Below are 288,358 nucleotides of genomic sequence, written 5' to 3' on the forward strand. Positions count from 1 at the left end.
ATTGTGCCGATCCGTGGGTAAAAAACTTACTTCTGGAGCCACACAGCTGTTGAAATCAGTCATATTTACAATTTTTACAAATGAGTTTATTTTAATAAAAACAAGTTACTCTGTGAACATGATCTCTAAACAGATTTATGTGGGCTGGCACAATCTGCTATGCTAAACGTATATTCATATTGCTTAGGTCTGCAACCAGTTTTTTGCTTTGGGGGTTTTTGGGTTTTTTTATTTTTTTTGTTTTTTTGAGTGGTGATGATAACAGTCTTGCTCTGTACAAGGATACAAATAATTGGCAGCAATTCAGCTAAGGACACTGTTCTCAGCACTGAGCTGTTGAAATTGTTTTCCTGGACAGAACTGCCCTCTGGGCATGGCCCTAAATTGGGAGGACTCTGGGCTGCTGGCACTGGGCAGTGAACCAGGCAGACAGCTTATAGACAGAAGAAGATGACTATAAACTGATGCTAAATAAGAGGAGGGGGAGGGGGAGGGGGAAGGGGAGGATGGGTTGGAGGAAAGGAAGAAAGGAAAAAAGGGTGGGAGAAGGAGAGAGAGGAAGGGAGAGGTGAGAATTACATTCATTAGTCCATACCCTTAAGGGGTCTCTATGTATTTCTCCTTGATCTTTCTGACTGCCCACATTGCTTGAGGTTTTTATGCTCATGTATTTTGCTTGGTTGTTAGACTGTAATCTCCTTGAAGACAGAAATATTGCCTGACTCAGCTTTGCATCTTCCACAGTGCCTGGCATACACTGGTGCTCAAAAAACTAGTTGTTAAATGCATGAACAAAAGAATAAATTTCCATATCTAAAGCCTTTCCTTTCCTTAGAGATAAAGCCTAAGCAGTTCTCGGTGGGCACAGCAGTGCCCCTAGGGGGCATATTGAAATTTTGTTGGGGCAGTTTTTGTACTGTAGTTCTCGTATTGGTGCCAGTTTTTCCATAGTGAAAAACACATTATTATTTTTATTGATATTAGTATAGTATTTTTTAATAAATTTATTTATTTTTATTTATTTATTATTTTTGGCTGTGTTGGGTCTTCGTTGTTGCTTGCAGGCTTTCGCTAGTTGCGGCGAGCGGGCGCTACTCTTCGTTGCGGTGCGAGGGCTTCTCTTGTTGCCAAGCACGGGCTCTAGAGCGCGCGGGCTTCAGTAGATGTGGTGCGTGGGCTCAGTAGTTGTGGCTCGTGGGCTCTAGAGCGCAGGCTCAGTAGTTGTGGTGCACGGACTTAGTTGCTCCGCGGCATGTGGGATCTTCCCGGACCAGGGCTCCAACCCGTGTCCCCCTGCATTGGTAGGCAGATTCTCAACCACTATGCCACCAGGGAAGCCCAATATTAATACAGTATTTTTAAAGACATTACTTTTGCTTATTTCACCTTTGTATTATTAGAATATTACAGTGTTTTCTTGCAGATAGTTTACATTATCAATAAATTTAATTCCGGAGAGTAAAGTGGTGTTAAATTTTTGTTGTGTTGAGTAATATACAGGGTGTTGAGTATGGCAGGATTGAATACTTACAAGATTAAGCTTTGCTTGCTTCTGCTTCCACACGTTCTAGGATTCTAGGACGAAACATGCAAGTAAAAGGAAGCTGGTGTACATTGATTTCAACCATCAGGCTTTCACTTTAAGCAACTGCATGTTTTAGGATTCAAGTGGCTCAGTGGAGCGCTGTTGTCAAAGCACAGAGGGTCCATGACTGGGATGGGGGCTGAGAATGAACATCAGGGCACCAGAGAGTTCTCACACGTCCTGGCCCGTGAATCTACGCAGAGTAGCTTGAAGGGTGAGACGTTTCTCTTTGCTTTGGTCTGTACTTTTCTCCATTTTAAAAATGATGGGGGTGGGGGCTGCAGAGGGAAGGAGAGAGGTGGGAAGGGGCCATTTTCCCTAAAGCCTGGGTCCTTCGCTGGCCTCTGCGGGGCTGGTTCACATTGACGTCATCTGGATTTGAAGACCACAGCTTGAAGAGAAAACCCTCCAGAAGAGTGACTCGTAAGGGGGAAAAGGAGGGTTTTCGGGGAGCAGAGGGCGGCTCCGTCTAGCACCGCGGTTCGAAGTGAAGTTGAACCGAACTTTTGCTGTCGGCGAGTGGAGCGGCTGCTTTTGGTAGAGTAGGAGGCGAGAGGAGGCGGGACGGCAGTTGACAGGAGGTGGGGCTTCGGGGTAGAATCGAGAAGGGTCTCAGGAAGGCGGGGCTTCTGTTGACAGTGGGGGCGGTCTCCCGCCTAGAGGGGCGGGGCTTGGATCGTACTGCCGCCAAATGGGGCTTATGATGACAAGGGGTGTTTCTCACGATCTGGCGATGACATTAGAAAAGCGGAGCGCTCAAAGGGCAGGGCCACAACTAACAGAGGGCCGGGTGCCTTCTGGATTGACCTGAGTGAAGACCAGGCTTCTGCCAGTAGCGGGCGGAGCTATCACCGGCAAGGGGCGGGGCCACTTCGAGACCTGGAGAAGGCGGGGCTTCTGTTGACATAAGGCGGGGCTTCCGTAGACCTGGGCTGGGCTTCTGTTGACAGAGGGGCGGGACGGTTCCCTACCTCCCGCCGTGAGGCAGAGGCCCGCAGAGGGCCGGGTCGAACCCCAGGGAAGCAGGAGGGTCCGGGAGTGGAGAGCCAGGCGCTGAGCGGGGTGGGGGCGCGCGGAGGGCGCGCGCGCGCGCGCGCACGTGGGAGGGCGCCGGCTGGGCCGGCTCTTCCCCTCCCCCCGCTCCCGCCCCTGGTCGGCTGCTGGGGCGCGCGCCTCGCCTCGCACCCCCACCCCCGACTCCCTACGCTCCGCGGAGTTCGCAGAGCTTCCGAAGCCGTGAGCCGACCCGCCGAGCGGTTCCGGGTGTAGGGTTCACAGGTCAAAGTTGACTCCCTGAAGAGTGCAGCCGGTTTGAAATGCAAGATGGCGGCGGCGGGGCTCTGAGAGGCACGGCGGCCCCTGCAGGTAGCAGCGCGAGCGGGCTCCGCGACCAGCGGCCCAGGGTGTCCGGGGCTACGGGTGGGGACCGGCGGCGCAGAGTCCGCGGCCGGCGCGGCGGGCCGGACGGGGGAGGGCGGCCCCGGGGCAGAGACCCCGGCGAGCTAAGCGCGCTCGGCGCGGCGGGTGGCCGGGCGGATGGGCGCGGGGCGTCCAAGGGGCAGGGACCTGGCCTGCCTGGGCCGGGATCGCCGCCAGGGGACAGACCCTGAGCCTCCTTTGCGCTCTCGGGGTCTCTGCGGCCGCGGAAGGAGCTGGGGTGGGCTCTGTAAGGGGAAATTTCAGCCCTCCTGCCTACGAGAGGGCTGAGCAACTTGGGATTGTTGAAGGAAGTGAGGACTGGGTCTCCCTAGAAGGGGGGCAGGCGCCGCAGTGATGGAACACCCTAGCAATGTTGAGGGTCCTGGGGGAGGTCGGGAGCCCTGCCCTGCAGGGGCGTGTGGCCTCGTGGGGACTTAGTCTCCCTGAGAGTCAGGAGAGATTCTCTTGCTGGAGCTGAGCGCACTGGTATTGGGGTTGGAGCCCGGAGAGATCCTTCGGGGAAGGGCTGTACCTCACTTCGGGTAAGGCTGGGCACCCATTTCGGGGCAAGACTCAGAGCTGAGTCCTTAAGAACTATATTAGCTTTTGAGGGAGCCCTGGGACTTAGGGAGAAGTTGATTAGAGAGAATGGAAATGTTATCCGTCCCTTTCAGGAGGGAGAGAGGGAGGCTGACCATGGACCGCTCCAAGCCTTAGGGCCTGAAGGGAACAACCTCCCGGTCTTTGCAGGGAATGAAGGGCTAGGAAGGAGCTGTGAGAGGAAGGGGCTCTAATGGCAGCAAAGAAGAGCCCTGGCGGATGCTCTTTCCCTGCGTATTTACACCAAAGTTCTAGGAAACAGGACTTGAAATTCTTTGTTTCAATACGTCCCTCCCCACCTCTCTGTGGGTAACAGTAAGGGAAAAGCAAAACCCTGGAGAAGAAGAAGGAAAACAAAAAAGATTTAAAACATACAAGAAAGAAAGAAAGAAATAAAATAAAGAGAAGAAAAAGGTTCCGTTGGATATCCTTAGCTTATGTTAGTGCAGGATCCAGCTCTCTGGTAGGTTTCAGTGAGAGACTCGGGTAGGAGAATTAGGAAGCGGGAGAGGGGATGGATAGAGGAGGCATATGGGGAAGAGATTGGGCAGAACGGGAATTCCACAGGGCTTTTCTGTCATCTCACCCCAGCTCTAAAGAAAAACATGAGAAGAGGCTAATCTTTGTGGGGAGAAAAAAATGTCAGGAAAACTAACTGATAGAGAATTTGTAATGTGTTTAGGTTGGGATTGCATGTAACTTGAAACGAAGAAGCAATTCTCTTGGAGAGTGAGAGGATAGCAAAAAAGGGAAAATCACAGGATTGGGAAATAGAGTAGTTCCCAGTTAGGGAGGAAGAAGCAGCTATATCCCAGGAATAGTGACTATTTGTTGGGTTGGAGTATATGTTTGTGTATAACGTACATGAGTGCACCTTAAGATTTGTCGGTATTGGTCACTGTTTCTCAGTCTTTGTGTGAAAGCTTTAACTTGTGTTATATGGTGCTACGTGAATTATCCTTGCTTCTGAAAAATCATCCTGAAAAAGTCGTTTGTTTTTATGCCAGTGGTGAGGATGAACAGGATTTGGTGTTAACAAAGATACTGACCCTAGCACATCTCATAGATTTTTAAAAAAAATTTCTTAAGTAGCAATTCTGACTCTTGATTTTAAGCAAAAGAAATGTGAGTGCTGCCAAAAACAATAATGCTGTAACAGGATATAAAAGAAAAAGGGCTTTCATGAATATTTTTTCCTCTTAGTTTCTCCCTTCTTACTCTAAGCATTTTAGGGCTAAGCAGACTAATTTTGTGCAAAATAAGTTGTCAAACCTTGGGTCCTTTCAATATAGAATTGATAGCATTTCATTTATCAAGGACTCTTTTTGTAGAAGAATCTCTTCAAATGCTTTATTTAGTGATCAGGATTAAAATGAAAAAAAAAAGAATTAAAGTAAGACTTGGGTAACTGATGACAGCTCTGATTCATATAGATTTCTTGAACCATTCTAGTATTTTTTAAAAGAGCTTTAATGTCTTCAATAGAAATGTTTTTAAAAACACATTTCAAGTATAAACTAGTTTAGAGCTGCATGCTTGGAACATTGTTATTCATGTGTGCTGTTCTTTGGTTTCCCCAAAGTGCGTAGGTCTAGTTTTATATTCAATTCTGACCAGATTAGGCTGGGTGAACCAGAAAGGCATTGCTGCCAGATGGTTTGAAAATATGCTAAGGCTGAAAACATAAATGTGCCTGTGCTGGTGAGCGCTCATTAGTAGATGTCTCTCCCTTATAGTGAGCTGATTATTTCACTGGATTGGAGGACAGTTCATGAATGATGCAGCAATTATTTCACCTTTAATGATACTTGTGTTATAAGTTCTTTTTTTCAATAAATGTGAAAAAAAGTTTTACAATTATTTTATTAATGAACTTGATAGCATAGGTGAAGTGGCTCATTTTGGAGATTTTCTCCCTTTTGTTATTATATTTCACATTGAGACTGAAAGGTGATGTTATGATATACTATACATTTTCCTTCTTGTAATGGTAAATAGGCACAAAAATGTGATATTTGGGACTTAAATGGAAGTACTCTTAAAATTACTAAAATGATTACAAGTGTAGCTGAGGAAATAACCTTTTTATGTACGTTGCAGCATTGTGGATTTGGGCTCAAAAGACTCTATTTAGGGCTTCCCTGGTGGCGCAGTGGTTGAGAGTCCGCCTGCCGATGCAGGGGACACGGGTTTGTGCCCCGGTCTGGGAAGATCCCACATGCCGCGGAGCGGCTGGGCCCGTGAGCCATGGCCGCTGAGCCTGCGCGTCCGGAGCCTGTGCTCCGCAACGGGAGAGGCCACAACAGTGAGAGGCCCGCGTACCGCATAAAAAAAAAAAAAAAAAGGCTCTATTTATTTGAATATTAACAGTTTTGAAATTTCAGTGCCTAAGCTAGTTTTTAATCTAATATCATATTCAGCCAATTCAGGGAGGTGTCCAGAAATATCTATTGTACTGTTTGTGGTAATAGCCAGTATAGCACATTCACTTTTATGTCTAAGTTTTTTCTAACTTAAAATCCTCTTAAGTCATCCTATGTAATTTCAAAAGTAATTTAAATTACATTTATTTGAAGGGAAAAAAAACTATGGCACTAAGCCTTTGAATAATAGCCAGTGTTTCCCTAATATGATTGTATACTGTTGCTCTGATATATTAATAGTTGTAGTCCGTGAGTAACCAGATTTGCATGACTCAGCTGCTGATTAAATTACTAATCAGGATATACATTTGCATTTACATTTTGGAGATCTGTGTTTTATACAGTTAATTTTTTTAAATATAGATTTTATTTATTTATTTATTTTTTGGCTGCGTTGGGTCTTCCATGGCTGTGTGCGGGCTTTCTCTAGTTGCTGAGGGCTTCGCATTGCGGTGGCTTCTCTTGTTGTGGAGCACAGGCTCCAGGCGCGCAGGCTTTAGTAGTTGTGGCACACGGGCTTCAGTAGTTGTGGCTCGTGGGCTCTAGAGCGCAGGCTCAGTAGTTGTGGCACACGGGCTTAGTTGCTCTGCAGCATGTGGGATCTTCCCGGACCAGGGCTCGAACCCATGTCCCCTGCATTGGCAGGCGGATTCTTAACCACTGCGCCACCAGTGAAGCCCTATACAGTTAATTTTTTTTTTTGGTACGCGGGCCTCTCACTGCTGTGGCCTCTCCCGTTGCAGAGCACAGGCTCCAGACGCGCAGGCTCAGCGGCCATGGCTCACGGGCCCAGCCGCTCCACGGCATGTGGCATATTCCCGGACCGGGGCACTAATCCGTGTCCCCTGCATCGGCAGGCGGACTCTCAACCACTGCGCCACCAGTGAAGCCCTATACAGTAAATTTTTAAAGTAAATATTTATGTAAATTTTTATGTAGGTTGCCAGGTTTTGGTCTTAAAGGGTACTTAATCTTTTCAGTTTATATAATCAGTATCCCATAATGTATTTGAAAGGTATAAAGATGGTCTTATGTACCTTTGGTCTAAACAAATATGATGATATACTTCGGAAAACAAGTATATATGAGCAGTTTAAGAGTGACGTTTTTTCAAGGGAGTAAAAACTGAGTAAACCACTTTTTATACAGGATTTTTGTTTTCAGTTTTAAATTTAGATTTTTTAAAAATCATATTATCAAAGCTTATGTAAAAATTTAAACCATTAAAGTGGTAGACATATCATATACATATTTATCATTTAAAATAAAATAACTTTGTCATTAAATTTTAGTGATTTAATATTTCCCTTAGGACTTCTGACTCCCTTTTTCCCCCTTCCTAAAGGTCTTTCTCTTTTTTTGATTGTTGTGAGGAATGAGAGGACATAGGAATATTCTGATATTTCTAAGCACTTCACTCATAATTATGTTTTTCTTCTTTACTAAGTTTATTCCCTTTTACCTTCCGATATTGTGAAAAAGAAGTTTGTTAAAATTTGTCTGGGGGCTTCTCTGGTGGCGCAGTGGTTAAGAATCCGCCTGCCAATGCAGGGGACACTGGTTCGAGCCCTGGTCCGGGAAGATCCCACATGCCGTGGAGCAGCTAAGCCCGCGAGCCACAACTACTGAAGCCCGCGGACCTAGAGCCTGTGCTTCACAACAAGAGAAGCCACCGCAATGAGAAGCCCTCACACTGCAACGAAGAGTAGCCCCCGCTCTCCGCAACTGGAGAAGAGCCCACTCACAGCAACGAAGACCCAATGCAGCCAAAATAAATAAATAAATAAATAAATAAAATAATAATAAAAAAACTTGGCTGGGCTTGGACTCTACTTGGGAGTGGGGGTTGGAAAAAAAGAACACTCACTGCATTACTATGATAAGATTTATATCAGAAGTTTGTGAGTTCTGTGAAACACCCCTTAAAACGTGTCATATATTAGTGATTTATCTTGAAGCTAAGGTCAGAGAAACTATGTGCATGTTGGGGTGGGGGGTATAAATTATGATTGATTAATGTCTACCTGCTAAAGCCAGCCTATTCTATCATTGCTTAATATGCTCAGAGGTCTGAAATGGAAAATAAAATGGATTGTTTTGTGGACTTTTAAAATACTTTATAATGTTTCAACATTTAGCAAATTGTATGTGTGTGTGATAAGAACTCCTAGGATTTAGTCTTTTGACAACTTTCGTATATAACATAGAACAGTGTTAATTATATTTATCGTGCTGTACAGTACATCCTTAGTACTTATTTATCTTATAACTGCAAGTTTGTACCTTTTGACCACCTTCATCCAATCCCCCCTCCCCCCAGTCCTGTATCCTGCCTCAGTAACCACAAATCTCATCTCTTTTTCTATGAGTTTGTTTGTTTTTTGAAGTATAACTGACCCAGAACACTATGCTAGTTCTCAACATTTAGCAAAATTTAAACAAAGACTTTCTTTGTTGTATAACTTAGTTAATACCTTAAATAAGAGTCAGAAAAATCTAATTGCGGACTTACCATGGGCCAGGAAATAGTCCAAGCACTTTACATGTGTTATTTCTTTCAATACTTACAGCAACCCTATTAAATAGGTACTATCATTAGCCCCATTTTACAGATGACGGGGCTATGGCACAGTCAGGCTAAGTGGCTTATCCGGGACCACACAGCTAGTAAGTGACAGAGCTGGGACTTGAACCCATGCACTCTGGTTCCAAAACCCAAATTCTTCATCTTTATTTCCAGTCCGTCCTCTACTGCCAAAATAACTGATCTGTTTTATTACATAATGTATATGGTTGAGATGACTTATTTAATTTTCGAAGTTCACTCTATTCCTAAATTTTAAAATGATACTTTGAATTTGAGAGGTGTCCTAAAGTACTCCCAGTATCAGGAACTGAACTAACATCAGGCAAGTATGCTTTTCATCCAGAAATGCTGAGGAACTCATTTGTTGCTCCTCTAGTTGCCTTGTGCCTTTGCATGTCTTGGCAGCTCTTCTCAGAGACTCTGGTTCAGGAAAACATCTTGCAATTACTGTGTGATTTAAGAATGGATTCAAATAGGTTACCAATTTCCTATAATATTAATAATTCATTTTGGAAAATAACCTCCCCGCTTTGACAGCTGTTTCCTATCCTCTCTTCTAGTCCACATCTTGTAGATGGATGGCTAAGGAGTGTCCAAACAAGGAGATACCAGGAAATGAAATTGTAGAATCCCAGGCTGCAGACAGAACAGGATGCTCCACTGGGTCTACCAAGAAAATGCTCTTTTGCTTTTCATGAAAATAGTGTAATTATTCAGCCTAAGCTTAAACTTACCCTACAAGTATTTTACTAAAGGACTGGTATATTTACATGATTTCTCGATTTAAGTGGGCTCTTCATAAGCAATGCTATTCTAGGCTGGCTCTAGCAGGTAGACATTAATCAACATGCACCCCAACACCCATCCCAACATGCACATAGTTTCTCTGACCTTAGCTTCAAGATGAATCACTAATATATGACACGTTTTAAGGGGTGTTTCATAGAACTCACAAACTTCTGATATAAATAATCTTATCATAGTAATACAGTGAGATTGTTCTTTTTTCACCAACCCCCACTCCCAAGTAGAGTCCAAGCCCAGCCAAGTTTTTTTTCTTTTTCTTTTTTAACTTTTGGATGCCTTAGGTCTTCGTTGCTGTGTGCGGCCTTTCTCTAGTTGCGGCAAGCTGGGGCTACTCTTTGTTGCGGTGCACGGGCTTCTCATTGCGGTGGCTTCTCTTGTTGTGGAGCACAGGCTCTAGGCGCGCGGGTTTCGGTAGTTGCAGCACGTGGGCTCAGTAGTTGTGGCTCGCGGGCTCTAGAGTGCAGGCTCAGTAGTTGTGGCGCACGGGCTTAGTTGCTCCACAGCATGTGGGATCCTGCTGGACCAGGTATCGAGCCCGTGTCCCCCACATTGGCAGGTGGATTCTTAACCACTGCACCACCAGGGAAGTTCCCAGCCAAGTTTTAACAAACTTCTTCATAAAAGTTGTATGTAATAATAGCAGGAATCAAAGGATAAGGTACTGAGGGAAATCATCTTCCTTAATATTCATTCACTATGGTTTTCAGAGTTTCACTGCTTAAAGAACAATAATAAAAATGCTTCAACCCTTCAAAAGCATTATTTACTTTTATTTAATAAGACAAACAATTATAGTTTTTACTTAATTTTTCTGACTGGTTTAACAACTGTGAATAATATACCACAACATTTTTAGACACAAATCTGAGTTTTCAGAGAATTTTCAGTTTGCTTGATTTTGTACCATCTAATGCTTCACAATGCACTGATTGAAAAACCATTCAGTAGTAGCTTTCTTGCAAAAATGAAATAACCACCAGTCATTCTATTAGATATACTATATGTTTAGGGGTAGAATACCACTAGTTTATTTAAGTAGTATTGGCATGTCCCCAGCATTAATGATCCACTTCATTCCAATTAATATGTAGTAAATTAGGGTACAAATATCACTAGGCTTACGTGTAAACATACAAACACACACCTCCTCCCAACTCTTAGTTTAACTAAGTTGTCTATCGTAACTTTTGTGTACTAATTTTTTACAATCCCCAATTTCTTCATCTCAGCTTTCATATTATAGACTGCATATATTCACCTTTTGAAAACTTTTTTTGAAAATAGTACAATAGTGACTTGGTTGTTTTATAAAATATAAAGATATTTTGAAGTGTAGTTTTCAGTTTTGAATTTCTTACTAAGATTGAGTTTGGCATTTCGATGATTCTTTTAAAAGTTCTGTGAGGAAATGAAATTTTTTAAAAATTACATTTATTTTTAAAAAGCCAAAGCATAAGCTTAAAGTTTCCGAATAAGACTGAATCGTATCTAGAATAATAAAGCGATATTACTTTTTTTGTAGGAGATGGCAGATAGGTACTTTGGACCTGTTGGTAATGATGGCCTGAGCTAAACATCTCCTAATTTGAGGGGACACCCTTCTGTGTCAAAGAACAGAATGCGAAGGAAGCTATGGCAAGTATGTGTTTCATCGTTTTGGTATGGTAAAAACTCAGATACTGAATGTGCTCACTTAATATAGTGATACTATATTTGGCTAAAGTTTTAAAAGCTTTTCTTAAAAAAGCAGCAGATATATTCTTAACTCTTTTTCAAGAAATGTACTTTCAAACTTGAAAAATATAGAAGTATTGTCTGCTTTAATTTCAAAGGAAACAGCATCATACTTCATAATAAATCTATGTGGTATATTTAGAATTGATTTTTCAGTCTATTCAATACATTTGCTGACATCCACTGTGTATCAGGCACTGTACCAGGTGCTGTGGTAATAGTGGTGAAACAGACAAATGAAGGTCATGAGGGTAGAGACCTTTTCTGTGGGGAAATTGATCTAGAAATTTTACTATTCTTTTGCCTATATCCAGAAAAATCCTTCAAGACTTACAAGAACAACTTCTGAAAATATGTTTTCAGTATACAGTCCTCTAAGAATAGTTAATTACAGTTATAAAATTTAAGATATTAATAATTAAATACTTTGATTTAGGTTAGGCATACCACTATTTAAATATTTGAATATATTTTTACTTAATTACTTTTATATTTTATTTACCTGATATAAGTTGGCTTTTATAAGAAGCATTAGATTACATACTATACTGTTGGAAATATTTATTTAGTCCAATTGTTATTGTATATGATTCCAGAAAGTACTAGGAAAGATTCCATAACCATTAATGTGGTGGTTCACTTTCATTTTTTGTGTTCTTACAAGTTGACATTACCAATACTAATTACTGTTATCCTTCAAAGTATTTTTTAAATTAATTAATTAATTTTATTTATTTATTTTTGGCTGCGTTGGGTCTCGGTTGCTCCGCGTGGGCTTTCTCTAGTTGCGGCGAGCGGGGGCTACTCTTTGTTGCTCTGCGCGGGCTTCTCATTGCGGTGGCTTCTCTTGTTGCAGAGCACAGGCTGTAGGCACGCGGGCTTCAGTAGTTGTAGCATGCAGGCTCAGTAGTTGTTGCGCACAGGCTTAGTTGCTCTGCGGCATGTGGGATCTTCCTGGACCAGGGCTTGAAACCATGTCCCCTGCATTGGCAGGCGGATTCTTAACCACTGCGCCACCAGGGAAGCCCCCTTCAAAGTATTTTTAAAAATTGAATGATTATATCCTGAGTGAAATAGGTAACAGTTACTTTATTTTATAAATGGGCAAGATAATGGACAGATGAATGGCTTTTCAGCCTTTCAATGATAATCTCACTTAGAATCAAGAATAGCATTCTTGTGTTAGATTGTCTGTGAAAGATTTAATACACTTCCTTGAGAAAAGTAGGGGAAAATTATTTTCAGCCGAAAATTACTTTTGGATCCTATTCACAAACTTGAATAATAAAGACAGGAGATTTCATTATAGGGCTAGTTTGTATATCACTCTCATTATGTTACATACCGACCTACATGCCCGCAGAAGGTAGAACATCAGGATGTTAGTGTCCTAGAGACCATTCAAAAAGACATTTCACTTCTCAAATCTGGGGTCAGAGCTTACCAGGAGAAATCTGTCCAGCTTAGATTCTTCTTTTAATCTTTAGCAGCGTTAAAGTTGGCTTTCTCGGGTAGAAAAAAAACAGGTAGAGAGGATAGAGTTTCTAACCCTTTAAGCCTTAATTAGCATTAGCAAAGGGATCTTCTGAAATTAGATAATCTTTGGCCACAGTTTCTTAGATGCTGTTACTTGGATCACATTCACTCCCGTCTGTATTCACCTTGATACTTGAATTTTTATTATTTTGAGACCATTTTGGCAATTTTCTTGAGACTTATCTCTTAGGTAATAATTCTAGGTTACAGTAATTTTTACAAACGTTTGTTGTGGGTACAAATTTGGGTTGACAAATCGCTCATTTAATTTTTTTTTTTGAGAGCTTGACTCTTGTTTCTAAATATTTTTATATTTTAGCTTTGAAAAATGCCTCAAGTGTGTAAAGACCAAAGAAAAATTTTGTAATTAAAAAAAGTATCCTCTTGGACACCTTTTTTTTAAAAAAACATGGTAGATAGCATTTGTTTTAATTTGAGTCCATTATTCTTTGTTCCTACTATTATTTCAGGCATTCTGTGATTTTGGTGGATTTGTAACTTTTAGTTTGAATACGAACATGTAAAAATAAGTATTTTCAGCTGGCTAAACAGAACTCTGACTCAGAGAGGGAGAAGTGAAACTAAATAGAATACAGAGTCCTAAGAGTTCTCAGGATAGGTATAAATACACATTTCAAAGGATTCTTAGTTTGTATATTTTAGTTGTCCTAAGAACAGTTTTACTTAGTTGGTACTCGGTCAAAACTAACACAGTACTTAAAAATCATAGTTATCTTCTAAATGTTCTTATTTGACCCAGAATTGGCCTAAAAACAAAGTTTGTTTTTATTCGCATAAAATCTTACCAAAATAACATGCCTTTGTGGCTAACTAGGCCAATAAACTGTTAATCATTTAATTTAAAGTACAAGACAGTCAGAAAAATAGAGGCTTGGAAATTCAGTGTAGCTATGGACCTACTTAGTTATAAAATTTTTGAAACTTTTTTTTTAGCACTAAGCATAGAATTTGAAACAATTCACTAACTTTTTATAGTGTATTACATTGAGAACCTGTTTTTAAATCTCTTTAAAAATATAGAATATCATTAAACTATAGTTTTCTCTTATAGAGAAATAATGATTCTAAGTTCAAATTTGCATTTGCTATCTTTATAAGAACTGTGTCTTTTCTTCTGAATTCTACTGCAGGACTAATTCTTTGAATGAATTTATCATCCTTGTTTCATTTTTATATAGTCTACAAATATAGATATACACTATTCACACATAAAACTGATTTGTTATGGTAGAATTATAGATATTGGTAAATATTTGTTGAATATCCATTGCTGTGTTTTAATAAATAGAGTGTTTTATATTTGAGCATGTTTTCGTATTCTAGGGACTAAGGTAATTTTATTAGTAAGGATTTTACCAGTGAAAGTACTGTAAAGCGAGCACAGCTGTTCTTTATAGCTCCTCTATAAATGAGTGCTTAATGAAGTAGAATGTAGGTTATAATACACAATACACATATATTTTAAAGCTTGTTTTTTCCCCAGCAAATATTATTGGGGCCTTAATGGGCACTGTTTGGCCCTGAGAATATAGTGGAGAGCTAAACAGACATTCTCTCTGACAATGTAAGAAGAACTACTCTTAGAACTGCTCCAGATTTTTATTCTGTGATGAAATAAATTTTGCTTTCACTAAATGCTTTTCTGCAGAGAAAATTTCATGTAATTATTTTCATGAGTTAAGAATCATGAATTGATTAAGGAGCATCCTACCCTCCGGAGAAGAACCAGTGCGCAGATAGAACCATGGAAATTGGCTTGGCCTAGATCTACACCCTGGAGATTATGTGTGGTCTTGCGGGCTCTTAGAACCAGTCTGACTTCTCTACCGTGGGGCAGCAGTCCCCAAAGACATCTGGAATACCCTTGAATGCTGTACACACTCAGATTCTTCTTCCTCCTGAAAAAACCTTTATGTAGCACATGTTTTTGCTTTAAAAATAGAAAGTAAACTTTGTTTCCAGCTTGAGACAAATGACCATAGAAATATTTTAGTCTATTTGCAGTTTTAAGGCCTTGAAACTATTGTTTGTTGTATTTACAGTAAAGCAATGTCATAACAATATTAAAGAAAACTTGTAAATACCACACATAAAAAAATTTCACCCATAATCTCATGTGAAAATTTCATTTTTTATGTTCTCATCTAGTCTTTGTCCACATGCATACATATTTTCCCATAGTTATTTTATAATCAATATACAAATTTTGTTCTGATTTTTAAAAATTTAACAGTAAATGGATACTTTACCATATTCCTTAATTACTTTTTTGAATATCTTTTTTTTTTTTTTTTTTTTTTTTTTGCGCGGTACGCGGGCCTCTTCCTGCTGTGGCCTCTCCCGCTGCGGAGCACAGGCGCTGGACACGCAGGCTCAGCGGCCATGGCTCACGGGCCCAGCCACTCTGCAGCACGTGGGATCTTCCCGGACCGGGGCACAAACCCGTGTCCCTGCATCGGCAGGCGGACTCTCAACCACTGTGCCACCAGGGAAGCCCTGAATATCATTTTTAATGGCAGTGTAATGGATTTGATCATTTATTTTTTTAACGTATTTCTCTACTGAAAGATTAACTGAAAATAGCATTCAAATATAATTATATTTACAGTGCTGGATGCATTTAGAGCATGATTTTTTCTTTTATTGGCAGACTTCACTTTAATTATGTTTTAACTGCAAAGCCACCTAGCTCCTCAGTTGTGCAACTAAACTCTAACCCTCTTTTATAGGTAAATAGTGCAAGCTTCCGCAAATTGATTTTAAGCTTTTTTGAGTTGACTTTCAAAGGGAGGATGAGATGCCTGTCAGCTAATAGAAATTTCTATATGGCAGTTTTCCTGTTTCAGCTCCACTGCACTGTAATGATGAAAGGAGATGAATTGAAACCACACCATGGAAATTCTTATTCTGTATTTTTAACCCCTTTTGCTTTTTCGTTCAACTTGTGTGCCTTGTCAGCTGATTATGTTGCTTGAGAGATAGAAAGAAAGAGAATAATAGTATATAAATGGTATTTATTCATTCCGAAAAGAATTTTTCAGGGACTGGGGGAAAAAGCATTAATTAGGCACCTGCTGTATATCAGAGTGTGTGAAGCATTTTTATTTGATCAGCCTCTGAGGTAGGATACCAGTATTCTTATTTTCTCCAGGGCAGCCTTCTCTGCTTCTTTTCTAGAAGCCTCCTGTAGTGTGCTTATATAGTTCCCGATACTTCCTCTCTCATTGCATTGATCATAGTTAGTCTAAGTAATTGTTTACTGCCTGTTTTCCTTGCTCAACTGCTAGAATCTGGCAGAGCAGAGATGATCTGTCCTGGTCACTGCTGTAATCCAAGTGCCCAACACAGTGCCTGGCACGTGGTTGACCTTCAACAAATAGTTGTTCAGTGGATTTGTTGAACTGAAGAATTTTGGTTTTATAGGTGAGAAAACTGAGGTTGATATGAGGTTGATATTGGGTAACTTTTCCAGTCACCTAACTACTAAGTGACAGAGGAGACTCTAAAACCTGTGGTTTTACCTTACACCATAAAGCCTCTGTGAACTTATCCCCCTGGGCCTGGGTTTCTTCTTCCATAAAAAAATGGGACGATTGGGCTTCCCTGGTGGCGCAGTGGTTGAGAGTCCGCCTGCCGATGCGGGGGACACGGGTTCGTGCCCCGGTTTGGGAAGATCCCACATGCCGCGGAGCGGCTGGGCCCGTGAGCCATGGCCGCTGAGCCTGCGCGTCCGGAGCCTGTGCTCCGCAACGGGAGAGGCCACAGCAGTGAGAGGCCCGCGTACTGGTAAAGAAAAAAAAAAGGGACGGTTGTGCTGAGGTCCCTGCTTCTCCCCCAGATCATGACTTTATAATAAGGACCACGAGGATGCCCTTGTTTGTGCTTTGATTTATTTTTAGGTTATATCATAATAATAGAATTGAGCCATTGGACCAAATCTTGAGGCTCTTTTGGAAACTCTTAGTCTCTCTTTGGAAATATGTTAAATAATATATTGACTCTGGTTTTGTTAGCAAAATGTGAGCGAACAGTTTTAGAAGTGAAGAGGAAAGAGTATTTCTCAGGTCTATGTAGTTGAGTATAGAAGTAATCCAGGTTGAGGCAACCTAGGCTACTCAAAATAATCAGATTTTTAGTCTTTTGCATTACTGAAGATTTTTTTTAAGCCTTTCTTTTTTTTTTTTTGCGGTACGCGGGCCTCTCACTGTCGTGGCCTCTCCCGTTGCGGAGCACAGGCTCCGGACGCTCAGGCTCAGTGGCCATGGCTTACGGGCCCAGCCGCCCCTCGGCATGTGGGATCTTCCTAGACCGAGGCACCAACCCGTGTCCCCTGCATCGGCAGGCGGACTCTCAACCACTGCGCCACCAGGGTAGCCCTTAAGCCTTTCTTTTAAGTAGCTTATTTAAATTTAATCATAATTTTCAAGTTATACATTTAAGTTAAAATATTTAATTTAAATAAATTTAATTTATAATTTAAAATTTTCAAATTCCTTTCAAAGACCAGTGCTTTCAAAGGAAAAAGCACAATTGTGTGTATATATCATTAGATAATAATACATGAATATTTTGTAATTTTCATGACTTTAGCAAAAAATAATTAAGGTTTTAAAATTTTATATGTTTCAGTTCTTACAAACTGACCATCCTGAGCTAGTGAACTATAAGGAAAAGAAATAAAAGTAATAATTTCTTAGCATATTCCTATTTTTATACTAGATAGGATAAAAAGTAAGAAGTTTAACCCAAGAGCTAGAGAACCAGAATAATAAAGGGATCTGAGCTCCTCAGGTTTCTCTTCTGTATCTTTTTATTAGTATGGGTTACTCTGTTCTACTCCTGGGTGCTCCAGGCCTGCCTTTTAGAGTGAAACAACCTGAAAGTACACATTAAATTCACTTTAGCTTTCACATTTCACTTAGCACTGGCAAGCTGAGGATTTTTGATGAAAGTATTTACGTTTTGTTTTTGTTTTTTTTTTTGCGGTACGCGGGCCCCTCACTGCTGTGGCCTCTCCTGTTGCGGAGCACAGGCTCCGGACGCGCAGGCTCAGCGGCCATGGCTCACGGGTCCAGCCACTCCGCGGCACGTGGGATCTTCCCGGACCAGGGCACGAACCTGTGTCCCCTGCATCGGCAGGCGGACTCTCAACCACTGCGCCACCAGGGAAGCCCCAGTATTTACGTTTTTAAGGCAAAGGCTTCAGACACATCTCAGAACCCATCAGAGGTGGAAGTAGGGATTGTGGGGTCCGTGGGATGGGGTCAGGAAGTAGTTTAGCTTCTCTACTTCTCCGACCAGTGGCTATATTCTTTAGTCAGTTTTGCACTTAGGCGTCTCATAGAATTTTGTTTGAAGAAAGGGCTGTCCTGCTTACAACAAAAAGTTTGAAAACCACCATTTTCAGGAAATGTAGTTTCAAGAAAAACCCCTCTATCTTTGGCTTCTGGCTGTTAATATACCCTAACTAAATATAATCTAAGATTCTATGAGAATAACAGTCACAAAATAGCTTACTCCCCTGCCTTTCAGCAATTCTCCTTCACTGTCAAAAATGTGGGTGCTGCTCATTGGTTACTGTTCTGCTTAAAGTCTTATTTGAGGAATTCCCTGTTTCTAATGAGGAAAAAATGATAAAACAGTGGTGTTCCTTATTGAACTGAGTAGGAGAGATGGTATTATCTTAGTTTATAACATTTAGTTAAGAAATCATTTTAAATTTCAGTGATTTCTTTATGTTCCCTTAGAAATCAAAGTTTTGTTTTTTTTTTTTTTTTTTGCGGTACGCGGGCCTCTCACCGTTGTGGCCTCTCCCGCCGCGGAGCACAGGCTCCGGACGTGCAGGCCCAGCGGCCATGGCTCACGGGCCCAGCCGCTCCGCGGCATGTGGGATCTTCCCGGACCTGGGATCGAACCCGTGTCTCCTGCATCAGCAGGCAGACTCTCAACCACTGCGCCACCAGGGAATCCCCAAAGATTTTTTATAGAAATAAAAGAACACTAACACTTTTGAGAGTGGGGTTTGGATTGTTGATACCATTATTATTACTAAGCTGATGCTCTTTATTTTGTAATATGGGAAATCAGGACATTTAGTCTGACTTTTGGTCCAACTTTCCACCTGTTGCTTGGATCCATCAAATGGATATGTAGTATATATTTGAATAATCCCAGTGAGGAGGATCTTACCACCTTCAAAGGCAGGACATTCTCTCTTTGGACAGCTCTGTTTCCTAAAAATGTTTCTCCCTTTACTGAGTCATGGAGACCTAGTTTTGCTATAATCTTTGAAATAAACTTTTTCTCCTCAGTTCAGCTAGGACAAGGATTATGCTAGTAAATGAAAATAGTTCCAATTCGTGGTACAAAATAAGTGATAACACTTATTGTATTCATTTTCATTTGGTTTAGAATTTAGAAGCACACCAACTTTGATTTAGCATCAAAATTGTATTTTAACTATTTTGGGTGCAAAAGTATTAAAATGTATTTGTATGAACATAACTCACTTTTTCTTGATGATTCAAGGTCATTCTTGTGAATTTCAGCTACGTTTTCCATGGTGATGCCCTTAGGGCATTTTGAATTTTACAGGACTCTTTTTCTATTCATTCTAGTTCAGGTTGGAAGTAGTTTTTTGTGTGTGTGTTGGGGGCGTGGATCTTAGTTCCCCAACCAGGGATTGAACCCCGGGGCACAACAGTGAAAGCGCTGCAACCTAACCACTAGACCACCAGGGAACTCCCTAGTTCAGGTTAATAAGCATTTAGTGAGTCGCTACTTCCAGGCTTCTGTATGCAAAAGGAGATATAGAAATGTATGAGAAGTCAGCCAAGATAGCTCAGCTGGGAGAGCTTAGATTGAAGACATAAAGGAAATTGCCTCCATCCAGAGTTTCAGGAGCTTTGCTATGTCTGAAAAAACCTATTACTTTAAAAAAGAAGGAAAAAAATGAATAAGGAAACTGGAGGTTTCGGGACAGAAGTGTAACGTTCCTCTGGTACAATATGGTAAGTTCTAGACTAGAAAATAAGCCGGGGAGGAGGTTGGGCCGAGCTAAGGGGAGAAGGTGATTTATCAGGCAGATTTATAGAGAGGTCATCACACCCAGCGCACAAACAAGTGTCCTGGCACAAGGAATGGCCTGCACTGAGAGTCCTTAGAATAGCAATCGTTTTTGCTCTGTGCCTAAAACATAAAGAAATAGGAGTCAGGAGGGAGATGGTAGGAAATTGAGGTTGCAGCCAGGATGTGAAGAGAACTACATGTCGCTTAAGGAGTTTGAACTTCATTCTTTCAGCACTGGGGACCCATCATAAGCTTGAAGTCAGGAGACTGACATGATTAGATATGTTTTACCAATTTTGATAGCATTGTGGAGAATGATTAAGATAATGTTTCTGAAACTTTGATCATTTATATTCTGCCTTTGTTGCTTTTGCCATACTTGGGCATGCTTTGGGGATAAGACAGACCAGGAGGAAGAAGCGGGCATAACTGATGGATTGAATTTCTTATACACTTAGTGGTCATAGTCTTGAGTATCTGTGGCTGCTTTTATAGTTTTAAAGTTCCTCCCCTGTTAACAGATTATCATTTCACACTGATATTAGTATGCCTGCCGAAGCAGACTCTTTTTCCCCCTTCCCTTCCAATGTATAGCTGGCTAGATGAAAAATCCAAATAAACAAGCCCATGGGCTGACCCATGAGGTACAGTACCTGACCTAAAGTGAGTTGGCTTGGAGACATCTATTTTGACCCTTAGAGGACTTTTTTCCTGGTCTGGTCTTATTCTACATCTTTATAACTGAGCTCTCCAACAACTTCATGTAAGTGAAATATAACTGTAATTTGCTTAATAGATCATAATCACTCATTTAAAAACATTTTTTAATTTATCTTAATGTAGGTGATTGGAGTTGTGCTTCAAAAATTTCAGCAGTTCAGCAGTATTTTATTTGCCAACCATAAGCTCTTTACTTGATAGCACCATGAAAAAGCTGCTAATGAGACTTGTTGAGCACAAAGACAGACTTGAAGAACCAAAAGCCATTGTTTTCAAATGAAGAATACTGAACAGTTTTAAGCCCCAATGCTTTTTAATCACCACTGAGATTTTCCCCATAACATCAGAATGGCAAGCAGGCGAAAATCCACAACACCCTGCATGGTCCTTGCCAGTGAACAGGATCCAGACCTCGAGCTGATATCAGATCTGGATGAAGGTCCTCCTGTACTTACACCTGTAGAAAACACCAGAGCAGAGAGTATCTCAAGTGATGAAGAAGTTCATGAATCCGTAGACTCTGACAATCAGCAAAATAAAAAAGTTGAAGGTGGCTATGAATGTAAATATTGTACTTTTCAAACTCCAGATCTAAATATGTTTACTTTTCATGTGGATTCAGAACATCCCAATGTAGTGCTAAATTCATCCTATGTTTGTGTCGAATGCAATTTTCTTACCAAAAGGTATGATGCACTTTCCGAGCATAATCTGAAATATCACCCGGGAGAAGAAAATTTCAAGTTGACTATGGTGAAACGAAATAACCAGACAATCTTTGAACAAACAATAAATGATCTGACTTTTGATGGTAGTTTTGTTAAAGAGGAGAATTCAGAGCAAGCTGAATCGACAGAAGTTTCTTCTTCGGGAATATCTATCAGTAAAACTCCTATCATGAAAATGATGAAAAATAAAGTGGAGAACAAACGGATTACAGTTCATCATAATTCAGTTGAGGACGTTCCAGAAGAGAAAGAGAATGAAATCAAACCAGACCGTGAAGGAACTGTGGAAAATCCAAGTTCTTCAGCTTCTGAATCGAATACAAGTACTTCCATTGTAAACAGAATACATCCAAATACTGCCAGCACAGTTGTGACCCCAGCAGCAGTTCTTCCTGGGTTAGCACAGGTTATCACTGCTGTATCAGCTCAGCAGAATTCCAATTTGATTCCCAAAGTCCTCATCCCTGTTAATAGCATTCCTACCTACAATGCTGCATTGGATAACAACCCCCTTTTGCTTAACACCTACAACAAATTCCCTTATCCAACAATGTCAGAAATTACTGTTCTTTCTGCCCAAGCAAAATATACAGAGGAACAGATCAAGATATGGTTTTCAGCCCAACGTCTAAAACATGGTGTTAGCTGGACTCCCGAGGAAGTAGAGGAGGCGAGAAGAAAACAATTCAACGGAACAGTCCACACTGTACCTCAGACCATAACTGTCATCCCCACCCACATTTCCACAGGGAGTAATGGTTTACCATCCATCTTACAGACATGCCAAATAGTTGGCCAGCCAGGTCTGGTCCTTACCCAAGTGGCTGGCACGAATACCTTGCCAGTAGCAGCACCTATAGCCTTGACAGTGGCAGGGGTTCCAAATCAAACAAACGCACAGAAAAGTCAGCTCCCGGCCACTCAGCCTACTGCAGAGACCAAGCCAGCAGCAGCAGGAGCCCCATCCTCTCAGCTTGTGAAAAATGAGACTGCAGTGGCGAACCCTGATGCGTTCGGCGTTCGGGCAAAAAAGACTAAAGAGCAACTGGCAGAATTAAAAGTTAGCTACCTAAAGAATCAGTTTCCCCATGATTCCGAAATTATCAGACTTATGAAAATCACAGGGCTGACAAAAGGAGAGATTAAAAAATGGTTTAGTGACACAAGGTACAACCAGAGAAATTCAAAGAGTAATCAGTGCTTACATCTCAACAATGATTCCTCCGCCACTATTATCATAGACTCCAGTGATGAAACCACGGAATCCCCAACTGTTGTTACTTCACAGCAGAAACAATCCTGGAATCCTTTTCCAGACTTTACTCCCCAAAAGTTTAAAGAGAAGACGGCAGAGCAGCTTCGTGCCCTACAGGCAAGTTTTCTCAACAGCTCCGTACTTACAGAAGAAGAATTAAATAGGTTACGAGCGCAAACCAAACTTACCAGAAGGGAAATTGATGCTTGGTTTACAGAGAAGAAGAAATCAAAAGCTTTAAAGGAAGAGAAAGGAGAAATAGAGGAAAGCAATGCAGGTAGTTCCAAAGAAGAAACTGGAGAAACTTCTCCTGGAGATGAGTCTAGTGCACCTAAGTCAGGGAGTACGGGCAAAATATGTAAAAAAACACCCGAGCAGTTGCACATGCTTAAAAGCGCATTTGTCCGAACACAGTGGCCGTCGCCAGAAGAGTATGACAAGTTGGCTGAAGAAAGTGGGCTTGCTAGAACAGACATAGTTAGTTGGTTTGGGGACACCCGTTATGCTTGGAAAAATGGAAACTTAAAATGGTACTACTACTATCAAAGCGCCAATTCAAGCAGTATGAACGGTCTGTCTTCTCTGAGAAAAAGGGGGAGAGGGAGACCCAAAGGAAGGGGAAGAGGAAGACCTCGCGGGCGGCCCAGAGGAAGCAAGAGAATGAACAACTGGGACAGGGGGCCGTCCCTCATCAAATTTAAAACTGGAACTGCAATACTTAAGGATTATTACCTGAAGCACAAATTTCTTAATGAGCAAGACCTCGATGAACTTGTTAACAAATCACATATGGGCTACGAGCAGGTCAGAGAATGGTTTGCTGAAAGACAGAGAAGATCAGAGTTAGGTATAGAATTATTTGAGGAAAATGAGGAGGAAGATGAAGTTATTGATGATCAGGAAGAGGATGAAGAAGAAACAGATGACAGTGACACTTGGGAACCCCCACGACATGTGAAGCGGAAGCTTTCTAAATCAGATGACTGAAATGTAAGTTGTTAAGCTGCGTGTGCATTCACCAACCACATACATTTAGCACAGTCACCTCGTATTTGTCATCGTCACTTTTGACGGATTTTTTCTAAAATAGTTTCTCTTATGCCTCATAAGAGGACTAGGTGCCATGAGTATAGCCAAGAGATACGATTATCATGTGTAGTCTGATTCTTGTGATGGTTATGTTTATTATGTAGAGTTTAATGTTGCCTTAATTATTTTTTATGTGAAATGTTCTTTACTTTGTTTTAAGGGAAAGTTACCCATTCTCTAAGAAGGAAGACTGGTGGGCGGGTTGGGGATTCACACATACTAAAGATAACTAAAATGTATTTCTTGCAACCCTCCTTCACTAAAGCTTCATTTTTTGCCTGTTTAAGGAAAGAATTCAAAAACGAAAACTAAAAAGAAGGGGAAAAGTATACCGAAGGAAAGACTTACCACAGGGGTGAAGATTGCTCAGTTTTAGGAAACTAGGTGAAAATGGCTATCTCTCTTTCTTTATTCATTGTATTGCCCCCCAAACTATTAGATTTTTAACTAGAGTTTAAAATGCTTTAAGTATTAAAATTATTCAATTTTTTTTTTCTATTAAAAGCCAAAGGTCTGTTTTAAGCGATATATAAATTCATGTTTGCTTAGGTGGCATCTGTCTTTGAAAACTGTGATATAAATTATTTCTGTTTTAGGGATCAGTGGTAAATAACAGATTTTATATTAAATTAACTCAATTGCCTAAAATGTCTTTTCCTTATTTGATATAAAACAAACCTGCTACCAGCAGAAACACATTATTAAGTTAAAAATACCTCTCTGTAGGCATAAAAGTGCAAGTATATATGCTTTAAATTTGAAAGGTTTGGCCTGTTCCTTAACTCTTAATTCTTTTATAGATTGGATTAATTAAAATTTCACTGTAGTTGCAAATCCAGATACCTGATTTGGAGTTAGAACTTGAATTCTTAATACTTTTGGAATTCAGTAGCATAGTTTGCTTCTTTTCTACTCTCTGTTTTGGAGTGTTCTAGGATAAGACTGTACTTTTTTTAAAAACAGTGCAGTTGTCATGAAGTGTTTGTATCTGTCCATCAGTAGTCCAAAAGCACCTTGTTGTCAGAAATCACTGCAGTGTTCTGAAACAGCAGGGGAGGAAAAGAGGCTTAGACCCTCATCATGTGAGCATATTTATTATACTTACTTCCATAGCTTTTTGCATCCCTACCCCATCTGCTACTTTTATGCTCTCTTATTCTACACAGAATTTCTTTAATTCCCCCATGCCTTCCTCCCTGGTTTTATTTATTTTGTTTTAACAATTATTTATAGAGCGCTTAATATGTACCAGGCACTATTCTTATTGCTTGGCAGTAAGCAAGATATTCTTTTTTTCCAGATATTCTTTTCATTAACAGGTTTTTTTTTTCAGGCAGAAAAACAGATGAGACTAAAAATGCACCTATTTTAGAATGAATCTCACTCCAGGTTATAGAGCATAATGTATCCTTGTGAGTCACAAGAAGTTAAACAGTGTTGTACGGCTTTATCCTGAAACGCAGCCCTCCATTTCCTTATGTCAGAAATCTTCAGGACAGGCTTTCTTCTGACCCAGATGCAGAAAATATTTTTTACAGGCTTTTTTGTTGTTGTTGCTAAACACAAGAATGTGCACTCGGCCAAGACTGAATCAACAAATTAGTTGCTGCAGTGAATTGTTGTCGTTGTTGTAGTAGTAAACTCTGCAGTGATTTTGGAGGAAGTTGTAATCTCATTCTAAAAATAATGTGAACTTTGTTGTACAGCTTAGTTTGACCTTACTTTAAGTTTGTGTGGGTAATTCTTAAGTAATATATCAATATGCTAATGGACACTAGGGTCAGAAAATTCACACAAAGCCATGCATGGTTTTTAAAAAATTGTATCGTATATGTTATACATGTACTTTCGTGGTACCTATATTGGCATGCTCTAATTTTAAAATATGCAAAAGTCTAAAATTATAAAACCCATTAATTACCAAGTTATCACTGGCTTAACAAAATAATTTTTCATCTTATAAAAGGATTCACCATAAATTTCCTCTAAACAGTTACTTCTTCATTTAGATACGGTTTAATTTACCAAAAAAAAAGTAAGCAAAACCTTTCCAAAATAGTTACTGCAAAAAAGTGATAAACACATATGTCTTTTGCACAAGCTAGCCCCATATATAAATAGAAAAAAATACGTCTTTAGATTTCATAGTCTATTATGAATACAATGAAATATATACTTCCAACTAATATTTTTTTATAAATTATTACATGTAGGTAAAAAATGTCTATAAGAAAATCTGGTATATGCAGAACATATACACTGGAGTTGCACACAGAATCTGCATTACACAAGATACATATGACAAGTGATCTCAGGATTAATAAGCGAATACAGAGGATGTATTTTAATCGTTTTTGTTTCTAAGTGGTAAATGTTAAAATATGGTTATCTTTAAAATTTTAGTTTTTTATTATGTTTTTCTTTTATAGCTGCCTAAAACGTTGGAGGAGAATCAATTCTTCAACTCCAGATGTCTGGTTTACTGTGAATGGGCTCAATCTTTGATGACACTGAAAACGTTTGGGGGCATACACAATCTCAAAAAATAGGATCCAATACCCAAAAACAGTGGGACTCAATGTTGTGTCAAAGTTAAACTGCTGCAGACGGCAGAAGTCCTGCAGTGCACACAGGACACTAATTAAAACAACTTGTAAGCAGTCACATTTCAATGAAGTGCATTCTTATTCTGATATGATGGAGACATTCTGATTCTTAGACTTTCTGAGGGGGTTTAATGACCACTAGAGCTTGTCCTCATATTCTGATCAGCTTAATACTGTATGTCTCGTAAGATGGGCCTTACTGCCTGTATTCTTTGATATATGATTAAGATTATAGCTTTGAGTGACCAAACATTTTACAGAGTAAAACTTGTTTGAAGCAGGAAAAAGAAAAATCTGATTTATTTCTATGTCTCATTTCTCAGGCCCTGCACTAAGATTAAGGAGTTGTGCATGGGTTTATGTAATTTCAGCGTAAGTGAAAAACAGGCTGTGGACATATTGGAGCAAGAAGGTTTTGTGGTATCATTGGCGCTTAGTGATTGGATCTTTCATTGAACACATTCATGGATACCACTATTACTACTTGTAATACTCTGTTACTTTTTTTCATTAGAAATTGAATTAGCTTTTTCTTAAACCGAACATAATCAGTACTGAAGAAGGGAAAGAAACTGGCATAAGAATTTGGATAGGGTGAAACTCTGAAATAAATATTGTACCAAAAATGTGAAAAAGAACCATGTAGTAAATATTAACTTAGTGTTTTCTTACAATCGTATAGAAATCAGAAATTTTGTACAGGTGTCAGATCAGAATTTTCAAGAATTATCTTTTGGTGAAATTCTACTTTGTGTAACAACTTCAATGAATAAAGAAAAAAATTCTGAACTGATCAGAATGAGGTAAAACTTAGCTTTTCACTTATGAACATGGCAGTGTTCACTGTTAACTCTTGCCATTTCAGGAGACTGAAAGTTCCTCCTAACTCAAACTTTGTAAAGACCGGTGCTGTTCATTCGTGTTGAGAAGGACCCTTTCCTTTGTGACTACAGGACCATTTTTCAAAATGTGCTTTCTTCATAGAAGAAATGTTCAGTTTCATTAGCTTTGGATTTTAAAATGTTTTTCTGAATGACCAGATGTAGTGGGCTTGGCCAGTTTATTTTATCTAATTTAATGAATAATAAATATTAAGCTCTTGTTTTTACCTAAATGTTTGTCATCTAATGAAAATGTTATGAAAAAGCCTTGACTATGCATGCTGCTTTCATTTTTATAAACTTTTCATTTTTTAACTATAGCTTTATTAGTAATTCCAAAATGCTGCAATTTAGCTTATTTCTTCATTCAAACAGCTGGCTTTGTGGGTGGCTTTTTCATACTACTGTTAACTTTTTTTAAGAGAAGCAATGTAAAGACAGTAACGATTTAATGCACTAAACTGTTCTTTCTTTTACACGTTTAAAAACTTCTTAAAGCACTCTGTATTATAATGATTAAATTGCTCCCTTTTTTAAATCATTGCTAATGTGGTCTGAGTTTTGTTTGACAATAATTTTAATGTTTTCAAAATTTGAAATGTCAAGTATTGGAAATGAAACCTTTGAATATATTTATATTATGTTTCCCTTGCAATATGTTAACTTTGTATAGCTGTAAATAACTATTAGTAATTTTTCCCCAGTCTCTTAAGACTTGACCCTTAAATCTGCTCTGATGTTTGCTAGCTTTTAAATATATTTATTTGACAGAGCAAAGAACCCTCTTCTCCTGGTTAACTGTGTCCTTGAATACAAAATAAAAGTTAGCAGTGATTAGTAGTTTTCAGTGATTTTTTTTTCATTTTATTAACTGAATTTTCAAAAAATCATGGTAAAATATAACAAAAGTTGCCATTATATCCATTTTTAAGTGTACAGTTCAATGGCATTAATTATATATACAGTGTTGGGCAACAGCATCCACTATTTCCAAAACTTTTCATCATCCCAAACAGAACTCTGTAACTGTTAAGCAATAACTCTCCATTGCCCCCTCCCTACAACCCCTGGTAACTTTTCATCTACTTTCCGTTTCTTTGAATTTGCCTATTCTTGATATTTCAAATAAGTGGAATCATACAATCCTTGTCCTTTTATGTCTGAATTATTTCATTTAGCATAGTGTTTTCAAAGTTCATTCATACGGTAGCATATATCAGAATTTCATTCTTTTTTTAATAAATTTATTTATTTTTATTTGGGGGGGCTGTGTTGGGTCTTCGTTGCTGCGTGCGGGCTTTCTCTAGTTGCGGCGAGTGGGGGCTACTCTTCGTTGCGGTGCGTGGGCTTCTCATTGTGGTGGGTTCTCTTGTTGCAGAGTATGGGCTGTAGGTGTTCGGGCTTCAGTAGTTGAGGCATGTGGGCTGAGTAGTCGTGGCTTGCGGGCTCTAGAGCACAGGCTCAGTAGTTGTGGTGCTCGGGCTTAGTTGCTCCACGGCATGGGAGATCTTCCCGGACCAGGGCTCGAACCGATATCCCCTGCATTGGCAGGCGGATTCTTAACCACTGAGACACCAGGGAAGCCCTCATTCTTTTTTATGGCTGAATAATATTCCAGCGTGTATGCCCACGTGTGTGTGTATTCATCTGTTTATGGATGGACACTTGGGTTGTTGTCACCTTTTGGCTAGAAAAATGCTACAGTGAACATCAGCATACAACTCACAGTGTGAGTCCCTATTTTCAGTTCTTTTGGGTATGTATCTAGGAGTGGAATTGCTGAATCTTATGGCAATTCTGTGTTTTAACTTTTTGAGGAACCATCAAACTGTTTTCCACAGTTGTCTGTAGCCATTTTACATTCCACCAGCAATATACAAGGGTTCTAATTTCTCAGTATCCTCACCAACACTTTTTATTTTCAGTTTTTAAAATTATTGTTATCACCATCCTAGTAGGTGTGAAGTGATATCTCACTGTGGCTTTGATTTGCATTTCTCTAATGGCTAATGATGTTGAGCATCTTTTATGTGGTTAACGACCATTTGTATATCGTCTTTGGAAAAATGTCTGTCTGAGTCCTTTGCTAAGTTTTTAATTGGGTTGCCTTTTTGTTGTTGAGTTTTAGGAGTTTTTCATATATTCTGGATGTTACACTCTTATCAGATATACGATTCGTAAATACAGTCAGTCCTCATTTACAGATTCTATATACGCAAATTTTACTCGTTAAAACTTAACTGTAACCCCCGAATCAATATTCATGGCACTTTAGTGCTCATTCATGTGCTTGTGCATAGTGGCAAAAATATTTGAGTTGCCCAGTGTGTACATTCCCAGCTGAGGTCAAAAAAGGTGACGTTTTGCCTCTCAGCTCTCAGACTGTAAAGAAGCCTCCTTTTTGTAATGTTTAGTGCCACTTTTAAAATATTTTTGTGTTTTTTGTTGGTGATTTCACTGTTTAAAATGATCCCCCAAGTGTAGTACCAAAGTGTTGTCTAGCATTCCTAAACGCAAGAAGGCTGTGGGGTGCCTTGTGGAGAAAATGTGTGTTAGATAAGCTTCATTCAGACATGAGGAATAGTGCTCTTGGCCGTGAATTCAACGTTAATGAGTAAACAGTATATATCAATATATATTAAAAAAGGTGTCTTTAAGCAAAAACACATGAAGCAAGGTTATGTATTGACTGATTGATGAAACTTATGACCAGAAGATCCCAGGATCTTTTTAAATTAATTAGTTAATTAATTTATGGCTGCGTTGGGTCTTCGTTGCTGCATGTGGACTTTCTCTAGTTGCGGCAAGCGGGGGCTACTCTTGGTAGTGGTGCGCAGGTTTCTCATTGTGGCGGCTTCTCTTGTTGCGGAGCACAGGCTCTAGGCACACGGGCTTCAGAAGCTGTGGCATGCGGGTTCAGTAGTTGTGGCTCATGGGTTCTAGAGTGCAGGCTCAGTAGTTGTGGCGCACAGGCTTAAGTTGCCCCACGGCATGTGGGATCTTCACCGACCAGGGCTCAAACCCATATCCCCTGCATTGGCAGGTGGATTCTTAACCACTGCAGTACCAGGGAAGTCCAGATCCCAGGATCTTAACCCTAGGAGCATCTGTTCAGTATTCGTGGTGACTTTATAGAACATAACTACTGTAAGTAATGAGAATTGACTGTACTTTATCCCCTTCTGTGGGTTGTCTTTTTCACTTTATTGATGGTGCACACAGAAAAATTGATGCACGCACAGTTTTAATTTTGGTGAAGTCCAGTTTATTTTTCTTTGTTGTTGCTTATGCTTTTGGTGTCATATCTAAGAATCCATTGCCAAATCCAAGGTCATGAAGATTGACCCCTATATTCTAAGATTTTATGGTTGTAGCTCTAATATTTAGGTTAATCCAGTTTGAGTAAATTTTTGTATATGCTGTGAGGTAGGGGTCCAACTTCATTCTTTAGTGTGTGGCAATCCAGTTATTCCAGCACCATCTGTTGAGGCACCTATCTTTTCCCCTTTGAATGGACCTGGCGCCCTTGTCAAAAACCAATTGGCCATATATGTAAAGGTTTATTTCTGGGCTCTCAGTTCCACTCCATTGGTCTATATGTCTAGCCTTATGCCAGTACCACACTGTTTTGACTATTTTAGGTTTGTAGTGCATTTTCAAATCAGGAGTACGAGTCCTTCAGCTTTCTTGTTTTTCAAGACTGTTTTACTTGGGGTCCCTAGCAATTCCATATGAATTTGAGGGTTGGTTTTTACATTTATGCAAAAAAAGTTGTTGAAAGTTTGAATTATGAATTATGGAAGGAATTATGTTGAATCTTTAGATTGCTTTGGGTAGTACTAACATCTTGACAATATTAAGTATTCCTATATATGAACACAAGATGTTTTTCCACTTATTTAGGTCTTATTTAATTTCTTTCAGCAATGTTTTGTAGTTTTCACTGTACAAGTCTTTCTTTCACCTCCTTGGTTACATTTATTGATAGGTATTTTATTCTTTTAGGATGTTATTGTTAATTAGAATTGCTTTCTTAATTTCCTTTTCAGATTGTTCATTGCTGGTGTATAGAAACACAACAAATTTTTTTTGTTGATCTTGTAACCTGCAACTTCTCTGAACTTGTTTATTAGCCCTAGTAGATTTCTTGTGGATTCTTTAGAATTTTCTATATATAGGATCATGTCATCCATAAATAGATGTTGTTCTACTGCTTTCCAATTTGGATGCCTATTATTCTTTTTCTTCTCTAATGGTTCTGGCTAGAACTTCTAGTACTGTGTTGAATAGCAATAGTGAAAGAGGGCATCCTTGTCTTGTTCTTGATCATAAAAGAAAGCTTTCAGTCTCACCATCAAATATGATGTTCTCTGTGGGTTTTTATTAAATGCTGTTTATCATGTTGAGGAAATTCTACTCCTAGTTTTCTAAGAGGTATTTTTTAAATTTTATTTATTTATTTATTTTTTGGCTGTGTTGGGTCTTCGTTGCTGCACACGGGCTTTCTCTAGTTGCGGTGAGCAGGGGCTACTCTTCGTTGCAGTGCGTGGGCTTCTCATTGTGGTGGCTTCTCTTGCTGCAGAGCACAGGCTCTAGACGCACGGGCTTCAGTAGCTGTGGCTCGCGGGCTCTAGAGCACAGGCTCAGTAGTTGTGGCGCACAGGCTTAGTAGCTCCGTGGCATGTGGCATCTTCCCGGACCAGGGCTCGAACCCACGTCCCCTGCATTGGCAGGCAGTGCCACCAGGGAAGCCCAGCAGGCAGATGCTTAACCACTGCACCATCAGGGAAGCCCTCTAAGAGGTTTTATCATGAAAGAGTTTTGGCTTTTGTCAAATGTCTTTTCTGCATCGATTGAAATGAGCTTACTTTTTTTTTTAATTAAATTTATTTATTCATTTATTTTTGGCTGCATTGGGTCTTAGTTGCTGCACGCGGGCTTTCTCTTTTTGTTTTTTTTGGGGTTTTTTTTTGCGGTACGCGGGCCTCTCACTGTTGTGGCCTCTCCCGTTGCGGAGCACAGGCTTCGGACACGCAGGCTCAGCAGCCATGGCTCGCAGGCCCAGCTGCTCCGCGGCATGTGGGATCTTCCTGGACCGGGGCACGAACCCGTGTCCCCTGCATTGGCAGGTGGACTCTCAACCACTGCACCACCAGGGAAGCCCCACGCAGGCTTTCTTTAGCTGTGATGAGTGGGGGCTACTCTTTGTTGCAGAGCGCAGGCTTCTCACTGCGGTGGCTTCTCTTGTTGTGGAGCACAGGCTCTGGGCACACAGGCTTAAGTAGTTGTGGCATGTGGGCTCAGTAGTTGTGGCTCGCGGGCTCTAGAGCACAGGCTCAGTAGTTGTGGCACACAGGCTTAGTTGCTCTGCAGCATGTGGGATCTTCCTGGACCAGGGATCGAACCCGTGTCCCCTGCATGGGCAGGTGGATTCTTAACTGCTGCACCACCAGGGAAGCCCTGAGCTTACTTTTTTTTCCCCTTCGTTCTGTTAACATGATGTAGTACATTGATTCATTTTCTTTTGCTGAGTCACTCATATTCCTAGGATAAATCCCACTTGGTTATGGTGTGCCATATTTTTGATATGCTGTTGTATTACATTTGCTAGTATTTTGTTGAGGATTTTCACACTTATATTCATAAGGGATATTGGTCTATACGTATCTCTTCTTGTGATGTCTTTATGACATATGGTAAAAGTATGTTTAGTTTTGTAAGAGACTGCCAAACTATCCTCCAAAGTGGTTATACCATTTTGCATTCCCACCAGGAATGAATGAGAGTTCCTGTAGCTCCGCATTCTCACCAGCATTTGGTGTTGTCAACATCCTGGATTTGGGCCATTCTAATAGGTATGTAGCGGTATCTCACTGTTGTTTTAATTTACATTTCCTTGATGACATATGGTGTTGAGCATCTTTTCATGTGCTTATTTGCCATCTGTATATCTTCCTTGGTGAGATTTCTGTTAAGGTCTTTGGCCTGCTTTTATTTTTTTTTTTTTTGTGGTATGCGGGCCTCTCACTGTTGTGGCCTCTCCCGTTGCGGAGCACAGGCTCTGGATGCACAGGCTCAGTGGCCATGGCTCACGGGCCCAGCCGCTCCGCGGCATGTGGGATCTTCCCGGACTGGGGCACGAACCCGTGTCCCCTGCATTGGCAGGTGGACTCTCAACAACTGCGCCACCAGGGAAGCCCTTTGGCCTGCTTTTAAATCAGGTTGTTTGTTTTCTTACTAAGTTTTAGGAGTTCTTTCTATATGTTGGATAACAGTCCTTTTTTAAAAAAAAAATTCTATTTAATTTTTGGCTGCATTGGGTCTTCCTTGCTGCATGCAGGCTTTCTCTAGTTGCGGTGAGCGGGGTGCTACTGTTTAGTGTGGTGCGCAGGCTTCTTGTTGCAGTGGCTTCTCTTGTTGCAGAACACGGGCTGTAGTTTTGTGGGCTCGGTAGTTGTGGCTTGCACGCTCTAGAGCGCAGGCTCAGTAGTTGTGGCACACGGGCTTAGTTGCTCCGCAGCATACAGGATCTTCCCGGACCAGGAATCGAACCCGTGACCCCCTGCATTGGCAGGTGGATTCTCAACCACTGTGCCACCGGGGAAGTCCCTGGATAACAGTCCTTTATCAGATTTGCCTTTTGCAAATATTTTCACCCAGGTTATGGCTTGTCTTCGCATCCTTTTGAAACTGTTTTTCATAGAGCAGAAGTTTTTAATTTTAATGAAGTCCATTTCATCAATTATTTCTTTCATGGATTATGCCTTTGGTGTTGTATCTAAAAAGCCGTTGCCATACTGAAGGTCATCTTGGTTTTCCCCATGTTATTTTCTAGGAGTTTAATAGTTTTGCATTTTACATTTAGATCTATGATCCATTTTGTGTTACTTTTTGTGAAGGGTGTAAGGTGTTTGTCTAGATTCTTTTTTTTTTTTTTTTTTTGCCTGTGGATGTCCAGTTATTCCAGCACCATTTTTTGAAGACTATCTTGAAATACAAAGTACCTTAGTGGAATTAAGCTCTCTTTCTCCTTGACTTCCTTTGCACTTTATATTTCTCTTAAGGGGTTCATTACTTTCGATCTTGTATTATATTCAGGCCCTTGTTCATTAACTGTTTTTTACACAGGTACACAGCTGCTTTGACTGAAATAATACATTTATGGTATTCCTTCTGTCTGGTTTGTTCTTCTGACGTCGCCACCACAGTTGCTGCCCCCTTGAGGCCTCCCTCATTCCCTTCCTGCTCTAGTCAATACTGACTGCTCCCCCTACATCTACCCAGCAGGTCCTAGTTGACTCTGTATGTACATCTATTTCACTAGCTTATAGCACTTTAAAGGCAGAAACCACATTTAAAAAAAAATTTTTTTAAGCTAACATTTATTGAACACTATGTGTCAAGCACTGGATTGAGAGAGTTACATGATTTATTTCAATCCATGGATGATCCATGAGGTAAATATTATTATTACCCCCACGGTATAGATAAGGAAAGCAAGCCTCACGAAGGCTCAAATTCACATACCTAGTAAGTGTTGGAGGCATAAAACATGAACTGTCTCCAGAGCTCTCACCCTTACCCACTGCCTCTAGTGCCTAGCCTTGTCTTCACAAAATTGTTGCTCAGTAAATGTTCATCAAATTGCACTGAAGATTGCAAGTTTGGGAGCCAGGAGAGAAAAAAGCAATGCCGACTGGTTGTGCACATAGCCGGTGTTGGCAGGCAGTGTTTGTCTTTGGGGCAACAGCCTGTGATACTGGAATGAAATGATCTCAGCAAGAGACAGTACACTCCACAAGTCCTGAGAAAATTTCATTTGGCTCAGGAGTTGCTGACCTGAATAAAAGGGCATGAAATTGAGTTTTGTAGAGGGAAAGAGGAAAGAGGCCAAAATTCAGCTACAGAGTCAGATCATATGACAACCGAGGGAGTGATGGCAAAATAATGCGACATCATGGGCACCAGACACAGTAAATACAATAAAATACAGCCAAGAAGCTTACGGGTACTGGCCACTTGCCAGATTCTGCTCCCCCAGACCACTGTCTCCCAAAAAGGAGTGTCATCTGGGACCTACCAGGCTGCACTGAATCGATCTGGTTGTGCCTTACACACACACACACACAGGCATAATGATTGATTGCTTAGAATGGGTTCCTCTAGGATTACCTTTTTTTCTCTAAGTTAGTTTTCTCTTTAAATTTAACCTTCAGTTTTGAGTCACTTAGTTGGCTGCTGCATCAAATGATTCTTTGGTTTTATAGGTTGTGATGCCAGATGGGTTCAGCACAGCCCCAGGTGCTAGTTGCTAATGCCTATAAAATACCACCCACCCCCAAAAAGGAGAACCATTTAACAGTTCTTTGGACTTCATCTTCAAAAGTAGCCAAAGAATTCAAGTGACAGGTTATCCCAGAAAATCTTTTGCAATCAGTGAACTTACGGTATAACTAAGAACATTCAGAATACTACACACAGAGTTTAGATGATCTTGGTATAGTGGTAGGACAGCAGTGATTATAAAATGAAAGTAACATGTACATGCTTTGTTGGGGGAGACTAAAGGGAAAGAGGTGTTCGGCCTAGAAAAACATTTCTCAGTGGATTTCCTATGAAGTCAATGTGTCTTGGGTTTAACTTTGAAACAAATTAAAAAATTTAAAAACTGAAAAAAAAAATACAGCCAAGAAGCTAGTAAGATGCAATACTTGAAGTCTGGGATCATTAGATCATTCATTCTTTCAATAAACATGTGTTGTGCACACGATTTGCTCCCTGCCTGGCTACCCACCCTCCCGTCTCAGGCCACACAGCAAGCTCTGCTGCACGCTCGCGCGGCCTCGGCGCCGTGGCTCACATCCCACTCATTCTTGCCTTGCAGTTTTTCAGATACTCTTGCTCCAGATGTCCTCTTGGCCAGCTCCTTCTCTTCACTCCAGGCTCAGCTCTTCAGAGGCACCTTCCCTGGCCACCCTACATGAAGGAGTCCCTTATACATCATCCCTCAAATTTTCTTTGTAGCACTTAACATGGTCTAAAACCACCTTGTTCGTTTACTTCCTTGTTTATTATTTGTCTGCCCACTAAAACTGAAGTTCCATGAGAGCAAGGATCTCATCTGTCTTATTTATCACTGTATCCTCCACTCTGAAAACAGTCCTTGCTTATAGCAGGTATTCAATAAATTTTAGTTGAATCAATGAATGTACCTACTATAAAAATTTACAGAATATGGGAAATAAATGAGCAAGCTTAATACGGTAATATAAATTAATAAATACTTGAGAATTAGTGGGCTGGAACTCATAACAGTAATGGAAGGGTATGCTTTGCTCAAAAGAAACCAAAAGAGATGGAAAAGGAGGAAAAGCAATATTTACAAATATCCATGGAAACTGAGAAAGGGAGGTCAGAGGTAAACTGCTTGGGTAAGAAAAGGAGAGGAAGAGATGTGATTTCATCATGGAAGATGTTTTACACCTGCTAAGCCCTGTTATTCTCTATCCTAGCACTTCGCCACAACCTGTAATTAAATAATTTGCTTGCTTACATGTTTATCACCTGTCTTCCCCACTTTAATTTAGGCTCTTTAAGAGCAGGGACCATGGGTGGTATCCTCAGCCCCTGGCACAGAGCAGACCCTCAACAATATATTGGGTGGCGCACAGAATGCAGAAGTGAATACTGTGGACCAACTGTTTCCCTAGAGGACGAGGGGACAGTGTACAGGGGAGAGAATTCTGTGCAAATAGCTAATGATTAATCCATTCAACAAACATGGAGTGAGGGCCTACTGGGTGCCAGACACTGCTCGGTGCTACACACAGAGAGAATGACGCAGTCCCTGCGTAGAACGAGCTCACAGTCTCCTGCAGGTGATGGACAAGTGAGCAAGGGCCAAAAAGCGAGCTTGGACAAGAGCTATCCGGGATGAGAAGCGCCCTGTTAGAGGAAAGCACGTGGCACTATGTGAACCCAGATAGGGGCCATGTAGCCCAGACTAGGGGATCAGGAAAGGCTTCCAGGGAGTCAGCCAGATGGAGGGCACTGGGAGGGACTTTCCTGACAAAGGAAATGGTGAGCCGAAACCTGGTAAGCAGGGAAGGTTGCAGGATGAGGGAAAGACTCAGGGAGAAGAATCTGGGAGGCGGAATCTGGGTAGGACCAGCCTGGGTGTAGAGCAATGATTCAGTTAAGGGGATGGGGAAGAGGGGGGCGGGGATGAATTTTCAGGGGTGATGCACGTGTTCATCACCTTGACTTTGGGGAAGGTTTCACAGGTGTATACTTATATAAACTCACTTTCAATGTGTGAAGTTTACTGTTCCTCAATTATACCTCAATAAAGTTGTAAAAACTAAAACACTAAAATAATAATAATGAAACAGTATTGGTTAGGTTGGCAACAGGTTGTAGATGGCTTTGATTGCCTAGCTAAGGGGTGCGTAGTTAGAAAGGTGTCAGGCTTTTTCAAAGCACCTCCAACATCTCCTTTGGGCCAGGGAGGAAAGTGCTAACCTCAGACACCCATCCTTGAGGGCTGGATAAGAACTTCCTCAGGCTCCCTCTTGCCTCACAGAAGGTCTGTATTTCTGGGCAATTCCAGAAGTGCTCTGAAGACAACCAGTCTTCCCACCTTTGATTAAAGATGATATTTTGGTGTTCTGCAGGGGAGTGCCTTTGAGAGGAAGAGGTGGAAATTGAGAGGGGCCCGATGCTGGGAGGGGCGTGAAGGACTGCAATTGCTAAGTACAGTGAGAACAGTCCTGTCCCTGGAAGCACCCCTAAGAGTGATGTGCCCAGGGCCTCCCAGCCAAGGCCAAGGCAAAGATCCCAGTGGTTGTGAATCCTGTAGACTACGCATCTATGTCTATTTGGCTTCCCTGTCACCTCCCAGCCCCACAGCCTCTTCTGAGCAACCAGCAAAGCACCAGAGCCTTCAGCTCTTTGAATGGAAATAATAACGTCTAATTCAGAGAGAGAGAGAGAGATTGTGAGGATTAATTAAAATAAAGCTAATAGGTTGCCCATAGCACAACCTAGTTCATCACAGATGCTCAATAAATGTTCTCCCCTCCCCCACTCATAGAGAGGACATGAACATGTGACTTACAACTGAGAAATGCTCCTGTCTGCTCCTTCTGCCATTTCTATGCATGCAACAGGCATTGATTGAGCTGCTCTGGGCCAAGCCCTCTCTGGGGGCTGAGGTTACAAGAGTGAAAAAGACACAGTCTCCAATCTCCAACAGTCCACGGTGTGATTAATACCACAGTGGATAGAAGCATGGGGAAATTACAGGAAAGAGGAAGGCGGGTTGCCTCGAGGAGGTGATAGCTACCTTGCCTGGGGAAACTCAATCACACCCCTCTATCTAAATTCAGATTTTTATAGATACAAATCTATAGAAATCAACTTTTATCACTTTTATCACCATCCATACCATTTTAGATGCTTACAGAATTTCCATCTACTCCCTAACACCTGGCATTTCCTAGGTATGTAAGATGTATTTAACAGTTACAGAGTGCTCTCCTCTTTTAAAAAAGTATTCCAGGACCTATCAATTGAGGTGGTGGTTTACAAGCTGGGGTCCCAGACCCCGGGTCCTCAACAGTGATAGGGGTCTTTGAGCTGTTTTCATTATTGCCAAAGACTCAATATCAATCACGTTTAACCTTTCCTCAGGCTTCCCAGGGTCCTTTGGCAGTTACTTCTTCACTTTCATAGAATCCTAACACACAGCGAGGCGATGCTGATAGGCTCAGGCTGGGCAGAGGCTTGGATTGGCTGTTATACAGGATTTGGATTCAATTATTTTTGTAAAGGAAAATGAAGCAAGCATTGGTTAATAAATGCAGTTTTATTGCATACACAAATCCTCCACTACTCTGGGGGAAAATAACTAAAAGGGTTCTTAGTGGTAAAAAAGCTGGAAACCCCTTAGCTCAGGAAGCCTGAGTTCAAAGGGCAAAGAACTCTCTTTTACCCGTAAACTGCCCTTCCGCGACTTCCTGACCATTTCAGGAAAATATCTACCTCAGTTAGTTGTTGGGCCAGGAGGAGGTCAGACCTGGGGGCACCTCAGAACAAGAGAGGGTGGAAGTTCCAAAACCAAGGAGCCTTCAAAAAGAGAAAGCTGAAAAAAATCTCCCTGCCTGCCTTTGCTTTTCTCTTTGCACTTGGAACAGGAATTTTGAATGAACATGCATTACTCACTTGCTGACAGGCACCTTACATGCATTATTTTAATCAATGCCCACTTCACGGATCAGGTCACACAGTGGGCGAATAACTGAACCAGGACCACGAATCCAGACAAATCTGGTGCTTGAGGCCCTTTGACACTATGCTGTATTGCCTTTTGGTAGGACAAGGGCATATTAGAATTAGGGCAAATAGGTTTACCTTCTTTAGACGTCATTGCTTCTCGGTGACAATATTATGGATACCTTTTTTCCTTCACTTTTCTATAAGTTCTAAATTTTTCCTAAGAACTTTTTCTTAATGGCTTTTCTATGGATGGATTCATCAGTAGTTAATGTCTGGAGGCTGTTCTGGTGGAGCTTTCCACCAAGGATATATGAGCTGCTTCTAGATTTGGGGAGTCATCAGCAGAGAGACGGATTCTGAAAAATCGGGGAGTGAATTAGGTTCCCCTAGGGTGAATGTGTGGAGTAGAAATTTGGGTTGAGGAAAGAATCCTGGAAGACAGTTGGTGGAAGAGGAGCTGGTGACAGTGAGGAGAAACAGGAGGAAAACCAGAGAAAACCTCCATGTCTATTACCTTCTGTGTAATATAGCACAGTAATACTGTGCTGTGGAATACTGGCCGGTATTTTGTCAACAATCTCTACCTTCTTGTCTCAAGGAACATCTTGAAGGTATAAGAATTCTAGTAAATGTTGGTGTTAGAATTCTGGAATTTAGTGTTTTTCTAGGCAGAATTAATGCTCCCTGATGGAGTCCCCAGAGTAAATCTCCATGTCCTCTGTTTTACAAGTGCGTGAATTACTGTACCCTGGTCTTTATCATTGGTGTGTCTCTTCTATGGAGACACGGGGGTATTACTGACTCAATTCTTTTTTTCCCAGCTCTTTGCCACGTAATACTTGATCCTGAGCAAGATACGTAACCTCTCTAAGCCCCAGTTTTTAATGAGAATCATCGTGCCGTTCAGAGGTTGTTAGGAAAGGATACAGTAAAATGGAAGAAAAAAAAAAAGTGCTTAACACAGTGCTAGGAGTATGGTCAATAGTGAAAAACTGGTACCTACCAGTTTTGAACAGCTACCCTGAGGCTAGTGCTTTTTGATGCGTGCACGTAAGGATCGCTCTGTCCATCTCCAGAAACAGAGAAGTCAAGTTCTGTCCTCGCGTCGTGAACCAGATAAAATCTCAGCTCAACGACTCCCAACTTGCCGTGGGCCAAGTCCCGGTCTGGCTCCCGTCCAAAGACTACAAGTCCCAGCATTCCGCTCGCTGGGCCTCGACGGCCCCGCCCCTTCCGCCTTGGCCCGCACGTGGGCGCCGCTCTAGGCACCGCCTCCTCTCGATGCTCCTGTCCTGGGCGCGCAATGGAAATCGGCTGCTGGTTGTTTGGCGGCGAGTTCGAGGACTCGGTGTTCGAGGAGAGGCGGGAGAGGCGGACTGGACCGCTTGCGTCCTACCGCGCCAAGCTCTGCGAGCCGCAGGTGAGAAAGCGGGGCCTCTCGGCCTCATCCCAGCCCCCGGGCCTCGCGCTCCCGGGTCCCGGCCCGACAGCGCTTCAGACGCCCCAAGGCCGCGTGGCCTACCCCCGAACCCAAACCCTCCCGGCCCGAGTCCTGCGTCCACGCGGACTCCCTGGTGTCCCTTCCCCTACTCGAGCCGCAGCCGGCTGGGCCCGGCCCCCTCTGCCCCCGAGGGAATCCCCGCGCCGTCGGCCATCAACTCGCACCTGGCGTTCGGCCTGCCTCCCGGAGGCTCGCTGGCCTCACGCCCCTGCTCTAAAATCTGTAGTAGCTCCCGTGGAGCTTCACTGCTTCTGCTGCCGGGCAGTCAGGGCCCCCAGAAATCCAGCCCCCGCCCACTTTTCAGACCTCAGTGTTGTCTGCTCCCTGAACCGTGACGTCCCACCCACGGGCCTGCCCTTGTTCACTGAGTTCCCCCTGCCCATGTTAACCCCGTTCAGATGGTCACAATCGTTCAATTATAGACATTTCTCAAGGCGCACCTTAAATGCCACCTCCTCCAAGAAGTCTTTTCTGATTCCCCCTTCCAACCACATATTTTTGTTTTGACTCCTTTTCCCTCTTTTACCTATTAAAGCAATTGTCAGTATCTCATAAAACTCTTAGACCCAGAATGCTTAATGATCACAGGAGCGTGCGTGCTTAACTTTATGTCCTCCACAGTGCCTGGCAGTTTTTGTTCATAGTGGGAACTCCGTGAATATTTTGAATAAGTAGAGTATTAACCTGGTATTCTTTCACGTGTGTAAATCTCATCTCACCAATAATAATTCCTTTCTATCAGGTAGTGTTCCAGGCACTGGGCAGGGTTCCTTGACACGTATTGTCTCATTTTTCCTTAAAACCCTTGTACTTACAGATGTCAGGCACTCAGAAATTACTGAATTGTATGTTTGCTTTATTTCACTTACATTTTCTCCTTGCCACATGCAGTCTTTCAGAGTGACCTTTAGTACTTGATCGTGTAGACTAAAAGCGGGGAATGGGCTTTCAAAGTCATGGGGTACCGCATTAAAAAGCCACGGGTGTGAGATAGGACCCTTGTGTTCCAGCGTTGGCTTTATCGGTTGCCTTTCAAAGTGTCAGTTCCTTATTTGTCATTTGAGAAAAAATAATGTTTGCTGGCTCACAGGTTTATTGTGAGAGTGGAATGAGATGATACTTCGCCAGGTGTGGTATGCTGTATACTTATAAAGTAAAATCCCAAAATCACTTGTCATTAGAATTTATTTGGTAAATGGTAACTGCTCATAAATTCAGGCCCCATTCAAGTCCTCTTGGTTTCCCCTAGTGTAAAACCAGGAGTTTGGGTTGGAAGATCTGTGTTCCCTGCCTATTTGGTGTGGGACCAGGTGTTTTGCCTTACCAGCACTTCCCTTCTTAGTCTCACCCTTGTTCACAGCTTTTCCCTCGTACTCTTATCAGAATGGGGTATTTAAAGGCATCCCCATATGCGCTCTTGCGTTTGAAAGCCAATTTTGCTTGATCATTTCCCAGTAGGATGATGAACATTGGATGGAGGTTTGCAGTTATTCAGTTATTGTTCAAGAAGTTGGGATTGGCTGATAATCTAATAGAGTATGTGACTGGAGAGCAATAAAGTGCAAAGGAAAATTATGGGTTCAGTATATAGGCTGTTGTTGGGTTACACAGTACTTCAGGGAGAACAGAAAAACAGTGGTTGCTAGCTTTCTCCACAATGATGAATCAGGCTAAGGAGGGAAACGATTATTAATTAACGATATTACTAATTAACAGGGGGGCAGTGATACCCAAGCAACTCTTTTAGAAATAGAACCAAGAAATTTTGATGTGATGGTGGAACCATCACAAATGCAGTTACATTTGAATTAATAATAGTGTGTAACTGACTTCATTCAGCCTCAGTGTGTTTTACTATGAGTAAAAGGGAGGTTGGGGGACTTTCCTGAGGTCACAGTGGTTGAGAATCTTCCTGCCAATGCAGGGGACACGGGTTCAATCCCTCATCTGGGAAGATCCCACATGCTGCAGAGCAACTAAGCCCGTGTGCCACAGCTACTGAACCTGCGCTCTAGAGCCCGTGAGCCACAACTACTGAAGCCTGCGCGCCTAGAGCCTGTGCTCTGCAACGAAGAGTAGCCCCTGCTCGCTGCAACTAGAGAAAGCCCATGCACAGCAACAAAGACCCAATGCAGCCAGAAATAAAAAAATTTTTTTAAAAGGTGGGGGGCGGGGAGGATGAGATACTTCTTTGGAGCTGGAAAACTGGCACACAGTGCTTCTCGTTATTCGTGTTTTCTCATCTTAATGTTCTTTATGCAATAATCAAAAAAGATCTTTCTATCCATAGGGTTTAAATCAGTAGAAAAGTGAATAAAATATTCCAGATGGGCATTTCCTGAGACTTTTCTCCTATAGCACTTTGGCATTTGATTGCACGGAAGCCACCTTTCAGCCTTCATCTCTGTTTCCTCTTTGCGTCGATTCTACTTTTGGCTTTTACACTTTCATAATAGCACTATAATGACAGTTCTTCTTTTCTATGTCCTCTCCATAAAGAGTTGTCAATCCCTAGTCCATCCACCCTAAAAATTTCTCTGCAGGAAAACATCTCAGTCTAAAGAACCATCGTGAACTGTGCTAGTTAAATGTAGGTTCCCAAGCATCACAACCCCAAATTGGAAATGCTATAGATAAAAGCATATACTTTTGTGTTTTAGTTAAGAGGTATTGTATTATTGGTATATTTATTACTTGTGATAATTTTCATAAAAACTGGGCCACCATTAAAATTGTCATTCTTCTTTGTCAGATGTTTTCCTGAGTCTTATTCTGAAGAATTATGTCTTTTTTGAGGTTTAATCAATTATATATGGGAAATTGCTTCTGAGTAGGGAGTGGAAAAGTGTAGTTTCATTCTCTGTAATATGCTGTTTTCACAATTTCTAGTGGTTTTATGAAGAAACGGGGAGCAGTGATGATGTTGAAGCTCTGACTATCCAGAAATTCAAAGGGGACCTGGCCTACAGACGGCAGGAGTATCAGGTAGAATTTAACATATAGAAGATTGCACTACTTGAAATGGGCTTTTGTTCTGTCCATTACAGTATATTTAAATAACAGTATACTAAGTTATGAGTGTGTTGTTTGTGAAGATGAATTTAATCTTTTGTGATATGTGTTTGTAATCTTAGAATCCCAAGTTTCTAGCTCTGTATAATTTGTTTTGTTTCCTGTAACTCCAGTATAGAGAGCTTGTTGGGATCCTTGTAGGTCTGTTTCCCCAGGTTCTGTATCTCCTAATTATGTGGGAACCTCTAGCACAGATACCTCATGGGGCCACAGGAACAAAGCACCCGAAAATGTGTAAGAAAAGAACTAACAACTAGATTAGATGTCAGCTTGCTTTATTTAGAGACTTCATGTCATCTTCACAAGAGTCCTGTTGTTATTTTGCTGAGGTGAAAAGGTTATACAGCAAGTTAGTGGCAAACCCAGGATTCAAATTCTGGTCTTTTGGGCTCCAGGATGCTTTATTTATAGTCTCCAGCCATTTTTTCTCTACCTTTCAGAAAAAGAGTACTGACTAAATGCTCAAGTCTTCCTTTAGTTCATTGTGGGGTCAGTTATAACATTACCTTCTGCCTAGGAAACACGTCACCCCCATGACTGAATTCTTTTTTCTACTGTGTTTTCTGCCTTTCTTTTCATCCCTTCCCTTCATTTTCCTTTATTTAACAAATATTTGCCAGAAAGCACTGCAAGAGTATTCCAGTATCTCAGAAAAACTGCCATCTACGAATTTTGCCATGAAAAGGGATGTCCAGGAAGGCCAGGCTCGGTGTCTCGTTCACCTGGGAAGGCACGAGGAAGCCCTGGAGATTGCTACAAACTTGGTGAGTGGTTTTTGTGCGTATTTCCATTTGCTTCCCTAGGATGGCTGAATGGTTTATTTTGTAAAAAACAAAACAAAGCAAAAGACAACTTGTTGCAGCTAAATCTGTGTGTTTGGTTAAGCAGAAGAAAATTGTCAGTGGTGGAAGAACTTTATTATGATGAACAGTTTGGAGGTCTAGACATAATCATTTGCTTGTAATATTTTTTCCTGTGTTATGCTCAAAATTTTTCATTGCCTGAAAATCTCACTTGCAAAGGTTTTTTTTTTTTTTTTTTTTCTGTGTCGGGGCTTTGTTGCAGCATGCAGGATCTTTCATTGAGGTGTGCGGACTTCTCTTTAGTTGTGGTGTGCAGGTTTTTTCTCTTTCTAGTTGTATCACACAGGCTTCAGAGCATATGGGCTCTAGTTGAGGAGCGCGGGCTCAGTAGTTGCGGTGTGTGGGCTTAGTTGCCCTGCGGCATGTGGGATCCTGGTTCCCCAACCAGGGATCGAACCCACATTCCCTGCACTAGAAGGCAGACTTTTTAGCACTGGACCACCGTGGAAGTCTCACTTGCAAAGGTTTTTACTCTTGTTAGGAGTAAATACTCACAGTGGAAGGATTATGTGATGTGTTTTCTTCTTTAGGTGTTTTGCTGTTGTTTAGATTTTTATTTTCCAAAATTTCTACAATGAACATATATTACTTTTATAAACAGGAAAAAAGTTTACCAAAAAATGACTAAATATCATACTAGGCCAAGCTTAATCCTTTTTATTCTTAAATGGAGTCTGCAGAATTTTTTTTAAGGAATTTAATAAAAGCAGGTTTTTTTGCAATTCTATATCCTGCTTGTTTTTGTTTTCAGATTAAAGCACCTACAGTTTTTAGTGTAAATTTTATATGGGGACAAGTCTAAGTCGACCAGTCCTAGTTTATAGATGACCAATTTTCTTCCTCAGAGGAACTTAATGAGGCCCTGAGGCTCTGATCTTGAATCCTGTGGATCTCGTTGACCAGAGGTCAGCGTGAAGTACGCAGCCAATTGAGTTGTCCTCCTCCGTTTCATTAACTAAGAGAAATCCCACAATTTGCTTGCCGGGGTTCATTGCATAGGACCTCAGCCTCTTGCAGTGAGAGGAACCCTTGGTGGTAATTGTCTTCGGAACATGGAAAACAGCTGTGTTTTGTTCACTCTTTTTCTCCCCTCTACTAATTGTGGGTTAATTCTTAAGCTGGAAGATAAGATTACCCTGTTAAGGAAGCACATGGCATGAACACAGTGAACTTGGCGGGGTTTAATAGTGTTCAGTCTCCCTGGTCTGAAAATTAACAGCAATTTCAGTTCTTTCAGTTGCTTTTTCTAGACATCAGTCACCCGTCCTTCGTCACTGTTCTGCTCTCCCATCGCCTCTGTCTTCCTCACATCACCTGCATATCACTGTTGTGCTTTGTCTCCCCCCCCAGACCACCGAAAGCAGTGACAGGTAGGTTAGTGTCGGGGGCTGGACTGGCTCTCTGGTTCCTTCTAGCTTAGTGAGTCTCTGCTGTTGTGGCTCAGAGAAGGATTTGTTGCCAGCAGATGCCATCCAGAGCTTGGGATGGTTACCAGGCAGGAGGAAGGACCAGTCAGAAGACCTTCAGCTCCTCTGTCAGGACTTTGAGAACTGGTCCTTGGGCTGTGGGCACCCTGGTGGGCAGGAGTGTTGGGGAAGAAACGGCAGCATAGGCTAATAGGTCTCACCCCTTTCTTTGGGTCTCTTCACATGATCTCAGTGCAGCCTGCCCATTTGCATGGTTTTCTCATTTCCTGATGCCCTGTGTTTTGTTTTCTTTTTCCCTACTTGTAGGTCCTCTTCTTGTTACTCGCTCTGGCCCGTTTCTGGGTTTTGTCCCAGTGGTTATTGCCCCCTCGTGCTCTGGAGTGGGCAGGTCATGACCCAGCATTGAACAAAACACAGTGAGTCTTGGAGTGCCCAGCAGGATATGAACACTTTATGCTCACAACTTCTACTGAAGTTTATTCACCTCTCTTCTTAATCATTTTTGGATAGAATTTGTAATGGAACTTATTTCTTTCTTTTTCTTTTCTTTTATTTTGGCTGCCAATGCAGCCAAAATTTTGTTCTTCGTTGCTGTGTGCAGGCTTTCTCTAGCTGCGGCGAGCAGGGGCTACTCTTTGTTGCAGTGCACGGGCTTCTTATTGCAGTGGCTTCTCTTGTTGCAGAGCACGGGCTGTAGGCTCGCGGGCTTCAGTAGTTGTGGCGCACGGGCTTAGTTGCTCCACATGTGGGATCTTCCCTGCCAGGGCTCGAACCCATGTCCCCTGCATTGGCAGGTGGGTTCTTAACCACTGCGCCACCAGGGAAGCTCTGGAACTTATTTCTTAAACAAATAGTTTAAACATCTTATAGTGGCTGATAGGCTCATGTGATAAACTGTGGTAAGGAAACTGCTTTTTGACAGTTACTGACTTTTTTTTCCATTTATCACTTCACAAACATTTATTTCAGTCTTACCATGTGTGCAGTTCTGGGCTCGGTGCTAAGGAGACAGAAAACCGCGTCCATAACCTGCCCATACATTGCTGACCTAGTGTCTAGTGGGAGAATCCTAAGCCAGCTAACGCGCGTCAGCTCTTCTGAAGTACCTTTCTTCTGTGACTCCTAGTGGGACCGATTGTAGCTCTGCTACTTACTAGCTGTGTGACGTCAGGCAGCTTATCTGACTTCTCTCTTAGGACTCAGTTGCCTCAACTATAAAATGGGGTTAGTGATAGAGTCTATTTTAAAGGATTGTCATGAGGATTAAATGAGTAAAGCACTTAGAGTAGTGTCTGGCATATGGTAAGCACTCTGTAAATGTTAACTCTCGTCATCATCATTGCATTATAGAAGGAGTTCAGTACTGTGCACACAAACTCGTTTAAATGGAATTTAGTTTCCAGAGAGTTCTTTACTAGCTAGGCCATCAAAACCATGGTCTGCGTGCTCCACCCTACCCCACCACATACTTGCTTCCGCAATCTGAAAATGTTTGTAAACAGTATAGAGCACTGTAGACTGTAGAGGAAAGGTAGCGTTTGCTGTAGGTAGTTTATACGTGTTGCTTTCACTATTACAAATAAAAAACATAAAGATGTATTACTCAACAGTTATTAGACATCTGCTATGTCTGAGGTGCTGTGCTCTCTACTAGGAATTCAGCATTGAACAAAAACTTCTGGAACTTAATGGTCTCTGGGGAAGGACAGAATACTGAACAATAGTAATAATAAAACCAGATCAAATCTGTCATCGGGAAGGTATAGTATGACTGAATAGGTTACATGAGGCTTTATTTCCTGTCTTTTCACTCAATATACGAATATTTAGAATCCTCCTCAAGCTTTCACTCACTGGTCAGCCAGTTTCTTCCAGCTGCCTGCTGAGTAGTTTTTTTTTTTTTTTTTGCGGTACGCGGGCCTCTCACTGTTGTGGCCTCTCCAGTTGCGGAGCGCAGGCTCAGCAGCCATGGCTCACGGGCCTAGCCACTGCGCGGCATGTGGGATCTTCCCGGACCGGGGCATGAACCCGTGTCCCCTGCATCGGCAGGCGGACTCTCAACCACTGTGCCACCAGGGAAGCCCCATGCTGGGTAGTTTTACTCATATTTCTTGCTCAGTTCTATGCAGGGGCTTGATCTGAATACTAGTAGGCCAGGTTTTCCTTAGACTTAAAATGAACTGAATCTCTACAGGCTTTAACTTAGAAAAAGGAGGCTTGTTTCCCTAACCCACAGGGCTTTTGCCATTTGGCAAGTTAGGCAAGAGGTGATGGCTCTGATTAAGGAGACTTGAAAAGGATTTTCTGATCAGAAGGAAACCAAGCAATCCCCTCCAGCCAGAAATAATTGGCCCTGCTAATAGTTACCAGAGAGGGCATTTGGATTCAGTTATGCATCACGAAACACTGAGAGCTGCAGGGCCATCCTGTTTAGGATATCAAGGCCAAGTAAAATTTGGAAATAGAGTCCATTTGAATCCTCAAGGAAATTACGATTTGGATTTTTAGAAAGCCTGGAATATTAAAATGGAACCATTAGCACAGGGTATAAAAAAGTTGGCTTGGGTCTTTCAGATATCTGGCTGAAGACAATAAAGATTATAATACAAATGGAAAATAAACTGACACAGAGGTTTTTGGTGCTGAACTTTGCCAGGCCACTATCACCTGGATTATGTGACTGTTGTGACATTAGGGTGTTTGGGAATGACTGGTGATTATTTTGTTAGGTTAGTTTATATTTCTCTAGGTTTATGGTTTTGAACTGAGATCTATTGAAAAATATTTAGTTCACCCTACTTGTGTGGCTACTTGTCATTTATAACATGTACAACTTGGATTTTTAGGCATCTTCATTTTTATATGGGAAACATTCCATAGTTTAAACTTCCTAATCTTCTTTTTTTCTCCTTAGGAAAATAAGGCAACTAACACAGACCATTTAACTACTGTGCTCTACCTCCAGTTTGCTATTTGTTCAAGTTTGCAGAACTTGGAGAAAACAATTTTCTGCCTACAGAAACTGATTTCTTTGCATCCCTTTAATCCTTGGAACTGGGGCAGATTGGGAGAGGCTTACCTGAATCTGGAGCCAGTGCTTGCAGCATTGCTTGCGTCATCTCAGAAACAGAACAGTTTCACCTCGAGTGACAAGGCTATCAAATCCTCTTGTCCCCACTCAGGAAAAGACTGTCTTTTGTGTTTCCCTGAAATGTTGCCTGAGAGCTCTGCGTTATCTGTGGAAACGAGCAGTGGTAATAACCAGAAGAATGAGAAAGCTTTAAAAAATATTCAAAACTGTATGGCAGAAGAGAGAGCAGCAGTGTTGCTAGAAACTCAGATGAAAGCCTGTGCCTCTTTTATACGAACCAGGTAAGCTAAGAGTGAATTAAACACACATGGTGCTAAGCTCAGAGTAAAGGTTTTATTTTTCTAATTTTAAGCTTCTAAAAATTCTAGGCCACACACTTAGTATATGTTTCTAAGATTTTTCCCATGGTCTAGATAGAATCCTTTGAATGCATCCTTTTAGCATGTAAGATTTAAAAACAAAACTATGTTTGCTCAAAAATACAACTTGTATCATCACTCAAGATAAAAGGTTAAAATTGGCAGCCATTAAAATTAGGAAAGAAAATTAAATGTGTAAAACATTGACAAAGGGGGAAGCAATACATATATATATATATATTTTTAACATCTTTATTGGAGTATAATTGCTTTACAATGGTGTGTTAGTTTCTGCTTTATAACGAAGTGAATCAGCTATACATATACATACGTCCCCATATCTCTTCCCTCTTGCATCTCCCTCCCTCCCACCCTCCCTCTCCCACCCCTCTGGGTGGTCACAAAGCACCGAGCTGATCTCCCTGTGCTATGCGGCTGCTTCCCACTAGCTATCTATTTTACATTTGGTAGTGTATATTGTCCGCACCACTCTCTCACTTTGTCCCAGCTTACGCTTCCCCCTCCCCATGTCCTCAAGTCCATTCTCTGGTAGGTCTGTGTCTTTATTCCCATCTTGCCCCTAGGTTCTTCTTGACCTTTTTTTTTTTTTTAGATTCCATATATATGTGTTAGCATATGGTATTTGTTTTTCTCTTTCTGACTTACTTCACTCTGTATGATAGACTCTAGGTCCATCCACCTCACTACAAATAACTCAATTTTGTTTCTTTTTATGGCTGAGTAATATTCCATTGTATATATGTGCCACATCTTCTTTATCCATTCATCTGTTGATGGACACTTAGGTTGCTTCCATGTCCTGGCTATTGTAAATAGAGCTGCAGTGAACATTTTGGTACTGGACTCTTTTTGAATTATGGTTTTCTCAGGGTATATGCCCAGTAGTGGGATTGCTGGGTCATATGGTAGTTCTATTTGTAGTTTTTTAAGGAACCTCCATACTGTTCTCCATAGTGGCTGTATCAGTTTACATTCCCACCAACAGTGCAAGAGTGTTCCCTTTTCTCCACACCCTCTCCAGCATTTATTATTTTTAGACTTTTTGATGATGGCCATTCTGACCAGTGTGAGATGATATCATTGTAGTTTTGATTTGCATTTCTCTAATGATTAATGATGTTGAGCATTCTTTCATGTGTTTGTTGGCAATCTGTATATCTTCTTTGGAGAAATGTCTGTTTAGGTCTTCTGCCCATTTTTGGATTGGGTTACATGTTTTTTTGATATTGAGCTGCTGTAAATTTTGGAGATTAATCCTTTGTCAGTTGCTTCATTTGCAAATATTTTCTCCCATTCTGAGGGTTGTCTTTTCGTCTTGTTTATGGTTTCCTTTGCTGTGCAAAAGCTTTGAAGTTTCATTAGGTCCCATTTGTTTATTTTTGTTTTTATTTCCATTTCTCTAGGAGGTGAGTCAAAAAGGATCTTGCTGTGATTTATGTCATAGAGTGTTCTGCCTATGTTTTCCTCTTAAGAGTTTGATAGTGTCTGGCCTTACATTTAGGTCTATAACCCATGTTGAGTTTATTTTTGTGTATGGTGTTAGGGAGTGTTCTAATTTCATTCTTTTACATGTAGCTGTCCAGTTTTCCCAGCACCGCTTATTGAAGAGGCTGTCTTTTCTCCACTGTATATTGTTGCCTCCTTTATCAAAGATAAGGTGACCATATGTGCGTGGGTTTATGTCTGGGCTTTCTGTCCTGTTCCATTGATCTGTATTTCTGTTTTTGTGCCAGTACCATACCGTCTTGATTACTGTAGCTTTGTAGTATAGTCTGAAGTCAGGGAGCCTGATTCCTCCAGCTCCGTTTTTCTTCCTCAAGATTGCTGTGGCGGGCTTCCCTGGTGGCGCAGTGGTTGAGAGTCCGCCTGCCGATGCAGGGGACACGGGTTCGTGCTCCGGTCTGGGAAGATCCCACATGCCACGGAGCGGCTGGGCCTGTGAGCCATGGTCGCTGAGCCTGCGTGTCCGGAGCCTGTGCTCTGCAACAGGAGAGGCCACAACAGTGAGAGGCCTGTGTACCACAAAAAAAAAAAAAAAAAAAAAAGATTGCTGTGGCTATTCGGGGTCTTTTGTGTTTCCATACAAACTGTGAAATTTTTTGTTCTAGTTCTGTGAAGAATGCCAGTGGTAGTTTGATAGGGATTGCATTGAATCTGTCGATTGCTTTGGGTAGTAGAGTCATTTTCACAATGTTGATTCTTCCAATCCAAGAACATGGTATATCTCTCCATTTGTATCATCTTTAATTTCTTTCATCAGTGTCTTATAATTTTCTTCATATAGGTCTTTTGTCTCCTTAGGTAGGTTTATTCCTAGATATTTTATTCTTTTTGTTGCAGTGGTAAATGAGAGGGTTTTCTTAATTTCACTTTCAGATTTTTCATCATTAGTGTATAGGAATGCAAGAGATTTCTGTGCATTAATTTTGTATCCTGCTACTTTACCAAATTCATTGATTAGCTCTAGCAGTTTTCTGGTAGCATCTTTAGGATTCTCTATGTATAGCATCATGTCATCTTCAAACAGTGACAGCTTTACTTCTTCTTTTCCAATTTGGATTCCTTTTATTTCTTTTTCTTCTCTGAGTGCTGTGGCTAAAACTTCCAAAACTATGTTGAATAATACTGGTGAGAGTGGGCAACCTTGTCTTGTTCCTGATCTTAGTGGAAATGGTTTCAGTTTTTCACCATTGAAGACGATGTTGGCTGTGGGTTTGTCATATATGGCCTTTATTATGTTGAGGAAAGTTCCCTCTGTGCCTACTTTCTGGAGGGTTTTTATCGTAAATGGGTGTTGAATTTTGTCGAAAGCTTTCGCTGCATCTGTTGAGATGATCATATGGTTTTTCTCCTTCAGTTTGTTAATATGGTGTATGTCATTGATTGATTTGTGTATATTGAAGAATCCTTGCATTCCTGGGATAAACCCCACTTCATCATGGTGTAAGAGCCTTTTAATGTGCTGTTGGATTCTGTTTGCTAGTATTTTGTTGAAGATTTTTGTATCTATGTTCATTAGTGATACTGGCCTGTAATTTTCTTTCCTTGTGACATCCTTGTCTGGTTTTGGCATCAGGGTGATGGTGGCCTCGTAGAATGAGTTTGGAAGAGTTTGAGAAGGATAGGTGTTAGCTCTTCTCTACATATTTGACAGAATTCCCCTGTGAAGCCATCTGGTCCTGGGCTTTTGTTTGTTGGAAGATTTTTAATCACAGTTTCAATTTCATTGCTTGTGATTGGTCTGTTCATATTTTCTATTTCTTCCTGGTTCAGTCTCAAAATGTTGTGCATTTCTAAGAATTTGTCCATTTCTTCCAGGTTTTCCATTTTATTGGCATATAGTTGCTTGTAGTAATCTCTCATGATCCTTTGTATTTCTGCAGTGTCAGTTGTTACTTCTCCTTTTTCATTTCTAATTCTATTGATTTGAGTCTTATCCCTTTTTTTTCTTGATGAGTCTGCCTAATGGTTTATCAATTTTGTTTATCTTCTCAAAGAACCAGCTTTTAGTTTTATTGATCTTTGTTATCGTTTCCTTCATTTCTTTTTCATTTATTTCTGATCTGATCTTTATGATTTCTTTCCTTCTGCTAACTTTGTGGTTTTTCTGTTCTTCTTCCTCTAATTGCTTTAGGTGTAAGGTTAGGTTGTTTATTTGAGATGTTTCTTGTTTCTTGAGGTAGGATTGTATTGCTATAAACTTCCCTCTTAGAACTGCTTTTGCTGCATCCTGTAGGTTTTGGGTTGTCGTGTTTTCATTGTCATTTGTTTCTAGGTAATTTTTGACTTCCTCTTTGATTTCATCAGTGATCTCTTGGTTATTTAGTAGTGTATTGTTTAGCCTCCATGTGTTTGTATTTTTTACAGATTTTTTCCTGTAATTGATATTTAGTCTTATAGCGTTGTGGTTGGAAAAGATACTTGAGACAATTTCGATTTTCTTAAATTTACCAAGGCTTGATTTGTGACCCAGGATATGATCTATCCTGGAGAATGTTCCATGAGCACTTGAGAAGAATGTGTATTCTGTTGTTTTTGGATGGAATGTCCTATAAATATCAGTTAAGTCCATCTTGTTTAATGTATCATTTAAAGTTTGTGTTTCTTTATTTATTTTCATTTTGGATGATCTGTCCATTGGTGAAAGTGGGGTGTTAAAAGTCCCCTGCTATGATTGTGTTGCTGTCGATTTCCTCTTTTATGGCTGTTAGTATTTGCCTTATGTATTGAGGTGCTCCTATGTTGGGTGCATAAATATTTACAATTGTTATATCTTCTTCTTGGATTGATCCCTTGATCATTATGTAGTGTCCTTCTTTGTCTTTTGTAATAGTCTTTGTTTTAAAGTCTGTTTTGTCTGATACGAGAATTGCTAGTCAAACTTTCTTTTGATTTCCATTTGCATGGAATATCTTTTTCCGTCCCCTCACTTTCAGTCTGTATGTGTCCCTAGGTCTGAAGTGGGTCTCCTGTAGACAGCATATATACGGGTCTCATTTTTGTGTCCATTCAGCTAGTCTGTGTCTTTTGGTTGGAGCATTTAATCCATTTACATTTAAGGTAATTATTGATATGTATGATCCTGTCACCATTTTCTTAATTGTTTTGGGTTTGTTATTGTAGGTCTTTTCCTTGTCTTGTGTTTCCTGCCTAGAGAAGTTCCTTTAGCGTTTGTTGTAAAGCTGGTTTGGTGGTGCTGAATTCTCTTAGCTTTTGCTTGTCTGTAAAGGTTTTAATTTCTCCATCAAATCTGAATGAGATCCTTGCTGGGTAGAGTAATCTTGGTTGTAGGTTTTTCTCCTTCATCACTTTAAATATGTCCTGCCTGTCCCTTCTGGCTTGCAGAGTTTCTGCTGAAAGATCAGCTGTTAATCTTATGGGGATTCCCTTGTGTGTTATTTGTTGTTTTTCCCTTGCTGCTTTTAATATGTTTTCTTTGTATTTAATTTTTGACAGTTGGATTAATATGTGTCTTGGCGTCTTTCTCCTTGGATTTATCCTGTATGGGACTCTCTGTGCTTCCTGGACTTGATTAACTATTTCCTTTCCCGTATTAGCGAAGTTTTCAACTATAATCTCTTCAAATATTTTCTCAGTCCCTTTCTTTTTCTCTTCTTCTTCTGGAACCCCTATAATTCGAATGTTGGTGTGTTTAATGTTGTCCCAGAGGTCTCTGAGACTGTCCTCAGTTCGTTTCATTCTTTTTTCTTTATTCTGCTCTGCAGTAGTTATTTCCACTATTTTATCTTCCAGGTCACTTATCCGTTCTTCTGCCTCAGTTATTCTGCTATTGATCCCATCTAGAGTCTTTTTCATTTCATTTATTGTGTTGTTCATCGTTGTTTGTTTCATCTTTAGTTCTTCTAGGTCCTTGTTAAATGTTTCTTGCATTTTGTCTATTCTATTTCCAAGATTTTGGATCATCTTTACTATCATTATTCTGAATTCTTTTTCAGGTAGACTGCCTATTTCCTCTTCATTTGTTAGGTCTGGTGGGTTTTTATCTTGCTCCTTCATCTGCTGTGTGTTTTTCTGTCTTCTCATTTTGCTTAAGTTACTGTGTTTGGGGTCTCCTTTTTGCAGGCTGGAGGTTCGTAATTCCCGCTGTTTTTGGTGTCTGTCCCCAGTGGCTAAGGTTGGTTCAGTGGGTTGTGTAGTCTTCCTGGTGGAGGGGACTAGTGCCTGTGTTCTGGTGGATGAGGCTGGATCTTGTCTTTCTGGTGGGCAGGTCCACGTCTGGTGGTGTGTTTTGGGGTGTCTGTGGACTTATTATGATTTTAGGCAGCCTCTCTGCTAACGGGTGGGGTTGTGTTCCTGTCTTGCTAGTTGTTTGGCATAGGGCGTCCTGCACTGTAGCTTGCTGGTCGTTGAGTGGAGCTGGGTCTTGGCATTGAGATGGAGATCTCTGGGAGATTTCCGCCGTTTGATATTACGTGGAGCTGGTAGGTCTCTTGTGGACCAGTGTCCTGAACTTGGCTCTCCCACCTCAGAGGCACAGCCCTGACACCTGGCTGGAGCACCAAGAGCCTGTCATCCACATGGCTCAGAATAAAAAAGGAGAAAAAAAAGAAAGGAAGAAGGAAGAGGATAAAATAAAATAAAATAAAATAAAATAAAGTTATTAAAATAAAAAAAAATAAATATTAAAAAAAATTTTTTTTAAGTAATTAAAAAACGGACAGAACCCTAGGACAAATGGTAAAAACAAAGCTATACAGACAAAATCACACACAGAAGCATACACATACACCCTCACAAAGAGAGAAAAAGGGAAAAAAAATATATATATATATATATATATATCGTTGCTCCCAAAGTCCACCTCCTCAATTTGGGATGATTCATTGTCCATTCAGGTATTCCAGAGATGCAGGGTACATCAAGTTGATTGTGGAGATTTAATCCCCTGCTCCTGAGGCTGCTGGGAGAGACTTCCCTTTCTCTTCTTTGTTCTCACAGCTCCCTGGGTTCAGCTTTGGGTTTGGCCCCGCCTCTGCGTGTAGGTCGCCTTCAGGCTTCTATTCTTCGCTCAGACAGGACGGGGTTAAAGGAGCAGCTGATTCGATGGCTCTGGCTTACTCAGGCCTTGGGGGAGGGAGGGGTACGGCTGCAGGGCGAGCAGACGGCTGAGGCCAGCATGACGTTGCATCAGCGTGAGGGCGCTGTGTGTTCTCCAGGGGAAGTTGTCCCTGGATCCCGGCACCCTTGCAGTGGCGGGCTGCACAGGCTCCCAGGAGGGGAGGTATGGATAGTGACCTGTGCTTGCACACAGGGGAAGCGATATTTTAAAGAAGGAATTTTTCACTCACATTCCACAGAAAGCTACCGAAGAAGGAAATCTGCTCGTGTGTTCAAATCATTATTAATAACACAAATAAACAACGTTTAATTCATTCTACAGGGAATTCCCATGGTTCAGGGACTCCCATGGTTTTGGATCCATAGTGTATAAGAGTTTAGGGAGAGGGGAAATTACACTGGACCAGTTCTGTAATTTATGAGAGAAACAGACTCTCTTAGGTCTCAGATAATACCAAAAAACATAGCATTGGGTTTTGTTTTGTTTATTTTTATTTTTTTTTAACTCTGAAGAATTCAAGAAGTATTGATGTTAACAGTGAGCCTTACTGAAAAGCGGTATCTGTTTGGCAGATTTTAAACTTCCTTCAGCGGATGTTTATTTAGCATTGCCTATATCACTTTAATTCAGAAGTGCATTGAACGACATCTGGGTTCCAGGCACCTGCTGGGGCCTGGGATCATAAAGATCATCAAAAAAGAGTCCCTTTCCTTACACTACTCAGTGTATTGAGGAAAACATATGTGCAGTCGGTGACCGGCAGCACAGGTGCTAAACAGTGTGTCAGTGGCAGAGAACCCTTCAGGGACCAGTACCTGGGAGCTGTGCAGAGTGGCAGGAAGAAGGACCTCCACAGATGGAATGGGGCTCTTGGGAACATTTGTCAGTTGTGTAGATGAATGTACTCGATGCTGTGTATACATTATTTCATTTTAACCCTCACCACTCTCTGGGGTACATGTTGGGATCCCAGTGTACAGACTGGGGAGCTGATTTGGAATCATGCCCAAGGTGGCGCAGCTGTGAAGTGCTGCCAGGATCTGGACCGAGATCTTTGACTCCAGAGCCTGTGTTCTTGCCAGGATATCTTGCGAGAGAGAAAGCACGGCCCAAGGAGTGGAAGGGCTGGTGTAGCATGGTGGTGTCACGTGGTCCGGTGCAGTGAGAGCAGCTTTGGTGGCAGGAGACCGAGAGGTGGGCTGTGGACCCCGAGACCAGAACAGCGTCATGAGCAGGAGGCAGGACCTTGGGGTCAGATCCCATTTTAAGGGACCTAATAAATCGTTGTTATTGAGGGAATTAGCCTGGACTTCTGCGCTTGCTCGCTCACCGTCTGACCTTGCACAAATTACTTCAGCTCTCCGATCTCCAGTTTCCTCATCTTGACAGATGGAGAAATGGGGGAAATGCCTACTTTGTAGAGTCGTGAGGTTTAAAGTATCTGAAGCACTTATTGTAGTATGCATTGTGCGTAAACATTTGGTAAATGTTGTACATCTCCTGTTTTGTTTTTATTAGCACAAGGTGTTAAATGTCATCTTAAAGAGTTTGGTCCTTATGCCGAAGGTCTGAAGAATATTTAAATGTTTAAGTGGTGTGACAAGAGCTCTGATTTCGAGGGAGATCTGGTGGCTAGGAGGACGTATTAGAGGAAGGAGTTTGGATCCAGGGACACAAGGGAAGGGGCTGTGGACCAATCAGTGGATGGTGCCGAGGCCCTGACCTAGCACAGTGCGCTGAGAATCAAAAGGGGAAATGGATGGCACTGAGGATGGAACAGACAGGACTTGGTGACGAGCTGAACGTGTGGGTAGGCCAAGGTGGGGAGGGGAGGACAGAAGAGTCAGACAACCCTGAAGAGTCTGCCTTGTGGGTGAGGGTGGATGGTGGTGCCTCCACTGAGACAGGACAGGGCTGGAGAGCAGAGCGGATCGAGGGTGGGAATCCAGCTGGAGTTTTCCATTAGAAGTGGGAGCTGAGCTCAGAAGAAGGGAAGTGTAGAGGTTGAGCTCCAGGAGAGATCAGCGATCAGATGGAGTGAGAAGAAGCTTTGAAGGCGAGAGGTCTTGTGAGACCTTTGAGAAGGCACTTTCAGTAGCGATGCGGTGACAAGGCAGACTGCAGAGGACTGAGGGTGAATGAACATGAAATGGAGGCAGCAAGGGTAAGCTGTATTTTCAGGTAACTTCAGGAGCGCGAGAGAGAAAGCAAGGACATAAAGAGGCCACGCGTATAAGTGCCTCCAGAGGCCAGGTAGGTGATGTGAAGAGTGAGAGTGAAGGGCAGTGAGGTCATGTTCTTTTATAAAACTCCAGCGGCTTCCCATTGCACTTATGTAAACTCCACGTTTCTTTCCGTGGCCTGCAGGGGCTTGTGTGAGTTGGCCCTGCCTGTCTTTTTCTCCTCTTTCACTACAGTTTTGTTTTCTTCTTGGCTGTGTTCCGGCCACAGAGATCTTCCTGATTTCCAGACTCGGCAAGCTGGTTCTTCTGGCAGGGCCCCCTTCCCCTGGCCAAGCCCTCTTCCCGCTGTGTGCCTGCGGCTGGCTGCTCACCATCTGAGCCTTAGCTTGAGCGGTAGCTCAGAAAAGCCGTCCATCACTGCCCCATCTGAGGTGGACGCTTTGTCCACCCTGTCTTGAATTTTTGTTTCATAGTCTTCGTCACTGCCTGAGGTGATCTTATTTGCTTGTGCTTTGCTCTCCTTCTGTTCCTTGAGGCAGAAACCTGTCTGTTTTGCTCACCAACGTCCCTCAATGCCTAGAGTAGTGTGGGGGGCGTTTCTCAAGGCAGGAAGTGAGTGAACAGGAGAGCTGAGTGCTTCTGGACGCGTAGCAGTGAGGCCTGAGGGGAATTGGAAAAATCTGCAGTCAGCATTTTAGAAAATAGAGAAGAGCAGGAGGTGTGGGAGGAGAGAAGAGGAGACCAGGCCAGGACCGTGACAGGGAGACCGGGGTGAGCCAGGTGCAGAGTGGCCGTGCGAGGGCCGGGGAGGGGATGGCCCTGCTGTGGGTAACGGAAGCGTGCTAGAGATCCTGTTAGTCCTTGAGGCCCAGGGAGATGGAAGGGTCATAGAGCACCGACTTCAGAGAGCTACATCCTGACACTTCTGGGAGGAGCCTTTGATGGGGAGGTTTGTTCTTTTCACTCTGCATTGTTTGTGCTTTTCAATCACTTGACTTCTACAGGAAGCTCTTTTGAGGCTTGCTCTCTAAAGATTCCTTTGAGAAGTTTTGGTCTATGAATTTTAGAAAAGATAACTCTCCAGTGTAAAGTTGGGCAATTTGTTGAGAGTAAGGAGCTTTCAGGATTCAAATGAAGGTGAGGACCTTCTCTTTAGCCGAGTTGGACTCACATCCAGCCCAGTTCCAGTGCTATGTATGAACATGTCCTCACTGCTGTCCTTTATGTGAGCCTACACATTGGGACTTTCTGTTTTTCAGGCTTTTGCTTCAGCTCGCCCAATCTCAGCAAACATCGTTTGCTTTGGAGAGGAACTTAAAGACTCAGCAGGAAATTGAAGCTAAAATGAAAGGGTTCAGCTTCAAAGAAGACACTTTGCTGTTGATAGCAGAGGTGAGTGTGTCCTCTAGGGTTTATGTGAAACAAAGTATCATAGATATTTTTCCTGGCTCCGAGACCATTTTTTAAAAAACAGGGCCAAATCGCGTCTTCTGAAGGACTCCTGTCTCCCTCCTTTACGTGCCTTTTGATCACTTAACCCCCGAAAGCGGCCTCTTCATCCCCTCTGAGCAGTAGCGTGCTGTGAGGCAGGGGCTGTGTTTCGTTTACTTGTCAGTGCTTGTTAGTACCTGCCTGCTTGAACATCAGAAATGCCCGGTGATTTGTGAATGCTGAATAAATGAATGAACGAGTGACTTGACATTTGGGCAGCTCTTTTGTCTGTTTTTTCTCCTGTTCATCCTCAGAACAGCCTGTGGGATGGGGGGAGCTGGAGTGAGGCTCATAGAGGCTGTGACTTGCCCTAAGGTCAGATTTTAAGTGGCAGAACTAGTTTGGAACCCATCCAGCTCCAAGTCCATTTTCTTTCTGCTCCACCCTGTTACTACTTTGATGGTTGCAGAGAAATTCAGATGTCAGGTTTTTTTTTTTTAACTTGGTCTGTGGCAGTTTCTCTCTGAACTCAGAGAGTGGTTGCTGGAATAGATAGCTCTGTGGGGCCCCCAAAAAATTTAAAAATGTCTTATCTTTTCAGCTAGATTTTAAGTTCCTTATAAGTGAGACATCCTTACAAGGTGTCTTAAACACCTTCATATTCTTCCCCATGTGTGACTGGAATAGTAGTCCTCTGCCTGGACAATGCATGGGAAATACCTGCATTTAAAATAGCTTTTTAAAAAAGAAATGTCTGGGCCCTCTTTGGGATGATAATGTGCATTTCATTTTGTGCTGTTACTTTTACTTAACATTGTGACATGAGCATGACCCTGTATCCTTAAATATTTCTTAATTACATACTTTTTTCTTTTTATAGTTGTTTTATTTGAATTAGGGTCCATATAAGGTCCACACACTGTGTTTGATTCTTTTGTCTCTTACATCTCTTTAATGTTATAACAGTTCCCGTTCCCCCTTTTTTTTTTTTGGTGATAAAAAATATATCTAACATAAAATTTGCCATCTTAATTGCTGTTGAGTGTACAATTCAGTGGCGTTAGTTACATTCACGATGTTGTGCAACCACGAGCACTATTTCCAAAACGTTTTCGTCACTCCAAATAGAAACACTTTAACCCTACCCCAACCTCTGGTAACCTCTAATCTGCTTTTTGTGTCTATGAGTTTGCCTGTGCTAGATATTTCAAATAGTGGAATCATACAATATTTGTCCTTTTATGTCTGGCTTATTTCACTTAGCATAATGTTTTCAAGGTTCTTCCATATGTATCAGAACTTCATTCCTTTTTATGGCTGAATAATATTCCATTGTGTGTGTGTGTGTGTGTGTGTGTGCGCGCGCACACACACACACACACACACACACACACACACACACACACACACACCCCACATCCTATTTGTCCATTCGTCATCTGTTGATGGGCACTTGCATTGTTTTCTGCCTTTTGGCTTTCGTGAATAATACTACTATGGACATTGGCATACAAGTATCTGTTTGAGTTCCTGATTTCAGTTCTTTTGGGCATCTACCTAAGAATGGAGTTGCTGGGTCATCTGGTAATTCTGTGTTTAACTTTTTGAGGAACTGCCAAACTGCATTTTGTCTTATAGGCTGATATTTTTACCTACATTGTGGTATGATCATGACTCTGTATCCTTAAATGTTATTTGAGTGCATAATTTTTAAAGACTGGATAGTAGTCCAGTTACAGCTTTTGATGAGCTATCATTTATTTACTTAAGTCCTATGTTGGACATTTAACAAATATTCAGTACCGACTTTAATAAGTCTTTGCAAAAAAAAAATCAGTTTTTGTGTTTGTTTTAGAATAGATTACTGGAAATAGAATCACTGGGTTAAAGTATATGAACATTTTAAAGCCTCAAAGCATGTTTCCAAATTGTCATTGAGAAAGATTGGTTCTGGGAATTCCCTGGCAGTCCAGTGGTTAGGACTCTGCGCTTTCACTGCTGAGGGCTCAGGTTTGTCCCTGGTTGGGGAACTAAGATCCTGTAAGTCACGCGGTGTGGCCAAAAAAAGAAAAAAGAGAGAGAAGAAAGGTTGGTTCTGTTTATATACCCTCCAGCAGCATATGAGAATACTGATTTTCCTTCTCCAAACCTAGGTATTAGGTTGAACCATGTGAAATTGTCAATATTCAATCATTTTGACCATAAAACCAGAATTTTATATTGAACAACTTAATATTATTACTTTTTAAAATCTGTACTTTCATTGGTAAAAATAGCGCTTTTTAATATTACTGTTTATTTGATTACTAATAAAATGAACAATTTTTTCACACATTCATTGGCCATTTATATTTTGTGAAATACCTAGTCATGCTTTTTCTTCGTTATTTATATGTTTCTGCTTTTCTTATTAATTTTAAGAGCTCTCTCTACACTAGGCTTACTAACCTTTTATATGTTGTTTATATAAATACTGTATTTATAAATACAGTATTTCAGTATTTTCTGAAGTTTATGATACTTTTGATATATAGAAGTTTAAATTTTTATTTGGCCAAAGACTTCTGCCGATTTTTTGACACCTGTGAATGATATACCTGCCAAGCCTGCTTTTTGGAATATTGCATTGTTTGAGTATTACTATTATTCAATTCTCTCTTTTTTTTTTTTTTGCGGTACGTGGGCCTCTCACTGTTGTGGCCTCTCCTGTTGCGGAGCACAGGCTCTGGACGCACAGGCTCAGTGGCCATGGCTCACGGGCCTAGCCGCTCCGCGGCATGCGGGATCCTCCCGGACCAGGGCACGAACCCATGTCCCTTGCATTGGCAGGCAGACTCTCGACCACTGCACCACCAGGGAAGCCCCTCTTTTTTTTTTTTAATTAAAAAAAAAAACACTTTTGGTGTTATAACCCAGATTTTAAAATACTGTATTTCATTGAGTCCAAGCAGTCATCAGTCATTAAGAGACATAATTATTTGATGTGCCACTAAAAGAAAAACAAGATGCTCTTTACACTGTGATACACCAGTGGGTATAAGATACATCTTGATTTCAGAAATGTTAAAATACAAAGCCAAAAATTGCCTTTGAATTGATGAAAATAACATGCCTTAATAAATCCTGACAGTTGCTTGCTGTTCATCCTGTCAGCTCTAGCCTCAAACAATAAGTAGTCTTTGAAGATTTAAAGCCAGTGGAACCTGTTCTTTGAGTGGGTTTCTAATCCATTATAATTTGAGTATTCATGGACACATAGGACCTCAGGGTTTGTAGGAAACCTAGGGACCATCTAGTCCAAATCCAAGTGACAGATTCCCTGTACAATATCCCTGCCAAATGGCTCCCTAACTTTTCATGCCGAATCGTGGGCAATGTTTTGGGACTTAATTTTAGTTCACTGTCCTTACCAAAAGTGGGCTGATCACTTAGCGAGTTCAGATGCAAGCTTCTTACAAACTTAACTTCGTGGGTGTCTTGTCAAAGAGAAGCTAACGCAGAACCTGGACCTGGATCTGACCAGTAGGGAGCAGTATTGTGCCTTTAGAGTGCGGGGCATGCTCTTAAGTCCCTGAGGTTGCTGTGGTAACCTTTCTGGAGGGATGGAGTCTCTCTGGATCAGGGAAGTGTGGACTCAGCTACTTGCTGCTCGACTGTTTGCTGCCTTTGACTTCTTTGGAGAACTTCTAAGAGAAGGGATCTGTGCTCTCTACACAGCAGCAGTTACATTCTGTGCAAGCGCTGCTTTTCTGTCGTTTACAAGGAGGGAGGATCACTGGTGGTGCATTTCTTGTCAGCTGCAGATGCTCCATATGACATAAGAAGGTTAACTCTCGCTCCCTGTAGCCTGAATGGTACTGCTGCCATGCTAGTGCTTTGGTGATTTGTTTGCTCAGGGGAAGATGAGACTGGAAGTAGGGGATGTTTTACAAATGTGGTCTTGGATCACTGCTTCTGAATAAACATCCTTTCGATATGTTGAATTGCTAGAGTTGTCACCTGGCTGCTAAAGAAATCCTTCTGTACGAAATCATTTACACTTGATAAATAGCGTGGTCTTCATCCCGTCATTCCGTGTCTGCTTCCCCTGTTATTGGGACAGGGTTGGGTTTTTTTTCCCCTCCTACTGCAGGTTATGGGTGAAGATATCGTCCCAGAAAAAATAAGAGATGAGGTTCACACAGAGGTGAAGTGTGTTGGCCCTGCAGCCCTGACTGCCTTGGTGATCGCGTCTTCGAAAGAATTTGAAGACAAGTGGTTCAGAAAGATCAAAGACCACTTCTGTCCCTTTGAAAATCAGTTCCATACAGAGATACAGATGTTGGTTTAGTGGTCCCTTTAAAACAGAACAAAACATCTTGTATTAATTGTGCTGGTTTACTTCAGACAGAATCCACTGCTAATCATGGAATATACTGAATTAAAAACAATTATTTATGTCTTATAAAAATGGCTTCTCTCCCAGCTTATTTCTACTGTGTTCAGTTTTTTGGTTTTTTGTTTTCTTTTTAGATTTTTGTCATTCACTTTCGTGAGGCCTACTGCCCCTTTAGAAGATAATCTGTTGGGAAAGTGTATAAAAGAGACTTACAGATTTTATTGTCTTTTAAAAACAGTTATTGTATTATAATCAGCGATGTAAGTATTACGTTGTTTAGGTAAATTCATCAAGAATGACCAAGAATGCTACAGTGTGATAGTAAACCATTTTCAGGAAGGGTGCGTCGAGGTCTGCGAAGGCTCTGAGACTTTACCACACCTGTCAGCCCGCGCATTAACCTGCCAGTGTCATAGATGCTGCAGGAGACTTGATTACTCGTGGCCCAGGGAACAGGATAAGCTTCAGCATATTTGTATCAGTTCCTTTGCCTCCAAGTCCCAAGGCACGTGACACATATGAGCCCAAACGAAAGAGTGTACGTGCAGTGGGTCGCGTTATAGGAGAGGAACCCTGAGCTTAGGAGACACAGATCCTTTATAACGAACAGTAAGCAGGCCTGCCCTGTGCTCCAGGGGAGAACACTCTCTTTTTTAAGGGTGTTTGCTTTGCAAGCATTGTTGAGAAGATAGTCTGGAATGAAGGGCTGTAAGTGCCTTGCTCACAAGATGTACAGAAACACGAGACCCATGGAGCTCTGTCTCAGGTGATTATCCTCTCCTTTCAGCCACATCATCTTCAAATGCAAAAGGCTTACTTGAATTATCCAGGGTGGAAGAGCTCCCTTATGAGAAGTGAAATTTAGTAATAGACCAAAAACTTCATCAAGTGTTGTCCCACATAACTTTTTTTTTCCCCCATGGCTAATATTTTCTTTAAAAATGTTTATGGGCTTCCCTGGTGGCACAGTGGATAAGAATCCGCCTGCCAGTGCAGGGCACACGGGTTCAAGCCCTGGCCTGGGAAGATCCCACATGCCGCTGAGCAACTAAGCCCGTGTGCCACAATTACTGAGCCTGCGCTCTAGAGCCTGTGAGCCACAACTACTGAGCCCATGTGCCACAGCTGCTGGGGCCCGTGCGCCTACAGCCCGTGCTCCGCAACAACAGAAGCCACCGCAATGAGAAGCCCACACACTGCAACGAAGAGTAGCCCCCGCTCACCGCAACTAGAGAAAGCCACACACAACAACGAAGAACCAAAAAGCAGCCAAAAATAAATAAATAAAAATAAATAAAAATGTTTATGCCTTTGTAAATTATTATAATTACATTTCAATGTTATATTCTTTTTGTTAACATCTTTATTGGAGTATAATTGCTTTACAGTGGCGTGTTAGGGTTTCTGCTTTATAACAAACTGAATCAGCTATACATATACATATATCCCCATAGCTCCTCCCTCCCTCCCTCCCTATCCCACCCCTCTAGGTGGTCACAAAGCACCGAGCTGATCTCCCTGTGCTATGCGGCTGCTTCCCACTAGCTATCTATTCTACATTTGGTAGTGTATGTATGTCCATGCCACTCTCTCACTTTGTCCCAGCTTACGCTTCCCCCTCCCTGTGTCCTCACGTCCATTCTCTACGTCTGTGTCTTTATTCCTGTCCTGCCCCTATATTCTTCAGAAACTTTTTTTTTAAGATACTATATATATGTGTTAGCACATGGTATTTATTTTTCTCTTTCTGACTTACTTCACTCTTTATGACAGTCTCTAGGTCCATCCACCTCACTACAAATAACTCAATTTCGTTTCTTTTTATGGCTGAGTAATATTCCATTGTGTATATGTGCCACATCTTCTTTATCCACTCATCTGTTGATGGACACTTAGGTTGTCTCCATGTCCTGGCTATTGTAAATAGAGCTGCAGTGAACATTGTGGTACATGACTCTCTTTGAATTATGGTTTTCTCAGGGTATATGCCCAGTAGTCCCACACAGCTTTTAATTTTTTTTTTTCTCAGTAGAGGGAAGAAAATTCCAGCCCTGGGCAAAAAGGTGAAGTCATCAGGATTTCCCATCCACTTCACCAGCTCGTTTCTCCCTTTCCCAGGCCCCTTCCCAAAACAGGCAAAGGTCTGGTTTTGTTTATAGTTTGAGACTCTCTTAGTATGAGTGAGAACATGACTTAGCAATTGCAGGTTTAGTCATTTATCTCTAATGTGAAACAAAAGACTGTATATGTAACAGACATTTCAATTTTTAGGAACCATTAAAAAGTATGGAAACCCCTTTACCGCTCCCCACTGCCCCCCATCCCTTCATTGAGTCATTAATAATCACTTACTGGGTCCTGTTAGGGGACAGGCATTGTGTGGTTGCCATGGAGACACTGGTTACTGTGGAGTTTATGGTTTGGTTGTGAGTGGCCTGCAGGATAGAGCCCAAAGGGACCGTGGTTGCCAAGCCCTTCACGACACAGCCTTTGGCTCCCAGGGGCTTCTCGTCTTTCCCCGCTCCCAACCTTTGAATGTGCCCTATTTGTCACCTTTAAGCTTCCAGGCCGGCAACTCAGCCTGGAACCTCTCCCCACCCACTGCCCTCATGTGGCTAATTCGTATTCAGCTCACAGGCCTCCACCTGATTTCAGCTTCCAGAAGTCTTGATCCCCAAGTGGTGGTAGGTTTCGTGCTGCTCTTTGACCCCTGTATTGGCCCTTATTATGCTGTCTTGTCATAGCCTGTTTGTTTTCCATGAGACGCTTTAAACTTTGTAAAATCAGGACTGTCTTGTTCATATTTGTATCCCGAGGGCAGAACACCTGGCATCTCGCCAAATGTTTGTGGCGAATCCCTGAATTAATCGGCCAGCATCTTTGTTTGCACAAAAGGTTAATACCCCAAAGGTCTGACAGTGCTGAGGCAGTCCGCTCAGAAACGTTGCCCATTTCTCTTTCTGTAGCTGAAAGCCCTTCCTCCCGTTCATCTTGGCCTCCTGGATATGCCCTTTTCCCTCGTAACTTCTCTAGGTTTCCCGTCTCATCCTAGTCCCCTTCTAACTTTGCCCAGACCTCTAGCTTGCAGCCCCTTGGCTTTCCTCCCAGACCCACTATCAACGCTGTCCTGCACCGCTGAGTGGTCTCCGTGGATCTGCCCACACCCTCACTCCCGCCGCACCTCACTCTCCTGGCAGCAGCGCGTCCACCCACGTGAGAACCCAGCCTCCTGTACCCTGTACTCCTGTATACCGGAGCTGTAACACAGGGCAGGAAAGGGCAACCCAGGAAGCCTGGGCATCTCTGGGTGTCATCACACACAAGTCATCTTGATCATTTCCAGCACAGATGGTGAAGGTAATTAACTGAGCAGTGATTATGGTAAAGACGTCTTGAGCCTGCCTCCTAACCCCACCCTCTTGTTGATGAATGAATCACTCAGAAGGTGAGCAAATGTGAAGCACAGAGATGTCTGTCTGCCCTCCAGTGGGTGGGGTGGGACCCAAGGGCAGTTCTTGCCTCTCTTGATTCAAAAGGCCTGTCTTCAGTGTTTTCTCCCAAGGGGGCATGGCCATGCCCAGAATTTGAGCTGTTTAGAGTCCTTTGTCTCTCATATGCTGACACCCCTGCAATCTTATACTATAGCCAAAGAGATCTTATACAAATAAAGATTGCTCTCAGAGTCCTTCAGTGATTTCCCCTGAGGCCTGGGAGGCCCCGTGTGGTCTGGCCCTGGCCCACTTCACCCCAGCTCACTCTGGTTTCTTCTCATGTCTTTGAACTCGGCAAGTGTCCTCCCACCCAAGCCCTATGCCCATCCAGTTACCTTTACTTGGAACACTCCTCCCTGTGGTCCCTCAACCCTGCCATAAACTTGCCCTTCCTACAGATCCCAGCGCAAAGGTCACAGACAAGATGATTCTGAGTCCAGACTTGCTCAGGTCCCCCCTTTAAATGTTGTCAGAGCACCTGCTTTTTTATTCCTCCCTCAAGGTGCTTAATGGAATTGTAAGTGAATATTCTTTGTATGAATCCTCCTGGCTACGCCATAAGCTCCAGGACTGTGTCTCTGCTTTGCCCCTTCATGGCGGAGCTCAGCTTCCTGGACGTGCCGTGACTTCTGCCCAGTGCTGCTTTGCTGGAGCCCCAGGCACTTGAAGAGACGGCCTGAAGCCCAGTGAGCCCGCAGCCAGTCCGTACAGAGCTCCACTGCCGGCGCCACAGGTGCCCCCACCTGTCTGTGAGGTACTGCATTTCAACAAAGATGGGCTTCATTTTAGGAAAACCTAGGGTAGAAATCTTTATGAAACAAATCCAAGGCCGCTGTTTATAAAAATGATTATTTTAAATAGCAGCTTTCTAGTGCTTTTGAAATTTCATCTATAAAAGTAACATACACGACTTTCCAAGGTCTTAATCGTGAAAACAAACAAGCAAACAAAAACCAGAGAGGATTATACAAAAGAATCCAAAGCTCGAGAATCAATGGTCCTGATGAGTCACAGCCTAGGGCTGCTCCAATCCTGTCTTCGTGATCGAAGTGTCTCCACCAGGTGACTTTGCTAATGAGGTCAGAGAAATAGGACAGGCATTTGTTTGCTTCCTTATCCTTTCCTCCTCCTCGGCACAGAATGACTTGGTCACTTAAAAGTTTGATGTTGTGTCTGCTCAGCCCTTGAGCTGACGACCACCCTGCCCCCCATCTCTGGGATCTCTGGGAACCTGGCAGCCATATTTGTCTTCACTGCCCCTAATGATGGGAGAGAGGAAGCAGGGTTTACCTGACCTAAGCTGAGCCAGTCAGGATCTCCCCTAGAGATGTAGAAATGAGTCTTCTCGTGTCTGAAACTGGGTCAAAACTGGGGGGTGGCTGTGTTTGCCAAATGGAATGGGGGATAGACAGAGCAGGTCTGCAGAAAGAGGATGAAAGAGATGCCCAGAAGGGGGCAGAGGGACAGTCTCTGCTCTGCTGCCTCCTGATTCCAGGCCCTTCCTGTTCTGTAGGCCCAGCTACAGTCTTGGCTGAGGCCTCCACGAAACACCTGGAGTGTGGTAGGCGAAATAATGGCTCCCAAAGATGTCCTGGTCCCCCAGGGTGTCCCAACCTGTGAATATGTTAGGTTACAATGCAAAGGGGAATTAAGGTTGCTTATCAACTGACCTTAAAATAGAGAGTATTACCCAGGTGAGCCCAGTGTAGTCACTGAGATCTTAGCAAATGGAAGATGGAGTGTATTAGGACTTGCCAGAGAAACAGACCCAATAGGTCTGATACAGTTGCATGTGAGAGGAGATTTAGTATAGGAGTTAGCTCAAGTGGTTATGGAGGCCAAGAAGTCCCACCAGCTGCCTTCTGCAAGCTGGAGAATGGGGAAAACCAATAATACCATTCAGTTGAAGTCTGAAGGCTTGAAAATCAGGGGGCTGATGGTGTAAGTCTTGATCTGAGTCCAAAAGCCCGAGAACCAGGAGTGCCGATGTCCAAGGGCAGAAGGTAGATGTCCCAGCTCAAGCAGAGAGCGCAAATTCATCCTCCCTCTGCCTTTTTGTTCCATTAAAGCCTTTGACAAATGGATGGTTCCCACCTGCACTGGGGAGGGTGATCTTAATTCACCAGCTCAAATGCCAATCTCCTCCAGAAACACTCTCAAGACACACCCAGAATAATGTTTTAGCAGTTATCTGGGCATCCCTTAGCCAGTCAAGTTGACATAAAATTAGCCATCACACGAGGCAGAAGGAGTGGGTCAGGGTCAGAGAGATGCTGTGCGGCTGGCTTTGAAGATGGAGGAAGAGGCCATGGGCCAAGGAGTGCAGGCGGCCTGTAGAAGTTAGAAAAGGCAAGGAAACAGATTCTCTCCTAGGGTGTCCAGGGGGGAACACAGCCCTGCTGACGCCTTAATTTTAGTCCAGTGAAACCAATGTGGGAATTCTGAACTAGAAACTATAAGGTGATACATTTGTGTTGTTTTATGCCATGATGTTTGTGGTCATTTGTTATAGCTGCCATCGGAAACCAATATACAAAGTAACCTACCCATAACTTAAGATTGTTTGAGCTAGTTTCAGTTTCTGCTACTTGCAACCAAAGAATCCTGGTATGGACCACTTGGGTCCTTTCAATCTTGGTTTTAGAATAAGACATTGTGTCTCAGAAGGCTATTTCTTTTTTAAATGACATTCTTTTGTAAAACCTTGATAGAGCATCGCTGTAGGAGATACCAAAGATAAGACACAACACCTATTTTCTTTTTTTTTTTTTTAGAATTTATTTTAGCCATCACCTTTCTCCAGAATACTTCCTGTCTCTCTAAGTCTCAGTTTGGATCCCTTTCTACGCGCCCCCTTAGTACCCTGTGCTTACCTGTGACATTCCACCTGTGACACGTTTAACTTTTCTGTCCTTTTCATTAGGCAGTGAGCTACATGAGGATAGTGACAATGTCTCCTTTCTTTCCGAATCATCAAACATAGCCCTTGATACATAATCAACCCAGGGCAAAAGCTGAATGATTTTACTGACAGTAAGGCAATCTCTATAGAAGCTGGAGGGAAATGAGACTTTGAATGGAATCCCTAGGGAGAAGGACCACAGAATTGCTTTATCCTAAACAAAAGGTGCAAAAGTTTTCCTACTCAGGTGTGATCCACAGGTGAGAGAGAGATTGTAAGTAAAGAGTCTAAGCTTTGCTGTGAACAAAGACTGCTGGGTGTGCTAGAGAACAGTATGGTTGACAGAGAACCAAGGACTTAAGGTCGTTTCTCATGCTTTGCATGGCTAAAGGGGATCAGTTTTCTCCTAGTAACTGAGGTTTTTTGGTTTTGTTTTTTTAAAAAAACAAAGTTTCAGAATATCATTGATCTGTTCTTATAACTGGTGTTAGTCTTCAGAATTGGAATGACTTGAATCAAATGGTAAGGACTTCATTTCTGATTTCATTAGTAATTACCAGGAATTCATAATTCTGTCTCTGGCAAGTCATCTAATAGAGCCCAGGTTTGTGGAAGGGCCTTGGCTTGGTATCATGGACTGAAAAAGCTTGAGAAATTCATCTTTTTTTTTTTAATTTTTATTTTTTTATACAGCAGGTTCTTATTAGTTATCCATTTTATACATATTAGACAAGACCTATTTCCAAGGAGCTTCCATCTCTAGTAGACATAATAGGACATCCACATAAGTGGCAAATAAGGATCAGGAGGGAGGACTTGACAGCGCAGGAGTGCAGAGGAAGGGGGTTTTCACGAAGGCGGTAACATCTGAGCTGGACCTGGTGAGGGGATGGTTTGTAGCAGCAGCCTCGGCAGAGAATGGAAGGCAGGCCCGCGAGGTTTCGCAGTCGAGGGATGAGAGCAGCCAAGGCCTGGAGGACATGAAGGCTGGTCATCCAGGTTAGCGGGTGTAAAGGGATGTGGTGGATAATGAGGCTGGGCGGGTAAACCGGTGTCAAATTATGGATGATCTTGAGTGCCTGGTAGGGAACTTGACTTGGCGTGGGATATACTGAGCTGTGAAAGGTCTCTGAGCCCGGGAATGGCTGGTTTAGGGTTGTGCTTTAAGCCGATAAATCTGGTTTCACTTTCTACGTGTTAAACAACCTTTCAGCTTGGTGCAATATGTGTTTTCTGGGTCTAGGAGATAACGAGCACTAACGTGGAGGGTGGAGGTGAACTCAAGTCACTGAGAGCTCCCAACGCTTTGGGAAATCCACACTGTTGCGGAGTTTGTTACCCTGAAGGGCTTTCCCACCTGGAAAAGGCCAAACTCTTGATGGCTTTGCCCACTGCCCCTCCTGCCTTGTGCACAGGTGAGTCCTCCTCACTTTCAGGTCTCAGCTCGATCTCTCCTTCCGCCTTCATTCCCTTGTAGACCCAGCAAACCACCAATCAGGGAACTGCAAACGCTGGAGGCAGGGAGGCTCTTGGCACCATCACATAAGCCCTCTGGGAGCTGGGACACCGCTGTTTCCACCCATGCGGGCTGCCCAGCCCCTGGCATACTGGGGGACAGGGTTGGGGGCAAGCGTGTGGTTAAATACATGAATTCAGGCCCTTTGGGAATGGAAGCCAGGGCTGGCCTCCAAGGACGGGGGACAGAATCATTCAGCCAGGGGACTCTGAACTGGATGCTGCTTCATACCGTGGCCACAGGGAGGGCTCCCAGAGCAGCAGTGCTGGTGTGCCTCTCACAGGAGCTGCGCTGGGAGGACAGCACAGCTGTGGGCGTTGGGGGGAAAAATCGGGGAGCCGGCCCTGGGACCTTTCCACTTTAGGGCCGCCGTTCTCGAAGAGCAGCCGGCCACCAGAAGCAAGCGCTGGCTCTGCTGGTAGAGAGGAGCAGTTTGTATTGAGAAGGGCCATCTCCGGAGGCCCAGCTGAGGTGACGCAGGTGCCCGCTGTCCTGCAGTGCGGCCGGGGAGTGTGCGGGGGCGGAGGGCGAGCAGCTGCAGGTGGGTGTACAGAGCCGGGGCTCCTCTGGCCACGTGGGCCGACACGGGAGGCCTGCCTCTTATGCCTGATTGTGTTCCCCTAAAAGGCATACGTTGAAGCCCTAACCCAGTACCTCAGAATATGACCGTATTAGGAGATAAGACCTTTAAGGTCCTGGCACCAAAATCTGTATTAGTCAGGATTCTCCAGAGAAACGGAACCAATAGGATGTGTGTATCTATAGCTGTATGTGTATCTGCATCTCCGTGTCTATATTATCTGTCTATATCTGTAGCTACTTATGTACAGAGAGATTTATTATGAGGAACTGGCTCACACAGTTGTGGAAGCTGTCAAGTTCCAAGACCTACAGGTTGAGTCGGCAAGTTGGAGACCCAGGAGAGCCAGTGGTCTAGTTCCAAAGACCAGCAGGTTCAAGCCCCAGGAAGAGCCAGTGTTTCAGTTTGAGTCTGATGGCAGGAAAAACCTATGTCCCAGTTTGAAGGCAGTCAGGCAGGAGGAACTCTCTCTTACCTGGGGGAGAGTCAGCCTTTTTGTTGTCAGGTCTTCAGCTGATTGGGGAGGCCTACCCACGTTCGCAAGGGCAATCTGCTTTACTTACACTACCATTTTAAATGTTTATCTCATCCAAAAACACCCACACAGAAACACCCAGAACAATGTGCGGCCAAATACATGGGCACCCCATGGTCCAGTCAAGTTGACACATAAAATAAGCCATCAAAAGTCCATACTTTGTCAACTTCATCTCCTTAAATTCGTAATCCAATTTGACTGGTGTCCTTATAAGGAAAAGAAATTTGGACACACACAAAAAGACACTAGGGGGCTTCCCTGGTGGCGCAGTGGTTGAGAGTCCGCCTGCCAATGCAGGGGACATGGGTTTGTGCCCCGGTCCGGGAAGAGCCCACATGCCACGGAGCGGCTGGGCCCGTGAGCCGTGGCTGCTGAGCCTGCGCGTCTGGAGCCTGTGCTCCACAACGGGAGAGGCCACAGCAGTGAGAGGCCCGCGTACCGCAAAAAAAAAAAAAAAGACACTAGGGATGCATATGGACAGAGGAAAGACTACATAAGCACACAGCAAGAGGATGGCCATCTGCGAGCCAAGGAGAGAGGCCTCAGGAGAAACCAGTCCTGCTGACACCTTGATCCCGGACTTCAGCCTCCACAACTGTGAGAATATAAACGTCTGCTGTTTAAGTCACCGAGTCCGTGGTATTTTGTTACGGCAGCCCTGGCAAATAAATACACTCTCTTCCAAACAAGGGATGTTCCCATCCCCTGAGAGGACATCTTACTCATTTCTTTTTCTCTCAGATACCTTCTATGCTTATGACCTTTTGCTATAGATTGCATGTTTGTGTCCTCCCAAAATTCTCGTGTTGAAACATAATCCCCAAGGTGATGGCGTTAGGAGGCAGGGCCTTTGAGAGGTGATTAAGTCATGAGCATGGAGCCCTCATTATTAGGATTTGTTCTCTTAGAAGAGAGGCCCCAGAGAGCTAGGTTGTCCCTTCTACCATGTGATGACACAGTGAGAGGTGACCACCTGCAAACCAGGAAGAAGGCCTTCCCCAGAACCCAACCATGCCGGCACCCTGATCTTGGAGTCCCGGCCTCCAGAACTGTGAGAAATGTCTGTGGTTTATAAGCCACCCAGTCTTTGGTATTTTGTTATAGCAGCCCCAAGGGACAGGTCCTCACCATTTCTGAAAAGTCAGGGGAGAGGCCTGGCTTGTGCGCTTCCGGATCACAGGGAAAATGAGGTTCAGAGAGCTTGGGGCTTCCTCATTAGCAACCATTTCAGTGGGTGGGTCTAGAAACTCTGTTCTCAGAGCCCAGCCCACCGGCCTAGAAGGTGTCTGTGTGAATTTGCCTGGCGCGGTGAGCAGGCAGTGGAGGAAGGTGGCCTTGGCAAGCATGCTTATGAGAGCTGGATTCCACCCTCCCCTCATGTTTGGCCTTGTGCACACACTGCAGCCTCATGCTACGCCACCTCCTCTGGGCCTCTCTGTCCACTCAGGCTGGCGCATCATCGTGTGGACACCCTCACTCACCACACCCTGCAGAGGAGCGAAGTATGGAGCCCCTGGGAGGCAGCATGTCTATCTCAGTGGATATGCAGTGAGCAACCAGGGAAAAAGGTCGTTTATACTCGTACGTGTGTCTGCAATATTTACATTCTCTGATGACAGTTTTTCCTCTTCAGGAGGAAGCTGAGAAAATGAGTGACAGTTTCTCTGTGTCCAACAGCTTTTTGGACTGAGTCCAGAAAATGAATCACGTGAAGATGCGGCTCTAGCACTTCTAGGCCAGGCCAGCAGGGCCAGCAGAGGAGAGGCAGGGAGCCCGGGTCAAGGTGAGGGCGAGTATAGGTCATCCTGGGGGGTCTGAATGTTTGACCCCCTCAGGAGCAAAGCTCCTTGACCTTAGCATCCATTGTGTGCGGGACCACCCACGGGGGGGCCTGCAAAGATGCCCTCGGCCTCTTACAGTACAGATAGGGAGATCTGGTGAGGACCAAATGAATGCCACAGATCATTTCTAGGAGAGGGAGGCCTGAGGGGAAGGGATGATCATTCCAATCAACACCCCAGTCCTGGCTGATAACCCTACAGGTGGGTAATAGTATCCCTGATCCCTGGTTGGGGACTGTGTTTCCACCGTGTCCCCCCCTGAACATGACCATCATACAATTTCTTTCATTCTCTTATGTTCTTTTTTGGGGGGGCAGCGCCTCATGCAGCTTGTGGGATCTTAGTTCCCCAACCAGGGATCGAACCCGGGCCCTCGGCAGTGAGAGCGCAGAGTCCTCACCACTGGACCACCAGGGAATTCCCATTCTCTCATGTTTTTCACGGTGGTGGTTCTCGTGGGCACCGCCCCCAGCTGACTCTGGCATTCTCCAGGACAGAAGTGAGGCTGGGTCTCTTTGCCTGTTGCTGAAATCTGTTTGGCACACGGTGGGCACTCCACTGCTGTCGTTGAATTTCACACTGTAGGAGAGACTCTGTACGTCTCAGGATGGCCCCCAGCAAACAGGCCTGCCAAGGCAGTTGCAGGTGTGAGTCCCGCCTGGAGCAGAATTAAAGCTGGGCAAAACTAGGTTTGGGAGGATTGGAAACTTGGATAAGGACTTGCTTTGGCTTTCAAGCATTGCCTTGCCAGGTGTGTAAAAGCCACGTAGTCCCCTGGTGGAAATAATGTTTTGGGACAAGAGCCCAAGGCTGGGGGCCCTGGAGAGTCCAGTCCCACAAAGGAACGGCCCAGCCTCACATCAGTGGGTCCCGAGATTTTCTCAGTCAGGCTAGGCTGGATCATGGTGCAGTAAGAAACAGCCCCAACTCTCAGTGGCTTAAACAGCAAAAGTTTATTTCTTGCTCATACCACTTAGCCACTGCAGGTCAGTGCGGTAGGCATGTCCTGTTCTTTGTAGTCTCTTAGAAACCTGGGCTGGTGAAAGGGGCTCCATCTTTAGGTAAGGCCATCTGCACCCAAGTGCTTAAAAGCTGGAAGCAGTCCTCAACACTTCAGCTCGCATTCCACTGGCCAAAGCCAACCAAACCTAACTTCCCGGCCGACTGGGATCACGAGGAAGTGACAAGGTGCTCAGAGGAGGAAAAACAATACTCGCAAACCCCTAAGACGACTGCAGAGGGGAAACTGGCTGGTGGAGGAGGAGGGCTTGTTCTGGCTGCAGACCTCCTCTCCACCCAGACCGAGCCGGACGCGGGGACAGAGCCCACCTGTGGAGCTCTTGGCACCCCAGCAAGCTTTACCTTCCCAAAGCTTTCTCGTCAGGCTGTGAAATCAAGCTTAAGACACTCCACAGCCCTGGTCATTCTAACCTCATGATGGTGGTCATCAGGACCAGGGTTTAAAAAACCTTCAGGAGGGGCTTCCCTGGTGGTGCAGTGGTTAAGAATCCGCCTGCCAATGCAGGGGACACGGGTTCGTGCCCTGGTCTGGGAAGATCCCACATGCCACGGAGCAACTAAGCCCGCGCGCCACAACTGCTGAGCCTGCGCTCTGAAGCCCGGGAGCCACCACTGCTGAAGCCAACGTGCTGCAACTACTGAAGCCCACACGCCTAGAGCCCATGCTCCGCAACAAGAGAAGCCACTGCGTGAGAAGCCTGCACACCTCAACGAAGAGTAGCCCCTGCTCGCTGCAACTAGAGAAAGCCCACATGCAGCAACAAAGACCCAAGGCAGCCAAAAATAAATAAATAAATGGATTTATTTTTTTTTAAAAAAAACAACCTTCAGCAGCCAAAGGGCTTTTGGTGTTATTGTTGGATTTTCAGGAACTAAGGAATAAAAAGGTGAAGTGAGGACAGAAACACAGTTTAAAACAAAAGCGAAGATGCCTCTGCCTCTGCCTCTGCCAGGAGTGTTGGACAAATACAAACAGGGCTGGGCTGCAGGGAGATGCCCTCTGCAGAGCACGACTCGGGATGCCATGTGCATCAGGATTAAGAGGCCACCAGGAGGAAGGATTGTCCCTCCAGCCTCCGCAGCAAAGGCAAAGCTTCTGAGCCGGAGAAGGGCAACAGGAAGACATTTGCTGAGACGACTTGGTGGCGGGGGAGGACATGGAAACCGAAAGACATGTGTGGGGCTTTTGCCCCTGCTTCTCTTGGACTGAAACAGCCCGAGTCGCATCCCTCGCCTCAGCCATACAGCCTTGTTCCTTAGGTCTTGGGTTACCTGTCGCTTCTCTGGGAAGTGTCCCCTGGCCTCCCAAGCTGGGCTGGCTGGCCCTCCTTTGTGCTCCCTCAGCATCCTGTGTTCTTTCTACACCAGCAACGCTGTGACCTTAGCATCTATTACCACCCCAGCAACAAGCAGGACGTGCTGTGACTCTGAGAAGGAAAGAATGATGAGACTGGTGAGGGGCCTGGATCTGGAGGTAGCTGACTATGCCTGGGAGCTGCAAGGTCAATGCGGGATCCTCATTGGTTGCTCGAGGCTTCCTGAAGCACTGCTGCAGGGCCATTCCCAGATCTGACAACTCAAACCCCTGGGTTCCAGCCCAGACTCCAGGGACCTCCAGGCCAGCCCAAGGCTCTTCAGAGCAAAAACCTGAGCTGCCAAACTGCCTTGTCCATCTCCATCCCCTAGATGCCTTGGTTTGCTCCACCCTTGGTGGCCACCCTTTCAACCAGCCACACATAACTTACAGTGGCAGGTTCTGGGGCCTCATCCCTAATTCATCAGGCCAGGGATACTCTAGTATTATGCTCTTCCAGGGAGGAGGAGTTTCCCTCCCCTCCCAGAAACATCTAGAATGTCCCCATACTTACTCCTGAATCTGTCTCTCCAGAATCTCTGGGGAGCAGACCACCCCTGGGCACTGGGACACAGGAGTACCTTGGTCACACCCACCCCCTGCCTCTCAGTGCCTCAGTTTATCCATATGTAAAACTTGGGCTGCATCAGCCCCTTCTCACATTACAGAGATTTGGAAAATGTTAATATGAAAGCACTGGCTGCTCTTTGGAGAAAGGGGCTCTATTTTCATGATTTTGTCTTCTAGTTCCCTGCCCGCCACCTCCCTGGAAACTTCTGGAATGTGCTGCATAGGCCATACTAGAGAGGGGAACCCAGGGAAGTGTGGGGGTCAGCAAGCGAACGGTCTGAGGCCTGGGAACATTCAAACACAGGCAACGGTTTTGTCCAAGTGCCTTTAGTTCAAAGGGCCACTGGTTAAAGTAGGCTCCTTGAGCCAGAAACTCCAAGAATGCCCAGCTTTGGCCCTGGGGAGGTCAGCTGGAGGAAGGGACCCTTCAGAAATTCGGGGAGGCCTGTAGAAAGGGCCTCCAGGTGTGGGCCACCCTGGGCACCAGGCCAAGCTGCTCGACCTGCAGCCGCATAGGCCTGTAGCCGTTGAGGTTGCTGTAGAGAGCAAACAGGCCATCATGGGGCCTCGGGGAGAAGTGGGCCTGTGAGGTCAGGGCCCTCCAAGGGCCATGATAGGGCTGGAACCTGGGGGCCAGAGGTGGGTTTGGGGCCAGGGGGCTGCCGGGCCCCGAGGATGTGGACAGACTCCGGTTCTGGGGGTTGCTGCCTGTCGACAGGCTGCTGAAGAGGTTGGAGGACGTGCCGTCGCTGGTGGAGCAGCTACTGCCACTGAGGCGGCCGGATCGGGGGTCAGGGGCTGCTCTGGGCTGGAGGGGTGCGGCCGGCCTGGGCGACTTGAGGCCCATCACAGGCTTGGAGGAGGCGTAGAGGTGGCAGAACTCCTCGTCAAACAGCTCCACCGCCTGGCCCGTGAACTTGGAGAGGATGTTCCTGTGCACGTGCCCACAGAGCCAGGTGAAGCTGGAGGCGAGAGAAGAGAGAGTGAGGGCTGGGGATGGGGAGGGCTCGGGCACCCTGCGCCTGAAGGGCCACTAACGCGTGCCCACCGCTTCTCCATGCCGGCTGCTTCCACCCAGGCCCAAACCCTCCCCTCCCACAGATGGGAGAACTGAAGCTCAGAGACCAGCAAATGTTTCCAGGGGAGTAGCTAAGATGCAGAGTGAATCCGGGCCTCCGGTCAGTGTTCCCTCCTGGTGCGCAGATTATGGCCCCTTAGAAGATCCCTGTGGAGGCCCAAAGGGGCCGAGTTCCAGTGTCCCCAATTCTGTGCTGATGTGAGTCACCAGCTGCTGGGGCCTTAGCGGCTCCACCAGTGATAGGTGTGACACCTGCCTCTTCTAACCAAATAGGTTAGCAGTCTGGGGCTGCTCCTTGGAAGGAAGGGCTGTATTTCCATGAAAATCTGAAGGGTGTAGCCCAGTTTTCAGGCAAATGGGCCGGAAGGGGTGCGAGTGGGGGGAAGACTCCTGTGCTCTTTGGGGGATGGAAAGGAGAACACAGGGGTGAGCCCACAGGATGGGAAAGATGCCGCATCAGTGGGCTTGCCCAGACACCCACGGGAGGCCGCCCTTAAGCAGAGGCCTTGGCCTTCTCTCCATTTACACATTTTAAATGGAAACAAAATGTTCAAGGCATTTGTGTGTCACTTTTTATGATTCCCTAATTTAAACAGATTCCTTTCTATCTCTGATGGGAAACTCCCCTCATCACCCCACTCCCCGCAAAAAAGCCTGGCGGCAGCGCAGGAAACCCACCAAGAACATCATTTGAGAGGTTCCTGGGTCCCTAACACTGTGGACCTAGGCGTGGGGAGCAATGGGGACAGCATGGTCAGAGGGGGACAGGGTCACTGTGGGGGACAGAAAGGACCCAACCAAGAGTCTCAGCCTCCAGCCCCCAGCCCCCAGCCCGCGTGTCTTGCCACCAAAAGGCGGACCCAGCTTCTGGAGTCCCCTGCTCTGTGAGGCAGGGCAGGGCCCATGCAAGGCCGGAGCAATCCTGGGAAGAGCAGCGAGGCTTTGTTTAAACCTCACCTCCTGCCCAGGAGCCACCCACGCACCCCAGAGAGGTGAGCAGCTGATACCGTGCCTCTGGCCAGCCAGGTGACGGGGAAGGCAGCAAACTCTGGGACAGCCGGACTCTTGGCTACACAAAGAAATCAATCGCCCTGTGTTCTTTGGAATCAGGCTAGATTAGAACAAGCAACTGCATGCTTTCTTAACAAAGCAGGTCTAGGGGACTTCCCTGGCGGTCCAGTGGTTGAGACACTCTGCACTTCCACTCCAGGGGTCATGGGTTCGATCCTTGGTCAGGGAAAGAGGATCCCTCCCGCCACATGCCCCCCCCCCAAAAAAAGGCAGGTCCAAAGGTGCCCTGGCAGTGTTTCAGGCCCCCATGCACCCTCTGTGCCCCTGTGCCCCTTGTGTATCCCTGCACCACCTGAGTGCCATCCCCTGACCCTGCTCGCTGCTCATGGGTTTCCCTCCTCTACACCCGACATGTCCATTCATCCTGTGCTCTAGCTTTTACACTTTCTTTTATCACCACCCATGGTAAGAATTACATTTTATTTTTATTGTTTTTTTGGCCCTTAAGTACAGATAGTTGATTTAATCATAATTTTTGGCTCAAGACCCACTCTCATCATTGATCTATTAATGGCCCATTTACATTTCTGCAGCTTTATTTTATTTTTTGGCCACACCAAGTGGCTTGTGGGATCTTAGTTCCCCAGCCAGGGATTGAACCCGGGCTCTTGGCAGTGAAAGTGCAGAGTCCTAACCACTGGACCGCCAGGGAAATCCCTTTACTTAGTTATTTAAAATAATTTAATAAGCACCTATGAACCCATCACCTAAAATAAAAAGCTAGCATTGACAATAACCAGCATATAATCACATGGTCCCTCCTAGGAACCCATCCAGTTTCCCCCAAATAGAGGAAATCATCACCCAGAATCCTGTGTCATGGTTCCCAAACTTTCCTTTTTCTATAGTAAAAAAAAGTTTTCTATACTCTTGAAAGTACCGTCAGCCCTCCATATACTCGAGTTCTGCATCTAGCGATTCAACCAACCACAGATGGAAAATATTCAGAAAAAAAGTTTTCCAGAAACTTTCAAAAGGCAAGACTTGAATTTGCCCCATTGGCAGCTATTTACATAGTATTTACATTGTATTAGGTATTATAAGTAATCTAGAGATGATTTAAAGTTTTCAGGAGGATATGGGTAAGTTATATGCAAATACTACACCATTTTATATAAGGCACTCGAGCATCCTCAGATTTTGGTATCTGTGGGGATGCTAGAACCAATCCCCCACAGATGCGGAGGAACAACCGTAAATATTTCTATTTTAGTTGTTTTTAACATATATCTTTGGGGATTAATCTTTGGGGATTTTTTTTCACTTAAACATTGCAGTTTATCCATGTTATCTCTTGTTGCTGTACTTCACTTGTCTTTGACTGTTGTATGATATTCCACTGGGGGCTATATCATGGTGTATTCATACATTCTCTCATTGAGAGGCATTTGGGTTGTTTCCATGGTTCTCCTGTTGTGACCAATGCTTCTGTGAACACTCTTATACCTGTCTTCTACTGTCCTGTGGACCCGTTTCTCTTGGAAATACACTTAGGAGTGGAATTGCTGGATAAAGCTAGGTGAATGTTCAGCTTTAGAGAAAATGCCATACTCTTTCCCAAGTCACTGTACCGATTTGCAATCCCATCAGCAGTGTAGAGATTTGTAAATGCACTCTTTGTACTGTCAGGCTTCTTACTGGCTGGCCAGAAGTTTGTTCAGCTTTTTCTGTAAGATGCTATGGAAAAACCTAAATGAACTTTTTGGCCAACCCAATTTTTTTTTTTTTTTTTTTGCTGAATAGGTATAAAATGGTTAACTCATTCTAGCCTTGATTTGCATTTTGCTGGTCACTGAGGATGCTGAACATCTTTTCGTGTGTTTCCTCCCCGTGAAACGCCTGCTCTCACCTCCCCCCCCCCCACTTCCATTGTGCTGTTTCTTTTGTGGTTTGTGGGAGTTCATTGTGATTCTTGACACTAATCTTGTCAGGGCATCATGAAAACCTGCTCCCAGTTTGTAATCTGACTTTTCACATTCTTTGAGCTGTCTTTGAGGGAACCAGAGTTCTTAATTGTAATACAGTCAGATTTAGCAATCTTTTATAGCTAATGCTTTTTTGTGTTCTGTTTAACACGGGGGGGCTATGTTAAGACACCTAATCCTTATCCTAAGGTCTAAAAGACATTCGTCTGTATTTTCTACTAAGAGTCTTAAAATTTGTTTTTGACATTTAAGTTCTTTTAATCTATTAGGAGGCGATTTTGTGTGTGTGCATCGCATGTGTGCGTATGTATGTGTGAAGTAGAATCCAACTTCTCACATGGAGAATTTTTTTTCCGGTTTCACCTTTCCCCGCTGCTCTGACATGCCCTGTCATGTGGGAGTCTGTGTCTGGGCTTTCTGTTCTGTTCCATTTGTCACTTTGTGTGTGTCCTTCACCCAATGCCACATTGTCTTGGTTACTACAGCTCCATCTGCAAGGGCAAGTCCGCCCTGCCTGTTCTTCTTCAGACTCATCTTGGCTATTCTTGGAGAAATACATCTTATTGATACACTGTAACCTCCTCACATACACAGATACATACATAACCTCACAACAATCTCCAGAACATCCTTTACCTCAGTGCTCTGATTACTTTTGTTCTGTCCTATTTCATTTTTGAAGAATTCTGGGGATCATCCACTAAATCAATTTCATAGACAGGGATGCACAGTTTCAAAAGTTGTATTCCTCTAGCCATACTGGATGGCCAGGACCTAACATGAACATCCGTTCATTCAACAAATATTTATGGTCATGTATAAACATACCGCCACTGTATTAACTGTACTTCCTGCCAGGAAGCAATAGAAAAGAAAACAGACCCAGCTCAGGCCCCGACGTCAGCCCCGACGTCATCTTTCTTAAATCTTGGCTAAACAAGTTCACAGAAAAGGTCTCTAGGGAATGATCTGGAAGCTGCCTCCGGCAAGATGAGTTAGCACGGTAAGGACAACAGGATTGAGCTGTCCAGCAAAGGGAATAAACGGCAAGTGTAAAGACCCTGAGGCATGAAAGGCCTGGGGGGAGGCCAGTGTGGCTGCAGCTCAGAGGAGGGGAAGGAGAATCCTGCTAAGACAGAGGCCGCAGTAAGAAGGTGGATTTTTTTTTTCCCCCCTAGGAGCAATGACATGCATCGAAGGATTTTAAGGATGGAAGTGATTTGATCTTGTTTGTGTTTAAAAATCTTTCTGTTCCTGGTAAAGCCCAGGGTGGCAGCAGGGGTCAGGGCACGAGTGGACTCAGGAGCCGGTTGGAAGGCCATGCTGATATCATGCTGTCACTCATGCTGTTGCAGCTGCCTGATTTTGCACCTCACCCCCGCCCCAATCTTCTTCATCCTCCAAGCCTCAATCCAGCCCCCTGGACCTGCCGGCAGAAGTGGGAGCTCCCTCCTGGCTGACCCCAGAGCACTTTCTTAGCTCATGCTGATCTTAGAGCACACACCATACCACACCCTGTGGTCATTCATCTACATTTCCTAAGGAGAGAGAGGAGTTCTGTGTCCCCAGCATGTGGCACAGCCCCTGTGCTAGTGAGACCCTCAACAAGAGCTGAAATGTTGAAATGCACACCCTCCCCACTCCCACCCCCGCGACTCAGCCAGAGAAATGGACAGAGCCCTTCAGTTTGGGAAAACTGTGTGCAACCAGAGGGAGGGACCCAGAGACAGATGGACTGAAAGGATGGGGTGAAGGCTTTTCTGATTGATTTTTTGTTTTTATTGGAAACGGCTCTAAGGGTCCCAGGGAAAAGGATCCTCTGAAAGGCTGGCAAACAGATCACCTTTGAATGTTGAGAGCAAAAACATTATGGTTGTCCTGCCCTCCCTCCAGAAGCTGGATTCTCCACAGTTCCCAGGAATGGCCCGGCATGTCTTCAAGCCCACTGCCACCCTCCTCCTGGTACCTCCCATATCAAGCCCGACCTGGCCTCGGCAGGCGCTAACGAGCTGGAGATCCTAGTCAAGGAAGCTGGTGACCCTGACCCAATCACCTACCCTCTCTGTGCCTCAGTTCCCATCTGTCATTTAGAAGAATAATGCCTCCCTCAAAGTGTCACGAGGATTAAGGGACTTCCCTGGCTGTCCAGTGGTTAGGACTCTGCACTTCCACTGCAGGGGGCATGGGTTTGCTCCCTGGTTGGGGAGCTAAGATCCCGCATGCCATGTGGCAAGCCAAAAAAAAAAAAAAAAAGAAGTCACGAAGATTAAATCCTTACTAAAGGTCTGATCACACCTGGCCCAGGGCCTGGCACAAAGCTCAGCAAGGTGGTTATGCTTCCTTCTGCCCCTTCCAAGGGCAAGGCCACCCCTGCATGATGAGCTCAAAGGGCAAATACAAATGAAACCTGAGAGAGTTAATTCTCCTTATTGAAAATAAGAGGAGAGGCTTCCCCCCTCTTCATCTCCTTTCAGAATTTCTTTCTCTGTCCTTTTCAAATGTATGGAAATCTTTGTAATGGCTAAATAAGCCACTTGCCAGTCACACAACTGGTTGCTCAAAGATGGGGAAGGGGAAGTGACCGCTGAGTGGTGGAGGGGCTGTGGATGTGTCATCCCCACGTCTGTGTATGCCACTCTGACAAAAGACGTCATTTTGAGCTGAAGGAATTTGAGAAGCAGGTGCAGGAAGGACTCTCTGACCTCCCCCTTCTCCCTGAAGCCAGTCACAAGGCCCTCATGTGAGAGATGCCCTCCCTGTACCCAGAGGAAAGGAGCATCCTTATCTCCAAGGGCAGGGGGACTCAGAGGGATCCGAATGGACCAGCCTTGCTCTGTTTCCCCCAGTAACTACCCTTAGCTCTTCCCTTTCGTCCTATCACGTTTTACCGTGACTGTCCGTTCTTCATCCAACCTCATATAAAAACACTAAGGTTTAACCATTTCTTTGGGTCTTCATTTCCTTTTGAAGGCTCCTGTGTCATGTAAAACTTGTATTAAATAGATTTGTCTGCTTTTCTCCTGTTCATCTCTCTCTCACCAGTCCATTTTACAGGGCCCCAGCCAGAGAACCGAGAAGGGTATTAGAAAAAAGTGTTTCCTGGGACTTCCCTGGTGGTCCAGTGGTGGCACGGGACCACTGCGCTTCCACTGCAGGGAGCACGGGTTCGATCCCTGGTCAGGGAACTAAGGTCCCACAAGCTGTGTAGCCGAAAAAGAAAAGAGTTTTTCCTCCCCGTACAATGGGTGCGTGGTTTCTTTGGGGGGCAATGAAAGTGTTTTGGAACTAGATAGTGGTGATGGTTGCACACACTGTGAATGTACTACATGCCTCTGAATTGTACATTTTAAATGGTTAATTTATGTTATCGTGAATTTCACCTAATAAAAAAGAGTGTGAGAATTCCTCTGCTTTGACTGACCCCCTCCCTCCAGGCTTAGCTCCTGGGGTCTGGGGCAACTGCCCAAGCCCGGACCTCACCCTTGCCCTCCAGGTGGTGAACTCGGTCTAGTGGTGCTTGGTCAAGGTCAGAGGTCAAGGTCAGAGGCCTGATGTAGGGTTTTAGGCTGAGCTCCTGCCCTGAGCTTTATTTGCTTGCTGCCCAGAGGCCTTTGTCCCTCTCTAGGGAAAGAACAAAAGGCTGATAAGGTGGCTTTGGCCACTTGGGGAGAGGAGTTCAGCCCCACCTCAGCCTCTTACAAACAACCAAGGGCTGGAGACAGGGCCTGAGAATCAGAAGCAGGGGGGCTCCGTTTTCCACAGGTGCCCCCGGATGGAGCAGAGGATGAGGGGAGAGGCTGTGGGTGGAAACAGACGTGGGCTCAGTGGCCCCAGGACACTGGAGGTGTCCCCTCCGGGCTGCCTCGTCCCTGAGCCCCCTCCCTGAACACTAGTTGTAAAACCTCAGCTCTTCCCCTCGCAGAGGGACAGTGCCTCCCAGCTTCCTTTACTGCAGCCTGTGAGGTGGAGGCCACAGGCCCTTCACACAGCTGAGGAGAACAAGCTCAGGAAGAGGTGGAAATGGGGAGCCAGAGAGGGGCACCCTGGCGCCATCCCAGGCCCCCTTCCCTCCCCTGGGTTTGTTATCGGTTACCCGCCTAGTTCGAGCAGAGCTGCAGGAGGGAGCCCCATCCTGTTCCATGCCTGCAGCAGGCCTGGTCTGTATCTACTAGGTCTCTACATAGCTGGTGAGTGAATGAAGGAACAGAGAGGTGCAGTGACTTGCCCGGGGTCACCCAGCCAGGAAGCTTCAGAGCTGGGAACTGAGCTTATCTATCCTCTAGGCTGGGCTGCTGCCACTTCCCGTCCCTAGTGCCAGCCTGAGGTCCCATGAAATTTGGAGACACTTCTGACAGGGAAGTGGAGGAGGGGCCAGGAAGCTGGTGGTCAGGGGCCACAGAGGGTGACGCTTGTAATCTTATCTAGGACATGGTGACAGCTCAGCAAGCCCTGGCAATTCTGAAGTGAGAGGAGGGCTGTCTCGGTGCTCCCCAGCCTTCTCGGGGCCCACACACCCTCTCCCCCAGCCAATGTGGCGTTGCCCAGGCCTGCTCTGCTGGGCAGCCCTTCACAACCAGCGTCTTCTCAGCCCACACCCTTTCAAGTCTTGCCTATTACATGTCCCTTCCCTTGGGGCTTTGGCTGGCTGATAGCAACCACTTATTGAGTACCTACTGTGTGCTGGGAGCTACACTACGCTTTGCAAATTTTATCTCGTTGAGTCTTAACAATAGTCTGCGAGGGGAAGTATTGTTATCCCCATTTTACGGATGAGAAAAGTGATGCTAAAAAGAATTGCACACTTTAAATGGGTGAAGTATCTGACATGTGAATTACATCTCAATACATTCACTATATTAAAATAACCAAACATTTAAAAAATAAAATGGGGCCCCCATACACAACCAAACAAATTGCATGGCTTTAGAATCACACCTGAGAGATCTGAGGAGGGAAACAGGATTTTAGGTCCTATTGCCACGCAAAGGGAAACCAAGGCACTTGGAAGTGTCTCCCTACCCCGAAGTCCTCCCAGGAAGGGCCCAGATTTTCCCCTTTCACCCAGGCTGGTCCTGCCTCCAGCCTCGTGTATATGATGAGTCCCCAGCTCCCCCAGGGCGTTGCCGGTGGGCGTGTGGGCCTTGGCCTCCGCAAAGCCCCAACAGAAGGTGAAGCGCAGCGCTCACCTGTACGATCCGCACAGGACGTATCTCCAGTCCGAGATGATGAACTTGTCCTGGATTTGGCCGGCGAACTTCCTGCCTGACTTGGCGCAGTACACCTCTCCTTCCACGCTCCGGACGGAAACGCTCTGTTGCAAAAGGGAAGTCAAGGTATCCTCGCTAATTGTGTACGCAGAGATATACACTTGCCTAAGAAAACACCTGGAAGTATGCTCGCCAAGAGTAAAAGGGTTATTGCTAGCTGGTGAGATTGTGGGCCATTGTTATGTTTTCCTTGGCTGAATTTTCTAAATTTTCTTCAATGTCCTGACATTATTTGAGTAATGGGGGAAAAAAAAAAAGAAAAAGAAAAGAAAAGAAAGGGGAGATGGTAGAATTAAAACAAAGCAGAAAGTAGAAGGAAGATGCGGGCCTGGTGTCCACAGAGCCCTCAGTCCAGGCTCCCATGGCCCACAGAGGTCTGGCAAGCCCAGCCTCACCCTGTAAGTGGCTTTAGTGACATGAGTCCCTGACTCCAGGTTGGTCAGAGGGAAGGCCCAGTGCAATCAGAGGGGGTGGCTTTGTGGAGACCTCAATGGACCCTAGATTGCTGTAAGAAAAGGTGTGGCCACAACCCAAATTGTGGCCCTGTTTGTCCCTTTCCTCCCCAGTGGCACCCACTGCTCCAGACCTCAAGCCAGCACCCCTGGAAGCTGAAGAAATGAAAGGCAGGTGAGGCAGGGGGCTGTCAGAGGCCGGCGGGACGCTCCTGGTGCCGAGAATGCCTGCTGGTAGCTGGAGGGGCTCTGGGAAGGGGATGCCCAGTGCCTCCAACCACTCCTTCCAGCCTCTCCACAAGCTCTGGGGGTGGCGGGAACAGGGCCACGTCCCACTGTCCCTTGGTGCAGCGGGTGTGGGCCACGAGGACAAGGCCTGCACTGACTCTCTGGACCTGTTTCAATGGCCTCATGCTGAGGCCGTGTGATCCACGTCACATCAAGCAGACCCAGCAGTCGGGGGACCTGAGGCCTGTGGCGACCGGAGGTGCCTGGACTCAGCTGCATCCCGGTCAGTGTGGAGGGGAAGGGAAGGAGGAAGGCAGGGAGGTTGGGGTCTCCCGGGACTGACCTGCCTGAGCTGGGGGGCAGTCACCAAGGAAACCACCTGTCAGCTGTTTAGCTGGGTCTGCTTGTGAAAGCTGTGGGCGGTTTCACGTTAGAGCTTGAACTAGCTGCCCCAAATTTGCCGTGACTAAGTGAACCCTCATCTCTGGGTTTCCCTTCTCCTTGCTGGAAGAAGGAAGTGAGGAGTTTGGTTAAGTCCAAGAGGATCAGCATCCTGTTGGGGCCATGGAGCCCTAAAGATGCATCACACAGGTCCTGGATGTCTCACTGCCCCAGAAGTGCACCCACTGGGTCTCCTCAGCTGAGAGGAGATAAGGCAGAGGTCGGGCCCCTTTATCCTTCCCAGCCCCCAGTGGAGCTGTGTGAGGTCAAAGGACTATGAGCGGGAATGATGGAAATCTCTTCCAGGCCAGGTCCTAAAAACATCCCTCGGAATCCTCCCTCCCTCTCTCTCCCTGTCACTATGTCTTGGGGGCCGTGTATTCCTTGTGGTGCAGCTACAAGGTGAGGGATGGCCGTCTGAACTGGACTTTGAACAAGAAAGGAATGTGTGTTAAGCCATTGAGATGGAGGCATGCATTACCACAGCGTAGCCTATTCTATCCTAACACAAAATACCTTTTACACTGTCACGGGACCCTACCTTGAGGTGACTGTCAGAGATCTGGGCTTTGTCACACATCTCCCGGAAGAGCTTCACGCCTCCCTGGTCCAGGAGCACACAGACGAACACCCCACGCTTGTTGGCCGCCTCTAGGATGTCACAGAAGATCTCCACGTCTGTGAACACATCCATCAGGATGGCCAGGACCTGGGCCAGGGCAGAGGGGTCGGACACCAGAGAGTCAGGGCCAGGTGCTGACTTCTTTCAGCCAAACCCCCTCAGTCCCAGCCGGCCTGGGAGAGCTGTTCCCTTTGCTGCTGCGCTGGAGCGGGGAGGGTCTGACAGGGCAGGACTCAAGGAGGGGTGCAGAGCTGCAGTGCAGGCCCTGCCTCTGTCCTGACGTCATCTTTCCAGCCCCACCACAGATCCTCTGGCCTCTCCACCCACTGCTGGCAGAGGAGAAAAGGGGAGATGAGCAAAAAGATGAGGCGGGGGTGGGGTGGGGGGGAGATGAGGCCAAGGGGAGGTGGCCTGGCAGGGTCACAGGAGAGGGACAGATTTAAAGTCACAGGTTCTCAAACATTTGGAGCTTTAAGACACTCTAGGCCCACTGGCTTTCAAATGTTTTTAAGTGGAATCCTCGCCTCAAACAAAATCCCTGTGGAGACCCCAGGGGTTATAAACTAGACTAGGCTGAGCTGCCCCAGTGGGATGGAGAAGGGAGTCCAGCTCAGCCAGCAGGTACTGCATCCTCCATCATAGCAGAAACTTCGGGGGTGGGGGGCCCTAGATAGCCAACAACGGGGAGAGACGTGTGTGTTCCTGCCTGCCAGGCACCCCTCCTTCCTGCCAACAGCACCCCGAGCTCACTTTATTTTATTTTTGGCCTACACCGTGCGACTTGTGGGATCTTAGTTACCCAGCCAGGGATAGACCCCGGGCCCCCTGCAGCGGAAGCGCCCATTCCTAACCACTGGACCGCCAGGGAACTCCCCCAAGCTCAATTACCTCTGCTCCACCATGCATGTGCTTTGGGTGGGGTTACTGCCGTGCCCTGGATTGGGTGCGGGGGAGGCACACTGAAGCCAGACCACTGGCCACAGGGATTGGCCCAAATGTGGTCACATGACATGTTATCCTCATGGGAGTCAACCCAGGACTATTGCTGGGACTCCTGGGGAAAGGAGGCATTCCTTCTACCGGGATTGCTTAGCTAGTAGATTATAAACTACAGCTGCTGGCAGCCATCTTGCCCCATGTGGGGACAGCTTGCCTGAAAGCAAAGCCGGATCTGGAGAAACCAGGGCTAAGAGGTGGAGACAGATGCCCAGCAGCATCCTTTCGACATCTGATTTCAGTTACCCCTGAAGCCAATCCTATGCTTGACTTGTCCACTGAGGATGTCAATGCATGGTCCCCTTCTTAAGCTTTTTGGGGTTACTTTCTGTGATGTTGTGACTTATAATAAGAAATGTATATTTGGTCTTCATATCAGTTTCTGGCACAGAGCTCCTAATACCCTGGGAATTTCCAACCTGATGAGAGCTGAGAGCAATAAAGGGGTCTTTTGTTATGTTAATGAGGAGACTTTCAGACCTAAGGGCATTGGCACTTAAGGATGTGGAGCTCTTTGCCAGGAGGACCAACCTTGTGATCAGAGGGTTGGAACTTTTAGTCTAACCCCACAGCCTCTGGTGGAGAAGAGAGGAGCTGGAGGTTTATCAGTCACCAGTGGCCAATGATTTGATCAATCATGTCTATGTAATGAAGCTCCATAAACACCCAGAAGGAGAGGGTTCAGAAAGCATCTCGTTGTTGGACACGTGAGGGTTTAGGGAGATTGGTGCACTCAGAGAGATGCACTATGCATCTCTTCCCTCTGGCTGTTCCTGAGTTATATCCTTTTATAATAAACCGGTACTCTATTAAGGAAAATGTTTCTCTGACTGCTCTCAGCCACTCTAGCAAATTGATCAAACCCAAGGAGGGTGTTGTTGGAATCTCTAATCCATCGCTAGTTGGTCAGAAGCACAGGTGACAATCTCGGCTTGCGATTGGTGTGAGTTGAGTTGTAGGACACCCAGCTGATGTCCAAGAATTGCTTGGTGCTGTGGGAAAGGCTCCCACACAGTGGAATGGAACAGAACTAGAACTCTTTGTCACTCAATCAAAAGTCCTTCCTAGTACCTAAATTGTGGTGTGTTGAGAAGTGGATTATTAGGCAGCCAGTAAAAATGATCATTATAAGGGTTACATAGAAACTATAGGACTTCCCTGGTGGTGCAGTGGTTAAGAATCTGCCTGCCAATGCAGGGGACACAGGTTCGAGCCCTGGTCCAGGAAGATCCCACATGCCGCAGAGCAACTAAGCCCAGGCACCATAACTACTGAGCCTGCGTGGCACAACTACTGAAGCCCGTGCGCCACAACTACTGAAGCCTGCACACCTAGAGCCCATGCTCCGCAACAAGAGAAGCCACCGCAATGAGAAGCCCTCGAACCACAATGAAGAGTAACCCCTACTCGCTTGCATCTAGAGAAAGCCCACGCACAGCAGCGAAGACCCAACGCAGCCAAAAATAAATAAATAAATTTTTTTAAAAAAGAAACTATAAATCACGGTGAAATGTTAAAGTAAAACTTGCTGTTTAATATATGCTCAACAAATGTGCATTAACAATTAATGAATTAAGTGAAAAAAAAAAAACAAAGCACAAAATGATAGCATGTCCATTATTATTGCCAGCAAGGGAAGGTGGTGTATGGATAGATGAGTGCAAAGCAAAAACTAACAGTCATATTTGGATGGGGGACTATGGCGATCTTTTCTTCAACATTACCTGTAATAATAACGTTCAACCACTTTTCTACTAATTACAATAAATTTTTTTGACCATCCACATCTGGGAAGTAGCAAGGACAAGAAGAGTGTCATGGAGGCAGGTGAAGGAGATGGCTGGTACCCACTCGGGGCTGACTTTCTGCTCAGTTGATGTGGGTGTCTGGACCGAGGACGGAACTGCGAAGAAATTGCTCACCCTCGGCTAGAGGTCACTAGAGCTAGAGCTGCTCTAATAGTGAGGCCCCTGATCCTTTAGAGCCATGGCCCTGTTAACACACAATTAAGTATATGTGCACATTGAAGCTTATGGCACCAATAAGGTCCTCTCTCCTGAAAGATAAATGCCTCCTCATCCAAGGTATTGGCAAAAGAGACAATGCTCTCTCCCCAGGAGGTCAGTAAATCCTCCCAGTTGTGTTCCAGTGAGTCTTGGTTGGCAGAGACAGGGCTGGTAAGCAGGTGACCGATTGACAGAGAAGGGGAGAGGTTTGCAAAAAACCCAGCGTCCTGACTTAAGCGATGCTTGGAGAGACACGTTCATGATAGCTAGGTTTATCTTGTTTGCCTCCTTTTGGGATTGCCTCCCAGCTGGATCGATTCAAGGCCAATAACTTCTTGCATCCCCTACATGGGCGTCCTACCTCGCAGGGTGTAGTGTGTTGATAAATCAGGTCCCAAAAGATATGTCCGCATCCTAACCACCAGAACCGTGGATGTGACCTCATTTGGAAAAAAGGTCTTTGCAGATGTAATTAAGATTCTCAAGATGAGATCATCCTGGGCTTTCTGGTGAACCCTAAACCTAATGACAAGTGTTCTTATAAAAGACCCTCAGAGGAGAGACAGGGAGAAGAGGATAAGGCCATGTGAGGATGGAAGCAGAGACTGGACTTCTGTAGCCACAAGCCAAGAATCACCTGGGCCACTAGCAGCTGGGAGAGGAGGGAAGGATCCTCCCCTAGAGTTTTTCGAGGGAGTATGGCCCAGCTGACACCTTGATTTTGGACTTCTGGCCTCCAGAACTGTGAAAGAATACTTATCTGTGTTTTGTTTTGTTTTAAGGGTTTTTTTTTGATAAATTTATTTTATTTTATTTTTGGCTGCGTTGGGTCTTCGTTGCTGTGTGCGGGCTTTCTCTAGTTGTGGCGAGCGGGGGCTACTCTTCATTGCGGTGCGCATGCTTCTCATTGCGGTGGCTTCTCTTTTTGTGGAGCACGGGCTCTAGGCGTGTGGACTTCAGTAGTTGCAGCACGTTGGCTTCAGCAGTGGTGGCACCCGGGCTTCAGAGTGCAGGCTCAGCAGTTGTGGCACACGGACTTAGTTGCTCCGCGGCATGTGGGATCTTCCCAGACCAGGGCTCGAACCCGTGTCCCCTGCATTGGCAGGCGGATTCTTAACCACTGTGCCACGAGGGAAGCCCTTATCTGTTGTTTTGAGCCACGAAATGTGTGATAATTTGTTACGGCAGCCCTAGGAAACTAATACAGAGCAGTAGCACATAATCCAGGGGAAAAATGATCTGGAAGATAGGGAACTTTAGCTCCAGCTGTGGCGCTAGTGGAGGCTAGCTGAGTGCCTTCGGACAACTCACTTACCACCTCTGGGCCTCAGTTCCTTTACCTATAAAACATTGCACGATAGAAGAGCATTAGCTGTCATGTAAGTTGGGTCTAACCGTAAGCCCAGGTAGTATAAACGGAAACATATGCAGAAGTAAAGTGTGTCGTTAAAATATGATTGTGATTTTTATATGCATTATTCTTGAGCAAGTGTGGATAATGTTAGAATAACACCATGAGAGAATGTTGTTTTAATTCAGGTTATGGGAGACGGTTAAAATTAGTGCCCACACCACTATGGGCATAAAAAAGAAACAGAGTAGGGTTCTTGTTAGGGCCAATCAGACGGCCCAGCCGAGAGGTGTGGGGTTGGCTGAGAACGGGAAGGAGGTACTTCCCGTGCTAAGGAAGGAAGTTGGTCTGGGAGCGCTGCCTGGCCGGCAGGCTCTGAGAATCTGGAGTTTCAGTGAGATGGCGGGGCCCAGCCAGGGGGCTGCTGGTCAAGTAGGGTGATACCCACAGACAGGGGTCATCCTGCGGAGACCTCAAATCCTGGCTGAGAATCCCTCACTACCTGCCCGGCAGACGTGAGTTCCTCATGGGCTGGAAAGCCTGCTGCTTTGGGAAGGGCAGGGGGCAGGAGGGGAAAGAGGATTTGGGTCCTGGTGGGACCACCAAGCATGTTGGGGCCAGTTGTTGGGGGGCACTTAGCACCCCAAGGCCCAGTTTGTGCTTCGATTGCTACTCTTCCCTCTTTCTCTCCTACGTGCTGATGCTCCGTTTTTGAGCTTGCTTTTGGCGGATGAGTAATAAGAGCAGCAACTCTTTCTTTTTTTTTTTTTTGCGGTACGCAGGCCTCTCACTGTTGTGGCCTCTCCCGTTGCAGAGCACAGGCTCCGGACGCGCAGGCTCAGCGGCCATGGCTCACGGGCACAGCCGCTCCGCGGCATGTGGGATCTTCCCGGACCGGGGCACGAACCCGTGTCCCCCCGCATCGGCAGGTGGACTCCCAACCACTGCGCCACCAGGGAAGCCCCCAGCAACTCTTTCTTGAGCACCTACTCTCAGCCGTACGTTTGTCCCCTGTAAACTTCACAACACAGTTACCCTGGCTTCCCGGGTGAAGAGCCAGGAGTGCAGAGATGTTAAGTAACTTTCCAAAAGCTGGAATGCGAGGAGATGCTCCAGACCCCAACCCAGAGCCATGCTCCCAACTGCAGTCTACTGCAGGCCTAAGAGAAGGACTCTGATCTCTGTTTACATCAGATACAGCCTGTCCCTCCTCTGCTTGTGGGTTAGGATGGGCCAAGTAGGGAGAGTCAAGCCCTGGGAGGGTTGGGGGACCCCAGAGCAGAGCTCAAAGAGAATGTGGACAGGGCTTCCCTGGTGGCGCAGTGGTTGGGAGTCCGCCTGCCGATGCAGGGGACACGGGTTCGAGCCCTGGTCTGGGAAGATCCCACGTGCCGCAGAGCGGCTGCGCCCGTGAGCCATGGCCGCTGAGCCTGCGCGTCCGGAGCCTGTGCTCCGCAACGGGAGAGGCCACAGCAGTGAGAGGCCCGTGTACCGCAAAAAAAAAAAAAAAAAAAAAGAGAATGTGGACAGAAGAAGGGAAGGGGGCCCAGGTGGACCCTCCCCCATCACCTATCTGCTGACCACAGTGTGAGGGAGCCAGCAGCCCTTAAAAAGGCAGCAGTGAGAGGACCATCCCCCTGCAACCACGTGTTCCCACCTGTTTGTGTCACCTCTGGGTGTGCCTGGCGCTCCCCTCCCTCACCGCCAATCTGGAGCAGTGACAATATGCCAGCGCTGAGCCCCGCCTCCCAGAGGGGGAGAGGGACTTCCTCTAGGGAACTCCCGTGGGAAGGGAGACAGGCCAATCACAGATCCCAGGAGGATGCCGGGGGCGCAGGGAGCATCTCTGCTGGCCCTTGGGAGCCATCCCACCCCACTCTGGCGGGACCTAGATGGGACCTGGGCTGGGTAGAGGCACCCCGATGCCCAGAGACCCCACGGGCCTGGCAGGCTGGACCCCTCTCTCCCAGGTCTGCCCGTCCCTCGGCGGCCCTTGTTGGGGAAACAGCCGGAGACCTCGCCCTGGGGACCCTGGTGGTATTCGAGGCCCTGGAATCCCAGTTGTCAGACATGGCGCAGACCTGCTCGTCAGCTCCCTGGGGGCGCAGTAGGGGTGGGGGCAGGATTGTGCAGTTCCGGCTCAGACTTCTTGCTGTGTCCTGTCCCTCCACCCTTGTCCCTTGTTCAGCTGCTCCCAGGGCAGGGGCTCGGCCTGAAAAGGTGGTCCTTGACACCTAGGGGTGGGGGAGCTTCTTTGGGACCTTCTTCCAGCTGCCCCCTCGGTCCTCTGCATGCTCACCCCACTCTCCCCCCACCTCCCCAGAGAACTGAGTAGATTTTTCTCTCTGCAGTGAAAGGGAGAGGGAGAGGGGATCGAGCAGGGACAGGAGGTTTGCCTGCTCAAGTTCTCCAACTTTTTGGTCTTGGGACCCCTTTACACTCTTAAAAGTTACTGAGGATTCCAAAGGGCTCTGGTTTCTGTGGATCATAACTACTGAGACTTGTCAAATTAGAAACAAACTGAGAAAATTCTTAATGTTTATTAGTTATTTTAAAATAACTAATATTCCTTACTTAAAACAATATTAAGCCCATTACATGTTAACATAAATAACAATTTTAAAGCAAAAATAACTATACTTTCCAAAGCAGCAGCAAAATGGAGTGAGCAGAATGGCATCATTTTACAGTTTTGCAACTCTCTGTGGTGTCTGGCTTACCAGGAGACAGCTGGTTCTCACATCGGCTTCTGTAGCAATCTGTTGTGATGTGTTATTGGGAAGGAGATATATAAAGATAATCCGGCCTCACACAGATAAGTGGTTAGAAAGGGCAGGACCTCACAGACCCATTGGAAGGGTTTTGGAACTCTCAGGGATCCTGGACCACACTTGGAGGGTGGATAATTCATGTTTTTTGTTTTCTGTATTTTATGACACTTTGACATCCCAGCGCCAACTGATTACTAGAGATAACAAGCACTTGGACTAGGCACAACCTCTGATACGCTAACCGAGCAATCCAGAGCCATGTCCCAGGCCTCCTTGATCTGGCTCTCCAGCATCCAGACAGTATTTCCCTGCCCATCCTAAACCACCCCAGTGCCAGCTATGGGACAACCAGGGACCATATGTGGCCCAGAGCCTGCTAGAATTATTCAAAGTAGCCAATCCTAAACTGTTCACCTGGCCCTGCCTTGCCACCCTGGTGCTCCCCGTGTGGCCCTGCACAGTGTGTGGTGCCTTCTGCTTCCAGGACACTGTGAGTAAAAACCTCTTCCTCCCTGACAGTCCTTTCCACGTCTCCCTACCTCCAGGTCATCCAGACCTCTCACTCCTCTTGATGTCTGTATCTGACACACCCTAGACCTGGAATTCCTTTACCTCCCTTCTCTGCCCAGCAAACTCTTACTCAGCCGTTGAGACTCAACTCAGAGGCCACCGCTTCTGTGAAGCCTGCCTTAGTCACCCTCCCCTCTGCTCCCCGGCACAAAGCGTTGCTCAAGCCCAGCACTGCCATCCACCAGTGTCCCCTGTCTTCCCACCTCTCCCCCAAGGGCAGGTGGCTGGAGGGAGGGAGGCCCCTTGTTCTGCTCTGCCATCCTGGGTTCAGGGCCTGACCAATGACTTTGGCTTTGTGGAATAAAGGGATGAGAGCATGAAGGGAAAGAGGGAGAATGCCTGCTCCTCAGGGAGCAGAAGCCGCTCCGGGAGACACCCAGCAGGCTGGCTCCATTTGTGCCCCTGTCTTCTCTTCTTGAGGGGGCTGAAGCCACAGGAGAGGGAGAAAACAAACCCCCTGTCCTCCCTCTGTGTGGACACAGCCTACTTCCATCTACAGCCTGTGGCTGGGGATCCAGCTCCCTCTGGCATCTCTGTGGGAACAGGTCACTGGTCACTCCAGAGCCCTCTGTGTGTGTGTGTGTGTGTGTGTTGTTGTGTGTGTGTGTGTTGTGTATGGGAGTGGTATTGCAAACTGCCTGCAGGAGTCTGACAGGTAACAAGATGGGTGAAGTTCATCATGGCCTGGGACAAGAGGGAGTGGCGGTGACTGCCGCAAAGGTGACCCACCCAAAGAGGTGACCTCAACTCAGCGCCAACAGAGCCAGGTCTTCCGACTTGCTAAGAGGAACTGGAAATTCTTACTTTCAGGTGAAATCTTCTGATTTTTAAGTGTTGTCCTAAATTTGTAACATACTGTGTTGATAAAGCAAAGGACAGCAGCAGGCCTCAAGGCCGCAGAGGTGAAGAGAGAGAAGCCTCTCTAGGTGGGGTAGGGGGAAGGGGAAGCATTCAGCCAGGGGATTATGACAAGCCCCAACCTGGCTTCTTTCCAGGGAGTCTCACTCACCCTTTGAGCCGCAGCTGCGGTTGAGAATTTCGCCAACACCATTGGTTCCCCGCCCTCAGGCGAGCACTGAACTCCAGCAGAGACCAGAGGTAGCACACTTAAGATCAAGCCCTGGGAGCTGGAAGGGACCCCTTAGTCCAGTGTGGGATCTGGGGCTTGGGGAGGTCAAGGGACTTGCCCTGTGTTGTGCAGCCCACCCCAGGCGGTGTGGGCACTCCTGGTTGCCTGCCTGAGCCCACCTGTCAGTTCCTGATGCTGCCTTGCCAGGGAAGCATGAAATGCTGCTCTGAAGTAGCCCAGCAGCGTGAAAAGCCAATACTCCACCCCTTGTCACCTTCTATTTTATTCTCCAGAGCTCCACTCCCTCCGTCCCGTTTGAGCACGGCTTCCCCCCTCCTGGTGGCTTCTTCTGGAGCCATGAGATTACACACACTATTAGACACGGGAGGGGATTCTGTCATGAGAGTGGGATCTCAGCAGAAAATGAGCTTAAATATCAATTTGCTCATTTTTGAATTCTTTTAAATGGAACAAACTAAATAATTTTAGCGATGAGAGAGACCCTTTGCAGATGACACTAAGTCCTTTCCTTGGGGTCCACTCTCACCCCTGCCCCTGCAGCTTCAGGAGGTGGAGGGGCACCCGTACCCCTGTGCTGAATGGTCATTTTGTGCACCTGGGTAGAATGATCTGGGGTGCCCCCCCAATTCCCCGGGGGAACAGGCAGCCCCTGTGGGCCTGCAGTTCCAGGAGCATTGGGAGAAATCCCGGCCAAATGCCAGTCCCGGTGCCTGAAATTCTGCCAGGTAAGCTCTGGCCTTGAAGGATTTTTCTTCTTCTAAAGTCACTTATTAAAATGTAAACACTCTGGGGAGGGAGAAACCTCTGCTGTCTCCTCTGTCCTCTGCCTGACCACAGGTTGGATTCAAGCACTGCACTGAATTTGTGGGCAGACAGGTCTAAGCCGAGCCTGAGAGGAAACGGGGCGAGTTTGTGTCCCAGTGGAGTGGCCCCTTCATTCAGAAATACAGAAGTGAAGCACCTCGCCTAGCCTGGGGAACTCAGGAAAGGCTTTCTGAGAACGGGACTTCAGTGCTGGGTCCTGAGAAGGAGTAGGTGTTAAGGGAAAAGCAGGGAAGATGAGGGGGCTCCAGGCAGAGGGAACAGCATGTGCAGAGGCCTCAAGACAGAACCTGATGTGTTTGAGAATCTGCAGGTCACTCAGGACTGAGTGGCAGGGGGTGGAAGGGGAGCTGGAGAGGCCGTGAGCCATGCTACGGAGTCTGCTGGTCCCACTGGGGGCAACTGGGAGCCACTGAAGGCTCTAAGCAACGAAGGGACCAAGTTAAATTTGAAGTATAGAAAAAGTGTCTACAGCAGCTTGGAGACTAGGTGGTCGGGCTCAAGATGGAACAGGAGGGTCAGATGGGAAGCTATTGCCGGAGTTCCAGTGATGGGTGTTGGTGGCCGGGACCCAGACTGTGACAAATGGGATCAGGAAATCAATGATCTAGGGCAGGGCAGAGCATAACATCCCTGGCTCCATCCTAAGCTCCAGTCACCTGGACTCCATCCCTTAGAGCAGGACACATCCCTCTCTCCTCTTCTCCACCAGTCCCCCCACCCCATGGCCACGGAGACGCAGACTCCACCATCGCTACCTGGCTGGTCCGGGTGATGCAGCGGCGGATGAGGTCCCTGATGTTGTTGCGCTTGTCCATCTGGAAGTACACGGTGACGCTGGACTTTTCCTTCAGATAGGGCTTCTCGGCTGAGGCCCAGGTGTGCACCAAGGTCGGCTCGCTGCCCTCTGAGGCCACAGGGAAGTAGGTACTTGAGGCCATGGAGCAGGAATCGAGTCCCTTGGAACCTGCCGTGGCCCTTCCTGGGAGCTCCGGGGCAGAGGGGGGCTCCTTGGCCTGGGCCTGGATGTACTGGGCCTCCACCGAAGACAAGAAGTCCACCTCGCCTTCCTGGCTGAGCACCCGCCAGTAGGCCTCGGGACCCCCATCCAAGAGGGCATCTGTGGCCAGCCGGGCACTCTCATTGTCACTGAAGTCAGCCCTGGCTGGCCGGACCCACTGGCTCTTGACATCTTCCAGGCGTTTCTGGATCTTGCCCATGTGTCTTGCCCCGCTCATGCTGCCCTGTCCCTGAGTCGTGTGGGGGGCAGCCGGCACCTGAGCTCTTCCTGATGTCAGGGGCAAGCGGGCCACACCACCCAGGAGGAGCGGGGCTCACAGCACTTCTGGAAAGCACCCACTCCTAGCACTGGTGTGCGGCCAGCATCCAGGATTACCTGCTCCAAGGTAATCCTGCCCTCCTGAGCAATGCTTCACAGGGATCATCACCCACTGCCAGGGGTTGGTTTATCTCTGAGCGACACCCGCCCTGCCCGCGGGCCAGGAGGGCTGGCTCTATCACGCCTGGGCACACTCAGCCCTGGGAGACTTCTTCTCCTCCCAGCAGCCAAGGTGAGCCAGCTTTCCAGCTTGTTGTGCAATTCTCCCAAGACCCTCAGGCCCCATTTACAAAGCAAGCAGCCTCTCCCAGCACAGTCACCGCTGTGCCTCAGGTCCCCTCCTGTGCTCCTCATTTCAGACGCCAGTTGGTTCAGAGACAGTTTCCCTGGTGGGCCCCTGAGATCTGCCATCCATCCTGTGCCCATGTGAGGAGGGAAGCTGGATGCCCCCCAGGCAGCACCGTTCACCAGGCACTGCTCCTTTCTCTTGGTAACACCCCCAAGTTCCCAGCCCTCCCCATTCTCTGGAAAAGCCTTCTTTCCCATCTCTCTTCCCTTATTGTGTTTGCAGTGGCCATGCTTGAACAGAACCCCCAGAGAGGTTCCCTTTCTGGGCCGGCGCTGATCTGTTGGAAGCGGCGGCTTGGAATACTACCTGGAGAAGAACCTTGGGCTGTGTCCAGGCCCGCGGACCGATGGGATCAGTCTGTCTGGGTGCTGGTGGGGCAGGTGGCCGCAGGCGTGTTTGAAGTAGATGAACTGCTAAGGGAGAAGCCACTTTTTCTTTCCAGGTCAGGCCGTGGTCAATTCCGTGTCAATGGAATGCAAAACCTAGAGTCCTGATGTTACTGAATCAGGTCTGACTGCTTGACGCGCAAAAATCAATATTCCAGAGAGAGACAAAAGGTGGTGAAAAGGAAAGCTGCCTTTAATCAGAATGCTGGCAATCTGGGGAAATGGACCCAGTGTCCCCAAAACCCACCTCCCAAAATTCTGCTCATCCATGGAGTTTGTAAAGGGAAAAGGGGAAGTAATCTCAATCACTGACATAGGGAGTCAGAGTTGTTGCCATCCCTCCCTGTGTGCAGGCTTGTCGGCTCCTTGTGATTCTTCCTTAGGTGCTGTCTTATTCACACAGTTTGTCCGTGAGATTGCTGAAAGAAAAGCTAGGGAAGACATCTGGTCATCGGCTGATTACTTATTCTTCATTTCTAATTTGATCTATGGAAAGAACCAACAGATTAGACAAGGTGTGGTGTGATCAAAAGATTTGAAAGGTGTGCTAGGGCTGGAGGTGAGTAGGGCATGGAGCGCCTGGTTTGAGGTTAGTGACAGGACAAAGGGGCCTCCTGCAGAGAGCTCTTTCCTGCCCAAAGCTGCTTACACGGACTGCCTTTGATTGGGTTCTTCCAGAAACAGACTAGGATTCGAGTACAAGTAGCTAACTGGGAGGTGATCCCAAGATGCTCTGGTAGGGGAGCAGAGGAGTGAGACAGGAAGGTGGGGGGAAGCTGCTTGGGGCAGGGTACGTTAAGGAGCATGTCACCATTGTGGACATCTGGGATTTATGAACATCTGTGGGAACGTCTGGGCTCTGGTCCTGCCGGGGACCTCCAGGAGATGGTATAGAATACATCTCAGACTTTTCCTACCCAAAGGCTGAGAAAACTGCAGAATCTATCTACCAACCCCCACTGATCGTTGGTCCAGGGCTGCTTCTGGGGCTGCATTAGTTCCCCAGCCCTACTGGCCGGTTCTGTGGGCTCACCAAGCACAGCCCTGGAGCCCGAGAAAGCCTGCAGGCAGAGGTCGCAGGCGCAAAGGACAAGCTAACGAGGTAAGAGCGGGGCCCTGACGATATCCGCTATGAGAATTATGGCAGGAAACTAGGATTGAGTGGTCTTCAAACAGCTGGCACGTGGTAAGAGCCAGATGCCTCTCTGCGGCACATCTCTCTACTCTTTGGAGGACAGTGCTATATATAAGCATCTGTAACCCCACAAAAGCTGTGGAGGGAGGCTGTCTGGAAGTAGAGCAGTGTTTTTAAACGCACAGTCCAAGAAAGAGAAAGGGGATTTAAAAGGGATTTCTTCTCTTTTGAAGGATATAGAAGGAATCTAATTCAAGACCTCGGGCACCCTTCCCCTTATTCCACTTTATCTCCTTCCACAGGGCCTGGAACCTTGATGGGGACAAAGCTAATACCCTCTCTGTCTTTGGTGCCCCTGGCTCCACATGCCCTCCCTTCTGCCAGCTCCCTCCTTGTGCAGATTGACTTCACCTCTTGCCCACATTCTCCTTGGACCTTCCCTCCTCTCCATCTCCTCTGGGTCCTCAGCCCACTCTCCAATCTGTGTCATCAAATCCAGTCCCCAGTCTGGTGAGGGGATAATAATCCATGGGATTTGTGCTGGTTCACTCCGAGGCCCAGAAGCTGTCGATGGCTCGCAGTTGCCTGGCACGTTGAGCACCAAGTCTCAAGCCTAGCCTTTGGGGCCCTGCATGTCTGTGATCTGTGTGAACATTGCAGCCTGACCTCTCCTTCACTTGGCCGTCATCGAGTCCTCCCTGCACGCTGGCTCTCTGAGCTAAGGGACACATGGAGGATGAGGCTTCGTCTCACAGATGAGGTAAGCAAGTTTCAGAGAAGTTGAGTAACTTGCCCAGCTAGTAAGTGGCAGAGCGCGACACAGTCCCTCCAAAGCCAGTGCACTTTCCACTGTGCCAAGCTTCACCCTCCCTTCCTTTCCCCGGTCCCTTTCCACTCTCAGAACAATCCAAGTCCTCTTATCAGTTCCAGAAAGTGTGTATGGGAGAAGGACAGAAGTGGGTAGATGTTCTGGGGCTCACCTTTCACCTGGGCCTGATTCTCTTTGGTAGATGAATAAATGATGGGAGGTCCCTCTGAGACAGAGGCAGGTCTCCGTGGCCTGTGGGGGCCATTTTCACTAGTCTACTTGCACAGTACCTATCTTTTTTTTTTTTTTTAAAGACTCTTTGAGTGGAACTTTCCCCTCAAGCTGCTGGAGGAAGAAGAGCCCTGCTTCTCCTGTCCCCAGCTCCCTGCCCTTACGCAGACCCCAGGGACTCTATCAAATCCTTTAGAATAGACAGCAAATGCAGTCTCTGTGTGCTGTCCCATCTTTGCCCCCGTTCCTGCACTCCTGGCAGACGTTACTAGTTGATCATAGAACTTCTTCCCTATGAGCTGGGAACCATCCCCTCACTGCTCTTTACGGGGCTCAAAGAGAAGTTCTCACCTAGAAGGAATCTTGGATGTACTGATGAGAAAACCGTACATCCAAGATGTACTAATGAGAAAACTGTTGCCCAGAAAGGGAAAGTGACTGTTCTCAACGTCACACAGCTGGCCAGTGACTGTCATCAGCGTTGGCCCTCCCCTCCTCTGCAGCCCCAGCCATGTGAAATGTCATCATTCTTGCTGGGTCTGCTGGCTGAAATAACAAATTTCTCCCCTGGGATTGCACTTCTGGACCAGGAAGTCTGGCCAGCTGTTGAGCCACATTGTCATACGTTGAGAAATCCTTATCAAAGAGCCTTTGATTCCAGGCACTGTGGATTATGGACAGCTTACTTCCCTTCTTCCATCCTGTGACCTGAAGTGTAGTCTCTCTGACTCATGAGGATACTGACAAAGAGGTAAGGAATGAGAAGCCAGTATCTTGTTAGCAAATGAGTGGTGTTTGGGGCTTCCTGAGAATTCCATTTGTCTAGGGCCATGGTTCTCAACAGGGGGCGAGTTTGCCCATCTAGCGGGGGATGTGGCAGTGTCTGGAGACATTGTTGGTTGTCACAGCTTGGAGGGGTGATGAAGCCACTGGCATCAAGTGGGTATAAGCCAGGGATGCTGCTAAACCCTGCAGTGCACAGGACAGCCCCCACCATAAAGAACTATCTGGCCCCAAATGTCAGTAGTGCTAAGACTGAGGAACCCTGGCCTAGGACCCGGGGAATGACTAGTGAAATGACTGGCCCTCGCCCATGTAGGAGGTCCAGTCCCCTGCCTTTGCTCAGCCCGCCCCCTCAGCTGGAAGTCCTTGCTTCCCCCAACACAATTTATTCAAATCCTTCTCTGCATTCAAGGTCTCTCCCGATTCCCATCTATGGGAGGGAGCCTTTCCTGACTATTCCTAAACAGCCTTAACTGCTTCTCCTCTGAGCCTACAAGGTGCTTCTAGAACTTGTCTCAGTCAGTCTTGTACTAGTGATGGGTGCACTTCCCCATCTCCCACTGCATTTAATTCCTTGAGTGGTGCAAAGTCAAAAAGCTTCCATGCCCTTGGAATCAGGCACAACTGTGTTCAGATTGTGCCTATGATAATATGTGACCTCGGGTAGGTAACTTAGAGGACCTGCCTGAACTTCACTTTTCTGTCCATATAACCACAGAACACTTTTGGAACACGTCCTAAGTACCAGGTGCTATTCTACATGCTCTACGTGTGTAAACTCATTCAATCCTCACAGCAGCCCTGTGAGTAAGTGCTATTATGACCAGTTCTGTTTCATGGATGAAGGAAACTGAAACACAGAGGTTACCTGACTACCAAGTTCACTGGCCGGGAAGTGGCTGCTGCAGGAGCCGCAGACGGGTGGTCCGGTCCCTCTGGTAACCACGGTGCCTTCTGCCTCCTTGACGGGATGAGCCTCAGAGGGTGTGAGATCTAAGGGAGAAGGCCTGTGTGATGAGTGGTCCAGACTTGCCCAGTTTCTGCTCTGCTCTTCAGCCTAATACAGCACCAATATATCTTCCGGAATATTGTCGATATTATATGATACACTGCATCCTGTCACAGCCCTGCAATGTCTTTGTAAAACCGAGGCACAGGGAGGTTAAGTAAATTCCTCAAGAGCCCAACTGCAGAGCCTGGATTGGGTTTGTCTCCAAAGACCTGGCTCCTATCTGCACCCAAATTCTGTAATTGCTGGTGTAAGTGAAAATCTCCTCCTTTAGACTGTGAGCGATTTGAGGCGGGGGACCGGGACAGGTTAGGCACGACTTAGCTTCCCCAGCGCCTCTCCCACTTTGGGGCTGCACGTGGTAGGCATTCAATGAATGTTTGTTAGGTGAATAAACGGCTCAGAGCTCCTGGGGCAGAGGCCCGCTTGCACAGGCAGAAGGTGCTCAGATAGGATTCCAGAGCTTGTCTGTGGGGCAGCCGGGGGCTGAGAGCTTGGGCTGTGGGCCCAGGAACCTGGAGGAACAGGGCGCCTGTTTGAGCTCCCGGAGCACCTGCCAGCCTCTCCCTACCACATCCCCATCAAGGCCTGCAGCAGCAAGAAAATTGTATGCTTGCATTACCCAGCGACCCAAGAAGTGCAATTAAGTTGAAAATTAGTTGGCATAATTAATTAGACGGGTAAATAGCTCCCTGTCACCACCAATCAATCCATTCTGCGTATAATCAGCTCAGTGCAGGCAGGCCAGGGCTCAGGCAGCTCCTGCTGCTGCTGGCAGGCCAGGGCCTAGGGTGGGAGCAGAAATGGGACAGGGTGTCCAGCCAGGTACCCTAAACCCAACCCACCCCCAGGTCCTTCTACAACTGCTTTTCATGGGAGCAGCCTCCTGGCAAGTCCATCTTCGGCACCCAGCAAAGCCACAGCTGAACTCCCAGGAAGCCACAGCTGCAAAGTCCCTTTGCTCCCTCAAGTTTCCTACTTTCGAGTTCCCGGTCCATTGCTCGAGGTTTCTGACATGCATAAAAACCACAAAGAGCTCCCTTTTCTTGGCTAATAAATTTGCAGATACTTTTTAAAAAATTAAAGTATAACTTAGATGCAGTAAAATTTACCCTTGTTACTGTACAGCTTTATGAGTTTTGAGGAATGTGTACAGTTGTATAACTGTAACCAAGCAGGACCCTACAGGGTCTTCCTGGGACAGACCTCCCCATGTCCTCAACCTGCCTCTTGTTTGTAGAAAATCTTTAGCTTCCTAGGCCTTCCCCGAGTTCCAAAGAATAAATTTAATCAGAGAAGTGATAAAAGGCAAAAGCAAAGGAAAACAGTCAAGCAAGACAAAATTAATAGTTTAGCCATTGTTGAATGGCTGAAGTCAAGGACATCTAACTCCTCCTCAAGGACTATAGAGAATATTCTGAGCCGTGTCCTTTGAGCCATTTAGCAGATACTGAAACCCCCACCAGGTGGAAGGGTTAACTGCATGCTGCCCACAAGCACACAGACCCCAGACCAGTTGGAACCAGAAGGTTGATGATGTTGACTCCTGATTACCTCACCACCAACCAATCAGAAAAATGTCCACGAGCTGACCACACACCCTGCAACCCCTCTCCCTCATCCTATCGTTATTTATTTATTTATTTATTTTGCGGTATGCGGGCCTCTCACTGTTGTGGCCTCTCCCGTTGCGGAGCACAGGCTCCGGATGCGCAGGCCCAGAGGCCATGGCTCACGGGCCCAGCCGCTCCGCGGCATGTGGGATCTTCCCAGACTGGGGCACGAACCTGTGTCCCCTGCATCGGCAGGCGGACTCCCAACCACTGCGCCACCAGGGAAGCCCCCACGTCCTATCTTTAAAAACCTTTCCCTGAAAGCCATTGGGGAGATCAGGTCTTATCAGCAAGCACTAGCTGCCTGGACTCCTTGCTTGGCGCCCTGCAATAAACGCTGCCCTTTCCTTCACCACAGCCCGGTGTCATTGGATTGGCTTTACTGGGTGTGGGTGAGTGGACCCAAGTATGCTTCAGTAACATAACCACCAGCATGATTAAGATCTAGAATCCTTCCATCACCACACAAAAAAATCCCCATTCCCTTCTGTAGTCAACTGCTTCCCCCACCCCCAGAACCTGGCAAATACTGATCAGTTATCTCTCCCAAAAGTTTTACCTAGGGACTTCCCTGGTGGTCCAGTGGTTAAGACTCTGCCCTTCCACTGCAGGGGGCATGGGTTCAATCCCTGGTTGGGGAACTAAAGATTTCATGTGGTGTTGCCAAAAATAATAATAAAAAAAATAATAAAATAGAGAAGTTTAAAAAACAAACAACAACAAAAACCTCAATATTAAAAAAAAAACGTTTTGCCTATTCCAGAATGTCCTATAAATGGAATCATATAGCGTGAGCCTTTTGAATCTGGCTTCTTTGTCTTAGCATAATGCACTTGGGATACATTCATATTGTGGTGTGTGTCCCTGCTTAGCTGCTTTTTATGGCTGAGTCATGTTTCATTGCATGCATGTACCACGTTTTGTTTATCCCTTTCCCAGGTGAAGGACATTTGGTTGTTTCTAGTTTGGGGCATTTATGAATAAAGCCACTGTAAATGCTCATACAGAGGTTTTCGTATGAACATAAATCTTCATTTCACTTAGATAAATACCTAGGAGCAAGATGGCTGGGTCTACGGTAGGTGTATAGATAACTTTATAAGAAACTGACAAACTGTCTTATAGGATCCTGTACCATTTTACGTGCCCACCATCCACGTAGGAGGCTTCTGGCAGCCCCATATCTTTGTTACTGCACGGACTTTACAAAATGATGACATCCAGTGCTGGTGACAGCAGGGCCAGCTCCATAATTTACGTGGCCCAATTCAAAATGAAAATGTGAGGCCCCTTGTTTCAAACAAAAGGAAAAAGTGCCATTAATGGTATTAAAATAGAAAGTTTTTTCCTTTCTTCTGTAGTCTTTCTCTCATCTTCTCATGGTATTTTTTTAAATTTGCTATTTAATGTTTTAAGTAAAGAAAAACTAAAATTAAAAATTATTAGCATGAACTTTGCCATTTACCATTTATTTTTATATTGTGCAATGCCATTTTTTTAAAAGACTTTTTTTCTTTCTTTATTTCTGGCCGCAGCTTGTAGGATCTTAGTTCCCTGACCAGGGATCAAACCCAGGCCCATGGCAGTGAAAGTGCTGACTCATAACCACTGGACCACCAGAGAATTCCCATGTGCAAAGCCATTATAAATGCAAATATGAGAGCTTTTAACTTATATGTAGAATCACTGAAATTACATGGTCTGTATTTCATTTATACATGCATGTGTATTTTGCTCTTATCGGAAAGTGGAAATGCTGCAGGTGGCCAAATGATCAGAACCCGCCCAAGGTGGCCATTGGGCTGCCAGGTGAATCAGGGCTCTCCCTCCGAGCTGGGCTGGGAAACTCTTCCACTGGTTTTTTTCTTCTGAAAATAACTCTATTGGCTTTTGCTTTTGTTTTGTGAATATTATGGGTTCATTATAAAAATTTGGGGAAAACAAGCAAAAATAAATAAAATGCATTAAAATGAAAGAAAAAATCAAACATCTTCCATAGCCACACCATTAGACATTGTAATTTTTTAAATATAAATTTATTTATTTTATTTTGGCTGCGTTGGGTCTTCGTTGCTGTGTGCGTGGGCTTTCTCTAGTTGCAGCGAGCGGGGGCTACCCTTTGTTGTGGTGCACGGGCTCCTCATTGCGGTGGCTTCTCTTGTTGCGGAGCATGGGCTCTAGGTGCACGGGCTTCAGTAGTTGTGGCACGTGGGCTCAGTAGTTGTGGTGCACGGGCTTAGTTGCTCCGCAGCATGTGGGATCTTCCCGGACCAGGGCTCGAACCCGTGACCCCTGCATTGGCAGGTGGATTCTTAGCCACTGCACTGTAATTTTTAACATTTTCTTGTGTGTTGTGGCAACAATGTAGATTAGATCCTGCAGAACCCACTGCAATCTCCCTCTCATGTGCTTTCCCATGGCATCTGGGAAGCTCAAAACTCTTTTTCCCAGGCCTCCCAAAAGCAGAGCTCTGCATGGAACCCAAGCTCTGACAGGCAGCAGCATCCTCACATGACTTGGAAGGTTCTTCTATGGCAGCAGCTTAAGCAGACAGGAACACTGATGCTAGTCCAAGGCGTCAGAGGTGGAGAGCGGCGGCAGCAGGAAGGCTTCCACTGGAACAGTCCATGGTGGGGCTGGGCATCTTCCTGGCTGGGTTGTTTTCTGTAGCATCCAAGTGTGGTTCCCTAGGCTTCCTGGGAATTTTGTAGTGAACTAAGTCTCTGCAACAAACCCCTTTCTACTTAACCAGTTAGAGTGGATTCTGTTGTCTGCAATGAAGAACTCAACCTTTGGGTCTCAGCTTAACTTTTATTGTCTCCTTCATAGCACTTACCAAAATATGGAATTGCCTTGTTTATATATTTGTTTACCTATTTAGTGTCTTTTAATGAGGAGGAACCAGTTCTGTCTTGTTCACCACTTTGATCCCAGTGGCTATCCCACAGCAGCACTTGGTAGGTATCTGTTGGGTGAAATAATTGGTCACCTTCCAGCACCCCTTACCCCAAGAGAGAGCAGAAACACTAGCCTCACCACTTCTGTGGACCAAGTGGGCTGTATTCCCTCTATGTGTACAACTGCTCCCCACTGCCACCAACGCTTGCTGATTGCCTCTTTTTGCAGAGAAATGCAATGTTGTAGAAGATTCCCACTTGCACCCCTCTTTGCTGCTAGTGACTTAAAAAGACTATAAGGATGGATCAGCTCACTGTGGCCAGCTCCCTGCTTCCCTTCAGTGAGCAAAGCCCTGCTCTGTGGTGAGTATACGTGTCTGTGTGTGATAGCTGGGGACAGATTTCTGAATAGAATAAGACCCACAGACTCAGGAGGGCAAACATTATATCATTCATTCATTCCACAAACACGTACCAAGTGCCTCCTATGCATGTATGTGCAAGGTGCTGGAAGGGATCCAGACCTCCCAATAAATGCCCCTTTGTAATCAGACTTTCTCCTTTTGGCCATCAGACTGTCACCTAAATTAGTTGAAGTCTCTAAGCTTTTAATTATGAGCCTGATAATGCAACTTTCCCATGGGGTTGTGCAATTTCAGGCACAAACCCTACGTTTGAAATGCAGGTGCAGGAATAGATGTTAGTGACATGATTTGAAAGGATTACTGTGCAAGCAGCCCAGCCCCTGGATGCCTGCCGACTTCAGGCCGGAGCCACGACACCCATGAGCTCTGTGATGAAGGTGGCCTCATGGCTCTGCATCCCAGCACTGCTTGGGGTGCCAGGACGTATACCGTGACCTCTGCCATTGCCATTACACCTGCTGGAACTGTGGGCAAAACCACTGCCCTGTTCCAGGTCTGAACCTGGAAGGGGCAGGCCCAGTTCCTTGTGGCCCCAGGGCTGCTGGGACCACACCTACCACCACCTGTCTCACCTGTCAGAGGGGGTGGGGTGGGAGGGCGCTGAGAGGTGAGTGCTGTAACCCTTTCCTCTCCTCTGGCTAGGGGACCTCGCTGTATGTGGAGCATGGGAGATGGACCTGAATGTGTTTCTGGCCAGTTCATGGAAAGGCCTGCTTGGTTATTGAAATCAGAGCCTGCCCATCTTTGGAACTAGGAATGAGGTCTTTGATCAGGCTAAAATTTGGGGATCTAGAAATGAACCCACTGCAGTGTCTGCCCTCAAGGAAAGACAAGCAAATACAGTAGAATGTGAGAAGCCTTTTCTGTCATCATCAAATGCTCAAGGGCCCACCATGGGCTCTGCAGAGCCTATAGCATGACTCCCACTGTGGCCACGCCTACAGTCCAGTGGGAAAGACGGCAAATGAAAAGTCAGGACATTGAGCTGGGATGAGTGTTAAGGTCAGAGAAGCAAGAGCCAGGAGCGTAGAGAGTGGGGGTGGGGGTGGGGGTGGGGGGGCTGACCTAGCCTGGGGTCAGGAGGCCTGTCTGAGGTCCCGAAGGTTGGAGGCATTAGCTGGGGGAGGTGGGAGGGAATGGGTGCCCCAGGGGTGCAGGGGTTGGGTGTGTGCTGGGGGGGCACAAGAGTGGGAAGAGGTGAGCCCAGAGGTCAGACCCTGGTGGGAGGGGGCACGGCAAGAGGACTTGGGTCTTTATCTCATGGATGTGGGAGCTACAGAAGCTGTCACGCGGACAGAGAGGAGGCCAGACAAGCGTTTTCTGTGACGGCTGCCTCTGACCTCAGTGTGGCAAGAACACAGCCCCTCAGGGAACATCCTGGCAGTCAGGGGCGAGGCCCTCTTCCTCCTGGGTGCTCTGTCAGCACGGCTCAGAGCAGTGACTCTCAGAAGCTTCCAGCAACAGGCTGACTCATGCGGTGGCAGCCGCTCGCCCAAAGACGGAGCTGGAAGGGCCATGGCCTGGCGCTGCCCGGGACAGATGGCAGAGACGTGCCAGCTGCTCCCTGCAGGGCGTTTCTGAGGAAAGCCCCCTCCCGCCCCACACGCGGCCTCCGCTGCCTCCCTGAACTTGCCCAACTGGCTGTGCCCTGGCTTCTGGCTTGTCACAGCCAGAATAACCAGATGGGACCTGTGGGCCCGCGGCCAAGCCCTGCCACGTTATCGAGTCCTGGCTGGGAAGGGGTCAGGTCTGGGAAACCTCTGCCCCCTCTCAAAGCACTGTGGGAGAATCCACACCCCAAACCGGTCCCTCCTCTCCAGCCTCCTTCCTCCCCCAGTGAGCTTTCTCCTCACTTAGCCTCTTGACTCCCTCTATATTTTCAATTTTTATTTATTGACTTTTGTAAGCAGAGGGAACTGGAAAGGAGCTGAGAGTCACAGTGAGCCTGATTCTGAAGCCCACTCACCCCGACTTCCCTCCCACTGGACCAGTGACTGCAGGGGACTGTGCAAAGACCGTGGGCTGTGGTCAGGTCGGGTGCCACCCACAATCTGGCTGTGACCCCTGCCAAGCAGATGGAGACCATGCCCCGTGGGGGAGGATGGAAGTTCAGGGAGAGGTCAGGGGTGAAAAGAAGAGCTCTTAACAGCAGTAACTGCCCTAGCACAGGCAAACGCCCAGAACCTCTGGTCTTCACCCTCAGATAAATGGGAAATGCCTCATGTGCTCCCTGCGGGCTGAAACAGCAAACCCACCTGAATCCAGGACAGAACAGAGTTTTCAGCTGCCCACAAGCTCCTCACATGTCCATTGTTAAAGGTGTACAAGATTGTTCGCTACAGTCATTGTTACTAATTGGGAAGAATTCGATGTTCTAGAATCAGAAGACCTAGAGCAGCTCGGGCTGCGAGGACAAAGTACCACAGGCTGAGGGTAGAGGGGTCAGGGGTGGGGTGGGGCTTAAACCACGGTAATTTGTTCTCTCGCAGTTCTGAAGGCAGGAAGGCCGAGATCAAGGTGTTGGAAGGGTTGGTTTCTTCTAAGGCCTCCCTCCTTGGCTGGCAGACGGCCACCTTCCTTCTGAGTCTTCATCTGATCTTCCCCCGGGCAGGTCTGCATCCTAATCTCCTGTTCTCAGAAACAGTTTCACTGCAGTTACAAAGAACAAGGAAGATCTATATGTATTGACAGGGAAAGAGTTCCCAGCTTATTGTTAAGTGGAAAAAGTAAGTCACTGGGCAATATGATACTGATATCAGTGGTTCCCTCTGGAGAGGTAACAGGATTGGGGTAAGGGTGCGGTGAGGGAGACATTTATATGTATAAGTCTGTGCAGAGATTGGATTATTGTTCTCAATTCTTCACTCCCCTCCTTGCCCTGGCTTTGCAGCTTCTCCCCTGTGGGCTGGGTATATCTCCCTGGCCCGTGGATGTTGAACTTGGCCAGGTGACTTGGTTTGGCCAATAGAATTTGGATGGAGGTGCCCAGAGCAGAGGCCTTAAATGTGCTTGCTTGGTATAGTTTGGTCTCTCAGGCTTCTGTGACCCTCAGTGAGAAGAAGGCACCCCAGGAAATGGCTGACCATGAAGAAGACAGTCTTTAAGACTGACCTTCCTGCTGCCAATGGAGACCATGAAGACATGACAAGAAGGGCTGAACCAAACCACAGCCTGGCGCTAGCCCAGCCGACAACACACCTGTGAGCAAGAAAAATACATGCTTACCTGGAAAACATTATGCTGAGTCAAGTAAGCCAGACACAAAAGGACGAATATCGTATGATCCCACGTATATGAAATATCTAGAAAAGGCAAATTCACAGACAGAAAATAGATTAGAAGCTACCAGGGGAGGAGAATGAGGGAAGAGAGGGGAAAGAAGGGCTATTACTTAATGGGCACAGAGTTTCTGCTTGGGGGGATGAAAAGGTTTTGAAAACAGATGTTATGATAGTTGCACAACATCGCAAATGTACTTAATGCCACTGAATTGGACACTTAAAATGGTTAAAGTGGTAAATTTTGTGTTATGTATATCTCATACCACAATTTAAAAAAATAATAATGTAATATACCAAAAATACATTGAATTGTGCACCTTACTTTTAAAAATATTTATTTATTTTATTTACTTATTTTCCTTAGGCTGTGTCGGGTCTTAGTTGTGGCACACAGAGTCTTTGCTGAGGCATGCAGGATTCTCTCTAGTTGTGGTGCGGTGGCCTCGCAGCATGTGGGATCTTAGTTCCCTGACCAGGGATTGAACCCATGTCCCCTGAATTAAAAGGCAGATTCTTTACCACTGGACCACCAGGGAAGTGCCTGAATTATATACAGTTTAAACAAGTAAATTGTATGGCAGGAGAATTATATTTCAATAAAGCTATTCAAAAAGAAACCCACATTGTTTAAGCCATTAAGTTTTGGGTGATTTGTTAAGCAGCGCTGTGCAGCACTAGCTGACTGATACAGTATGTATGCATGTGTTTTATAACGAGCACATATTATTTGTGTAATAAAAATATGCAAAACCAGAATTTATCGTGTTCCCTCCGAACAGGCCCCTCTTTTCTGTTTTCCTGCCCAGTGGTGGCACCAGGGCATTTATGGACATTGCTCCTCTAAATTTGGAGTGACACTTTGCTTCTCTCTTTATTCTTGGCAGTAACCCAGACCCAAATCCTGGCCGTTCCTGTAGACTGTGTCTCCACTCGGCTCTGCAGCATCTCCCAGAACATGTTTTCATCTCCCTTGGCCTGGATTGTTTCCTGGCTTCCCAGGTGGTCTCCCTACCAGGGTCTATCCAGGCCATGGGGGAAGAATAATTTGCAACCTGTTTCCAGTACGTTACTCTGCTCAGCCAGCCCTGAGCCTGCCTCTCAACACACACACACACACACACACACACACACACACACACACACACACGCTTTTCATCTGTAAAGAAGGCTTACGACAGCCTCTGCTGCCCATCAGAACAAATCTAAGCCCCTCAAATGTCACCTGGATATGCACCTCATGGGTACGATGTGATGATGTCCCAAAATTGATCACCTGGAGAAAAAGCTGCTGTAGGCGGTCGGGCCTCTGCTCCCTTCCTGTCTCTCCTTCATATCTGTTCTTTCTCCACCTTCAGGATTTTATGGAAGATGAGAAAACCTCCAGTGCTGCAAATAAAGGGAATGTTCAGTTCAAAACATTGGTTTAGAAGTTGAGAACGTGAAAGACGCTAATGACTAATTGTAGTGGCTTCTAATTCAAAACTGAAAGAGGACATACATAACCAAGGCGATGGGTAAGAGATGATTGTTTAGAATATAGCTCAAAATTGTTAAAGGAATTGAGTTTTAGTGTCGACACAAAGCTCTCTCCATCCTTTTTTATTTCTTCATGTGAACAGAGTGTCTCAACATTTACATCTATAAATATGGAAAATAGGAACAGAATTAATGCTGAATCCCATCTCATTCTAGAAAAAGGGAATAGCTAGCCATGCAGACATGAATTAAGTGGAATTAAAAAGTTGCATCCATCTCATGGATATTTGTTTCAGATTTTCCATTTAATAATTATTCTTCAAAATCATAAATATATTTATGATTTTTGATTGTGTACTAACAAAAATAGTGACATGTCAACTTAGAAGAAAAATATGACACAAAACCTTATGGTCACAGGAAACAAAATTTTCAATTTATGTACATATTCTTGCCGCTGAGAGGCAAGTTAGGGTGCTCAATAACAGACATTCAAACATAAACTATTATATGAAGATAAAATGCTGGGGGTGGGAGTATAATGGAAATATGAGTTCTGGGGTGAAAATAAATGTAAACTTAACAAATGTTAGAGAAGCTTACTCATGAGTATTTAAAATAGATTATGGTTTGTATGGAATCCATAAGGTATTTCGATTTCATTGGATGCCTGGTTAAAAAAAATCATACATGCAGTTTTATTTTTAGAAAATCAGCATATACAATCTACTGGAAATTACATCCTTTGAATTTACAACGAGAACGTTTAGATACAAATTTAGCATTAATCGAGGAGGTGTGTAGACGCTTCTCAAGATTATTGTAGGAGGTGCACGTGAGGAAACACTTGCGGAAACTGCTGCTGGGGGTGAGGGATGAGCTGGTGAGAGCCCCGCGCCGCGCCGTGGTCCGACTCGGGACGGAGCCCCGCCTCGCGTAGCTACGAGCCGCTCGAACTTGGGCAGGTCGCCCAGCCTCTGTGAGTTTGCGTTTGCGCATCCGTATGTGTAGTGCAGCGGTAACACCGACCCCCTCTGGGTGGTTTACCCGGCAGTAAATGAGCCGCCGTCGTGTAAGCGTTTAGCCTCCATTCAACCAAGTGAGGGGGGGAGGTGGGGAAGGGAGAAGCAATCCTGGAAGGAAAAGGGGATGAGATTGCTCAGAGCAGGTGACCTTCGACCTGGCTGAAGAAGGGCAAGCAGGAGATCCCGGCACAGAAAAGGGGCCTGATACGGGAAAAATCGTGTCAGGCGGAGGGAACAGCCCTCGCGAAGGCCTGGAGGTGGGAACTGCTTCCTCCAGGAGCCCCTGCCCCCAGCCCCCGACGGAAAGGGACAACCTGCCTTCACCCGGCCACGGTCACCCATCACTAGACGAGCCTGGGGGTCGCCACCTGCAGGAGCCTCTGCGCCTGCGACCCTGATGGGCACGTAACACCGACCACTGAGCCCTTTATTTAGGACTCAGGGCGCAGCCAGCCGTCGGGTCCCTCCAGCGTATACAGGAGGTGCTCAGTGGGGCTTCTGTATCTGCCCAGATTCTGCCGCAGCTTGGGCTTCCTTGAGGCAGTAAGGAAGTCAGTCAACGCTCCCCGGGCCTGGAGACCTGGGTGTAACTGCCGCGACACTCCCTGTTTGCCGTTCTCGGGGTCCCCGGATTCCTCCGTGTGTGTGTGTGCTGGGGGCGGGATCCCTCTGCCTGGGCCTCTGTTCTCCCGCACCTGCCGGGCGTCCTGGGGCCCCAGCAACCTTAGCCCGGAGCACACTCCCTCGGCCGGGTTCCCGCAGCGGAGCGTGGGAGGGAGAGCTCCCCCAGGGTTGGGTAAGTTTCATCCAATCTGCTAGGCCCGGGGTCCAGGCAACCTACGCCGTCCGCGACTCCTCCTAACGAGACGGGAGGACGCCGTAAGGTGCCCACCCCTTATCTGCACCGACCTCACTCCCAGGGGTCTCTCTCCAAATGATCCGCGCTCCACCGCCCAATGTTCTCTACACCAACAACCAGGAATTCTGGTGCCTGCTCTTAAGATAATATTATTTTTCACCTTCTTACGCTGATGTTGTGAGTTTCCCTCTTAATGGGTGATTTAAAAAACACTCCCCAACACTTCATAATGAAACATTTTCAGATAAACAGAAACGTTGAAACAATTGTACAGTACGGTGAATATTCGTACATCCACCTCCTAGACCTACGTTAACGTCTCGCTACTCTCGCAGTCTCCCGAATCTCTCTCCACTTCTCTGTCCTTAAGTCCGTCAGGCTATCAAACCGTCTTACCCTTTGAAACACTTCAAACTTGCAATCGTCCAAAGCCCTTCTGTTAGCCTGTCGTTGGTTGGAGTTCAGTCTTAGTTTACATTTTTTAAGGTAAAATTTACACACAGCGAAATATACAGATTTTAAGTTTGCCTTCCTCTGGTCGATTTTAGATGGTACATGGAAGAGTGCTTTTTATTTTAATATTTATTTTAACGTGTATTAGGTGAAAAATAAACATCTGTTTTCCACTTATAATAGTGACAAAGTTTCCTTTAACGATGAATGTATTTAAATGAGCTGATATAAAGGGCTGGGGGTAAGGGAGGGGAGAGGGCTTCCAAGATGCTGAGGCTGCGACCCGAGGTGTCGTTTCCAGAGCTGCGGACGCTTCTATGAAGGGTGGTCTCAGACGCCGAGCTCCGGGCAGAGGTGGGAACTTGGAGCGTCATAAGGGGCTGGGCACCCGACTGGATCTGGGGATCTGCGGTGGGGCCGGAGTAGTGTGCATTGTGTGTGCACGTGTGTGTTTTCAAATCATTATGCATGTGCGCCCCGACTCCAGTTGTTTGAGGCTGAGAGTGTCTCTGTGAACGCAGCACCCAGCACAAGGCCGGGGACACGGTAGGTGCCCAAGAAGTGTTTCACGAGATCACGCATGTGCAAACGCTTTGTAAACAGTCTACAAAAATAAGAGTTTACAACAGCAGGAAGAATCCCACGGCCCCGGATCCCCAGGACTCGGCACATGGGGTCCGACAAGCCGCAGTGCTTGTTGATTGATAAATAGACCGGCAGGCGGAGGAAGACCGGAGTGGCGTGGCCGGTTCAGCCAGGGCGGGCACTGGGGTCGGCAACTCCTGTGTCCGGGATCAGGGACTCAGCGGAAAAAATGAAAACGTGGTTTTCTGAGCATGCGTACTGGGCCGCCGTATGAGCCTCATTATCGTACTCCGAGACACAGCTGCTAGGTGCCTCGTTAGCGCAGTAGGTAGCGCGTCAGTCTCATAATCTGAAGGTCGTGAGTTCGATCCTCACACGGGGCACGATACTTTTGTTCGCTCCAGCTCCTTTATCGTCCTAGAAGGATAGGTTTTACTTGCTTGTGAGGGGATCTGTAGACCCTGGGAGTCCGCGCTTTTCCGCCCTGGGGTCACCAGCGTATTGGCATAGCCAACCCGAAGTACCGAGGCGGGGCAGAGTCGTTGATGGAAGATACCACTCTTCTGCTCCGCCGCCCTGACGGCTACGGCGTTCTGCGCCCGGGTGGGAGGACTGGAAGGGAGGCCGGCGCCTGAAGACGGGGCGGCAGGGGGTGGGGCATGGGGTGTGGGCACGTGAGGAAGACTAGCGCGCGGCGGGCTGGGGCTCGGGTGAGCCCCTCGGGAAGATCCCCACTCTCACCACCAGCGTTGCGGCCCGGGTACCCAGGAGGTGCACTCACCCTGCCGTCCCACCCTCCACCAGGTGTCCTGCCCTGGCCCTTGAGCCCTGATGGTGGCGGGAACGTGCACAGCCCTGGGTGAGGGGAGGCCGGGGTGCTCGAGGTCCAGGAGGACGCTGAGGGCGCCGCTGCCTGCAAAGCCACCTAATGGAGGCCCCAGGGCAGTGCCTGGAACCCAAAGTCTCCTGGGGAGGGTCCTGATTATCAACACCTGGCCCCAGGGAAGGGTGGGTCTAGGCAACTGTGGGGAAGTGGGCGGCACCGTGATGAGAGGCCAGACAGTGCACCGCGCTGAACACCTTGGTGAGGAGTTTGGGCTGCAGAGCTTTGAAGTGGCAGGAGAAGATCGGTCTCGGGGATGGGGGTGTTAGGGAGGTCATGCAGGCAGCAGCCCGGCCTAACGTGACAGGGGCTGTGCTGACGCTGCATCTGAAACAGTTGCTTCATTGCAATGATCTCCCGTGAAATTTCTGATAATTCAGTCATTCTGAACAGGTCAAATAGCAAATTAAATTGAGATGTGATGTAAAAGGGAAGAACCTTCGTATTCTGTTACAAGTTAATCACTAAACGGATGTTGCCTATAAGCTTAAATTATACATAATGGCCCATCTCTGGGAACCCTGCTTCCTAGGTAATGAGCATTAAGCTGAAATACCTTTGTTTAACTCACAGGAAACATCCTGACCAGGCCCACCTGTGCATGACTGCAGCGAGGAAGAAATTGACACATCCCCTCCGGAGGCTGATGGGAACCAGGAAGTGTTTGACTTAACTTCCCACCCCAAACACACACTTTTAGTATAAAAGAAGCCTCAATTCTAGCTCAGATAAGGAGGTTCTTTGGGATACGAGTCCACCGTCTTCTTGGTCGGCTGGCTTTCTGAATAGAGTCTCTATTCCTTGCCCCAGCAAGTCCTCTCTCCATTTATTGGCCTGTCCTGCCTTGCTACTCCTGGCTAGCTGGCAGTTGGGGAGTTTGGGGGTAAGGCCCAGCAGCTCCTGCAACCGCTTGTCCTGAGGATCTTCCCTCCAGAACTCCCGAAGCTGCACTGACTGCCCCAGCGCTTGGCAGTTGGAGCAAGGAATCAACATTTGGGAGCAGACAGGCTCCATACAGGGGGGTAAGTCACTCTGGCTGTGTACAGCCAGGAGCTTTATTTCCTCTCCATTTGGGGTTTGGGGGGTTTTCTCCGGAATAAGCCAATTTGTATTTGACTGGGGTACCCTGTTGGAGAGAGGAAAGAGTTGTTGGACTTTTACCTGATTTGTGAACTGGTTCATTTCTTTCTTTGGATGCCAGCATTTGTGTTTGGGGTTTGTGTTTTGCTCATCTTGAAATTCTGTCGTTAGAAATGGGGTTTCCCTGGTGGCGCAGTGGTTGAGAGTCCGCCTGCCGATGCAGGGGACACGGGTTCGTGCCCCGGTCGGGGAAGATCCCACATGCCGCGGAGCGGCTGGGCCCCTGAGCCACGGCCGCTGAGCCTGCGCATCCGGAGCCTGTGCTTTGCAACGGGAGTGGCCACAAAAGTGAGAGGCCTGTGTACCGCAAAAAAAAAAAGAAATATTTCAACTATTCCTAAAGAAAGCCCTCCGAGGTGCATTTTGGATAAGTGATCTGATTACAGCTATGAACCCATGGGTGAGGGGAAGATGACATTTTATTGTAACAATATGTGGCCACAGTACCTGTTAGGATCTCCGCAAGGGGTTTAGGCAGGGTTATCTTGGGACCCTGTGCACCATGTACTGCCACCCTTGCTGTGTTAATTACTTCATTTATGATCCCCTTATGGTCTCCGGTATCGTTGGTATATGTAAAACCTCAAGACCAAACTTGAGAGTTTACTTAGGATTTTGTTTGTCCTTTGCGTTTTCCATTTCATTTTGTTTGGTACTATTTCTCCATTTACAGCCAAATCAGTTTTGTGATACTTAAAACTTTTGCTGATGTCAAATGGAGGAAAGGAACAGAAAAAGACAAAACCAAAACCTGTCTGTTCTTGTCCAAGAGAGGGACATTCACAGGAAGAAGAGAAAGGTTCTACTTGGTTCCTAACATCACCAAAAGCTACAAATAGAAACAGAAGTGTCTTTTCCATTAATATTAGTAAAAAGGGTTTAGCCGTCTAGACAGGTGACCTTGATTTGTCCCATTTGCCAGAAACCCAATCGGAATCTAACCTCTTCTGTAACTGATGGGTTTTACACTGTTGGACCTGATTCATGGGTGAAATTTCAGAATGGTAACCATGAGGTCCCTGTGTTTGTGTACTTGTACATGTGTTATAGATGTGTGGCATTGCCAAAATTAATTTTTAAAAGAGCTCTATTTAACTGGCTTAAAGGAAATTAAGCACTTACATAAATACTCAAAAATAAAAGAAACTGGCCAGAATTTCGGGTTCACATGATCTAGGAAATATTCAGTATTGAATTAATATCTGGTATTAATTAGCTTGAGCTTGTTGGTTTGATTAATACATACCTGTCTTTAGAGTCATCAACATTAAGTATAATACTTTTATTGTACTTAGGTTTAGTAGAAATGAAGTAAGACCTTATTATTCCTGTTACAAACTTTGTCAGCAAGAAAAACAACAATATGACAAAGATTTTAAGTAAATAAAATAGAGGTAAATGAGGTAAGACTTTAAGATAGACTCTATAGGAATAATTATGTTTTGGGAATGTCTATCTAAAATAGTCTCTACAGATTTTCAAAACTTGAAACTAAACTAAGTTAAATGAAGAGAATTCATTGGGTCGTTTCGAATAGGATAAAACATTAGAACATTAACTTCTGGGCAGGTCTAAATGTACCTACTTTCGCCCTCTTAGGAGAGGAAGACTAAAGCAAAAGTTTGTCAATCAGGAAATTCTGGTATGACAAAGAGTTTACAATTACTTGCTTTTTGGTTTTCACTAAAGATTAAGGTTTTAAGGTTAAGAATTGTGAAGGAAACACTTCAGTATGCAAAGATACGGGATGTGTGTTTTCAGCAAAGAAGGTATGAGGAATGAAAATGCATTTTGTTAAAGGGAAAAGGGTGGTTTTGTCCTAGAGCTGGTTGTTTCTGAATGGAAAAGAAAATGAGGAACAGATTAACATGGATACAGAAAGTTGTGGAAGGTTTGTGGAGGAGGAACACTGAAAGAATTTTGTGCATAGTCAGGGCTGGCTAACATAAGATTGAACCTAATTAAGAAAATGAATCTTAAAGGTAAGGAGGTGCAAAACCTGAATTTGGTTCTCTAAGAGGACAAAGTTTTCTTAAAATATTGAACTGCTTTTTTAAAAATCTTTTTAAAATTTTATTTTATTTATTTTTTTATACAACAGGTTCTTATTAGTTATCCATTTTATACACATCAGTGTATACATGTCAATCCCAGTCTCCCAATTCATCCCACCACCACCACCCCCCCCAGCTGCTTTCCCCCCTTGGTGTCCATATATTTGTTCTCTATACCTGTGTCTCAACTTCTGCCCTGCAAACCGGTTCATCTGTACCATTTTTCTAGGTTCCACATACATGCGCTAACATACGATATTTGTTTTTCTCTTTCCGACTTACTTCACTCTGTATGACAGTCTCTAGATCCATCCACGTCTCAACAAATGACTCAGTTTCGTTCCTTTTTATGGCTGAGTAATATTCCATTGTATATATGTACCACATCTTCTTTATCCATTCGTCTGTCGATGGGCATTTAGGTTGCTTCCATGTCTTGCCTATTGTAAATAGGGCTGCAATGAACATTGGGGTGCATGTGTCTTTTTGAATTATGGTTTTCTCTGGGTATATGCCCAGTAGTGGGATTGCTGGGTCTTATGGTAATTCTATTTTTCATTTTTTAAGGAACCTCCATACTGTTCTCCATAGTGGCTGTATCAATTTACATTCCCACCAACAGTGCAAGATGGTTCCATTTTCTCCACACCCTCTCCAGCATTTGTTGTGGGTAGATTTTCTGATGATGCCCATTCTAACTGGTGTGAGGTGATACCTCATTGTAGTTTTGATTTCTCTAATTATTATTGATGTTGAGCAGCTTTTCATGAGCTTCTTGGCCATCTGTATGTCTTCTTTGGAGAAATGTCTATTTAGGTCTTCTGCCCATTTTTGGATTGGGTTGTTTGTTTCTTTAATATTGAGCTGCATGAGCTGTTTATATATTTTGGAGATTAATCCTTTGTCCGTTGATTCATTTGCAAATATTTTCTCCCATTCTGAGGGTTGTCTTTTCGTCTTGTTTATAGGGAACCAGCTTTTAGTTTTATTGATCTTTGCTATGGTTTTCTTTCTATTTCATTTATTTCTGCTCTGATCTTTATGATTTCTTTCCTTCTGCTAACTTTGGGTTTCGTTTGTTCTTTCTCTAGTTTCTTTAGGTGTAAGGTTACATTGTTTATTTGAGATTCTTCTTGTTTCTTGAGGTAGGCTTGTATAGCTATAAACTTCCCTCTTAGAACTGCTTTTGCTGCATCCCATAGGTTTTGGATCATCGTGTTTTCATTGTCATTTGTCTCTAGGTATTTTTTGATTTCCTCTTTGATTTCTTCAGTGATCTCTTGGTTATTTAGTAACATATTGTTTAGCCTCCATGTGTTTGTGTTTTTTACGTTTTTTTTCCCTCCTGGGTCATCTTCACTATCATTATGCTGAATTCTTTTTCTGGAAGGTTGCCTATCTCCACTTCAGTTAGTTGTTTTTCTGGGGTTTTATCTTGTTTCTTCATCTGGTACATAGCCCTCTGCCTTTTCATCTTATCTATCTTTTTGTGAATGTGGTTTTTGTTCCACAGGCTGTTGGATTATAGTTCTTCTTGCTTCTGCTGTCTGCCCCCTTGAACTGCTTTTTGTAATAGATTGTGAGTTTCTTTAAATGATCTGTATTTACAACTGAGATCTTTTATTATCACTGGTTAAGTGAATGAGTATTGTTTCACAGTGACCTGTGATTCTGTTTGACCAAGTGTTTTAAAGCTTTTTGACATTTTTGACAGACTTCCCAAATATCAAATTCTAAATGGAGTTCATTTGACCTCTAGCTAACTTTGAGGTTTTCCATGGGGTCCCTGGAACACCTCAAATTATTTGTTTCTCTCCATTTCAGAGAGAGGAATATTAAGCTAACTAGGCTTATTTGGTATGTTAAATTACATGGGAAGGCTTATTTGGTATGTTAAATTACATGGGAAGCATTGTCAAATAAGTGGTGATACAATCTAAGAAGTTTTATCTTATGGGTAAACATTATTAATATACACATTCTAGAAACTATATGGAACTCCTACAATTCTGGTATATCCTAGTAAATGATATTGGTCATAATTTTAGTAATTATCTTAAATTGTTGTATGTCACAGCAGTAACCAAGTTTCTTTTCAGTTGCACTGTAGTCCCGGTTTGCCTTTTGCCAAAGCAAAAAGGCATCCTTTCAATGGTTAGAGATGATCAATTGCTATCTATGGTTTTACAGTGGCTTTTGAATACCTCTATAGCTATTTTGTGAGGAAGCAGGGAAGAATGATGAAGTCCTTTATGTGCAAGCATTTGTGTTATTACATCATGGAAAGTAAGAAGGAAAGGGAATAAGAGTGAGGATATGTTGCTTCAGACCTTAACTCCTCCGGCTCAGCTAGCTGTCCCATCTACTCTGGCCATTATGCCAGTATATACACCCTTTCCACCACCTTCCATGCCTGTCTATCCCCAATTCCTGACACTGGGGCTCAGGACTGCCCCTCCTTCTAGGGATCAATTAGAAAAGCCTGTGTTAGCTTCTGGGGTACAAGGACTGGTCCCATGATCACCATCTAAGACCCAATAGTGTATCCAGTTTGGGCCAGAAGCCACTCCCAGGGCAGGGAGCTTTCCATTGCTGTTATCTCATATAGGGGGCTAAATGCAAACAACCAGCCAGCTGGGTTTCTCATCCTTCTTTAACTGGAAGGATCACAACCCTCCTTTATAGGGAGGATCCTCTACACCTGAAGCCCACTTGACAAGATCCACAGCTGAACCAAATTAGGACCACAATGAGGGAGGAATGCCCTTATTAGAGCACTACTAATTAGTATATCTTGGCAGGGCTTTGAAAAGGGGAACCAAAGCAAAAGAATTTGAATAAAATTAAAGAAATCCAGCAAAACAAATGAAGACCTCTCTGAATTTTTGGAAAGAATTTATTAAGCCTATAGACGTCATCCTAATGCAGATCCCAAGGCCCCTGAAAATATTAAAATGATAAATTTGACCTTTTTTGGAGGGGAAGGAGGGGGCAAAGTGCTTCAGATATCAGGAGAAAGTTGCAAAAACTAGGTGGTGCATTTGGAATGAACCCTTCTCAATTGGTAGATGCTGCTTTTAAAGTGTTCAACAGGGAACAACAGAGAAAAGAAGATGCAAAATGAAACGCCACGTTTTTGACACCAGTGTTGGATTCCCAGAAGGCGAGTAACTGAAGAGATAAGCCATCACTATGGGGGAGAAACAATGCACTTACTGTAAGGAGGAACCACTGCCCAAGGCTAAAACAAAAGAAAAACAAAAGATGAGAGTCTCTAACAGGGTAGAAAGGGAGGAACACTGATGAATGAAGAGGCCCAGGGGCTCCCTTGGACTTGAGGCACTTAATTCCCCACAGGAGCTCCCGGTAAAATTGACAGTGGGGAATGAGCAGATTAACTTTCTGACAGATTTCACCCTGAAGTCTTTCACCAGAACAGCTTGACCTCAGAGTCCCACCAGGGCACACTTACACTTAAGCCTACAGATGGGGCTCCTGAGAACCCCGGAAAAAGAGACAGAGCTCTCTCCAACCCATCACAGGTCTACAAAAAGGTAAGACCAGGAGTGTGTGCTAATGGCACCCCAGGGAAGGCCAAAAGCACATGACCAATATGAATCCAATTAAAAAGGGATGCTGGGACACCTAATCTATCCTCTGAGGCAAGAGGATGGACCAGTCAAAATACCAGCCAGTGTATTCAGAAAAGGACAAAGAGAGGGCCAAAGAGTGGGGTTTCACTTGGGTCACGCCTGGCTGGAAATGGAGTGCACAGTTTTTTTGTTTCCTGAGGCACTCTTATGCTGCAGCCCATTCATAATAGTGCCCATTATAGGAGAGATGCCACCTTACAAAGGGTTCATATATATATATAATGGGGCCTAACAAAAGACCATCCAGCAAGTCACTCAGAATTGCATGATTTGTGCTAAAAATAATCCAAATACTGCTGTCAGACCTCCCCAGACGGGGACTCAACATAGAGGAATCTGCCCCACCGAGGACTGGAAAATGGACTTTACTCAAATGCCTTGAGCTGCAGGAAGTTTCAGATAACATGCTAGTGTGTGTGGACACGTTTTCAGGATGGGTGGAAGCATACCACCTGGACAGAAAGGCTCTAAAGTGGTTAAAGCCCTCCTTAGGGAAATTATCCCCTGATTTGGATTACAGCATTGCTTTCATCCTAGAGACCACAGTCATCAGGAAAAACCAAGAAAATGAATCATACATTAAAAAGGAACATCATTAAAATATGTCAGAAGACTAATTTAACTTGGGATAAGGCCTTGCCAGTTACCCTGCTATGGATCAGTGGCTCCCAGAAACAGTCTTAAATTAAGCCCCTTTGAAATAGTGTATAGTAGGCCATTCGAGGTGCCTGCCTGGGCGGGAGAATCTATAAATGCTTTAAAATACCTAGCAGCTGCCAACTACGTTAAAACTTTGGGCATTATACTAACCTCTGTTCATGACTTGACCTCCAACAGGCCTGCCTGTCCAACTGAAGTAGATGGTAATTTCATTATAGCTGGAGAAGCTTCAACCAATTTGTTTAATTTTGTCCAAATAAATAGCACAGGAATTTAGTATATATACTGGGAACCAGAACCAAAACCCCAAGTTCAATTACAAATTAGACAACAAAGTGCTAAGGAGTTTCATCAGGTTCAAATAATTGTAGATAAAAAAGGACTGACTAAAGATTCTAAGGAATAGTCATTGCCTCTGTTCAGCAGTAAGTAGCCAGAGCGATCTTCATCCCTTTTGCCACAAGATTGTGGAACGGACATTGACAGTAGGGAATTGTAATAGGGAATAACCTTTGTATTCGATTAGTAATACAAGTTAATCACTAAAGGGATGTTGCCTATAAGCTTAAATTTTACATAATGATCCATCTCTGGGAACCCTGCCTCCCAGGTAATGAGCTTAAGCTGAAATACCTTTGTTTAGCTCATAGGAAACATCCTGACCAGGCCCACATGTGAATGACTACAAGAAGGAAGAAATTAACATATACCCTCTGGAGGCTGACCGGAACCAGGAAGTGTTTGGCTTTAAATCCTTTCCCTTTTAGCATAAAAGAAGCCTGAAATAACTCAGGCAAGATGGTTCTTTGGGACATGAGTCCACGTCTTCTTGGTCTGCTGGCTTTGTGAATAAAGTCACTATTCCTTGCCCCAGCAACTCCTCTCTCCATTTATTGGCCTGTCCTGCAGCAAGCAGCAGGAGCTTGGACTCAGCAACAGTGATAGCTATAACCACCCCTTCATCTTTCAAGTCTTTGATAGCACACTGGTCTCCGCCATTCTCCAGTGAGGATGTGATAATACTTTTGGGTTAACATCGTGGCAGGGAGGACTTTCAGAGGCCTTCACTTGGCTCTTCCTATTCTAACGACCCTTACTCAGTGGGTCATAGCACCAGTGTAGAGATTCTGCCCTTTGTCAAATATGTTTATTCCAATTATACATTCAGGTACCCAAAATCACCACAGTTGGTTTCACGGCCTTATTGCATCCACTGTAATTCAAACTGGCCCAAGGCTCCTTTTTCACCTGACCACTGTTAGCTCTGCCTTTGGTGGACCCAAGTAATTAGTGTCATTTTACAGCAAATGTCTAGTAATCCCTGAAAGGGCTGGGTGTCTTCTTTATCCTGCTACCCAGTCTTTCAGGTAAGTGCCAACAGATCTCTTTGGAAAGGACTGAGGGATTATTTATAGCATATATATGTGTCATTCACAGCTGCAGAATCCTTCACCATAGGGACCTGGTCTTCCCTTCAATCAAGAGACATTGAATATAAAATAGACAACCAACAAGGACCTACTGTGTTTTAGCACAGGGAACTATACACAGTATTTCATAATAACTTATAAGGGAAGAGAATCTGAAGACTATATGTGTATAACTGAATCGCTGTGCTGTATACCTGAAACTAACGTGACTATACTTCAATTAAAAAAAAAAAAGGCTTTGAATCTGGGGATGATTTTAGGTCTGGAAAATGGGTGACAGACATAGCTCTCCATTATGGTGATGTCATTGAGCAGGACCCTATGGGGCCTTCCTGGGACAGACCTCCCCATGTCCTCCACTTGCCTCTTGTTTGTAGAAAAACTTTAGCTTCCTAGGCCTTCCCCAAGTTCCAAAGATAAATTTAATTGGAGAAGTGAGAAAATGCAGAAACAAAGGAAAACAGTCAAGTAAGACAAATAACAATAGTTTAGCCATTAAACAAAGTCAGGGACTTTTAGCTCCTCCTCGAGGGCTGTAGATAAAAATCAGAGTCAAATCTTTTGAGCTGTTTAGCAGATACTGAAACCCCCACCAGGTGGAAGGGTTAACTGCATGCTGCCCACAAGCACATAGACCCCAGACGGGTTGGACCCAGAAGGTTGATGATGTTGCTCCCGATTACCTCACCACCAACCAATCAGAAGAATGTCCACGAGCTGATCACACACCCCACAACCCCTCTCCCTCACTGTGTCTTTAGAAAACCTTTCCCTGAAAGCCACTGGCAAGTTTGGGCCTTCAGAGCATTAGCCGCCTGGACTCCTTGCTTGGTGCCCTGCACTAAATACTGCACTTTCCTTCACCCCGACCCAGTGTTGGTAGATTGGCTTAACTGCAGGCAGGCGAGTGGACCCGAGTTTGGTTCAGTAACAGTGACTCAAGTCAGGTTTTGGGCCACCAGCTCTTAAGATTTCCTGTTACATATATCAAGCAACATTTTAGTAGGCTGCCTACCTATTTAATTCTTAGGGAAAACGTAATCAATTACTGATAGCCAAGAATCCCTTAATACTTCTTCTCTGCTGCCGGCAGCTGTCAGTGGTTGTCTTTGGTAGTTAAACCACTGACACTTGGCCTCTGCTGCATGAAATCCCATCATCCCCACTGAAATCAGGAAGCATATTGACGGGCGTCTCTCACCAGAGTTTTTCAAATTTGCAGATACTCCCTTCACTCAGTGCCTTAAGAAGGGAGTGTCTTTGGGGCTGAGCACGTAGCTGGAAAGAGAGTGAGAAGTTCATACGTGATAAATCCACTCCTGCGTTCATACCTTCCCAAGCCTTCCCATACCTTCCCAAGCCTGCATCTACATCACATCAGGCATATCCTGGCATCTCTGTGTAATTAAAGAGGCCAACATTGAGTCCACGTTTCTGCCAACCAACCAAGTAAACTTTTAGAGCCACTTTCAATTGCACAGGAGTGCCTGTGATCAATTTATGGCTTCTGAGCTCCAGATTCACTCTTCAGTGCCTGCTCTGCAAAAACAGATGAGACTCTTCAAGCCTTTCTTCTTATGGTGTGCACGGTGTTAGGCTGTCAGCAGAGGGCGCGGGAGGACACTGCAGGAGGAATGGGGCTTCTCTTTCTAGCTCAGATGTGCTGTTTTCTTTATTCTATTGATACTTCCTGCTTCACGGTCCCTCAGTGGTCGGAGTGTGTGGGGACGCCCAGTGGTGCTCTGTACCAGCCGTGTGCCCAGAGCACACAACCTCTTAGTGACTTCACAGCCCAGCCTGAGGACCACTTCACTCTGGTCCTCCCAACATGGACATGGCATGTTCACTTCTAATGCCAGCAGCAGCCCTGACACGCTCTGAGCGCCTGGCTTCTGGCCTTGGTTTGCCTGTGCCCCGCGGGGTGGTTCCCCGTTGTTACCGACAAGGGTTCTTGGCCTTCCTTAATAGAAATGCATGAGAGGCAAGACAAAAAATTCAGGCAAGGCTTTATTGGGGCCCCTGCTGCAGCAGGCGGGAGTGAAAGCAAGTAACACGTCCCCTTGCTCACTCCCCAAGCTTGCGGGGAGCTGGTTCCTTATCTGGGGTGAAGGTAGGGGTGGGTCCACGGGTGGCTTAGGTGTCTGCCCACCTCTCTGGCCGTGTTGAGTGCAGGGGGCGTGCTCAGTATGCTGCTTTTTGCTCCTGACACCCTGCTTTTGCTTCTGGTTCTTTAGAAGTGGAAGTTGGGTTTTTTGGTCCTTTTGTATCTTGTCCATAATTTGCCCCAACTGCACATGCACACAGTTATTTTTAGTCCCTTATAGTTTCTTTGTATTTTGTCGATCAAGGAGACATTTGCCTAGGTGCAAGCACTGCAGCGAAGGGTCCCAGGTCCCAGCCTGTCTCAGCATGACCCTCCCCTTCCCAACATGGCCCAACCGGGCCACACATGGCTATGGTAACACTCAGGGTCCTGGCTTCCTACGAGCTTTCACTTGGCAGCCTGGGATCGCCTGCACCCTGGCCACTTCCTTCCTGCTGCCTGTGCAGGTGGGCCAGCTCTGGCCTGGGCAGTCCAGCAACCCCTCTGCTGGCCAGTGCGCTCTGAACCTGAGCCTTGAGGAGGGAGGGACCTCCTTCCGAGTTTGTCCTTCCTTGGGTCCTCTCCCTCAGCCCTAGGCACCCTTTAGCATTTTTATACTTACGGCCCTATTGTAGTTTACTAACTCTTTACATTAAACTTCTCATGTTCAAATTACGTGGTTTATCTCCAGACTGACCTGAGATTCAACATTAAGAATCTGTGTTAAGTGCACCCACATTAATAGATTGACACTTTGGCAGCCCTTGTAGAGTCATCGTTACAGCTGTAGCGGTCACAGTGGAGTCACAGTGGGAAGGCCTTTAGCAAATATTCAAATCTTGCTCAACATCAGAGAATTCATACCAGAGAAAAACCTTGTGAATGTGTGAGAAGGCCTTTAACCAAGTCAGTAACTTATTCAACATCATTGAATTCATACTGAAGACTCTTTAAGTGGAGTCAATGTGGAGAGGGATTTAGCTGAAGCCCCACATTTATCCAACCAGAAAGAAACCTTATGAATGTGATAAATATGAAAAGGCATTTAGGAACTGCTCTTCTCCAACTAACTCAAGGGAGTACTGGAGAAAAGCTTTGTGACTGTAGTCAGTGTGGGAAGAATTTTAGCCAAGCTCAACCTTCATTCAATTCCCAGAGAGTTTATATTATAAAGAAATTGGGGGGACTTCTTTGGTGGTCCAGTGGCTAAGACTCTGCGCTCCCAATGCAGGGGGCCCGGGTTCGATCCCTGGTTAGGAAACTAGATCCCACATGCCGCAACTAAGACCCGGTGCAGCCAAATGAACAAATAAAAAAAAAAAAAGAAAAAAAGAGAAAGAAATTGGGGTCAGGTTGAAGATATACTGCCAAGAAGCAGGAAGAGATAATCAGAAATGTATTTCGTAGATTTCATTAAATGTGATAACCTCTGACATGCCAAGCAATCCCACGTGACTTATGAGACTCAGCCAACTACCTCTCTGCTAAGCCAGTGACTTTATCAAGATTACTGTTGGGAGAATTGCAGGCTCAGGGAAAACTAGAGGGAAGAATGTAATAAAAAAGAACTTCATGTCATTGAAAGTATGCATAACCCACTTTCACTGGATGGATAGAAACTTTTTTAAAAAGTTTAAAATATTATAAGACTATAAAAGAGTGTGTGCGCGTGCACAGTTTGCAAAACCGATCTGAATGGATGTAAATTCTAGTAAAAGAGGACCTGAAGTAGAGGTCGACAACGGGCAATATACAGTTGATTCTGGCTGGCAGAATCACAATATTTTAGAATTCAAATACTTTTTTTTTAAAAAAAATTTATTTAGGCTGAGCGGGATCTTCGTTGCAGCACACGGGATCCTTTGTTGCGGCACATGGGATCTTTAGTTCTGGCACGTGGGCTTCTAAGTTGCAGCATGTGTGTGGGATCTAGTTCTCTGACCAGGGATTGAACCTGGGCCCCGAGCAATGGGAGGGCAGTGTCTTACCACGAGGGGGGTCCCTAGAATTCAAATCCTTTGAGGTGAGCAATTTCTAGCTCATTGAAGTTGCAATCACACCAGAAATATTTTATATCCTGTGACTTTCTGTTGCCACATACACACACCACCCTGGCCCATGAAGGTATGCTTCTAACAAACTGACGAAGAAAATGAGGCTGATGAGAGTGCTCTTGGGAAACCAATGCCTTGCATAATGATGGGGTATTTTTTTTTTTAAATTGTTTTTCCTGATGTAATCTAAGGTGTTTTTTTCTCTTTTTTTTTTTGGCTGCGTTGGGTCTTTGTTGCTGTGCGCGGGCTTTCTCTAGTTGCAGCGAGCGGGGGCTACTCTTCATTGCGGAGCACAGGCTCTAGGAGCGTGGGCTCAGTAGTTGTGGCATGCGGGCTCTAGAGCACAGGCTCAGCAGTTGTGGCGCACGGGCTTAGCTGCTCCGCGGCACGTGGGATCTTCCCGGACCAGGGCTCGAACCCGTGTCCCCTGCATTGGCAGGCGGATTCTTAACCACTGCACCACCAGGGAAGTCCTGTAACGGGGTGTTCTTTTAGGACTTTGGACAAAAGAGAGCATTTGGCTTACCATAAGGTTATCTTTGTGCCAAAACCAAAACAAAGCACTCGTATGTACTGTGTGCTATTAAGCACCACACCAGGAAAAGCACTGTATCAGGGACTTCATACACATGATCTTATTTAATCTTTACATCAAAGACCACGTGCTGTTTCTACTCTCCCTTTAGAAATGGGTTCAGGGAAGTAATTTGCCAAGATGATGAAGCCGGGAGCAGCCCTGTTGTGGCGCTGAGCCGGTGCCGTCGGGAGAAGAGGAGACAGTGGCCTGGGTGCTGTTGGTACGGTGGATCGCGGGCGAGGGGGGGGACCAGCTGCTGGGGGCAGAGGGGCTGGCAGGTGGGCCTCTCCTCACTGCTCACGCTCTGGCGCTGCTGCTGAGTTCAGGCTCAGTCCTGGCTGCACAGCTGCTGAGGTGGTGTCGTGTTCTTTATTTCTCCGTTCACCTTTAAAATAAAACCTCATCCACTAAAGTTCCTGAGGTTTATGCTGGTCCTTGAAACCTGAAAGGGCCTAATACAAAGCTTTAAAAGCTTCAAATTTTTTTTATTGTGAAAAGTACAATAAGCCATTTACAAGTCCCAAAGCACCAGAATTAAGGAGAACACATAATTTTTATACACACATATTTTTCATACAAAAGGTTGATCTTTATAGGAATTTAAAATAAATAATCTGAAAATCAGTGTCACTGATTGCAAAATAGGTATCTCGCTCTTTGACTCTCTCAAGGTGACCAGCCTCCTAAGTAGCCAAAAGATGAGGCGTTTGACATCTGTTTCGAGCCTGGGTGGCGAGTCTCTGGCGGAGATTTCTCACTCTCTCCATAAGATCCCATTCCATGGTGTCCCAACGCGTTTTTCTTTGGTTTAATGAAACTTGAAAACAAAATTTAAAATTAACAACAGTTAATTTTAGCAATGGTATAGTGTTTAAAGGTAAATACGTTGCAAAAACTCAATAATGAAATGAATATTCTAAAAACAAAACTTAAACAAAAAGCCTAACATATTACCTGCCCATGTGGTTCCATTTACAAGTCAAATATTTATTCGTTGAATTGAATGAATGCTATTAGAGAACTTATCTGCTTTTGGTTAGCTTTTTTTTGATTTGGGAATACAGATGACCTTTTAAATTAGGAAGAAAGCTTGTTTAAGAGAGAATTTGAGTTCTTTGCAATAGTAAGTTTCTTCACCGTGGTGCTCATTGTAATGAGAAAATTCCAAGGTGCCAAAATTAATATTGTGAAATGTACACCATGACCACTTCTCCTAATGCTTAAATAAATAAATCAAGTGCTTTTTATAGTGGCCAACGCAGGGAGAGTCCAGAATCAAGATTAGAGCATTACAATGTGTCCAAGTGTAACAGTCATTTCACATTGATTTAGAGGGGCTAGTAAATACTGGAGTTCAAAAAAGAAGCATCTTAAAAATATACTTCTCTGAAACTTAGTTACATATTCAAATAGCTTCAATTTCTGAAAACTGTTTTTCCCCCAAGGAATAAAACATTTATGCTTTTCTTATTTTGCTGCCAAATGAGAAACTTGCCAAATGTCCTCAACTGGATTTTGAAATTTAGAACTATCTAGTTAAAAAGTTCTGACGTGTCAGAATAGAGAACAGTTGAGAATCTCCTGTCCTTTCATTTGACTTACACATGACTTTTGGTTTAATTCACATCCTGACACAGAATTTAGAGATGCACATAAGAGTATGAGTTAGCAAGGATGTTTTACACAACACTGGAACTCATGACTTGTTACCAGGTATCTTTCTTATAAAGCTGGTCTTTTGGGGACATTATATACAAATCTGTTCTTCTAAAAGAACTCAAAACACATTGTTAAATTCTGCTTCACTTATATGACAGTTTTACTGAAAAAGTTGGTTGAAATAAAGTCTAACAGAGTTTCCAGTCCCCTCCCCTCCTTTTAAACACAAATCAAGTACTTTACTGGGGAAACTGTTAGCTCCTTTATGGGCTTAATGCTATGACTACATTTCTGTAAGATGTTTCCATCCCAGCCCTTCCAGAAATAAACAAAAACCTCCAGTTAATCAAGTCAAGGGATCAAAAGGCAACTAATCAACATGGAGCCACTTGCCCTCAGTAGTTCTGAGCGAGCTGGCCCTGCAATACATCTCAGGGCCCAGAGCAGACACATGTTTCCAATGGTTGCTGGAGGGAACTCAGCCCAGAATAAGGGCTGAGAAAATTCAAATATGTAATAGCTTTGAAAACAAATCCTGAGATTTTCTTTTCACGAGGATGTAAAAAATAGTCATGAATATCATTAATTTAGTTAGTGACGGACTTCTATTGGAGCCTCCAACTCTGTTTTGGGCAGCAGTGCTGGTGCTAGAGAAATAGTCGCACTAATGATATTTGGCAAGCTTTCTCTACTTGGGGTTCGAACTGACCCAGTTTTTCTCCCCAGCTGGAAACTTGAGAATCTTGCTGACTCCACTTTAGGATTTCCATGATCAATGCCCTGGGAAAATGGTCTCAACATGCTACAAATATAACTTAAGCCACAATCTTGCTTAAATATTGCTAAATCGAACATGACAGGAGACATCTTTCTTGTTTGTTGACTTACTCTGTGTCAAGGACTCCATTTCAGAAATGTCTTTTAACTGTGAGGTTCTAGGCAAACAGCTTGAGGTGACCCATTCATCTTGGCACCTGGGCACTATGTTATAAAAGTGAAAAAACAGAGAGAATGTTTGGGAGTGGATAGAAAGCCATGATTAATTCCAGACGGTCCCTAGTGAATTAAAAGTGCCAAGGATAAAAAGCCCCTTAGTTTTCTCTTCTGGGAAGAATGCTGTCACCATTCAATAGGCAAGGGAAGTACAGTTAGTGAGAATTAAGAGCTGAGCTGAAGTTTTGGTAAAGTACTTTAAAAACACCTTTAGCGAAAACAAAAAGCCAACAAACTACTGAAAAATACAGGTGTTAGTATAGAGATCCCAAACATTTGTTGGGAGAGACTATTAAATGTGATTAGCAAGCCTTCCTTGAGAACACCTGTGAACTGATCACTACCAGCTTTAACCAGGCAAGGCATGACCACAATATACAGCAGACCAGAAGCAGCGACAGGCAAGTTTTGTTTTTTTAATATTTTTATTTTTATTATTTATTTTGGCTGGGCTGGGTCTTAGCTGCGGCACGTGGCATCTTTAGTTGCAGCATGTGGGATCTTTAGTTGTGGCATGCAGAGTCTTAGTTGCAGCATGAGGGATCTAGTTCCTGACCCGGGATGAAACCCTGCATTGGGAGCATGGAGTCTCACCCACCAGACTACCAGGGACGTCCCAAGCGATAGGCAAGTTTTACCTGGACTTATTAGAGTAGGAAGCATGGCAGTGTTCCACACCTAACCGGTGCCACCTCCTATTTTTTTTAACATCACTCCGCACTTCAAAATTTATACTCACCCTTCAGCTGTGTTTTTACTGTTTCCTAACTCCTACAGCTTTACATCCAATAAGACATCAGAGTCCTTTTGATTTTTTCATCCTAATGTCACTTAGGATGTCCCTTCCTTTCTACTCCCATCACCAGGATCCAAGCCTCCATGAGTCAGGCCCAGACTGCTCGGGTCACACTGACTCATGAAGATGATGCCTGCCTTTCACCTGGGCTCAAGAGCTTCAGCTACTGGTGTGTGCGCGTGCGTGTGTGTGTGTGTTTTGTGCTTTTTAAAATTAATTTTTTAACATCTTTACTGGAGTATAACTGCTTTACAATGCTGTGTTAGTTTCTGCTTTATAACAAAGTGAATCAGCTATACATATACATATATCCCCATATCCCCTCCCTCTTGTGTCTCCCTCCCACCCTCCCTATCCCACCCCTCTAGGTGGTCACAAAGCACCGAGCTGATCTCCCTGTGCTATGCGGCTGCTTCCCACTAGCTATCTATTTTACATTTGGTAGTGGATATATGTCCATGCCACTCTCTCACTTCGCCCCAGCTTACTCTTCCCTCTCCCTGTGTCCTCAAGTCCATTCTCTACGTCTGCATCTTTATTCCTATCCTGCCCCTAGGTTTTTCAGAACCATCTTTTTTTTGTTTTTTAGATTCCATACATATGTGTTCAGCTAATGGTTTTAACTCATCGTTTTAGCTCAATGAGTCATTAAGATAATGTGACTAATTACCAAATGATTAATTCTGAACTGGTGTCAGGGAATGGAATATAAGAGGCATCTTAAAATATCTGAGGGGCTATCATGGTAGTAAGCGTAATCTGCATTGCTCCAGAGAATAGTTTTGGTTTTTATTAATTGTAGTTGATTTACATGTTGTGTTAGTTTCAGGTGTATGGAAAAGTGATTCACTTGTGTATTCTTTTTCAGATTCTTTTGCATTCTAGCTTATTACAAGATACTGAATATAGTTCTCTGTGCTATACAGTAAGTCCCTGTTGTTTATCTATTTTATATATAGTAGCGTGTATCTGTTAATCCCATACTCCTAATTTATCCCTCTCCCCCTTTTCCCCTTTGGTAACCACAAGTTTGTTTTCTATGTCTGTGAGTCTGTTTATTTCATAAATAAGTTCATTTGTATCATTTTTAAAGATTCCACATATAAGTGATATCATATGATATTTGTCTTTCTCTGTCTGGCTTACTTCACTTAGTATGATAATCTCTAGGTCCATCCATGTTGCAAGAATGGTCCATCCATCCATTCTTTTTTAAGGCTGAGTAGTATTCCATTGTATATATGTATTACATCTTCTTTATCCACTCATTAGTTGATGGACATTTAGGTTGCTTCCATGTCTTGGCTATTGTGAATAGTGCTGTAATGAACATTAGGGTGCATGTACTTTTTCGAATTAGAGTTTTCGTCTTTTCTGGATATATGCCCAGGAATGGAATTGCTGGGCCATATGGTAATTCTCTTTTTAGTTTTTTAAGGAACCTCCATACTGTTCTCCATAGTGGCTGCACCAATCTATATTCCCACCAACAGTGTAGGAAGGTTCCCTTTTCTCTACACCTCCAGCATTTATTTGTAGACTTTTCTGATGGCCATTCTGACCAGAGAACAGTTTTTAATGAGACGGTTTACAAAAAGAAAAGCAGGTTCAGCTTTACATAAGGAAGGAGCAACTTTTAAATAAAATACTGGCAGAAAATGGAATGAGGTAACGAGCTCACCAACTCTATTAGTGTTCTGGCATAGGCTGGATAACCACTATTGCAATGTTGCAGAGATGATTCACATATCAGATCCTTCCAAATCTGAGATCTCACCGTTCCTTGTCTCTCATCTGTCCTCCTATATCCCTCCTGCCCACGGCTATTGGGGAGGATGAATTAAATGCCGTCTTGTAAATATCACACAGCCAGTGGTTCCCCCCCCTTTGCTTAGAGCAACGTTTCAAACACTGCTGAGCAGATCCACCTGTGAAACTTTAAAACAAAAATCTAGCTTTCCGGTTTTTAAAAAAAAATTATTTAATTTTGGCTGCATTGGGTCTTCATTGCTGCACGTGTGCTTTCTCTAGCTGTGGCGAGCGGGGGCTACTCTTGGTTGCAGTGCATGGGCTTCTTATTGCAGTGGCTTCTCTTGTTGTGGAGCACGGGCTCTAGGCACGTGGGCTTCAGTAGTTGTGGCGCACGGGCTTAGTTGCTCTGTGGCATGTGGGATCTTCCCGGACCAGGGATCAAACCCATGTCCCCTGCATTGGCAGGCGGATTCTTAACCACTGCGCCGCCAGGGAAGCCCTTTCCATTTCTTTTTAAATCTACAGAATTAAATGTGAGGTCCTGACTATGCATTTTTTAAAAAATTTGTAATGTATCAAAAAATTGCCAGTCACTGGCTAACTGTAACAAATTTGAACATATAAATAGTACAGTAAAAAGTGAAAGTTCTTTTTTCTATACGTTTTTGCACTACAACTTGTTTTCCTTCATTTAATGTATTTATTTTAAAGCCCCAAAAGTGATTCTTATTATTTAAAATTAGTATTTATTTACTGAAGTGGTATTACCTGTACCTCACAAAATTCGAAAGGAACAGAAAGGTACAAACTAAATTTCCTTCCTTTCCCTAACCACGTTCCTTGCCCAGGAGGCAAGCCCTGTACTCTGTCTTCCGCAGGCCATTCTGCTCTGCAGCCAGTCTGGTCAACAGGATGAAGCCCACTGCTCAGCCTGAAGGTCCCCATCACCTACATGCTTCAGTGATATCTTTAACCACCCTTGCACAGAAGCTCTCTGCTCCAGCTGGCCTAACCTGAACCACCACGACAGGCAAGTCTCTGCCACTGATTCATTACTTTTAACAAGTTCTGTCTCATGCAAGGAGTTCATGGAGGCGTTTGGTTGGGGAATCCACAAAAATGATCATGGGAAAGTGCTGTGTGTGTGTGTACGTGTATGTACATGTTTCTGGGAGAGATCCTCAGAGGGACCCACAGACTGTCAGTGGTTAGAAAATGGTGTAATATAACGTTAGGACTGTAACAAAATTAAAAATCGCCTAGTCTATAATCTTCTCATTTTACAAATGAGGAAACTGAAGACCAGTAAACATTTCTTAATAGGCACAAATGAAACACAAGTGGGTAAATAAACTAACCAGAGATACACAGCTTATTGACTCTGGCTAAGATTCTTTAAACTCTGTCTTCGTTTACCATGAGGCTGGGACCAGAACCCGGTGTTCCCGACATCCAGCCTGGGCTCCTGCACCACACCATGAAATCCTGCCTCCCCAAAATGTCCTCCAATTGCTCTAAGCTCTTCCCTTTCTTCAAGGCCCAGTCGCTTTAAAACCTGGTCCAGTGGCCCTACCTGGCAACCAGCATTTACGAATGTCATTAAAAAAATAAGTTTCACTGAGGTAATTCACATACCACAGAATTCACCCCTTTCAAGGGTACAGTTCAGTGTTTTTAGTATACTTAGAGTTGTATAATCATCACCACTAATTCTAGAACATTTTCATCATCCCCCAAGTAAACGTCTTACCCACTAGTGGCCCACTCCCCTACCCCTCCCACCCACAAACCACTAACCCCCTTCTGCCTCTACAGGTTTGCCTATTCTGGGCATTTCATGAATAGAATCATATTAACATGTGGCCTTTTGGTCTAGCTGCTTTAACTCAGCATAAGGTTTTCAAGGTTCATCCATTTTGTAGCATGAATCAGTAGTTAATTCCTTTTTATCACTAAATAAGATTCCATTGTATGGATATACCATATGTTGTTTATCCACTCCTCATTTGATGGATATTTGCGTTGTTTCTACTTTTTGGCTATTATGAATAATGATGCTGTGAGCATTCAATGTACAAGTTTTTGTAGGGATATGTTTTCAGTTCTCTTGGGTATATACCTAGGAGTGGAACTGCTGGGTCATACAGTCTCTCTACGTTTAACCTTTTGAGGAACTGCCAGACTGTTTCCTAAAGTGGCTGTACCACGTCACATTCCCACCAGCACTGTTCCAATTCCTCTGATCCTTGCCCCCACTTGTTAATGGATTACATCCATGCTACTGATCATGAAGTTGTATCTCACTGTATATATATTTTTAATTTGAATGTGGTTTTGATTTGTATTTCCCTAATGACTAATTTAAGCTGAACATCTTTTCATACGTGTATTGGTCATTGTATGTCTTCCCTGGAGAACTGTCTGTTCAAATCCTTTGCCCATTAAAAATCTGGACTAATATTTTATAAGACATCACTTGCTATTCAGTTTAAGTTTATGGGCCTAGGATTTTAGAAGCAGTCAGGGTCATTCACATTGTCCAGAAGGTTCTATTTTTTGGGAAACAATAAGAATTCCTCCCCATTGCTAATAAAGATTGACACTAGGCACAAATGTAAATAAACGACCTGTCGTTGGCACACTCACCTGCTTCCTACTTCCTGGTGCCTCGCTTCTAGGCTCTGAGTGACAAACCAATGCTGAGCACTTGCAATCAACATGCCGTTTTCCTAATTATAGCTGATTATCCTCCAGTTTTAGGATTAAGTGACACGGATTTAATTTATATACCCTGATTAAGGCGATGATCAAATCCTTACACATTTGCCTTTTGAAAAATGAATCATTATTAACCAAACTATCTCTCATTGGTGAAATTTAGGAACGTCGAAAAAGCGTAGGTGGCCTGGGAGGAAGGCACCCTGGAGGCAGAAGGGCCACATGTAGGAAGACTACGGACGCAGGGAGCTTTTTGCAGTCTCTTTCCTTTTCAATTTCTAAATTCGTAGGTTCTCCAAGTCTCAAATTTCTGTTCTCTCTAATGTTGGGGTAAGTGTGACATGGTTAGGGAGAAGTGGCAGCTCCAGTGGTTTGTGTCTTTTAATTTGTGACATTCTGCTCCCCACTTCCCCCAAGGGCTCCGGGTGCTATTTGGGACCTAAACCCAAAAGCGTGAGAGGTAATGAGGGGTTTCAAAAGCAGCCTAATTAAATGATGATAGCATCTAACCTCTATTTTTGCTTTTCAATTTGTGCACTACAAAAGTAATGACAAAGGTAATGCGCAGAGCAGCATTAGTCATAAAAGCCCAAAAGCGGACACAACCCAAATGTCTATCAATTGATGAATGGATAAATAAAATGTGGAATACTCATACAATGGAATATTATTCTGCATTAAAAAGGAGTGAAGTACTGATATATGCTACAACATGGTTGAACCTCAAAACATTATGCTAGTGAAAGAAGTCAGACACAAAGGACCGTGTAGCATATGATTCCATGTATATGAAATTTCCTGAATAGGCAAATCTACAGAAACGGGTAGATTAGTGGTTGCCAAGGGCTGGGGGGAGTAGCAGGAAATGAGGAGTGACTGCAAATGGCCATGGGGTTTATTTGGGGCTGTGAAAATGTTCTAAAATCGATCGTGGTGATGGCTGCACAACTCTGAATATATTTTTTAATATATGGTAATATAATACTGTTGAATTGTATATTTTTAATAGGTGAATGGTATGGCATGTGAATTACATGTCAGTAAGGCTGTTATTTTAAAAAGTAATACATAAACATTTTATAAAAGACTGAAACAATACAAGATATAGTAAAACAGAAGTTCCCTGTAAAGGTACTCTATTTTAGAATTTTAAATTATTATTATTACTATTATTTTGGCTGTGCCATGGGGCTTGTGGGATCTTAGCTCCCCAACCAGGGATTGAACCCGGACCACGGCAGCGAAAGCGCTGAGTCCTAACCACTGGATTGCCAGAGAATTTCCAAGAATTTTAAATTAAAAGTTTGATTTTTCATTGAATGCCACTGGTAAGCCTTGCACCAAAACCTAATGTTTGATTAGATCCTATAATAAGTTTCCTTGTGTTACTTTAATAAACTGTTGTTCTGAGGACCAGCTATTGGCAAAGCACACATTTTTACTAAAATTAACTAGAAATAGCACTTTGGGAACAAATCATAGTCTAGTACATTAAGGGGATGCCAAGGACCGTGGAATAAAACAGTTCTACAGGATGGCTGAGAAATTTTTCTTAATTGGAGCTTTTTTTTTTTTTTTGCAGTAAGTGGGCCTCTCACTGTTGTGGCCTCTCCTGCTGTGGAGCACAGGCTTTGGACGCGCAGGCCCAGCGGCCATGGCTCACAGACCCAGCCGCTCAGTGGCATGTGGGATCCTCCTGGACCGGGGCACGAACCCACGTCCCCTGCATCTGCAGGCGGACTCTCAACCACTGCGCCACCAGGTAAGCCCGCTTTTTTTTTTTTTTTAAACAGTCCCACCTCCTCATCCCACCCTTTTAACTGAGCAATAATTTGACTAAAAGTGCCAAAATACATCTCAGGGATTTATCCATGATAAGAGACCACAGTAAATGAATGAAGGTGTTAACACCATGAAGGGAGAGAGAAGCATTCACGATGCTCACCTTTATGATACGGATGTTGAGCATGTATCTCATTCTCTAGGAACCACCTTCTAGAGGCATCTGAAGGAGCAGCAGCTTTCTTTTCTGATTTCAAATGGAAGTCTTGTTCTTCAGCTTCCTCCCACTAAATACAAATAAATGAAAAAAAAATCCCACAAATTTGTGCTAATGCAAGTTCCTATAGTGAAGTAGCCCCTTTTGTCTCCTCTACTTTATATTTCCAAGGCACGTAGGATTTATTTGGTATTAGGGAATTTGGGTGCCTGTCTTGGCTCAAGGCTGTTGAAGAACCTTGAAAGCAGAGGCACTTCTGATGTCCCTACTATTCAATTCCTCAGAGTGCCATACAGGTCCCAACTGTCACTGAAATAGTTCATTTCAATACATTTCAGATCTCAAACCTTATGGGATTGAGTTTTTAAAATTAATGGATGGAAAGGTATCCATGAGAATGAAAGACATGCTCCAGGAAATAGTGCAGAAAGGTTGAAGGGGGCAGTTTTTCTGATGACCTTGGAGCCAGGATACCAACCGTGGACTGCCCACCTCCAGACTTTTCATGTGAAAAAGAAAAATACTTCTATCTTGCTTACAGTTACTGTTATTTTGGTTTTTGTTACTAATAGCTACATATAATTCCTAACTGTTCAAAGTCTTTTACGTTGCTAGTATAAAAAATTAGGTAAATTGAAGTAGTAATATTATACAATCAGCTAGAACAAATCCACGAGGTTGGGAAGTTGAGACACTAATGTAACTGAGAAAGACACTTAGTCATTCTTAGGTGGCATCAACATTGGACTTCTCTGAGCACTATGTATTAAAATTAGATCATCTTTAAGATCTTTTCAAACACAAATTATGTGGTTTGATGCTATTGCCATTTGATTATGTACTATTTCAAGATTTAAATGATTAATAACAAGAAGTTTGTAACACCATTCTTACCTTTTTAGCTTCCCCCTCCATCACTGCATTTAATACTTCCATTTCTTTCTTTCTGTTTTTCCGAAGCAGTTTGGCTACTTCCTGGTAACATTCATTTCGGGGTAGATCATCGCATCTTTGTTTATGTAAAGCCTGAATTCGCCAGTCAGTATTTAGACATGCTTGTTCAGCTTTTGCCAAATTTTCTTCAATTAACTAAGAACAATTCGTAAATTTCAGAAACAAGTTTAGACTACATAAAATACGGTATGCCCATTCAACGTATCCAAGTGTCCAGGACAGATGTTCACAACCCTGGTTGCATATTAGAATCAGTGTTTAAAACAAACTGATGTCCAGGCTCCACCACGTGTTTAAAACAAACTGATGTCCAGGCTCCACCACAAACCAACTAAATCAATCTCTTTATCAGCTGGATATTGGTACTTCTAGAAAGCTCTTCAAGTGGTTCTAATGTATAGCCAGGGTTGAGAACTTCTAGGCTAAGGGATGGGTGGAATTAAACAATTCCTATTTTTAGTCCTTTGAAAAGGAGTCAGAAGAACCTATTTTTACAGACTGGACAAAAGCCTATAAGGAAAAAAAAAGGGGGAGGGGATATTCTGGGGGGGAAGCCAAGGGACAGAACAGAAGGTAGGGAAATCTTACACTATTCCTGGCTTTTGGAACAGGGCCAGGCCCTGCCACAGACCCACTTAACATTTCGTTAAAGGGATAATCGACAAAGTTCTATGCTGAAGCCCTCAAATTCTATTTCCATTCATTTAAGCCAGCATTTCTGAAAGGATACTCCGCAAGAAATTCTATAAAATAAGTTTAAGAAAATTTCTTAAAGATTCACAGTGTGCCATATCCTCAAGCCTGGCATGGAAAAACCTAACTTTAAGACAGCACTTTCAATACTTGTCATCCCCATTTTATTTAATACTAGTTGTTGATATTCTACAGAATACACTTTGGAAACGCTGGCTTATATACCAGGCAGAGACCTGATGTTTTGCAACTAATCCACTCAGGGATAATTTCGGAGACTTAACAATGTAGGGCACTAAAATTTATAAAGTTATTCCCTATGTATTTTCTTCCAAGTCTTGAAATTCTCTAAGAGTATAAAAGACACATGTATATGGCTGTCAGTGAAGTAAGTAGCCTCTAAATAAAATAATGTGAATTTCTAGGAACTGTGATAACTGAAGCAAAGAAACAAATTAACTTTATAGAGTTCAATATTAAATTCCTTCTTTTAAAAGAATGGCAGATGGTAATTCCTCCTTCTATAGAGACACGAAATTTATCATATTTTTACCTTCTGAGTTTTTTGGTTCTGAGTTTGATCTGTTCCTATCGGTCTATGAAACATGTGTTCTTCAAGATCCACTTTTCGTTTATTGGCGTCTGCATCTTCTCTCATTTCTTTTGCAATAGCTTCTTGATTTCTAGTGAGATTCTGTTAAAGAAATCATTTAAAAAAAAAATCACCAATCCATATAATAATGAAGCTAGAACACAAAAACGTCTTTGCTCTTTTTCAGAATACCAAAACTAATCATCTAATTTTCAAAGTAAAGCAAACAGTGGTGACATCAGTGGAAATAAGAGTAAGGACCTCTGAAAATTCTCTCATCTATAAAAGCACTGAGATCACTGGCAAAACAAACTTTTTTCAGAACTCTGGAAATTAACTGAAGGCTTACAGCAATCTGGGGAGCATTTATTCATAAAAGTGGCTGAATCTTAGTAAGAAAGACGAACTTTATGGCATTTTAAACTTGCATTATTCCTATTCCATGCCACCCCTAAGCTCTGCCATTAGCTTTGAAAATCATTAGCCTGGCAGCCAATGGAGGGGACAAAATGGAGTTTAGGTCCTTGTAACTCCCATTCCCAGAGAACTGCCATCATCTGACTTGGAAGACCGCACTTTCAAGGCTGTTTTTATTTGACCTGACTCATAACTCACCTGTAGCCTTTTCCCTGGGGATGTCTGCTGAAAACAATCAGGGGAAACTGTTGGACATCGTGACTGTCCAAGGCAGTGGATCGCAGAGCAAACAACAGGCCAATCAAAAAGCTTTGTAGGAAAAGCTGGGGAATCAGATACCTATAGGGGGCTCTGAAATGCTCCAATAGATTCCAGGGACTTCAGAAGGCCGTGTGCATGTGTAAACAATGTGCACGTGCCAAGGGCTGTGTGAATGCTCAGGCCTGAGAAGGTCCTAAGCGCTCAGCTCTGGTGAACTGAGGTTTTGCAAAATCAGGAAGTGAAATCTAAGAGAGTTGTAAACTATCTGAGTGTTGAAAGTATGCCCGAAAATGATGCACACGGTGCCTCTCGGCAAGGACTAGAGGCTTTCTGGTTCAAGGGATCTAAGGAAATCTCTGTCTAGTCACCAGGCTACCTGAGTAGAGACTTCCGTGGCTACGCATGACAAAGAATACTTTACAGAGTAATTCAGAAAAGTCACTAAGCAAAGAAACAACAAGAAACCCTTAGGAGAGAAAAGAATGTGATTTCCAGAAATGTCCTCTTACTTAAAATAGCTAGTTTTCAACAAAAAATTACACGATATAACAAAAACCAAGGAAGTATGGCCCTACATGCTTTAAACAGACATTAACCACATGATCTCCAAAGAAGATATAAAAACGGACAATGAACATATGAAAAGGTGCTTGATATTAGTCAACAGGTAAACAACAAATGCTAATTGAGGAACATTCTACAATATATCTGGCCTATATACTTCAAAAGTATAAGTGTCATAAAATATAAAGACAAGACTCAGGAATGGTTCCAACTGAGAGGAGAATAAAGAGACATGACAACTGAAACAAATGGAGTAGCTTAGATTTTCTGTTGCTATAAAAGGCATGTTTAGGACAACTGATAAAATGTGAATACGGTTTATACAACAGATAATAGTATGTTAATGTGCTGATTTTGATCATTGTACTGTGATTATGTAATAAGGATTCCTTGTAGAAAATATACAATGAAGTATTCAGGGGCAAAAGAGCATAATGTCTGCAACTCAAACAGCTCAGGAAAAAAAAGTGTGTGTGTATAGACAGAAAGAGAAGGATAATGCAAACTTAGCAAAATGTTAATATTTGAGAATCTGAGAGAAGAATACTTTGAAATTTTTAGTATTTTCTTGCAAAATTTCTGTTAATTCTGAAATCATGCCCCCCGTGCCACCACCCCACCTCCCCCGCAGAAAAGATAGTAAAAAATAACCTCAAGCTTAGTTCAAATGAATGAATTCTAATTCAAAATCATAGGAGACTCAGTGTAAATTCCTGGGGCTAAGATTTAGAAAAAGTTCAGTGTAGAAACTTAAAGTGTTGTAGTTATGAATGGATGCTATGTTTTACATCTTAATGTGAGCAACAAACAATCATATGCACATTACCTGTTACGTATTTGTAGTTATCGCTAATTTCAAACTCAGTCTGACTTTAAGAGGACTGAAGGAAGTGAAAACGTGGTTTCAACATTAAATAAATGAGGAACATAATGCTTTTCCCCAACAAAAAATATCTACAGCAGGAAGAAAGTTTCCAGTGTCTTGGAAACTGAATTATACGTGCTAAAGTAGGTCCTTGCTGATTTGATTCCAGAAGATTCAAATTTCGAGTGCTTTACAGCTCTTACCTGACTTGCCTTGTAGGATCTTTGTGAAGTACTGGGTTAATTTTGCAGTCACTATTACACAGATATGAGAAAACTTAGTAAGTTAGTAAAAGATCCTGAGGCAAAATCTGGGGCTTACATCTGGTGCTTCAGACACTAGACTAAGTTGTTAAGAGAAACATGAATTAAAGAATTACAACAAACTGTGCATTCAGACATTCTGGCTACCTTACAATCCTGGATAACACTATACTCTTCTTGAAAAAAAAATAATAAAATGAACATTAAAAAACCTTGAATAAACTGTCTAAAAAGAGTTCGTACAAACTCTGCTTTTCTTATATTGGAGGTTGTTGATTTATACCTTCTCGTGAAGACTTTTTTGTGGTTCGAGCTCCAGATGTCTCATTCCTAGGTCTTTGGCAGCAATTTCTCGACCTCTCATACGTACCTACGGCCAAGTAACAAACTGTGAATACCGAAAATAATTTAATAATAATAGATTAAGTAATCTTGATATATGAACAACCCGCTAAATGCATTTAAAATAAGAGGGATTGGGTTTTTGAAACCAGAGTAATTGCCAATCTATTAACATTCACTGTGGAATCTAGAAATAACGTCTGAGTTAAAGTTAAGCATAATTTTCTAAAAAAGAAAACACAATTACCATATGCTCATCTGCCCAGACTGGGAGAACAGATGGCACTTCTTTCCATAGTACATTAGCCATATTATGAGTTAGAAAAACTTGAGCAATTTCAATTCACAGTGGATAAAAATACAAAATGTTTAAACTTATTCGATATAACATTTATTTAATGTTCTTTTTGATTAAACTTCTATACTTTTCTAAATTCGGTTTGGCAACTAGTAATTTCAAGTTAAAATTTACTGTGCACTGTTCAACCTGTACGTGCCCTGCTTGGACTTAGCCAATTTAAAGTTCACCTTTCTCAAAATCTGATTACTTGGGAGCTTTTCAGTCCTATACACTAGAGGATTTGGATCAGGAACTCTTTAGATAGAGACTCCTGGGAACTGTCTTAAATACTTGGCTGCCTAAAATGCTCATTCTTTAGGAGTGAGAATAACATGATATATGTTTCAGAACAAAACAAAACAAACTATAACCCATGAGGCATCTAACCTAATCATCGCATCCAACCAGTAAATGGTTAATGGTTGCATTACTACTTACACGCATAAGGCAAAGTGTTAGATATTGTAGACAAACTATCAAATACATATAATCAGAGAAACAAACAGTAAAAATTAGAGTATAGTGGGATGTGCAAGGACATGCATCCAAGGAGTAAAAAAACCACGGACGGAAAACCAGTTCACCTTAAATAGGTTCCTGAGAAAGCAGTTAGCTCAGAGGTGGGGATACTTGAGTTGATGAGGCAAGAGTAGTTATAATGCTAAGAGGTGGAGGAGATGTTTGGCATAGCAAATAATGCTTTTTAGGAATTTCAATTACAGAAGCTCTTGTGCTCATGAATTTTCAGAGATACAAACAGCTATGTACCAGAGCAAAACAGATCAACTTTGCTTGCTACTAACAGATGTCTGTGTCACTTGTACGTGTCACTTTGGACTCAAGCTGCCTTTCCTGCTGGCACCTGAACGGTGAGTAGAGGAGCTTCTGCTATTTAGCAGGGCCAGAGCTCACTATCAGACCAGGGAGACGGAAGGGCAGGAGGCTGGAATGGGAGGCAGAGGCCAGATCGTGCCACTGAAAGGACTTGACAGGATTCTTTCACCAAAAAAACTGCCTTCCACTATCTCAAAGGGGTTTGGAATAAAGAGATCAGAGTTCTAAGACTGTATTACTTTTGGGGAAGAACATAGATTTTCTAGAATAATGAATTACCAACCTCATTTACTAGATGAGATAGTTAAAAGAAATCATGGATTTTAAAAACCAACTTAAAGTTAATTGGCTTTAAACAAAACAAAGTATTATCTCATGCTATAAAAAGAGATAATAGATTATTAATATAGATGAATGAAAATCTTAAGAAAAATTTAAATATTTACTACTTTATCAAAAGCAAGTTTGAAACTCCTTAATTAGTTTACTAATTCAATGCAATCCTAATAAAAATTCCAATAGGATGGGGGGATTCAGAGAGAGAGAGAGAGAGATAAAATTTTCAAAGTCTATTTGAAATGATAAGCATTTGAGAATACTGAAGAAAACTCTTTTTTTTTTTTTTGCGGTACGCGGGCCTGTCACTGCTGTGGCCTCTCCCGCTGCGGAGCACAGGCTCCGGATGCCAGGCCCAGCGGCCATGGCTCACGGGCCCAGCCGCTCCGCGGCATGTGGGATCTTCACGGACCGGGGCACGAACCCGTGTCCACCTGCATCGGCAGGCGGACTCTCAACCACCGCGCCACCAGGGAAGCCCCCAAGAAAACTCTTTAAAAGGCACACTAATTATGGTAATTAGGCCTACTAATTAGTAAAACATTACACAGGTGTTATTCACACAGTGTGGTACTGGCTTAGGAATAGACAGCAAAGGAGGAGATCAAGTTTATAAGGGAACTGAACATTTAATAACCATCAGCTGGCAAAATGACTTCGCTAATATTCAACAAATGCTGCTGGGAAAATTGACTTGCCTTTGGAAAGAAGTAAGTTTGGTTCCTAACTCATTCCTTACATTCAATTTTCAGACACATCAGGGGCTGGCAAACTTTTCCTGTAAAGGGTCTCAGAGTTAAATACTGAGGCTTTGTGGGACATCGTTTGTGCCAGCTATTCACCTCTGCTGTTGTAGTGCGAAAGCAGCCAAAGAAATATGTAAACAAATAAGTGTGATCGTTTTCCAATAAAACTTATTTATGGTCACTGAAATTTGAATTTCATGTTTTAAAAATTTAATATAATTTTCATGTCATGAATTATTATTCTTTGATTCCGATTTTTTTTAACCACTGAAAATGTTAAAACCATTGTAACTCACGAGCCTTAACAAAACAGGTGGTGGGTCAGATTTGCTGGCACACAATAATCTGCTGACTCTTAGGGACTTCCCTGTGGTGCAGTGGTTAAGAATCCACCTGCCAATGAATGGGACACGGGTTCGAGTCTTGGTCCGGGAAGATCCCACATGCCGCGGAGCAACTAAGCCTGTGCGCCACAACTACTGAGCCCACGCTCTACAGCCTGCGAGCCACAAGTACTGAGCTCGCATGCCACAACTACTGAGGCCTGCGCGCCTAGAGCCCATGCTCCACAACAAAAGAAGCCACCGCAATGAGAAGCCCGCGAACCTCAATGAAGAGTAGCCCCCACTCGCCACAACTAGAGGAAGCACGCGCGCAGCAACAAAGACCCAACACAGCCATAAATAAATAAATAATTAAAAAGATAATCAAAGATTAAAAAAAAACAGAAAACTACAGAACTAGAAGAAAATAGGCATAAGTGGTAATATAACCTTAAATGGGAAGGTTAATTAACATGACAGAAAACCTAGAAGTCATAAAAAACTAATGAAGTTGGTTATCCAAAAATTAAAATATTTTACATAATGAAAAAAAGACACTGCAAACATTCTTAAGAGTCAAGAAACACAGACTGAGCAAAACATTCTCAACAGACAAAAGGATTAATGCCCTGAGTATGCTGTGAGGCAAGCACTATAGCCACATATAACTGCTGAGTCACTTAAAATGTGATAGTCCTAATTGAGGTGTGCTACAAGTATAAACTGACTATTAGATTTCCGAAGACTTCGTACAAACAGAAGGTAAAACATCTCAATGACAATGTATACTAATTACATACTGCAAAGGTAACTTCAGATATACTGAGTTAAATATTATTAAAATTAATTTCACCTGTTTCTTCTTACTTTTTAATGTGGCCATTAGAAAACTTAAAATTACCCATGTGGCTCACATCATATTTCTATTGGACACTGCTGCCCCAAATGATAAAAGAGCCTGTGTAAATTGGTAAGAAAAAGAGTAACTTGGTAGAAAAATGGAAAAACGATTTAGATATGCAATTTTTAGTTCTACAAACGAAGATAAATAAATGAAGAGACTGGGCTTCCCTGGTGGCGCAGTGGTTGAGAGTCCGCCTGCCGATGCTGGGGACACGGGTTCGTGCCCCGGTCTGGGAAGATTCCACATGCCGCGGAGTGGCTGGGCCCGTGAGCCATGGCCGCTGAGCCTGCGCGTCCGGAGCCTGTGCTCCGCAACGGGAGAGGCCCGCGTACCCCCCGAAAAAGTAAATATAAATAAATAAATAGACAGTTAACCTATCACCTATCAGACTGGCAAATATTAAGACTGATGCACTCCAAATTGACTAGGGTATCGGTACTCTTATATATATATTTTTTTTTTTTTTTTTGCGGTACGCGGGCCTTCCACCACCGTGGCCTCTCCCGCCGCGGAGCACAGGCTCTGAACGCGCAGGCCCAGCAGCCATGGCCCACGGGCCCAGCCACTCCGCGGCACGCGGGATCCTCCCGGACCGGGGCACGAACCTGCGTCCCCCACATCGTCAGGCGGACCCCCAACCGCTGCGCCACCAGGGAAGCCCGTACTCTTATATTCTCAAAATACCTAAGTGGATTCATTTTTGGAGGACAATCTGGCATACCTTGGAATTTATTCAACAAAAATATGTGTGCAACTACTCAAAGATTTGTACCGAGAATGCACGATCTAGCAGTGTTTTGTACAGCAGAATACTGCAAACAACCTAAATGTCCAACAGCAAAGGATTAGTTAAGTAAACTATGACATGTCCATATAATGGAATACTATGCAACCATAAAAAAGAGAAAGATATATAGCCATTTTAAAATAATTTATCTCTGGGGATGAAATGAGAGAAGAGTGGAGAAGGTCCATTTTAACTCCATATATTTTATAATGGAAATCTTTCCAGAGTGGCGATGTGTAAATTTTTATATTAAAAAGGAGCATTTCCCTTACTTCGCAATTAACTTCATGCTTAATTGATACTTCTCTAAAAGAGACAGTCATCAAGGACACTCGTCAACCTGACCCATCTTCCTGGCATTTCTAAAACATTTAGCCATTAATGAAATATAAAAGAGAATAAGAATAGCTGGGGGCAGGGCAGAATTACATAAAACTAAAGGGGCTGTTTAGTATCCCTTGTGAACTCTAGGAATATTATTTAACTTGCAGGTGTTCGTTACATTTAAGTAAGAGTTAATGGAGATAATGTATGAGAACTAAGAATAATAAACCTTTCTCTCAATTTCATCATCCCGTCTTCTTAGCTCCATTTCGCGCTGTTCTTGCTGAAGCTGCAAAAGACGCCTTCTTGCAGCATCTTGTAAGTGCACTTCCTTCACTTTCAACTCTCTTTTCACAGCAGCTAGTCTTAAACACAAAATACATCAAGAGGAATAAATAAAATCATTTCCCAATATATATTTAAATGGAAAAATACTATGTTTCACAACAATGAAAGGCCTGCCACCTATTTTGGTCCGCTTTCCCAATTCAGCTGGTGCCATCGTAACATGGGTTTTTATAATATATAAATGAAAACGCTCAATTACAAAACAAGCCTGCATCCATGAAAATGACAAGTCCGCCTGCAACTGGCTATTTCTTCATACTCAAAAATTCTCTTTAACAGGTCCACTACTCAGATCACCTCAATACAATTAATATCCTTTATCTGAGAAGAGGCGGCCCCCAAATACTCCAATGTTACCAAAGATTATGTATGCTTGTTCTTTTAGAATTTTAGAAGGCTGATGGCTCAGTTCAGTAATTTTTTTAAATTCACACCAGAAATCTGTTTCATAGTCCTATCCAAAAATAAGAATCAACAAATACTTACAGAAGTGATTTTCCCAACAATTAGCCTTAATCTCAATGCTTATCCCATGATCTTAACTAATTTAAACATTTTGCCTTATTAATGTATTATTGAATAAGCATTTAATACTTCTTTTCCTGTCCTCCAAAGTATGAAATGTACAATGAGACAATCATTTTATGTTTCATTTTCAGGTCACACAGATATGTTTAAAACACAATTTAAAAAATTATACTCCACTAAAGATGATTTACCCAGCATTGTGCTGCTAGGCATTTCTGCCCACCGTAAAAGGTACCTTAGATCTTGTATTACTTCTGAATAATCAGAGCAAGTTATATTATACCCAGTATAGCTTTAGAATTACAGTTTACTATATGCCAATTTTTGGAAAAATATATTATAATTTCTTTTTGTTAGCTTAAACATTTGTTTAATGGAAATAGCAGAGCTGGGTAATACTATACCAAGTGAAACTGTATATAATTATATATAATTTCATAATAATGAAAGAAATAAAAATTATTAAAATAACTCAGATGTCCAGCTTTTTTCAAAGTGTTAAACATACTTTTGTCTTTGCTGTATCATCATCTCCTCCTCTTGTAAGAGCGTTTCTCTCCTTGTTTCTTCAGCTTTACGAAGCGGTTCCTGTTTTTGGTACCAAGCTTCATCTTCAACTCTTTGCTGGTCTACTTCAGCTTGCATGTCTTCAACTGCCTGCCTAGAGTAGATAATATTTATTATTATAACAAAACGCAAATAAGAAAACTGAGTAATTTAAGTCCAAGAACGAACAAAACACAAAATGTATACCTCATTAACATGTAACTGTTTTACTTCCATATGCAAGAATACCTTTAAAGATATTTCCATCCTTCAAACTCTGATTTTATACAACTTAATAATTTACATGTCTTTTTCATAAAAATTTTGATTATAATAGATTTTGTTTTTATCAAAGAACAACCGTTGCATGATTACCTCTCTTTTAAGTAATCCAGTTCATCATCCCTTATTCTTTCTCGTTCCTGTGTCTGACAGTCCACAATAAACTTTGGATATTGATTAAATACTGGGTATTGCCCTTTTGTCAGTGCCACAAAAACATCAAGCATGCTGTCTGGATGAATATCAGTGGGCGTGGTATCCATGAGACGATAAACTTCTCTAATTACAGCACTTATATCCAGGTTATTCCGATGGTGAAAAAAATACTGTAAGGAAACTTCGTGTTTAAATTGAGACTGACCTAGTAAAGCAATTAAGGTAGAACTAAAACGAGTTTAAACACGTAAATGTGAATTTATCTTTAAGAGGATTTTTTTTTTTTTTGCAAATTCACTGAAGCGTTTCGTAACCCAAGTTTTAAAATGAAGATCCAGTTTCATATTTAGAAGAATAAATTTATACAACCACATTATGAAATTTTGAAATAAAACTTTTAAAATGTTAACTCAAAATGAAGGCTTCCTTCATAATAGAAGACTGCTTCAACAACGAAATAAATTCTTCTACTGGAATTTTTTTCTTCAAAATTCAAAATAAGTAAATTCAAAACTAAACTAGCCTTTGAAAATAACCTTGATTTTTTAAAAATATCTGACATGTTTCCACATTATCTTGTTCTGCTGGTAGATCCAAATTCTAGTATATATACACACATCCATACATAGATGTACACATCTTGTGATCATGAAGTACAAATAGAGTTTAATTTGATAGGAACCACAAAATAAGTAACAAACAAACAAAACCAACTTAATTCATCCTGTTACCAAAAGAACCTCTCCCTTTAAAAACTACCTCTAACGCTTTCTTTCAGCCACTGGCCTCAAAATTCTCCTAGTTCCCATTCTGCATGTGTAATAAGTATCCAGATTATCGCAGACCAGCTGGGTCACTGATAAAATCATGCACAGAATAAACAACGACCCAACTGTTAAACATCCTTTAAACAGGCAAAAAGCACAAAACTCCAATATTATCATGATTCTTCTCCGAAGCTATGATTTTGGGACTAGTAGTCAAGCTATGACTGACTACAGCTATGTAAGGGCCAGGAGGCAGTGGTATAACTTATTCTCCGCTATATTCTTACCACCTGGCACCAGTACCTGACATATAGTAGGTACTCAATAAATACGTGGATTTTTAACTGAAATAAATGAAATTTGAGAACCACTACTTAAGAACAAGGATATGTACCTCAAAATCATCTTTAAGATTACAGTTGAGCAAAGGAGCTCTAGAACATATGTTGTAGGCCACAACAGTCATCAGGAGGAATGAAGGATGGTTGGAAAAGACATTATCGAATAATTTTAGCCACTCCTCTCTGGTCAGTACTTCCGAGAACACAGTTTCAAGAAGAGGCCAGGCATACAGCTAAAATAAATAAGAAAAAATGTATTAGTTCTTGAGGGAAAAGTCATAACAGCCATTGCTAATATGCTCATTTGGTTTAGATACTAAAATCATTATATTAAGAACATAACTATGGAAAGAACTACTCTAATTTGGGCTCTTCTTTACAGACTTTCAGGAAAGCAGTTTAATGAAGAAAAAAATGGAATACTATTAAAAGCATAACAGTAGTATGTTTATTATATTCTTTCAAGAAAATACCGTCTTATTTATACCAGAACCAATGCTAGCTTCCAAAATAAGTTGTTATTCTAAAAACCTTACGTTTCTTACCTGGGAAGTGATATCATGATTTATGAAGTGTTGCAGGAGTTCCTTGTCATGAAATGCCAAAACATTTTCTATCATACTAAGAATATTGATAGGAGGATTAGGAAAATATTCAAACCAGTGTTGACACCAATTGACTATGAAGAAAAAAATTGAAAATTTACCTTTACCTTTCTATATCATCAAAGAGCTTTGCAGTTCTTAAATGTATCCACTCTTTATATCCTCAACATGCCCATTAATAAGGAAAACATAACTCTTTAAACTCTAGAACAATAGATTTTAAAACTCCATCATGTTACCGCGGTATTTTAGGCTTATAGAATATTCCCGTTTCTTCAGAGCAGTCAATGAGAAAGTGTCAACTAAAACAAACCAACCTTCCCGAAGTATTCCTGGTGGCAGCTATGAGGCTCTGCTTCCTGCTGGCTTGTGTGCCGCGTGTATCTAGATTTCTCCTGGTTAACAAAATGACCCTCCTCAAAAAGGTCCCTATTTAAGTCTTTGATAAAATGTGATCAATGTTAAATGGCAATCTCCTCAAATCTACTAAAATTCATTCCTAATTAAAGAGTCCCATTTCTAGGAAAAGACTGTTCTATAGCTATGGTAACAGGCAGTCACCAGGACTGGTTTTAAATCTAACTGATCAATGACAACTTGTTTCAGTAAACTTGACTTTGAAAACCAACCGATCAGTGACAGCTGCAGCAGTGTCCTCTGAAAGTCAGCCAATAGAAAGGAGAATCCATTCCACTGAAGAGGCTTCTAAGGCTGACTTTAACTCAGTCTCACTAGTAACCAGCACAACCCCCAAAACATTCTTTTCCAAAAACCCTAGGAAGATGATCAGTTTCATTGCTCAATGAACCTATGTCTAACCACCACAACTTTCCATAATTATTAAATTCAGATTTTTTATTTTAAATACTGAGCTGGGGTTTCATGTTTTGACGATAAGGTCTTTCTCAAATTAGCAAATGGTCTGATCAGAATATTGGATTACATATGGTTTATTCCATTATTTCATTTATTAGTTAAGTATTTAGATTTGAGTTAATATTTAAGTCATAAATAAAATCTTGCAAAAACTAAGCTTTAAAAGAAACATTTCAGCTTCTTTATAAGTTATGCTCTTAATAAGTTATGCTCTTATGCTTATAATAAGTTATGCTCTTAATAAGTTAACTTTAACAGAAAAATCCAACCTCTCCTAAGTAAGTACCTATGATGTCCCAGACACTGCTAGTTTTGGGAATTTTAAAACACCACACACATACACAAAGCCCTCTTATATTTAATCTTCATCAATAGAACAGCTTTTCAATTAAGCAAGAGGGAAACCCTGTTTTATACAGTAAACGTCTCCTCTTGTATTCTGCTAGGTGCCACCACACAGAAGTATGGGGTAGAGGACCTAGAGACAGAATTGACTGAGAGGAGAATCAAGAGAAATGGACATCGTGTGGAGGCCCTTCACTAAACCTGAAGAATTTCCTCCTGGTTATAAGAGGAACTCTAAAGAGTGCTTAAAAATGACTTTTATAAACATATTCCAAGTTATACATAGAAGTAACTATATTCCTTCACAATTTCTCCTTGGCCCCAACTAGACTGTAACCTGAAAGCCAAGACAATGGCTTATCCCAAAGCAGGGCTAACATTTAGCTGAAGCTCAGTTTATTGAATAAAACTAGTTTGAGACCCTTGATGAAAATCCATAGCTACTCATGCTGACTGTCATGGATCTTTTAGATTTAGATTTCAGTTTCAGAAGAGAATCCTTTCCCAAACAGAAACTCTGTACCTATTCAGCATTAACTTCCCATTCCTACTTCCCCAGCCCTGGTAACCTCTGATCTACTTTCTGTGCCTATGTGAGAAATTTCACATAAATCTGTCCTTCAGTGTCTAGCTTTTTTCACTAAACATGTTTCCAAGGCTCATCCATGTTGTAGCAGGCGTCAGAATGTCATTGCTTTCTATGGCTGAATAATATTCCACTGTATATATACAGATATGGTTTCTCCATTCATCTGTTAATGGACATTTGGGTTGTTTCCATCTTTTGGCTATTGGGAATAATGCTCCACAAACATATTTGTATACCAGTATCTATTTGAGTCTCTGTTTTCAATTTTTGGGGGGATATCCCTAGGAGTACAACTGTGGGGTTATATGGTAATTCTATGTTTAACTTTTTGAGGAACCACCAAACTGTTTTCCACAGTGACTGCACCATTTTACATTTCTATCAGCAATGTACAAAGGTTACAATTTTTCCACATCCTTGCCAACTCTTATTTTCTTTTAAATTACAGCCATCCTAGCAGGTATGAAGTGGTGTCTCACTGTGGTTTTGATCTGCATTTCCCTAATGACTAATGATCCTGGGCATCTTTTCATGGGCTCAGTAGCTCATTTGTACATCTTCTTTGGAGAAACATCCATTCAAGCCCTTGCCCATTTTTAAATTGGATTGTTCATCTTTTGTTCTTGTTTCTTTTCCTTTTAAAACTCTTTAGTGTTATTGACAGGGTAAACTACCCTTTAGTGGAATCAATTAGAACATTCATATTTTATGACCTAATGATACCAATTCTGGGACTCCAACCAAAAGAAATTATTATAAATTTACGAATGTGAAGCTAGTCACAACATTGTTACTTTTAATACATAAAAATTAGAAACAACCTAAATGTCCAACAATAAAACATTAAAATAGACCATGTACATTATAGAATTACAATAAACAATAAAATGTTTACAAAGTGTATACAAATAAGAGAAATGTATATATATGAAATAAAAGTAGTATAATTATAAAAATAAAAAACCCTAGAAGTCTAACAGTTGGGGGATACATTATGGTATAAGATGAAATATTATATAGGCAATAAATTATATTTTTTAAGATATTTAATGATTTAGGGAAATGCTCTTAAAAGAAATTCATTAATATATCATCAAGATTGTTTCTGAGGAAGAGGAATAGTCATGAATTTTCTTTTCTTTTGTATATTTTCTTATATTTCCTCCAATGATTGGTAAAAACTTACTAAAGCAAATACAGCATAATAAAATGAACGAAAATCTGTAAAGAGAACTAAAATAGTCACAGTATGTACGCTGGGATCTTTTTATTTCTACTTTTCAGAATTTTATTGTTATAGTTAAGTGCTTATCTCCTTTGTACAAGAAAAATACATACAAAAATGTTACTTTTGTTAAACCAGTGTTGGTTTAATTTGGATCCAGTTCATTAACCATTTAGCTGATTTTACTAATACGAAAAAAAATGACTCACTTTTTAGTGTAGATGATAATGATGAGGCAGTAACACAAAGGGAGTACAGCTATAGGTTCTGAGTGCCTGGGTTCAAATCCTTATTCTGTCATTAACCTAATCATGGAACTTAAGCTCTCTGTGCCTCAGTTTCCTCAACTATAAACAGGGAATAATAATATATAACACCTACCCTACAGGACTGCTGTACAGTTAAATGAGTTAATAGAGGCAAAACCCTTAGAATGGTACCTGGTACACAGGAAGTTCTCATTAAATGTTAGCTATGGATGATGAGAATGTGCCTGCCAACACCTGCCACATTACGCATCGTGTGCTAAATGCTTTACATACTTACTGCAGTCTTATGAATAATAACTGACTTTCAATAAGTGAAACATCTGCTTCCTTCTTACTAACAAAATCTAGCCTGTAACAGTATCTTCTAAAATGCAACCATCCAAACTTCATTGTAAGTAAAAAGGTTTATTTATGTATAAATGTCCAAACTCTCCATTTTATGCTCTATGTCTGACTGTCTCACACTAGAATTGTTAAACGTTGCAAAGGTATCGGAAAATGTATAAGTATCTACTCTTGCTTTCATTATTTACTTATTTACTTACTTATAAGAGTAGCAACAACTTCAAAACAGATGAGCTGGTTGTTCTGGAACAATTTTACAAATGGAAATGCCAGAAGTGGAAGATACGGTGTATCACTAAAGATGGTGGACCAGTGAGCTAATGCGGAGAGGGTTCTGTGAATAAAATAAGGAAAGACCAGAAAAGCTTGTTAAAATTTATTTGAATAAATAATACACTCACATGATGAAAAATGATAAAGAAGGTAAATGTGGTGAAATTCAGGTGTGTCTGTTTTCCCACGATTAGACTGAGGTTATAAGTTTTCGGCAAAAATACCGCAAAAGTGATGTGCAACACACGGATAGGATTTATTACTGGTGATTTTAAATTTGATTACTTGGTTAAGGAGGTGTCTGCTAAGTTTCTCTACTATGAAATCACCATTTTCCCATTTGTAATTAATAAATATCTTGGGGGAGATACACATTGCTGCAAAATACTGAACATACATACCTCTGTAATACTCTGAGTAGTTTCCTACTTTTGATGGGGTATTTCTTCTGAAGGTTGAGAAATGCCACATGAATACCTTTATCTATAAGGTTACTAAATGCAGTATGATTTTCAGGCAGCTGTAGCAGAGAGCGCCAAATGAACATTCTGAAATTAAAACATAATTTTAACCAAGAAAAATTAGGGGAATAAGATTGATTTAACATGCAAGAATTTAAATTTTACCTGTATTTCGTTGGATATTCACCATAGCCTTTTAATAAGATCTGTAAACGCTTTTTGTTTAATCCATCTGAAAACTCATTCTGTAAAGAAAAAAAAAATAGTATCAATAAGTGACATAATCTTAAAACTGAAAAGGTAATCTAGTCCACAGTGGCTTTCCAACTTTGGAAGACAATACACAGTAAAATATATTTTATATCATGGAACTCTCCACACACACACACACACAATCTTTCTCTCTCTTGAGTATGCATATACACAGCAGATAAAGTTTATGACATATTTTTTTACCCTGTAACAGGGTTTGACAAACTTTTGCTGTCAAAGGTCAGAGAGTACATATTTTAGGCTTTGTGGGTCAAGAGGCAGAATCAAGCATATTATGCAGGTACTTATATAACCATTTAAAATGCAATCATTTAAAAATATAAAGATCATCCTTGGCTTGGGTAGCCAGATTGGGCCCATGGGCCGTCCTCTGTCAACCCCTGTAGCAAGAGCAATGCGTCTGGATAATTTTTTCCTCTCTTGATCCTTCCACCTCTTTTATTTTTTTGCACTTTTAACTTTTAAGTCAATTTTTATCTTAATGGAAAAACATTTTATAGATGTTAGGATCATAAAGCCATTTTCATAGATTATCTCGTTTAAGCCTAAAAACTATATGAAACAGATGAGACGTTTTGTCTTCCTTTCTTTGAGAAAATGGGAAGGTCAGAGAAGTTCAGCAACTTGCTTAAGATCACAAATCTGTTGAGTCTTGGCTCAAGACTCAAAGCCACATTTTCTGACTTAGTTCAGTGCTCTTTTCACCACATAAGAAACAGGTAATCAAAGTGTAAGAGGGAGGTGAGGGACAGCCCAAGATGATGGTGAATGAAGATCCCCGTTGGAGAGTGATGTACCATACATTAAGGGCAACTAGCCCAGACTGGAGCCATGCGATCCATAAAAGTGACACGTTCACTGTCTCTGTTCACTGTCGTCACCAAGACACCCGCTGCCGTTGAAGCCTCTTTAAACAAAGGTCAGGATGCCCAGGGGGATTGGCCTGAGTTTCATCTGCTTTTGTCTTCACCACGAGCTGAAGAAGCTCCTACTTCCCTTTCCATGTCCTGATGCCACGATCCGTTGAGGACAGGCATTTCACCCATAGAAGTACTCTACTTTGACCTACCCCTTAGAACTGGCTACGGGTTTTTAGAAGCCGCCCACTCCCAGACAGTATTTCTGTAGGGCTTCCAACTTTGATCCAGACTAAGGGCTGCCAGATGCCCTGACCGTGGTGTCACTTTTATTTCCCAGAAGTCAATCATCACCATGCCCACACTAGTTTTCTCAGAAAAGGCTCCTGTGAACTCTCAGGAAAGCTGAAGCCAGACCATGTCTCAGAAACACATTCAACTAATAGGGTCAATACCGCCGAACCGTTACACAGCTAGGTTTGTGCCTGCTACTTAGTTTTTTAAAACTAAACAGTATTTTGTTTAGGGTTACATTGTAGAGGCGATAAAACTATAAGGAAAGCCAAGGACATAATGCAAAAGTGAGGACAACGGTTACATCTATGGGACAGGGAGAGAAATGCGGGACAGGGGACAAGCACACAGGGGACTTCAGAGCTACTGGAAATACTCTATTTCTTAATGTGGATATGAATATGTCCAGAAAAGAGTTAACATGGCAGGTCCGTGACTGCTACCCTTAGAAAGGCCCACTTGAAGGTTGGCCCTTGTCTGGTGTCCAGATATCTGGATTTTGAGGAAGTTCCCACTATCTCCAGAACGAACAGGAGCGGCTCACCGTGCCTAAACTGTACACTGTGGTTTATGTTGAGCACCTGCTTTCCTTGTGGAGTCTGGAATTTTGCAAGGGTGCCTATAACCAGCCTCCAGTAAAAACCCTGGGCACTGAGTTTCTAATGAACTTCCCTGGTAGACAACACTTTACACATTCTTCTTTTGAGGGAAGTTTCACATTTTAAAACTGCTTATAGAAGAAAAGAGGTTAAAATTAATGTGAAAAATACCAACAGTTGCTAAGAATATGAAGCAACTGGAACCCTCAGATACCTCTTGGTGGGAATATGGATTGTTTAAATCAACCACCTGGGAAACTATCTGACAGTATTTACTAAAGTTGAACATATGCAGAGCCCATATGCCAGTAATTCCATTCCTAGGTTTACACCCAACAGAAACATGTCCTTATGCTCAACAAAGATGCCTTAGAATGTTCAGAGCAGCACTGTTTCTAATAGCAAAAAAACCTAGAAAACTACCCAAATGCCTACCAATAGCAGAATGGATAAAGCATGGTTTATTCACTCCACGGAATTCTATACAGCTGTGAGTGAATGGTTTACGACCACATGGATCTCTCCAAAATACCGTTAAATGAAAGAAGCCAGAACAAAAGAGTACCAATTGAATGAGCCAATGAACATAAGTACAAAAAAGGCAGAACTAATCTACGGTGTTAAAAGGGAGGAGAGTAGTGATGCTTGGGGTAAGGGGGCAAGTGTCTGGAAGGGAGCAGCAGAGGGGCTTCTAGGGTGCTGGGAATGGTCCATTTTTTGATCAGGGTGCTGATAACACAGGTGTATTCAGTCTGTAAAAATTTACTGAGCTGTGCATTTTTATGCATATGATTGATTGTCAATAAAAAGTTTTGAAAGTCCTTGAAAGTGTTAGCAGGTTGTCTATTAATGTGCATATTTTCTTTCAATTCCAAAGCAATATATGCTCTTTGCAGAAAATTAAGAAAATACAAAAAAATACATATAAAGAAGAGAATAAAACTGACTGAAATAGGTAATTCTACTATCAAAATTTTTATGTACAGGCTCTGACTTAAAAATTCTACTTCTACAGATACGTTTGTTCCAATGTTCTAGGAATATCCACTGCACCAGATTGTATTAACAGAAGACTGACGATACAACCTAAATGCCAGTCAGCAGAGTCCTAGTGAGATAAATTAAGTTATAACCATAAATGCAATACTATGCAAATATTTTAAGAATGTTGTAGCACTACATGCACTAATATAAACAGATATTCAATCTGTTAAGTGGTAAGAACAAGTTATAAAACAGTGCTATAGTATGATTCCATTTATGTAAAAATATTTTAAAAAGGTAACACAGATATACATTATGTTTATACACAGAAAACTTCTGAAAGGATATCAACAATTATCTTTTCTTTAAATTTTATTTTATTGTTTTATTTTTGGCTGCGTTGGGTCTTTGTTGCTGTGCGCGGGCTTCTCGTTGTGGTGGCTTCTCTTGTCATGGAGCACAGGCTTTAGGTGCACGGGCTTCAGTAGTTGTGGCACATGGGCTCAGTAGTTGTGGCACACGGGCTTAGTTGCTCTGCGGCATGTGGGATACTCCCGGACCAGGGATCGAACCCGTGTCCCCTGCATTGGCAGGTGGATTCTTAACCACTGTGCCACCAGGGAAGTCCCATCAACAACTATTAACAATGGTCACCTCTGGGGAGTGCAATGAAGAGTGGGCTAGGGCACAGGGAGGAAGAAAAGTATGCTTTTGTTCTTTTCCCTTTACAACCTCTATACTAGCATTGTCTAACAGATAAACAAGAGACAAATGTAATTTAAGTTTTCTTAAAGAATATAATTTAAGTTTCATGTTAAAAAAGTCAAAAGCAGCAGGTAGAAATCAAATTTAATACATTTATTTAACCCAATAAAAATATTATCATTTCAACATATAATTAGCATAAAATTATTAATTAATATGATATTGTACATTCTTTAGGGGTAGGAGATTAAGGGGTACAAACTACTATGTATAAAATAAAGAAGCTACAAGGATATACGGCACCAGGAATATAGACAATATTTTATAATAACTTTAAGTGGAGTATAATCTATAAAAATACTGAATCACTATTTTGTACTAATATAATACTGTAAATCAACTACACTTCAATTTTAAAAAAGATATTTTACATTCTTTTGTTCATAATAAAATCTCAATATCTGATGTGTATTTCACACATATACCACATCTCAAATCAGATTAGCCACATGTGACTAGTGGCTAGCATATTGGACATTGCAATTCTATACTGTTTTATTTGACTTTTAAAAAAAACCATAAACATGTATTAATTTTATATTAAAAAGTTTTAAAAGCATGTTATAATTTCAGTTACAACTTCTTTTCCATAATTTTCCTTTAATTCCTAAGAGAAGGAAGAATGATGATGGTCTAGAAATCACAAGACTTGTCTACAGTGGAGCCATGACAAACAAAAGTTTAATATAGTCTTACCTCTTTATTTTCAAAATTACCAGTCAGGTCTTGTTTTAATATTCTAGCTTGTATTTTGCTTTCCCTTGATTTTGCTGGCCGCTGTACTCTTCCTGATGTTACTTTCATCTTAAGATCACCAGAATTCACTTTCCTCTTAGGCAAATCTTCAATCACTTTCACTAAAGGAGGAGGGGGCTAAAAGGGCGGGGGGGGGGGAGAATCCAGTGGTTATCCTCGGAAAATAGACCTGTTAACATATAATTTACAAAATGTATTTTGCTCAATTTAGTAATATGCCTTAATAGATATAATTATCCTTCAGGCAAAAAGTGTAAATAAAATGTCCAAGAATGTTTCCTTGTTGATTAACGAATCAAAGCAAATTTCTGCCGAATTCCTTTGAGCAACGTAATAAAGATCACGATTAACAACAATAAACAGAATTTAGTTATTCCTTGAAAGCTGGCCTCAATCATACAGTATCAATCCATTTTTTACACCTGTATGATAAAGTGAATAGTACGGCGGTAATCTGCTGCAGAGAAGGCCCAGTTACACACAGGGCCCTCTAGAATGCTGAGAGAAGCACCCTAACATTCTTTGGGCTCAGGTGAAATTTCTTTGAGGGAAACTGTCACATGACTTTCCTCTGAAAGCACGGGACCCCTGCCTTGTCCCTGGTTACATTTTCTAATCTACATGGAGATGGCTGTCAGTCCCTGACTGCATCAACAGCTTCAGAGGCAGGGCAGAAAGCACGACTTAGATGCCAAACCCTCATTTTTATGGGGCTCATCAAACAGGAAAATAAGCCTCCAACAACTTCAATTTACTTAAGGTAAAATGATTCACTAAGACATTTTCTCTGTGAATAACACTCTCTTTGAAATAAAAAGATCTTCATTGTTCAAAGAAAATAAGCAGATAATATAGCTCTGGCTTTCTGAGTTCTAAGTATGATTCAAGTAAAATGACTTTCACAGGGTGTTTTAAAGGTTTGAGACCATTACTGCTGAATGTTCTCTTAGTAATTAGCCCAGATCCAGATCAAAGACAAGGTGGATTTGTGATTTTTAAATAATTTTTCTTGAAGCCAAAGTGCCAATTCCTTGCATATGAGAATAAGAACACAATATACCCCAAATGTCCAAATGAACATATTAGATTTCAGAAAGACAAATATTACACACATCACCCTGAATTCAAGCTGTCATGAAAGCCAGAACAGTGGGCTTCCATGATGACGTACGATGGAAGTGAATCACCACTCTTTGGGAAGCTCTCTGAAGCAGAAAACAAACTTTTCTGACCTCCTCCCCCTTCGTCCCCCAAAGAAATAAACAGAACAAAGCAAACACCTTGACTCTTTTTAAATAACAGACTATAAAAAGACTACTTTGAGGTTTCAAACAGAGATTTTTCTCACGTTGCCTTCAAAAGTTCAGGACTGCTGCTTTTGAAACCTGCAGCCTATTTATTATAGGAGACCAAGAAAATATTTCCTATTGTCAACTGCAGTATGTACGACACATAACACTGTAAAATGTATAGAGCAGGTAATATACATGGCATTGATATTGCATTTTTATTTGTTTTAAAATTATTTTGAAAAGTATTTGAAGTTTCAACTGCATCTGTAAGGGTTTTTTAATAGTGTTTTTCTAGGATACATTGGTATTTATTCACATCTAGAAAGAGTACAGGATAATACAAAATATAATAACAATAACTCTGACCAAAATAAAGTACAATGACCACTTACTCTATGATTTAATTCTTTACCTATGAAATGTAATTAATAGTGGTCTGATTTCTGAATATTGCCCATCCTTAATATCCCTGAACTATCTTCTAACCTCAGTCCATTCTTCTATATCTTTATTGTAATATTTATTCTAGTGCCACAGTTTTCATGGTTCTTCCATGAAGGAATCTCCCAGAAGTTGGAGCCTGAGATATGACCTGAACTGCCACACCTTAGGAGTGTTAAAACTTCAACAGAGAAATAGGAATTAGCTTACTTATTATTAGCACAATACCAGAAATTCTCCAATGGCAAGAAAACAGGACTTGAAGGAATGAGACACGGGTAATAAGTTTTGCATAAACCTGAGCATTTTGTAGGCCTGGAATAGCACTGGTGGTGCTGGTAATGTGTCCAAAAAAAAAAAAAAAAATTATCCTTCTTCTGTTATAAGCTAGCTTTCCTGGTCAATATGACCTCAACTTGCTTAACAAATAACAGAGAGGAAGCCAATGACTCATGCTTACCTTGGTTTTTCGCAGATCTTTGTTTCTATTAATAACATTTATCTAGCTCTTACAAAATTCAGCTAGGCTAACAACTCTCATTAAGAATGAATAATGTGGGGCTTCCCTGGTGGCGCAGTGGTTAAGAATCCGCCTGCCAATGCAGGGGACACAGGTTCGAGCCCTGGTCGGGGAAGATCCCACATGCCGCGGAGCAACTAAGCCCGTGTGCCACAACTACTGAGCCTGTGCTCTAGAGCCCGTGAGCCACAACTACTGAAGTCCGCGAGCCTAGAGCCCGTGCTCCGCACCAAGAGAAGCCACCGCAATGAGAAGCCCATGCACCGCAATGAAGAGTAGCCCCCGCTCACCGCAACTAGAGAAAGCCCACGTGCAGCAACAAAGACCCAATGCTGCCAAAAATAAATAAATAAAAATAAATAAAGACGCTCATTGACTGTACAGTGTTGATTCATTAGCACTGAACTCATGCCAACAGCACTGTAGCTCATTCCTGAAAGAAGCTTATCTGACACACATATGTTCTCCCTGAGACGCCTCCCAGCCCTCTTGTGCTTAGGATACCAGACAGCACGTCAACACTGTGGTTGGGGGACATTTTAAACAGCAAAATCACCAACAAAAATCACAAGAATGTGAAACATGTGGCACTGAACAGACCACGAGAAGGACACTTGTTCCCATGGAGAGCTGAAATAAGGCCGAGTGCTGCTCTGACCTCGGGGGGGAACCTGCATGAAGGCAACTCCAATTTCTTGCTGCTCTGCACATGCAAATGTCTGTAAATATGCGGTGAGGACTGATTTTAGAGTTGCAGATAAATTTTCACCAACAGACAAACTCACAACTATAGAATCCGTGAATCATGTAGACTGTATACATTTACACACACAGAGCAAAAGACTGAGTACGCATACATTTCAACATCATCTAAGAATGGTGAGACTTGCTGGCCTATTTGCTTATCTGTATCTTGATTTTGCTCTGTAATAAGAACTTCTTATCTATCTAACTGGAAAAGAAAAAGGTAAAAAGGAGAGAGTACATGGCAACAAGATTATCATATTAAGAATAGAACACTTGGGCCTGCTAAGGACTAGCTGTGTCATTAGGTTGGGGCATGAGCTGCTCCCCCTGTAAAACGAAATGGTTAGACTAGGTGATCACCGAAGTCCCTCTCAGGGCTACTGTGATACAATTCCAGACCTGGAAAGGCTCCCACAGAACAACTGGACTCGACAACGAGCTGGGGGAGTTTTAGATAACCATAAGAGAAGTGGGAAGTATATTTTAGATGAGGCGAGTAGTGTAATAACAGACGTAGAAATGAGCACGGTGTCTACGGGGGACGAGGGAAGCTGAAAGTATGAGGAAACACATTAGGGAGAGATGACAAGATTAGAGAGGACTTGGAGAGCCAAGCAGAGGAGTGTGGACTCGATGCAACAGGCAAAAGGAAGGAAGCCACTAAGATAGCATTATTTTAGAAACGGTGAGGAAAGTATTATTTTAGAAAACTGTTACATTGGGACTTCCCTGGTGGCGCAGTGGTTAAGAATCTGTCTGCCAATGCAGGGTGCACAGGTTCGAGCCCTGGTCTGGGAAGATCTCACATGCCGCGGAGCAACTAAACCCACGCGCCACAACTACTGAGCCTGCGCTCTAGAGCCTGTGAGCCACAACTACTGAAGCCCACGCACCTAGAGCCCGTGCTCCGCAACAGAGAAGCCACCGCGATGAGAAGCCCGCACACCGCAATGAAGAGTAGCCTCAGCTACTACTAGCTCTAGCCACAACTAGAGAAAGCCTGCGCACAGCAACAAAGACCCGATGCAGCCAAAAATAAATAATTTTAAAAAAGAAAAATGTTATATAAAAGATGATGGAGAAAAACAAAAGAATAAAAAAAGAATTAAAAAAACCCATAAAAGATGACTGATGGGCAGGAGCGGGCACTGAGGGCTCTGGGTTTTGGTATATTTGTTTAAGTTACTGTTATTCGAGAGCAGCAAGTGAGCACCAGCATGGGGATGGCCAATATGGAGACAGAACAGGCGGCACATACAGAGGCACCTCAGATTCAAGGACTGCAGGACTTAGTGTTGACTACATCTGCGAAATACAGGAATAGAAACAGACATAGTGCTCCAAGGTGTCTAGCCTACAACAATGGGAAGAAAGGGACAGAAATGAAGAGACTGGAACTGAAGACCTCTTTTGGGAAGCAGATCAGAGGGGCACCCTGAATGGGACAAGGACTCCAAACAGATGCCTTTTGTGAAGACAGCAATTTAGGGATGCAGCATGGGTGAGAAAAATCTGGAGATGTGGCTTTGGGGGTAAGAGCAGAAACCGTACCCAGGAAAATGGATAAGGTGCAAGGAGGTTAGAAGCTTGTAACACGGAGTTTTTATTTTTGATGATACAGCATTTAAATCTTAAAAGAAAAAAGATATTGTTTACTTGATAACATACCTTATTTATTTCTTTTGTTAAAGTCTGAACTGAATATATGTTCAGACTTCCATTTTCCATAATAGATGCAATGTACCGTCCATGGGGGCTAATTGCTGATGAACTAATTCCTTCGTCAAGGCTCCCAATTTCAAAGAGAAGTTTACAAGTCTGTATATTAACAAATCTCATAATGCCATCCTGACAGAGCACTCCAAGAACCTAAGAGTAGAGGGAAACAACATATGAGTTCCTAAAACACATTTAAGAGTCAAGTCTCAGATGTTAACTGGACTTATGCTGATCATCTCACAATGTATACAAATACTGAATCATCATGTTGTACACCTGAAACTAATATAACGTTCTATGTCAATTATACCTCAATTTAAAAAAGTCAGATGTCTGCAAGTCAAACTACACACATACACACGTGTGTATTTACATATGTTTTCTTTTCTTTGGTTGGGGAGGGAGGACAGTCAGAGGAGATTATACTTGCAGAGAGCCGTCATGTATTTTAAAATCCCTAATTACGGCTCATGTAGATTCGCCCTGTTCAGGTCCAGATTAAGCCTGGCTCTACCCAGAACCAGTAAGGAGCCCATCCTGGGACACTACAGAAAGGTCACCTAAGAATCAGCCCTCCCCATGGGCGGGCGCATCTCCACCAATCCCTCCAGAGGGAGTACAGATGATGGTAGTCCTTCACCTTAACTGCACACTGGCCGCCAGAAGCAAGGAAGGTGGAGGGCTTGTTTCTCTTCTCCATCCCCGGCCTGACCAGAGCTAACACCTGTCCTGCTGCCCCACACAAACCTGTGACTCCCGCGGTTGTAACTAGCATTTGGGCTGTGGAGAGGGAAGGTCTGCGAGCTGCAAGGGCAGTCGGGCTGCGGGTCGGAGGGAAGCTAGTCTTTCAAGGGGAAAAAAAATTAGCTGTAACTCATACAACTTAGAACTTAAAAACACATACTAAAAAAGCTTCAACACATGAAACAATAAACCCCTCTGCTGCCTTGTCCACATACAGGTTCTTTTCCGCAGGGCCACCACGTGATCTCGTGAAACGCTGATGTCCCCCGTTACATGAAAGACATAGTCTAGAGGTGGCTGGAGGCAGTTTGAATGTGACAACCTAGAAAGCATGTTCTGGGGCTTCCCTGGTGGCGCAGTGGTTAAGAATCCGCCTGCCAATGCAGGGGACACGGGTTCAAGCCCCGGTCCGGGATCCCACATGCTGCGGAGCAACTAGGCCTGTGAGCCACAACTACTGAGCCCATGTGCCACAACTACTGAAGCCCGCGTACCTACAGCCTGTGCTCCACAACAAGAGAAGCCACCGCAATGAGAAGCCCGTGCACCACAACAAAGAGTAGCCCCTGTTCACTAGAACTAGAGAAAGCCCACGCACAGCAATGAAGACCCAACGCAGCCATAAATAAACAAATTTATTAAGAAAAATAAAAAGTAAATAAATAAACAGCATGTTCTTCTCTGGGTCAGATGGTAGGAAACCCTCTTATTCACAGTTGACGCAACCTCTCTGGAAGGCAATTTGGCAAGATCTATCAAAATTACAGATGCACCTAACCCTGGTACAACTATTTTAACTCTGGGATTTTATCCTACAGACAGGATGTATAAAATGACATGTGCAAAATTTATGTGTATTAAAAAAAAGGGACATCCCTGGCGGTCTAGTGGTTAAGACTCCGTGCTTCCAGCGCTTCCACTGCAGGGGGCACGGGTTCGATCCCTGGCTGGGGAACTAAGAACCCACATGCTGCGTGGCTCGGCCAAAACATAAATTACAAAAACAAAAAACAAACAAAAATGTTATTCAGTGCAGCATCATTTGTAACAGAAGAGCACTGAAAACAGGTTAAGTGCCCAATAATAAAGGACTGGTTATAATAACCTATACACCTGTAAAAAAGAATAAAGTTCTGTACTGATATAGGAAAATCGTCAAGGTAAACTAAGTTAGGAAAAAACAAGGTAAAAAAAATGGGAAAAACATAAGATTATACAACAGCAGTGGGTTAAGGAGAGTGAATAACTGGGCAAACGGGAGAAAAGAGTAAGACTTCACTTTATGCCTTTTTGTATTTTTTTATGTTTTCAACCATGTGAAAGCATTATCTACTCAATAGATAGATATTAAATATTATTTTAATATAATATTAAAATAGATGATACACACATATATTATACATAAATACACAAAACACACACACACACAATTTGTTAATGTGCAACACCCAAGATAATTTAAAATAAGAAAGTTAAGGTTCAACTATTCGACTATTAAAGAGAAAAAAGGTGTGTGGCGGGGGGAGCGCACTGTAACGAAGGCAAGATACAAAGAGCAGACGTCTCATAGGATTGAGGCAGCCAGCTATGGTAGACAGAGCACAGCGTAACAAAGTGAGAACATTTCAGTTCTAGTCCTACCTTTAATCCTTATAATTAAAGGAGTGTTGACAAGTCACTTTGTGTTTCTAAGCTTCAGCGTCACAATCTGTATAATGGTGAGAATACCTTCCCTGCCTACACTCAATGAATTCTTTAAGGATCCAATAAAAAACAGCATGCTTAATCAGCCTGTAAACCATAGAGTATGACATAAAGTATACCGATCTTAGAAAAAGGGCAAGTTATCAGTAATATACAGAACCTAAGATTTTTCCATTTTTTCAGTTTTAGACTCTTTACAAGTTATCAGCAGTTTCAAAACCTTGTAACAATCAGGCTACAAGTTAAAGAGAACTAACATAGTGCGGAAATTGATAACGATCTTTCCAAAAAAGTACAACTTTACTAACATTTATGTTACTAACCTGATTAGAACCAGCATCAAAACTATCAGGAAGAAACTCTAGGTGGCGAATGGCTCGAACTTTGGTGGGCATCTGGATAATTCTAAACAGCTGTTTGGCTTCCAAGCACCACAAATGAAGATGGTTCGATTTGCCCCCAGCAGCCAGGATTTGGCCATCTCTATATTTTAAAAAGGTGAGAAAGTAAGACTAGATGAATGATTTATAGCAGCAATGTCCAATCTGATCCAATATGATGATAGAAATGTTCTGTATCTATGCTGTCCAATGTAGTCACTACTAGCCACATGATTACTGAGAACTAAAATGTGGCTAGCGTTTCTGAGGAAATTAATTCTTGATGTTATTTAATTTTTATTAATTTAAATAGTCCCAGGTACCCAGTGGCTACCATACAGGAAAACTCAGGTTTACAGTAGATTTTTTTTTTTTTTTTACCTATTGTGCTAAGATACCAGCTTAACAAATATCTGTTTGATGACTTGACTGGGAGTTTCTGAGTAACATTTATATTTTATAGCATAATCTCAAAGACACTTACTACTGACCACCTTTCTGTATTTCACATACGACTGTACTGAACTGATAACAGCATTGCTATATGAAAAACCAAAAAGCCCAAACTTTTTTCCTGCCAAAGAAAGCTACTTTATGTTTAAAAGGTACAGAAAGAATAAGCTGGATTGATTTGCAAGGCTGTTGCTCATTCATTCACAAAGGATTATAAAGTGTCTACTATAAGCTAGGTTTGACTCCAGGTGCCAGGGACACAGTGGTGAACAAGAAGACAGGTAAGATCCCTGCTCTCAGGGGATTTTCAGTCTAGAGGAAGGTAAAGAAACAAATAAATGAACTTGATATCAGCTGTTAAGTTCTTTAAAGAACTCTAAAACGAGGTAATGTTACAGAGCTGGGAAAGGAGGAAGATCTACTACATAAATGATGTGAATGGGAGAGTCACAGGGTGACTTGGAGAAAGAATTCCATGCTGGTCAGTACTCCTGACTGGCCAGAAGAAAAATGTTGAGATAGGTGTAAATAACAAAGAGAAGCCACACTCAAGTGTGGCTGCAACACAGTAAGGGGAAATAAGATGAGAAAAGAGAGGGAGGCCTAGACCAGAGGACAAAAGATCTCAGGGACATGGCAGGGAGTTGGATTTTCTAAGAGCAGTGGAAAGCCTTTTACGGGAGTTCAATAGGGAAATGACATGATCTGACTTAACGATTTGAGAAGACCACTCTATCTGCTTTGTAGACACTGACTTTAGGAAATGAGACTGAAAACAGGGAGACCAAATAAGGGAGCTATTACAGTAGCCTGAAAAAGACTACAATAGTTTGGACTGGGGTAATAGCTGTAGCAATAGACAAAGGAAAGTAGACCAATTCAAGATACAGTTTGGTAGAGTTGATGGGATTTACTGATAACTCAGAAGAAGAGGGTGAGAGAAAGAGAGGAAATATAACATCCATTAATATCTGGAAACAATGACCAACCCACCCACAGTGAGAACCTAGCACCCAGATTAAGTGTCAATGTATCATTTCCCACAAAAATAAACCCACACCCTTTAGAGAAATGGCTGATTCCATTTTGGGACAGGAAATACACAAGATAAGACTGGAACATCTTGTTGGACCAGAGAGAATGAGAACTATCACAGACAACCGGGGTTGTATCAAAAGGGTTCGTTCACAGCCGACCTGGAGAGGATCCCACTGGTCAAAGATGAGAGAACTGGAGCATCACTAAGAATAATAACTTCAATGGGTCAAATCATGTCAACTGTGTTTAAGTCCATGAGCTTACAAAGATTAAAGACAAAAAACTTCATCGGCCACCTTTGAAGATGCCAAAAAAATCAATCCATTATTTTGGTGAAAAAAAATTTTTTTTTAAATAGGAAGAAATCCAGCATTTATCCTGCCTTTCCTTTACAAACTGTAAAGTAACCAAAGAGTTGAGAGGCAGTTTCTTCTTTTTTTTTTAAATTTTTATGGAGTATAGTTGATGAGAGGAAGTTTCTTTCTATAGAAGGTTTTGGTTAATAAGGGAGAAGGAAAGACAGAATCAGAATAGCACCATTTGCTAACCCCCAATGCAACACACGATATCTAGGTAATGATCATCAACGGCCACTAATATCACAAGAGAGAGTTCTGTGTTCCTCTCGATGAAGGTACACAAACCGCCTACAATGTCTTCTTGCCCCCAAATCAAACCAGATCAAGATCTAGCCTCCAATTTATAGGAGATATAGGTGTAACCAGTTTATAGTAAATATAGATGAGAGAAGATCATATTAAACAGCATCACAGGGATGCAAAGAGCAAAATCCAGAATGTAGAAAACTACGGGACAAATGACCAGTTCTTTAACAAATAAACTGCAAGGAAAATATAAGGAGAGAGATATACCAACCGAGGCAATGTGTGAACCTTATTTTGCTCCTGACTTGAACAAACCAACCATAAAAAATAATTATTAGACAAATCAGGGAAATATGAATAACTAGATATATGATATTATATTATGAATTTTTTAAAGTCTTGATGATAGTACCATGGTTATGTTTCAAAAAGGGTCCTATCCTTTAGAGATACACACTGAAATACTTACGCATGAAATGATACACTTGGGCTTTGCTTTATGACAGTGCAGTAGAGAAATGGTAGGCAGAGTAATAGACAAAGTAGGAGTGGCTATTAGTTAACGCTTATTATAGCTAACGAGAGTGCTGGCCTTGAGATTTCATGTACTTTTATATTTTTGTGTACATTTTCCACAATAAGTAAAAAACTTATTACCATATCTTAGATCATATCTAAGTTTGAAGGAAACGTTTGCTTACAGGACAATAAAATACTGAATGAAAATTTATAAAATTTCCCTGGAAGTTAAATTTCATAAAAATCCTTAGTGTCTTAAAGAGGACATTACCTGGTCACAGCAAACACTTTGTATAATATACTAGAGCTTTCGGGTGGAGCTGGTAATTGATATTTGCAAACAAGAGTATCACATTCCCAGGCGAAGATGGAATTATCTTTAAAACAACTCAGGATGGTATTAGTTAATGGTAGAAAGAAAACCTAAAGAGGAAGAAAAAAAGTTATTGTTCATATAAGGATCATATAGTCCTCTTTAAATTCAAAATTTACAAGTTGTTAATTTTTCTGTCTTAAAATTATTTTTTCTTAAAATGGAGAAAAATACATTTACAACATATGACAGGGGAGAAAACTGATATTTTCACATACTATTATAAACTAAAAAGAAAAGGTAAACTCCTTTAAACAAAAAACAGGTGACTATAATGATTACGCTATTCATAAAATACTAGGTAACAATTTAAAATATTTAACCTTATAAAAGATTCAAATGAAAATAAGATATCATTTTATGTGTATCAAATTTATTTTAAAATAATGCACACACATACATATACACAAACTATACATATACTAACATACGTATTATATTTATAAGCTATATACTAATATAAATACTATATTGAGTACTAAATACAGATAAGTGTTAAAAAATATTAAATGTTGGTGAAAGTATAGATAAAGGCACTGTCATACACTGCTGCTGATAGTAAAAACCGGTTAAAGACACTGTCTAACAGCTCAACAACCTTAAAAATCTCTCTCTTCTGAACTAGTCAATCTGCTTCTAAGAGTTAATCCTTTGGGGAAAAAATCAGCAAAATGCTTTAAGATAAATGTGTATAAATGTTTGCTAAGCATTATTTGTAAAAGTAAAAAGTTGAAAACAAATACATGATATTTTATTAGATTCAATTTATTTAATGGACAGATGAGACTGAAATTGGTAGTGAAATTGAAAATACCGTTTTATTCTCCTAATTTCTATTTTTCTATTGCATAAGCAGTAAGCAATGCTTACTTTTGATAATATAAAATTTTTATTAAAGGTGACCAATATTTTCTCATAAGAGTTTCAATGGCCTCAAATATAATTTTATGTGTCATTTGTGTAAAACACACAAAGTGAGGTAGGAAAGGAAGCAAAGAAGGAAAGAAAATGAAAAAAATTCAATGTCCTAAGGACAAATATTCCTACCTATCCTCTCAAAATACTGGGTTGGCCAAAAAGTTCTTTCGGTTTTAAGTAAAAATAAAAGACACATTTTTCATTTTCACCAAGAACTTTACTGAACAACATATTCATTAGCCAAACTAACTTTCTGGCCAATCCAATAACACCCCAGAAAGAGCTTGAGACATTTCACACGGTTTGATCATTAGTTAGAGCTCTAGCTATTTATTCTTTTTTTTTCCCTTATTTTTTCCTCAATATAGCTTTGGTCTTATATTTCACTCTTATTTATTTATTTATTTAATAATGGCTGTGTTGGGTCTTCGTTTCTGTGCGAGGGCTTTCTCCAGTTGTGGCAAGCGGGGGCCACTCTTCATCGCAGTAGGCAGGCCTCTCACTATCACGGCCTCTCTTGTTGCTGAGCGCAGGCTCAGTAGTTGTGGCTCACGGGCCTAGTTGCTCCGCGGCATGTGGGATCTTCCCAGACCAGGGCTCGAACCTGTGTCCCCTGCATCGGCAGGCAGACTCTCAACCACTGCGCCACCAGGGAAGCCCCAGCTTTATTATTTTTAAAATATGTGACTTTCTGTGTTGGCAAGAGAGAGGGGCAGGGACCCACAGAGGAGGCAGGGCACCTTTAAGGATTTGTCACCTCTTATTCCGACCCCTGATCTATCACACAACTTCACAATTTTACTGGCGTCAGAGGGAGTGCTACATTCCTTGGGGATGAAGTGTTCAGTGTCTACAGCACTGGATTGGAGCGTCTCTGAGTATTCAGAATCTGGATATAACCGTCATCACAGTAATGAGAGAGAGCTGTCCTGGGGAAAAGCAGCATGAACACTGTATCTACCATGGCTTTCCCCAGTGTTACAAAAATAACGGTTCAATAAGGCATCTACGTGAAATACCGTAGCCTTGCAACGAATTTGTGTTATTGTCACCCAGCCTATTAGGAAATTATTCTAATAGTTAATGACATTACTATAGGAATTTTAGGGAATTGTAAATATATATATATTTATATATATATTACACATATATACTAGTATCTGTTTTTTGATAATAGTGCTAAAAATACATATATACACACATATAAAATATACTATGGAACATACTGGTTAATTAGAACACTCTACTAAGGACTAAAGCTAATAAGACAATAAAAAATGGTAACTCAGCTACAGCAGGTGCTGATGCCCTTGCCTGACCCAACTGCTCCTCACTTCTGTCCTGAGCTCACTCTGTCAAAGACAATCTGGTAGGTCTTTTGCCAGTTTCATTATGTTAAGAAGATTTGTAATATGAAGGTCTTACGGAAAGAATTTGCAGTGAATACATTATAATCTATAATGAATGCCCTAAAACACTGTTTCAAATCTGATGTCAAAAAAAGTGACTTGAGGGGGCTTCCCTGGTGGCGCAGTGGTTGAGAGTCCGCCTGCCGATGCAGGGGACATGGGTTCGTGCCCCGGTCCGGGAGGGTCCCATGTGCCCCGGAGCCGCTGGGCCCGTGAGCCATGGCCGCTGAGCCTGCGCGTCCGGAGCCTGTGCTCCGCAGCGGGAGAGGCCACAACAGTGAGAGGCCCGCGTACCGCGAAAAAAAAAAAAAAAAAAAAAAAAAAAAAAAGTGACTTGAAATTTTTATTATAATTAGCAATATTTTTCTAGAAAAGTAATAAAGTTTATTCCTACTGGGAGAAGCAAAAGCTTAAAAGTTAATGAACATCAGCTGCTATTTTGAGGCACAGCTGTGACAGATTGTTGCCAACATGATTATTCATTACTAGATTTGTGATTTTAATTGCCAGATTTCAATGATTATAAAATTGTTCCTAATGAATCATGTCATTATTTATATAGTGTCATCTCCTGACAAACATAAAATGCTTAGAAGAAACTTCAAAAGCAGTAACAAAATATACTCTTTGGAGGGCTGGCTGCAGTTTTTCCTTACAAAATATGAAAATCCTGGCCTTCCCAATTCACTTTTGAGAGGTATGTGAGTTCTTTCCAAAGTTTAAAGAGTTCAGGATAGTAATAACAGAAAGTTAAGGTCAAATGTACAATTCAGCAAAAATTTAGTGAGCGCCCATTGTATACAGAGACTGAGTAAGTTCGGTAACACACTATTTAATGTTTTCTGATACCCATCACAAAACCTTTTCTGATACATACTGAACGACAGTAATTAGAAATCTCAGGATTTGTTCCAAAATCTTTAACTAAAGAGCTAAATATCTTACCTCCAAGTATCAAAAAAAGAATCAAAATTTCCTAATTTGAAGAAATGTAATTGGTCTACCTGAGAGGCAGTATGGCGTAATGGAATGACTTCAGAGTGAAACAAGCTTCGGTTCAAAACTGCAACTCTTTCATAAACTATGTGACACTTTCTGAAGTGCAGTTTCCCCAATTGTAAAATGAGAATAATAGTATCTACCTTTTAGGATTATTTAAGCTTAAAAATAACAAAACAAAGTGTTAAGTACATAGTAAGGACTCAACAATTGGTATCTATTACTATTAGTGTTAATTACCGCTATTGCTGGGTACAAAAATCAGTGGAAAGAGGATGGAGTGATAAGTTCTCTAAAAACATTTTGAAATCAAAGGTCTGTAGTTCCTTATCTGAAACCTTTAGGGACAGATGTGTTCCAAAATTCAGAATTACTTCCAATTTGAGAACGGTAATATAATGCCTGTTCTGTAATATTATGTAGAACCCCCAGTGACCTGGAGCAACACTCCATACTCAAACATATTAATATTTCAGCCTCATGTCAATTTAGTTCAGATTTTGCTGCTAGATGAATTCCAATCAGATTTTGCCACAAAATGAGTTATTAAAAAACATCTGGGTTTTTGAGTTGCTAATAAGGGATTGTGCATCTATTTAATATAGTCCAAAAGAAAAAGAATACATTTCCCTTATAGCTTTTTAAGAAGATATGTAATTGCACTGAGATAATCTCATAATAAAGCTAGATAATAGATAACAATAATAAATAATAACATTAATGACAATATAGAAATAGCAGCTGCAGCTAACTTGTACTAAGCACTTCTATAAACAAGCATCATGCTAAGTGCTTTGCATAGATTATCACATTCAGTCCTGAAACTAACCCTGAGGTAAGCACTATTACTATTTTCATCTTACACACAAGGTAAACAGCTTGTCAAAAATGTTTAACGTGAATCTACTCAAGACTTTAGACCTAAATTCAAGTTTACAACAAATACAGGTGAGAGAACCAGTTAAATGACATAATGAGGAAACAGTAAGACAAATCCAGAATGTGGGGCATTTTCCAACACAACTAACTGGCCTGGTCTCTCAAAAAAAAAAAAAAAAAAAGAAAAATTCATGTTATGGGAAAAAAAGAGAAAGGTAGGAGACCGTTTTAGGTTAAAAGAGCCATCATAAAATGAAACCCATAGAATCATGTGTCACCACGTGTCATCAAGGGAAAAAAAAAATCACAAAACTTTTATTTAAAATACAAAATATTTTATTGGTGGCACAGTGGTTAAGAATCCACCTGCCAGTGCAGGAGACATGGGTTAAGAATCCACCTGCCAATGCAGGAGACATGGGTTCGATCCCTAGTCCAGGAAGATCTCACATGCTGCAGAGCAACTAAGCCCGTGTGCCACAACTACTGAGCCCGCATGCCACAACTACTGAAGCCTGCTTGCCTAGAGCCCGTGCTCCACAACAAGAGAAGCCATCACAATGAGAAGCCTGTGCACCACAATGAAAGAGTAGCCCTCACTCGCAGCAACTAAGACCCAGCACAGCCAAAAATAAATAAATAAAATAAATAAATTTATATAAAAAATAAAGTATAAAAGCAGAAACTGCAATAAAAATATAGGTGTAATAAAAACTTGGTAAGAATAAAACTTTTACTTTACGATTAGTTTATAACTATTTCCCATTTTCAACAGAATAAGCCAGGAGTGACAACCACCTGACTCATCTCTAGTCCTTGTATGGTGCAGGAGAGAATGGCTTTTACATTTTAAAATTATTTCATTTCAGATGGTTATGTAAGTACACACATAATATCCTCAATTTTGCTCTTGGCCAGCAAAAGCAAAAATGTTTACTATCTGGTGTTTCGAGGAAAAGTTTGCTGGTAACTTATAGACTATGATGTTCTATTATTTTAGAGTATACTTAAATGTATACTGCATACTGTATTCACATTTACTACATTTAATTTTATTCTCTTATCATAAACATTTGGAATCCTATTCTTTAAACTAAAATGTCTGAATGACCAAGGCAAGGCTAAAATTGGCAACTATTCCATGTATACTAATTCTAATTTCATGGTGAAAAGAACAGATGGTTTTTATGTCATTGTTTCATGACTGTTTCCACTGTGGGTTCAACTTTCAATGTTCTCTACCTTAGAATTTAAAATTCAATTTAAGTATTAAAGCAGTTAAAGAATAAAAGACCTACCAAGGCATTTGGCCTAAATACCTGATGAGTAATCTGGCTATAGCTTTTATCTCTTTTAAATTATTAAGATCTCTGAGATTTCCGTGGAGACTACAAAATAAATTTTTGGTTGGCATGCACTGCTAGCTGTTCATGTTAATAACCAAGAAATTAAAAGCAATACTGCATGTATAATATAACCTGAAGCAAAATAATTAAATGGGAGATGCAGACAATCCTGAAAATAGCATTTAGCTAATCAAATAGAAGGAAAAAAAAAACCTTAAAAGCAAAAGAAATGGATTTTTTAAAAAGTGATATATGTGTACAATGGAATACTGATCAGCAATAAAAAGGAACAAACTACTGACACATACAGCAGCAAGGATGAATCTCAAAATCATGATGCTGAATGAGAAAAGCTTTTACACATACCATTACTGACCAGCTCTACTTATGTGAAATTTTAGAACAGATAAAACTAACCTATGGTGGAAAAACATCAGAGGAGTGCTTACCTGGGAAGGGATATAATGTAACTTCCTGGGATGATGGTAATAATAGGTCTGCACATGTTACAAAAGTGTATGTATTTGCCAAAACTTAATAAATGAATACTTAAAGATTTGTGCACTATGCACAAATTTTACATCAACAAATACTGAACCCAATTAAATGTAGTTAATTAAATGCAGGCTTAAAGCATGGATGGGCAAGCACTGATGTCTGCAATTTACTTTAAAATGCAAAAAAAATAGGGCTTCCCTGGTGGTGCAGTGGTTGAGAGTCTGCCTGCCGATGCAGGGGACACAGGTTTGTGCCCTGGTCCGGGAAGATCCCACATGCCGCAGAGCGGCTGGGCCCGTGAGCCATGGCCGCTGAGCCTGCGCGTCCGGAGCCTGTGCTCCGCAACGGGAGAGGCCACAACAGTGAGAGGCCCGCGTACAGCAAAAAAAAAAAAAAAAAGCAAAAAAAAAAGATGAGTTAATAAACAGAGGAACAGAAAGATGGATAGATCCATCATATAGTTTACTAACATGTAAGTACAGTATAGTATAGTAGGATCTAGACCATGCGTGTACATGTGTTCACTGTGAAATTCTTCTATATATATAAAATCTGCTATATATTTGAAATTTTTCATAATTGGGTTAAGAAATAAAACGAAATCAACCAGCTAAGTAAAAACTAACAACTAAAGTTGAAGTTACACACTATAATAATTAAAAATAATAAAAAAGGTTTGCTTGTTGCTGAGTTATGAAGGCATAGCTAAGTGGGACAAAGCGAACCATTACTTATAATATCTATATTCTGCTGATCAAGAAACTAGCCTGAGAGGCACAACAGACCAAGATGTGTCCCCCTTCACTGACCTTTTGTATACCCACAGACTGGAGAATATTCAGCTTTCTTTTTCTTTGAAAGGTATCCAAATCCCATAGCTGTGCTGTCTCAGAAGAAGTAGTGATGGCGTATCTCCCGGATGCGTGCACAGAGACTGAGAACACCGACGATGCATGTCCTCTCATCCAGCTAACTAGCTGCTTGGTGACTGTGGGAAAAAGGAAAACAGGTCAAACCCTGTATTTCATCCGAGAACTGATTCAGTTGATGGCTAGGGATTATATGAGGTCCCTCCATCTCCGTTAACATCCAAAAAGAATGGAAGCCGGTGGCTGCTTGATGAAGTGCACCATAGGACATGTTAGTAACATGTGTAACACCGAGGTTGGAGGAGAGGAGGCCGAAAGAGGGTTTAAGAACAGCCTTGAATGTGATGTGATGGAGTCTGGGCTTTCTCTTGAAATAGTTTTACACAGAAGAATACCGTATCTGGTCTGTTTCAGAAAGCACTTTGAAGATATGATGGATATACTAGAAAGGAGGAAGAGATTACAAAATGACTAGTTTATCTGTTGCTGTAATAACCCAGGCAGGAGATAAGGAGGGTCTATACTAAGGACGTGGCAATGGAGAAAGGAACAAACTCAAAAGCTACAAAAGAAGTATCAAAGGACTCAGTGATTAAATGGATGTGTTGAGACAAAAGAGGAGTTGAAACTCCAGTGGCTCTGGTTTAGTTACATAAGCAGGTGGTGATTCTACTACCTGACATAAATACACAAGGAGGGACAGACTTAGCAGTGTGAGAAGAGGTAAGAAATTTGATCTTTTACATTGATTTGGTGTGTGTACATGTGTGTGTGTGACACACAAGCAGAGAAAACAGTCTGGTAGAGAAAACACCAAAAACTCTTCATAATAATTATCAATGGGTAATAAAATTACAGTGATTTTTACTTTCTCTTTACGTTTTTCTGTGTCTCTAAGTTTTCTATAATAGGCATGGTATACTTTTAGGGTCATATTTTTTTCCTCCAGAAAGATGGAAGTGGGGAGAACAGTCAGAAAGCAAGATGTAAATCTGGGAAACATTAAGACACAAAGTAGGTCAAAACTGAAGACAGAGGAACAGATAAACCCTTGGGAAGGGAAGAGTGGTTTCCAAACACCAGTCTGAAGTCTGGCATTACTTAATGCTCAATTTTTCACTGGCCTTCAGTGAAATGAGAAAAGGATAACGTAATGAGTTTTTCATAAAGCTAAATTTAAAGTACTACCTTTAAAAAAAAAAAAGTACTACCTTTTAATCTATTGTATCCTTCTAAGTTTTTATGTTTTAAAAAAAAATCCCTTGTTGGGCTTCCCTGGTGGCACAGTGGTTGAGAGTCTGCCTGCCGATGCCGGGGACGCGGGTTCGTGCCCCGGTCCAGGAGGATCCCACATGCCGCGGAGCGGCTGGGCCCATGAGCCATGGCCACTGAGCCTATGCTCTGCAACGGGAGAGGCCACAACAGTGAGAAGCCTGCGTACCGCAAAAAAAAAAAAAAAAAAAAATCCCTAATTTTATGAAATGAAGTTATATTGTTTTTTTCCAATGTCAATCAGCAAAATTAAAAGTTGCAACCTATGTTGGTTCCTCTACTTTTTCTAATTGGGTCAAATACCCAAAAGTCTAGGAACCACTAAAAGAACCCAGAAAAGAAAGAGTCGGAAAAGTAGAACCAAGAGAGGTAACAGCAGAAAACTAAGACTCTTGAAGTAACCCAAAGTGTTAAAAGCTATGGAGAAACAAAATGAAAAGGATAAAGAGGATTTACACAATCAGAGGTTACTAAAGACCTTGGAGATAGAAGTCTTGGAAGCCTGGATGGGGGGACTAAGAGTCAGAATCCATCGATGGATGCTGTGAAGAAGCAGGATTTGGCAGCAAAGAAAGGGAGGTAGTTGGGGAAGTAGAGACGGTATCTGAGGAAGGGGCTTGGTTAAGAGGGGTTTCCATAAGACAGAAGACACTATAAAAAGATAAAACTAAGACGAGAGGAGGAGAGAATGGATAAAATCCAAGGAAAGCAATCACACAGGAGTTTAAAGACTTAGTTTTTCAGAATTTCAGTGACAGCAGTGTTTGTAATATCAAAAATTGGAAACAGTTTAAAGTCCATCAGTAGGTAAAAGGCTAAACAATTATGGTATTACAAACATTTATAGAGTATGATTACTAAGTACTGATCTTAAATATATAAAATTTTCATGAGGTAAGGAAGTGATTCCACCAAACAATATAAACAGGATGATTATATATTTGTTAGAGTATAAAAAAGGTATATGCATAGAAAACAGATTGGAAAGATCAGTCCCTGTTATAAAAGCACTGACTGTGTCTCTGGGCATTATTGCAGGATGCCTGCCTTTTCTTCCTGCATGTGCGGTGAGAGGGTACTACTGATTAAGAGCAGGGACCCTGCAGCTTGACTCCCAGATTAGGAATCCTGGCTCCACCGCTTACCAAGCTGTGGCAACTTAGTCAAGTTACTTCTGTGCCTCAATTTCCTCATCTGCAAAATGGGCGTAACAAGAGTATCCATCTCTGTGGGTTATTATGATGAGTAAAGTTAATTAATATGTATAAAATCATAGAACAGTACCTGGCAAGGAGTAAACACTAAGTAAGCGTTAGCTATCACTATTACTACCATTCTTATTATTATTGTTTATAATTTTTCTAAATATTATAATACATAGGTTACATTAATAACAAGAAAAAACAATGCAGTTGAGATTTTTTCTTAATAATAAGTTCAGTTTACAGAACTCTAAGTTCTCTATTAAAAAATATAATGTGGTATAAAGTCCATAGGTTATATTTAAAAAGTGTTTATTCTTGTACCTGTGTAGTAAGGAATTTGGCCTTCAAAGAGAGGTATGGCCTTTGTCCAGGCTCCAAGGAGGCAACCTCTAAACCCTTGGAATTACTCCAGTGGTACGAGTGTCTTTGTTATTTGTGGTAGGTCCCTGGACAACAGCAGATGGTTTATGCTAAGGAGAGAACCTCAGAGTGGGGACTGGCCACACCAGAAAGACCAACCATGCGAGTGACTGGAAGGTTGGGGCTTTCGGCCACATGATGTCAGCCCAACCTCCAGAGAAGACGAGGGCTGGACACTGAGTTTAAAATCAAGTGGGCAATAATCCAGTCATGCCTATGTTATGGAGCCTCAATAAAAACTCTGGAAGTCAGAGCCTGGGTGAATTTCCCGGTGTGGCAATACTCAGTGCGGATGGCCACACATGGATGTCGGGAGGGTAATGTGTCCCTGGGGACAATGGAAGCTTCTCTTTTGTGAGCCTCCCAGATTCCACCCTATGCGTCTCTTCCTTTGGCTAGTTTTAATTTGTATCCTTTCGCTACATCAAAACTATAACCATAAGCATAGTGCTTCCCTGAATTCTGTGAGTCATTCTAGTGAACTCCCAAACCTAGGGGAAGTTGTGGGGAACCCCGAGTTTGTAGTCTGTTGATCTGATGTGACGATGGCCCTGGGACCCCCAAACCTGTGGCTAGTGTCTGAAGTGAGGGTCATCGGGTGGGGTCTGATCCCTCAGACTATACAGATCAGCCAACTCCCTGCAGTATTTCTGTCTGCATTTCACTCTGCTTCAAATGAGAAATAGGGCCTCTTACCTGTATCGAAGCATTTAATAGAATAATCAGCTAACGCCACAAGGAATTCAGACTTCCTATGAAGATTAAAGGCCAGAGCTGTGCAAGCTTGCGATGTTCGCTGAACAAGATTAAACCTATGAAGAGATTACTGCGTTAGTATCAGAAATTCTTCCAATAATTGTAAAACTTCACATTGGAGAAGTCCTTAGAGATGAAGAAAATGAAACCCAGAAAAATGAGCTCCCATTTTGGCAGAACAAAAACAGATTACGAAGAGTGCTACCTGCTATGTAAAGGAGTTTGGATTTTACTTACACAGAATGGGAAGCCATCAAGAACTTTTGAGCACAGCAGAATCATGGCCAGGCATGTCTTTCAGGAAGAGGATTCTGGCAGAGATGGCAAATGGACAGGGGGACAAGAAGAGATGATTAAGAAAGCTACTACAGAGACTCTCAACCAGAGTTACGGGTATAAAATGGAAATGACGAATAGGAGAGGTGTCAGAAGTCAAGTGGAGAAAGGCCTGGTGATGCACGGAACATGGGGTGAAGAGGGAGGAATCAGGAATTCCTCACACGTGAAATGAAGATAAGAAAAGATGTCTCATAAGGTTGTTGTGACAGTTAAATGAAATAATATCTGATGATTAAATGAAATAATGTACGTTACGTACTTAGCAGAGTACTTGGCACCTAGCCAGAGTTTCATTTACTAAAAAATGAAGGTTTCAAACTTAGGCAAAAAAGGAACCCACGTGGGGGTAGGAAACAATCATTCTGGTTTTAAACATGTAGAGTTTAAGGCCCTTGAAAAGCATTTGGAGCCGTGCTGTCCAAAAGAAATGGAATGCAGGCCACATGCATCATTTAAAATTTTCTAGGAGCCACATAAAAAAAGTAAAAAAAAACATATGAAATTAATCTTAACATATTTAACTTAATTCATTGTGTATCTAAAATATTACCATTTTAACATTTCATGATAAAAAACTGTTAGTTTTTTTAACATTTTTTAAATTTTTTTTTAACATTTAAACATTTTTAAAATGTTTAAAAAAACATTTTTTTTCATAGTAAGTCTTCAAAACCCATCTCCACTTGGACTAGCCGCCTCTCAAGGGCTAAAGAGCTCCATGCAAGTTGGTACCCAGCGCATCAGACAGTCCAACCTAGAAGCTCCTCAGTGGGGGGGCAGAAGCAGGTCTGAGTTAACAATGTTATGTGGCAGCTGAAGCCTGAGGCTTGATGGTGATAAGATTATTAAAGAGAATACCTAGAATATGGAAGGAGGCAGGCCAGGGACAGATGCCCAAATAGAAATGAGAAGAGACCACTGGATTAGGCGATTAGGAAGAGGGAGCCCACTGCAGTGGGCTGTAGAATCAGACAGGCCTGATTTCAAGTCACAGCTACGCCACTTACACCTCTGCCCAGATGTGAATATTTACAGAGAGAAAAGGGACAGTGGACTGAATAAAAGAGAGGAATACTCATGGTGCAAAGTCCCAAGGGCGGCCATAGAAGAGAGAGATTAGGGCTGGAAGAAATTAGGATCACCTATTTCTACAGAAGAAGTGGCAAAGAGTTATGGATGTGGAACTTACAGATATATTTGAGGTTCCCTTGAGAAGAAAGGGAAGCTTGAGGGCGTCTATTTTCTCATGAATTAGGAGGCTAGGCAGTCAGAATAAGTGTAGAGTCTGAACATACGGAATCACGGAAATTGGTAAAAGTTTGGAATATTCAGAGAAGAATGGGAAAAGTAAATGACAATAGATACAAGCAAATGAAGTACTAGCATCACTGATGCTGAAGTTCATTACTCTGTAATGGAGTCAATCAACAATTATTTTTATTTTGTTTAGTCTGTTATTTTCTTTAGTGGGAGCAAAGAAGAGACAGGTGTATTGATTTAAGATTGGGAACTGGGCTTCCCTTGTGGCGCAGTGGTTGAGGGTCCACCTGCCGATGCAGGGGACATGGGTTCGTGCCCCAGTCCGGGAAAATCCCACATGCTGCGGAGCGGCTGAGCCTGTGGGCCATGGCCACTGGGCCTGCGCGTCCGGAGCCTGTGCTCCGCAGCGGGAGAGGCCACAGCAGTGAGAGGCCCGTGTACCAGAAAAAAAAAAAGAAAAAAGATTGGGAACTGGCTGGGCAGGTTAGCAAGAATAAAGGGTGGGAAAACTGTGACTATTATTTTTTTGGTAAGGAGTAGAAACAATGATTAACAGATTTCTACCTAGTAAATCACAGATAGATAAATCATATGTGACCTCTTCCTTCCCTGAACTATTTGAGAATAAGTTACTGAGATCACGTTTCCCACAGACAAGGAAATTCTCCTATATAATCTTAATATAACCATCAAAATTAGAAAATTACATTTATATATTACTACCATCTAATCCCCAGACCCCAGCTTTGCCCACTGTCCTAATAATGTCCTTTGCAGCAAAGGGACCAGTCCAGGTCCAAGCCTTGACCTGCCATGTGTCTAGGCTCCCTCCGTCTGGAACAGTCTTCAGTCTTTCCACAACTTTCACGACCTTGACCCTTATGAAGATCACAGGCCAGTCTTGTTCTACAATGCCCTTAATTCAGCTTTGCCTGCTGATTCTACTGAATAGACTCAGGTTACCTGTCTTTGGTAGACAGGACTATCAGAGAAGCAACACTGTGGTCTTATCACTGCACCCTATAAGGTGGCACACAAACTTTGATTTGTCCCACTACTGGTTAATTTAATTTTAATCATTTGATAAGGTGGTGCTGGCCAGGTTTCTTCATTGTAAAATTACTCTTTTTTTCTCTTTAATTGATAAATATTTTGTGGGGAGGTACTTAGCGACTATGCAAATATCCATTCTCATTAAACTATCTGTTTGTTGATTACAGCATGAATTCACGAATTTCTGTTTTATTCAGTGGATTATGAGCCATCACTATCAATTATTTTGAAATGCAAATTGTCTCCAATCTGCCCAGAGAGAGCTTCTTCAAGCTGACGTTTATGTCTTTTTGACACATCCCCGTCATTCTCTGAACAAGTCCTTCTTTCTGGCTACAAAGTGTTCCAGGCTCATCTTGTACTCTCCCTGTCTCCATCCTGAAACTGGCTATCTCTGCAAGGATCCCTGATTTCTTGTAATAGAGAGTGATATTTAGAAAAGAACTGGGCACTAGGTATATTCATTACTACTGCGGTGTTATTGCTCCCAGGTCCTATGCGTGGACAAAGCTAGGAAATATATGTACATATAATTCATTCACTTTCTCATACACACACCTCTGTTCATTTCTATGTCTGTCTATATATGCTCAAAACCAGGAGTTCACACAGATATACCCAACTACAATCCAGTTCCACAGGGTTCAGTCGAGTTTTCTCCCTTTCCATGTTTGTAATTCCCCTTTCCAATAGTGAGGAATCTGGCCTCCGTCATCCTCAGTCTATTTACTCACTTGACCAAACCTCCCCTCTTTCCCATGATTGCCCTGCCCCCAGGCAGACACGTTCTGACTCTGGCTGGGCTAACAGTTTTCCCTCCCATCCACCCACCCTCACTGCACAGATGCCTGCCTTAATCAATCCCACCTAATTGCTTTTTCACTAATTGTCCGGCAAAGGAAGAGAAGATGAGGAAGAGTAAGGATCAATTCTTTAAAACTCCTAGATCTAGTATACTGACAATAATGTACAAAGGAAACTGTGTTCTTTCTAAACAATTAACAGACATTAACCGATAAATTAGCAATAATAAAATTTTAAATTTAAGGGATAAAAAGCTACTAGAGATGCTGTTAAAACCAGAACTTTAATTCTCTGAAAAAGTAATCCAACCATTTTATCTTTCTTTCTCACGTTATTCTACCAACACTTATGACAGAGTTTTACAAAGTGCCTGAAATACAGTAAGAACTTAATAAATCTTTCCGAATGAATAATTAATAGCAGGTACTAAAATAGTCAAGGAGTTAATTACTTGGTAAATATCCAAAGTATCTGCTCACCTGTTTCCATACAAGTCCAAAACATAGATATTTCCTTGATGGTCCCCAGCAATTAAAGAATCACCTGAGCTATCAAAAGCCACATTCAAAAATCGTAAAACTTTGGGCAGGTAGTCAGAAGTGTTGTGAATGATGTTCACTATAATTCTGTCAAAAAAAACAAAAACAAGAGCCATTAAATTCTATGTCAAGCATTACTTGTTGTCATGAAAACCATGGATTTTGTAGTATGCCTCACTAATGTTGAAGTTTTCTGCCTACCCCGTCTTCCCTCTCCTATTGCTGCGGCTCCTCTGCCTCTCCTAGAAGCAACCCTACAAGGATTTCTGAAAACTGTCCTGGAAGTTATTGTCAAAGTAGCTGCCATTCATTTATTTATCAAATAGCTGAAAACCCAGGGTGTCAGACACTGAACAAGCCAGGAGCTAAGAGTAGTTGATAGACAGGAGCCCTGCCCTCAGGAAGCTTTCAGTTTAGTAGTAAAGACAGACACTAAAAAATATAAACACACACAAGAAGAGATTTATAAACTGTGATTAAGTCATAGACAACAGGATATGATAAGAAAATGTATTTCTGATTGAGTAGTTGAATTGTTACATCAAGCAACAGACCCATGATAAAAACAATGAAGTAATTAGTGAAAAGTAGAGAGTTTTATATAAATCACAAGCTACCACATGTAAGAAAAAATTCAATTCAATATCCTAACTTTAAGATATCCTAATGAGATTTTGTTTTTGTGATTACAGAACGTTCCAAGTGTACCTGAGTTTTATTTTTAGGTATATTTGTCTAAAGCTATTATTTTTTCAGAGGAAGATCATGTACCATGTATCTGCTGAAAAGAAAACTGTTATAAAACTTGTAGCACAAATTAACTAACTCTTTAAAATAATATATGTGTTTATATTTGGGTCATGAAGACCAGAAAAGTCCCATTCTCTCTTGCAACAAGTTTTCAAATCATGAAATTTTTTATCTTAATTGACTTTCTACGAATTTGAATTTTAATATTTGAAACATCTGCCTCATTATCACTTCATTTAAAAAACACTACATTGAATTAAGTATATCAAACATTCTCTACAGCGTATCTAAAAATAAGGCTTTCAGACTCATTGGGTAAAACAGTAAAATTATTTTTATCTAGTCCCTGACAGAGATTCTTGGCTTGACCAGACTTTAATCAGGCTCCCAAACCTTCTCCTAGGCCCTTCTGTGCACTCCCTTATAAAATCTACTTTTAGCAAGAATGCTGCTTAGTCAGTTTAATCAGAACCCCCCTACCCTCAATACTACTTTCCTTGACATCAGATGGGTTCCTCATTCTCCACCATCTCCCAAGTGATGTCTGATCACCTTGGCCTGTCTTCAGCAGGAATCCTGTGAGGTAGATTTAGCCAGAACTCCCTTAACCCCAGATGTTTTCTCTTAGTAATTTTCCATCCAGCGACCCCCACCCCTTCTCCTTGGCTATAGCTTCCCACTTGCCCAGGCTGTATTCAGGACTGAGCCCAGTTCTACCCTGTGGTCTTGTTTCCTCTGTTGCAACAGTCCTGAATACAGTCTGTTTTTACTTTAACTACTGTCCAGCTCTGGTTTTTGTTTGACATTCCCAAAGGGGGATGGGGGGGATAAATGTATTGAAATAATAAGTAACAACATCAAAATGTTCCCTGGCAATTAAGCTCAGACCAAGCAAACGACTTTTCCCTCCAGTCTTTTTTCTGTAACATTTATTATGTGTCTGGATTACATGATCACTGTTCAAAATATGGAAAATACAGAAAAACACTAATAATTTGATTATAACCCTATCATCATGATATAATCACATTTAATAGCAAAATTCTGTCCTTCTGATTTTTCATATAAATCACACAGGCAAATATTTTAAAACGGCTTTTCGATTGCTCACAATTTGCCCGACAGAGTTCCTCAGTCCTTAAACATAGTAAAAACATCAATATTTACTGAACACCAAGATGCATGAGACACTAATTCCCTAAGACAATCCTGCTGTTAAGTATGATTATTTTCACTTACGGCCTAAGAGATTAACCTGCCCAAGGTCACAGAGCTAGTGAGTGGACACTTACTTCAACTAAAGTGCATCTGACTCCGCAGTCAATGCTCCTTGCTTCTCTCAACACCGTAACAACGGGTTTTATTGAACAGAAAGAAAGCTATGTTTTAGTGGAAGAAACAAATGAGGATATTTGCACACAAACTCGTTTCTTTCATTTTTTGAATCTTGCATGTGTATCTAGATATTTTATAACAGCAAGAAAGAGAATTACTGTGGGTTGGCATAACTTTTACAACATTTAGAGAACGTGAGAAGTAAGGGTGCTATTTACATAAACTCCAAATTTGGAAATGAAAATCTCTACTGAAGTACCCCTATTCTAGATAAAATGTTTATTCAATGGAGTTGACGGGACAGCAGTATTGTCAGGGGACTGATAGCAACCAGCAACCAAAGAAACTAATGGTACAATGTGCAGCAGTGTGCTTTGGGCATGTGTAGTTGGCACTGATTTGTTGAGGAGCAAGCAAAGGATCAACAGAAAAATCACGAGAACAAGAAACACACTGCAATATGAGTGCAAGTGAGGCAGCAAAGTCCACGGGATCCGAAGGAATTAGAAGCAATAAGATTAATCTGTGTGCAGCAACTGGAACCAAGATGGCGCCACTTTGGGACAAAGGCTTCCATTAAAGTCACCCAGGAGCCTCAAACAGGACAGATACCCGGGAACTGAATGAAAAGAAGAGTTGGGGAGGGAGGGATGAATGGGCAGGGCAACGGCAATTTTTAGGGCAGTGAAAATACTTTGTATGAGACCGTAATGGTGGATGAGTCATTATACATTTGTCCAAACCTACAGAATGTAGAACACCAAGACTGAATCCTAACCTTAACTGTGAGAATTTGGGTAATAATGATGCCTTCATGCAGTTTCATCAATTGCAACAAATATCTAGTGGAGAATATTAATAAGGGGCAGGCTAGGCATGTGTGGGAGCAGGGGGTATAACGGAAATCTCTGTACCTTCCTCTCAATTTTGCTGTGAACCTAAAACTGTCCTAAAGAAATAAAGTTTATCAAAAAAAAAAAAAAAAAAGCAGCAGCAACTATAGCCTTACTAGAAAGAGTGCCCTACCTTGTAAACCGTAACCCCTTCCTCCACCACTATCACCACCATACACGTTAATACGTAAACTCCAAGAGAACCAGAAGTTTGTTTTGGTCCACAGCTGTCTCTCAGCGCTTAGAAGCTTGGCACATAGTAAGTGCTCATCAAATAGTCGATGAGCGAATGCTTGCCTGAATACAAACAATGATTCAAGGATGGATAAACTGCGGCATTTGGAAGGGAGAGAAGTGCATTGTTCCCCTCCCGCATCAGTTCCTCCTCCTGAGTTCTTTCCCAGCTGGAATAACTAACGAGTATTTACTGAGCATCAGCTGCGTGCCAGGAATACTACAGGGATTCTGTGTTAATTAAGGCAGGCAGTCCTGGTACTCACCAGAAACTCAAATTCCCTGGCATAAACCAGGACCTCCCGCTCCACGTTGATCCTAATGAGACCCCGTCCCCAGGACTGGGAGGGGGGGGGGTCTCTAAGGATCATGAAAACTCAGGGCACCTGGGTTGCTCGAGGTCACCCAACCCAGGTATCCGGGGCAGGATCAGAGCCAGGACCCGAACCTCCATCCGGCCCCCCGCACCCCTTCCCGAGATCCTCCCCAACAGCCCCTCCAACGCCTCGCCAAAGCCGGGGACCCGCCCCTCGCCGGCGGCCATCCCCCTCCGCAGCGCGCGCCTCCCGCCGCGGCCTTTACCCGTCCCGAGTGGCCGGGGATGGTTTGCGGTGCCATATCTTGCCGCTCTCCTTGTTGCCCAGGTTTATGCTCTGCATGTCGCAGTCCACGCGCGACCGCCGCCAGTGCAGCGGACAACCGTCCCGGCGCCTTTCCGGCACGCCCCGCGCTTCCTGCCCGGGAAACTTGAGCGCCGGCCGCGGCTGCCCGTATCCCCGCCGACCGTACCAAGAGCGCGCAGGCCGCCGATCGGACGGCGCTAAACCCCGCCCAGGCGACCCCTCCCGTTCAGGACAATGGAATCAGCCTACGACCTTCTCCCTTAGACTCCGCCCCCTTTCGCGGGCCGTTCTCCCCACCCCCACCCCCCCAAAACCTTCTGGGAATCGTAGTTTTCTGCAGGTGTAACCTGGCGCGCGGAATCGGCTTGGGATTTCTGCTTTCTGGGGGCCTCGCTGGGTTTCAGGCTTTCAACGGAAGCAATAAAAGTGATTTTTCCCCAGGGCCCCCAGATCCCGTTTCACGTTGCGTTTAGGGATTGAGGAGTTGTACAGACAACTAATAGAGAAGCAAGGACCCAAATGCATTGAGAATTGAAGGGTTCCTTTTATAGAACATTCGGGTTCAAAAAAGAACCTTGATGGAGTCCACTCTTGTTGACCTTTTCATCATCGTCATGAATGTTATTTTAATTCCGTAGTCTAACAAGAGGCTCCAGTATTATGGCGTCGGATCCACCAGTCATGCACCGGTAAAGCAATGTCATCAACAACCAGTTGCGTTGACGCCAGAGAAATTCTTTTTGGTAAATATTTACTTAGAACTTGTATAGTGCTTACTAGGTATCAAACACTCTTCTAAGTGCTTTAGGACTATTAACTCATTTAGGTTTTTTAATCCTCATAACAAACCTACAACATTGGTAATACTGTCACCTTCATCTTTAGTGCTTTATGAGGTAGTGTATTGGTTTGCTGAGGCTTTGTGCCACAAACTTGGTGGCTAAAACAACAGAAATTTATTCTCTCACAGTTCTGGAGGCCAGAGCCTGAATCAAAGTGTTGGCAGGTCACTCCCTCCAGAGGCCCTAGGGAAGATTACTTTGCCTTTTCCACCTTCTGGTGGTTGCTGGCTTCCTTGGCATGGAAGGAAGCACACATCACTCCATTCTCTGCCTGCAACTTCACCAAGCCTTGTCTTTTCCTCTAATCTCTGTCTCAAATCTCCCTTTGCTTTTCTCTTATAAGAACACCTGTCCTTGGATTTAGGGCCCACCTAGATAATCTAGGATAATCTCCTCATTTCAAGATCCTTAACTTACTTACACCTGCAAAGACCCATTTTCCAAATAAGGTAACATTCACACGTTCTGGGCATTACTCCCTGGGTATATATTTCTGGGGTCCACCATTCAACCCACTACAGGTAGAAAAATGACTTTTTACAAAATTATGTGACCATGATATTTAAAAAGCACAAACTCTAGCAGAAATACAAAACGCTCACAAAAATTTAGCAGTGTGGATTTTTTAACTTTTTTTTTTTTTTTTTTTTTTTGCGGTACGCGGGCCTCTCACTGTTGTGGACTCTCCCGTCGCGAAGCACAGACTCCGGACGCGCAGGCTCAGCGGCCACGGCTCACGGGCCCAGCCGCTCCGCGGCATGTGGGATCTTCTCGGACCGAGGCACAAACCCGTGTCCCCTGCATCGGCAGGCGGACTCTCAACCACTGCGCCACCAGGGAAGCCCTGAATTTTTAAACTTTTTATACTGTTATCAAGGGGTAGCCCTGAGAGACAACTCTTAGTAACCCTTTGCAGAGGAGATTATTTTTTAATTTATTTTTATTTTTTTATATTTTTATTTATTGGACTTGAGATGGTAATAAACTGTATGTATGAATGTTTGCATTATTATTCAGGAAATTTAAGGTGTTAAGCTTAAGGGCACCTAACTTGAAACAGGTTATTTCCCACACTTGTGTCTCACACAGGTAACCATACAACTTTTTATCAGTAGCAGAGACAAATCTGCTGAATGATTTCCTTAACTACTCTAGTTTAACCTGCCTGCAGCTCAGCTTGTATGGGTTGTCACAGCCTATGTGACCATCCTATTCAATTTCAGATACATTGGTAAAGAGGTTTCCATATTACAGATCTTCTGGACACCCACTTTTCACTTATCTTTGGATTTAGTTGGACCAGATCTGAAGGTCAGGCTGGCAACTGAAGAGATGTGCACCCATGGCTGCCAACCTCCCAATTTTTTCTCTTTTCTTTTTTTTTTCGGCCGCACCATGTGGCATGTGGGATCTTAGTTCCCCGACCAGGGATCGAATCTGCACCCCCTGCATTTGAAGTGCAGAGTCTTAACCACTGGACCACCAGGGAAGTCCCGAATCTCCCAATTTAGTAACCCAAGTTGGTAGACCGTTTTCTAGTTCCTTCTTGAATCATTACGTAGTCAATAACTGATGCATACTATACATAGATACTTTTCAGCTTTATTGAGGTATAATTCACATTTAATAAACTGTACATATTTAAAGTGTATAATTTGATAAGTTTTAACATAAATATATTCCTGTGAAACCATGACCATAATCAAGATAATGAATATATCCATCACCTCCAAAATTTTCCTTCTGCCTCTTTTTATCCCTACCCCAATTTGTCCATGGGCAACCACTGATCTGCTTTGTCTCTTAGATTAGTTAATATTTTCTAGAAATTTATACAAATGGGTGTTAAACTAGGTACTCTTTTTTTTTTGATCCGGTTTCTTTCATTCAGCATAATTATTTTGAGAGTCGACTATGTTGTTGGGTATATCAGTGGCGCATATGTTTTTATTGCTGGGTAGTATTCCGTGGTATTGATGTACCACAATCAGTGGTATATTCAGCTGTTGGTGAACGTTGGGATTGTTTCCAGTGTTTGGCTCTTACAAAGAAAGCTGTTATGGACATTCCTGTTCAAGTCTTTGTATAAATATATGTTTTCATTTCTGATGAGTAAATTCCTAGATGTGGAATGGCTGGGCCATATGGTAAGTGTAGGTTTAACTTTTTTTTTTTTTTTTTTTTTTGCGGTATGCGGGCCTCTCACCATTGTGGCCTCTTCCGCTGCGGAGCACAGGCTCCAGACATGCAGGCTCAGTAGCCATGGCTCACGGGCCCAGCCACTCCGCGGCATATGGGATCCTCCCGGACCGGGGCACGAACCCGTGTCCCCTGCATCGGCAGGCAGACTCTCAACCACTGCGCCACCAGGGAAGCCCAGGTTTAACTTTTTAAGAAAGTATCAGTCATTTTCAAAGTAGTTGTCATTTTACATACCCACCGATACTGGATAGTGTAGGATAGTTTCAGATACTCCGTATCTATGATGAGTCTTTGTTATTATAGCCGTTCTAGGAGTGTGGTGGTACTTCATGGTGAGTTTATTTTGTGTGGGATCCTAGTTCCCCGACCAGGGATTGAACCCACACCCCCTGCAGTGGAAGCTCGGAGTCTTAGCCGCTGGACCACCAGGGAAGTCCCTTTCATAGTGATTTTAATTTCCATTTCTGGAATGACAAATGATGTTCAGTATCTTTTCATGGGATTTTTTGCCTTCTGCATATATCTGCTCAAATCTTTTGCCTGATTTATAATTGGGTTGTTTTCTTATTATTGAGTTTTGAGGATTCTGTATATGTTCTGGATATAGGCCTTTTATCATGTTTATGTTCTGCAAATATTTTCTCCTAGTCTTTGTCTTGTTTTTTCATCCTCTTGACCATGTCTTTGAATGCACAGAAACTATTAATATGGATGAAGTGTTGACCAAGTCAGTCACCGTGGAAGGAAACCAAACAGGCAACAGTTGGATGACAAAGGTCCGTTGACATATTGTGTAGGAAAGCTGACATTGCACAGGAAAGAGTTCTGTTTCATCAGTAAAACAGAAATGTGTGTCATGCTGCTAACTGACACAAACCCAGGCAATGTTTTCCGTTTCCTAGACAACTATTTGGCCCTGTAAGGAAAGGGGTGAGGAGGCCAAAGCCATTACAGGTGAACTATGACATAGTGCATGTCCCCCAACCTTTAAACATGAATCAGAACAGAAAAGGAAAATCAAAGCGTTGTGTTCCAAGTTGCTTAAATAAATATTCATGCCTAGGGGTTCTCATAAAACATACATGAAAGCAACCAAGGGTAGTATTTCATGTGGAATCAAAAGGATTTGACACCTACAGTTGAAATGGTACAGTATCAAAGCAGAGGGGAAAATGTGATGTTGATCTTGACAGGCAGCAAGATCAGTCCCACATACAGTGAGAAACAACTCACATAAACTAGGGTTTCTAAAAGGCCTCCTCCAGACTAAAGGAAGGAGGAGACCAGAGGGTGAAGCTCCCTCTTCCACGGCAGAGTGGGCAGTGGTTGCAAGTTTCTCATCTTTACAGCCCTTACGCGTGGCCAGGAGAGGAGTAGGACTTAGAATTCTTGATCTGTATCTCGTCCAAAGCTGTCCTAAGAAGCAAGGACAGCCTAGAGCCACCTCTGCCTTAGCTGCAACTGCATAATATCCCATCTTATGGATGCAGCATAATTTAATAATTCCCCTATTTTGGGCAGTTGGGTTTAAAAAATTATATGCAAACATTATGCCAGAGAAATTAATATCTAAGTGTGTAATTGTAGGCACTGGTATAAGCCAGCTCAGGAAGCTTTTTTAGGGAAGCTTAAACCTTCCAAATTATGCTCTGCATGTAGTGGCCTATTCCAAAGGCCTCCCTGGGCAGAGGGCTGTGGAGTCAGAGAATGCTGGGAATATCTCCCATAGGACTGGATAACTATTCTTGATTCACAGGCTCCTAATAACTTTTGTGGGCTCAGAGGGCAGACGATCCATCACGTGTGACAGGATACCAGTAAACCATGAGTAAAATGTCTCTAAGTGCTGTAGGGAGGAAGGCAAACTGATTGGGCTAAGCATTTGTTGTCCACTGAAGTATTCTAGGGCAGCGTGGCATCCTTCCTGCCCGCTCTGGGCAGTGTGTGGCGAGAGGCCACAGAGCCGAGTGAGGATGAACACTTTCGTGGCAGAGCAAAATCTTTGGAGATGGTCTTTGGGGGACACCAAGTCCACCGTCTCCCCAGATTGCCAGCATTCTGATTAAAGGCAACTTTCCTTTCTACCAAATTCTGCGAGTATTGATTTTTTTCAAGCAGCGAGCAGCCCGACCTGATTTGGTAACATTTTCATTGCCCTAAAAATCCTATGTGCTCCACCTATATTCATCCCTTCCCTCTCCCTAAGTATTTTTGTTACTTTCATTATATAGATGGTTTTGAAAACTACTGCAAGCAGCTATCCACGGGAGGAAAGAGAAAGATAAGATAGAGATGCACAGTGGGGCGGGCTCTTTCACCTATAGACCTTAGAAGGGTGTTGTCTTTGTTAGTGAAGTAGTGGGCTGGACGCTGGTTCCATCTGCTTGACCCTTCAGAGAATTCTATGCGAGGACGCAGATGTGGACAGGTGCGGGTTGGCATAGGTAACCACTTTTCACTTCGTTATTACACAGTTTCTTCTTTGGTCTTGCTTGCTTTTATTTTTTAATCATATAGAAGCTCCTATTTGAATTTTGCATAAAATTAAAATTTTGCATAAAATTAAAACCTCTAAGTCATAAGTACTGTGAACATAGAGTCCTAATTTCAAGTATTCTGCCCTGTACTTCCCCCAAGTACATTGCACTTATTAGATCTTGTACCCTGACTAGTGGTTTGGAAAATGTGGGCAGCCTATGTGTAAAGGCATGGTACCCAGAATGCCTAAGTACATTGGCTCTAAAGCTTACGAGTACTATAACCTTGGGCAAAGTATTTAACTTCTCTGTGCCTTGATTTCTTCATCTGTAAGATCAGGCCAATAATAGTGCCAACCCCACAGAGTTGTGAAGGATTTAGAACAGCAGCTGACACATAGAAGTCGTCTCCTAGTTATTATTATTGGTATTATTTAAGCCCTTCTAGGGAGAGTACCAGTGATATGCAGATACATTTAACAACTGGCTGTCTGGACAAAAAACTCTGGTTTGTAGAATTTGGCAATTTCTGTGGTATAAATACTCCTACTATGGCCAATTTCAAGCTGTGAATGTGATGTCATTGAATGCAGAGTTGGAGAGAGATGAGCCGTAGCACACTATTATATAGTATGGTCACCATACAGATACAATAGACACAACCCCAAGAGCATGGATAATAGTAAAATGGATTAAAATAATTTAAAAAATGATATGTTTTGAGTATTACCTTTTAAAAAATATAATTTATTTCTACCTAAGTTAATATAATTTAATATTTAATAATTGACTCAGAAAATTCCTGAAAATTTAACAGTTTGCTCTTGTGAGCTAGCATGAGCCTGCTCCAGCTCTGCACTGTTTCTTACTTTCATCAACTTAGACATTTGCTAATGTTTCAGCTGACTTGCTATGTAACACAGTACCTCAAAACTTATTGGCTTAAAACAAAGCTGATTTCCTGTTTTCCAGTCCTGTGAGTTGACTGGGCTCAGCTGAACAGTTCTTCTGTTCCACATGGTGTAGCCAAGATCACTCACGGTTGCATTCAGCCCAAGTTCATCTTGAACTGGAACATCCACAGTGGCTTCTCATCTACCAGTGCATCTCTCCATGTGGCCTCTGGGCCTTCAGGAGTCTAGCCTGATCTTCTTTACATGGTACTGGCTCTCAAGAAAGGAATGTTCCAATAGGACAAGCCTGAATGTGTCAGTGTTTAACAAGCCTGTCTGTATCACCATGCCCGCTAATGTCCCATTGGCTAAAGGAGGTCACATGGTCAAGTCTAGACTCAATGTAGATGGGAATTACATATGTGCAGGAATCCTGAGACATGTATTTTGTCATAGGCTACTAATATAATGGTTGACCACGGATGACATCAGGAAATCCCAGGGCACATTCGGAGGGAGTACACATAGGAATGAAGCTTCCTTTGAGGGGAGTTGAGAGTGTTGTCCTACCATACGTGTGTGGGGTGTGCGTGCGTGCGCACGTGTGTGCGTGTGTGTAGGATGTATGGGGAATTGCAAATGGAGGAGGGGGAGTAGACAAGCACCACATATAACTCAGTGGTTCTCAACCAGCGGTGAGTTTGCCGCCAGAACCCCAGAGGACATTTGGCCACATCTGCAGACGTTCTTGGTTGTCATAACTGGTGAGGTTGTCATTTGCTGCCAATCACCCTTTGCACAGGGAAGCCCCTCACCAACAAATAACTGTCTAACCCAAAGTGTCAGCAGTGCCGAGGCTAAGAAACCCTGCGTGTAACCTCACAGCACCAATTTGGCTGTTTAGTATGTGCTCTCTCTTCCCAACACGTTTTCCCTACTGCCTCTGACAGCACGTGCAAGATATAAAATTCTTTCCCAGCTCTCCAAATGCATGTTTAGCCTACTTGGATTGGCTTCAAACAAATGTGACAGATGTAGCCTTTCTGGATCCAGTGCCTTGCCAGGCAAGCATATGCATGTTTGCACATCACGTCTGCAAAATTCCGCGACTGAAAGAGGTCACACCTCCAACTTCCAGGAAAATATCTCAAATGACTTTTCCCCCAAGTCTTCCGGCTCTCAGAAGCTCTTGATACCTCTCTTTGCTCGCTTCTCCAGGGAAACTATTCTGTTCTATTCCTCATTATGCCAAGGTTACATTTGCCTTATCTGAGCAAAAGAATCCTCACTCATTAGTTCAGTAAATGTCAATGGAATGCATATTGCTGGCCAGGGCTATCCTGGGTGCTGGGGTGCAACAGCGAATGAGACACAGTTGCCTTTGCATGGAGCTTGCCGTTCTAGTTGGGGAGACAGACAACAACTAAGGGAATAAATAAATGATATCATGTTAGGTAATGAAAAGTGAAGACAATTTTAAGCAGGGTAAAGGGATGAGAACAATGGGGGTGGGGTGATACTTTGATTAAGGGGTTTAGGGAAGGCACTGTTGAGGGGTGCTGTCTGATCAGGGAACTGGACGCTGAGCGGGAGGGAGACACAATGACAGGTTCCCCACAGTGTACTCATTGCACAGTGTGGGAGCTTAGTATTTGGTTCCCAGGGCTGCTGTCACCAAGTATCACAAATTGGGTGGCTTAAAACAACCCAGATATATATCCTCTATGTCTCCAGAGGCCAGAGGTCTGCAATCAAGGTACTGGCAGAGTTGATTCCTTCTGGAGGCTCTACAGAGCATCTGTTCCCTGCCTCTCTCCTAACTCCTGGGGGTGGCTGGCAATCCTTGGTGTCCCTCGCTTTGTAAACGCATTACTCCAATCTCTGCTCTTGTCTTCACATGGCCTTCTCCCCTGTGTGTGTCTGTGTCTGTATTCTCTTTTTATAAGGAAACCAAGTCATTGCTAATCCAGTAGTTTAGCTCACCCTAATCTAGTCTAACCTCATTTTAACTTAATTACATCTGCAAAGACTCTATTGTCAAATAAGGTCATGGTCACAGGTACTGGGGGTTAGGACATTAATATATCTTTTGGGGGAATACAATTCAACCCATACCGTGATTGTTTTGGGTTATCACAATGACTAGGGGCACAACTGGCCTTTAGAACAGGGGGCAGGGATGCTAGGTAGGCATCTGTAGTGTATAAACTGGTCCCAAACCCTTTTGAATGTTACCAAGATATTCCTGTAAATGAAAACCCTGTTTGTAATAGTTAAACTAGAACTGAATTCTGTTTTACATGTATATAAACATAAAGGATATTTACAGGGATTTTACATTCACTAAATTTTCCTAGAATGCAACTACCGTACTCATTGAGGCGAGATTGTACTTATTTTCTTTCTTCTTTTTTAAAAATTGAAATATATTTGACATATAAAATGGTGTAAATTTAAGGTGTATGTACTTGTTCTTTCTAATGTATGTGTGGATGTATTCTTATTTCCTCTTCTTTATTACATGAAAAATGGCATTATATGTACTTATACTATTTTGCACTTTCTCTTTTTCACTTATCAAGGTATCCTGGATATCACTCCATATGGTTTTGTAGAGATCTTTCTTATTCTTTGTTTACAGCTGCATATTATCCTAATGTGTGAATGTATTATAGTTTATTCAATCTATCTTCTATGTATGGGCACTTAGGTTCTTTCCAATAGGTTGCAGTTACAAATAGCACAATAAATAACCTTGTATCTAAGTTTTTGTACAATTTTTTTTGTACTGTTACAGGTTTATCTTCAGGTTGAATTACTAAAATTGACATTGTCAGATTAAAGGGTAAATGCATACGTTGTTTCTATTGTAATAAATTCCCTCCCTAGGGATACTAATTCTTGCCAGTCTGATAGGTGAGAAATAGTATCTGAGTATGGTTTTAAGTTGCATTTCTCTTATTATGAGAAAAGTTGAATATCTTTTAATATGTTTTTGGGTAATTTAATATATTTTTTGGTGAGTTATCTGTGTATTTTGTCCACTTTCTGTTGGGTTTTTGGTCTTTTTTCCCCTCAGATTTTACAAGTTCTTTATTTACATGGGGATATTAGTCTTTTATCTGTGATATACCTTGAAACTATTTTCTCCCACTTTACCTTTTGACTTTGTAACTTTTTTGTTAAGCAAACATTTTATTTTTACAAAGTTCAATTTATCTTTTTATTAATTATCTATGAACTTTGATGCCCTTTGTTACATTCAGAACTTTCCTGAGTTGTCCACCATTTTAGATAATCCTGTAACCAATGCCAATCCTGTAACCTATGTGGCTGGTGATGTTTGAGTTACAAATATAGTATGTGGGTATCTGTCTGCACTTGTAGTTCTTCACTCATCATGACTTTATGTGTAACTGCAAGCAGCAGACTATTTCATTCCACCTGCTGATGTAGGTGTGCCTGAACATTTATATGTTAAAATACATATTATAGTATAAATCAATTTTCTTTTATTTCTCATTTATACGATAATTAGGCACTATATTGATTTTATTGGAACTGTAATTTATAACTTATGATTTTCATTCTGGAATAGCAAATATTTGTTTTTTTAAAAAATAAATTTATTTATTTAATTTATTTATTTTTGGCTGCACTGGGTCTTCATTTCGGCGTGCAGGCTTTCTCTAGTTGCAGCGAGCAGGGGCTGCTTTTCGTTGCGATGCATGGTCTTCACATTGCGGTGGCTTCTCTTGTTGTGGAGCACGGGCTCTAGGCGCGCAGGCTTCAGTAGTTGTGGCTCGTGGGCTGGCTCACGGGCTCAGTAGTTGTGGCTCGTGGGCTCTAGAGCACAGGTTTTGTAGCTGTGGCACACGGGCTTAGTTGCTCCGCAGCATGTGGGATCTTCCCAGACCAGGGATCGAACCCGTGTCCCCTGCATTGGCAGGCAGATTCTTAACCACTGCGCCACCAGGGAAGCCCCAAATATTTGTTTTAAAAAGTGTGCAATTTGGACTTCCATGATGGTGCAGTGGTGAAGCAGGGAGCAGGGAGACCACTTAGAAGTCTACTGCAAAATTTCAGTCACTAAGGAATAGTTGGGATGGGGGGTAGCATAGTGGAGATGTTGCAAAGTGGTTGGATTGGGGATATATTTTGAAGTTGGAGAGGCCAGGATTTGCTCATGAAATTTCTTCCGTCTTGTGTGAAGAGTTATACAACCCAGCCTCCACCTGAAGGAGCTTATACTCTAGAGGAGACAGCTACACACACACACACACGTAATTATAAAACAGAGAGCTAAGTGCAATGATGGTGATTTGTGTAAGGTGTTCTAGGAGTATAGAGGAAGCGTGTGGAGCATTGACCTAGGATGGGGAGTCAGGGAAAGTTTCTAGAATGAATCATAATTCATCCATTCCACAAGTATTTCTTGAGCACCCATTATGTATCAGGCACAGATGTAAGCACTGGAGATACAAAAGTGAACAAAACAAAGTTTCCATCCTTGTGGAGCTCACATGCTAGAGGTCACAAGTCTGAGACCCTCTTCTTTTTTGGTGGAAGCAATCAGTACTTGTTGTATACGTAACATGACTCATTGGTGTTATTCAACTGTAGTCACAGGATTCTGGAAGGCCATTCCCTCAAGGCATCTGAATGTTTTCAGAGGGAAAGAAAAGGAAGAGGAGGGGAGAGTTTTGGCTGGAGTGGGAGGGAGGGAGGGCAGGTAGGGCTGGATTGACACCTTTAGAGTCAGACCCTAAATCTAAAAAGATGAAGGTGCCTACTCCCGTCTGTAATTCAAAATCAGAAACAACAGATTATCTGATTGGGAGATTCTATCGATAGATAAATTCACTGAGGCCCTGCTTTGCTGGTGTCCTAAACCTGTTCATCGTTTACCAGTGGCTGGTGAAGGGGACTGGCCATCTGGGTTATGGATAGACTGAGAGCCAGAGCCTGTCCCTACATGGAAACCGGAATTTGATTGGGAACTCAGCTGGAGGTGCTGGGGATCTGATTCTTCTCCAATGCAATGCAGAGCTCAAGGGAAATGACCCTGTAGCCTAACTAAGATTTCTATGGGTGAAAAGCAGTATGACAATATACAGTAAGTGGGCAGATCCAGGTTTTGTTGGGCCTGAACTTTATACAATTTGAGGGGCCCTCTTGAAGAAAAAAAGAGTAAAATTATGAATACAAAATTAAGCGAAAGCCTTGGAAGAGCCGTGTGAGGGGTCCGGTAGCCTAATGTTGATTAGCTTTACAATCAGGTGATCTCCGGGAATAATAGTCATAAGGATGTTTGTATCCTTTCATCTCAGAATCCCACTCCTAGAAATCTGTTCCATAGAATTACTGAGAGGCAGTGTGGCACAGTAGTTAAGAGCAAGATAAAATGCAAGGTCCTTTCAGTAAACTACAAAGTCTTGTCTGATCCTTCCTTTCTCTCTCTGAACTTCTGCCCAACTCCCTCTCCACTCGGCCACACTGGTCTTCGTGCTGTACCGCCTCCGTTCCAGGCACCATCCCACTTCTGGGCCTTTGCTGGTCCTTCTACCTGAACTGCTGTTCCCCCAGATATCCACATTGTTTGTTCTTTCACCTCCTTAAGACCTTTACTCAAATATCTCCTGAGGTGAGGTCACAGTGAGGCCTTTCCTGACCAACCCAAATCTCTTTCTCTTTATTTTTTTTTCCTAGCATTTATCAACAGTTTTGTACTAAACTTCTTACTTTTACCCTTTTCAACTGTCTTTCTACATCCTGTAGGATGTAACCTCTAAGAGGACAGAATTATTTGTCAATTTGGTTTACAGCCGGATCCTCAGTGCCTACAAGAGTACCCGGTACAATAACAAGCTCCTGTGGTCTGATTGTTGGTGTTTTTCCCAAATTCTCCCCAAAGTGCTGAAATCCTACTGCCCAATGTGATGGTATTAGGAGGTGGGGCCTTTTGTAGGCTCCACCCTCATGATGAGGTTAACACACTTATGAAAGAGACCTGGGAGAGCTCTCTTGCCCCTTCCACCAATGTGAGGATGTGATGGAGAAGTCTGCAACATGAAGAGGGCCTTCTCCAGAACCTGGCCCTGCTGGCACCCTGGTCTTGGACTTCCAGCCTCCAGAATTGTGAGAAATAAATTTCTGTTGCTTATAAGCCACCCAATCTATGGAACTTTGTTATAGCAGCTGGTTCAGAGTAAGACACAGGTATTTGACAAAAACCTTGTTGAAGGGCCGAATTAAAGAGCACCACCGGGCTTCCCTGGTGGCGCAGTGGTTGAGTCCGCCTGCCGATGCCGGGGACACGGATTCATGGCCCGGTCCGCGAAGATCCCACATGCCGCGGAGCGGCTGGGCCCGTGAGCCATGGCCGCTGAGCCTGCGCGTCTGGAGCCTGTGCTCCGCAACGGGAGAGGCTACAACAGTGAGAGGCCCAAGTACCGCAAAACAAAAAGAAAAAGAAAAAGAGCACCACCTTTGAATTCAGATAGACCTGGGTTTAAATCTTACCTATGCATCTGCTGGCAAGTGACTTCACTTTTCTGAGGCTGTTTCTTCATGTATTTATTTATTTTTAAAATATGTTTTCCCTTCTATTCTTTATTTTTTTTAAGGTTTATTTTTATTATTATTTTTGGCCACGTTGGGTCTTTGTTGCTGTGCGGGCTCTCTCTAGTTGCGGCAAGCAGGGGCTACTCTTCGTTGCGGTGTGTGGCCTTTTCATTGTGGTGGCTTCTCTTGTTGCGGAGCACAGGCTCTAGGTGTGCAAGCTTCAGTAGTTGTGGCATGTGGGCTCAGTAGTTGTGGCACACAGGCTTAGTTGTTCCGCGGCCTGTGGGATCTTCCCGGACCAGGGATTGAACCTGTGTCCCCTGCATTAGCAGGTGGATTCTCAACCACTGCACCACCAGGGAAGTCTCCTGTTTCTTCGTTTATAAATGGAAATAAAAGTACCTCATAGGGTGATGTGTTCTTGCAAAGACTAATGGATAAAGTGCCAAACTGTTAACACTCGGTAAATGTTAGCTATTAGTGAAAAAAACAGTTAGCTATTTTATACAAAGACGTATATGCATAAAGATTTTCAAATTGTCAACACACAAAATTAATCAATGCATAGGACAACCAGTACCTATGAGATGCTTTTGAGTTTATAAAAAGCCTTCATTATTTTCACGGAGGTACAGCAGAGTGGTTAAAAGATTGACTCAAGTCAGATAGACCTAGATGTGAGTCATCACTTACACTTATGTGACTTTGGATAAATTAATCTCTGTTTCTGTAATAATAGTACCTGCCTATGGGGGTTAGTGTAACCGAGCAGGACTCTATGAAGCCTTCCCAGAATAGACCTCCACCCATGTCCTCCGCCTACATTTTGTCTGTAGAAATAATTTAGTCAAAGAATAAATTTAATCAGAGAAGTGAGAAAATGCAGAAAGGAAAACAGTCAAGCAAGATAAAATAATAATACTTTAGCCATTAAACAAAGTTAGGGACCTTTATTTCTTCCCCAAGGACTATAGATAATATTCTGAGCCATGGCCTTTGAGCTGTTTTGCAGATACGGAAACTCCCAACCAGGTGGAAGAAGTTAACTGCATGCTGCCCACAGGCACGTAGACCCCAGACGGATTGGAACCAGAAAGTTGATGATGCTCACTCCTGATTACCTCACCACCAACCAATCAGAAGAATGTCCACCAGCTGACCACTCCCTGCTCCTTGAACACTATAAAACTCACTACCCTCTCCAGGGTGGGACACACAGTTCTGAGGGCAATAGCCTGCTGTGGTCCCGTTTGCCTGAAAGCAATAAAGCTATTCTTTTCAACTTCACCCAAAACTCTTATCTCTGCGTTTCTAGTGGCACCGGTGAACAGAGGCTGAGTTTCGGCAACATTAGTGTGAACATTAAGAGAGATGATGCCCAGGGACTTCCCTGGTGGCGGAGAGGTTAAGAATCTGCCTTCCAGTGCAGGGGACACGGGTTCGAGCCCTGGTCCGGGAAGATCCCACATACCGCGGAGCGTCTAAGCCCGTGCGCCACAACTACTGAGCCTGCGCCCTAGAGCCCTTGAGCCACAACTACTGAGCCCGCGCGCTGCAACTACTGAAGCCCGCGTGCCTAGAGCCCGTGCTTCGCAACAAGAGAAGCCACCGCACTGAGAAGCCCGCTCACCGCACCGAAGAATAGCCCCCGCTCACTGCAACTAGAAAAAGCCCATGTGCAGCAATGAAGACCCAACGCAGCGAAAAATAAATAAATAAATTTATTTATTTAAAAAAAAGAGAGAGAGAGAGAGATGATGCCCAGAAAGCACAAGCACAGAGCTTGGTAAACAGCAGGCTCTCAATTAAAACAAACAAACAACAACTTTGATGTAGGTGGCAGGTAATACTATTTTCCCATTTGGATAAGTCAGCTAAGAGGTTAATTACTTGCCCATGGTCACACAATCAGCAGAGGAAAGAGGCAGTACTGGAATCCAGGTTGATTCCTTTACAGTGTGTAGAAGGCTCTTTAGTACACACACACACACACACACACACAAACACACACACACACACACGTGCACTAATCAGAATAACAAATGGGAAATGCTTTATATGCTATTTGCTAATCCTCTTGTTTCCCAGCCCGGCGTGCCAAAATAAAAATAATTGCCCAGGCTTAGGACTACAAATATGGACTGCTTCTGCCAGGCATAACAGAGATAAATTATTATTCTTGCCATAGCTTCTTAATCTGCAAGATGGGGCTAACAAAACCGCCTACTAGTTAACATAAAGATTAATTACATCTTTGCAATGTGCTTTGGATTTCTTGAAGCTAGACGGCACTAACATGGCAGGCATCCCACTAGGATGGTGTTCCTATGTAACTGTTGTGACAGAAAGGTATTTAAATCATCAGTTCCCTGTCTGTCAGCATCACTCAGCAGCATAGTGCTGAGATCTATCACCAGGCAATAATGTGTTCTCCGTTGTTGGTCTCCCTCCAGTTTTTTTAAGTTCTTTTGTTTTGGAGAAACAATAGGAAATATATTTCAATTACAGCAGGAGAGACATTGTTGAGGTTATCTTTTCTACTTCTCAATCTTTCTGAAGATGTTGACATTGAACCTGTTCCTTTCTGAAGAAACCTCCTTTCTACATATTTTTAAAGTTAGCTTCAAAACACAAGTACATATAATTGGGATAAAATTTAAAAGGCACAAAAGGATACGCAATGAAACGCCTCCTTCCCACTCCTGTCTCCCAGCCTCTGAGTTTCCCTTCCCAAAGGTAACCACTGTTTCAAGCAAATACTGTGCGCATATTTTTGTGTGTGCCTTCTGTACAATTCATCTGTGTAATGGCGTAGCATGTGTCTTGTACTATTACTCTTGTGTTAATGCTGTATGTTATTAGAGATTATTCCATGTGGGGGGCATACAAAATTATTTTTTTCTAATAAAGTTTGTATAGTATTCAATTATATGGATAAAGTGTAGTTTATTTAATCAGTTTCTTATTGACAGATAATCGGCTATTTCTAGTCTTTTGCTATTTCAGAAAATGCAGCAATGATTATCCCTGCACATTAAAAAAAAAGTTTGAGTGTACCTAAAATTTAAATTCCTAGAAATGAATTTAAATATTGCCAAATTGCTTGCTGGAGGGGTACCATATATATTCTCATCAGTAATTCACGAGAGCGCCTGTTTCCCTCAAGCCTCCACATTTTTTCCTAGAACGTAGCCTGGTATCATTACCTGCATGTTTTTAAATGATGACTTGTGTTGATGACAGTAACACAGGAACTTTCTTACAAGCTAAGCGATTGAATTCTAGAGCACGCTATCTGGAGCACTGGGGAAGTCCTGTATTTAAGATAACTAAAAATTAAACACCTTTGTGTTTTATGCCCAGAATAGTTTATCACAATGTAGAGTGATTTTATAATAAAGAGAAATGGGAAAATCCTGAATGTCCATCTAGTCTGATGGTTCTCAAAGAATGGTCTGCAGATAACTTGCATCAGAATCACATGGTGGGTGGGGGAAGGGCTTTTGAAAATGCCGATTTCTAGGACCACCTCAAGCTTATGAAACTTGAAATCTCTGGGGGATGGGCCAAGTTCTCACTGGTGACCCTTATACTCACTCTCATTTGGAAACACTGCTCTGTCATTAAGGTAGGACAATTTGAAGGCAGACAAGCACTCTTACCGATTAACTTGTTTAAATTACAAAAGTGATAGGTACATTTTCATTTTAAACATTTCAAAAGGAGAAATAAGCACAAAGAGAATTGTAATAAGTATACTGCTTCAAGCACTAGACATGAATTTGTCTCTTGTACATCTTCACAACAATCCTATGAGTTACCTTCTCCCCACCCATTTTACAGATGAAGAGACTGAGACACAGAGAGATTATTTTATTTTATTTTTGGCTGCGTCATGCAGCGTGTGGGATCTTAGTTCCCCATCCAGGGATCGAACCCATACACCCTGCAGTGGGGGGCGCGGAGTCTTAACCACTGGACCGCCAGGGAAGTCCTGAGGTTTCATTTTAAAAACATGATATTGCTAATAAGTGGCATAGTCACAATTTAAACTTGTGTTTCTAAACCCTGAAGTTGAATTCCAGAGCACACACTCAGTGAATTCTAGAGTACAACCCAGAAATAAATACTGACAAACACTGGATGTATGTTGTTTTATCCTTGTTTTTTTTCTCACGCACCTTACTTATGATTTCATCAGAGAAACGTTATTTATCCCTCCACCTAAGGTAGATAACCCATTTTTTTCTCACTGTACCTTGGATACAATGAGTAGTAGGTAAAAGAAAATGGGTGGAGATGTAGAGAAGGAAACTTAGGCGAGATTTCTAAATATCTATTTATACAACGTACTAGATTTTCTTTTATATCAAAATTATCTTATAAGGTTGTACCAATTTACATTCCCACCAGCTTTGTACAGGTGAGACGTTTCTTCATATGTTTACTATGCTTGATATTTCTTAGATCCCCGAATATTGTATAGTCTCATTAGACTATGGAATATTTAGTGCCTTTTTGTTCTGTAAAAAATGCTTTTGTTAATTAACATCAAGGACATGGTGCTAAGAAATGTTCTCCAAAATAACAGATTGGCAGAAACTTTGCCGTTTGAAATCAGTGTGGATGGAACACCCCATTCTTGCTGAAGGACCTGAGGCATACAGGTCATTTTGACACAGGATTTTAAATCCAGGTGCAAAGCTTTAGATAAGGAGTTTTCAGACCCAACATTCCACACTTACCTTTTTTTTTTTTAAATCATAGGAGTACTGTATTTTAAAAAAATTTTATTTTTATTTATTTTTTATTTTTGGCTGCTTTTGCGTCTTTGTTGCTGCACGCGGGCTTTTCTCTGGTTGCGACAAGCAGGGGCTACTCTTCGTTGTAGTGTGCAGGCTTCTCATTGCAATGGCTTCTCTTGTTGTGGAGCACGGGCTCTAGGCACGCGGGCTTCAGTAGTTGTGGCTCATGGGCTTCAGTAGTTGTGGCTTGTGGGCCCTAGAGCGCAGGATCAGTAGTTGTGGGACACGGGCTTAGTTGTTCCGCGGCATGTGGGATCTTCCGGGACCAGGGCTCGAACCCGTGTCTCCTGCATTGGCAGGTGGATTCTTAACCACCGCGCCACCAGGGAAGCCCCACACTTATCTTGATTTTGAGATTTCTAAGGAAAGAGGACCCTGGGTCTGCTTTTCAGCTCAGGCTTAGGCCTGATGTTAACACTTTTACAGACAGCTCTGCTCTGTTTTGAGCCTATCAAAACACTGCTTCATTTAAATTATACCACAACTCTACCCTTCCTTATAATCCAATAATGACCCTATTCTCTTTAGTTTGGTGAGATGTTTCAGTTTCCTCTGGAGTGCAGTCTCCCTCCTAGCAAGTTAAGAAATCTAACCTTCTGGACTATAGGTGTGTTCCTAGTGGTCTCTACTGGATGGCCTCATCAGTCTTAAACTGTAGGCCCTTATATGATCAGGCCAATCAAGATGACTGTTCTCTTGTCTCTGTACATCCCCTGCTGGACCAGTACGTACGTACTTCACCTACACCCTACTCACATGACTGACCTTCCTACCCCATGACCCAGCTAGTGATTGTTCTAATCTTTAGATCAGAACATTTCCCCCAGGATAGTTTATCAAAGGGGCGGTGAGGGGAATGCTCCTCCAATAGTTTCCCTGGTAACCGATAACCCAACCTGAAGTCAATTCCCCCTATAACTGGTAACCTCTCTCTCCCCCAGGTAGCAAAGACTGCTGCCATATCCTGCCCACTGTCTGCCACACATGGTGAGGTGTCGCTCCAGGACCTTGCTTCAGATGTGTAAGCTCCCCCTATCCATTCAACCTTTGATGTCTCTGTGGCTGACTCTGGGGTCTTTCTTTGGTCTTGAAGCTGGGCAAGTGCAGGGCTTGCAGGCCTGCAGGGTGCAGCCCAACAGTCCTATATCTAAAGACAACAGGAAAAGTTCTACTCTGTATCCTTCGATAGATTCTTTTAAAAACAAGAGGGATTTTCGTCTGCTTGTAATTTAGGTCCTACCCAACAAACTAGATTAAGAGTCATGATCATTTCTGCTTTCAGTTCCTCCAAATTGCAAGCCAGTTGGAGTTGTTGACTGAAGAAAAATCACATAACCTAAAAGTTGTGAGCTAAATTTTATTCGAGGAATTCACTGAGGACTATAGCCCAGGACATAGCCTCTCAGATAGCTCTGAGGAACTGCTCCAAAGAGGTAAGGGAGAAGCCAAGATATATAGGAGTTTTTGCTGAAACAAACAAAAAAACCATGTAGTCAAATGCCAAAAGATTACTGCTAATTGGAAAAATCAGACATCTCAAGGTAATGATTTTAGTGCTTTTCTTTGTGTGGGAAGGTGCAATAATCTGGCTCATTGAAATTATTCCTTAGACATGCACCTTAACTATTTAGGGCCAGTATCCTGTTTTTCTCCACCCTGAATTCTCCTCAGGGCACACCATCTGGGTGGCTGCAGTGGCTAAGGGCCTGATGGCAGGCAACATTCCCTGTTTACTGGAATAGAAGTCAACATTCTTTGTTTACTGAAATGGCAGGCAACATTTTGTGTGTGCAGAGTGTCTGTTTTCTCTGTGTGGAAAACTCTCCAGATCTGTGTGTGTGTGTGTGTGTGTGTGTGTGCTCAGCTCAAAGATCACCTCCTCCAGCTTCTCCCTTACCTTTCTCATCGAAAGCGGCCATCTCTCCCCACACTTCTGCACTCCCACTCCATCACTCTATCCCCACTATCCTAACTTATCTTCCTTATTTTTCTTACCACTCTCTTGAAATTATCTTATTCAATTATTTGTTCATTACCTCCCTACCTTTGTATGGAAGCTCCAGGAGAGAAGGTACCACAACAGCTCTGATAGCTGCAGCACCTCCAGAGTCTAAAACCCTATCTCGCACTTACTAAGCCCTCAATAAACATTTGTGGAAAGGATGGACAATTGAGGGGCTACATTGTACTTTATTTTCCTCCTTCCCCTTTAAACACCCTCCAAGTGGAACCACCTGGGCTATAAATCCGGCAGGAACTGGGTAGAGGGCGTTCAGCCTCGCTATTGGCTGGAGTATCTGTCGTTGCTCCTGGCAACCACTGTTCCCCACCAGTCGTGAGGTCGGCCCCTCCTGGACCCGTCCCTCGCCCTCCCGCCTTCGAACCACCGAGCTTCTGCCCAGTGGTAAAAACGGTGCTCGCCCTTTAAGCGGCGGGACTTCTGGTTAACGTCGTCGGCGGCCGCCGGAAGGGGAAGTTTCGCTGCCGAATTCTCCCTCGTTCGTCCGAATTCGGTGGCGCCACGTCTGCCGGTCTCCGCGTTCTGCAACGGGGCTGGGGCGGCTTCCGCCTCGACACCTCCCACTTGCCCAGCGGACCGCGTCGTGAGGGGGCCGGGACAGGAGTCGGGCGGCTTTGCACATCCGGGCCACCGAAGAGGCGAAGATGTCGGACATCGGGGACTGGTTCAGGAGCATCCCGGCCATCACGCGCTATTGGTTCGCCGCCACCGTCGCGGTGCCCTTAGTCGGCAAACTCGGTCTCATCAGCCCGGCCTATTTCTTCCTCTGGCCCGAAGCCTTTCTCTATCGCTTCCAGGTACTGACCGGCGACTGGGGAAGTGGAGACTACAGGCCCCAGGTGGCCCCGCAGCGGCGGAGCGTAGACCGGCTGGTTGCGGACGCGCGGTGCCTGGTGGGACTTGTAGTGCGGTGGCTCCAGCGGTTTAGGGCGGGGTCCTGTGGCCAGGGGGTAGGGTGGAGGGCAAGGGGTTTGAGCGTGGGCCTGGGTAGCTGGAGACGTGGAGGGAGACAACACGGTTTGGCCCGGTGGGAAGGGATTGATTTCGTCCTTCCATTAAAATTGTGCTCCCCGCCCTCTACTCAGAGAAGGCGGCAGTGGGAAGGTAAGTCTGATAGTTGTCAATCTATTGGACGCCAGTGAGTAGCAACCTGGGGCCACCTGGAGTAGCTGCCCTCTGACCTCCCTCTGCCGCCCAAGTGGATGGCATGTGGACGTCGCCTTGCTCAACTACCAGCTGAGTTCTTTTTATGTTAATGGAGTTTCTTCCCAGTAGGAGTGATTTGAAGCCCGAGGTGCAAAGAGTGAGTTTATTTATGTGCATCCCAGATCCTGATCTAGTATCTTGCAGGTAGTAGTTGTATTTATGAAGGAGTGAGTAAAGAGTAAATTGCTCCTGAAATGGAAGTCCTTATTTTTTGAAGCATGAAGGAAACAGCCCAGAGTAACATTCCTGGCAAGAGAATATTAGTTTTCTGGAGGTTATCTTTATTCATTGGATTCTGTGATTTAAATCTTTAATCAGTGGCAGGTCGGATACTAAGATCTGACATTAATTTCGACACGTTGTTTGGACTGTGGGTAACACACTCTTGTCTTCTCTCTCCTCACTGGCTGTTTCTTAGTTTTCTTTGCTGGTTCCCCACCTTCCTGATCCTTAAATATTGTGATGTACCCCAGGACCTCTTTTCCATATTCTCCCTAGCTGTGGGTGATCTCATGTAGCTTCATGGCTTTATATAATTTCTACAAACTGAAGATTCTCAAATACAAATATACATATTTTCAGTCCAGATCTATCTCACTTCCAGACTTGTATACTTGAAATTACCACTTAGATGACTAATAGACATCTCAGACGTAATGTGTCCAAAACAATACCCTTTTCCCTAGAAGTAAACAGCAATTCCATTATTACAGGAGCTCAACCTAAAAGTCATGGACTCATCCTTGACTTCTTATCTCACATCCCACAGTCTGTTAGCAAATTCTGTTTATTTTAGACAGATGTCCAGAATGCAATCCCTTTTCATTCCCTACTGCAAGCCATTATCATAGCAGCCTTGTTCCTTTCAATCTTTTCTCTAGACAGCTAGAGTGACCCTTTTAAAACATAAATCACATCCTGGCAGCCTTCTGCCCAGAACCTTTTAATGTCTTCTCAACTGGATGAGTAAAGCTCAAGTCCTTTCAGTGGCCTGCAAGGCCCCTACTGCCTCTCTGACCTCATCTCCTACTACTTTCCACCTTGTATATTAGGCTCCACAGTGGAATCCTTTCTGTTTCTTCAGCACCTAACTCCATCCCTGCTCAGGCCCTTTGCACATGTTATTTCTCTGCTTGAGGATGATAACCGTGGTTTATCTCATTACCTCCTTCAAGTCTGCCCAAATGCCACCTTATTGGCAAGGCCTTATTTGATTGCCCTATGTAAAATAGTACCTCTCCTTCACTCTGTCTCCCTTATCCTTAATTTTTCTTGGTTACATATCACCCCTTGATGTTTGTTAGCCTGCTTCCCTTCAGAGAATAAAGCTCCATGAGAGCCACTTGTCTGTTTACCACTGTCTTTGTTACCTAGATTAGTGTTTGGCATATAGCAGGTGCTTATATATGGGTTGAATGCATGGAAATAATTGGGTACTTGCCGGTGCTGGGCACTAGGGGTACAATAGTGAATAGTACAGAAAAAGTCCCAGCTCACATGAGGAAAATAAGAGAGGGGTGTGTGATGGAGAGTGACTTTGATGAAGTGTTCCAGAAAGGCCTCAGAGAAGGTATTTGAACTGAAATCTGAATGACGAGGAGCCAGCTTTGGGAAGATCTGGCTCTGGGGACAATCTTCCAAGAAGAAGGAGTAATAAGGGAAAGGCTTAGAAGCAGGAATTAGAAACAGAAAGAAGACTGGATAGTTAGTACAGAGTCAGCTGTAGGGACGGGGATTGGTAGTTGAGGACAGAGAGATAGCCAGGGGTGAGTGCAATAAAGTGAAAGAGGAAAGGAAGGCTGGGGCTAGACTGTGTAGGGCTTTGTGGTTTGAACTTTAATGTGAAGGCACTAGAAAGGCTTCAGAGCCTTTTGAACAAAGGACTGAAAAATTGCCTTGGCTTCTCTGTGGGATGGACTTGGTATGTGAATGGGGGAAAGGGTGGGCTAGGTAACAGGATCAGAGAGGTGAGTCAAGTTAGAGGGCAAGAGAGATGGTGGTTTGGACCAGAGTGGCTGTGAAGATGGAAGTGGATAGATTTGGGAGTTGGAGTAGACTACACTGCAGCTTAATGGATGTGAAGGGGCAGGACTTGAAGATGTCACTGTTTTCACAGGAGCAATGGAGTGCCTGGTGCAGCTCTTTTCTGAGATTGGGAATGTTTAGGGAGGCTTAGGTTTGGGGGTGGAGAAAGGTATCAATAAAGAGTTATATTTTGACCATATTAAGTCTAGAGAGGCTTTTTAGGCATCCAGGTGGAGAAGTTAAGCAGGCAGTTGAGTATTAGAATATGATCTGGGTGTGCAGCCAGAATGGCAGACTCTTTTCTATTTGCTTTGGTAAAATATTTGTTGCAGTGAATGTTGTGCACTTTGTGCCCTGTGGCATGTTAGGTAATGCGGTGCCTGAGGAGCAGTGGTCGTAAATGATTGTAAATCGTCCATGGTCGTCAATGAGAAGGTCCTGGTCAAAACTGGCTCTTTGGCCCTCCTTGCAAAATCTTGCTTGTTTCTGTAGTCAGCTTAGTAAAAGTAAGTCTTTCTAATAGCCTACATGTGTATAATATTAAAAGTGGTGAACTGATTAGAAAGGTCATCATTCATGTCACATCTTCCATAATGTTCCCATCTTCCTTGCATTGTTTCTTGTGGGCTTGTTATCCTGAAACGGGGGAGAAGCTGCTGGTAGAAGGCAGGGCTTGTTATCCTGAAACGGGGGAGAAGCTGCTGGTAGAAGGCAGGACAGTGTGCTCACTGCCCTGGTGTGGAGAGACCAGTATCTATACTTTCTTTCTGCTACTCTGACTCCTACTCTTTCTGGACAGGTTTAGCTTTCAGACCCACCTGGAAGAACTCATTTGCAAATGAAGCAGTTAAAGGAAAAACTGCATCTGAGAGGCTGATGGGTGAGGACACACAGCCTGTGGTGTGCTTTCTGCTAGAGGCTCCTCTTTTCCTTAAAAGCTGCATCTTTGGACAACTTGGAAATGATCAATTTAGAATTGTGGATTCATGCTGGAAGTGACAAAAGTTACTTTTCCTCCTTATCTGTCGGTTTCCTCTGAGTAGCTTGTTGGTTTGGAACTCTAAAGTTTAAAATGTTATTTCCTTAGTTTGGGTAAGTGGAAAGGCGTAGGTGTATGTTAAGACTCACTCCACTGTTGCCTAAAGTTCCTCATCTCTTACATTTAAGACTCGTTGATCAGATAGTACACAGTGATGAAATGCCTCCATATTGGTCCCTGATTAACGAGAAGAGAGGCTGCACTTTGCTGCTGCCCTTGTGGTTTCTGAGATTATGTCTCCCAGGGCTGCCCACACGGGAGATTTCGTTTCTTTGGACAAAATAACATCACTGCCTTACATCTGTGTTGGGCTTCTCCATATGATACCTCACTTAACCCCCATAAACATCCCGAGGTCAGCGTTACCCCAGTTGATAGACAGCTGCAGTTTCAGTTTCTATTTTGGTGAGTTCAAGATAGTTCTAAGCGCTCTTGTTTCACTCTTTTGCATCCTATCTACCCAAACACATAGTTAAGTGTTTAACGAAATATTCTTGAGGGTGATTTCTTTCAAACCAGTCGTAGCAAATTATTGTTCCTTTTCTATTAGAGTAGAAAGACTGTGGGATTTCAAGTAGTTGAGTCATGGTCTCCAGGCCTGGCTTAGCCCCCTTGCAAGCTGTATGCCCTCAGGCAAGCTGTTTATCCTTTCTGAGCCTCAATTTCCCCACCTAAAAGTGGGGAGAATTTAATACCATATTAACTCTGTTCTAAGAGTTAACTGTGTTGTAACTCCATTGGTTATAAGATGCTCCTTTAATTTAATACAATGTTTTGGAAGGGGAGGAGAGTACAGATTACATTAAATGAATATATTGACGGTAAGGCACGTCCGAATTTCAGGAACATGAAAATGAGTATCTTCAAATTGAGGAGAAATGTTACCCACTTCATGCCTCTATTATATAAAAACATAAAAAATGTAAGGTGCCCAGTAAATAATCTGGTAGATAATCTATTAAAAAAATAGTGCCTATTTTTACTTATTAGTCAATAATAATTCCTGCCATTGCTGCCTTCTCTCCTTGGGCAGTAATATTCTAATTTTAATTTGTAATTGAAATTAAAACATAACTGCTGGATTATTATCCTTCTTTTTGTCCTGACTAGAAATGGGAAGATATGTACTCTCAATTTCTCTAATTTGTTTCCGGGAACAAAAAGAAATGGCACCAACCAAGTCTGTGACCAGGCCTGGTGCTTATATTTGCCAAGCTTTTGCTCATGTTCTCACATTTAGCCTGATGACAGCAGCCCTAGCAGACTCATCTGAGTGTGTTGGGAAAGAGAGTCATATAGACCCGTAACTGTAAGGGGAATGAACTTGGTCTGTGGGCTGAGCATAGAAGTAGCCTCAGGGTTTGGATTTAGAACTTTATGGCAAGTGTTCTGGTATGTACAGCTTTAAAATCTTTCCTTTGCAATCCTGTCCACATAAGACAGTTCTGCTGTGGTCTGTAGCTAAGGGTGAGCTCATAGCTTCATTTTTAAACTTTTTGTTGAGTTGCAGTATACAAGCAGGAAAGTGTATGTATTATATATTTATAGCTTGTTGAATTTTCAGAAATTGAACATCAGTATATAACCAGCCACCAGATCAGGACACAGCCAGCATCCCCAAAACCTTCCTACTGCTCCCTTCTGGTCACTACCCACTGCAAGGGTAACTACTGTCTTGACTTTTAATACCATAGATGGTTTTTGCCAGTTTTCTTACTGTTCTATAAATGAAATTGTACAATATGTATTTTTTTGTGTCTAGCCTCTTTTCAACAGTTTGAGAGTCACCCACATTGTTGCATGTGGTTATAGATTGCTCATCCTTATATTGTTCCCTTGTGTGAACAGACCACCATTTATTTACCCTTTCTGCTGGTAACGGGCTTTTTGGGTAGTTCTAGTTTTGGCTAGAATGCGTAGTGCTGCTGTGAACATTCTGGAACACGTCTTGGTGAACATAGGTATGCATACGTACCTAGGAGTAGAATTGATGGCTCCTAATAGCTGGTTTAACGTCCTCAGTTGAGACTGAGTGCCTTTCATTTGATTTTCTTGCCTGTCTAGTGTCCCCCCAGCCCCACCCCCAGGCTCCTCTCCCCCACACCGCCACCTCCTGCCAAAAAAAAAAAAAAGAGAGAGAAAAGCCAGAGTTTGCTAACATCAGCGTTTGGCACATGGGTGCTCTTCATTCTTACTTGCTTGATGACCCAGGCAGACTTTCTTTAACTCCAAATCAACCAGTCTGTATTGTTGCAGAAAAATCTTTGTTTTTGATAGTTAAAAAAACCTGCCCTAGACTCTGGGTGGCGTTTGTAATGATTTCAGTAGCACATTGTTTGGGAGATTTTTGTTGAAGGATGGTTGAACTAAACACTCAACAGAAGTTGTCGGACTAGCAGCTGACGACGAGCAGTGTCTGATGTTTCTTTGAAGGCCTCTACGCCAGGGAGTACGTGGGCTTCTTGCTCTTGTTAAGTGAGGAACTCTGGGAGGGTTACCTCAACTCTAATGAGGGCCCAGCTTTCCTCGTGAAAAGGTGGGTGATTATGCTTCCGGCCTTGGGATTGCTGTGGGGTTAAAGTGAGATGCTTGCCTGCAAGTCCCAGGCTCTTTGCACTGCCCCTGGCTGCTTCTTACGGGTCAGTGCAGGCTTTCTAGGCTCGAAAGGTGCCTTCACCACTCCCAGCCCTGAAAATAAAGCCATTTCCTTATCGTAACTATCTACATATCAGAGGAGAGGAGGGGATTTAGTTGGTTACCTTCAAGGGGAATTTCAGAAATATATTACACTGTGTCCCTCTGAAGAGATGAGCTATCTCCTGGTGTTTTCAGATTATAATTTTAAAGTGATGTAAAAATAATACTAAGTCCCTTAGATCGGTGAGAGCAAGTATACCTCAAGGGTAAGTGTAATGAACTGGGAAAAGAAGTGTGCGGTATTTTGACAGACACTGATTTCCAAAGCACAGGTGCACACAGTGGCTAAAAATAGCATCATGGCATCAAGTGTTAGTGAAAAATGTAGTCAGAAAACCCCTGAGGTTTCTTTTCCAAAATCAGGCCTGGAGTAACTTAGAGGAATCCAGGGGGAGTTTAAAATGTGAATTTGTAAAAACCAGGTCAGCACGTGTCTCCTAAAAGATTGTAATAATTGTATGCCCACACAAATTTTTTTACAAAGCACCTTCTTAATCTGCTTTCTTAATTCCAACCTTTTACAAAATCTGTGAGATGAGGAAGGCGGCAGTCAAAGGACAGATGTTACTGGGTAGATGAAGATGCAAACTCACAGGTCCAGACTCTTCCAAGGCCCCGAGCCAAGGCCACAGCTTGCTTGCTTCTGGCCTTTTACCCCCAATGCTTTTTTTTTAAGCGGGGAGAGTGAATTTGTGAGCTTACGCTCAGTTCATTTCAGGATTATACAAGTAGTATAGTAGTACTAAAAATTTTTACTGATTTTCATTATATCTCATAGTAATGATGTCACTTGTGAGAGGCATTGTAAAAATAGGGGCTTATTAGTATTACAAACTCTGGAGTCAGGCTGTCTGGGACAGAATTCTAGCTCAGCCACTTACTGGCTATTACTTGGCCTTTCTCATTCTGCCTCCTCATCTCTACAATCTGCCCCCTGAGTTAGGACATGTAAATGAGCATAATAGTGCACTATTTTTTTTTTAAACCGTTAACCAAAATGGAGCAAGTATTAGTATATCACTCCTCTTTTACAAATGGGAATTGAGACTCAGGACTGCTGACTTGTAAGCCCCTACTGAAGTCTCTGTCTTCTCAAATCCTTTCCGGTGCTCTTTCCATCAGACTCAACTGTTTCTGAGATAAAATTGTGAATAAACCAAAATGAATTTTACCCTATTTTGTTTTACTGGTTTAGTTCAAGGTTGTTGGAAGTGACTTTTGGGGTATGTGAAGTGCATTCTCCTCCACAGGGAGTTAAGCTCTGAGGGTTACAGTTCTGTACTTGGAGAACCTGACTTGTCAGCTGTGCCTGGCCAGCCCCACAGCTAATGCCCTCCATTCTAGCCACACCCAAATCGTGAGCAATACCCATTCATTATTGTGCTCTTGCAGTTCTTTGGGACTTTGTACTCATTTTTTCAAGACCAAAAGTTCCCCTTCCTGTACCTACTCTTGCTTCTTTGGACAGACTCCCCATTATCGAGACCTCCTTGATGTAGGGACCATATCTTTCACACTCATGCAATAAGACACACAGCTCTCAAGACAAAAGCCGGCATTATGTTGGCATTTCCAAGTCTGGGAAGGCCATCTTCTTCAACCTCTATAACTTAACATTATTCTGGAGGTGTTAGCCAGTAAATTAGGCAAGAAGAAGATACAAAATTTTATTTACAGATAGAGTTGTATACTTGGAAAGTGCAAGAGGCTGAGTTTTCAAATATCACAAACAATTAGATAATTCAGCTTTGGTGGTTGAGTATAAAAAAGATAGAAATCGAAAGCTCAATAGAAAGGTATGAAAGACTTCTTTCTGGCTGGAAACTGTCTTTATCACATTGAAATAAGAAAGGTGTTGGTTCTCGTTCATTTAGAAAAGTAATATGGAGACTAGCCAAGAAGATTGTGACATATGTGGAAGAAAAACAGGAGGGGGATTATTTAATTATATAACTTTGCCAGATAAGAAAATACGTTATAAAACTAGAAATTAAAATAGCTTGGTATTGGTATCGGCATTCGATTCCAAACAGGATAGTCTAAAAGTAGACTTTCCTATAAAAGGGAATCAATATATGATGAAAGTAGTTTTTCAAATCAATGGAGAGAAGATGGGTCACTCTGTAAATAGTATTGGGAAAACTAGTGACCTTCTAGAAAAATAAGTTGACTCTCTTTCTCACTTCTTACATAAACCACAGTACAACTGGGAGCACTGTTGTATTCTTGGAGGGGAGAAGTACTTGTAAACGTGATACATGATGGATACATTTGCCTACATAAAAATTAAACTTTTACATTTCATTTTGTATGGCAAAAATACCACAAAAGCATAAGACTAATGACAGACCAGAAAATAATTGCAACAGTGAGAAAGGGCAATTTCCATAATGTGTAAAGAAATGCAAATTGAGTGGAAAAATGAAGAAAGAAAATGCTAAAGCTTTAGAAACATGATTGGTGACTGTGAAATACACTAAATGGTGAAGCTGTGGAGAGAAGACAGACATTAATCTCCATTTTCGGAGGAAGTATAAATTGGTTAAACATTTTTGTAGGCAGTTGGCAATATCTGCTGAAATTAAATGCAAATGTTTGATCTAGCAGGTTGACTCACAGGAATTTATCCTATATGTACATGTATAAAGAGGATATTCATTGTAGCATTGTAATAGTTTCAGTGAAGTTTGGACATCCACACAGAAGGAATATCGTGAAGCCTATAAAAATATTTTTTCAAGGGAGTGAAACAAGGTATAGAACAGTGCAAGGTAAGTTAGGATGAAAAGGGAGGAATAATAGTAATAGAAATGATTGTTTCTCGAAAGAAGTACAATAAATGGATCCGTTCTTGCTGGAAAAGGAGCTGGGAGACTGAGGGTCAGGAGGGAGGCTTACTTCTCACTGTAGACCTTCTGCAGTTTTTTGGGGGGAAGGGAATATTTTTAAGTTATGTATCCATATTGCCTAAATAGCACATTGATTTGAATGGAAAGTTCCTGTTTTACTTCTGTCTTTTGAATATGACATTATTTTGACAAGGTTTGTCATCCCAGTGTATTCTTTTCCTAAATAGAGATAATTACTATACTGTTGGAAATTATCTTCATAAATCTTTTTTCTTTTTCTTTTTTTTTTCCCACTGTAGTTGATTTACAATGTTTCAGGTGTACAGCAAAGTGATTCAGTTATACTGTAATTCGTTTTTGATAGGCATAACTATAAGCCTGATCTCAGTAAAGATTAACCATATATGTCTTTAGTATTGATATTTTTCAACTTGTTTAGAAATATTTATTGTTTATTTTATGATGCCATCTCATTCCATTGACTTGCACATCGAAGTCATTGTAGCTAATATGAACTTTTCTTCAGTTTTCTTGAGTTATATTGGTGATGTCCATTTGGTAGCTCTCATCACTGAGGAGAATGTTTTTCAAGGGTTAATTTTGTTTAGTTAAAAGAAAAACAAACAAACACCCATCTTAGAGAAACTAACAGCCGTGTTTATTTTGATCTGGACAGATTTGGAGGCCGATTACTGCCACCTTTTACTTCCCTGTGGGTCCAGGAACTGGATTTCTTTATTTGGTCAATTTATATTTCTTATATCAGTACTCTACACGACTCGAAACAGGTATGTTATCTGTGGTTGTTTTAAGTATCGTTTCTGTCTAATTTACTAATCCATGTATTTACTTATTGGAGGAATTTTGAGGGCAGGTGGCATATATAAAGAAATTACATAATGGTGTAAATGCGCAGTAAGTAGTGACTGTGCCAGGAGTCTACTAGGCGCTTAGATTATTCATTTTTTAATCCTCACAGCATCATCATGAGATGTAAGCAGCAGTGTCACCATTTTATAGGTGAAAAAAATACAAGAGCAGAGGTTTACACATCTTGTCCATCTCCTGTGTGTGCCTCTCACTTCATGTGACGTCTCCCTCATTTCTGTCACACAGCAGTCCCTGTTTTTTAAAGCACAATTGGACTGAAGTGTATATATCTCCTAAATTGGGGTTGAAAAACACTACTTTATGCAAGTAAAAGCCTAGACTTAGTCTCTGTAATTGAAACATGCAACTTTAAAAAAAAATTTTTTTTAATAAATAAATTTATTTATTTAGTTTTGTTTGCATTGGGTCTTCGTTGCTGCGCGTGGGCTTTCTTTAGTTGCGGTGAGCGGGGGCTACTCTTCGTTGAGGTGTGCGGGCTTCTCATTGTGGCGGCTTCTCTTGTTGCGGAGCATAGGCTCTAGGTGCGCGGGCCTCAGTAGTTGTGGCACACAGGCTCAGTAGTTGTGTCTCGTGGGCTCTAGAGCACAGGCTCAGTGGTTGTGGTGCACAGGCTTAGTTGATCTGTGGCATGTGGGATCTTCCTGGACGAGGGATCGAACCTGTGTCCCCTGCATTAGCAGGCAGATTTTTAACCACTGCGCCACCAGGGGAGTCCCTCTTTTTTTTTTTTTAATTATTATTCACGGTGTTAGAGCGTTTATACTCAATATGAAGCACTCAACTTTTAAAAAGTATATAGCCAGGATTTTAATAGCATGGTAGTTTTTCAGATATGACTACCTATATGGATAAGCTATAAAATTCTTTTCTTAAAACTTTCTTACTGAATTGTTATTTATTTTCTACAATACCTTATATGCTTTTCTGAGTTACTTATACTGAGAAGCAATAACTCGATAGACTGCTGTGTCAAAATATAATTTGGCAAAGCCTAAATGATTTTGAAAATGTGGTCTAACTTCAGAGACTAGAAACCTGATGGCTGTTAGCTCAGGATAGAAAATTCTGAGCTACCCTTAAGTCAGTGCTCATATGCTTGAGAATTGTGAATCAGTCTCACAACTGCAGGGATATAGAAGGTTGGACATTCGGTGTCAAATATCATTTTTCCTTAAATTGACATTTGCTGTTAGGTGCTTTTTAAGAAGAGGGAAATCACCGTGTTAATACAAAGTTTTGGGTAATAGACTATTACTTCTGGAAGGGACCTAGCCCATTCCCTTAGTTTTATAAAGGAAGAACAGGAGATTCAAGCAAGTAAAGTGACTTGGCTGAGGTGAAACTGACAACCAGGACTCTGACCGCCATATCAGGGATTGGATCCTTAAATCTACCAGAATATATGATATTCATTCTCCCTTGCCAACTTGCTTAGCATTCTACCCCTCTGATATGATTTAATTGAGGGTTAAGCCATGGGAGGAATTTTTTTTTATATCAGTAGTAAACTCTAGATTAAATGTGGATGATCCGTGACCACTTGTTAAAAATTGTATTATGGGGCATTTTCAAACATATACAAAAGTAGAGAGAAAGGTTAGTGAACCTCTTTATTTTTTTTCCTTTTCATTTAGAGAAAACTCACCTAACATAAAGTTCCTCAGTTAACCATTTTAAAGTGTACAACCCAGTGGTCTTTAGTATCTTCACAAAGTTGTACAGCCATCACCACTAATTCCAGACATTTTCATCACCCCCCGAAAAACCCAAGCCAGCAGTCTCCATTCTCCCTCCCCCTCCTCCCAGCCTCTGGCAACCACTCATCTACTTTGTGTATGGATTTGCCCATTTGGGACATTTTATGTGTCCTTCTGTGACTGGCTTCTTTCACTTAGCATAATATTTTTGAGGTTCATCATGTTGTAGCATGTGTCAGTATGAGCCCCTTTTAATCATCACTCATCTTTAACAGTTATCCCATAGCCAGTCTTTTTTTTTTTTTTTTTTTTTGCGGTACGTGGGCCTCTCATTGTTGTGGCCTCTCCCGTTGCGGAGCACAGGCTCCGGACGTGCAGGCTCAGCGGCCATGGTTCACGGGCCCAGACCGGGGCACGAACCCGTGTCCCCTGCATCGGCAGGCGGACTGTCACCCACTGCGCCACCAGGGAAGCCCAGGATTATTTTTTTTAAATGGACTGTATATATCATGTAATTGTGATGGGGTGTGTGGGGGGGGAAGTAACCGTTTGAGATAGAGGGAACTTACAGTCATTTGTCCTTTTCTCCGCCCCTCTCCTAGTCTTGCTGCTGGAGGCATGAGGATCATCCTTAGAAGGGAGAGCTGGGCCAATGTTGATTGTTCTGCCCAGTAATAAGACAAAGCCCAGTATGTGGCATAGCAGAAAGAACACTGAACTAGTAATTAGACTTCACTCTGCTTCTAAAAGCCATGTGACTTTGGTCATGTAACTGTATTTCCTCATGTGCGAAAAGAGGGTGTAGGTTTTTCCATTGTCCCTCACAGATATGGTAGGAAGAGTCAGGGCCATGGAAAGGTGTGGCTGCCCCCTACTCCCCCACCATTGTTTTCCTTTGCTAGAATGTGAGGTCCTGGAAGACGGAGACCAAATCCTCTTGGTGAGCCCAGTGCCGGACTGCGCAGTAGTGAGCGTGCGTGTGTGTGTGCACGTGCGTGTGTGTGTGCACGTGCGTGTGTGTGTGTGCGCGTACGTGTGTCTCCAGTCATAACAGCAGTAAGTGCTTCCCAGCCTAGTTGTGTGGAGAAGCCACAGTGGTAGGCAGAACGGACATGGTTCTTCCCCTGACGGAGCTTATGGTCTAGTGGAGGGAGAAGGGATTAACCAGGTAATCACGAATAGGTCTCCATCTCATGATGAGAGCCATGAAGGAAAGGCCCCCAGGCTGTGAGGGGCTTCAGCGGATGGGGTCTCAGTAGCTGTGGACCTGACTGTCCTCCCTTTGGGTTTCTTTTGGCTCGTGCTAGTTGAGCAGAGCATTTTACGGACTGGAATTCAGTTAGGGGAACACAGATTATGAGCCTTGATACCCAGGCAACTTTACTTTAGGGCTTAATTGTGGACACGGTTTTATATATTAAAATTTTCTTTTACATCCGAGGAGTGGTTTTAAAATATTCTCATTTTGTGTTTTCTCTACAATTTTTTGAAGTATTTCTCAACATAGAAGCCTCTTTGTTCCGAAATTCTGAACCATGACATTTGGCTTATTTTTGTTTCCAGGAGCTTTTGATGGGAGGCCAGCAGACTATTTATTCATGCTCCTCTTTAACTGGATTTGCATCGTGGTATCCTTCCGTCTGTCATTTTGGGCCAGAAATAACCAGGTTTTTTTTCAGGTTTGGGGAAATGGGCAGTAATCTGCATAACATTTTAAATGATAGTATTTGCATCTTTGTTTACTATAGTTAATAGTTAAGAATCATGAAAGTTCTTGTCAAAAGCGGTAGTAAATCACATAGCTGTGGAGTGATGCATTCCCCTACCATTGCCTTTGTGGGGTTTTTCCACATTTGGTTGAGTTTTATTACTGTTCCCTCTTCTTGTTCCCAGTTCTCTGTGTTCTGGTGTGTGGCAGCTTGTTGACTGCAGCTCAGAGAGATTCCGTGCCGTGAGATAGCTTTTGAAAGCTGTGGTCCTTATCAGAAAATTAATTTACAACCAGCATCCTTTCTGACTTTAGTGCTGTCTTTGTCTCGAGGTCCTAAATGGTAATTCGGTCCCTCTGTAAGTGCCTGGCTCTGGGAAAGGACACAGCATGCCTCTCTGCTTGCTGTGTGTCAACCACAGCTGTCAGCAGCCTTCCGGCCGCAGACCTTTACAGATAGAGCAGCAGAAGGGGCTTGGTGGCTCAAGTCCTGTGCACAGTTGGTGAGCTCAGAATGGCTTTGGGGTTTAGTGTCCATTGAAACCTGGCCAAGAGCCAGAAAATTGTGGCACTCTGGATGCCCTTTCCCTCCTTAAGGGAAGATAAAAAGATTGTTTTGGACTTCACCTGTGCTGTGGAGCCCTGAATGTGAGCAGACGCATTATTTGTTTCAGAGGCATGTTTCACATGCCCCTCCATCTCCTAATTGAAGGAGAGCTGCTAAAATACAGTGGCAGGGCACGGAGGACACAGGCAACCCAACTGAGTCATGTGCCAAAGAAGTTAATTTCTACTGTTTCCTTGTCATCGGATAGTTTAATAGCGTGTTCACAGTGAAGATTATTAGATACCTTTGTGTTCCGGGGTGTTTTAAGCAACCTGAACTATAGAAAAGTGTTTTCCTTCAGAAAACTGGAATGAAATGAACTTTTATTAGGTGTAGAATGCTTTATTTGTGTCTGATCTTTAACTTTACAAACCAAGATTACTGGCTTAGCAATGGATATGCAGGTAAGTGTCCCTTGAAACTATTTGGCCTTTCATGTGTTTCAGACTTACTGTTAATGACCTTTGACAGAAGTTTAAATTGCATTAACTGCGTGGTTAATTATATGGTATTTTGAAGCTCTTATGTGAGTTACCTAAATCATTACTGTCCTTGCTCATTTCTGGCTTCTGTATTAATGTATGAATGTTGAGAACGATGGTTTATCCAGTGTTTTCTGCGCATGTGTGTGGATATGTGTTTTTAAAAAATTGAGAATACATGGTAAGTAAAGCTTTATTGCATACTTTTTCCAAGTAACAGAGCTTGACCCTGATATTCCTGAATCCATCCCAAATAATATAATTGTGTTGTATTTTATTAGAGGATTTTAAGGCATGCATTGCATGATTAAGTAATTCTGATGAGTTGAATTTCCCTCTGCTTTTCGAATAACCGTGGGAGAGTTTACTTGGAGGGGAGAGGTTGAAAAGCAGAGAAGAGGTCGGTTTGCGCTAGGCCTCTGGAGCCTTTACGTGTTCGTTTCTTTTGCAGCTGCTGCTGATTCCTCTGATCATGTCAGTACTTTATGTCTGGGCCCAGCTGAACAGAGACATGATTGTATCATTTTGGTTTGGAACACGATTTAAGGTACTCTAACCTAGCTGGGAAGATTTCCTTTTCATTTGTCTTTGCAGAAATCCCTCTCTTCAGCCCAGAGATGTACTTTCTGACACGTGCAGAAGAGGTCACTGCAGAGCAGTAAACCGTAGGCAAGCCCCTTCTCCCCGCCTCAGTCCCCCTGGATTTCTTTAGCCAACCCTGAGGCCTTTGCTGACTATTACTTCTCACTTCCTCTGGAGCTCAGGCCCTTTAGGCATGTGTCCTGAGTGATCTCATGTATGTGTGTGTGGTAGGGGGAGGGGAGGAAGGACACTCATGTGGAACCCTCTCTTTCAGTCTGTTCTTATCATTGCCTGTTATGTATTTTACACTTAAGCTGAAACAGATTGGTTCCCCGCCCGCCCCCCCAAACGCTTCCCTTTGTGCCTTCTCTCACAGCTTTCCACCTGTAACATCTTTTTTATTTTATTTCTCATGTAAATCCTGCCCATTCTTAATTTGAGTGGGGGACTAAACATATTTCCTGCCTCTCCTCCCTGGAATTGGTCTTGCCTTTGGGCTTCTGCTGTGTTCTTATAGTAGTCACCGCATTCTGCCTTCAAGCTATTGATGTGTAACCCTTTCTTTACCAGTTTGTGATGTTTTTTGCAACGCCCTTAGCTCTTAGTATGATGCCTTGAAACTGGTAAGGGGTGTTGACCTCAAGTAAATAGGCTGCCAGATACTTCTGCAGCAAAGATGGGTTTACTTGGGATCAGTGGAGAACTGCATTTCGGGGTCTGCAACCACGGTGAGCCACGAGCAAGTCCCTACATGCAAAGGGAAGGAGAGCGCTTTATATAAAGAGGAAAAGGAAGTCAAGAGGTGTGGTAAACAAAGCTTTTCATTGGCTGAGTCCTTGCAGGGAAAGAAGTCTGTCTTCTTCCTCTTGGGCTCTGCTGTTGAAACAGGGCGTGAGAGCTCCCCCTTCTGGTCTCCCAACCCTACTTAATGGAGGGTTCTGTTTGCTAATTTTTTTTTTTTAACAGGGGCTCAAATGTTGAATTCATCTGGAGAGCTGTCTTACTTGGGAGAGTGTTAGTTCAAGAGATCAGTGTGTAACGTGATAAAGATTCAAAGTAATTTTGTGAAATATGTAAAAGGAGAACCTAAAAAGATGGGGTGTTTTATAGCTGATTGGTAACAATTTGCTGGCAGGAGTCTTAATGTGACTATTATGGACCATGTTTTTATTAGCATCCATAGGACACTCATCTGCTTTCTTTTTTTTTAAAGTATTTATTTATTTATTTGCTTGCACCAGGTCTTAGTTGCAGCAGGTGGGCTCCTTAGTTGCGGCATGTGGGCTCCTTAGTTGCGGCATGTGGGCTTCTTAGTTGTGGCATGCATGTGGGATCTAGTTCCCCGACCAGAGATCAAACCTGGGCCCCCTGCATTGGGAGCATGGAGTCTTAACCACTGTGCCACCAGGGAAGTCCCAGACACTCATCTTCTTTCTAAAGCTATTTGTTATAATTCAGCAGGGTATGTATTGGATCTGAAAACTATGGGCAAAGTACTCTGTCTCCAATTGCTAATATCTGAATAAGTATGATGCTAGGGACCTCTCTGGTGGCGCAGTGGTTGGGAGTCTGCCTGCCAGTGCAGGGGCATGGGTTTGAGCCCTGGTCCGGGAAGATCCCACATGCTGCAGAGCAACTAAGCCCATGCGCCACAACTACTGAGCTTGCGCTCTAGAGCCTGCGAGGCAGAACTACAGAGCCTGCATGCCACAACTACTGAAGCCCTTGTGCCTAGAGCCCATGCTCCGTAGCAAAAGAAGCCACGACAATGAGAAGCCCTCACACCGCTGCGAAGAGTGGCCTCCGCTTGCCGCAGCTAGACAAAGTACAAAGACCCAACGCAGCCATAAATAAATAAATAAATAAATAAATAAATAAATAAATAAATAAGAAAGAAGGCTTGAAACAGTAGGAATGATGCTAGATTGTTAAAAGGAACTTTTGCAGTGACTTTCCAAAGGATTTATTTATTTATTTTTTAAACATCTTTATTGGAGTATAATTGCTTTACAATGGTGGGTTATAAAAGCCCTTCTCAATAGAACCTTCCCCATTTCAGCCCCCTAGCAGCTGTATCCTCTGTAGGTATATTCATGTTTGTGTGTATTCTTTCCTAGGCCTGTTATTTACCTTGGGTTATCCTTGGATTCAACTATATCATCGGAGGCTCGTAAGTGATATTAGATTTATTTAATTGCAAACTAACCCTTGGAAGAGTTCCATTATTCTTTATCTTCCTTCTCTAATCTTTATAACACTTGAAAGAATCTCAACGTTGATACCTTAGTACCTTATACTTTTGAAATAATTTCATTTGGATGTAACTGATTAAAATTGCAGGGCTTTAAGCACATTTAGCACTGAATGGTTTTTTATTATTGTTGTTGTTTGTTATAGTATGCTTCCATATATGTGTTTTTGAATAAATATTTATTTCTGGATTCACTGTCCGGATTGAGCAAATATAGACCTAATTTTATCCAAGCCAACTCTGTGCGTAAAATTCCTGTTTTTTTAATTCTTAAGGCATTTCCAGAATGCCTTGGAAACTGCTCATCAGTCACAGAAATGCACAGATTCTCAGATGGGAAGTTTTGTCAGTGGTTTAATAGTATAGAAGTTTGGGCCAAACAGGGTCAAATTTCTAGTCTGGAATTAGACCTGAGACTTAGGAAAATCTTGAATGCATCCAGTCAGAATTTTGGAAGGAGGATTTCAAGATGCAGTTATTCTAAGAACTCCTGTTTCTTACACCACAAAATATTTTTAACGTTTTTAAACGGATTTTGCTAGTGCTAGTTCTTAATGCGATGACCTCTTTGCTCTATATGGTCCTAACTTCTGCTGCATATCCACAGGGAGAAGGGAATGAATCGAGTAAACAGATTCTGTTTAGAGTAGAGCAAGTCCGGGGCTTGGTAAAACTGCCCTGCCGCCCAGAAGGGCAGAATCTGGGAGCAGTTGTAGACGGTGATTTGTCCCTAAGAGGAATCATGTTGCAGGCGGAGGCGGAGAAGGATATGTAACAGTAAGAATTGATCTGTAAAACCTTGAAGTGGCCTGTGTGTCAGCCATGGGAAGATTGAAGAAGGGCAGTGTTTATTTTAGGATTACAAGGTGAAGGTCAGCTTTCCAGAGTGATCTGTGTGATGTCTTACAGTCAGGGACCCAAGAGGTGAGGGAGACGTGATCCATGGTTCCAGGAACGAGGGAGTGGACGTTTTTCATCCGTCCTTTCCTTACTCCCGTGCTTCTCTCTTGCCAGCCTTCAGTTTTACCCACGTTTTGCAAATATGGTATTCATGACTGAAAGCGTTCAAAAGCTTGCTTTGCGGCTTGCCCCAACTCCTGAGGCAGGAAGTCGCAAAAACAACATGTTGAGGATGGGCAGGGGCTTGAAAGAGATGTCAGAGGGGCAGCTGGCCTTGAAGAGCACAGGCCCCATTGGTCCAGCAGGACGGATTTTGCTTCTCATTCAGAATGCGTGTGCCTCTCAGACTTTATAAAAGGGCTCACTGTCGAGCTGTCACAGACTCCCAGCGACCAGAAACAGGCTGCCACGAAGGATCTCTTCCCTCTGCTATTAGCTAAAACTTGCTGTGTCTCACTTCACTGCTTGAATGTCTTTAAACTCATTTGGCTCTCTGTTTGCAGGGTCATCAATGAGCTAATTGGAAATCTTGTTGGACATCTTTATTTCTTCCTCATGTTCAGATACCCAATGGACTTGGGAGGAAGGAATTTTCTATCCACGCCTCAGTTTTTGTAAGTGTTTCTTCCCCCTCTCGTTTGATAATCATCTTATTGTCCATGTTTGTCAGCATCCTGATAAAAACTCTGTGAGGGGTGAGATTTCCCTCTCAGTCTGATGGAGAAATGTGAGCCAACCAGGGACTTGCCCAGGTCACTCCAAGTCAAGGCTTGGTCTTCTCCTGGAGCCCTCGTAGCCAGGGGCCGCTGAGCCTAGATTCAGGCATCCCGGGGAGCCGTGGGCCCTGCAGAGCGGGCGGCACGCCTGTGTGCATCCAGTGTGTGCAGCAGGGGGCCAGGGTGACAGGGTTATCAGTTTTACCCAAGATTTTGCCTGAGGAAGGGGTAAGAGGGTAAGTAGTCTCATTGGTTAGCAGTTTAAAACATTTTTATATTCAATATTATAGACCAGAATGTTTAAAGGACTTTTCAACGTTAAAATGAGAGACGGGAGGCTTGTATAGTCCCGCCCCCTGGGAGGATGTGCGTGTTCTTTCTCTGTTTGCAGGGTTTACTAAAGTGAGGAGGCCAGGGGCACAGCTTTGGTTTCGAGACAGACTTGGGTTGGAATCCCATTCCCGTCGTCTACTAGTTCATACATTGGGAAAGTGACTTAGTAAATCCCCCGAGCTTTAGTTTGCGAGTCTGTGTGTTGGGGGAGGCCCTGTCTCACGGGTCTGCAGGAGGTGGGGTTTACCGTTAGCAGCGCAGTAGTGGATGCTCAGTAAGTACAGGCTCTCAGCCTTGCTCCTGAAGTTGGGGCGGGGGGCGGCATTCTGATGAGCCCCCAGAGATGCTGACACACTTAAGCGTTCAAGTAGTGTGACCATTCTGTCAGTGAAGCAAAAGGCTGTCGAAGACGGGACAAGTGAAATCACCATCTGGGTGTCACAGCCGGCCTGACAATCACGCTTAATCTCCAGTTGGGCGTATGCAATAATAGCTTGCACTTAGAAGCTTAAAAAAAAAAAAAAAAAAAAAAAAAAGCAAAAAACCCTTTTCACATCTTGCTCGTTTTAATGTTTTCCAGTTTGTCATTCTTCCAGGGGGTCAATGAGGGCAGTAAACTTGAGTAGGCACCCCTTCCCCCTACTTTTATAGGTTAGAGGAAGGTTTTTTATGGTGAAATACAGTATACAAACAGAGAAGTACACTATTGTTGTATTTTTTTTTTTTTTTTGCGGTACACGGGCCTCTCACTGCTGTGGCCTCTCCCATTGCGGAGCACAGGCTCCGGACGCGCAGGCTCGGGGGCCATGGCTCACGGGCCCAGCCGCTCCGTGGCATGTGGGATCTTCCCAGACCGGGGCACGAACCCGTGTCCCCTCCATCAGCAGGCGGACTCTCGACCACTGCGCTACCAGGGAAGCCCTGTTTTGTTTTGTTCTGTTTTTTTCGTTAAGAGCATAAGAAGAAACTTGTTTGTCTTGTGAGCCTTGAGTTGCCTTCAGGCTAAAAAAAACCCCAAATGACCAGTCTGCTTTCTAATTATCAAAGGACGCAGTAACAGCAGGTTTGGAGTTTTGATCTAGGTTTATCAAGTCGGATGGCAGATGCATCATTAAAAAAAAAAAAACTTGTTGCTTTGGGGGGCAGCCAAGAACTATTTTACTTTAAACAGCCATATTCTGACTTAATGGCTTGGAGAGATTTCTCAATTGTGGGCAACAACGTGTATGGGATTCTAGTGGCAAAATCGACAGCCCACTGGAGCCTGCCTTCCACTTGAGCTTTCCCTGTTGGTGGAAGCCCTTCTGTTAAATTTTGCATAAAGATCAGATGACAAAATGTAGCTCCTTGCAAAAGCAGTAACTGCTTTGAAATTACCATAAATCTTTGTTGATTATGTATAATTGGGTATCTTTTTATACTAATTACTTGCATTTAATTTCGCTATCTGTTTAAGCAGTGGCGATGGCTTCCATATTGTCTCAGAGTAAGAAGCAAAGCAAGACAGCCTTGGTGTTGCCTTTTTTAAGTCTTCCAATTTATTACATACTTTGGAGGAATGTTATTGTGCCAGAACGTCATGAATGTTGGGAAACCAGCGCTTGGAAATACATGTTGATGTAATGATAAAACTGTATTTGTTTAAAAGGGAGGATGCGAGTTATAGAATTCTAAGTCGTATCACTATTTTGCATTCCACTTAGAAAAGTAGACAGATCCTCTTCTGTGCACAGTTATTTTTCTGTTTACAAGGGGTTTAATTGTCTTTGGGGAGGGAGCGTGCAGCTAACTGGGTTGATGTAAACACATGAGGACTCCGGTCACTAACTGTTGTCACCTGAATCTCATGCTGTGTGTCCTGCGGAAGTGTGAGGTGTAGGAAGTGGTGTGGGGCATGAGCTCCAGAGTCAGGCTGCCTGGGTTTGAATCCTGTCTGTCACTTTAGAAGAGCTTTGCTCAATTCTGCCTCAGTTTTCCCATCTATAAAATGGGGTAATAGTAGTGCCAACCTCATAGGGCAGTCGTGAAGATGAGAGGCACTTATAAACATGCAGCACCCGGTGTAAGGGAGATGCTTTATGATAAGGTTGAACTCTGCAGGCTTCCTGCTGTGGGCAAGTCACCCCTCGTGGTTTGCTCTTGGTGCCATGAGGGGTTTAAAAAGAGGTATCAGATCACGGTCTCTGCCTTCAAGACAAAAATTGAACCATCAGGATCTGATTCGTGGAATAGGTTAAAATACATTCTCAGTTTACTAATAGTCAAGGAAGGGAAGTAGTTAGAAAAACTATTGTGAACATAGAGTCCTGGGTTTACATTTTCTTAGCGGTTCTGGGACTTAATTTATTAATTTGTAAGGTGAGAAATCAGCTAAACTTTTCGGGCCTCAGCTTTCCCACCATCTATGAGAGAAAGATTGCAGTTGGAGGGCAAACTATGAATCAACTTTAAAACACGTCCAAATTCCAAGACAGAAAGCTGTCTTCTCCGCTGTCCCTTGATGGACGCCGAAGAACCCAGCAGCATCGTGGTGATGCCGGGCGGTGCTCAAACACGCTGGCTGCAGATTTGTCCTTTGGAACTGAATTTATTTTGTATCCTTTGAGCCAGTTAGAGCCATAGTTACATAAACTAAAATGCTATATAGATGGTCCTTTCTGGTTGTTGGGCTCGTGGGTGTAATATTTTTGTTTCCATACTGTTCCTGCACGAATTGCTTTTATAATCAGGGGAAAAAAAAGTTAGAGTGTGAAGTTAGCGCGAAAGCTTAGTAAATTAAAAAGAAAACATAAAAAGTGAGTGACTTCTGTGGTCAGGGCATTGAGCTAAGTGCTGAAAACGCAAAGTGCAATAAGACATTGTCCTCAGCCTCTCCGTGGCCACAGACGAACGTAATTCAATGTGACAGATGCCGTGGGAACCCCAGGAAGGGAGATGGGATGGACAACTGCGTGGAGAAGTGACTGTGCTTTTCTCTCCTTTTGTTTCTTCCCCCCTCTGCTCTAGGTACCGCTGGCTGCCCAGCAGGAGAGGAGGGGTGTCAGGGTTTGGTGTGCCCCCCGCTAGCATGAGGCGAGCCGCCGACCAGAACGGCGGAGGCGGGAGACACAACTGGGGACAGGGCTTTAGGCTCGGGGACCAGTGACGGAGTGGCCTCTGGCCTGCCCACCAGCCCTCCACTCAGATGACGTTTCCTCCCAGTGCCGGGTGACCTTTACCACCGAGTTCTAGCTAACGCTGTTGGACCTGACCCACACTGAATGTAGTCTTTCAGTACAAGACAACAGTTTTTTAAATCCTGAAGAAAAAATATATGTTCCTCGAGTTTCGTGATTCTCATTCAAGTCCTTACTGCTAAGAAGAACAAATATCAACTGGGCAGATTTCGGAACTGACCTTAGTTTTTGGTGTCTTCTCTTCCTTTTCCATCTGAATCATGGGTTTCGGCAGGTCCCGCTCTGCTGGCACCAAGCTGGGTATCCGGCGTTGGGTCACCAGACCCCTGTCCCGGGGGCTCTTAGCTCTTTCTCGCACCCACGCCTGCCTCCTCCTTCCTCAGCCTCACACTCCCAGCTAGAGGAGATTGCCCATGAATTGGTCCTGCCTCTGACAAGCTCGCTTTATTTGTTGGCTTTTGCTAAGGCTTGGCCACAGAGGCCTTGTTCCCAGCGTTTTACGGTGGCAGAACCGTAACCGTAGGGCAGAAGGCGGACAACAGATGAAGAGCTTCCTCAGCTTTTGGGATAGCCGTGGCCTGGTATCAGTTGCCACCGTTTGCCATCTCTTCAGCTGTTCTGATAAAAAAAGCACCGCTGAGTCAGTGAGGACCACAGATCGGTATTAATGAGGCCTGAAGGTCCTTGCTAGGCATTTTTTATCCTAAGTGATCAAAACCCTAGTGGAGTTGCATCTTACACAGGGGCTGTGTTTAGCCGTGGGCGTAATCCCAATGCATCTCGTGTAGGGCATACTGGCTCTGTGTGTACCCAGAGTAGTGGATTTGTATTGTGCTAGAAAGTTCCAAAGCACATTGGCCACAGGGAGAAGCTCTCTTTGAGAGGTGCCTGGGCATTGATTGATTTGACTTCATTCTCCTTCTGGGTGTATGTTTATTGAGTAAGAGTGGAGGGAGAACCTTAAACCCTCTTTAAGTTGTCTTTTTTTTTAAACCAAGGCCCCATTCCCCACCCCCATGGCCATATGCTTCAGTTAATCGTGAGGAGGGTGCAGCTCCTCTGTATGTAGATCTTATTCAGAAGCTGTTGTAAGCACATCTAAGTGAATCACGTAATTTTGGGTGTAATGGCTTTAGAGTCATCTGTGTTTGAGGAGCTTTTTTATTTCGAGTCATGAAGGTACATCAGACCATCTTCACCCACAGCTCCTTTTTTTACAGGTGGGCTTTTTCCATCAGAGCTAGGCTTGTCACCGGATAGCTTTTTGAAGGCTGCGACGTTTCACACACGTTCTTATTTTATATTTTTATTCTGAAAGCAAACTGCTAGGAGCAGTGCTGAGTGGCTGCCATACTTTGAGTCAACTAGAGAAGGCTTTGAACATTTTGACCAGCGATTCTGTGCAGGAGACACTGTGTGCTAAGAGTATGACTCTTCGCCCCACTCTGAAGCAGTGACGTGTGCTATTCTAGGAAGTGGGGATTTGAAATCCGCTCCTCGTTTTTCATGAAGTTTGTTCGAGTGTACCTCTTCATATTTAATTTATATGATAAAATAGGCGGCGGGGAGAATCTGAACCCTAACTGTCATATGTTTGCTTTTGACCTGTGGCCAGAATAAAATTTACTTGTAAAATTTTAGAAACCCTTCTTCCTGTTACGTCATACTTGCACTCACTGTGCAGGAGTGGAGACTCATTGTATGTGTAAGAAGATTCTCACGGTAAGTGAGCTAGTCTCCCACACGCTGTCACAGCAGCTCAACTGCCTGAGAGCAGTAGTCTTTCTGAAGGTTACAAGTATTCCTTAGAATTCTTCAGTTCAAGGCAAAATGTTCATTAAATTCTTCCTCTTAAACACATTTAAGAAGCTGATAATTTTTATTAATTTTGTCTGGATTACCTATCTTTGGGGAATAATTTTAGCTAAGCAAGCTATTTGAGATTTGATTTGGCAAGGCAAGACATGACAGCAGATTCTCTTTGTGAAAGAAGATAAATCCTAATTTTGTATAGAGAAATTCCCATTTTGTAACTAATCCTTTTTATTGGTAAGAATTGTAAATTAAAATGTACAGCTTCATGGTTGTGTCTTAAGTTTCTGTATCCCTACTCTGCTGCCTCTTTTAGATATGACATAATTTATGTAGCTAGTCATCTTTTGGTGGGCATTGAGGAGTGTCCAGTGTGTGTTGCTATTATAGCCGCACAGCAAACTTTTTAAAAAAAATTTTTTTTTGGCTGCGTTGGGTCTTTGTTGCTGCGCGCAGGCTTTCTCTAGTTGCGGTGAGCGGGACTTCTCTTGTTGTGGAGCACAAGCTCTAGGTGCGTGGGCTTCAGTAGTTGCAGCACGCGGGCTCAACAGTTGTGGCTCACGGGCTGTAGAGCGCAGGCTCAGTAGTTGTGGCGCATGGGCTTAGACGCTCTGCGGCATGTGGGATCTTCCCTGACCAGGGCTCGAACACGTGTCCTCTGCGTTGGCAGGCGGATTCTTAACCACTGCGCCACCAGGGAAGTCCCAGCAAACATTTTTGTACCTCCTTCTGTTCACGTGTTGGAAAATACCTGTAGGATTAATTCTTGGAAGCAGGATTTTTAGGTTTTCATTATAAGGAAGCAGGATGCTTCAGAACATTGGGTTAGGGGTTATATCTGATTGTAGTATGCTGTATAGCATTTTTGTCACCTCCACCCATGGGTCTGAGTCTTGGAACTGGACAGAATTAGTTTAATCCCCTTTCTGTATTTTCTTTCTAAGGATCCATGGACCGTGAAAGGCAGGTGCAATGACACTCCTGAACCATTCAAGTCTAGCCCCGGCCTTAGGCGGGCTCTCTTCCTTCCTCACAAGTTGGGTGATGGGAAGGAACAGGGCTATGCACCCCTATTCTGGTGCTGGAGAAACACTGAGAAAATAGGAACAGTCCTGCTTGTTTTGGAGGATAGCACATTGCCAGTATCACTGTGTTCTAAGCTACCTTTTGAAGAACACGGATGTAGTAGGTGATGCTGCAGCTGCCAACAGCTGCATCTGTTGCCAACTCTTTCTGAGGTCCCGGCCCCTTTGAAATTTTCAACATTCACTTAACAAACCTTAACCTTTGGAAAAATTCACCCCTGTCTGCTTGGACTTCTCACCGTTAGTATCTTGAAAGGCTGGGCTGAGAGAATATGTGTCTCCTGGCAGTTTGCTTGCTTTCCAGAGTGGCTCTGGTGATTCTAATTGGAATTGAGGGGAATATCATGTCATGTAATTCCTTCCATGTACGGTTTATGCCCAGAATGCTTCCCCGTGCTCCTCCTATTTTCCCACCACTGTTCCTTAGGGTAGAATCCCATTTTCTACAGCACACCTGGGTATTTTTTTTTTAATTAATCTCTCCCCTTCCTTTTTTCTATTTACATATTTGTTGATTTATTTTGGCTGCACCAGGTCTTAGTTGCAGCACATGTAGGATCTTCGTTGTGGTGTGCAGGACTTTTAGTTGCGGCACGTAAACTCTTTAGTTGTGGCATGCATGCGGGATCTAGTTCCCCGACCAGGGATGGAACCCGGGCCCCCTGCACTGGGAGCACAGAGTCTTACCCACTGGACCACCAGGGAAGTCCCCTCATCTGGGTATTTGAGCGTTAATGTGACAGGTACTTCACGAATAATTTAAGCCTCCAATCTCTGGTTTCCAATCTGGCTATACATGTGAATCACTTGGGGCTTTTGAAAAATGCAGATTTCTTGTTTCGTTTTCATTCTGCATCTTTTTCAAGTTCCCAGTGATTCTGATATTCAGCTGGGTTTGGGAATCAATGTTTAAACCCGCTTGTGAAGTAAGTAGTATTATCCCCATTTCCCAAATAAGGAAACTTGAGAGATTAAGTCATTTAAGAGCAAGCAGCTAGAAGTTACCAAAGATAAGATATGAACTCAACTCTAAGTTAAGACCTCTGCTGCTGCAGTTGAGGAAGCCAACGTTGAGAATCTGGCATTAAGTGACGAAAAAGATTCTTTTCTTGCCAGGCTGAAGGCAGGCCAACATGTTGGGAAACATTAGTTGAAGGTATAAATTGCTATCATCCCTGGGGGGGAATTGCCTTGTAGCCTGGGAAGAAAAAAACATATATTAATATGATATTAATAAATAGTATGATATAGTGTAATATAGTGTCTGCTGAGTGGTGCCTGGGCAGATGCAAATAGAACCTAATCTCTGTCTTCACAGCGTGTTCTCTCCACGAAGGCACACAGCTTGGCCGGTAGTAGGTACTCACGTATTTGTAGAATAGGTGAGCACAAATTATAATACAACTTGATAAGCTGCTAGAGTAGAAATAAGTAAAAAGTTGTATTGGATAGAGGGGTTAGGTCTTGAAAAATCGATGGGAAATTCCAGGCTGAGAAGGAGAACGAATGAGCAGTGGGAACCATTGAAAGATTTTCACATTTGTTCCTTAAAAAGTGACTGGCTGAAGCATGGGGAGGCGGGGAGAGGGCTGAGAGGGGCAGCTGAAGATCAGGTGACTGAGCTTTGAGTTTGTTGCTGTGGCGCAGACACAAGGCCATGGGTCGGTATGAGGTTGGCCCGAACCAAGGCCGTGGGGTTGGGGGCTGGGGGCTGGATTGGAGAGACCTCTGTGAGGGAACTGCTGGGAGTTCGTGAGGAAAAGGGGGGGCTTGTGAGCACCAGGACATCAGGACTCAGCATAAGTTTCCCATAGAAACGAGTTTGGTTAAAAAATGCTATGTATGGTGCAGCACGCTATAGATAATTGGGTGCCAGTGGACCAGCCTGGAAACCTGGCCACTATTTCTAAGTGTATTTCTGTGGAAAAATATATTTGTATTATTATGAGCTCTAAATCCATGAATGGGAAAATAAACTTTTCGAACATGACCTCTTCCTGAGTTGGGGACAGCTTTCCAGAAGGCCCCAAGTGAAAGAGAAACAATTCTCTTGATTCCTGTTGCCCACCCTGTCACCCTCCTTCAGGTCTCCCCGTCTTTTACATCATTTCATCAAGGAGAGGCCTATCTAGGGTTGTAGGCGAGGTAGAATGTCTCCCCATAGGGTCCACTGGCACCCTGCTCTCTGATGAGACTCATCCATCTATAATCATTTGCTTAATGTCTCTCTCCTGTGGTCTGTTATCAGCATCTTGGGGGCAGTGACTGCACCTGGTTCAAGGCTGTGTTCCCAGTCCATAGCACGGTGCCTGCCACAGACAGGTGCTTCTGTGTTCGAGGCACTGAACTCAAATTTGCACCGGGTAAGAGGTTGCGTAGGAATTTGGCCTATTTAGGGAGAGAGCGAATGGCCTGGCCTCCTAGGAGCCTTAATGGATTGGGGGGTGTGGGGAGGTTGTCGTACAGGGGAATCAAGCCTCCTGAAAGAGGATATTGGAGGAGGTTGGAGATACTGGGAAGAATGGATTCAAAGTTGAGAAGCTTTTTAAAACGGCAGTTAATAGCTTTCATTTGCATTTGTGTAATTGCCTGCTAATGGGTGTGGATACTTGGGGTGATTTGGGCAAAAGGAGACTCAGTATAGACCGAAGGCAGGCAGAAACATTTGGGAAGATTAATCGAAGGTATAAATTTAGCTTTCTCTCCCTTGAGGACTTCTGTGGCCTGTACAAATGCGTATGCATTTAGCGAGAAGGAGAAATCCCTGCCATGGCATCTGGGCCAGAGAGACCCCCAGGGAGTACGGAATTGAATTCAGGTGCAAGGCTGCAGGATCACTTAGGAAATGTTTACTAAGCGCGATGTGTCATTTGAAGCCGCAACCTGACCCAGATGAACTTGATCCCTCTCCTCAGTCGGTGGGTTGGCCTTTTCCTGAGGGCTGGCACTGATAGGGTGAGTATCCTTGTTAATGATGGGCAATCACTGTTAGCTTAAGGGAGACTTCGGATTTTGATGGAAACTGTCCTGACACAGAAGTTGTAAACCTGGTGCTTAGGATGTAAGATGCATCTGTCCCCATAACCAAGGCCCTTGTCCCCTGGAGGTTGCCCCCTTGCGGGGGGAGGAGGGACTGGGACTTTTCATGATCCTTTCCATCAGTTAGGGTTCTTTGATTTCAGGTACCCAAAAAGGACTCTGGTTAACTTAAGCAAAAGGGAATTTATCGGAAGGGTATAGACTTATCTCAGAGATTCCGAGGGTCTGCTGAGAAGCCTGACACGGAGAGTGTATCAGGGATCCAGGGACCAGGAACCGATCTTACCTAAATCAGCTCCACCTTTTATTCTGTGCTTGCATCTCTCCCTTTACGATTGAACTCCTGGGTCTTAGTGACCTCACTTTGGCCTTAAGACTCCTTGTTAAGAGGGGAGAGGTAATTTTCCAAAAGCAAAGCAAAGCGCTGTTGCATCGTAAGGGGGAAGAGGGTGCCGGATGCCTGAAAAGCCCTGGCTGGCCCACTGGTGCATGTAAACCACATGTGTGACCTCCTGGAGGAGCCTCTGGCTTTCCCTCAGGAAGAAGGCGGGTGCCCTGGATGAGAACAGCATTAAAAATGCTTTCTGTTCACTAGATCCTTTAAACCTTACAATTACTCATTTTGGAAGTTATTATTTAACCCATTGCACAGATGAAGAAATGGGGTCCTAAGAAGTTAAATTATCTGTCCAGGGTGTGATGGAGCCAGGATTCAGATCCACCCAATTCTGCTTGAATGTAAGTTCTTGCTTGTTTGTTGATATCATACTGAACTAACAAAGATAAATATAAAATTCATAAAATTTAAATGGAAAGGAGTTTGTGTTTTTTCACACTAAATGCAATATGAAGCCATTAAAGGACTTCAAATCAAAAAGTAAATTACATAAATTACTAATATCAGTCAAAATGGAACCTAGGATGAATTAGGTATTCTATTTTATAGAAAATAATGTTATTTTATTAATATGTGTAATGTAGCTAAATGACCGGAAAGGAATAGGTAAGAGGCATGATGAAAACAAATAGACATTTTCTAAATTAACTACCCCCACAAAATTCCCTAATCAGTCTCTGGATAAAGTATCTTTTCCCGGCTTCTTCCTGTCCAATCTTGTGATTCTTTAATATCTCCTGTAAATTATTGTTCTTAACTCAACAATGATTGCCCAATTCTATATAAAGAGGAAAACACTTGCCGTTCATATTATTCATATTATTGCTTCAGTATCTCCTCCCATCTCCTGTCTCCAGCTTGTCTACAGAGCATAAGCAGTGTAGATTTTGCTGAAGATTTTTTGGGGGATAGGCATGGAACATCTAGGGAAAGTGACTCCCCACATTCTTGAGAGCAGGGACTGTGTCGGTCTGTTCACCACCACATCCCCAGTACCTAGCGCAAAGATTGGCATGCATAGCTTCTTTTTTTTTTAATTTACTTATTTATTTTTGGCTGCATTGGGTCTTCGTTGCTGCGTGCGGGTTTTCTCTACTTGCGGCGAGCGGGGGCTACCCTTCGTTGTGGTGTGCAGGCTTCTCATTGCGGTGGCTTCTCTTGTTGTGGAGCACGGGCTCTAGGCACTCGGGCTCAGTAGTTGTGGCTTGGGGGCTCTAGAGCACAGGCTCAGTAGTTGTGGTGCATGGGCTTAGTTGCTCCACGGCATGTGGGATCTTCCCGGACCGGGGCTCGAACCCGTGTCCCCTGCACTGGCAGGCGGATTCTTAACCACTGCGCCACCAGGGAAGCCCCAGGCTTCTTGACATAAATATTCGTTGAAGGAGTGAATCCATTTCATAACCTAAATTCCCTTCAGCTATCAACTGGCTCCCTGCCTTTCTCTTCATCCTCTCCTCATGTGGCTTTTCCAGTCCCCTCTAATTCCTTGGTCAGTTTAGCTCTGCCTCCAAAACGCTTTACTCAGCAAAATAAAAGCCTTGCAGTTAATCAGACCTACTCACCTCAGAAAGGCTTATCAAAGTTATTCAATAGATAAAAAGTAAGACTCTTGGTCAGTGAAGCAGGGGAATTCTGCTGCTAAAAATTTAAGATCATTTCATTACGTACAAACTCCCCAAGTTCTGATACGCACCCTGTAGTGCATTGAATGGTGGCCCCCAAAAGATATGTCCGTAGACTAATTTCCAGACCCTGTGAATGTGACCTTATTTGGAAAAAGGGTCTTTGCAGATGTAATTAAGGGTCTTGATGAGGCAATCATCCTGGATTATCTGGATGAACCCTGAATCCCATGACAAGTGTCCAATAAGAGACACACAGGGGATATTTAACAGACAAAGAAGAGAAGACACAGACGCACAGAGGAGAAGGTGATGTGAAGACAGGCAGAGATGGGCGTGATGTGGCCAAAAGCCAAGGAACACCTGAAGCTCCCAGAAGCTGGAAGAGGCAAGGCACAGAATCCTTACAGATTTTGGAGTGAGTATGGTCTTGCTGACACCTTGATTTTGGATTTCTGGCCTCCTGAACTGTGAGAAAATAAAGTTCTGTTGTTTTACACTATCAAGTTTGTGGTGATTTGTTACAGCAGCCCTTGGAAATGAATACACCTCCTATAAAGTGCTGTAGTAAACTGCCAACTGTCTTCTCTGAATGTCTTAAATGCAGTGTGCCTCTTTCTGCCTTTCACACCTGGAACACTCAGAATCTCTGACCTAGCAAGGTGTATTGGAAATCATATTTCATCCCTTCAGGTGAACCAGTCAAGCACTGTCCAAGACAGAAAGTTTGACCGCCAATGTCCCACCAGCTAAGGTCACCTGAATGCATCTCTTTGCTTCCTGAGAAAGCTTTAACTAATTTAGAAGCTGACCACGAGGCTTCTCTCGGCATCCCAGTGTCTGTCTACTTTTGTCGTAGGCAAACATCATTGGCAAAACATTGCAAAAATGCAATTTTGGATTTCTTATATAAGCTCAAAGATCCGTTAGGCTAGGGGTTCCTGAAAAGGTTATCTAAATCACAGATTTTTCCAGTGATTTTTATGCATGGAACTCTGCCTTAATGAAATCCAAATCTTATATGTAAAAGACAAAGGTGAAGCTGATCTAATTTGGGAAGGAAGAGAAGGGTCACAGCTAGTGCTGGCTCAAACCCACCCCCTATCTCAGTCCCTTTTTGCTCCTGCTAAAAAAAAAAAAAAAATCCCTTGAAATATCCCTGACTTCTGTTGTTAAAAATGATTTGTCTAAATTGGTCTCATTTGTGGACCATGGCTACAGAGAACAGGTCCTTTCCTAGTCTTTGTTGGTTTTTTAGGGACCAGTAAATCTCTCTCCCCTTTTCCTTCTCAGTTTGGAATGACCAAGAGGTAATTACAGTTATTAGATAGAGATAAAAATGTTAGCTTCATTATTGAGAAAAGCTGGGTTGGAAGACATGGTAAGGGGGTGTAGTCATGTGGACATCCTAAAACAGAACCTCAGAATTTGAGAGTCCCTGGTCCCTGGCACAGCATGGCAGGGACAGGACAGCCTACTGCTGACCACAGGGAAGAACAGAGAAGGTGGCCTCCCCAGGCCTGATTGGCTTCACACTGGCTGAGGTCAGTTCCTACATCTGCTCACCAATCGCATAATTCTTTCCCTTGGGAGAAAAATTAAAGAGTTTCTTGTTTACTTTTCCTTCCTGGGAAATTCCCTCTCCTCTAGGGAAATGCCAGAAGGGAGGAATAAGTATTTCTCCTTGAGCATGTTCACTTGCATTCCCATTGACAAGAGAAGTTTCCACTTGGAAACCCACGACCCAAATGGCATCTTTTAGGGAGGCGAATTGGGTATTAGAGTCAGGCTAACAGCTGTAACAAACAATCCCCAAGTCTCCATTGCATATCACGACAGAGGTATATTTCTCGTTCACATCACAGCCCACTGTGGGTAGGCAGGCGCGATGGCAGGAATGAGGAGGGGTGTCTGCTTCATGCGGTTATTCAGGGACTCAGTGTCCTTTTGTTTAGTGCCATGACTATCAGTACCCCCGTGCCCTCCTGGGACCTCAGAGCCCTCCACTAAATTCTTTGCAGTGGTGAACAGATTGAGAAACAGAACAAGTGGAGGATCGTGTAGGAGATTTAGGGGCCAGGCTGGAAGTAGGATTCTTCATTTCTGCCCACATTCCATTGGTCAGCACTCAGTCACGTGGTCCCAACTAACCCCAAGGGAAGCTCAGAAACATCAATCTTCCTGGTGGCATAGAAGGTACATCAAAGAGGTTGAGAGAACACAGAGCATTGCCTCAGCACAGTATCACATTCACATAAACACAACCCAACCCCCAAAGCAATTTCACAGTGATTCCAATCTTTGAGAAGTCCAAAGAACAGACCCGCTACAATGCTACTGCTTTTAAAAACTATTTTATTGTATTTGGTACATTTAGAAAATCGCACACTGCCTAAGCATAGGGCTTGATGAGTTTTTACAAACTGAGCATACCTGTATAACCACCACCTGGATCAGAATGACACTACCAGCCCCCAAGAAGCCGCCTAGAGCTCCCTGTCAGTCAGCAAGACCTCCAAGTGAGCCACTGTCCTGACTTGTAACCACGAGGATTACTTTTTGCCTGGTTCCGAATATTCTATAAATGGAATCATGAACTCTTTTGTGTCTGGCCTCTTTTATTTACCATTACGCTTGCGGGAGCCATTCACATTGTTGTGTCTAATTGTCCCACTTTCCTTCTTGTTGCTGTAGAGTATTCTGTATAAACACACCATGATTGATTTATTCATGCTACTGTTGATGGGCATTTGGGTAATTTTAGGATAAAGCGAGCTGTGCTGCTGTGAACATTCTAGTGCACGTCTTTTGGTGAACGCAGGGACACGTTATCTGCTGCGTAGGCACCTCCTATACCTCGTTCCTAGAAGTGAGAATCCTTGGATCACAGAGTACGAGAGTTCAGCTCTGGTAGAAACGACCAGTTTCACAAAGCAATTGTACCTGCTCTCTACCGTGGTGTGAGGTACGAGGGTGCCGATGTCTTTCTTTCCCCAGAGTTTCTTAAAATCCTCACTCTGCTTTGTTTCATTTTGACCCTTACACCTGTAGTAGAACCCCTGACTCCCCACCTCCAAGAAAACTGCTTCCCAAACCGGAATCTTTGAATCTCAACTTTTCTCCACCCACCCCGCTTTCACTTTCTTGTTTCTAGTTTGGTGCCTCTCGGCCATCATTCTCCGATTCTCTACCCCCCTTGGTGGGTGGGAATAGGCCTGGCTCAAAGGAAGCAAAGTGGTGGTGGGACGGGGCTGGGGGAGGAACTGAAAATCTAAAGATAAAATTTCCTTTAGAGATGGAGGGGGTGTGTGTGGGGGGGAGCTGGCAACACTCACACATTAATAATTTTTGTATCTGTCACACAGAGAAAGAGAATTAAAGAAAACCCTTCGAAATCATTGAGATGAACAGTCTGCAGGAGTGTGGGCTCTTATTAACATTCACATCCACATGGTGTGTGATGCGCGGGGAGAGTCGGGTGCTAAAGTGAGGAAGTGAACTCCCCTAGATCCCCCCCCCCAGCCCAGCCCCTTAGGGTAGAGCGGTGGCAGGGTGAGGCAGGGGGCTGGGGGGAGTAGGGCCTGCTGAAGAGGGTGTTGAGCAAAGGCCACTGGAACCTAAGAGCAGCCCTGTGCTGGGAAAGGTCACCGGTTGCGGCTCGAGCTTCTCGGTGGCCTTGATTCATGTCCAAGTCGGGCGGGTGGGCATTGAGGCAGCTGAGCATCCCCTGCTCTCTGGAGAAATGCGTAATCATTCATCAGCATCACCGGGCTCCACTCAGACTAAGTGGCCTCTTGTGATTAGGAATGGGCCCTTGAAAAAGAAAAACGCAGCCTTTTAGCATGCTAAGTGTGTGCATTTGACAATGGCTTTCTTGATAGCGGTGGGGGGTTCGGAGGGGAGTCCAAATGCAGGGCCCTGAGTGTCTGTGTTTGTGTGTGTGTGTGTGTGTGTGTGTACCGGGAGTGCAGGCCTGGCTTCGGGGCCTGAGGAACAAAGCCCATTGGAGGAGTTGTGGGCCTGGCCTTTGTGGTAGGAGATGAGACGGTCCACCCGGCAGGTTGAATTCTGCGCCTTTCTCTGGGTAAGAGGTGGAACTTCCAGGAATGGTGAGGGCAGCTGGGGACTGGCTTCTCTCTCTGACTTCTGAGTCACGCGGTCGGTCCCGACACCTGGAAGGCCCGAGTTAGAAGGAAATAATCCAACTCCCACCTTGGAAGGCTGTTAAATCAGGTAGGACGTGTAGTCATTTAGCTCTGCTCAGAAATGCTCGTTCTCCTTCCCTTCCCAGCCATGAACCCATGTAACCCTCATGATTGCCCCTGAGGTAGAACTGTCCTCGTGCTGTAAATGAGGACGCTGGGGCTCAGAGGAAGCCAGAGACCACCGCCCCTTCCCAGTTAGAGGCAGGATCCAACCCCCACCTTCTGTGTATTCGGCGTAGACTGGGGAGTCCAGCCGACCTGGGTACCACTGACACTGCCCTTTACCAGCCCTAGAACCTCGAGCCAGTTATTAAACCTCCTTGAACCTCAGTTTCCTCAGCTTTCTGAAGGATGAGAATCAGGTTCGTGTGAGAATTCAGTGAGCGAATGTTCAGGGAGCATTTGGTGTGGAGACTGTCCACAGCAAACATTAGTTTCCCTGCCTTCAATCATCAATCTGACCCTCACAACAGCCCGATGAGGTTGATGCTGTTATAGATGTGGAAACTGAGGCTGAGAGAGGTGCTGACCATCACTCTGCCATGTCCTGCAGTGATGCAGCAGCTGTGGCACTTGGGACCGGCCTGCCACCAAGGGGGTGTTAATTACAGGGGAGACTGTAGGCCCAGGCAGTCACCTTAAATTCCACCTTTGGAAAGATTCTACTTGCTTTAAAGCCAGTTTGGGGAAACGTTTTTTCCAAAAAAATTACCCTTTATTTTTCCTATAAAAATCTGAGTTGGCCCCAGTTCTGCCTTCCCTCGTATGACTGTCTACACTGCAATGCACATGAAGGTCCGGTGTGAAGAATGCTGAGAACAGCATTATTTATAATAAGCCTCAACTAGAAACCACCCAGTGTCCTCTGGCAATAGAATGGGTCAATTGTGCTCTACGCCTACAATGGAATACTCCACAGCTAGGAACACGAACAAAGCACTGCCATAGGTAGCAACGTGGGCCAATCTCAGAAACATAATATGGAGTGAAAGAAGGCAGGTGCAAAAGGATATATAAAATGATTCCACTCATACAAGACTCAAGAATATGCAAAACGGATCCATGGTCTTAGAAATCGGTACATTTAGAGAGGAGGCAAGTTATTGGGAGGGGCCCTTGTGGGTGCACCTGGGGGTACTGGTAATATACTTATTGATACGGGTGATGGTTCACTTTATAAAAATGTATTGAGCTGTACACTCATGATTGATATACTTTTTGTCAGGACATTATACCTTAGCTTTAATGCTTGTTTAAAAAGATTATCGGGTAACCGGAAGAACCACTGGGAAGGCTGGAGAAACAGGCTTGAGGCTGAGCTCCTGGCAATGACATTCGTAACTCTGCTGCAGAATTGATGTGATAAGGAAACTGTCCCCGCTGGGCACCTGCTGTAGCAGTTGCACCACCCCAGCCCCTTCCACACTAGGAACTCGGTCTGACTGTAGTGGGAACGCTGCCCCACTGCCAACGCCCCTCGTCCAGAGCATGGGGGCTGCGTGGTGCTTCTCCCTCACTTCCCCCTTGCTTCTGTTCTGTTAGCTCCCGCTGGCTGTACTTGGTTTCTGGAGGGGATGCTTGCTTCCAGCTGCAGGGGAGGCTGGCAAAGTGAGATCGTAACTTCCATGTTGAGGTAGAAGCGAGGAACTCTGCAGAGGTATGGAGGCCGCCGAGAGGCGTGGGACGGCCACAAAGCAAGCCAATGTCCACTGTGCTCAAGGCCGGAGCCAGGGCCTTTTGGGAACAGCACCTTAGTCTTGGATGACCCTAGTGATGTACAGGTTTTGTCTCTTGGTGTTCAGCTTGATACCTGCCCTTTGATACTTTTTCCTGTACTACTATGTCTGAGGGACTGTATTTTCCAGACTCCCTTGCTAGCTGGGTTTCAGTTCATTATTGCAATGAAAGGCACCTGTGGAGATCAGAAGTTAGACGTTTGTTTTTCCTCTGGCAGCAGCTTTGCAGTGCCTGGGCTCCTGGGCTCTGGGTAACACCACTTTCCTCCATGTGCGTCTTCAGCCCTCCCACACTTGTTATGAATTCTCTGTAGTCACCCCAGCCCTGTGTTTCCGAGGGACATGGACCTGTACCCACAGACACCTGAAGAACCGTGAGGCTGGGGTTTAGATATGTGTGTGAGGCTGGGGGAGAATCAAGCCTTTCCCACCGCCCCAAGGGCCCCCCCCCCCCCGTAGAGTCGTGGAGTGGTTAACATGTCACTGGAGGGGCCTGAGCAGTGTCTGCTCGTCTGGATCTTAGGCTGGTGGGCTCCGCCCGGGGATGCCAGAGCCCAGGATGTGTGACGGGAGAACAAAGGTGCTGGGGACCAGTGCTGATCCGGAGTCAGGTGGACCCGGGGGCCGGTCCTCTCGTCGCCACCTCCCAGTGTCCCTCTCAGGCAGCTCCTGTAGCTGCTCTGGGCCTCAGGTTCCCCATCTATAAAGTGGGTAGACTAATACCTACCCCGAGGGTGGTGGGGAAGCCATGTAGAAAAGTGCACGTGAAAGCCCTTTGCAAACTGAAAGAAGGGAGTGGCTTTTCGTGCGGAGGGAGTACCCTTAGGCCCCAGAGAAGGACACTTCAGCTGAGGAGTGACCTGGACCTTCTCGTCCTCCTGATGGGAGTCAGTGGCTCCCGTGAGAGGGTGAACGTGCACATGTCTGTTTGATCCGGCACGTGCATAGGCCTGGCGCTGTGCTGTGCTGGGGTCACTAAGGTGGAAGAGACTTGTCTCCACCCTGAAGGAGCCCTACTGGGAGACACACGCAACCTGGCGGATCACAAGCCAGCGTGAGAGATGCATTGAAGGGGTGAGTAGAGGATACAATGGGAGCTCCAAGTAGAGGTAGCTCCCCTGGACCTGGGGGTGGAATCACAAGAAAATTCTAGAAGGAGGACTTGCTGAGCTGAGACCTGAAGGAGGAGGGGTTAACCAGCTATAGGAGCAGGGCTGGTTGGAGCAGGGAGTCTCAGGTAGAGGGGCAGCGTGTGCAAAGTTCTGAAGGCAAGAAAAGTGGAGGGTTGGGGAGCTGGAGGCCAGTGGAGGCAGAGGTTGAGAACTGGGGGATGATGGTGCTGGAGGGCGAGGCCTATCACATCCTGCTAAGTAAGGGGTTTGGATTTACTGGGCACATTCTCTGCCGCAGGAGAGACCCAGCTAGCCGTGGGCCCAGCTCCGGGCTGATTTGTCAGCTCCCAGTGCCAAGAGTGGGCACGTCACCTGTTCTGAAATCTTAGGCACGTAAGGCGCCGGGGCAAACGCTCTCTGTACTTTGTCCGGTGTTACCCTGAGCCGCCTCCGGGCCCCGTGGACTCTGGCTGCGGCTCTCCGCAGGAGGAAAGCTGCAGGAGTGGAAGCAGTCCCTCCCAGGACCCGCTCCACCCTCTGTTCACCTCTTGTCCCTGATCTTGATAAAATCTGAGGTCCTCTGTCTTCTCGGTTCGTCAAGCCAGGCAGGAAGGAGCATTGTGATTTCCCACCGGCCCTCCAGACAGGTGATCCTCATGTAGAGGAGACCGGATGGGCTCACACTGGTGTTTTCTAGGTTGTCTTCCCATCGGAGAGTTAAAATCCCCATCAGTTCTGCAAAGGGGAGGCAGATGGAAGCTAAGTAGGAGAGAAAGCGAGAAGCGGGAAAAGCTTGTTATCAGCGTGTTTCTGCCTAACCCTGTCTCCTCCCACCTACGTCTTCCTGTGCCTTATTCTTCTTTGTCTCCAAACTCAGCGTAGGTGGCACCTCCTCCAGGAAGCCCACCATGCCTCTGTTTGAGTTGATGCCCCTCCTCTGTTTTTCCAGCTGTCTCTGGAGGTGTCCAGCTGTGGTTGCTGTTGACTGGTCTGCCTCACCCATTAGACTGAGCTCCCTCAGTGCAACAGAAGTGAAATGAACACCTCCTTTGTGCTGGGCTCTGCCAGATCCTGGGTGGTCAAGGATGAACTCAAACTCCAGGACTGGACAAGGTCCTGCAGTGGCCTGTGATCTAGTGGCACAGACTAGCGGGGTTCATTTAGGGCAGGGGCCAGCATTTATTCAGCTTTGTTTCCCCAGCAAGTGCAGTGCTTGACACACAGTAAGCACGCAATAAGTGAATACTGAATGAATGGTTTTGGTATTGTGGAGGTATTTATGAAAGTTCTGAGAAAAGAAATTACAAGAGCACCCTGGAAAGGAACTCATCAGTGAAGCCTTCGCCTAGAGCACTTCTCCTAGCTGCCCTTCCCCAGCCATCTCCCTGCGTTCTTTCCTAACAGCGGGCTCAGGTCCTTGGGCATTTGCTTGCATATTGCCCGTAGGCACAGGTGCTGTGGGATGTGGCGTGGAACTGCACCTGGCTAGGAGGAAAATGAGCAAGTGGCTGGCAGTAGCTGGACCATCACTAGTCTAGGGGACCGGGAAGGCTGAGACCAGAGAGTTGGGGTCCAGGACTGCAAAGCTTAACGGAAGAAATGTTATATTCCCACCAATGGACAATGGCCAGATGACAGCTACTTACATTATCCGTCATCATAACCAGCATCGCTGGCTGTGACAAAGCACTATCATTTATATCAGTACAGTATAATCTTGTATAATAACCACTAGATTTGTATGGTGGGTATCACCGTCACTTTAGACTGAACAGAAGGTGGCCCAGAGAAGTTAGGGATTTGTTTAAGTCAATACAGCTTCTAAGTGGGAAAATTGGGAGTAGAACCCGGGCCTGTTGACCCCAAGTTTTTTTTCCTACTACACTATGCAACTATTATTATAACCTTTCTGTTAGTATGGCATTATTTTAGGAGATTATCAGGGTAGGTATTATTATTTTAAAAAATTTATTTATTTGGTTGCACTAGGTCGCAGTTGCAGAAGGTGGGCTCCATAGTTGTGGCATGTGAACTCTGAGTTGTGGCATGCGTGCGGGATCTAGTTCCTTGACCAGGGATTGAACCCTGGCCTCCTGCTTTGGGAGCACAGAGTCCCATCCACTGTGCCACCAGGGAAATCCCCAGGGTAGGTATTGTTTTCCTAAAGCCACAAGGAATATAAATATCTTTTAAATTATTTATCCACCCATTCATCCACCAACTACTCATCCATCTACCCAGCCACCCAACCATCATCACCTACCCATCCATTTATCTATTCATCCATCTCTCCACCCAACATCCAACCATCCATCCGCCCAAACATCTATCTATCTACTCATCTGCCTACCCATACACTAACTCACCTATAAATTCATATATTCATAATTCATCCATTCATCAATTTATCCATTTACCATTCCATTAATCAATAAATATGTATTAAGCACATACTATGTATTAGGCACTAGAGTACTGAGCTGCAAAGATGCCTGGGTTTTGACTATTGTCCTTGAGGGACTCTGATGGTGGAGACAGGGTGATACATGCTATAACAGAGGTATATATAAAGGGCCATGGGAAATCAGAGGAAGGGTTATGTCCCTTCCATGGCAGGACAAAGAAACACAGGCTTATGTCTGCAGGTGACAACTCTAAAAATACTTGGTGTGATGTAAACTCATGCCAGTGATCATGTTCTGGGACTGAGGAATGCTTCTGTCATCAATATCAACAACAGAAAGATGTAAAAGTGTGTGTTGTGTGTGTGTGTGTGTGTACATGTGTTGGGAGAGGGAGAATAAAGAAATAGGCAGATAACTGCTTTAAGGACAAGAATATTGTCTAATGTATTTTGGTATCCCCAGCATATAGTATGGTGCTGAGTATATAGTAGGTGCTCATTAAATATTGAGAAACCTTGCTAGAATCTGCAGTGTGGGAATGAAATGAATGGATCAGTAATGAATCAACAACCAATCACTACCATCTCAGCTTCATTTCTTACCAAGCTTCGGTTTGAATTTGGACTGTTTTGAATTTGAATTTGGAGGAAGATTCGTCCTTCATTATCCTTGAGAACTGAAGAATGTTTGTACTTCTTATTTTCTTGAGCCTATAAAAGAGGAGGTTACTCTGATTTCTCATAGTTTACAGGGGACAATGGACCTTTTATGGCTCAGAGGCTTTAGGAATAAGTGCATTGATGGCTATACCAAAGACAATTTGGTGCATGGCTGTAATAATAATGCTTATAATAAAGGACAGAAAAAGCTGGTTCTGGAGTATAATATTTCGGTTCTGGTCCTGGACGTGTAACTAATTAGAAGGTGACCTTAGGCAGATGACTTATGTTGGACTGCTGTCTCCGCATCTCTGAAACAAGGAGGCCTGGGCTAGATGAACTCCACCACCTCGCATCTTGGTGTCTCTGAATCGATGGCTTGTTTACCTGGATTCCTGGCCAGAATCCACTTGAGTCCATTTGAGCGTTCGCCTTTCTCAGTCTGGACCACCTCTGGGTCTGCATCACCCAGAGTCCCTTGTCACTGGCTTCTGGTTGGGCTTGACCCTGGGAAGCAGTGGCAGGAGATTGGAGGGCTCGGGGGAGAGAGGGAACCTGGCATTCCTTCTTCATTTTTCTTTTCCTCTCTCTTTGGTGTTGTGTCACCAGCAGTAGCTGCAACTAGGACTCCAGCTAGTGTCCCCTTCTCCACGGCACTAACAATCACTGGCTTCTGGTAACACTCTTCTTCCGAGGTTTTTTCAGCCCTGCAGGTGGTAATGGCTTCCCACTGTGGCTAGATTCTGGGTGCCTTGCTTGTTCCCTTAGGCCTGCCCACACCCGTCTAAACAGTCCCTGCCATGCAATCTCTTCGGTTGAACCACCTGTGGTGGGTAATGTTTCCTCTTGGGCTTTTGACCATCCAGCACTGCACCAGTGTTTCACGTTTGTTATCTAATCAGTCCTCACAAACCTCCACGATGCAGCCATTATCTTCCCATTTTACACCCAAGAAAACTAAGGCTCAGAGAAATTCAGTGACTTGCCCCAAAAGACAGGATTTGGAGGCCGGCTTCCAGGTCTGTGTCCCCTCCCGCCTTGCACTCATCCTCATCTCCCGCCCTGTTTCCAGGCAGAGTGGCTTCTCAACCTTTACCGTCTTCGTATTTTTCCATTCTGGCATCTTGGGACAGGATATTAGTCTATCTAGGCTCTAACTTTTGTGTCTAAAAAATGTCAGTGTGGGGCTTCCCTGGTGGCGCAGTCGTTGAGAGTCCGCCTGCCGATGCAGGGGACACGGGTTCGTGTTCCGGTCCGGGAAGATCCCACATGCCGCGGGGTGGCTGGGCCCGTGAGCCATGGCCGCTGAGCCTGCGCGTCCGGAGCCTGTGCTCCGCAACGGGAGAAGCCGCAGCAGTGAGAGGCCCGCGTACCGCAAAAAACAAACAAAAAACAACAAAAAAAGTCAGTGTGCCCACCTGGAGTCTTAACTCATATGTGTTGGCAATAATTGGTGAGAGCTGTTAGTGGAAGCCCCGTTTTCATGCTCGGTGCAGAGTCAGCTCAGGCTGGCAAGAGAGGCAGCTTCCTAGGGAGGGGCATTCTGCTGTGGGGATGATGCATGGATGAGGGAAAACGACGGGCAATCTAGCACCGCTTTTTCCAGCTCCGGCCTTGAACCCTTCAGGTCTGGCTTTGGTCTTGGAAGCCAAAAGCCTCTCCGCCATCTATCCTAAGGAAACAATCAGACACAGGAGAAGAAGGATGAACAAAGATTGCAGTAGCAAAAAAGTTGGAAACGGCCTGCCTGCCCATCAGCAGGGCGTTGGGTTAAATAAATCATGGTCTGACACTGGAAATGACTCATTTCAAAATCCACTGAAACTGATCTGCATGTGTTGACATGGAGACAATGTCCAGAGCAAGTTGTGAAAGGAAAGGAGTTGGGTTACAAAAGAATGCACATGGTGGAATGCCATTTTTATAAAAAATCATCTTGATCTATTTTGCTCTATCTCCATATCTAACCAGGCAATCCTACAACCTCCAAACTTTAGGCCCATTGACTCCTCAGTGATTCCAAACACACCTGTAAGGCTCATTTCTCCATTTCTACTGGAGAACTATTCTTCCTTCACGATGGTTCCAGTGCATCTCCCCATTCCTTCCTCCCGTGCTGTTTCCTGGAGCACTTGGCTCACCTCTGTGACAGCGCCCATTGCATTGGGATGAAGTTACTCACCTGGCCTCCTGTCTTCCGCACTAGTGAGGACATGGATTCAGTTTGGGGGCTCAGAGCTCGGGCCCTAGTATGCGCTGTATGTGTTTTTTTTAATTTTAATTTTATATTGGGGTATAGTTTTTTTTTGCGGTACGCAGGCCTCTCACTGTTGTGGCCTCTCCCGTTGTGGAGCATAGGCTCCGGACGCGCAGGCCCAGCGGCCATGGCTCACGGGCCCAGCTGCTCCGCGGCATGTGGGATCTTCCCGGACCGGGGCACGAACCCATGTCCCCTGCATCGGCAGGTGGATTCTCAACCACTGCGCCACCAGGGAAGCCCGGTAATGTTTATATTACAAAAAAACACATGATTTTGAGTCCATTCTGATACTAGCCAATAAACAAATGCTAGGGGGAGAAGGGAAAGCTCTTCTTCTCAGTAGAATGCCAACTAATAAACATAGAAGGAATGATAGAGCTACAAAAATCACCATTTTGCAACCATCAAAGTACTCATTGATTCAAGCGAGAATCAACAGTGGATGCCAAAACCATTGGGTGAAACATTGGAGAACAGGGTGTTTACACAGTCTCAAAGTGTCTGCCACAGGTTACAGACTATTTACAAAGGCAAAAATGGCCCCTTTGCAGTGGAGACACCTGGCAGACACCACCTTCACCAAATTATCAACATCTACGTCGCCAGTGAGAGGACAAACTGACATCTGGTACCTCCTGATGCATGGCACTGAGAAGGCCACACCGTCTTATGTAGTATTCCTGCTAGAATCCTGTAGTATTCAAGAATCAAATCATGAGGACACAATCAGACACATACAGCAACACAGTGAGCTTTACTCTTTAAGGATGTCAGTGCCTTTTTTTTTTTAAAGGAATTCCTTTATTTATTTATTTATGGCTGTGTTGGGTCCTCATTTCTGTGCGAGGGCCTTCTCTAGTTGCGGCAATCGGGGGCCACTCTTCATCGCGGTGCGCGGGCCTCTCACTATCGTGGCCTCTCTTGTTGTGGAGCACGGGCTCCAGATGCGCAGTCTCAGTAGTTGTGGCTCACGGGCCTAGCTGCTCTGCGGCATGTGGGATCTTCCTAGACCAGGGCTCGAACCCGTGTCCCCTGCATCGGCAGGCAGATTCTCATCCACTGCACCACCAGCGAAGCCCTGATGTCAGTGTCTTTAAATGTAGAAGACAAAGGCTGAGAAATGGTTCCAAATAGAAAGAGAGCAAAGAAGCATGACAAGTAACTGCAAAACGTGATTCAGGATTGGATCCTGGAAACAAAAGTTGGTGTAAAGGGAAGTATTAGGCAATCGGTAAAATTAGAATGTGGATTGTATGTAAGATAGTAGGATTGTAGTAATGATACTTTCCTGAAGTTGGTAATGGCACTGTGGTTATGTTAGAAAACTGCTTTATTGGAATTTTGTGTGATGAAAAATTTTGAATGTCCAGAAAACTGGAGAGAATAGTCTAATACACATCTGTGTATTCATTGTCTTAGAGATGAGTAAGAGAAGATCCTTGCCTCAGGGATCTCAGGGCCTAATGAAGGAGGAACAGTCACAGGACTAGATAATTATAAAACAGTGTGTGAGCTCTGCCAGAGACAGGCGCTGCGTAGCCTACAAGTCTGCAACCTTCTGTCAAATAACAGAAGAAGAAAAAAAGAAAAATTGGTTCAAGGAGGCAGTTGGAAAAAACAACTAAAGAAAGTTTTACAGGTCATGACATGGATGTCAAATTCCCTTAATCTCCTGGTCCTTCATTCTTATGAGTCAACAGGGGTTGATAGTTAAAATCATTTGATACCCCAGTCGTTCAGTCTGTTTTTCTCTTCAAAGCTCCTTCAAAGGCAGCACCCAATCCATGCGTCCCGTTCCAGCCAGCCTTCCATGACCACAGACATGAAAGCCAGGCTCCCAGCAAGGAGGATGGTCTGCATCCGTGGCCTGGGATAGGATGGAAGAGTCCTCAGGGACTGTGACTCTCGGGGCGTGTATCCCACATACCAGCCCATTTTGAATGTGCGTGTGCCCACGGGCTGCTTCCAGTGTTGTAATGGGTCCTGAGCCACGAAGAGCACTTGACGAAGGGCTGGAGGCTTGTGGGTAAAAGCATGGGCTTCCCTCTCAGAGAAACCTGGGTTCGAATCCTAGCTCTGACACTTACTAGTTTCTGTGGCCTTGGGCAGATTTCTGAATCCTACCGTGATGAAATCCTTCTGAAGTCTAAACTTTACTCTGATGTGGAAAAGTAAGCAATTTCTCCATGCAGGGGATCAACGTTTTCATGTGCCATGGAAGTCCTTCCTCCTTGGAGCCCTAGTCGTTTTTACACAACATGCTGATAATCTGCCACACCAGGGAGTTGGAAGCAGCATGTAAAACTTCTGGGACATATATATGTGTTAGCATATGGTATTTATTTTTCTCTTTCTGACTTACTCTGTATGACAGACTCTAGGTCCATCCACCTCACTACAAATAACTCAATTTCATTTCTTTTTATGGCTGAGTAATATTCCATTGCATATATGTGCCACATCTTCTTTATCCATTCATCTGTCGATGGATGCTTAGGTTGCTTCCATGTCCTGCCTATTGTAAATAGAGCCGCAATGAACATTGTGGTACATGACTCTTTTTTTTTTTTTTTTTTTTTTTTGCGGTACTCGGGCCTCTCACTGCTGTGGCCTCTCCCGTTGTGGAGCACAGGCTCCGGACACGCAGGCTCAGCGGCCATGGCTCACGGGCCTAGCCGCTCCGTGGCATGTGGAATCTTCCTGGGGCACAAACCCGCATCCCCTGCATCGGCAGGCGGACTCTCAACCACTGCGCCACCAGGGAAGCCCCATGACTCTTTTTGATAGGAATCTAAAAAAAAAAAAAAAAAAAAAAAAAAATGGTTCTGAAGAATCTAGGGGCAGGACAGGAATAAAGACACAGACGTAGAGAATGGACTTGAGGACATGGGGAGGGGGAAGGGTAAGCTGGGACAAAGTGAGAGAGTGGCATGGACATATATACACTACCAAATGTAAAATAGATAGCTAGTGGGAAGCAGCCGTATAGCACAGGGAGATCAGCTCAGTGCTTTGTGACCACCTAGAGGGGTGGGATAGGGAGGGTGGGAGGGAGACACAAGAGGGAGGAGATATGGGGATATATGTATAGGTATAGCTGATTCACTTTGTTATAAAGCAGAAACTAACACACCATTGTAAAGCAATTATACTCCAATAAAGATGTTAAAAAAAAACCAAAAAAAAAAAAACTTCTGGGACACCCACGGATTTAAAAATCCCTTATAGAGAACTTCATCCTGCTAAGACCAGCCCAATTCCCAGCCTGATTCCCACGTTGGCACCTGGGAGGCCTTTTCACCTCTGCAGGGTAGAGACAGCATCCGGGCAGAGAGCTGGGGCAGCTGTCTTTCCAGGGCAGCTGGTCAAATGACCCCAAACAAAGATTCTCTGTTTCTCTAACAAAGGCCATTGTGAGTGTATTATGGTTGAGCAGAGATGCAAAGAAATATTCCTGGACAGCCAGCCTACTTTTCAGTTTTCCCTGCTGCTAATTTGCTGCTCTTTAATTAAATGCTGTTTATGGGCACACAAGCTCCTTTAAAGTTCCCTCAGGGCGGTGCTGACAAACCTTGCTCAAAAGCTTTAGAGTTGTTGCCCTAAAGCTTTCTTTAGCTCACTGCTGGCCAAGTGAGCTGGAGTTTGGAGACTTTTGTTTGATTTTTTTTTTTTTTTTTTTGCGGTACGCGGGCCTCTCACTGCTGTGGCCTCTCCCGTTGTGGAGCACAGGCTCCGGACGCGCAGGCTCAGCGGCCATGGCTCACGGGCCCAGCCGCTCCGCATCATGTGGGATCTTCCTGGACTGGGGCACGAACCCGTGTCCCCTGCGTCGGCAGGCGCCACCAGGGAAGCCCCTGGAGACTTTTGAGAGGAGGTTGGCTCAGATCCCTGTGATCATAGCATCTCACAGTTGGAATGATTACTTGATGGTTGTCTGGTTTAAACCCCCTCATTTTTCAAACAAGGAAACTGAGGCTTAAAGAGCGGAAATCACTTGTCCAGGGTCGTATAAGCCATTAGTAGTAAAGCAGGGGCTAGAATTCAGGGTCCCTGAATTCTGGGGTGGCCTTGCCGTGGATACTCCCTGTGATTGTGGAAAGTCACTTGTCCTCTGCTGCTTAACCGTGTTTCTGTCTATTTCTGGTCTCATGAGAATTCCTATCAGACATAGAACAGTAAGAACAGATGTGAAGATGAGCATGGTCCTTGGACATGGGTAATGAGGCTTATCCTATTAGTAGCAGGATATGTTTTCAGTTGGTTTTCCAGTTTCATTTCACATTTACTGAAACGACTCCTCATGTAACCCTATTGAAGCTGTGACCCACATGGTCCAGTCCTAGAATTAGTTACAGAAGAATAATCCGAATAAACCAAAACATGATGAAAAGGGAACTTAATATTTTTATTTATTTATTTATTTTTGCGGTATGCGGGCCTCTCACTGCTGTGGCCTCTCCCGTTGCGGAGCACAGGCTCCGGACACGCAGGCTCAGCGGCCATGGCTCACCGGCCCAGCCGCTCCGCGACATGTGGGATCTTCCCGGACCGGGGTGTGAACCCGTGTCCCCTGCATCGGCAGGCGGACTCTCAACCACTGCGCCACCAGGGAAGCCCGGAACTTAATATTTTTCTCATCTTTCTCAAAGGACATTCAGAAGGCTTCCAGGTGTATCCCATGGCATGTTCTTTGGACCCTTGCCCAGTTTTTTTATATCCCACAGTCTGTTTGAAGCTGTTCCCTCCCTAGAACTTTGAAGAATTTTTTCCTTCTCCACCAGCTCCAGTGGCTTCTACTTACTCAACTTCCTCTTTTTTTCTCTTTTCATTCTTTATTACATAGATTGATTTGGCCTGTTTCCTTAAGTCCTTCTGCTTCTGCTTCAAGCCCTCTGCTGCTGTCTTTCTTTGCTGACTCCAGACTCTGCACCAAAAACATCTAGGAATTGGTCTCTCAGGTGATGGGGGAAGAAGAAGAATTAGGCTGTTAGTTAGGGTTCTCTTGGGCAGGTTGGGTAAAGGGAAGAAGTTTGTGAACATTAATCTATTTTATCCCATCCTGGGTATTTTCCCACAAATGATTATTGTTTTCAAATATCTTACTACCATCCTGAGTCTAATTAAACTTCTGACATTGCCAGTGAAGATTTATTCATACAACACACTATATAATGCATGCTTGCCTCGTCTTGAGCCTGTGTTAGCAAAAAAGTTAAAGAAGACCCAGGTCAAATCATTATGCTGTACACCTTAAATGTATACAGTGCTGTATGTCAATTATATCTCAATAAAACTGGAAGGAAAAAAAGAAGTAAAAAAAAAAAAGAAGATAACGTGGATTTTATCTGCAAGGAGGCCACAGGCTTATGTGGTAGACAAACACAGAGACAATTATAATACTGTGTGTCTAGAATTATAATAGAGACACACAGAAGGGGTTTTAGGAGCACAGAGGAAGAAGCACCTGACTTGGCTGGAAGGGGTCAGGAGAGGATTCTTGGAGCACATGGTATTATTCATCTGGGCCGGGCAAGAGAGAAGGTGGAGGGAGTGGGACACAGTAGTTGAGGATGGGCTTCAACAGTGTGTGTGTGTGTGTGTGAACAGGGGTCGGGAGAGATGAGATGGGGGATACAGTAGGTTGGAGGTTGGGAGGTACAGGCAGGATGCCAAGAGGAGCTTGGGCTTAATCTGTAGGCAGTGGGAGCCACCGACAGTCAGACGAGAGGCATGATGGGACTTACACTGTAGAAAACATTACTCTGGCTGCAGCCTGGAACACAGATGGGGCTGGTGGGGAGAGACTGGGGCAGGGAGGCAAGTTAGGAGGCTGTGCAGGGAAATGGGGGCGAGGGACTGAATGATGACAGTAGTTCTGGGGCTGGTGGAGGGGTGATTTGGAGAGAGATTTGGGAGCTAGAAGTGAGAGAACTTGGTGTTTGGTTAAAACCCAGGGTTGTAAAAAATGCCCCCCCCCTTGTTTCTGGCTTGGGCAATTGGATTGCTGCTGCCACTCAGTCTTCCCCAAGAAAGGAAAGGCAGGAACAGGTTCTGGGGGAAAAGATAACAATTTTGTAGTAATTTAAGTGTTCCTTAAATCAGCTTTCCCTGTAACTCAAGACTTAACTTTATTCGGTTTCTAGTTTCTATTGTCACATACTCTCTTTCTCTCTCTATATATATACATATAAAATTATGTTAAAAATAAAAAATCATATATTTATGTTATATAAATATATAAAATATAAATATATATAAAAATATAAAAAGATATGAAAAAGAAAATATATTCTTATATATATGTAAAATTGAGATACCGTACAATTCACCCATTTGATGCGTACAATTCAATGGCTTTTTGTATATTCACAGAGTTGTGTAACCATCACCACAATATCAATCTTGTAACATTTTCATTACCCCACAAAGAAATCTCACATCTCTTAGCCCCCAATCCTGTCTAGCCCCCTACCCACTTTCTGTCTGTACAGATCTGCCTATTCTGAACATTTCATATAAATGGAATCATAGCCAGTATATTTTCAAACTATATTCTGATCTGCTCCTGCATTTTTTAAAACATCTTTAATGGAGTATAATTGCTTTACAATGGTGTGTTAGTTTCTGCTTTATAACAGAGTGAATCAGGTATACATATACATATATCCCCATATCCCCTCCCTCTTGTGTCTCCCTCCCACCCTCCCTATCCCACCCCTCTGGGTGGTCACAAAGCACCGAGCTGATCTCCCTGTGCTATGCGGCTGCTTCCCACTAGCTATTTATTTTACATTTGGTAGTGTATATACGTCCATGCCACTCTCTCACTTCATCCCAGTTTACCCTTCCCGCTCCCCGTGTCCTCAAATCCATTCTCTATGTCTGTGTCTTTATTCCTGCCCTGCCCCTAGGTTCTTCAGAACTTTTTCTTTTAGATTCCATATATATGTGTTAGCGTATGGTATTTGTTTTTCTCTTTCTGACTTACTTCACGCTGTGTGACAGACTCTAGGTCCATCCACCTCACTACAAATAACTCAATTTCGTTTCTTTTTACGGCTGAGTAATAGTCCATTGTATATATGTGTCACATCTTCTTTATCCATTCATCTGTTGATGGACACTTAGGTTGCTTCCATGTCCTGGCTATTGTAAATAGAGCTGCAATGAACATTGTGGTACATGACTCTTTTTGAATTATGGTTTTCTCAGGGTATATGCCCAGTAGTGGGATTGCTGGGTCATATGGTAGTTCTATTTTTAGTTTTTTAAGGAACCTCCATACTGTTCTCCATAGTGGCTGTATCAATTTACATTCCCACCAACTGTGCAAGAGGGTTTCCTTTTCTCCACACCCTTTCCAGCATTTGTTTGTAGATTTTTTGATGATGGCCATTCTGACCAGTGTGCGGTGATACCTCATTGTAGTTTTGACTTGCATTTCTCTAATGATTAGTGACGTTGAGCATCCTTTCATGTGTTCGTTGGCAATCTGTTTATCTTCTTTGGAGAAATGTCTATTTAGGTCTTCTGCCCATTTTTGGATTGGGTTGTTTGTTTTTTTGATATTGAGCTGCATGAGCTGCTTGTAAGTTTTGGAGATTAATCCTTTGTCAGTTGCTTCATTTGCAAATATTTTCTCCCATTCTGAGGGCTGTCTTTTCGTCTTGTTTATGGTTTCCTTTGCTGTGCAAAAGCTTTGAAGTTTCATTAGGTCCCATTTGTTTATTTTTGTTTTTATTTCCATTTCTCTAGGAGGTGGGTCAGAAAGGATCTTGCTGTGATTTATGTCATAGAGTGTTCTGCCTATGTTTTCCTCTAAGAGTTTGATAGTGTCTGGCCTTACATTTAGATCTTTAATCCATTTTGAGTTTATTTTTGTGTATGATGTTAGGTAGTGTTCTAATTTCATTCTTTTACATGTAGCTGTCCAGTTTTCCCAGCACCACTTATTGAAGAGGCTGTCTTTTCTCCATTGTATATTCTTGCCTCCTTTATCAAATATAAGGTGACCATATGTGCGTGGGTTTATCTCTGGGCTTTCTATCCTGTTTCAATGATCTATATATCTGTTTTTGTGCCAGTACCATACTATCTTGATTACTGTAGCTTTGTAGTATAGCCTGAAGTCAGGGAGCCTGATTCCTCCAACTCCGTTTTTCTTTCTCAAGATTGCTTTGGCTATTTGGGTCTTTTGTGTTTCCATACAAATTGTGAAATTTTTTGTTGTAGTTCTGTGAAAAATGCCATTGGTAGTTTGAAAGGGATTGCCTTGAATCTGTAGATTGCTTTGGGTAGTAGAGTCATTTTCACAATGTTGATTCTTCCAGTTCAAGAACATGGTATATCTTTCCATCTGTTTGTATCATCTTTAATTTGTTTCATTAGTGTCCTATAGTTTTCTTTTGTCTCTTTAGGTAGGTTTCTTGCTAGGTATTTTATTCTTTTTGTTGCAGTGGTAAATGGGAGTGTTTCCTTAATTTCTCTTTCAGATTTTTCATCATTAGTGTATAGGAATGTAAGAGATTTCTGTGCCTTAAGTTTGTATCCTGATACTTTACCAAATTCATTGATTAGCTTTAGTCATTTTGTGATAGCATCTTTAGTATTCTGTATGTATAGTATCATGTCATCTGCAAACAGTGACAGCTTTACTTCTTCTTTTCTAATTTGGATTACTTTTATTTCTTTTTCTTCTCTGATTGCTGTGGCTAAAACTTTCAAAACTATGTTGAATAATAGTGGTGAGAGTGGACAACCTACTCTTGTTCCTGATCTTAGAGGAAATGCTTTCAGTTTTTCACCATTGAGAATGATGTTGGCTGTGGGTTTGTCATATATGGCCTTTATTATGTTGAGCTAAGTTCCCTCTATGCCTACTTTGTGGAGAGTTTTTATCATAAATCGGTGCTGAATTTTGTTGAAAGCTTTTTCTGCATCTATTGAGATAATCATATGGTTTTTCTCCTTCAATTTGTTAATATGGTTTATCACATTGATTGATTTGAGTATATTGAAGAATCCTTGCATTCCTGGGATAAACCCCACTTGATTATGGTGTATGATACTTTTAGTGTGCTGTTGGATTCTGTTTGCTAGTATTTTGTTGAGGATTTTTGCTTCTATGTTCATCACTGATACTGGCCTGTAATTTTCTTTCTTTGTGACATCTTTGTCTGGTTTTGGTATCAGGGTGATGGTGGCCTTGTAGAATGAGTTTGGGAGTGTTCCTCACTCTGCTATATTTTGGAAGAATTTGAGAAGGATAGGTGTTAGCTCTTCTCTAAATGTTTGATAAAATTCGCCTGTGAATGCACCGGGTCCTGGGCTTTTGTTTGTTGTAAGATTTTTAATCACAGTCTCAATTTCAGTGCTTGCGATTGGTCTGTTTATATTTTCTATTTCTTCCTGGTTCAATCTCAGAAGGTTGTGCTTTTCTAAGAATTTGTCCATTTTTTCCAGGTTGTCCATTTTATTGGCATAGAGTTGCTTGTAGTAATCTCTCATGATCCTTTGTATTTCTGCAGTGTCAGTTGTTACTTCTCCTTTTTCATTTCTAATTGTATTGATTTGAGTCGTCTCCCTTTTTTTCTTGATGAGTCTGGCTAATGGTTTATCAATTTTGTTTATCTTCTCAAAGAACCAGCTTTTAGTTTTATTGATCTTTGCTATCGTTTCCTTCATTTCTTTTTCATTTATTTCTGATCTGATCTTTATGATTTCTTTCCTTTTGTTAACTTTGGGGTTTTATTGTTCTTCTTTGCCTAATTGCTATAGGTGTAAGGTTAGGTTTTTTATTGAGATGTTTCTTGTTTCTTGAGGTAGGATTGTATTGCTATAAACTTCCCTCTTAGAACTGCTTTTGCTGCATCCCATAGGTTTTGGTTCGTCGTGTTTTCATTGTCATTTGTTTGTAGGTATTTTTTGATTTCCTCTTTGATTCCTTCAGTGATCTCTTGGTTATTTAGCAGTGTATTGTTTAGCCTCCATGTGTTTGTATTTTTTACAGCATAGTGTTGTGGTCAGAAAAGATACTTGATATGATTTCAATTTACTTAAAGTTACCAAGGCTTGATTTGTGACCCAAGATATGATCTATCCTGGAGAATGTTCCATGAGCACTTGAGAAGAAAGTGTATTCTGTTGTTTTTGGATGGAATGTCCTATAAATATCAATTAAGTCCACCTTGTTTAATGTGTCATTTAAAGCTTGTGTTTCCTTATTTATTTTCATTTTCGGTGATCTGTCCATTGGTGAAAGTGGGGTGTTAAAGTCCCCTACTATGACTGTGTTACCTTTGATTTCCCCTTTTATGGCTGTTATCATTTGCCTTATGTATGTTGGGTGCATAAATATGTACAATTGTTATATCTTCTTCTTGGATTGATCCCTTGATCATTATGTAGTGTCCTTCTTTGTCTCTTGTAATAGTCTTTATTTATTTTATTTTATTTTTTTTTTGCGGTATGCGGGCCTCTCACTGTTGTGGCCCCTCCCATTGCTGAGCACAGGCTCCGGACGTGCAGGCTCAGCGGCCATGGCTCACGGGCCCAGCCGCTCCGCGGCATGTGAGATCTTCCCAGACCGGGGCATGAACCTGTGTCCCCTGCATCGGCAGGCAGACTCTCAACTGCTGCGCCACCAGGGAGGCCCTATTTTAAAGTCTATATTGTCTGATATGAGAATTGCTAGTCCAGCTTTCTGTTGATATCCACTTGCATGGAATATCTTTTTCCATCCCCTCACTTTCAATCTGTATGTGTCCCTAGGTCTGAAGTGGGCCTCTTGTAGACAGCATATATACGGGTCTTGTTTTTGTATCCATTCAGCCAGTCTATGTCTTTTGGTTGGAGCATTTAATCCATTTACATTTAAGGTAGTTATCGATATGTATGTTCCTATTATCATTTTTTTAATTGTTTTGGGTTTGTTTTTGTAGGTCTTTTCCTTCTCTTGTGTTTCCCGCCTAGAAAAGTTCCTTTAGCATTTGTTGTAAAGCTGGTTTGGTGGTGCTAAATTCTCTTAGCTTTTGCTTCTCTGTAAAGGTTTCAATTTCTCTGTCGAATCTGAATGAGATCTTTGCTGGGTAGAGTAATCTTGGTTGTAGGTTTTCCCCTTTCATCACTTTAAATATGTTCTGGCTTGCAGAGTTTCTGCTGAAAGATCAGCTGTTAACCTTATGGGGATTCCCTTGTGTGTTATTTGTTGTTTTTCCCTTGCTGCTTTTAATATCTTTTCTTTGTATTTAATTTTTGATAGTTTGATTAATATGTGTCTTGGTGTGCTTCTCCTTGGATTTATTCTGTATGGGACTCTCTGCACTTCCTGGACTTGACTATTTCCTTTCCCAAATTAGGGAAGTTTTCAACTATAATCTCTTCAAATATTTTCTCAGTCCCTTTCTTTTTCTCTTCTTCTGGGACCCCTATAATTCGAATGTTGGTGTGTTTAACGTTGTCCCAGAGGTCTCTGAGACTGTCCTCAATTCTTTTCATTCTTTTTTCTTTATTCTACTCTGTGGTAGTTATTTCTACTATTTTATCTTTCAGGTCACTTATCTGTTCTTCTGCCTCAGTTATTCTGGTATTGATTCCTTCTAGAGAATTTTTAATTTCATTTATTGTGTTGTTCATCATTGTTTGTTTGCTCTTTAGCTCTTCTAGGTCCTTGTTAAATGTTTCTTGTATTTTCTCCATTCTATTCCCAAGATTTTGGATCATCTTTACTATCATTACTCTGCATTCTTTTTCAGGTAGACTGCCTATTTCCTCTTCATTTGTTTTCGTGTGGTGGGTTTTGTTACCTTGCTTCTTCATCTTCTGTCTGTTTCTCTGTCTTCTCATTTTGCTTAAGTTACTGTGTTTGGGGTCTCCTTTTTGCAGGCTGCATGTTCATAGTTCCCATTGTTTTTGGTGTCTGACACCAGTGGCTAAGGTTGGTTCAGTGGGTTGTGTAGGCTTCCTGGTGGATGGGACTGGTGCCTGTGTTCTGGTGGATGAGGTTGGATCTTGTCTTTCTTGTGGGCAGGACCACGTCCGGTGGTATGTTTTGGGGTGTCTGTGACCTTATTATGATTTTAGGCAGCCTCTCTGCTAATGGGTGGGTTTTTTTCCTGTCTTGCTAGTTGTTTGGCATAGGGTATCCAGCACTGTAGCTTGCTGGTCGTTGAGTGGAGCTGGGTCTTAGAGTTGAGATGGAGATCTCTGGGAGAGCTTTCACCATTTGATATTACATGGAGCTGGGAGGTCTCTGGTGGACCAATGTCCTGAACTTGGCTCTCCCACGTCAGAGGCACAGGCCTGACACCTGGCCAGAGCACCAAGACCCTGTCAGCCACATGGCATTAACTACAGAGAGGTTGACTCTACTGAAGATATGAAGAGTAAATTCCCTTGAGACAGTTGGGCTTTGGAGGGCTCTGGAGGGGGGAGCAGCAATTCTTCTGTCAAAGTTCCATGACAGTAAGTGCAGAGTCAGGGAACTGTGAGTGAGCTGGTCTTGCTCCAGAGGCTGCTGGCTCACCAGGGTGGTGTGAGACACCAGTTGGCCTGCAGCTTCAGTGGCTCCTGTGGCTCCTGCAGGATCCTTACTGGGCCAAGTGCTTAGTTAGCCCTGTGCCAAAGGACACCATGTTCTCCTGGAAGATATTCTCATCATGAAAGGTGAGGCCCCATCAGAGCAGCAGGAGGAGCTGCAGACCAGGCTTCAGTAGGAAATCGCTGCGCAGGAACCGAGGGGACCAGCATGCCTTCAGGCCCGTCTGCAACCTCAGGTTGGGGAGCAGTAAACATGAAAGCTGGAGCAGTCCATCTAGCCTGAAATTCCTGCTTGGGTGCAACCTTTCAGCAGCAGCCTACTCTTCCTTTTCAGTCTCTTCTTGCCCTTGCATTTTTACTTGTTATCAGTTCAGCAGACATGTGCTGGGCAGTAGGGTAGGAGTATGGGTTTTAGTCATAACTCTTTCATTTTTTAAAAAAAAATTATTTTATTTTTGGCTGCGTTGGGTCTTTGTTGCTGCGTGTGGGCTTTCTCTAGTTGCGGCGAATGGGGGCTACTCTTCGTTGCGGTGCATGGGCTTCTCATTGCGGCGGCTTCTCTTGTTGTGGAGTATGGGCTCTAGGTGCGCTGGCTTCAGTAGTTGTGGCACATGGGCTCAGTAGTTGTGGCACACGGGCTTAGTTGCTCCACGACATGTGGGATCTTCCTGGACCAGGGATTGAACCCTTGTCCCCTGCATTGGCAGATGGATTCTTAACCACTGTGCCACCAGGGAAGTCCCTCATTTCTGAATGAAGTAATGCAACTCAAACTAATTTTTAAGCAAAAGGAGGATCTGTTGACACATAACTGGGGGAAGATGGGATGTATCTAACTTTAAGGTTGACTGGATCTAAATACTAAAATGATGTCATTTCGCTCTCTCTCTCTCCTTGCTTCTGTCTTTTTTTCTATCTCTTTCTCTCTCTCTCCCCTCCCCCTGCTTCAATTTCTTTAAACCTCAGGAAAGACTCTGATTGGCCCAGCTTGGGTCATGTGTGTACCCCTTGGGCACTCACTGAGGTCAGAGATAGTGCTACGATTGGTTAGGTCTGAATCACATGATTACCCATGGACAGAAGGATCCTGTCCTGTGCTGGTGCCACACCAACATCTTAGAGTTGACACAGGGAAAGAGCAGGTCTGTAGAAGACTCTCCCAGTGGAAAGGGGTGTGAGTGTTGCTGAAAGAGATGGGGAAGGAATACTGGACAGATGTTCAGTACATTTCCTGGCCAGGAGGAGCATAACACAAAGAGGAGACTGAACAACTAACCCATATGTGGTTAGATCGAGAACTACATCCCGTTGATGCAGGAGTTCAGTGCAGCAGGGCTTCCAGAGAGCCAGTTGGGGTATGTGTGTCTTCCTTAAATCCAGCCTCTCTGTCACACAAGATGTACCTTTCTTTGGTCTGGTGAAACTTCAACTGGGACTGGAAGAAATGGGGAAGGGGCACATTCTGAGAGGAGAAACTGTGTGGACCCAGGGAGTGCTCACCAATCAGTAAGCAGACCAGAGTGGGCAGAGGAAGAGACTGGGGAAGGAGTTGGGACATCCTTTGGACAGATGGACCTGATCCCAAGGTTTGTGACCCAAACTCAGCCATGGGAAGCAAGTCCAAGGTAAAAGACTTCGAATGTATTTTGTTTCACTTTACATCAGTTTTATACAACATTTTACTCATCTTGGTAAATCCCAAACACTTTTTGATTTCCCATCATACAAGCAAATAGCATAATTCTTTGGCAGTTATTCAGGGTCTTTCCAAGTGGATAATCACTTCTGTTTTTTTATGACTGGGTTTGAATCAGTGTGACTTGGTTGCTTTTCAAAGTTGGTTGTTGAAAACTGATGGTTTCTTCTTTTGTTACACGTTATAGCCTCCTCGTTGGATTTCTACTACGTAACACCCTGACATTGTATATATACACTCTTTCACTTCTGCATCTTGTGCCTTCCTCTGATTTATCCATTTGGCCAGCTCCTACTCATCCTTCAAAATATAGATCAAGGGGCTTCCCTGGTGGTGCAGTGGTTGGGAGTCTGCCTGCCGATGCAGGGGACACGGGTTCGTGCCCCGGTCCGGGAAGATCCCACATGCTGCGGAGCGGCTGGGCCTGTGGGCCATGGCCGCTGAGCCTGCGTGTCTGGAGCCTGTGCTCTGCAACGGGAGAGGCCACAACAGTGAGAGGCCCGCGTACCGCAAAAAAACCCAAAAAAACAAGTATATATATATATATATATATATATATATCAAGTTTCCTTGAGGAGGGAGACTATACATAACTTATCTCTCACCTGGCAATTGGCACAGGTATAAATGAACTCATGCATGAGTGAGAGGATTGATATCCAGTCTAAGGATGGCACAAAAGTTTTGTGTCACGAGCACATTTGAATGCAAGTATCAGACAAATGCAATGAGTGGTGGATTAAACGAATAGATATTTTTCTCACATATCAAGATGTTTGAAAACTTTCAGCTGTGGCACTGGTTCAGGGGCTCAAAGAAGCTATTAAGGATGTAGTCTCAAGATCAGCAGTGCACACAAGGTAAGAACAAGGGAGGAAGAAGACAGGCACCAGCTATGCAAGAGCCTTCTGTGTGCATCTCATTGGCCGCTCCTGGCTGCAAGGGAAATTGAGTTTCTGACCTGGGACTGGGGTATGTCAGTGCCTGGGCAATATCTTGGTTCTGTTAGTGAGGAAGAATGAGGGAATGGATACTAGCTAGGCAACCAGGGGCACGCACCCAATGTGTCATCTCATGTTCCAAGGTTAATAGATTCAAGGTGAGGCTCTGTGTTCAGTATTGTGAAGGCCGTCGAAGCCCAGCAGCCAAAGACGCTTCAGTTGATTATTAATGTTTGCCATGAGTGGGGCATATAGCATCCTTGGTGTGTATTTGTCATCTTTGGTCCAGCCCATAGATTGATGTGTGCGCTGGACCATCTGTTCCCTCCCCCCCCACCCTTTCCCCACCTGCTCTGTGTGCTGAGAGGCAGACTCTGATGGACTGGACCAACAGATCCCCTTACCCTCTGACTTCTGGTTGGGTTTGGCCATTGGGAGGAAGTGGCAGGAGGGCAGAGGATAGGAGGAGAATGATGTCAGGGTATTTGTTCCCCAGATTCTCCCCCTGCCGGGTCACCATGGTTTATTGAAGGCATGTATCCTTTACAGGTTCCAGTAACTGCCCCATCCCTTACCCCTTCAGGCCAAGATCTCTACATCCTTCCTTGTTGGCTTCCCCAAGCCCTGCCCACACCGTGTGGACATCCATTTAATGCACTTCCCTTAGATTTCCCAGTTTAAGTGTTCTGTCTCTTTTTCTCAAGGATCCAGACTGAGGCAGTCTGTAATGCTTTGGGGGCTGGTTCTAGGAGATGGTATGCGAGTTACTGATGGAGACCTTTGTCATCTCCCTTCCTCAAAGTCCAGGGCAATGCGCCTCCTACACTCTACAGGATACCCGACTTGCAACATGTCATGCAATGTACTTGGATGTCTTTTTTATTCATTCTTATTGATCAAGCGCCCAGGGGTAATGATGGTGCCTCTACTGTGGTTTGTAAGTACATCCAGCTGTTAGGTGCTCCAGATGGGAGCTTTCAGAAATCAGTAGGAGGGAACTGACGTCTCTCCCAGTTCTCTCCAGCTTGTATTGTGGCAGGCCAGTGAGAGCTGTCATTTCCGCATGCTGTTGGCTAGAAGTAGCTGTGCACCAGGTGGTCTGGAAGGACAAGGGCACCCGCACCTGGGGTACCACATGATCTCCATCCTGTTGCTGCCTCTGCCTTCCTGCTCCCCAAGGCCTTGGAGTCTACACTCTGAAAACAGGCTCTGTGGTGTATCACATCTCGCCCCCAGCCCTCAGTGTGCTGGAAGAGGCTGGCGAGGAGCCCTTCAGAGCCTTCAGAGCAGAGTTTCTTAAACTTGAATGAACAGTTGAGTCACCTGGGGATGGTGTGAAATTGCAGATTACGATTCAACAGGTCTGGGGTAGGGGCTGGAGATTCTGCGTTTCTAACAAGCACCCTGGTGATGCTGCCACTTCTGATCCAGGGAACACACTTGAGTAGCAAGGACTTAGAGATGGACATCCAGTATAGTAGCCACCAGCTATATGGGGCTGTTTACACTTACTGTCTTTCCTTTGTTTTTTATCTCATAACCTCATCAAACCATCCGAATGCTGAGTTTCTAGCAACAGAAACCCAATTCAAAAGGTTTTTAGCCTAAGTCAAAACGAGAAATATGTTGGTTTTTATGAAACTGGAATGATAGGGAGCTGGCCTCAGGAATGGCAGGGTCCAGGGACTCAAATGATGTCACCACTGTCATCACCACCACCATCATCACTGCCACCATCATCTCTTTCTTCTTCCGTTGCTCCTCTGCCTCTTTTCTTGAGTTTTCAGCCTCATTCTTGCTACCTGCAGACTGGCTTCCTCTCTCGGGCAGGAGGTTTGGATGCTGGTGGCTCCAGGCTAAGATCACACTCGTCATCTCAATGGAAAAAGGGAGCTCTCTCCCAGCATCTGAGTGCACCTGCATCACACTGCACCCAGCTCGGTGAACAGGGGGCTGGAGCGCCAGGCTTGTCCTGTGGGAGGGGAGCGGGTCACCGTGATGGGCAGCCCCTCAGAATCAGATGAACAGAAGGGGAGACAAGTGAACCCTAAAGGAAGAGATGTAGTGCAAAGAGGTACGGGGCAGACAAAACCAGCAGGTGTTCACACCACTCCACGGCTCTCTTCCACCTCACCTGTCCGTGTATTCCCCTTAAGAACCCCTCTCCTAGTTTCTGCCACCCTTTGATCATTCCCGGGTGGGGGGGAGATGTAGCTTGTCAGATTTTGCTGGGTGCTTAAAAGAGCACAGCTGTTTTCCCTGTGTATTTTCATTGCAACCAATTAGCAAAGCTTTCTCTTTGGTGCAGAAATTAAAAATAAAAAGACAAAAGTTCTGGCAAGGTTTTCCCTTTGGTTTCTTCAGGCATTTAATAGCATCTCCTGCTGCCTTTCTGGAAGAATTTACTTAAATCGCTTGAGAGTGGCAAGCGGAACGGCAAGGGTGGTAACTAGCAGGAGGGGAAGGCAGCTGCCTGCCAGGGAGAAGCTGGAGGGGGCTGGGATGGGCTGACGTTCATTGATGGTCTGGAAGGACAGGACAGCATGAGGAGATGAGGTCTGCGGATGGTCCACGGCTCGGAGCGCAGACAGGAAAGGCAGCGTAGGCAGGAAGCGGGAGATGAGCCAGCTACAGCCACTTGGCACTTTTGTTTTTGTAATAAGAAAAGCGCAGGTTGGATTTTTGGTTTTTTTGCAGCGGGGGAGGTGGATGGGGAGAGTTTGGAGGCTGAGGGGTGGATAAGCTGCCCAAAAGTCTGTAAGTCCCTGTGAAAATGAAACATCTAGACCAGAGATTCCCAATGTTGGGACCCCGAGCTGGCAGTACCAGCCTCACCTGGGAGCAGTGGACGTTCTCTGGTCCACCCAGACCTACTCAGTTAGAAACTCTAACCAGCCTTCCAGGTGATTCCGCTACCTGCTCAAGCTCGAAAGGCACTGGTCTAAACGAGGGTCGCCTTGAACAACGAGGGGCTTTTTAAACCTCACCGGGTCAGAGACACAAAAGCCGGCCTTCTCGGAGAAGTGGCAGTGTCCCAGTCACCAGCAACCCGGGACAGAAGTGACTTGCCTGAGGTCCCCCGAGAGCAAGCGGTGGCCTGCAGGCAGGTCTCATTCCCACGCCTGTGCTCTTCTCTGCAGCATTTTATGAGTCTATGTGTGAAGACCCCGGAGAAGGGTGGGCCTGTCACTCACTTCTTCTCTATGTCACAGAGATGTGATGAAGATTCCCACGTCGACACTTACCCCCTGTTTTTACAGTCCCACCGGCGCTGTCAGGCCTCACCAGGACGGAAGATGAGAAGTGTGGTCATAACGGATTTGAAACAGATGGGTGAGTTGGAACCCTCAGGCTGTGCCCTGGGAGCCAGACAGCAATGAGGAGCCAGGAGCAGAGGAAAAGGTTATAAAAATGTGTAGTCTTTGCTTTATTGAGTTACAACAAATGAGCAACAAGTTAGAAAAATTGTTTTTTTTTCTCCAAACTCCCTAACCTTTTATTTGTGCAGTGTACTCAAATGAGGGGCAGTGTGGGCAGGGGAAGGGACTGCAAACACAGCTCATACTGCAACATTTACACCAGATATGTCTCCTGGTTTTTCTTTAGAAGTTAGGACTAACTGAGGGAAAAAAAAAGTGCACTCAGGAAACTAAAATTGGCCCAAAACAAACACACAAACAAACAAAAAAAGCAATTCGTGGTGAAGCTTCAAGCTGAAATCTTGTCCAATACCACACTGAGAAAAGGCAGCTAGGAACGGAGATGAAAACCAAAGCTGTTCATCTTTGTACCATCTAGACACGAAGATCTCTTTTTCTTTTAATTTCACAAAAGTAATGATGATGCTAATGCATCCGGGAGAGCCCTTTCTGCTGGTCACTAAAAAGGGGCTCAGGGTGGGTAGCTGTCCACTACCCAGTTCTCCGGGTGCTGGCTCGACCCAAGGTCTGAGGCCAGGCCATCAAAAAAACCAGACCGGCCTGGTGGCAGTTCAGAAAGCCTTGTGTGTGGCTAAACAGGGACCCCCAGAGGAGGCTGGGGAAGAAATAGAAATGGATTTGATTTGGAAGATCTGTCATCTGTAAAACCCTCCCCAAGTTAAGACAGATGCCTGAATCCCAGCCCTTTCCCCTGAAGAAATCTCCCAAATTTCAAACTACCTTTAAAAATGAACTCTCCCTACCTAAAATCCAGTAGATATAATGGCACTAATGCTAACATCCCCCCTCCCCCAAATTAATAAAATAAAAAAAAAAAAGAAAGGAAAAAAGAGAAAAGCACGTGTGATCAGCCCTCCCTCCTGGAAAAATACCTTACAATGGTAGTGCTGGAAAAGGAAGTTGCCCTTGGTTAAAAAGGTAACAAAATTTTCCCACATTGTACAAATCGGTTCCAGTACAGCAAGAGGCGGGGGCCTGGGCACAGGAACCAACTATTTACAAGGACCCATGGAAAACGCAGTGGTAGGACTTTGGCACTATGAACAATTCCCACCAGGCCTCGGGGAGGTGTGTACGAGTGAAGGCGTTGCACTTGGAGTCTCTGGCCAGGGTGGCCCACAGCCAGGGACGGAAGTTCTCTTCTCTCTTTGAAGACAGAGTGTCCCCTTCATCAGCACAGCAGTTCTGATGGACTTCCCTAGAAGGACAACACAAAACCAGAGATGTCAGGGAGGTGACCATCATTCCCTGGGTGCAAGGCATCGGGGGTGGCCTCTCCTTGGCTCTCCTGGGGAGACACTTCCAAAGCCATCCTGGGACCTGGAGGAGAGACAAACTCCCTGTTTTAAAGAAACGAGTGTGTTTCCTGACCACAGTCTAACATTATGGGAAGTGCCTTCAGAATAAGGCCTTTGAAAACAGGATGACTTTCTGGGCAAGTGAAGGAGGTGATTCATTTCATCATTACAAGACCCTTTTCTTATTCCTGGAGAGGCAGCCAGTCACAATGGTTCCTAAAAGGCCCCAGAATCAGACACACCTGGATTTGGGTCGGGAGTTCTCTCTGTACTGGCCATGGGGCCATACACACGTCAAAATCTCTCTAGGGCTTAGTTTTTGCTTCTGTAAAACAGGGATGATAGTAGCATCCACAAAGTAGTTGTGATAAGAAGTTGATATATGCACCAGCATATAAAATAGTGCCAGGCGGGTGGTAAATATTACATGTGCTTTTGTTGTATTTGTTAGATGGAACCCTTTCCAAATAGGACATAAAATAATCATAATAAGATGAGAAATTTTAAGTGTATTTTTTAATTTAATGTTTCTATCAACCCTCAGGTGTAGATAAAATTGTTATTCCCATTTTACAGGTGAGGAAACTTAGCACAGAGAAGCTAAAAACCTTGCCCAAGATCACACAGCTAGAAAATGGCAGAGCCAAAATTCCAACCCAGGCAATTTCCAGAGCCTGTGCCCTTAAACAGTGTTTATTGAGTCAGTATGGAGACGTGTTTAATTCTTATGTACTTTGAAGGAACGAAAATAGTCCAAGGACCTTCTTATGGGTTAAATTGTGTCCTCCCAACCCCCAAAGATATGTTGAAGTCCTAACCCTTAGTACCTCAGAACATAACCCTATTTGGAAATTCCTTTACAGAGGCGATCAATGTTAAAATGAGGTCATTAGGGTGGGACCTAATCCCATAGGGCTGGTGTCCTTATAAAAAGGGGAAATTTGGACACGGAGACAGACACAGGGAGAACATCATGGGGAGACGGAGGCAGAAATTGGGGTGTTGCATCTATAAGGCAAGGATTGCCAGCAACCCGCCAGAAGCTAGCAGAGAAGCAAGGAACACACGTTCCCACGCAGCCCTCAGAAGGAAGCAACCCTGCCAGCACCAGACTTCCAGTCTCCAGACCGTGGGAGAATAAATTCCTGTCGGTTAAGCCACCCCGTTTGTGGTACTTGATGGCAGCCTCAGGAAACTAAGGCTGACCTCCATTTCCTCTGTGGGTTCCTGAGATCCAAGGATCCTGAGCACGAATCCAAGGGGAGGGCTCGGGGCTGTAAAGGACGTAGTCAGGATTCCATGACAGGCTGGAAGGTGATCAAATCTGTAGATTCCTGAAGACACTGGCTTTTTCTTTGCCTCCCTCCTGGTAAGGCTGCGTTACTGCTCAGTCACTTCTCTGTCTAAGTAGCCAAGAAGGCCTTGAGAAGTTTTGGTGTTTTTCTTGTGCAGGGGGCCAAGAGCAAGAATACCAGACTTCTCAGCCGAAGGCATCAGCAGATTATCTATGTTGTTTGTCATTCTTAACGTCTGGATGTCAAATGTACCCACATTCCCTAAATGCTCCCGACAATAAGACTGAATACTGGAGTTAAGGAAACAGCTTGCAAAAGAAACGTCTGTGGATGCAACCAGATTCCAGGGTGTCCTTGGGACCTGGTACCATCCAAAAGTGATCCAGCAAATGTCACCGAATCGTAAGAGCTACAGGGATCCTTATAGGTGATGCTGCCAACATCACTCATTTCACGAGAAAAAAAAAAAGGAAGCTCGGGGGAGGAAAAGCGATTTCCCCGGGTCACGTGACTGCTCAGCGGCAGAGTCAAAAGCAATAACGATCATGGTTGTGACAACAGTGAGAGTAGCTTAAATATATCTCATGCTTATTATGTGCCAGGCCCAATGCTAAGTGCTGATATGGATCATCTCATTTGGTAACTTGGTAACCCGGGAGGTAGGCCCACCTGCAGTGAAGAGATGGGGGTTTAGCGAGATTAAACGGTGTCAGGCAAGTAGTAAGTGGTGGAACCTGGATTCTACTGCGGTCAATCCAACTTTCACTGCTTCTCGCCACACCTGACCCTCCTTGCCCTACGTTCACAGCTGCTCGCTGCAGGGAGTCACGTGGCACAGGAGAGCGCAGGTCTGCTTCAAAGACTGGCTGGCGGTCCCGGGCAGCTGAAGAGGACCACGTGTCTTACCGCTGATCCCATGCAGAGCCACACGCACCCAGGATGGGCACACGGACCACAGCTGGCCTCCCGCTGTGCTCTCCGAACAGGATTTCCCGCAGCAAACTGGGTCTTTCACCGTCTTCGGAAAGGAGGCTGCCTGTGGGTGGATGTCCATGTGAACAGTTCTCGAGACTCCAGGAAAACAAGGCCAAAGGTGGGTAAAGAGCGATTTTTCCTTCTCCCAACCAGGCTGAGGAACGTCAGCTCAGCACAGGACTGTGGTCTCCGCCGTGGAGCAGGGAGGAAAGAGCCATGGAGTCAGAGAAAGCTGGATCCAGGGTCAGCCACTTCCGAGCTGTGTGCCGAGGTCAGTTACCTAACCTCCCTGAGCCTCACTTCCACAATTCATCATCCCGGCTGCTGGGAGGAAAACAGAAGAGGTGTGCAAAGCATACGTGTGCTCCAGAGATACTGCTTCCTTTTCTCCTTGAGGAAAGCCAGGTGCAAAATTACAGCCTTAGGGGTAAGTCAACTCACCTGTGTGTGTGTGAGAATTTACACATTTCCTCTCTCCTCTCTCTCATATGCAGAAAACTGAACCCTGTCTCTCTGATTGGCAAAAATTTGCTTTTTATTTTTGTTTATTGATTCCTTTTGTTTTCTGAATTTGAAGATGACTAGTTAATGAGATCAGTCAGGCTGCTTGAATTATCTTGCCTATTAATATTACACTCTTATAATGCATATCAAGTATAAATTATTAGAAGAAAAAGTTGATTTTATCACAGTGATCTTTCTGTAACAAATAATTTTTAAACAATCCGATTATTGACGAATTATAAAATATCGTAGCAACTATGCTGTCAGTTTATTTGAAAGTAATAAAAATATGTAAACATTTGCTTTTTAGATAAACCTCAATATTAAGGTGGTTCTCCATCTGACGGTTTTTTAAAAATTGAAGTATAGTTGATTTACAGTATTGTGTTTCAGGTGTACAGCAAAGTGATTCAGTTATATATATATATATATATAAATATTTTTTCAGATTATTTTCCATTATAGGTTATTACAAGATATTCAATATAGTTCCCTGTGCTGTACAGTAAATCCTTCCTGCTTTTCTATTTCCTATTTAGTAGCGTGTATCTGTTAATCCCGTACTCCTAATTTATCCCTCTGCCCTCTCTTTCCCCTTTGGTAACCATAAGTTAGTTTTCTCTGTCTGTGAGTCTGTTTCTGTTTTGTATATAGATTCATTTGTATCATTTTTAAGATTCCACATATAAGTGATATCATGTAATATTTGTCTTTCTCTGATTCATTAAGTATAATATTCTCTAGGTCCATCCGTGTTGCTGCAAATGGCAATATTTCATTCTTTTTTATGGCTGAGTAGCATTCTATTACATATATATATATATATATATATATATATATACATATGTGTGTGTTACATTTTCTTAAGCCAATAGTCTGTTGATGGGCACTTGGGTTGTTACCATGTCTTACCACTGCTATGAATATTGGGGTGCATGTATCTTTTAGAATTAAGAGTATTCATCTTTTCCAGAGTGGGATTGCTGGAGCGTATGGTAGCTCTATTTTTAGATTTTTAAGGAATGTCTGTACTGTTTTCCATAGTATTTACATACAAATTTATATTGCCACCAACAGTGTAGGAGGGTTCTTTTTTCTCCACACCCCCTCCAGCATTTATTATTTGTAGACTTTTTGACGATGGCCATTCTGACAGGTGTGAGGTGATACCTCATTGTGCTTCTGATTTGCATTTTTCTAATAATTAGCGATGTTGAGCATCTTTTCATGTGCCTGTTGGCCATCTGCATGTCTTCTCTGGAGAAATGTCTATTTAGGTCTTCTGCCCATTTTTTGATTGGGTTGTTTGTTTTCTTGATACTGAGTTATATGAGCTGTTTGTATGTTTTGGATATTAACTCCTTGTTGGTTGCATCATTTGCAAATATTTTTTCCCACTCAGGTTGTCTTTTCGTTTTGTTGATGGTTTCCTTTGCTGTGCAAGAGCTTTTAAGTTTGATTAAGTCCCATTTATTTATTTTTGCTTTTATTTCTATTGCCTTGGGAGACTGATCTAAGAAAATATTGCTACGATTTTTGTCCAAGAATGTTTTGCCTATATTCTCTTTTAGGAGTTTTATGGTGTCATGTCTTACATTTAGATCTTTAAACCATTTTGAGTTTATTTTTGTGTATGGTGAGAAGGTGTGTTCTAACTTCATTGATTTACATGAGGCTGTCCAGCTTTCCCAGCACCACTTGCTGAAGAGACTCTTTTTTCTCCATTGCATATTCTTGCTTCCTTTGTTGAAGATTAATTGACCGTAGGTGTGTGGGTTTATTTCTGTGCTCTTCTGTGCCATTGATCTATATGTCTGTTTCTGTGCCAATACCATCATGTTTTGATTACTATAGCTTTGTAGATGGTCTTATCTGGGAGGGTTATGCCTCCAGCTTTGTTTTTTTCCCCTCAGGATTGCTTTGGCAATTCTGGATCTTTTGTGGTTCCATGTAAATTTTAGGATTATTTGTTCTAGTTCTGTGAAAAACGTCATGAGTATTTTGATAGGGATTGCATTAAATCTGTAGATTGCTTTGGGTAGTATGGCCATTTTAACAATATTCTTCCAATCTAAGAGCATGGGATATCTTTCCATTTCTTTGAATCATCTTCATTTTCTTTTATGACAATGTGTTTTTCCCTGTCTTATGGGGATGAACATGTATAATCCTCCAGCCATATGCATTAATAATGAAAAATAAATGCCGAACAAGGCCCTTAAAAAAACAAAACAAAAAACCCCACAAAAAACATATTGCAAAGCCAAAGGGTGACCTGGAGAAGGGGAGACAAAGCCACTTCTTTTTGGCTTTTTCAGTGATTCCAGATGTCTGTGGATGGCTCTGGGCCCCAGTAGCACCCTTGGAACTGCTGGACTTCAATTCTCCTCTGACCTCTCCCAGGCTACGTAGCGGTGGGCAGGACATGGGCTGCGGGAGCTGGCGGCACTCTCAAAGTGAGGCTGGGAAGATGCAGGACACCAAGGGCACACAGCCTGGCCCCATTGCCTTCCCCTTGGGCAGCAGGTCCCAGCTGCAGGTCGCTTCTACAGAAGACCCTGCTCCCAGACACCCCTCAGTGCACCTTTTTAAACGTATGTCCACAGAGTTCACTGCTGACCCCCACCCTGCACTGAGTCTGGCTCACTGAGGAAACTCAAATGTTCGTTAGTGAATGAGAAACAAGAAGAGAGCACAGTGCTGTTAGAGGCGGCTGGCTACACAAGACTGATGACAGAGTTCACATTTCAGGTGGTTTTGTTTGTTTGTTTGTTTGCTTTAAAGAGTATTACAGTGATTTTGACTATGTGGCCTCTTGCTAAGCCCCTGGGCTTCTACCTGGAATCCTACCACTTGATCAGGGACATTCCACATGGTAGAGAACCAACTGCCTGATGGGTCACTTAATCCCAGAGCACTAGTTCTTAGCTTTGGGGGGAACTGCAAAGTCACTGGGCCCCTTTTCTTATGGCCACTGTTCGAACGTTTCCACCAAGTGGATGTCCTGCCTCTCCCTGAACACTGTCCAGGACAGGGAACCCACTGGCTCCCACAGCTGTCCCTTTCTATCTTGGCGACACCTTGGAATGTTAAAAAGTACTACCTAATTCTTCAGCAAAATCTGTTTCCCTATTACTTTACCTTTGGGGAAGCATGAAACAATTAGAATTCTTTTCCCATGTGCTAGCTTTCTGTTCCTATTTCTCTTTACTTTTCCCTGTAGGGATTTCCCTTAGGCCCTGTGGACTTGAGAGAGAATAACACCGCAGTCCATGGGATAGAAAAGCAAGCACTGTGATTGTAATTTATTCAGTCTTATCTCAGTCATATTTCTGAGTCCAACTTTCTTTTATTGGGAAGGGGCATGGTCTAATTTGAATTAGAACTGAGAAAAGGAAAACATGGTGACACGGAGAAAGAATAAGTAATTTCTCAGCGAATGAGGAAAATGTCACACTATCCTACATTATGTCAACTCTGAACATCCGACACTTCTTTGAAGTGTGAACTCAGACAAGTCATAGCCACGATAGTCACCTTTTAGGTTCCCTGATGCACCAAGTTCCCTCCTGTCTCAGGGTCTTTGGGTATGTGGTTTCTTCTGCCTGGACTGTTTCTCTGCCCAGCCAACTCCTAGTTAACCTTTTGCATTTCAATTCATCCACTGCTTGTTTAGAGAAACCTTGCCCAACCCCCGAAATCAGGTCAAATTGCCCTAATCTATATTCTCACAGTTCCATGCGCCTTTCCTTCAAAAAATCTTGTCACCTGGCAAAATTTCTTTTTTTTTAAGAAGATTTTATTAATTAATTTATTTAATTAGGAAATTTAGGAGTTTATTAATTAATTTATTTTTGCTGTGTTGGGTCTTCGTTTCTGTGCGAGGGCTTTCTCTAGTTGTGGCAAGCGGGGGCCACTCTTCATCGCGGTGCGCGGGCCTGTCACTATCGCGGCCTCTCTTGTTGCGGAGCACAGGCTCCAGACGTGCAGGCTCAGTAGTTGTGGCTCACGGGCCTAGTTGCTCCGCGGCGTGTGGGATCTTCCCGGACCGGGGCTCGAACCCGTGTCCCCTGCATTGGCAGGTAGATTCTCAACAACTGCGCCACCAGGGAAGCCCAACATTTCCTTTTTGTTTGATGGAAGATTATTTGGTCAAAGACTATGGGCTCCATGAGGGCAGGGACATGCTGGGCACTGCTGCCTTCCAGAGCCTGGCACACTGCAGGCTTTCCACAAATACTGATGGATGAATGAGCCAAGGCACTTACTATGAGCATCTCTGGACTAGTTGCTCCTACTCCTTGGGGCTAGCATCCTTCCTCTGAAAAATGAGGGGCTTCGATTTCATTACGTTCCTAAGTCACTACAAGCTGCCTAAAGCACAGTGGGAATTCCTAGTGTGAGAAACTCCAGAATTAGGTAAAAGGAAGTCATAGCAGTTAACCCTCCATGAGGTACCAGGGCAGCGAGGCTAAGGTACAGTCCCTGAGCAGTATCACCCAGTAAATAGCTAGTGATCGATTCTCCAACAGACCTTTCCCTCAAGCTGCCCACACACAGGGGAAGCAGTTTGTCCCCAGTTCCTCTCCCCCGATGGCTGTCATCTGATGGGACTAGTGAGTGACAGAAAAAAAAAAAAATGAGGAGAAGCAAAGGACTGAGGTACCAGGTCCTGGATAACTGGAAGCCAACTGTCTTTGTTAATTCTCAGGTTGGTTCGATAAACTGCTGTTAAGCATCTGTTCTGAATCAGGCTCTGGGGGATTCAGAGATTAATGGCCTATGAGGCCTGCCTTTCAGGGTCTGATGGGGAGACACAGGGAAATAGTTAATTACGACGTTTTCATTTCTCCATCCATCCATTCACATATCTGTATTTGGATGGCTAATCTGAACAGATGTTGGGGGTATACCTATCCTAGATCTTAAATTGTAGCCAGGATCCAATGTTGGCAGCCTTGAATATTTTAAGCAAGCTGAACTACGGAAAATATTTTTTTTCTGACATTTCACAGATTTACCTCTTCCCCAAAGCCATCCCTAATTCTCAGGAGATGGAAATTGTCAGAAATCAGGAGGCAGCAAAGCAGTGAATAGTTGTGTATTAGTTCCCACTCCACATAGAATTAAGAAATGACCATGTCCCATTGGTCCAGCCTGGGCGGTGATGGTGGTGCCACTGTTGGCAAGGTGGTGGGCCACGGTGGTTGGGTCAGGCAGTGACCTGACAGATGAGAGGGGGCCTCCAGGCTCCACCAGCTGCTAGCTGAGGAACCCAGGGCAAGCATCTCTGAGCCTCTGTTTGGCCCTCTGTAAAATGGGGAACGAGCCGTACCTCTCTCAGAAGGTTGTCATGAAGTGTAAATGACTTAATAGATGTGCTGGGAAGAATGCTGAACACATGGCATATACAAATAAATGGAAATTCTTCGTGGTAGCAGAGCCGGGCATTTCGTTTGGCCAACCATCAAGGCATATGTCTGACATTCTCTGGCTCAAGTGTTCTGACTCATTTTTAGGAAAGGAAGAGTTTATTTTTTGGCCCCTTACCAGGACAGATCTCTCAGTGGATGGCTCGATAATTGTTTGGACCCAGAGACTGAATCAAGATGCCCCAATTCAAGGCTTGGGAAGGATTCCTTATCTTTGTGTCTAATCTCACGGCCAGGGTGAGCCTGGACATTCAAATACTGTCCTGAGCCTTTCCAAGCTTCAGCCAGAGGAATCGGTCGGGGTGGGTACGCTTCACTCCCACAGAGGAAATCCCATCCTAGGATCAGCGCCCAGCTGCTTACCCAAGTTTTTTCTCACTCTCTCTCTCTCTCATATGTGCATCCCATAACACCTTTCATGAAATCAAAACCATGCATCATTCCCAGGATTATTATATGTGTGGCAAATGCACTCAACTGCAGGTTCCTAAATAAATATGTGTTTAAATAAAGACATCACTGAATATTTATGAATTTCAAGAGACCCATGTGTTTGGTTCATAAAAGCTGTGAAGTATCTGGAGAGGTTTTTTTCCCCTCGAGGTTGGAAGCTTCCTTGAAGGGGTGCCTCTGTTGGGACTTGGGAGAACTTTTGGCTGCCGCCACCGGCACAGAGACGGCGGCCCCTTTCTCAATTCAGTGGCACCTGAAAAGTATCAGGAGGCCCATTAGGGATATCGGATGTCACAGGTGTTGAGTAGATCTTAGCATGTTGTTTAGGAATGTTTTCTAGCACACACTTGTGGCGTTCGCCATAAATAAACATAAAAGAGCGGTTCCTGGGAGTTCCTGTTTTTTGGGGGGACTTGACTAGTTCCTACATCTCTGAATTATTTGATGTTAATTCAAAAGTCAACTCTAAAAACCCTAGGTATCTGCCGCCACAGGAGCGGGTCAGGGGTGGGAGGTGCTATCAATCAGAAATGGGGAATTTCTGTCAGAAATAAAGAGGCAGAAACGGCAGTAGGAAGAATGAAGGCTCCGGAGTGAAACCGAGGTGCTGGCTGGGAGAATGTGGATAAGTTCCTTGGTTTCTGAGTCTCAGTTTCTGGTTTTATAAAAATATAGAGAAGCTTACCTCTCAGGGCCGCTAGGAGAATTGAATGAGACCATCTGTGGCCACAGCGCCCAGCTCAGCCTCTGAACTCAGGAGGCCTTGCATCCTTCCTTCCTTCTTTCCTTCTTTCCTTCTTTCCTTCTTTCCTCCTTTCCTCCTTTCCTCCTTTCCTTCCTCCCTCCCTCCCTCCCTTCCTCCCCCCCCAAAGCTTCTCTTTATGGTTTCAGCATTTCTCCCCCCTTCTCCTTCTCTTGGGCCTCAGGTGGGGGTCAAGCACAGTGGCAACTAACTCAGATGGGCGCTGTCAACTGTTGGTGTTGGTATAGTTTGGGAGAGAAAAGATGAGGACAGGTGGCCTTGGGGGCCTCTGGGGGGCTGCCATCCCTAGATACCTCCCACTCAGCGATGTGCATCCAGAGCTCACTCTGGACACAGGAACAATTAGCATCCTTATATCCAAATTGAGCAAACACAACTGGTTCAGAATAACTTTTGCCTGCTGTGGAAAGCCATCAGGTTTTTTTAGTTTGCCTCTTCTCATTGTTTGCTGAATCCCAAACTCAACTTTCTGGCTACGCCAAACCTCTTTTGGTTCCTCAGCTGCACCATTCCTTTTCTTGTCTCTGGACCCTTGCTTGGCTCTTGCTTCCACTTGAAACACTCTTTTCCTTGTCTGTGCACTTGGCTAGCTCCTGAGTCAGCTGTCCCTTCCTCCAGGAAGCCTTCCCTGACTCCCAGCCTGGGTGCCCCTCCTGCATGCACGTCTCCATCATTCCACAGAGCACCCTGGCGAATAAAGGAAGAGCAATTTCCCTTCTTGTTGGTCTGACTGAGCTCTAGGTGAAGGAGGACTCTATCTTCTTCATCTTGTCCTCTCTAGTGCCTAGCACATTCGCCCACACACAGTAGGCGCTCAGGACATATTTGTTGAATTGAATTGAACCCAACTGTCTACTGTGTGGTAGGTGGAAAAAGCAATCACGTAGACTTATGTTTATGCATCAGAAAAATCTGGGATGGAAGACGGGGCAAACTAGGAGCTTTTAGGCAGAATCTGATTGGACCAAAAAAAAAAAAAATTGCTCCTTCATTTCAACAAGGGGGATATGGGCTGGTTTGGTAGGGTCTTTTTTTTTTTTTATTGAATTTGTTACAAATTGCTTCTGTTTTATGTTTTGGTTTTTTGGCCAGTAAGGCATGTGGGATCTCAGCTCGCCGACCAGGGATCGAACCCGCACCCCCTGCATTGGAAGGCAAAGTCTTAACCACTGGACTGCCACGGTAGTCCCTGGTAGATTCTTATAAGAAGCAAGAAAATGGCCAGAGGGAGGATGAAACCATTGTAGCCGGGTGGAGGTGGGTGGTTGGTGCGATGCGTAATGCCCTTTAACCCCTCCTATCACTTCCTCATCCGCAGCCCATCACCACCTCCTCCTGCAAAGCTGGAGGAGAAAGACTTGATGGCATTCTGTGATTGGCTGCTCATTAAATTGCTCTTTTAATAACTGATGGCGCCGGCTAAAATAAGGTTTCTAGAGGACTTTATTTATTTGCCAGGTGCCTCGTTTTATTACTGAATTAATGAGGGACATGGCTGGCCAAAGTTGTCCGAGTTCATAAATAAAAAGGTATGGTAGTTTCCAGGGCTCCCTTGGGGACCTTATCAATCATTCTAGAGGTTTTTACCTTTCACTATGTTTAAAGATGACATGGTGGTGGCGTGGGGCTTCCATTGCCTTTTAAGTGACCTCTGGAGAAGCCAAGCCGGGCAGATTGTAAATTGTAAATTGTGCATCTCCCTCCTGGTTCTAAGCTGCCCTTGGAATACTTCGGTTTTGGTCAAGGTAGACCTTTCCCTCCTGTATCCCTCTCTCTACCATCCCCCCCACCCCGCCCCCTTTTCTAAACATACCATCAAGAAAGCTGCCATGCTTCAGGCCCTGATTTGCACAGACACAAACACCAAGGGCTTGGGTGGCACGTCCCATTTTGTGGATGACATGGCCATTAGTGACCATGGTAACCTCCCTTCCCAGGCTTTTGTGGCTCCACAGACCTAATTTACACCAGTCTCTTCCAGATTTGAAGGGGCTCTGGGGACCCCATCAGCACAGCAACAAGCGGGGTTACTTAATGAGACATACATGGGCGCCTTCCTTCAGCCGCAGCGAGGTAAATACCAGGTACTTTCAAAACCTTTCAGGTTAAAGGAAACAATCCCAAATTTTTATTCAGTAAACGTAGACACTTATTCTTTAAAAAATCCAAAAAGAAAAGACATATCCTTTCATGTTTGTCTCTTACACCAGTGAACACAAAACAGGCCTTGTGTTGTGTTACCTTGTTACTAGACTTTAGAACGGATGGACCCCCCCAAAGGCCACAGGCAGTGATGCTGTCACCTACCAGCACTACCTTGCAAATAAAAACATGAAATCTAGCAACACCTATTCTTCTTCCTTTGTCTTAAAAGAGCTTGAAAGAAGAACCCATGATCTGTGTCCATATCTCTGTACCCAACACCTGTATCGACTCTGCCAATAGAAAGAAAGAAACCCAGCCTCCTGCCCTGGCTCCCGGGGGGACAGGTGGCGTTACCTGTCTAGGCCTGGCTGGCCTCAGCAGGGACGCTGTCGGAGTCCGAGTCGGCCAGTTCTGCCGCACCTTCTGCTGCCGTCTGACTCCAGCTGTCCGACCTGTCTGAGACGGCGTCCTCCTCTCCGACCGTCACCTCCACCCAATCCACGATGCCCGATTCCTCATTCTCGTCGCTGCCCTGGCCGTCCCGACTGTTGCCCTCTGATCTGTCCGAGGTGGCCTCCGAGGGCTTTGCCAGCAAACCGTCTCTTGCTTGCTCGCCGCCTGCTTTCATCCTGGGGCCCAGCTTCTCCAAGTCCTCTTTGCAGAGCTTTTTGGGGTCCTTGTGATACTGCGGACTGCCCTCGCTCCCGTTCTTCGAGCTCTCGGCTATGACGGCTTTTGCCGCCCTCCTCGACGGGGCGTCGTAGCCATGATC

General features: G+C 43.7%; 6 protein-coding genes, 1 long non-coding RNA gene and 1 other non-coding gene across 26 annotated transcripts in view; 5 read left to right on the top strand and 3 right to left on the bottom strand.

Annotated features, from left to right (window-relative positions):
- The first annotated feature begins 2,720 nt into the window (after positions 1-2,720).
- Positions 2,721-43,777, top strand: ZHX1 (zinc fingers and homeoboxes 1). Of its 5 annotated transcripts, none has more exons than XR_003793463.1 (5): positions 2,721-2,950; positions 10,944-11,060; positions 20,624-23,473; positions 26,002-26,225; positions 43,726-43,777. XR_003793463.1 is itself a non-coding variant. In XM_029222457.1 (4 exons), the coding sequence occupies exon 3, from the start codon at positions 20,849-20,851 to the stop codon at positions 23,468-23,470; it is 2,622 nt and encodes an 873-aa protein (XP_029078290.1). In that variant the 5' UTR covers positions 2,721-2,950; positions 10,944-11,060; positions 20,624-20,848; the 3' UTR covers positions 23,471-23,473; positions 26,002-27,910. The 5 variants fall into 5 exon arrangements, 3 of the variants coding, with proteins under 3 accessions (XP_029078290.1, XP_029078292.1, XP_029078291.1); XR_003793464.1 differs by lacking the exon at positions 43,726-43,777 and adding an exon at positions 23,860-23,956 and having other exon boundaries at positions 26,002-27,886; XM_029222457.1 differs by lacking the exon at positions 43,726-43,777 and having other exon boundaries at positions 26,002-27,910.
- On the top strand, positions 39,974-64,327 carry CUNH8orf76 (chromosome unknown C8orf76 homolog). Its single transcript, XM_029222461.1, has 6 exons — positions 39,974-40,755; positions 43,726-43,821; positions 44,529-44,672; positions 49,113-49,570; positions 59,692-59,824; positions 63,996-64,327. Exons 1-6 carry the CDS (start codon positions 40,639-40,641, stop codon positions 64,191-64,193), a joined length of 1,146 nt encoding a protein of 381 aa, XP_029078294.1. The 5' UTR covers positions 39,974-40,638; the 3' UTR covers positions 64,194-64,327.
- Positions 64,328-78,480: 14,153 nt separating this feature from the next.
- On the bottom strand, positions 78,481-100,129 carry FAM83A (family with sequence similarity 83 member A). Its single transcript, XM_029222460.1, has 4 exons — positions 99,502-100,129; positions 89,057-89,224; positions 87,314-87,438; positions 78,481-79,015 (listed from the first exon to the last, which is right to left on the bottom strand). Exons 1-4 carry the CDS (start codon positions 99,979-99,981, stop codon positions 78,481-78,483), a joined length of 1,308 nt encoding a protein of 435 aa, XP_029078293.1. The 5' UTR covers positions 99,982-100,129.
- On the top strand, positions 100,005-113,749 carry LOC114895244. 12 transcript variants are annotated; one of them, XR_003793473.1, is made up of 6 exons: positions 100,005-100,314; positions 100,442-101,919; positions 102,508-102,712; positions 103,653-103,742; positions 109,523-109,656; positions 112,330-113,316. It is a non-coding gene; the product is annotated as an uncharacterized LOC114895244 (long non-coding RNA). The 12 variants fall into 12 exon arrangements; XR_003793467.1 differs by adding an exon at positions 109,278-109,353 and having other exon boundaries at positions 100,006-100,314; positions 100,442-102,712; XR_003793468.1 differs by having other exon boundaries at positions 100,007-100,314; positions 100,442-102,712; positions 112,330-112,444; positions 112,609-113,316.
- A 3,958-nt stretch (positions 113,750-117,707) lies between these two features.
- TRNAM-CAU lies at positions 117,708-117,780 on the top strand. Its single transcript has one exon. It is a non-coding gene; the product is annotated as a tRNA-Met (tRNA).
- A 14,624-nt stretch (positions 117,781-132,404) lies between these two features.
- On the bottom strand, positions 132,405-192,941 carry TBC1D31 (TBC1 domain family member 31). Of its 3 annotated transcripts, none has more exons than XM_029223154.1 (22): positions 192,773-192,941; positions 188,919-189,065; positions 184,924-185,039; positions 181,271-181,449; positions 174,311-174,462; positions 171,368-171,527; positions 168,546-168,746; positions 163,818-163,994; positions 159,515-159,594; positions 159,290-159,436; positions 158,816-158,949; positions 154,907-155,040; positions 154,415-154,594; positions 153,191-153,423; positions 152,778-152,930; positions 151,623-151,758; positions 146,741-146,827; positions 144,049-144,189; positions 142,743-142,937; positions 141,795-141,918; positions 134,479-134,571; positions 132,405-132,748 (listed from the first exon to the last, which is right to left on the bottom strand). In XM_029223154.1, exons 1-22 carry the CDS (start codon positions 192,847-192,849, stop codon positions 132,615-132,617), a joined length of 3,180 nt encoding a protein of 1,059 aa, XP_029078987.1. In that variant the 5' UTR covers positions 192,850-192,941; the 3' UTR covers positions 132,405-132,614. The 3 variants fall into 3 exon arrangements, with proteins under 3 accessions (XP_029078987.1, XP_029078990.1, XP_029078988.1); XM_029223157.1 differs by lacking the exon at positions 192,773-192,941 and adding an exon at positions 191,021-191,097; XM_029223155.1 differs by lacking the exon at positions 134,479-134,571.
- A 19,858-nt stretch (positions 192,942-212,799) lies between these two features.
- Positions 212,800-278,472, top strand: DERL1 (derlin 1). Of its 2 annotated transcripts, XM_029222602.1 has the most exons (9): positions 212,800-213,413; positions 223,109-223,220; positions 226,584-226,648; positions 227,713-227,739; positions 228,269-228,364; positions 230,517-230,569; positions 232,054-232,164; positions 274,542-274,614; positions 278,443-278,472. In XM_029222602.1, exons 1-8 carry the CDS (start codon positions 213,261-213,263, stop codon positions 274,579-274,581), a joined length of 657 nt encoding a protein of 218 aa, XP_029078435.1. In that variant the 5' UTR covers positions 212,800-213,260; the 3' UTR covers positions 274,582-274,614; positions 278,443-278,472. The 2 variants fall into 2 exon arrangements, with proteins under 2 accessions (XP_029078435.1, XP_029078433.1); XM_029222600.1 differs by lacking the exons at positions 274,542-274,614; positions 278,443-278,472 and adding an exon at positions 235,606-235,986.
- Positions 274,685-288,358, bottom strand: part of ZHX2 (zinc fingers and homeoboxes 2) — a 173,228-nt gene continuing 159,554 nt past the window's right edge. Inside the window, exons 3-4 of the mRNA XM_029222599.1 lie at positions 287,941-288,358; positions 274,685-275,919 (exon numbers count right to left, since the gene is read on the bottom strand). The exon at positions 287,941-288,358 is cut by the window's right edge and continues 2,328 nt beyond it. Coding sequence (XP_029078432.1) covers positions 287,945-288,358 — 414 coding nt within the window. The 3' untranslated portion in view covers positions 274,685-275,919; positions 287,941-287,944. The remainder of the gene's footprint in view (positions 275,920-287,940) is intronic.

The sequence above is a fragment of the Monodon monoceros genome, unplaced genomic scaffold, assembly GCF_005190385.1.
Source record: "Monodon monoceros isolate NGI ecotype Baffin Bay Population unplaced genomic scaffold, NGI_Narwhal_1 Super_Scaffold_14, whole genome shotgun sequence".
Taxonomy (NCBI): domain Eukaryota; kingdom Metazoa; phylum Chordata; class Mammalia; order Artiodactyla; family Monodontidae; genus Monodon; species Monodon monoceros.

Bases quoted from the DNA above. Each gene is read 5' to 3' on its own strand.
- ZHX1 (XM_029222457.1), top strand. From the start codon at position 20,849: ATGGCAAGCAGGCGAAAATCCACAACACCCTGCATGGTCCTTGCCAGT.
- CUNH8orf76 (XM_029222461.1), top strand. From the start codon at position 40,639: ATGGAAATCGGCTGCTGGTTGTTTGGCGGCGAGTTCGAGGACTCGGTG. The intron at 44,673-49,112 runs GTGAGTGGTTTT...TTTTCTCCTTAG, and splicing joins TGGAGATTGCTACAAACTTG to GAAAATAAGGCAACTAACAC. The intron at 49,571-59,691 runs GTAAGCTAAGAG...TCTGTTTTTCAG, and splicing joins GCCTCTTTTATACGAACCAG to GCTTTTGCTTCAGCTCGCCC.
- FAM83A (XM_029222460.1), bottom strand. From the start codon at position 99,981: ATGAGCGGGGCAAGACACATGGGCAAGATCCAGAAACGCCTGGAAGAT. The intron at 89,225-99,501 runs GTAGCGATGGTG...GCCCTGGCCCAG, and splicing joins GCATCACCCGGACCAGCCAG to GTCCTGGCCATCCTGATGGA. The intron at 79,016-87,313 runs GTGAGCGCTGCG...TCTCGCCTCCAG, and splicing joins GTCCTGTGCGGATCGTACAG to CTTCACCTGGCTCTGTGGGC.
- TBC1D31 (XM_029223154.1), bottom strand. From the start codon at position 192,849: ATGCAGAGCATAAACCTGGGCAACAAGGAGAGCGGCAAGATATGGCAC. The intron at 151,759-152,777 runs GTATGTTTAACA...TTTGTGTTTAAG, and splicing joins ATGATACAGCAAAGACAAAA to ACTAGCTGCTGTGAAAAGAG. The intron at 144,190-146,740 runs GTATAAATCAAC...TTTCTTTAACAG, and splicing joins AAAAAAGTCTTCACGAGAAG to AATCTCACTAGAAATCAAGA.
- DERL1 (XM_029222600.1), top strand. From the start codon at position 213,261: ATGTCGGACATCGGGGACTGGTTCAGGAGCATCCCGGCCATCACGCGC. The intron at 223,221-226,583 runs GTATGTTATCTG...TTTTGTTTCCAG, and splicing joins CTCTACACGACTCGAAACAG to GAGCTTTTGATGGGAGGCCA. The intron at 226,649-227,712 runs GTATCCTTCCGT...TTACAAACCAAG, and splicing joins TTAACTGGATTTGCATCGTG to ATTACTGGCTTAGCAATGGA.